We start from the raw sequence: 220,704 nt of genomic DNA on the forward strand, positions 1-220,704 counted from the left end.
GCTTGGCCGAGCGAAAGTATGCGAGGTTCTTGTGGTCGGTGTACACGGTGAACGGCTCTCTAGTCCCTTCGAGCCAGTGTCTCCATTCCTGTAAGGCTAGCACGACGGCCAACAATTCTCGGTTTCCCACATCATAGTGGGCTTCAGCAGGACTGAGACGACGTGAAAAGAAGGCGCAAGGGTGGATCTTCTGGTCGACTGGTGAACGCTGAGATAGCACTGCCCCCACTCCTGAATCCGAAGCGTCCACCTCTACTACAAACGGAATATCAGGGTTAGGGTGTTGCAACACGGGCGGCTTAGTGAACGACTTCTTTAATTCGGCAAACGCCCTGTCGGCCTCTGAATCCCACCGAAACGGGACTTTGACGGACGTCAGCCGGGTCAACGGAAATGCTCTCTGGCTGTAATTACGAATAAAGCGACGGTAGAAATTAGCGAACCCCAAGAAACATTGTAACTGCTTCCTCGTAGTGGGTGTCGGCCATTCCACCACTGCCTTAATCTTGGCAGGATCGGCTCTCAGCTGGCCCTTCTCCACGATGAACCCAAGGAATGAAATAGACTCAACGTGAAACTCACATTTCTCTGCTTTTACAAAAAGACGATTTTCCATTAGACGTTGCAAAATCAGCCTGACGTGGTGTTGATGTTCCTTGATGGTCTTTGAAAATATCAATATGTCATCTAAGTAAACAAAAACAAAACACGTTCAAAAAATCTCTCAACACGTCGTTGATTAAACTTTGAAACACGGCAGGAGCGTTAGTTAACCCAAAAGGCATGACCAAATATTCAAAATGGCCCAATGGTGTCTTGAAAGCAGTCTTCCATTCGTCCCCCTCCCTAATGCGGACCAAATGGTAAGCACTGCGTAGATCTAGTTTTGAGAAAACGGTTGCTGATTGGAGGGGGGCAAATGCAGAATCCAATAGTGGAAGAGGATATTTGTTTTTTATGGTGATCTCATTTAGTCCCCGATAGTCTACACATGGTCGTAACGACTTGTCCTTCTTTTCACTAAAGAAGAACCCGACCCCCAATGGGGACTTAGATGGCCTAATGAGGCCAGCCGAGAGTGAACTATCAATGTATTCCCTTAAAGTCTATTGTTCTGGCTGTGAAACCTGGTAAAGTCGAGAACTCGGTAGAGGGACGTTAGACAGTAAGTCGATAGCACAGTCGTAAGGTCTGTGTGGAGGTAATGATTGAGCACGATCCTTACTAAACACTTGGCGTAAATCATGATAGATGCTTGGGACGTTGTCCAAGCAAATGGTTTTGGGCGGGTCGGTGCGAGGTAGCCCTCTACCCCCCGCTGCCGACCGCAGACAATGCGCGTAACAGAATGGGCTCCAATTCTCAATTGCGGTGCGATCCCACGCAATGACAGGATTATGGGTCTTTAGCCAGGGTAACCCAAGGATAACAGGTACCGACCGAGATTGCATAAGATAAAATCGCCTCTGTTCAACGTGATTACCAGAGACCTTTAACATTAAGGGGCAGTAGACAAGCGGGTTGGGGTCATCGAGTGGTCGTCAACTCGATGTCCTTGTTGACCGCCGTAGGCCTGGTCACGAATCCGTCGTCGTCCTACCTCCGGCCCCACACGTCCTCCGCCCAGCTGCATAGGCTCTCCCTCAGCGGCGACGATCCTGGCACCGGGGTGCTGCTCTGGTCCAGACGGCCGCCAGGATTCGCGGTAGTCCGGCCGATCGCTCGTACGTCGGGGCTGGACGCTGGCATTTCCCCGTTTGTCCCTACGTTCCTGCTCGCGCTCCCGCAGGCGGTTGTCCATAACAAGGGCCAGTTTAATGAGTTCTTCCAAATTGGTGCTGTCATCGCGGGTTGCCAGTGCGTCCTTTAATGATACATTTAACCCGCGGCGAAACAAGCCACACAGGGCGCGGTCCCCGTAACCACTACGGGCGGCCAGAATACGAAAAGAAATAGAGTATTCGGCCACCGATTGCTTTCCTTGCCGATAATCTAGTAAACGACCTTCGGCCTCTCTTCCCATCACTGGATGGTGGAAGACGCGCCGAAATTCTGCCACAAAATCAGGGAAGGAAGACCGAAGGCCGGGTTTAGCATTGCTCACTTCCAAAGCCCATGACGCCGCCTGACCAGTCAACAGACTCATTATGAATGCCACCTTAGTTTTATCCTTGGCATAGCTGTATGGTTGTTGGTCGAACACCAACGAGCATTGGTGAAGAAATTGTTCACCGAGCCCAAGTTCACCACCATAACGTGGTGGGTGTGGGATATCGGGTTCCCGCTCCACCGGTGAACCCAAAATTTCAAGTCGATGGGCCAGCAGGGAGACTGTGCCCCGGAGTTCCGCGAGCGCTTGTTCCTGCTGACCCACCAGTTGTCCTTGGCTGGTCAAGGCGGTCATAATCTTGTTGAGGTCTGCGGGATCCATGTTGGCTGGAGTATTCTGTCACGTTGTGCACGAAGCGATAGGATAATTGCTTCGCGCACAACAAAAAAAATAAGGAAGTGGATCCCCGAAATGCAGACACCAAACAAGGTCTCCGTAGCAAAAGGGTTTACTATACAAAAATTCGACAAAGTAGTAACATAAAGTGCTGGTCAAAACAAGGACCTGAGGGCACAAAAACGAATAACAAAAAGCGCTTGCACAAAAGGCAAGGGAGGAAAATAAGGATCGCGAAGACAAACAAAAACAATGTATCCAAAATACACGCAAGAGAAAGCCAGTTCACAAAATAAAATCCAATACTTACAAAACCATTGATACCGAGAGCGAAACACGACGAGATCTATAGCAATAGCAGTCAATGAGCAAAGAAGTAGCAAGGCATAATACAATACTCCAGCGATATGTGCATGTCAGAGGGCTCCTTAAATACAGACTGAGACTAATCATAGATTGGCAGCAGGTGTGCACCAAAAGTCCGCTGATGCCACCTGCTGGCCAGACTGACACAGAACCGTGACAGATTTAGTAACTGGAACAGAAAAGATTTAAAGTGCATCTGAAATTCAAAAATAACATTAAATCCTTAATTTAACAATAAATATTTTTTGACTGACCATGTCAAACCATATGATACCATCCATCCATCATCTACTGCTTATCCAGGGCCGGGTCGCGGGGGCAACAACTTTAGCAGGGAAGCCCAGACTTCCCTCTCCCTAGCTACTTCTTCCAGCTCTCCCCGGGGGATCCCGAGTCGTTCCCAGGCAAGCTGGGTGACATAGTCTCTCCAGCGTGTCCTGGGTCTTCCTCGGGGTCTCCTCCCGGTGGGGCATGACCGGAACACCTCACCGGGGAGGCGCTCAGGAGGCATCCGAATCAGATGCCCAAGCCACCTCATCTGGCTCCTCTCGATGTGGAGGAGAAGCGGCTCGACTCTGAGCCCCTCCCGGATGACTGAGCTTCTCACCTTATCTCTAAGCGAGAGCCCGGACACCCTGCGGAGAAAACTCATTTCAGCCGCTTGTATTCGTTCTTTCGGTCACGACCCATAGCTCGTGACCATAGGTGAGGTTTGGGACGTAGATCGACCGGTAAATTGAGAGCTTTGCCCTTTGGCTCAGCTCCTTCTTCACCACGACAGACCGGTACAACGTCCTCATCACAGCAGACGCTGCACCGATCCGCCTGTCGATCTCCCGCTCCCTCCTACCCCCACTTGTGAACAAGACCCCAAGATACTTGAACTCCTCCACTTGGGATAAGATCTCCTCCCCGACCCGGAGGGGGCACTCCACCCTTTTCCGACTGAGGACCATGGTTTCAGATTTGGAGGTGCTGATTTTCATCCCAACCGCTTCACACTCGGCTGCGAAACGCTCCAGTGAGAGTTGGAGAGCCCCGTTTGAAGGAGCCAACAGCACCACATCATCTGCAAAAAGCAGGGATGCAATACTGAGGCCCCCAAAACGGACCCCCTCAACGCTTCGGCTGCGCCTAGAAATTCTGTCCATAAAGGTTATGAACAGAATCGGCGACAAAGGGCAGCCTTGGCGGAGTCCTACCCCCACTGGAAACGATTCCGACTTACTGCCGGCAATGCGAACCAAACTCTGACATCGGTGGTATAGTGACCGAACAGCCCGTAACAGGGGGTTCGGTACCCCATACCCACGAAGCACCCCCCACAGAACTCCCCGAGGGACACGGTCAAACGCCTTCTCCAAGTCCACAAAACACATGTAGACTGGTTGGGCGAATTCCCACATACCCTCAAGGACCCTGCTAAGGGTGTAGAGCTGGTCCACTGTTCCACGGCCGGGACGAAAACCACACTGCCCCTCCTCAATCTGAGGCTCGACTTCCTGACGGACCCTCCTCTCCAGCACCCCCTGAATAGACCTTACGTTACGTTACGTTATACGTTTGGGTCTGCCAGGATGGACATCTTCCCCCACCATCGGAGCCTACTCACCACGAGGTGGTGATCAGTTGACAGCTCCGCCCCTCTCTTCACCCGAGTGTCCAGAACATGCGGCCGCAAATCCGATGATACAACTACAAAGTCGATCATCGAACTGCGGCCTAGGATGTCCTGGTGCCAAGTGCACATATGGACACCCTTATGTTTGAACAAGGTGTTCGTTATGGACAATCCGTGACGAGCACAGAAGTCCAATAACAAAACACCACTTGGGTTCTGATCGGGGGGCCGTTTCTCCCAATCACGCCCCTCCAGGTATCACTGTCATTGCCCACGTGAGCATTGAAGTCCCCCAGCAGAACAAGGGAGTCCCCAGCAGGAGTACTCTCCAGCACACCCTCCAAGAACTCCAAAAAGGGTGGGTATGCTGAGCTGCTGTTTGGTGCATATGCACAAACAACAGTCAGGACCCGTCCACCCACCCGAAGGCGGAGGGAGGCAACCCTCTCGTCTACCGGTGTGAACCCCAATGTACAGGCACTGAGCCGGGGGGCAATGAGTATGCCCACACCTGCTCTGCGCCTCTCACCGTGAGCAACTCCAGAGTGGAAGAGAGTCCAACCCCTCTCGAGAGAACTGGTACCAGAACCCAGGCTGTGTGTGGAGGCAAGTCCGACTATATCCAATCGGAAATTCTCTGCCTCACACACCAGCTCGGGCTCCTTCCCTGCCAGAGAGGTGACATTCCATGTCCCAAGAGCTAGCTTCTGCAGCCGAGGATCGGACCGCCAGGGTCCCCGCCTTTGGCTACCGCCCAGCTCACATTGCACCCGACCCCTTTGGCCCCTCTCATGGGTGGTGAGCCCATGGGAAGGGGGACCCACGTTGCCTCTTCTATATGATACTGAAAAATAAAATTACATAAAATCACTAACTAAGAATACATATTATAAATATTGTTGCGACTTTGCGGTTTTGGAGCGACTCCGCGCGATTGAAAATACCACGTAGACGTTGGAATCCACGCTGCGAAAGAATTTTCGGATCTGAATGATTGGCCCCAGTGAGGAGATACAGACCAAGGACTCAAGGCTGTCTGGAATTGTTGGCGGCCGCCTCTCCAACAAAAACAACACTATCTGGCCTTTCCCCTGGATGGAAATACACATGGAGTCTAGGGCCCCCAACACCACCCGGGACTGTCTCTTTGATGAGCAGACCTCGACGAAGCAGCTATGACCTGTACACGCATACACATACACGACTGGACAAGCACACGCGCATACACATCCTTGTTATCACCGTCTTCATCGCTCCGATTCTTTTTCCCCCGTGACGTGGTTCGACCTGCGGAGCGCACGTGGGAATCCGTGCAGCTGGTCAGGCGGCCGCGTCGCGGTCAGCACACATTCGGCACGTTTTTGCTGAAAAAAACTCAAGCAGCTTATCAGCGTAATTGGGGTGTAATATCTCGAAGTGACACCTTAATTTATTATTTATTTTTTTATTTATTATTATTATTATTTATTTGGCTTCATGCTGTCCGCTACCAACATTTTTAGACAAAGTAAGCACATCGATCTTCCCTCGTCTGCCCTCGCGGGCACATTGAGGCCAAATTCTACACACGCCTCGTCATATTTCCTCCCTGACAATGCTCCCTGCGCAAACTCTGCCAATGAGAGCGCTACTGCCTCCGAACATAGTGGAGGGGCAACTGCACGTTATTTTAGGACAGTAAAAACATTAAAAAGCATGTTCCCCGTGGTCAAACGCGCCCTACTTGACGGAGCCTCGCGCCCCCGCAGGGGGGCGAGCCCCACTATTTGAGAAACACTGATTTAAGGGCATTCATTGGTAACTGAGGAGCAACAATTTCAGAAAACTACAATTCGATAGTTAAGGTTTCAAAGTAGGGTTTAAATTAACGTTAAAGTTTCACAGTAGGGTTTTAAATCCGGTCTGAGGATTTCAAAATAGGATTTCAAATTAGGTTTCCTTTTCAAAGTAGGCTTTCAATCTAGATTTAGGTTTTCAAAGTTGGATTTTATACCGACGTTAGGGTTTCAAGTGTAGGGTTTCAAAGTAGGGTTTAAAGTGTTTTTTTGTGTTTGTGGAATGTGCCTGCGGCAGCAGTCCCTCCGATGTTGTGGAAATCTACAGATTGTCGTGACAGTTTATTTTTTATTATTTTCAAAGGAACGCAAGGTACTCTTGTTTATAATGTTCTGGTATTTGCCACAGTTTACGCCCAGACATTCACACGCCGGCATTTTCATTTCAATCGGCCTCAATCTTCTCCCTGTTCTTGTTTTCCTTCTTCCTTTCCTTCTCATCCTTGTCATTCTTTCTTTCTTTTCCTCCTCTTTCTCATCACTGCTCTATGCATTGTTCGCCATTTAATCTCGTCAACATTTTGGACATGCCACTGTTCATTTTACCAACTATGGTTATAAACAATACCAAACTGTCACCTTATCGCTGCACTGAAACACTGTAATGAGATCTAATTTAAGATTCGTGTGTATGTGGGAGCAGTCGGGGGGGGTGGGGGGGGGCATTTCTGACTGAAGAATACGATATAAGGGAGCGCTTGTTGCCAACCAGCCTGAAATCTCACATGTGCTCGCCGCTTGTGGAGAGATTAAATATGTAGCACATGTCTTTAATCTAGAAGGATACCTTTTATTTAGCCTCTGGCAGTCTCACATCCAAGTTTCGCATTCAAAAAAGGAAAAAAAAACATTCAAGTCTAAAATCTATTATTTATATTTTGAAACATCTTGCATGGGCGTGAATCATTTTAATTGGTCATTTTCTTACCATGATACCACAACATTTTTGCTGACGGTTGTAATGCCGTCACAATCTAAGATCATACAGTAAATGCATTGTGAATTCTTTGAACATTCGCAGACAATTTCAAAACGATCACACGCTACATAAAATCCCTCCCATCCAGCTAGACAAATGGCCAACGTGAGTGTTGTTGGCCACGATAAGCGGCACGCGTTAAATTGATGGGCTCGTGTTCCATCTCGAAAGGGAAGAGTGCGGTCATGAGTGAAAGAGCAGATATTACACATGGCTTCGTTTGTACGGATTTTATTGTTGGGTAAAATGACAAGCATTATTTTTATTTTGAGATATATATCCATATAAATATAACAATCGGCAATCGCACCAAGGGACACACACTCACATACACAAACATGACTACCGTGAACGTGAAAAGTGGCGACGGCAACGCGCTCAGTGGAGGACCATCACTTGTTATTTTTGATTTGTACAGTCGTCACCGACTGAATCAGCCGCTCGGGACGTAAGCAAAGAACAATACGGCAGAAAAAGTCAGAGTGAGGCGTGACAACGATGAGACAGGAAAGACAGATTTCATATCATTATATACACGTCCAAAGTCCCATTGTGAATTTTTCAAATGCAGTTGTCATTGGCATTGTTAATGCATAGAAAGTGTCCATTGTCATCGTCTTGCACACAGTGTATCAGAAGAAGCCACTCTATCTCACTCTAATCGCTAATCTCACTCGGGTGTATCCTAGTCTAGTCTAATTTCCCTCCTTTTGGTTTGGTCCAAGATTTTAATCTTTCATACAGACAGGTGCTCTACCGACTTATCCTCAAGGAACAATCTTTGAAGTAATTGATTGTTTATTTATTTTGCCCTTTCTTAACGCATCATGGTCGAGTTTTGATTTTACTGATTTGGGCAGGAACCAAAAAATGAAATAAAAAATGCAATCAAAGTTGACCAAATCCTGTTTAGTATTCTGCATTGAAGGTTTGTGGGCACTGGACAGTCACGAATCTCTCGGTGAACGAAGAGGGGTGGGGAAAAAAAATGACAATGATAATTTTCCTTGAAGGCACGGGAGAGAAGTTCGGGGTGTATTACGAGAAATGGTCCGCATCTCTTCACTAAATAACGCTGGTCAACGGCAAATTTTAATCAGAGATTTATGAGTGCTATATGTGCCTCTCAACATATTTTTAATGCTGATTTAAAAAAAGGTATTTACTTTTTTTTCCCCCAGCACACAGTTTTTTGAGATATTTTCCTTGATTTTTAAAATTTGACCAATAAAAGCTTGCGCAAAACAGATTTTACCATGCATGATGATTAGCAATTAAATATTCCACATGTTGCTGAACCTAACCCATCCAAATATTATCCTTTAATTCATAACTAAATTGTACGACAAATATTACTTCACTACATATTTCATTATCATCATCTTTTTATTATGATGAAAAATTGATGTGCTGGAGAAAAAACAAAAAAAATCATCCATGAAGGAAAAATAAATTGTCAAAACTTGTTGACCAGTGAATATATTTTTGGGACTCCAATTACTTTTGGATTTCTCGTGAGGTGGAGCTCAGCATGGTCAATTAGCATTTTCAAATATGTTACTCTCCCACAAAATTCAGTGCAGCAGTACCGGAACTGGACTAAGACTCCCCGACCCACGCCAGCACATTGCCTTGGACCACGTCGGTGATCTCGCAGTTGAGCTTGTTGAGCCGGCCGTCCAGGATGAACAGGGACTCCCGGGAAGGGGTCATGAGGTACTGGCCAAAGGTGCCGCCGCCCACCACTGCCCGGTTACTGGCGCTCCACAGCCATTCGTACGGCTTGATGGCCTCTTTCAAGCTCTTGATCATCTTCACCTTGCCGCTGTGCAGCTCCACGAACAGCACGTCGGTCTGGCGCCCGGAGCTTCCGAACACGTTATACTGGTGGGCCTCAGTGAAGGAGCGCTGGAAGGCCAGGTCGGAGATGTGCAGGTTGGTGTGGATGTCAAAGGGCTCCCCGATCTGGCCTCGCTCCGAGATAGTCTGGATGCGCATGAGGCCGTCGCCGTCGTCCACGGTCACGAGGTAGCGGCCGTCCGGGGACACGTGGGGCGTTCCGGTGACATCGCGGTTCTGGCCCACCACGCCGTCCGTCACGCTGTCTACCATGACCTGCGGCTGCGTGGCGCCTGTGGAATCTGGGCGGCAATTGACAAAGTAGTAGCCGCCCAAGTGGGTGTAAGCCGCCGACTTGGGGATGCAGTTCACGTCTCGCAGGCTGATGTTCTTCACATAGGCCATCGTCTCCAAGTCGATCTTGTGCAGGACAGCCTCATTTCGGTGAAAGATGAGGCCAAATCTGTTGACAGTTTCATCAGAGACAACACAAAAGATTGAATCAATTGCTAATCGTGACTATTTTCTTCTCCAACCAAGAATCTATGATGGCTGGACCAGTCGCCGCTTTGTTTCAGACTGAAAAGTCAGCAACTGTTTGGATGGACCGCAACCGTATTTTGTACATATAGAAAATGACAAAACAACTACACGCTTGGGTCACTTACTGGACCATACACACACCTTTTTCATTGTCTTCTTCCCACTGTGTCAAGGGTCCGCTAAAGATGATCCAAGATGACGCTTGACTGACAAAGGTGGACTAGACCTTGGATTGGTCGCTTGTAAATCACAGGATTGATTTAGCCCAAGTGGCATGTCCCACACTGGATTTGTTCCAAGTTGACGCCAGCATGGATGTTTTTTTCATTTCATGTCATTTCATATTTATTTGAATAGGGACAGATCCTACAGCTGAGGAACACATCTGTCATGTCCAGCTTCACAGCATTTATAATAGGCATGGGCCAATATTACATTCTGATAACCGTGAGCAAAAATATCGCAGTACCATGGTATTGAAATAACAGCTCTTAAAATGTCCTTTTTAAAAATTTATATATTTTTAAAATATTTGGGTGACTAAAAACGGCATCGTTTTCCCATTTTAGACAAGCGTTTATTTTTCACCGAAATATGTAATATAAAGAAATATATACCACGTCATCATCGTGTACATTCTTCTTAGTAAGTTACAGTGTCCCGTCACTGGTGAGCTCTCTTCAGAACAGACTTGGGGACTACTCCTGGTGTTCTTGGAGCTAACTACAGCAGTACCGCTGGCACCATTTTACTTTCTTTAGTTTGACGAGAATGCACATAAATCAACAGTCGCAGTGTCTCTTTTGTCTCGCTCCGTCCCTCGTAGCCTGCGCGCAACTAGTCACCCCTCCCCTGTCTGCTCGCAGAGAAAGATTAAAAATAAATAAATAAATAAAAGCAACTGGCCCCAATTAACTTCAGAGAGGGAGCTAATTCGCTAATCTCTGCAAGCAGCCAATCATATTGTGTCCTGCTCAGAAGTCCCCTCAGCTCATTACCGGTGACAGACAGTAGTTGCTGTTTTTGAAACCTTGACTTTTTGAAACCACGGTAAACCGTCAAACCTTTAATTCAGTCATGCCTAATTTGTAGCTAATGCTAATTTTCGATGCACGTCCCCAGAAGCGTTTTTAGACAAACACACAAAAAAGAAAGATTTAAAACAGTTAACTTTGAAGTATACATTTTTTAAATTAAAGGACACATGCACCGGCAATGTTATGCAACATCTAATTATTCTGCACACATATTTGTGATGCCTCCAGGCTTCATTGTAATTACCTGGGGTAACCAACATCAACATTCAGTAGCAGCCCGAATACAGAAATGTAAAATCCAATCCAAGGGAGGTTGAAGTAGAAGTGATATTGCATCTTTTTATATTTACATTTATTCATTTAATACAGTCAAGTGCTAAGGAATATTAGTTATTGTCCCCGCAATGCGACACTGCTGTATATGCTTATTTGGGTATTTGGACACGGTCCACAAAATGTCTTGCGTTAGTAAGCAGTTCTGAACAGGGTTGCATTTTTAATTCTGTTCGTCCAAACGATGGACACTGTCCCCCTCGCCCCCCCCAAAAAAACACTGCGTCCGATCATCTGTTCTTTAAAGTTTTAAAATATTCCACAGGCAAAATTGCAAAACTGGCTTCGTCAAGATTTTCACAAATTTGTCTCAAAGTCGATCACAGACTGACTGAGCAAGAGTCTACTTCCTGTATTTGTTGCCTGTCAATCTCTTTGATGCTAAAGGCGAACTTCGTAGCCAGTCTGACACAGGATGGGCTTTGAGTGCTTGGTGGACAACACGAAAGATTGTTTGCATCATCCTTTCCAGGGCTGACATTAGGCAAAAGGTGGACTACACCACTGTTTATTCTCCAGTCAATAACGGGGCCGAATTTGATGAACGGCAACAGCGCTGCCCAGGTGCGGTCTTGGAGATTTGCTATCAAGTCTCTTTTAGATGTCTCCCTCCAACATAAATGATTCAAATGATCGGCTCATCAACATGATTTCAGAAGCCTGAGAAGGATCCTCATCAATTGAGGAGGGAGACATAATTGAGATTATCATGGATGTGACCATCAATAATCACCCTAATTCAGGTGTCCACGTTGTATGTATTGAAGAGTATACAGAAAGCATGAATTCAATCCATCTTTTTAGTTAGTTTGGTTCATGTAAACTCTTCAACTGGATTATCTTAAAAAGTCTTCAGATACCTTAATGACATTCTTTTCGCATTTGTCTTTCTCGAAGCAAGAACCCAATTAATTGTGAATATCAAATATATGGCTGGCAAAAAGATGACAAAACTCAGCACGTTTTGATCTCCTGTCCATCCGTTGGAAGGCTCAAAAGTCTCGAGACTTTGAGGATTAGGATAATTTTCTGGATGCCATTCAAGTCACTGAATAACACTAAGAAAAAATGGTATGCCTTGACTTTGGAGAAAAATCCATTGACAGTTTTTTTTTTTAATGGTTCAATGTCTATGGTGGCCCTGATGCAATCGTCATTGCCCCAAAAACCTTCCAAAACAAAGAATCTGCTCAGATGGTGGGATAAGGTATACAACCTTCTGACACAAACCGACTGATGAAGGCTGACGGGCGTAGCAATTTCGACGTCGTTTGTCATCTTTGTATACCGTTTGAACATTGGGAAGCTGGCGGGGCACACACGGAGGGCGTATCATCACGGTCTGCGTCAACGCAATCACCGATCCACAGATTGCGTTGTCCGCCAGCAGCCACAAATCTTTATTTGGAAATGTTGCAGATGGATGAGGGACAGATTTATTGGAAACAATCTTTGACATACGCCGAACGCTGGTGAAATTCATTCATGTTGGGATTTGTCGTCTTGGGTCTTCAGTAAAAATAAATACAAGTGAACTCAAGCCGGCAAAACGAGTGGAGGCCAGATGCTGATGTGGGAAAGATGGACTCGTGTTTTCTGAATTTGGTAATGTGACCGGCGCAGCCCGGTGGTCGGGTGGTTAGCGCGTCGACCTCACGGGGCAAAAATGCAGGGTTCGATTCCGGCTCCGGCCTCGTTGTGTGGAGTTTGCATGTCCTCCCTTTGCCCGTTCTCCGGGCACTCCCGGTTTCCTCCCACATTCCAAAAACATGCATGGCAGGCTGATGGAACACTCCAAATTGTCCCTTGGTGTGTGAGTGTGGATGATTGTTTGTCTGTGTGTGCCCTGCGATTGGCTAGTACCTGGTTCTGGGTTTCCCCCGCCTACTGCCCAAAGACGGTGGGATAGGCTCCAGCACACCCCGTGACCCTTGTGAGGATAAGGTAGATCGGAAAATGGATGAATGGATGGTAATGTGACCTTCGCAAGTTGAGTCCTCAGGTGCTGCGATGCCATTTTCAGTCAATAGCCAGTGGCAGTACAAGGCAAAATGGGAGCCTTCTGAGATGCATAAAAACAGGTGGATTTTTCAGCTCAATTCATATTCCACAAATGCAAGACTAACTCTCCAAATCCACAAGAGATAAATAAATAAATAACTAAATAAGTAAATAACTAAATTATTCACTCAGTCATTCATTCATTTTCCGGACCGCTTGATCCTCACTAGGGTCGCGGGGGGCGCTGGAGCCCATCCCAGCTGTCTTCGGGCAGGCGGGGGGACACCCTGAATTGGTTGCCTGCCAATCACAGGGCACACAGAGACGAACAACCATCCATGCTCACACATGACTGCTGTAAATGTAGGCAGCGTGTGCGTGGGAGTGTGTGCGTGGAAGTGTGTGTGTGTGTGTGTGTGTGTGTGTGTGTGTGTGTGTGTGTGTGTGTGTGTGTGTGTGTGTGTGTGTGTGTGTGCATAGGAGAGATGAAGAGATGGAGAAATGTCACTCTGTAGCAACAAAACTATTTTTTTTACATATTTCTACAAATTACACATTGTGCATCCAGCAGCCCAAGAGCCCCTCCCGTCTGTTGTGTTGGTGTAAGGGTGAATGCAAGTATCCTTCACACTGCAACAATAAAATATTCCATATTTGCAATATTTCCATATTTTGAGCATTTAGTGGTTGTGAATCCAGAAGTGGTGGGGATCATTTGGGCTGGCAGCCAAAAACATGCACATCACAGCAACTTCTGGACATATGAACACTGCTGCATAGCAGGACTCTGACCAGCCAGCTGACTTCCTGCACCTTCTCAGATCCGACGAGGTGCCAGACCACAAAGAAAATAACGGGTCGGCTTGCGCCAAGTCAAGCGCCGTGAAAGTTGAACGTGGTGTGAAACAAGGAAATTGTTTTGTTTTATACCACACATAATATCACATACAAAAACCTTGTTTGTGCGTATGTGTGTGTGTGTGTGTGAGTGTAATTTGTAGGGTGGAAGACACACACACTCGCACACGTGCACACTTGCACGCACTCACACGCTCAACTCACCAATTCACTGACTCCGGTATCTAGTTCAGTTCAATAGTTGGTTATTTTGTGTTGGTGTGGTGTTTGGTGTTGTATCAAGAGTTAAAAACAATCGTAATGTTTTTCTTTTTTGCAGAGGGAGGGACATTTTGTGTTTTCACTATTCGTGTCAGGGCTTGGTACGATTTCAAAACATATGCACACAGCACTGAAAATAGGGCCAAGTTTAAATAAGCCTGTCTGTACTCTCCACGCCGGATGCCTGGCAACGTAATTACACCGCCTACCTGCTCTTGGCTTGACAGGCAGGCTGGTAAAAGCAAGCCAGTTCCAAAAGACAGCAAACAAACACCTCAGCATTCGGGCCGAGTGACAGGCCAAAATTTGCGTGGATGATGTGTATTCATGCACCTTACGCTATCCACGATTAGGTTGGTAGAGGGGATGAAAAAGTCGTCCGTCCTGTCGAAGCGTCCACCCACCGGCTGCGTGTGGACCGTGTGATGAGATACCCTCACGCTCGCCTCACCGATCACCTGGAGGGATATTTGACAGGGTTGATGTTAAAGAGTAGGTACGTCAATCAAGGGGGTCATTTTTAATGTTTTATTTAGAGATGTCAAATGATCGCGTTAATTGTGATTACTTAATTATGGTCATGTTTAGAGCGTTATGTTTTTTAGTCGTGTTAATCTAAATTTTAATCTCTGCCTTTATTGTTTCTGTAGATGGGTTGCCTTTTTCTAATATCCTTTCTTATGTGTTGGCTTCCTGTGTTTGAGTTGTTGAGGGTGGGGAAACAACTGTCAGTCACAGCGTGAAGCGGACATTGACGTTTAACCCTTTTATGCTCCTTGTAACCTGATAACATGATAAACTGTCCACTGTCGTAACCGCTGTCCCTGAAAGGGTCAAAGAGAAGGTGCCATTTGGACCAAACACCACCACCACTGTATTTCTACTAAATCGAATGTCATCTTCATGGAATAAGAAAACTCAACTTGTGCTTTTATTTTGAAAGTGAGGACATTTCAAAATGAATCCAAACTTCCGAATCACACATCATAAACATCTACATCTTAATCAACTCAATGCCTATGTTTTGAGACTAATGTTATTTAGTGATTCTCACCAATGGGAACAACGCTGAAAAACGTCAAAGGTAACATTGAAACTGGAGATTTTCCTTTCCCTTACCTGCAGGGTCGGAAAGCTCTTCTGCCTGTCCCCCCAGCTGAGGATCCACACCTGGTCACGAGACTTGTCATAATGTAGCTTGACGGGATATGGATCAGTGCTGACCGTCTGCGACACAAGCGCGCGCGCGCGCACACACACACACACACACACACACACACAACGATATTGGCATTTCTGCAATCGCAACAGACGGTGTGTTGTCGTCCTCCTGACAAGCAGTTCCTATCCCACTGAGGAAGAACTCAGTCTTTTGATTCTGTCTTAAGCGCCCAAAAACGTCATTAACATTTGCATTTATAGATAATGAATCCCCACCTATTTGTGTATTTTTTTTTCCTATGCAACCTATCCGCAGGTCTTTGTTGAAAGTATCACTTATTTTCGACTCTCTGAGGATTTAATTAGTTTTTTTTGGGGGGGGGTGGGGGGGATTTCTGTGAAACCTGAGATGCCACATTATGGTGCCAAAGAGAAGTGATACAGTGCATCTTGACCATTCTAAGATCTCAATATATTGGGGAGGAGCTAAATTTAGCCTGGATTGTTGCAGAAATAAAAATAAAACAGCATTGTACACCTTTCAGTGGCAAAGACCTCAGAGACATGTGACCCATATTGTTTTTTGTCCCCCAATCGCTGTGTATGTGTCTTTTGTCTTTTTCTTTATTTGGTTGCGTGTCGGCTCATGTGGCGTGGAAAATGCGTTCTTGACTGTGATTGGCTGTTGCCGACGAGGGATTGACTTGACCCCCGTCGGTCAGCCTGAAATGATGACGGAAACAGTGGACGGAACTACTGTCAGTCTGAGTGACTTCCCACCTCTGGTCTAAATGATTTAACATTCATTGATTCCCATCCGTGGTACTATTACATTGTTGATGTCATTGCTTTAGTACAAAAAGTAACGGGAGTTAAAAAAAGAAAAAAGCTTGTGAAGGCAGTGGGAGGTTCAGGTGTTTTAATGAACAGCTGCTAATATAACGTAGTGGAGCTCAACCTCCAGGAGGCCAGAATAAATGAGCTGCTGACAGCTCAGCCTGCTTAGTGGCAGCTTCTCGGCTCTTTTCCCCCCGTGAGGCCGGTGAGGCATAAACAGCCATCTGCAAGGGGATGCGAGACAAACCCAGGAAAGCCACTGACATACTTAACTGCACTCACAGCCACTTAGTTTAAAACACCAAGACTTTTGGATGTTGCTACTTTGAGTGGCAGCCACACAAAATAGAACAATTTCTCCCAGGGAAGCAAATAGACCTTTTCAAAACAAGCGTGATGGCACCATGTACTGTATAACCGAGATGAGTTGTAACGAAGAAAACAAAATGATGCAATTCATCTTTCAATGCTCGCTGAACCTCCTCCCCCCCACCCCCCACCCCAGGAGGACATGTTTCACATCAAAAGAGGAACTGTGATCTCAAGTATCTGTGTTGCTGCCATCACATCAAAGCTCAGATCGAACACAATAGAGGGTAGTAGTGGTGGTCTGGTCTCACCTCACCACTCCCAACCTTTTCCAGCCACACCAGGTCAGATGACATGTCAATTTCTTTGTTTCCGGGATTTTCACGGAGGCGTAACTGCCCGCAACTCATTATAATATTGTGTCTATATATTCTCATGACTATTTTTCCTTTGCTTCCTGACGAAATCTGAAACTCTCAGGAGCTCGAATTGATTCATATTGTGTCGTGATAAACTGCAGAAAAGAAGATGTGGTGTTGGGTCTTTCTTCCACCTAGTAGAGAAATAAAAGGTCCAAGGAGGGCCAAAGGAAATGGACAAATCCCCTCCTCAACAGTCTTCATCTATAATCCATCCATTATCTGAACCGCTTATCTCGATTTTGAAGTATAAAACTGTAATACTGTCAAACCTCGGTTTTCGAACGTCTCTATTCTCGACCAAATCGGTTTTCGACCCAAAGTTTTTTATGCTTCGGATGACGATCGAATTTCAGTTCTCGAACAAACTGAGCGCACTTGAATGCGTCACTTGACTCCTCTCGCCTTCCTTACAGGGGGAAGTGAGGCTTCCTCGTTTAGCGTTCCATTGTGCACAGACGTGTTCAATAAAGATTTTTTTTTTTAAAGAGTGTGGTTTCGGTTTTCGAACAGCTTTCTGGAACAGATTGTGGTCGAAAACTGAGGTATGACTATAAAAAAAACCCCAAAAACAACAACAACAACAACAAAAAAAATAACCCCAAAAATTTTTTGGGGGTTATTACCATTTTAAACAGCTACTTAAAAAAAGTCAAACCAAAGTGGTGAAAATTCAAATGAATAAAAAGAAAGCATCTTTTCTTCATCTATTGTGTATAAAAAAAGGTGAATTTGTTCTTGAAAAGAATGACATTTGAATGAATGACATGACAAACTAATTGCATTGTCAATGAATAAATAGTATGAACAAATTTAAATAAATCAATAAATAAAATGTTTTAAAATAACACAATTTAAAAATATGAAATATTTAGAATGGAAAATAATTGTATTCCACTTCATATCATGCAGAATGGAATGTTGTCACCTTGAACAGAAAAATAAATATTTATAAATAAATAAATAGATGAATAGCAAAATAATAGTTAAAACTGTAACATTGACATGTACCAGTGTGCATACTGTAAGACTGGAGTTAGTATTACAGCCAATGGCCTCCATAAGTGAATGCATTCTGTGCGCTATTCATCATTTTCCCCAAACCGCTTTAGTATGCATTTTTGCTAAATGATGCATTGGTTGATCGAGTTTGACTGCAGACCAACTGTGTCGTTTAGTGAAATGGATTCATGTTAATTGAGTGTTAATGTGTAAATTGAGTTACCTGGACAACTTTTTGCGATTGGACATCCACGATGAGCAAGCGATCCAACGTGGGCTGCGCAGCATAAATAAATTTGTCCTTGACGTTGACCGCCGCCGACCATACACACTTGTGCGCCTCGTCCTCTTCTGAGGCGGGACACACTTGCTCCTAGACACACACACACACACACACACACAAACACACAGCTTGCAGTTATCTTATCAACAGTGTTGCCGTTCCTTTCCTGCCTCCTGACAAATTATTTTTTTTCTTTCTACATAATCCACACAACAAAGCCTGCACGTTCCCATGGATGTTCAGCTTCCAGTCCCTGGCAGCTTTTTGCCTAGCTGGCCGACGTCACTATCCTCTGCCCAGCCGTCTGTTCCCGACTCTGCGGTGCAATATAGAGCGGCTGCTGGCCAGGACGGATGAAATAAAAAGGCTCCGGGATGTTGGAATTTATGCCTCTTGTGTGTATTTATAACTACAGAGGCAGTGTGGTGACAGGTGCCTTCCCGCTGGCTAACTTGTCTCGGTTAAGAAGGGGCATATACCACTCTTGTCCTCTGTAGCAGAGCAATAAATCTACAATGGTATTAATGTTGCCACCAAAGGTCTCAAATGTATGTCCTATAAAGTCAAAAGCCTGCCACAGTTTGGTTTTCGCCACAGGTGTTTCTATTTAGCCGGCAGGTTAAGGTGCTCCTGGAGAGCTCCTTTCTGGTCATGACAAAGAACCTATCGGAGTCGCAGCTCCGCACGGCGCCGGCCACAGAGCTAAGGCAAACTTCATGGTTCACAAAAACCTGTTCAATACAGACAGACGGCAGCTTATGCGAGTTGTTGGGTTGGTTACTAGTCTACATTTCGCCTCAGTGCATTAAATGTATGACATCAGTCACTTGTGAGACATATGGTAGCTCACGAGGGAAGCTAATGTCACCATCTATATTGTCACTCAGTGCTCCGAGTTAAATATTACAAATGGATTCAGATGCACGGCAAGAGTCGGAGAAGATCCAAATTAGTGAATTGTTTCCATCGTCACTCAGTGCGCGTCGCTTCTTGTCACACGTCGCAAATAGGTGGGCTGAAATGGATGAAAGAAGTCACAGAAGATCCACATTTTTCATTTGATCTAAAAAAGATGGATGTTCTTCCTTTTATGTAATAAAAAATCTTCATTTTTGTTGGTGCAGCTGAAGGGAATGAGCAGGGGCGACTGCTGCGCCTCGGCACGTCACATACCTTATGTGGGTTTATGCCCGGGCGAGTTATGTTTGTTTTTGTTCCGTATGGAATTCCTGGAGAGCCAGCGGTATAATTTTCTTGTGAATTTGTTCAAATAGTTGTTCAAATGTAGTATTAGTGGTTTCATTTCCTCGTGTTTATTGTTAGACTGAATCTAATTTCTTGGTAAGGCAAAAATGGAAAGAATTGCTGCTACACCAATGTACTGCAGCCTATGATCGGTTGCTACAGTAACGCCGCCAAAAAAAAATAAATAAAATAAATCCAATTATTCTCACAAGTGGCTCACCGGGGGAGGGAAAACTTTAAAACAGTCTCTACAACATGGAGACTTCCTGGAGGAATACAAACATACCGTGTATATATTTATTTCTACATATAAGATTAACTTGCAGTTGAAATTAAACTTGAATCTGCCCAAAAATGGGCAGATTGTGACAAAGTTTTCTTATCTTATCTTGTTAGGACAAAATGCTCACCAAATTTGTGTAGACTCCTAGAACTGGTGCGCCTCCTTTGTTTTCAGTTTGTTTGTTTTTTTGCAACCATCCAGGGGACACTTCTGAATGTGTTTTGGGGTATTTCTCACCTTAAGAGCCAACAGCTTCTCGCTGGGCTTGATGTGCCTCTGTATCTCGCAAGCCACCGGCTGGATGACTTTAATGCCGTCCCGGTAGAAGACGTAGAACATGTTTCCGATACCAAGACCTGTCACAACAAAGAATATGCAACCGAAGGTAAAGAAGGCAGCGTGCAATCATTTAATCCTTCTTGTCACACTTGACTAACGCTATTACAGGAATTCAATTAAGCCACTTTAATGAATGCAGCCATGGAGCCTACCTTCATCCCGCCACAGAATGTTGGCCACTGCCAGGGAGAAAAAGAGAACGAAAACATTGAACATTAAACGCCACAATCAATAACATCACATTTGTGAGACTTTTAGCGGAATGGTTGGCCGCCGCTATCCAATGCACCAGATAATTGAGTCCTCTGCTCGGAAATCAGGACCGTTTTTTGGTGTTTGTTTTTTAGACACCGCCAACCGCGTTTACGCTTTTGCAAATCGGCTTAAATCAACAGTATAATTTAGCATGAGCCTGAAATGGTCTCAAAGCAGCAGACAAGCCAGGACGCCTTGCTTATTGTTGTTTGAACACCAATGTTTACTTGAAAATCTTGTGACAACATACTTTGTAGACACACATTGAAGCTAGCACATACTGAATAGTACTGTACATTCGTACGTACCAAAGTACCCACTTCATGTACAGTATACTCCTCCTACGGGGAGTAGAAAGAATGGATTAATCAATTGTATATTTGCGATCAATTGACTGTGATTACAATTGTGGGTTTGTGACCACAAGTGCCATTACAACTGTACATTTGGGATCAGGATCACAATTGGATGTTTTGGATCAATAGGCGGCTCATTGTTAAGAAATAATCCAAACAGACTCTAACTTGTTCCCTTCTTACTTATGCGACCTGATATGGGTTACCTCAGACGCCCCCGTGACCAAATCATCTTTCAGCCTAAGGTAATTTTAATGCTTCATGAACATGGATTAATGGTCCATCTTTCTGTTCTGAGAGGCAGCAGACCTTGTTTTTTTTTCCATCAAAGTCATTTCGAGGTGGCTAATGACACTCACGATGCCACACCAGAGCTTGAGGGCTTCGGATAGGTGGATGCTTTGAGAACCCCTACCTCTATCGTTAGCGTGTCCGTTAGACTCCTTCAAAGTTTATTAGTTGATTGATTATACACAGGTAAACTTGTCCTTTATTCGTAACCGCAATACCTGTAAATTGACTGTTTCTCTGCAAACATATTTCCTTTCCCACTCCATTAAGTGTTTGTCAGGCATTTTTTTTCAAAGGGTGAATAATTTGACTGTATTTTAGTTTCATTGTATTTACATTTCTTTGGTGGTTGAATTCAAAATGTGAAATCCGTTTATTTAGTCCCAACATAGTGTCATTTTACTGGCCATATCAGGGGTGTCAAACATACGGCCCGCGGGGCGGAACCGGCCCCCAAGGAGGTTCGATCAGGCCCGCGGGATAATTTAAAAGTGAAAAAATGGATACAAGACACGGAATGAATACTTTAAATTAGATGCATTTCATGGATTATCCGCTCGGGGCAACACTGTTTTGATCAGAGGAGAAGACATTGTTTTGATCAGAGAAGAAGACAACAGCAATCTTGGTCTGTCACTGAGACACCCCAAATATAGCAGTAAAAGCCAGCTACCTAATTGCTAGCCAAATAGCAGTAGCATCAAAGCTGTATTCCGACCGTGACTTCGTTTAACAGATGCATGATAACAGCGGCTCAACTTGTGTTTCCCGAGAAGCGACAAGCTTTTGCCAAGATTAGCCTGATGAGGAATACTATACTAGAGAGGATTTCAGACCTATCAGCAGATTTAGACAGCCAATTGAAACAGAGAGTTAAGTCATTTTGTCAAATATTTGGTAAAAGATACAGTATGTTCATTAAATTTCAACATTTTCCTAATATTCTTATGCTTCTATATACCAAAACAAAGGAAAGACGTGATATTTTGGTTATTTATAGCAGAGTATGGTCTAATTTTAATGGTCCGGCCCACTTGACATCTGTGTGGCCCACAATGTGAAATGAGTTTGACACCCTTGGTCCATACTGTGTAGTATTTGTATGTCCTTTAGGGGCATGGCCTACTGAGTGACATGGGGAGCTCGAATCGGTTTGTCTGAGCACTTCCAGTAGCTCCTTGTGGGTGTTCTCATTTTGTATTTGTGTGTTTGACTTGTTGCTTCGTTCAATGAACGGCTGAAAGTGCATCGGTGACTGTGGCACTCCTGGCCCACATTCCAGGCTTTGCAAATCCTCAACTCATTCACTGCCATTGATAAGTAAAGCTAATGATTTTCAATTGGTATTTGTGGAAGAGAGTCTGATGCTGCTTCATTGTAAATTTTAAGTTGTGACACAACTCTACGAACACACAACCACCAGTAAATGGCAGTGATGCACCATTTTAGGTCTGAGGGAAAAAAATGCAGGTGAGGACTTCTGTATTCTATTGCCGCACCATTTGCGTTCAAATAGCCATCGTTTAATGTTGCGACACAGAAACACCAATGCAATGCTAACATTTATAATGTTTTGCTTTGCTTGTTAGAATTAAGCTAAGTGGAGCTTTGTGGTAGCTTGAAAAACTCACGGTGTAATTCCTTTTTTTTATTTTTTATTTTTTTTAGTTTGATGATGGTTTTACGGTTGGAAGACTTGTGTGCAAATGTGTTTTGGAATAGAGCAACTGTGACAGCGTTGCTCTTGCGAGGAAGAGATGCAGGGGTGTGCCGAACTTGCTTTCCATGCAAATTCAACACTGCGTCCTTAATGTCGACCTTCTCTGCCGATTGTCTGCCCATTCCTCCGTCAACCCACTCCCATCTTCCATTTTCCGACGTGCCGTCCAATTTGCGGGCCAATTGGCACTGATGCTAATCTATCCTGCTGCACTCATTCTCGCACAGAACAGTGCTGAGAAAGAGACAAAGCAGCGGGGTCAGACGTAATCTTTGCAAGAACCCCCCCTTCCCCCCAAAAAGCTTTTGTCGAGTGTTTCCCCTCCTGTGCACTCTTGCGTATCTTTTTCTGCTCATTAAAATGTGTCACAAAAGGAGCCCTGTGTCGTCGGCAAAACGAACGGCAGTTGGAAAACGGGTAGAACAATGGCGTTTATGTTAGAGGTTGCCAGGGATAGAAACATAATAGAAAAAGAGCAGAGTCATATGAGCACCATATTGATGCGATTCATCACTCGGGGTCAGAAAGAATGCGGCTGCTGTGCACGTGCGAGAGGCCCATATATCAACCTCAGCGTCCCTATAGCTGAAACAAGCCGGCCGACAGCGGTGGGCGATCGCTTTGCTTCTAGCCCCTTGTGATAACTGTTTGCACTGGATGCCAAAGCTCGGGGATGCTTGAGAGGCCCAGCGGCAAGGTTACGCTGTGAATGGCTCACAGCAACCCGGGACGGACCATCCATACAATCCTGGGAATAATTGGCTCAATGAGAGTGTACAGAATGTGAACGGGGGCAGGTCATTCATTTATGAGGTTGAAAAAAATGCTTCATTGGCTTCATGGAGTCAATGAAACAGTAAAGAAATTATTCAATTGAATAAAACTCATCATTGATTTTGTTTTTGTTCAGCATAATTGACATATTTAAAGAATGATTTCATACAATGAAAATGCATACCGGTACATTATTTGCTTCCTTTTATAAATTTGCTGCTGCAAATTGGGAATTTCTCCATTGTGGGACGAATAAAGGCGTTCTTATTCTTATTCTTAAAAACTAGAAAATGAGTTCTCAGTTATGATTACACCGAACTGGTATTCGCTGCAAGGCTCCATCCCCTGTGAATAGTGAACAAGTGCAAGCAACTGATGCCCCTCTAAAAATGCCTATATTAAAAAAAGGCCTATATTCATAGTTTGTGTAGGTGTACCACAAACTATGATCCCGAAATATATAATCACTACCCTCTAAATCAGGGGTGTCAAACTCATTTTTTGTCACGGGCCACTTTGGAGTTATGTCTTCCCCTGGAGGGCCATTACGACAGTGAAACCGAGTAAATGTTTCATCATGACATCATATTATTACTTGTACACGACAAATCAAATTGATGGATGACTAGTTTTGAAATCAGTCGACACCGAAACATCAAGTTGTCATATGTAATAAATAACGTTGAGATTTTGCAATAATTTTGGGGGGGACGATAGTTGAACAAACAACAACTGTTTCAATTTCAATTGTTTCAATTTCTTGAAAATTATTGCAAAATCTCAACGTTATTTATTACATATGACAACTTGATGTTTCGGTCTGGATTTGAGCAAGGATCATGGAAGTTGACACACGTAATTTGTTTTCGAGGGCCACATAAAATGACGTGGCGGGCCGGAACTGGCCCCCGGGCCTTGTGTTTGACACGTCGCTCTATGTAAATAAAGATTTTTAAAAATGCCCTGAAATTACACCAACTTGTGACATCCTACAACAGGGGTGCCTATTACGTCGATCGCGATCGACCGGTAGATCGCGGACTGGTCCCAAGTTGATCGCGAGGAGTGACGAGGAGGAAAAAAAACTTTTTTGTGTCTTGGTGCATGTCGGTAATATATTTTTTGTGTTAATGTACACTACACCCAAACCATCCTATCAGTCTCATTTTCACAAAAAGTATTAAAAAAAATAAATTCAAATTAAATAAACAGCTAAATCTTTAGCCTACGGTAGCGCGTGACCTGAGTCACCGGAAGTTGTTAGCGCTCAGCAGCTGCAATTGCAGCTTGGGATCAGAGCTCTATATCATTTATCGATATCATTATTCTCATTCAGATTTTCTTTCGTGTATAATTCACCGAGGGAACGGGCAAAGAATAGGAATCGAGAGGGCCAAGGGAAGCATTTCTGTGATGCGTAGATCGCGAGAGGTTGGTTGATTGAAAAGTGGATCTTTGATCAAAAAAGTTTGGGCACCCCTTTGACCTACAACATTATACAAAGAGCACACTCATAGATTCCACAGAAAATGTTACTGGCCAACTTGCCTGTGATTTGAAGGTTTTGTTACATCTTCCAAAAATATTATATGGCTGAGAGCCGTCATGTCCTGTTGACTTATGGCAGCACCCTATATTGTATTCTGAGAGCTACACTCACAACATTCTGCTGTTTTGGTGACTATGAGACGTAAAAATAAATGAGCAAGTTCAACAGCATTCTCTATTCAGGCTTGAGTGATCTGGAATGCCCTACTCATAGAAATTAAAGCAGCTACCTCCGTAGAAATGTTTATATTCTCCACTTAAGACTTATTTTTACACTCTGGCATTTGGTAAAACCAAACCAGGTAATTCATCTCTTCCCCTGCCTCAACCTTTGATATCTGGATTTTAGCCTGTTTTACTATACCGATAGCCAACTACAGCCATAACCGCCCAACCACCTACCTGCCCACTCCGTGCTTTTGATTAAGGGATATCTTCAGTGTATGGAAATTTAACTTGACTCATAGCACTCAATTTTAGGAGTTTGCATGGCTAAATTAATGCAATTAATATTCCAGGACTCTTGAAAATGTAAATGGATGGCGGGCTGGGAACAAAAAAAAGGAAAGCACATAATTTTTTCTGTGGAGATAATAAATTTGAAATTCTACATTACTTATTACTTACTAAAAGTCCCTTCGCACGTTTATTATCTACCGCCATGACCAAATCTCACGTTCACGTCTTCAGCAGCTGTAATAAGCACTGTTTGCGCTGCACAAATCGTGGGTAACACACAATGTCGCCCTGTGGAGCCGCCAAGGTCTGTCACACCAGGCAAGGGGGTGCTCTTCAATGAAAGAAAAATTGTTCATGACTGACTTACTTTTAAGTAAGAATTGAAAAACAACTGAGCGGTAATCTTCATTATCAGGTAAACAAAAGCTACATAGTAAGAAAGAGAAATGTATTGACTGCATAATTGCCTCAAGTTATTTCACAGTATTGTTTTTTTTTTACATTGCCTTCCTGCCTGCTCTGCGCAATCCCAGTACAAACAGCGCATATCTTCCGTCTTAAACAGTTTAGCACCGAGCCAATAGAGCACGGGTCCCCAAACTGTTTCCTGTGAGGGCCACATAACTTTTCCCTTCTCTGATGGGGTGTCAGTTTGTAACATCAACGATCATAGGGGAGCTTAAAAAATGTATTGTTTCCCAGAAAGCCACACATAACCAAATAACCCCGGTTCTTTACAGAAAAAAAGTCAGGAAACAAATAATAACAGTATTAATGAAATAAATAATAACTAAATAACCCTCTCTGAGGTCTTCACAGAAAAAAACAGGAAATAAATAATAACTAAACAACTCTCTCTCTTTATAGCCCCTTGAAATCCACAAAAAAAGAGTTCTGCCATCTACGAGAATGCCACCTATCTTGTCTTGTTTATGTCTGCTACCGTCTTGTTCACGTGTTCTACTAATTGATCTGAGACACAACTAAAACACTGAAACATTCTATGGTGTGTAAATACCTTTGTGACTTTGATTTCAACCCTATTTGCGTCATGGGTCATTTTGCCCCGAAAACCACCTTTGTACTTTTTTTGTACAGCTTCCATGGAAATGTGAATAAAAAGTCATGAAATTTCAAGTTAAAAAATGATCATTTATGGGGGGGGGGGGGGCGTTTTTAACACAGTGACGGGTCATTTTGACCCGAGGACAACATGAGGGTTAGAGGGCCGGGTCAAATGTGCCCACGGGCCGTAGTTTGTGGACCTCTGCAATAGAGCCCATTGTTGTCTTTGTCTATGATCTGTCAGCGATAAGAGAGGCTGCCAAGTTGAATAAAAGCATCAAATCTATTTCAATATTTTCTTTCGGAGGTATCTTGAATCAAATCAAGGTTGATTAATGACCATGAAAAGAAGAGCTAAGAAGCTCTTGGCACATCTTCGGGTTGCAAACAATACAATGTAACAAAGGCTCGTGATTTTTGTTTTTTATTATGAAAAACAGTTTTTTTGGGGGGCCGTACAAATCTCGACTTTTCAGCCCACTAGCTTTTCAAGACGGCGTGTTCTCTTCCCGCTGAGGTCATTTCTTATCTAACAGACCTTCACCGTGAGTCATAAAATTTGATGGGGAGGATTTAGCGCAGTCGTGAGACCAGACGGTGATCCACAAGCACCGATGGTGTTGACGTTTTGACGAGAAGGAATTTGCTATGGCCCGATGATGGCCTTAAAGTCAGCTTGTGATGTCCGGTTATGAAATGATGTTTTTAAGAGGACCGTAAACACACCAAAAGTTGCACAGGTAAAAACTAGACTGTTAAAGCCACCAAAAGTTGCCAAGGTACAAATAAGGTTAAAATAAGTTTAAAGCCACTTTAAAGCCAGTAAAAGTTGGGCAGGTGTAAATAAGACTATCGTAAATCGACCAAAAGTTAAGACGACTGTAAATTCCCCCAAATGCGGTGTAGTCTGGCTTCCGCCCGAAGTCAGCTGGGATTGGCGCCAGCAATTTTACGCGACCCTGTTCAGGATAAACGGTGTTGAAAATGAATGCATGGATGAATAAGAATAAGACAGCCCTAAACTCTCTAAAAGTTGCATATGTTGAAACATTCATTCATCTTCCGTACCGCTTGATCCTCACTAGGGTCGCGGGGGGTGCTGGAGCCCATCCCAGCCGTCTCCGGGCAGTAGGCGGGGGACACCCTGAATCGGTTGCCAGCCAATCGCAGGGCACACATAGACGAACAACCATCCACACTCACACTCACACCTCGGGACAATTTAGAGCGTCCAATCAGCCTGCCACGCATGTTTTTGGAATGTGGAAGGAAACCGGAGCACCCGGAGAAAACCCACGCAGGCCCGGGGAGAACATGCAAACTCCACACAGGGAGGCCGGAGCTGGAATCGAACCCGGTACCTCTGCACTGTGAAGCCGACGTGCTAACCACTGGACTACCGGGCCGCCCTATGTTGAAACAAGACTGCGTTAAAAGCTCGCAAAAGTAAACAAAACCGCCATAAATCCCATTAAAAGTTGGCCAAGTTAAAAAATAAGACAACTGTAAATACAGTAATCCCTCGCTATTTCGCGGTTTGTTTATCGCGGCTTCAGTGCATCGCTGATTTTTTCTAACATATTCATAATTTTTATTATTTTTATACTTTAAAAAAATATATATACATGGTGTACAGTACTGTACATGTTGCTCTATGTGACTCGCTGTTGTTTTGCAGTTTCTCGCGGACCGTTTGCGGACTTAATTTTTTTTTTTTACCTGAATATGTTTGCTGGTCGTTATTTCGCGGATTTTCGTTTTTCGCGGGTGGTTTTGGTCCCCATTAACTGCGGTAAACGAGGGATTACTGTACCTCCAAATTTGCACAGGTAAAACAGGTAAGACTACCTGAAATCCCCTCAAAGTTACAGAGGTTTCAGTAAAACTACTGTAAATCTGCTAAAAGTTGCACAGGCAACCAAAAGTGGTCAAAATAAGACTGCCTGCCGTCAATCCCCTCAACAAGTGAACCTCCCAAAGGTGTGCGGATTCAAATGAGATGACTATAAATTTCTCAAATGTTTCACATTTAAAATAAGGGTAAAATGCTGCGTGAGGCATCAATTTGACAACTTCTCTGTATGAAAGGGGTCTTTTGTGTCGAATTAACAAAGCCGAAAATGCCAGCAGTAATTTGAATAATCAGTCCGGTCAATATGTCAACAAATAACATTATTCCAAGACTACTTCATTGAAATCTGGATATATTTTTGTAAGTAATAAGGCGGGCACACTAATTAACTGTGACCTTTCATCAAATGTCACACGTTTGGGGTGCTGTTGTCAGCATGCTGCTGAGCTCCTCAGGGTAATTAAGCTCCCCCCCCCCACACACACACACCTAAACGCACACACATACACACACGGACGCACACTCGCGCACACGCAAGCAGGCACGGACAACATTCGCAAACAAAGTGCACCCACAGTGCTGTCGCTTGCTTTATGTCTTCAAAAACATGTGGGAAGACAAATTGAGTTATTTTTGTAAAAACAAAGCGTTTTGTTCTGTTCTGCTTTTTACATTTCTTTGCAAATTTGGATGATAGTGCACAATAGGTTTTACGACTCTTTTAGCGTCTGAGAGTCTGCAGTAAGTTGTTAGCAAACTCTGCAACAAACTGTGAAACAAATAAAAAACAAAAAAAAATGTAAGAGATCAGTCATGTGTTCTGGGGCGACATAATTTTTTTTGTGACTACTTTCTTTATTAGTCAGGGCCTAGGAACCATCTTATGACATTTCATAAAGTACACTGAAATGTTAGTCTTCCTGCAATCAGATGACGACAAGTTCCATGCAAAAAAAAAAAGTCTTCTAAAACCAGGGCTAAAGTGAGGTCATCTTATTTTGGGTTCTTTAAGAGTGCCGTGGTGAATGGGTGAATTTGTTTCAAGATGATTTGTGTGATCATTTTTATCACAACAATTGTTCATACCGTTTTATTTGTAACTTTGGATGTTGCCACAATTGAGCCGTTTCCTGCGAGTTTTGAGCACAGTGCACAATCGAAGGTTATCTGACTGCACCGCGAACATAACAAGTAGACCTCCAAAAGGAAAAATCACTAGAGGCATTTTTGCCACGACAGTTTAAATCACTACCATTTTTCAGTTCATGATTATTGTCACTGCGCTCTAGCCACACTTTGTTCGGGTTTGAGGTCTGCGAAAACGAGATCAAGTGGTTAGCGGACTGCGCAACAAACATAAGTAGCACGGTGGAACTCAATAAGGCGAAACAATCGAGGTCTCTTGACAGTTTAATTCTCGAGCTTTTCCATTTCATTATTAGTTTCAATGTCAGCACCTTGTAGCCCCGTTAAGTTGATGGTATTTAACATCCGAGAATCCACGGTAGAAAATTGTTAGCCAAATGCAAACCAAACATAAGCAGAAGACGTGAGTCCTATAAAGAAATCGGAGCAGCGCTCATTAACAACTTTGGAATAATACTGTAAACTGTGATCGCTTCGGTCACGATACATGAGGTTCTCAGAATACAACGGGACAACGTTTTTTTTAGCGTATGAACGGCGCATTAATTGGTGGTCAAGGTGCACAAGAAGCCACGGCGTACTTCTTCTTTTTGTTTTATTGGTTTTTATTCCTGGGTTGGGGTGTCTTTGTATAAATATTAACTGTAGTTATGACTTTGCTACTATGTTAGCATAGGCCAGTCATGGACTAGCGCACAAATTAGGGTTACAATGTTGCTATAAACCGAAGACCCCTTGTCAAAAGATACGCAGTGGCTGACTTGGCAGAATTTATTACATTTCATTTTGGAGGGTTTAATGCCTGGAGGACAGGAATTTAATTCCCGGTCCAGACAATCCGACACCTCATTGTACCTGTCGCCGTAAGTGCTTTGGGTTTAACAATGGACTGTGAGCCGTGCCATTTCATTTTGACTCATGATTCTTTTTTTTCCCCCTACCCTGAGGGAAACTAAATTGGAAGCGGTCGTGATGTTTTCATCCTGTAATATTGCTCATTTGAATGTAACTGTGCTCCATCCTGTTCTCAACATCTGACACCGTCTTTCGCCCACAAGCGAAATGTCGGCTTTCCTCACAAAACAGCTCGTTGAACCTACTTTTAACAAGCTCAGTAACCCACCTAGCACGTAGCAATGGTCTGAACAGGCTGGACAACACTATAATATGGCCGCCCCTCAACCCCAAAACATTTTTTTACAAGAACCACAGTTTACTGTTAATAAAGTTCTCTCTTAGGCCTGTTAAACAGTCTATTCGTGGCTCGGACGGCCGACAGTCTGCTGCTAACTGGCAGAAGAGAGAGATGCCCTTCACAGTGTGCCAATTGTTTCTGCTTTGTCAGGCTTTCTCGACGTGTGCTGCCGCCATTTGTTAGTTTCCTCACTGGGGCTCTGTCACTGCTGCGCCGGAACTCAAGGGCGGACATCTTGGACGCCATGATGCCGACTTACAGGTTTTGCGCGCTGAGTCCTCCACAAAGAGAGAGGAGATGTCCTCATCCACTCCTGCCTGGTTTCTGGCGATGCAGGTGTAAGCGCCTGTGTCCTCAAAGCGCACGTTGCTGATGTGCACCTCGCTGCCGTTAGCTGGGATGAGCAAATGCACAAAAAAAAATAAAGATTGCATCCACAAGTATTTTCTAAACAGCTGCTCAGATTAAAGGAAGACTTCAAATGCCCCCCCCCTCCTGAAATTGTGCAGATTGAAAACAAAACAGCCTCTAATAAGGCTTCCACGAAGTAGTTCAGCAAGACTACCTCAATTTCATCTAAAATCGTACCATTTGAAGAAGAAAAAAAGGCAGATATAAATAAGAAATAAACCCTTCTTAAATTGCATATGTCAAAATAACCCTGTAGTAGCTAATGTGCTGGGCTAAAACAAAACGACCTTACAAGAAGGTGCTACCTTGCAGGGTGAGTTGCTTGGATAGCTTTGGTGTGATGTCCATGCCGTTCTTGAGCCAGGTCAGTTGCGGGCGGGGGATGCCCTCAGCGTGGCATCGGAGGCTGGCGGTGACGCCCGGCTCTCTGGCTTGGCTCTCCGGGTACACCCGGATGACAGGCGGAACTGTGGGGGTGCAGACGGCATCAAATTGAAAACGCCATCAATCTTGTCATACACACACACACACATGACTGACCTTAGTCTCAAGGGACTGCTCAAAGTTAAATTAAATTCGTAACAAGGTCAAAAGTCAAATTGTGACAAAACCTCCTCAAGTCATATTTCAAATGAAGTCTTGATGAGGGCTTCGTTCATCCGTCGGAGCATATTTTGTGGAACATATCTGTCTGCCGCAGAAATCCACGCTATGCAAAAATCTGACTTTCTGCAGGTTTTTATAGATTTTTACAGTACACTTTTGTATTGCCCTGACGTGTGGACGAGTAGAGCCACAGTCACGCCTCGACACATTAAAAGACCATGAACAAAGGTAGCAAATCTTGTATTCTTGTTAGGGTTCGTTCAAGGTCGCAAATGTTTACTAAAGATTTTCCAGACGTTCGCCTGTAAAATGTTTTTGCCACAAGAAAAAAAAACACTCAAAGTTGTTGACGAACAATCGAGGGAATGACTGAGAAACATTTGGTGAACGTTTGCGACCGCCAACGAGCCCTGACAAGAATGCAACGTTTGCTACCTTTGCACACGTTCGCCCCCTCAGCGGCAAACGTGCATAAGGCAGTTGCTGTAAGCCATACCTTAAGCCTTTCACATGCAGACTCGCTGATGTCATTCGCCACCACATCAGGCTTCAATGTACATAAAATACAAACAAAACAATTTGTACCTATTTTTCTGTTCATTTTATGCTTGCAAATTTAAGGGGTCTTCATTTACATTGGTTGTGAGGAGTATGTTTTAATTACATTAAATCTTTTTCAAGCATTTGCGGGGAGGTTGGGGGGGGCATAAAACAAAGTGTTTTTAATATGGTGTCTACACTATATGGTGGATTTTTAAACTAAGAACTGAGCCAAGTCCTGTCATCTTGAAATTTACAGTATAATTGAATAAACTATTAGTATTCCATGAGTATCACCTCTTGGGTAAGCTTTCGTGGCGTATTTAGAGCACGATCAATGCTTTCGTTTGTTTTGCCGCAGCCTTTGGTCCTGTACGTTTGAGTGTACACAAATCACGCATATAAATGAGCGAGGCAAGCATTAGGGGGTCATTGACTTTTTTTTTCTTGCTTCTTATCGATTTTGAGCAACCTTTTGTCAGTAAGCAGACAAAGCCTAGCGCCTCACTTGAAACTTAACACAAAAAAAAATCTTTACCCCGTGGTGTTGGCAAATCACCAAATCACACAAAGCGCATTTCCAAGTGGAGCATTGATACGAATCAAATGCATTTATGCAAGGCGGGGATTAATTTTCGTTAATCCAGCAGCACAATAATGTTTCATATCAAAGGAATTGAATGGAGCACACAGTGCAAAATACATACAAAAGGCATCCAAAGGTGTCAACAAAAAAGTTTTTAGGCAGCCAGGTGGTGCGTGTTTGTTATGATTTTGTTTAGATTACATTTGGTTTTGTTGCGTCAGGTGCCCTATTTTGTCTCCACCTGTTCTCGTCATCCTTGTCCCTTGAGTTGAACCAATCAGCTCTCTCAACCCTTTGTGTCTTGTCCAGGTTCGTTCGTTACTTTGGTTTCTTGTGTTTCCAGGGCTTTTCTGGTGTTTTATGATTTAGTTTTTTGTTCAGCCCATCCTACTCCTCCTGCCTCTCTGCTTTTTGGGGTCCTGTGACTCCTACGCCTAAACCATGACAACTTTCTCCAGGAATGGCTGCCATGGCCATCTGGACCTTCATGTACTGGCAGGCTTGGGAATGTGGCAGTCACACAAATGGGCTGCTGTGAAGAATCGCAAACGCTAGGTCATGTTGAAGTTGCAATCAGTTCCGGGTGTACTCCACCTACTGCCCGAAGACCATCGGGATAGGTTCCAGCACACCCATCACATTTGTGAGGATCAGCAGCTCAGATAACGGATGGATGGATTTATTAGGGGATTCTTAAAAAAAAACAATGAAAAGTACATGTTTGATTTTGAATTAAATACAAAAAACAAGTTTGGAGTTTCAGAAGAAGAAATTAAAAAAATGTTTGGATTTTGGTAGGTAGAAATAATGTGTTTTCCTGTGGTGTGAAAAAATAATTACTCCTCATGGGAAATAATTTGACTGCTCCAGGATCAAACTGTTTGCATCATAAAACCTACTAAATTTAATGACGTGAAAAAAAGACTTTAATATGGATTATCTAGCGACCGGTGCACTCGAGTCCATCCATTCTGATGTGAGCAGGGTGAAGAAAAGCCTTTTCGAGCTCGCCTCATCCACTCGAGCTTCGAGCTCCATACGGATAGAATGCAGACAACGTGCACTGCAGGCACACTGCGACATAACGCTACTGACAGGCCCTTCATGCAGCTCGCCGGCCGCTCGTCAATCATCCAGCAAGGCCACTGTCTGCGCAAACACACACACACAGACACACACAAACACACACGAGCGTGCGTAGTGTACATGTACGCCCACACTCCTACCCATGCAGCAGGCTGTTTTGCTCTCAAACTGTGAAATTCTAAGCAGACACTTCAATCACACCGCGGCGCTGGAGGCGTCATCCAAAAAGCATGTCGTGAACCAGGTAGGTCTGAGATAGGCACCCCACTCACAAGCATGCCAACATACTGAGACTAAAGTATGGATGCAAAAGGATGGAGGGAGGGGGGGACGAGCATGCTTTACAACAATTTCCCCACCGTAGAAATAATGTAAAGCAGGGATGGGCAACTGTGACGATATTCAACCACACCTCCCGGCCCCCAATAATCTTAGAATTCTGAGTGAGTTTATTTTCTTTACAGAAAAAAAGTCAGGAAACAAATAATAACAGTATTAATGAAATAAATAATAACTAAATAACCCTCTCTGAGTTCTTCACAGAAAAAAAACAGGAAATAAAGAATAACTAAACAACTCTCTCTCTTTATAGCCCCTTGAAATCCACAAAAAAAGAGTTCTGCCATCTACGAGAACGCCACCTATCTTATCTTGCCCCCCCCCCCCGCCCCTGCCCCGCTAGAAGCACTGATGAAAAATTGTGACCCTCTCCAGCATTCAAGTTGCTATAAAGGTAATTGAAAACAATTAACCACCGAGGCATCATTTTAAGTAACATTTTGACCTTAACATACACAGAAGTGTAAAAATATTAGCAATGCATTGAAAGAAATTTAGATTTGAGTCATCACCGATACCAAATACAAACACTTGATAATTATATTACATCTTGCAATTGTGATGGAAATATGATCAGAATCAATGAATACAACATTTTAGTAAACATGGCATACGTTTCACTCAAACGTAACCATTTTTCGAGTAAAAACATTTCATGAATAACACTTTAACAGCCCACTGCAAAACACTGCATGTTTTTCCAAACATTACACATTTTAATTTAGAAGAGTTCACTGTATTAACTATAATTGCCAAGCAACGGCGCAGCAATCAAAAGAACCATTACATTAATCAGTTACTGCTGTTTCACTAAACAGTTGTTTTTACAGTACACATGCATGGCTTAGTATTTGTGATTATATATTGGAGATATGCCAGTTGCAGGAATAATCATTTGGCTTCCAGGGGGAAGGTTGGTGGCTGGTGAATTAGGTATCAATCTAATAGTATCTGGGCCTTTTTTTTTTCAAATATGAGTTTAGATTTGGACATCCTCAAAAATACATGAGCCGCTGTGTACTAAAACTACAATAAAACTTCAAAACTGTAGTTTTCCCCAGCCATTAAGAAGGATCCCAAATATGTTTACAATTTCTTTGGAAAGTGTGCGTGAATAGATTGACCGTAATTTCCGGACAATAGAGCACAGCTGATTATAAGCCGCACCCACTACATTTTGTACACACACAAGCCGCACCTATCTATAAGCCGCAGGTGCCCATATTGTAACATGAGATATTTGCAAAGAAAAACGGTACACAGAAAGAAGTTTCAATGTTTAATCACTTAATCTTAACTTTTCTTTGCCTGTTACAGCATGATGGCACTAAAACAGCACTCACACGGATGGTTTAAAAGAAAAGGGCACCGTTCCCTGCCATAAACACTCGGTCAACCATTCCTTCATTATGCTTTTTACCATCCACGCTTTCGTGTCAACTTTCAAGACAATATCTTTCGGGAGGTTTCTTTTGGCATTCGTAACCTGGTCAACAAATACTATGACTGTTGTAGTTAATGCTGCCTCGTTAAATAAATGGAACAGTGTCATTTTAAAAGGAGCGTTGGATAATCTCATGGGAAATCTTGTGAAACTTGGACCACGAAGTGAAGGGAGACGGACGCTGAGCTGAGCTTATTCAGACCTGATGGATCTGCTCTCGGCATTGTAACCAGACCGATATTAAGAGTAAAATATCGTCGTTTGGGAGTTTGAACGGTTTCACACAGTGGGCCGTGTGAACAGCCCTGAAGCAAGGCAGATTACCGTAGTTGTTTTTCACGTGTTTTGGGCACATACAAGTGCTCACAAGCCACTGCTGTTGTCTATTTTTGTATACTTTTCTATTTGTTGGTCCCATTTGACAGACCTCAGTCTTTTATTAATGCTGTACATTTTCAGTGGGGAAATAGAGCCTTCATGAAAATTATTTTGTGTTCGGTCAAGTCTGTCATCGACTCAGCCATAAAGCTTTCGGATTGCAGTTCAGCTCTAAACACAGATGAAGTGGGCCCTCTTGTTATTTTCACTGTGACGAATGTTAGCATCTCACTGTTATCTTTTCTGATCGAGCGCTTCCTGGCGGCCGTTGGAAAAATCTTTAAACAGGCCGCTTCATTCAATAAACCGCAGGGTTGAAAGCATGTGACAAATGTAGCGGCTTATGGTCCGGAAATTACGGTAGTCTTTGCAAAAAGTTAAAATCATATGGTCTTTCTTTCACATGCGGATCTGGAACACAGACCCCGCAATCAACGGGGTTCACTGGACCAAATTTCTTCTAATACGGATACAACAAGCCTTCTCTGTTGGTGGGCGACCATTTGAGAGAAAATGGTTTCTGAGGGTGCCGTGCCACGGATAAAGGTTTTGGTAGAGATGGATGGCGGCAGCCCGTCTGGTGTATGAAATTAACTGGCAATATTAACATGACGTCAAATAAATGAATAGGCCTATGTGCGAAGATTGAAGATCCAGGTTCTGAAAGAAATTGGCTGCAGCAGCAGGAGGAACAGAGATTCATTGAGCGTTAAGAATTTGGTTGCTTGTGTGGAACTGAATGATGAACTCTGGAGGAAGGAAATGAGCCAAATAATCCAAATTAACAAACTTTTTTTCTCCACTTTTTAAAACAATGGTTTTCCAAAGAAAATACTTTTTAAAATTAAACGAATTAAAAGTAAATTAGATTTTAGATTGAGTTAAACATTTTCCAATTTTTTTTATTCCTTTTTTTTCAGATGGACAAATAATGATGCTTGTCAAAAGTAATGTATTTGGTGTTCAACTTTTTTTCAAAATAAATATAGATTTTTTAAAATTTATTTTGAAGTCATAAATTCATTTGAAGTAGCTGTCAAACTTTACAAGTTAGTTAAAATGCATTATTTCACAAGATTATATATATAAAAGAACAACATTTTCGGAAACAGGCCACTTTTAGTTAGGGCTACTAAAGCAGCCTCCTCTTGAATACAAAGCAGCAGAAAGTCACGCTGCTGATTTATACAAGCCATCAAGTCTTCCCCCAACTTAAGAGGGAGGCTGCCATGTGAAACCCAAACGATTCTCCATCACGCCTCCACTTCCACTTCAAACTCAATAGTGTCCGTCACATGCGTCGGCGGAGATGAACAGCGTTACAAATCCACTTACACAACGCGGTCTCTTGCCTAATTGAGTTTTAGAAAACGTCAAGTGGCTTCGTCGAGGGGCGAAAGAAAATCTCCTTGGGGACCCCACAATGTGAAATCCATAGCGGTGACGCTGAAAAGCTCAAGTCAGGAATCAATTATGACTGGGAGTCGTCGCTCTCTCCGGGGCGTCATATACAGAACAATTGGTCATCTCCATGTAGCGTTTCAATTAACCTCGCAGGGATCATCTTTTGAATGAATGCTAATGAAGCAGCTGTCTGTCAAATGCAGAAGGACGTTTTCTCCACTCAATGCCAGCTCATTAGGACAGATAGCAGTTACTCCACAGCGCATTCATGACCTTTACCTTCTCCATAAAGAACTGATTTAACTCCCAAAGTTAGGCCAATTAGCAAAGGAGCAAAACTCATCGCCTCATGTTGAACGAAGACCAAGTGGGATGTTTCGCGACCACTGAAAGCTCCAAAATGGAACATCCCAAAATCCCAGTAAGAAATGATTGGAAGTGAATAAGCTGTCGCCAATCGGCTCAATCAGGGGCGGAGCTATGCAGTGGTCAAGGCCATTTGTGCCATTTGATCATTCTGACTGGAAAAGCAAAGTAACAACAAAGACAATGACATTATTGAAATTGTTTTGACAAATTGAAACTGTAACATTTATTTTGTGAATGCAAACACTCTGTTTTTCTTCTTTCTTCTTTCTTCTTTCTTCTTTCTACCCACAATCTTGCTGCTGTGGACTGTAAATTTCCCCAGTGTGGGACAAATAAAGGATATCTTAGCTTATTATCTAGTAAATTAAGCTAAGCAAAATGTTGATTTTTACTTAGACTCGCATTTGCTTGATTATAAGTGGATATAAGTTTGATGCAGCCCTACTATTCTAAACACATTTTGATTCATATTGCGATTGTGGAGTATGAGTTAGGCAGTCAAATTCACCTGTTTTTGTCCATCTCAGGGGGTGGCCATTTTGCTACTTGCCATTGATTTTAAATGACATCACAATTGCTCAGGGCTCAGGTAACAACCAATCATGGCTCAGATGCAGAAAACAGGTGAGGCCAAGAAGCATTGTTGAAGAGATGTAGGAGTTTCATTTATTTGGCCCATATCCTTGTCGTCAAATGTAATTTGCCATCGTCTTGTGGCATGTCTCAGCAATGACTTTTAGTGTCTTAGTTAACACTGTGTTAAAACAAACAAACAAACAAAAAGGTCGACTACTTGTGGGTTTTATAATGTAGGTACTTTATCAGTTTTCACGTATCCTGTCACCGGCCATGTTCAGAGACTCGCTTTTAATCAAAAGAACATCCTGGGAGAAGCTACATCAGTAAAGCATTGATTATTTAATTTTGTTGTGACAGAACGAGAGGGCGGAATTTACAACGGCAGCAGATGTTTGTGATTCCCATCGGAAAGCTTTCTCTTTGTGTAAATACCTTGTAGATTCCCACCATAAATGTCGCGAGACTTCCAGCATATCCTTGCCAAAGCGCTCAGTCGGAGCTCAAAATCTGTCTTTGAGTTGGCCAGAATGATAAATAGGCCATCTGCTACACGTGACGCCTAATTGATTCAAAAGCCCAAGAACAAAAAGTCAACTTGACGCAAGAGGGCTTCTTACCATCCACGTAGAGAGCATGCGTCTGGAAGAGTTTCTCGTAGCCGTCGGCGTGGCATGTGTAATTGCCCATATGGGTGGGGCTAATCTTGGTGAAGTACAAGGAGCCGTCATCGCCAAAGTCCTGTTTGAAGACAAAGGCAGCCAGTTGAATCCTACAAAAGTCAGGGACGGGTGATGTAAAGGTGACTTTTTAAATGGCCAGTATACAAATAGTTTCGCCTCGGGAGTGGCTGACACCCAACAAGTGTGAAAATGAACAACCAAGTTGATATTTTTTTCACTGTCTGAGAAATGAGACAAGACTAAAAAGATTGTTTTTTCGGCTCAAGAATATGCAGCATGAAATCGTCAGGGTTTTTTTTTAATCAGAAATTGCAGTTATTCATTAAATAGACATCTTTTTACCCCAAAAAAACTGTACAATTAATTTCAGTCAAGGGGACGGGGTGAGCAGTGCTTCATTTGCATGAGAAAAGATTTTAAAAATATTTTCCCCACTCAATATGACTTCGGTCTTGAAATAGTATTTTTTTCAATGAAATATAATTTGTACTTCCCAAATATGCATCTTTCTTTTCTCTCTCAACAACTCCACAATTATATTTTAACATACAATGTTTTTTCTTATTTTTTTTTTTTTTTATTGTTTTCAGTCGAGGGGTTAGATTGAGCAGAATCAAAATCTCAAACAGTTCCACGTGAACATTCAACTATCATTCTCAAAAATGTTTGGCTTCTTACCCCCAATTTTTTTCTCCAAAATATACAATGAATCCACACCGATTGGCAGGTCACTGAATTCTCCATTTCGCTTTTTCTCCCCTCAACTATTTACGAAAAATTCCTGTGATACTCCAAGATGTCATGTGATGGAGCACTAAATGGGAAACTGGTGCCAAGGAAGTACTGTATGTTGAAGTAAGATTGAATACATCTCTTTGAAACCAGGATCTTTGCATTAAGGGAGGAGGTAAGTTTAACCTGGGTTGTTGGCAAAAGTTAAATAGTCTTCAACTCATCGACAAGTGTATACACACACACACACACACACACACACACACACAAACTTATGATAAATTCGAATATATTGAGGTTGAATATGTGTGCTCAAGTGTTAAAAACGTGTTCTTAAGGATTAAATACAAATGTGCTGCATGTAAAAGTTAAACACAACTGAATTGCACTGAAAGAAATGTACTTGAAATGTTAAAAAAAACATTACACATGCTGTATGCCTGACCACAAGCTTCGTTCTGTTTTATTGTGTTTTGAAGGTTAATTTCAGTTGTTTAACTCAGTGATTCTTTTGCATACCACAAGAGAGAATCTGCAAACCACACTTAGAGAATCACTGTTTCACAGCCAAGCATCATAAATGCGGAATAGGTGTCTCAAACAAAATTATTTATTTCCACCTACAATATTTGCTATTGTCATTAAAAATGTAATTCCCAATTGCTGCAGCTTGGCCACATTGTTATGCGCTTACACCGACATAAATGTGCAATGAGGCTTTCATCAGCAACACAACAAGCAGAAAATACCCGTAATGCATCTGAGGTGATTACTTCAAGCATGCCGCCAAGCAAAACAAGAGAATTCATATTGGAAACAATCAATGCTTGCTTTTGTCAAAAAGCTAAGCATTCCTCGGTAGCTCTATGAATAATTCAAACTGCTCTAAACATCAGGCAGATGAAGTTCCTTGTCTTTTTTTTTTTTTCAAGGCGACCTCAACACGTCGTTAACAAGCTCATTAGCTTGTGGGGCCTCTTGTCAGTGTGAGCAAATGTTTGTTGTTCTTTTACCACTGTTGTTATTGTTTATTTCTGAAGCAAAGGAAAACACGGCACATTAATTAATTATGTTCACATTGTCATCCTTGGACTGCCGAAAAGGCCACATGGTGGCTAGCTTTTGTCTATTAGTATATTTTCAATAACGTTTGCTTGTCCTCAATCCTCCGATTGGCCAGTGAGCTACAGCCCACTTGACTTTGCTTCAAAGATGGGGTACACCCCGGAGTGGTTGCCAGCCAATCACAGGGATTAGCCTTTGGGTGCATGTCAACGAGGGCCCGACCAGTATGGATTTTTTTAGGCTGTACTATATATATACAGCTATATATATATTTATATATACTATATTTATATTACTATATATATATTTATATATATATATATATTTTGAGCATGACGTCTCTGATCCATTGGTTAAAGGAAACTTTGATTCTCTCCTCTTTCATCTCAAACTGCTTCAAACAACAAAGCGTGTGATGGAAAAGTGGTTATGCCTGCATGACTGTCTGTGTTTTATGTTATGTGTTGTGTTTATTGTTTTACTTGATGTTAACTGTTTTGTTAAGCGCTTTGTTACAGCTGCTATATAAATCAGCATGTATTGTATTGTATTGTGTATAGATATATATATATATATATATATATATATATATATATATATATATATATATATATGAGTTGAGGATTTATATATATCCTCAATATATATATATATATATATATATATATATATATATATATATATATATATATATATATATATATATATATATATATATATATATATATATATATATATATATATATATATATATATATATAAATCCTCATCTCACCCCTCGGGTGGTGTCCGTCCCTCATTCAGCTCGGGTCCTCTACCAGAGGCCAGGAAGCTTGAGGGTTCTGCGCAGTATCCTTGCTGTTCCCAGCACTGCACATTTCTGAACTGAAATGTCCGATGTTGTTCCCGGGATCTCTTGCAACCACTCATCTAATTTGGGGGTCACTGCCCCGAGTGCTCCGACCACCACAGGCACGACTGTCACCTTTACCTTCCAGGCTCTCTCCAGCTCCTCTCTGAGCCCTTGGTATTTCTCGAGTTTCTCATGTTCCTTCTTCCTGATGTTTCCATCACTTGGGACCGCTACATCCACTACAACGGCTTTCCTCTGCCCTTTATCTATGATCACGATATCTGGTTGGTTCGCCATTACCATCTTGTCAGTCTGGATCTGGAAGTCCCACAGGATCTTCGCTCTGTCATTCTCCACCACCTTCGGAGGTGTTTCCCATTTTGACCTTGGGGTTTCCAGTCCATACTCCGCACAGATGTTTCGGTAGACTATGCCAGCCACCTGGTTATGGCGTTCCGTGTAGGCTTTCCCTGCCAGCATCTTACACCCTGCAGTTATGTGTTGGATCGTCTCAGATGCCTCTTTGCACAACCTACACCTTAGGTCTTGTCTGGTGTGGTATATCTGGGCCTCGATGGCTCTGGTGCTCAAGGCCTGTTCCTGAGCAGCCAGAATGAGTGGCTCTGTGCTGTCCTTCAGGCCAGCCCTCTCTAGCCACTGATAGGACTACTTGAGATCAGCCACTTCAGCCACTATATATATATATATATATATATATATATTAGAGCAGTCAAAGTGTCAAAGGACCCGAGCTGAATGAGGGACGGACACCACCCGAGGGGTGAGATGAGGATTTTTATATATATATATATATATATATATATATATATATATATATATATATATATATATATATATATATATATATATATATATATATATATATATATATATATATATATATAAATAATGAAATCGGTCCCTGAAGGCTTATAACAATAAATCTTAAAGCAATCAGAACCACACACAGCCTGGGTTCTGGTACCAGTTCTCTCGGGAGGGGTTGGACTCTCTTCCACTCTGGAGTTGCTCACGGTGAGAGGCGCAGGGCAGGTGTGAGCATACTCATTGCCCGAGTGGACCATGTTCCGTGCCTCTATTGTTGAGGCGGCCAATCTGAGTTGTGGCCGTAAGGTGGTTGGTGCCTGTCGTGGCGGCAACCCCCGTACTCGCTGGTGGACACCAGCAGTAAGGGATGCCGTCAAGCTGAAGAAGGAGTCCTATCGAGCCTTTATGGCCTGTCGGACCCCAGAGGCAGCTGACGGGTATCGACTGGCCAAGCGGACCGTGGCTTCGGTGGTCGCCGAGGCAAAAACCCGAGTGTGGGAAGAGTTCGGTGAGGCCATGGAAGCCGACTTCCGGACGGCTTCGAGGAAATTCTGGTCCACCATCCGACGTCTCAGGAGGGGGAAGCAGTGCACCACTAACACTGTGTACAGTGGGGATGGGGCGCTGCTGACTTCGACTCGGGACGTGAACCGGTGGGCAGAGTACTTCGAAGACCTCCTCAACTCCACCAACACGCCTTCCTTGGAGGAAGCAGAGCCTGGGGACTCCGAGGTGGGCTCTCCTATCTCTGTGGTTGAAGTCACCGATGTGGTTAAAAAGCTCCTCGGTGTAAGGCCCCAGGGGTGGATGAGATCCGCCCGGAGTTCCTCAAGGCTCTGGATGTTGTGGGGCTGTCCTGTTTGACACGCCTCTGCAACATCGCGTGGTCAACAGGGAGAATGCCTCTGGATTGGCAGACCGGGGTGGTAGTCCGTCTTTTTAAAAAGGGGGACCGGAGGGTGTGTTCCAACTACAGAGGGATCACACTCCTCAGCCTCCCTGGTAAGGTCTATTCAGGAGTGCTGGAGAGGAGGGTCCGTCAGGAAGTCCAGCCTCAGATTGAGGAGGAGCAGTGTGGTTCTCGTCCCGGCCGTGGAACAGTGGACCAGCTCTACACCCTTAGCAGGGTCTTTGAGGGTATGTGGGAATTCGCCCAACTAGTCTACATGTGTTTTGCGGACTTGGAGAAGGCGTTTGACCGTGTCCCTCGGGGAGTTCTGTGGGGGGTGCTTCGTGGGTATGGGGTACCGAACCCCCTGATACGGGCTGTTCGGTCACTATACCACCGATGTCAGAGTTTGGTTCGCATTGCCGGCAGTAAGTCGGAATCGTTTCCAGTGGGGGTAGGACTCCGCCAAGGCTGCCCTTTGTCGCCGATTCTGTTCATAACTTTTATGGACAGAATTTCTAGGCGCAGCCGAAGCGTTGAGGGGGTCCGTTTTGGGGGCCTCAGTATTGCATCCCTGCTTTTTGCAGATGATGTGGTGCTGTTGGCTCCTTCAAACGGGGCTCTCCAACTCTCACTGGAACGTTTCGCAGCCGAGTGTGAAGCGGGTGGGATGAAAATCAGCACCTCCAAATCTGAAACCATGGTCCTCAGTCGGAAAAGGGTGGAGTGCCCCCTCCAGATCGGGGAGGAGATCTTGCCCCAAGTGGAGGAGTTCAAGTATCTTGGGGTCTTGAATTGGGCTGAATTGGTTGAACATAGATGAACAACCATTCACTTTCACATTCACACCGAGGGACAATTTAGCATGTTCCATTAAAACTGCCATGCATGTTTTTGGAATGTTGGAAGAAACCGGAGTACCCGGAGAAAACCCACTCAGGCACGGGGAGAACATCCTAATTCCATTCCTGCACCTCTGCACTGTAAGGCCGACGTGCTGGCCAGTCAACCAACGTGCCGACTGATGGAACATTTTTTTGACAAAATACAAATTATTTGATGTAAAAAGAAACATATTGAGTGTAAATTGATGACAAAATATAATCTATTCGGTAAAAACTAATACAGGGGTACCCCACCCCTTACAAATGCCTCTTCATACGAAATTGTCAAGTTACAAAAGGCCTCAACAGAAGAAATTTCAAGATACGAAAGGTAAATATACAGTGTGGGCTGCTAGTCGCAGCTCCGAGTTTCCTGAACGCAACATAATTATAGCTGCGGCGCCATTGGCTATTATTGAGCATCATCCTGGAATCCCATTGTTCTAAGAGGGACCTCTACTGTATGTTTCAATCTGTATGTGTTCTCATCATTCGCCCCTCGGGCCATGAGGTGTTCCGAGAGTTTTATGTAAATGTTAATCACCCAGAAAAAGTGTTCACCAGTCAGGTGATCGCTCACTATGCTGATGTTTGCCTTGGAAATTTTCGAAGGACTGTTAAAAGCCGACAAAATCAAATGTCTTTGGATTAGTTCTTTACCAAACGCCAGGCAAAACCCACTTCTGAGAGAGAACATGAACTAAAGAGAGCAAATAATGATGGGGATGCAGTTAAAAGTTAAATGACCATAATTTTTATTCTTTATTCTTCGTTTTTCTTACATTTTGCACAACTCTCATTTATTCTGCTATAATCTAATTGCAACACGTATTTTTTCTATATTTTGTTGCATTTTTATGCTTTAGAACAGCGGTCCCCAAACTTTTTTGCCCCACGGACCGGTTTCATGTTAGACAATATTTTCAGGGACCGACATTTAAAGTGTGGTGGATAAATACCACAAAATAATATAATATGACCTGCATGGTACTGTGGTATTTGCGAAACATAATAATAAACATGAATCTTGACACGAGGAACGTCCTATTTGGCCGACGAACTGTGGTCGCTATGGTAACGTTAAAACGTGCCTTCAAAATCAAACACACAGCAAATGCAAAGTGCATGAAAAATGTGATTCACCATTGCGCATATTCCGTAGCGAGGGCTTGGTGTGTGGGAATCTCTTGTTGAGATAAATCCGTATTTTAAGTTGGACTCCTGATATTGTCTATTAAATTTAGCCTTCTCTTTCTTTAAAGTCGTAGGCTCATCTTCTGTTTCCTGGCTGGGCTTTTTCCCCTTCCCAAAGACATTAGTTTTTTTTTTTTTACCAATTTTGCGAGCTCCCGGGCTTCATTTTAGCGGTAACCCATCACGTGAGCGAGAAGCGCGCCTTGACCTACGTCAAGAGGGACATAGTGTAGGCGGATGTAACAGTGAGAATCTGGTAACCTTTCAAAACAAAACATCTTTCAGATCGTGAAATAAATACAATGGAAGTAATGTCAGTTATTTATTCTTTCTGTGCGGTCCGGTACCAAATGACCCACGGACCGATATCGGTCCGTGGCCCGGAGGTTGGGGGCCACTGCTTTAGAAAACATTGATGTTTTTTTGGGGGGTGGATGGGGCATTTACGGATGGGGGTGGAACGTATAAGGGCATTTACATGCCAAAATATGATCAATACTATATCTGACAATCATAGAAAATAATAGGAACCCCCAAAAATGTCAAGAAATGGAATTGTTTACAGTAAACAAAGAAAAACAATCTCAACCGATGAACCACATCCTGCTTGATCAGTCACGTAGCAGCCTGCTCTTGTAAATTTGCCATGATGCCTATGACTGACATGTGATCACTCCACAATGTTTCCTTGTTGATTTTTGTCATGTAATTTATTTTAAAGCAAATATGTATTTTTTTTACTACTACTCTCATCCGCAACCCTTTTTCAATCCAACCAGTCTAGTCGCACAAATGTGGTTGAGTTGCAATCAATCAACGTGGGTCATCCAGGCTGACGGCTTTGAGTGATGATGCAACAGCCAGCAACGTTGGATGGAATTATGCCATAAGCCGATTTTTCTCATCGACGAGAGGCTCCGGTCAATCTCCCGGCACTGGTGCACGCACTGGGATTAGCGCAGATGCCACGAAACGTTGACGAAGACTGCTAAAGATAGCCCGGGGAGACATGCAGATGTGACTGATTTTAAAATTGTATAATAAAATTTAAAAATTACAAATGTTCACTAGGATAGCCAACAGTTTATTGCTCCCTCTCATTATGTGTTATTTTGAGTCAAGTCCGATTTTTGGTGATGACTCATGCAATTGACGTTTTCAGACGAAAAGGTCGGAAAAGGTCAAAAATTGTGAACCCTGTTTATACTGTGGCTCATGCCACTTTATACTGGGTTCTCGTCACCTTTAGAATAGATTTTAGCACTTCAGCTACTTGTCGATAAATCACTGAATGGTTTGGGTCCTGAAAACATGAACCAAGTGTTAATTGAATATAAACCCAGTTAGTCTTTGTGGTCTGCGCAGTTGGGTCAATTAGTGGAGCCTGGGTTTCAAAGCAAATATGGGGAAGCGGCATTAGCTTTTATGCTGCACAGAAGTGGAATAAGCTGCCATAAAGAAGTGAAGTCAGCCCCAATTATAAATGCTTTTCAATAAAGGTGAATAACTATGGGTTTTTTTCTTCCATATCTTTGATGAAGATCTTTTCAGCAGTAAAATCAATTTCATTCTAATTTTGTAAAGCAACTTCGTATTTCTTTACTTTGATTTTAAATGTCTTTAAATCTTTTGTTTGTGTAGGCATTTCATTGTCAATGTACAATCTTTTAATAATACTCAAGCTATTTTTTATCTCTTTTTTGATCGGAGAATATAAGTTCTTATAGCTGTTGTTCTTGTAAATTACTAAAGTCAGTGTGGGGGCGCTACTATATCAATTTTGATGTCACAATTGAGTGAAATATATACATGTTTTCCAATAACAGGCAGAAAAGTATTACTTGGTTGGCTCCAAGCACTCAACTATTTGTATTTGTATGCAAGACACTAAAAATTCAATTTTCATTAATAAGTTCACTTTAAATCTAATTTGGACGCATTAGCTAGCACTTCCAATACAATTTAGTGGCACAAAACTTTTCATTTAGCTGCAGCGACTCAGACACAAACCATTTATTTTAGGAGTTTGGCAACCTCACAAAACCCCTCGCACCTCTTTACTTTCTCCACTCACGTAAATCCTTCAGAGCTGCATGAAGAAATAATCTATCTTGACGTCTCAGTTTTTTGTTACATCGAGAGAGTTCTCATTTTTTTTCTTTCCAGACACTTCTCAAAGCAAAGTGTGAAAATTGAGCGTTTAAATGCGTCACGCTGCTTCCCAGGGTGTCGGAGGATGACCGCGGACAGCTGGGCAACTCATTTGAAGGGTCATTAAGATTTAATGTTTTACATCAGTGGCTTCACTGGAGATCCCTTTATCGACTGCGGCACTGTTGACTTTATTACGTATCACACAGACACATGCACACAATGGAAATTAAATATATATATATATATATATATATACTGTATATATATCCAGTATATATTTTAAAAGTAAGGTCATCTTATCTGGTATCTCCTCCTCAGTGAACTCAGCGAAGTGTATACGCATGCACACACACACACACACACTCACACACACACATACACACACTTGCAAAAACTGTGCGCCAACGGCGATTACTCTGAGACTGCAACTGAAGCTGAGCTTCCTCTAAAAATTCCACCCCTGGAATGAAAAAAAAAAGTGGTGAAATATGTACTGCTGTGTGTACATTTCATTGACTAGATATTTGCTGGAATAGCTTCATCTTTTGTTCAGAATCAACTACTTATCAAAGGTAACTGACACGGCTGCCTTTTCATTCATGCCCACGGCGCCACGGCGCTTTTACACAGTTGGAAATTGAGCATCCATTGCTTTGTAGAGTGTGTTGTTCCACTGCGCAAAAGTGGGCGATCATTGGATAAATGCTGGGTTTTATCCGGCCCATTGGATGCTCAGCGTCACTGGGGCTCTATGGGGCCCGGACGCTCAGCTTGTGCGTGATGATTGGATGGTCTTAGGCGGAGCTGATCTTCCCCTCAAATGAATGACCAACAGCCGCCACTGCTGTCGCAAGGGTGGAGTTTCTTTCCTTTTGGTATTTTGCGTGACATTGCACAGGTGGGATTGGGCGTAACGTTGCATTTACGCCTCATAATCCTCGCGGCATATTTGCATCAAAATCGGGGTGTAGTATGCCTGAGTACGACGTACTTAACACTGCAGAAACAGAACTAGACTCGCTGAGGTCTGTGCATGGCATTTTAGCTGTTAAACTGCGAGATCTCCCATTGCAAATGTGCATGTGACACGGGCGATTGGAGATGAACTTGCAACCCCGATGGTGCGTCTGTGTGTGACATCCACCACCGACCAAACACACCAAAATCGCATCGTACCACCCGTGCTTTAAGTTACACCTGCTTTTCCAGATTTTAAAATATAGTCTACTTTTTGAGACCAAATTTGCAGATGTGCTGCGAGGTTGCCGCAGGAATGGAGGGAAGCATAGTGTGTCTATCAAATTCACAAAGACACTGAACTGGACCATTGCCGCTGCACAAAAATGACAATGTGCTCATTTTTACACCGAGCACAGACAACTTTCTGTTACCAAACTCGAAGATGAGTCCGGGCTGAGGAAACTGCGTGAGCCAGAATGCCCAGAGAGAGGCGACACGGCTTCAACCACGCTAGACCAGACTAGCGCTGGCACGAAAATGAAGTTACGCTCGTTTTTATGCCAAGTGCATGGGTACCAGGGAAATATTATCAGGTTCAAATCAGACTCTGAAACAATAAATTTAAGAAATTAGTTTCAAATCTCCAAACAAGAATAAAATCATAGTTGTGTTGATTTTGAGGAAAGAAGTATAGTTAGGTGAAATATTTTCCCGCAACATCCATTTTTAGATCTGCTTTATCCATGCAAGAGTGCTGGAGCCTCTCCCAGCTGTCTTCGGGCAGTTGGTGGGCGACACCCTGAACTGGTTGCCAGTCAATTGCAGGGCAATCGTGAATAATAAAGAAAAAGTATATATTTTAACTTCAAAAGTCAAATTTTGAAAACGGAATTTTGAAAGCTCAAACAAGACTAAAATCATCATTATGTAAAAATAGTATTTTTTTAATGAGAACAAAAAAGGCTTTTTTTTTCTCTTTTCATGGAAAAGAAAAAAAAGGCAAAAACTGCTTTGAAGAACCTCGGTACTCACCTTCATTATCTTTGCGCAACCCCCCATGCCTCCGAGCGCCCACTCCCCATCTCTCGCGGTCATCAAAAAAGCACCACGAGATAGCAGACATACTGAATTATTGTCAAAGTCTCAAAAACAAAGTACCAAAAGTCACACACGCAAACTGCATACAAAACAATCCGAAAACAAAGGGCGGAGGGGAAAAGCTGAGTTTTATGAGATTAAAGTTGAAATTGAACATGACATAATGTCGTATCCGGACAATTAAAAAAAAATCCAAAACAAAAATTAAATCATGACAGAAAAAGTCAATTCTCTAGAAAATGTATTTTAAAATGTAAAAAGGTATTCCAGAATTGTGTGGAGGTTAGAACATAGGAAAAATAAAAACAATTTTCTGATAATGATTGCTTTTCGTAGAAAACAACAAAGAATGCCATATTTTTGGAAGAATCATTAGAAGAATAATATTGGGATGATTTTTAAAATGGGCACATTATAATTTGTTTTAATAAAAAATAGTAAAAAAGAAACTCAACTTTTCATGATGTTTCAATATATTTTGGCAAGAGAATTTCTCCAAACAGAACTAAACAAACCTGTAAAAAAAATTGAGAAGAAAAAGCAGTATTTTTTTTCCCAAGAAAAGAAAATGTGAATATTCCAAGATAAGTTGAAATTCAACAAGTTGTATTCTCTTGTGGTATTTTCAAAACTCCAAACCTGAATAAAATAGTAATTGTGCAGGAAGTGTTGGGGAAAATGCATTTTGAGAAGGAAAAACTGAATTATTATCAAGGGGAAAAAAAGTTATTTTTCCAAAAGTACTCTTGCAAGAAAAATGGGAATTTTAAAAGAATAATTGAAATTCAATGAAAAAACATTTCACATACGCAAATAAAAAAAGTGAATTTCATCTCCAAATAACAAAAAACATTATCATCATTAATTTAATGTATTTATTTTCAAAAAATAACATATATATATATATTTTAAAAACAATGTAAAAAATGATGTCATAATTCAACGACAACCCTGCTTTAATTTTGTTAGAAAACCCGAACCTTTGCCTTCCCTGTATTAAATATAAAAACCATTTGGCTGTGTTTTTGATGTCAGACTTACGTTAATGTCATTCAGGTTCAAGGCGTTAAGATACTGATTGTTCCTTTTCCACAGGATGGGCGGGCGACGCTCCCCCGTGATGGCGCAGGTCAGCACTGCGCTTTGGCCCACCGTCACGGTCTTCACCATCACCCTCTGGTGGTCCGGGAGATCCAGCAGGTACACATCTATTGACCACAGGACGATACAGAGTCACGGAGACCATCTTGTATTTTGCGGGTTTCATGGGTTTGAATACAAAGGCAAAATAGATTGTGAACTGGCACTAAATCAGAATAAGGACCGACAGTGTAAATCCATCCTGAGAGACCAAAATGTGATCATTAATGAACACAAGGTTATTTGCTGGTGTGCAACAGAGGCTGAATTAAAATAACAATCTTGGTATTGCAATTTAATGAGAGAGAGGAGTTCAATAATTTACCAATCCCTGAACAACTGAAGAAGGGAATCGTCAGCAAAACTATACTTGAAGGCTAACCTTGGCTTCAATAATTTTTTGTTGCGATTATTGTTCATGCTGCGACACAGGACAATTATCTCTCAACAATTAAAGAACATCAACCACTTGCAAACGGGCACACATTCAAAAATCTGTTTTTTGGGGCTATGAATTGGACTTAAATTTAGTAAAGGTTTAGTAATTTAGTAAATAAAGGTTTTCTTATCTTACAAATGTTTTCTTGAAGGTACCTGTTTTGAGCAATAACCCTAATCACCCTGAAGAAAGTAAACCCTAACGTCTGAGCAGGCAGCCGTCGGCAAGTGCTCTTCAACAGCCTTGTGTTTTTTGTTGTTTTTGTGTTTGTTTTGTCACTTTGTGTTTGTTGTTACGTCGTGTGTACCTGATGTGGACTGTTTTCAACATTTTTGCCCACGACATTCGTCAAAAAAGAAGAATCTGTGCTTGGTGGTTGCGCCTTCTCGGCGGTACGCGTATACCAGCAATGATTTTGATTGGGAGGAATGTCGGCGCCATTTGACTGTCGTTGCTGGACAGCTCCGGGGTGCTTGTGTCTTGTGCCTGAAATAGGCAGCACTTTCACATGCCACAGCCCCACTTTGTTCAGCGAAAAGGTCGGTGCTGATGGACAGTCTGCGGCTGGATGGATGCATGGCTTGAGGAGAAGAAAGGAGCATCAGCGCAGAGCGGCAATGCGTATGTGGAACTCGGAGTCGCGGCTTGGAATTGGAAGCGGATTTACATGGGACAGGAGAAGAGAGCCAATCTCTCTTTTTCGTAAATGGATGCTACAGCTTTTTGCTGCTTTCAAGCTTAGCTTGTCGCCGACGTGTGCCCATTTCAGCATGACGTCTTTGATCCACTGGTGAAAAGGACTATCATCTATTACTGCTTCAAACAGCAAAGTGACAACAGTAAAGATTAAACATGGCACGACTGTCTGTTTTATGTGTTGTGTTGTATTATTTTGTCATTTTATGATAATTGTTCTTTTTATGGCGGCGCGGGCACCTGCAGCGACTCCTCTTGTTGTCTGTTGTTTGTTTAAGAGGGAGGAAATTTCATGTGTGCTGTATGTTACAGTATATGTTACATACAGTACAGCACAGTTGTACAGTACAGCACAGTTGACAATAAAGTTGTACTTGATACTGGATAAATTTGACAAATTCATCGTTTTCCCAAAGTGAAATCTTGGTGAGCAACAAACCCAAAAGTGTGACATCAATTCAAGAACAACATTGGCGCAGCTCAATAGGGAAAGTGTCCAAGGCTAGTCTGAAATTGATTTCAGACTGGCTGAAATCAATTTCAGCTTCAACCAGTCTGCAGTCATTTTATACAGTCACCATTGAGAGCATCCTGTCCAGCTGCATCACTGTCTGGTATGGTGCTTGCACTGTGTCCTGCCAAAAGACTTTGCTGCGCGCCGTGAGAGCAGCTGAGAAGATCATTGGTGTCTCTCTCCCCCCACTCGTGGACATCTACTACTCCCATATGACCCTCCAAGCCATCTGGATCGCAGGTGACCCCACCCACCCATCCCACAGCCTCTTCTGCCTGCTGCCGTCGGGAAGGAGATTGCGAATTCTCCGTGCCAGAACCAGCAGGCTCAAAAACAGTTTCTTCCACCAGGCGGTCAGGAGACTCAACTCCCTCCCTGCTCTGCCCGCACTCCTCGCCCTCTGCCTGTCCCCGGCACCCCTGCCTCCTGTCACAGACTATGACCCTCCCCTCATCTTCCGACATCTGTGTATTGCACAATTGCACAATGCACGACCTCACTTTACCCACAATAGCCACAAGTGCCATTGTTTATGCTGTTTCCATTGTTTATAGTGTCTATACTGTTTATAATGTTCAGATTACATCTCATGTCTTTTATACAGTGTAGCCGCTATCTTATCTTATCTGTGTGTGTTTAATGCAGAGCATGTTTGTATGCATGTTTGCACTGAGGATGGAAAGGAAGAAATTTAATCTATGCTGCATGTCATACATAAAGCATATTTGACAATAAAGATGACCCTGACATTGACGTTGAAAGCGATTTTTCGAATTTGTCTGAGGGGGTCCAGGTGTTTGAAGAGTTGGAGGAGAGGTTGTTGGCAAGATGTATATTGGATCATACTAGTACGAGCCAGATACTCAGGATTTGCTGTATCCGAAATACTGGCCGTGGAGTGGAGACACGACCTATTGTGAATGGAAGAATGGTAAGCTGTATAGGCTGTGGTGATTAGCCTCGTGTTATCTTTTGCAATTCATTGTGGGTTGGTGTCCGACATTGGCGACATTGGCATTGCTAAGGTACCGGTAATTGTGTTGCATTTTTGCCCGGTCACTCCATGCACTGTACAAAGCCAGCCAGAAATCGATTCAGAAGGATGATGTTGTAAACTAATCTGAGGGGATACAGGAGGAGGTTGCTGGCAAGGTGTGTATTGTACCATACATGTATGAGCCAGGTGCTCACGATGCGGAAAATGTTGTGCCCGAACGGCTGGACGTGGCATAGAGATGAGACGTATCGGGATTTGAAAATGGTAATCTATTTCTGCAGCAGTTATTAGCCTTGCGTTATTGTTTGCAATTCATTACGGTGCTGTGCTGTAAACTGCGCATGATGGGATTACCTACTTGGTCCATCCATTTCTGCTAGTACTGAGAGCACAAGTCATAGTGGGTCGGTGCCTTACATTGTCATTGCTAAGGTAGTTCTGCTGCGTTGTCCTCCACTCCGCACGTTACATTGGCAACATTTTTAGTTGCAAACCATTAAAGATGATTCAATCTTCTTAGTTAGAAATATTTTATTTACATGCAGAATTTTTTTCGTGTGGCCAATCAAACAATTGTTTGCCTGGATGTGAACGGTGCGTTGTCACACAGTGCCGAGCTATTTCGCGCTACGTTTTTTAGTATGGTCCGCCGTGTGGTTGTGAAACTACTCGCCAGTCAACCAAGTGTGTCAGAGGAGAGAAATAATAACAATAAGAATAATGAGTCTGACTCATTTTGTTCAGAAATGTCCATGGCAAAGTCAGGAAATTCTGATTTGGGGATGGTTATCTGTCTGGCTGAGGCATTTCAGGGAAATGACAAATTCGGTTGTTGAGGGAACACCAAATTTGCTGACAGTACTGGCACTGCCGGCCAAAACATGAACATGCCATTTTTAGTATTTCAGCTGTATAACTTGTTGATTAAGTTTCAAAACGTGCACATTAAATGAGAATTAAAGACATCATTCTTGCATTTATTGCCAAAGCATTTATGAGTGGTAAAGTGAAAATAAAAATAAATCTGATTTACAGTATGTGCACCTCCATTTTCTGCTTGTGCACCGTAGAATCTGAAGTTAGCTGCTCGTAAAACAAGTTGGTCTGGAGCTCTTCCTGATAGATACAAGAATGTACAGTTCCCAACGGTGGATGGAGTGCGACATGCATGGTGTCCAGGAATTGCATGAAGCACTGAGTGAATTCACTGAGTTGTGTTCCAGAACCCCTTAGAGAGAGCCTACTTTAAGCTTTCTCTTCAAAACAGACTCCATTAGTTGTACTCCTGAAGGTGTAAAATCCAAACCTAAAGACCCCTGCGCATTTCCGTCTTAACCTTCCCTGTCTTGGCGACCTCGGCCAAACTTCGAGAGCCCAACTGGCCAATAGGAGCAGAGTGCTCGGGAGAATGGTGAGGCTCACAGCTAAGACTGGTAATCTCTCTCTTGGCCGACTAAATCGCTGCCCGGATCACAGCGAAATAAGAGGATTAATAACGCCCAGTGGTCCAAACCTCCACCACCTCTCCATAAACTATCATTGTTGTGTTTCATGTGTGTCTGTAATGAATCAAAGAAGAATATTTCCATGAGCCAGTAGCAGCGATGAATACTCAGCAAGTTTTCCCCTCGATATTATATACTGTATTTATAATAACAATTTGGTGACAAAAAGGGTGACAAAAATGGTATAAATATGCCTGGACATATATATTAGAAATACAAAGAAATACTTTGTATCAAAGTAATATAACAGAATTAGGTTAATTTTGATGCTCATTCTAATTGCCAAATCCCACAAAAGATAGACGTAATCATCAGTGAAAACAAACCGTCATTATTTGAGCAAAAGAGGCATGAAAAAGTCAGAATATTCTTAGAATGATGAGGCAATACTGAAAAAAGTCAGAATACAGTGAAACTCCTCTACAATGAAATCATGTTTGCAGCAAGACATTTTTCACAACAGGGGTTTTTTAACTGTAGCAAATTTTATCTCAGATGTAAACACACACACACACACACACACACACAAACGTACAGCATATGTGCACTTTTTATTTTCATTCCAATACTGTAGGTAGTGCATAAATATGACCATACACTTATTTGACATTGTTTAACATTAACATACAATTGTTTTATAGTAATCACTCCACTTTGTCTGTTGTTTTACAAGTCATTTCTACTATTATATAAAAAAGTCAATATCTATAATTTGTTTTCAAACTTTACTTATATAAAATGCACCTGAAGCATAACAGTACTGTAATGAATAATATCTCTACGGTATACAGTACTGTAACACCTTATGAATATGTAATTAATAAATTTAATGATACAAAACTAAGAAAAAAAAACCCACCCGAAAAACGTTACATTTTTTGGGTTATGTTGTGAAGCAACATTAGAATTTTCTATCCATTCGTGAAAAAATAATTGATAGAAAATAAAAGTATTGATTTGTTAATTTTTAGCTGATTTAAATTCCAATTTAAATCCCAGCTCTTTGGGAAGTAGGCAGGGGACACCCTGAACCGGTTGCCAGCCAATCGCAGGGCGCACAAGCATTTGCGCTCACATAACTGTGACGGGCAGGGGCTCACTTAATCAGATCACATGCAAGCCAATTCTCTTCGAGTCTAATGTAAGATGAATTTTAATAACACTAAAGTGTTTTGAGATTTTCATTTGTGGTATACTGAAACTATTTAAACGATAAATTGTAAATATGTGGGTGGAGTGACAATTTCAGGCAGCTTTTTTGCTCTCCCTGTGGGGGTTGGTATGATAACTATAATTTTGTTAATATATCACACAATTGAATTGGTTAGGGATCATTTGGGCTCTACATATTCCACCATTTTCCGAAGTGGAACAGGTGGTACAAACTCGCCACTGTAAACTGAGCCTTGAATTAGAAACTATTTTTGAAACCATTTTTTCCCACCCTGCATGATTTCCTGTGCAAGTAAAACACATCCGGGATTCTCCAGATTTAGAAGGTACTGTAAAGAGGCAAGGAAATTGCGTCTGTCGTCCTATGAACTCAGGCTAAGTCTATTCTCCGCCTCTTCTCCTCTCTGCACCAAATCCCGGCAAAGACAGACTTGTTCGGCTCCTGCCGAGTGGTGATTCAAAATCCCATTCCCATAATGTCGTCCTCTAACTGTTCAATCTTGTCAGCTAACGCCGCCAGGATGCGCTACAAGCTACAAACTCCATTTGCTGTTGATCCCCAGAGGGAGGGCGCAAGGTAAACTACTCAGAAAGGATTATTTTTCGGGGCAGGTTTCCCCTATTGGACATATGAGTTCGGCGACAGGAAGTGTTAGTGTCTCATGCTCTTGTTGCATGTCTACTCCGTAAACAAACACAGTGTAACTCTGCCTCTACTTATGTCACAAGCATGTGTAGGAATAGAGATGCATTTTTTTTCAATGTACTTGTAAAAATATGATGTTCTTCCCTGAATAAATTTTGACTTCAACTTTATCTTGGGAAAGTACAATTTTAGTCTTGTAAAATTGCCTATTTATCACAATGTCATTTTCTATTCCCCATAGCATAATTCTGGGAGGGTGGCCCGGTGGGCCAGTGGTTAGTGCATCGACCTCATGCAGAGGTCATGAGTTCGATCCTGGGGTTTGCATGATGTGGGTTTTCTCCGGGAAGTCCGATTTCCTTCCATATTCCAAAAACATGCATGGTAGGCTGATTGAACACTCGAAATTGTCCCTAGGTGTAAGTGTGAGTGCGGATGGTTGTTTGTCTCTGTGTGCCCTGTGATAAGGGTGTTCCCTGCCTACGGCCCCAAGATGGCTGGGAAAGGCTCCATCATCCCCCCCCCCCCCCCCCCCCCGCAACCCTTGTGAGGAAAAAGCTGTCATGTTCCGTATTTGACAGCAGGGGCTGCCCCCTGCTGTCAAATACGCGTTCTTGCTTGCCGCCTGCACACCTGCCACCCATTTGTCGGTGATTGCACCAGCTATATCTAGGCGCTCCGGCAGTCGACTCACTGCCGGAGTATTCCACGCCGTGCCATTGCTGTTGCCTATTCCTTCTCGGTTAAACGCTGCTTTAAAGACTATTGACAATTGTTACGTTCCTTGATATTCTCTCGTGTGTTATTATAATATTTTGCATAATCTTTCTCCTTGCCGTTTTTTTGCAAGCGTTTTCTGTTGTCTCCTTATAATTATTTCCTGGTTCTCTTTTTAACCAGCGTTTTCTGTTGTCCGTTTAGACGGGTTTTTTTTTGTTGTTGTAATAAATATTATTTTCGTGACAAAGTTCCTTTCTGTGTCTGCTATTTCGGTGATCCACTTATTTCCAGTTTGTTGCGCACAAAGCGATTACTCTGTCGCTTCGAGCGCAACGAGACAGAATACTCCGGCCACCATGGATCCCGCAGACATAGAAAGGATTTTGTCCGCTCTGTCCTGTTAAGTGCAACAGATGAGTCAGCAGGGCCAAGGCATTACGGAACTCTGCGGCGCGATTTCCATCCTTGCTCATAGGTTCGATGATTTCGAACCCTGTATTGTACGGTTGTAAGAACGGAGAACACCTCCCCCGGTGTGTCACCATACCACCACGAGGCACCCGTCTCTTCCCCTACAATTAGTAGGGAACCGTTGCTTCCACACCCCCCCACATTACGGGGGTGAGCACGGTCAGTCTGGGCACTTTCTCCATCAGTGCTCGCTCGTCTTCGACCAGCACCCATCCGTCTATGCTAATGATAACGCGAAGGTTGCAATGAGCCTATTGACAGGTCAGGCGGCATCATGGGCAATGGCGATGAGTGAAGCAAAACCGAGCCTCCGGTCTTCTTTCCCAGGCTTCGTGGCTGCGTTTCGCCGGGTGTTCCACCATCCCGTGCAGGGCAGAGAGGCTGAGGGCCGGGTACTTGAACTCCACCAGAGGAGGCAATCTGTAGCGGACTATTCGATCGAGTTTCGGATTTTGGTCGTCCAGAGTGGCTACGACGACCAGGCACTGCGTGGATTGTTTCGTCGCAGATTGAACACCCAGCTCAAGGATGAACTGCCGACCCGCGACAACAGTTCCGATCTAAAGGAGTTAATAGATCTCTCCTTGCTGTTGGACAACCGCCTGAGAGAGAGAAGTGTGGAGGTGGTTGGTTCCCGTTCCGGCATGCTACGTACCGTGGGGCATCCCGCGAGACGCCTCGGGCAGCTTGGTCCGGAGACCACCCCCGAGCCCGGAATGCTGTCACCGGGGAGGAGCCGATGCAGCTGGGTGGCGAAAGTTCCAGACCGGAGGAGAGACGTGCCGGTTCAACGATCGGGCCTGGTCAAACAGTGGCCTACAAGGACATCGGGCCGCTCCCTGTCCCTGACCTCAAACACCTACACCCACCGAGTACTGTGAGTCACGACCCCGCGCAGAACCTCCCGAGCCTCGGCGAGTCGACCCTCGGCCGTGGCACCCTAAGAGACTGGAACTCGAAGGAGAGATCTATGGGGCGTCCCGGCGCGGCGGATCAGGGCCCTAATAGACTCAGGGGCAGATGATTGTTTTATCGATACCGACCTTGCCTCAGAGTTAGGCTGTTCTATCGAGGAGTTGGGCGAAAAGAAGCGTGTTCATGATCTCGATGGGCGCCTTCTGGCGGTTGAGACACATAGAACAGAACCACTAAAGCTCAAAGTATCCGGGAATCACGTCGAACGCAGACAGTTTTATTTAATGCGGGCCTGAGCCGTTCCGGTTATTCTCGGCTCGCCCTGGATCAAGACTCACAACCCCGTTATTTCCTGGGAGCGCCCAGCAATAGACATTTGGAGCCCGTACTGTTTTGAGCAGTGTTTACGATCAGCCGTAGGGGGACGCGAACGTGCCGGTGACGACTCCCCTGAAGTCATCTGCCTTGACGGAGTGCCAAATTGCTTGCTTATTCCAGTCCTTCGTAGCCGAAGACGACGTTGCGCTCCCCCATCCTTCGATCCCCGCGCTGTTGACGCCGCTGATGCGCACGTTGGTGCGCCCTCAGACCCGCCAGAGTAGCGCAGCCGCGCCCGCGAAGGTCGCAGCGATAGTGGCCGTCCATAACCGGTCCGGCATGTCGCTTCTCCCTGCGCTGCAGAGCCGCCAGGTTGTATGAGGCGTCGTGATGCGCTGCGCCCTCCAGGGTGCGTCGTCGCCACTCCACCCGATCCGATGCCACTTCCTCCATGTTGGTCGGATCGATGGCGAACTTCTTTGAGAGTGACCTTTATGCTGTCTTTAAAACGCTTCAGCTGCCCGCCGCTGCTCCTCTCCCCCGTACTTAATTCACCGTACAGCACCTTCTTTGGCAGTCTGTCCGGTGGCATGCGAACCATGTGGCCGAGCCATCTCAATTGACGCTGGAGGAGGAGAGTCGTTAGCGGTGGGACTTGCAGTCTGCTTCTGACGTCCGTGTGCGGAATTCTGTCCCACCAGTGAATGCCCAGGATTTTCATTAGGCAGTTCATGTAGAAGCGCTCCAGTTGCTTAAGATGTTTAGCATAGGGCACCCATGCTTCTGAACCATAGAGTAGGATAGACACACACACAGCGTTAAAGATCTTAGTTTTTGTGGTAAGAGTTAAGTTCTCTTAAAAACATCGCTTAGACAGCCGTCCAAATGCTGCAGCTGATGACCCGATCCGCCTTTGGATCTCGGGTGTGAGATCGAGCTTCATGTTGACAGATGAGCCAAGGTAGACGAAGTCGCCAGTGTTCTTCAGAGCATTTTCCCCGGAGTGGAAGATAAAGGGGTCAGCATCGGTGGTCTGCTGCCAAATCTCTGTCTTTGTTGCATTTAGGACGAGGCCAGCGCGGGTATACGTGTCCGTGAGGACGTCAAGGGACAGCTGCAGTCCTGGTGGCGTGTGACTCAGCATTGCAGCGTCATCGGCATACTGCAAGTCCAGCACAGACGTGTTACTGATCTTCGTTCTGGCTTTCAATCTTCTTAGGTTAAAAAGGCTGCCATCGAGACGGTAATTGATCGAGATACCGTCTCGTATTGGGTCGGTATTGTTGTAAACATGTTTCATCATGACAGCAAGGTAGATGTTGAACAGGATGGGTGCAAGGACACATCCCTGTTTGACCCCCACAGCCACTGGGAGAGGGCCGGACTTTTCACTTCCACACACCACCCGGCCTTGCATACCATGGTGAAGGGCCTTTAACACCGCAACAAATTTTGGCAACCAATGCGTCCCAGCGCACCCCATAGGAGCTCCCTGCAGATTGTATCGAAAGCCTTAGCTAGATCTATGAAGGCGATGTAGAGGTTCCGATGTTGTTCTCTACATTTTTGTTGTAGCTGGCGCAAGACGAAGATCATGTCTGCAGTGCAGCGGTCTCTGCGAAAGCCGCACTGTGATTCGGGGAGCACGTCATCGACTATGGTGGAAAGAAGTCTGATGAGCATAATGCGGGCAAGGACTTTCCCTGCCGTTGCCAGTAGAGAGATGCCCCTGCTATTTCCGCATGCTGCTTTGTCGCCTTTCCGCTTGCATATATAGATGATGTTAGAATCTTTCCAAGCTTGTGGCACGTCTTCCCCCTCGTGTCCAGAGTGTGGAAGCGGTTCTGCCGGTCCCTGGGGGCCATGGCAATTTTGACATCGGGATATCATCCACAATCCAATGGGCAGGCGGAGCGCGCCAACCAGAATCTGGGGGCAGCCCTACGCTGTGTGTTTCTCCACCATCCCTCCACCTGGGTTGACCACTTACCTTGGGTGGAATATGTCTCTTCAGCCACTGGGAGGTCCCCCTTCATGACGGCCTACGGGTGTCAACCGCCGCTGGTCCCATCCCAGGAGGGACAAGTAGAGGTTCCTTCCGTGCAGTGCCACCTCAAGCGGGCCCATTGCGTGTGGAGGGAGGCAAGGTCCGCGTTGTCCCGCACGGCGACCCAAAACCGGCAGATTGCGGACCGTCATCGGCGCCCTGCACCAACCTATGAGGTGGGGCAGGAGGTGTGGCTAACGACAAGGGACCTGTGCCTGGCCTGCACGTCTGCAAAATTGGGGCCCCGATTCACTGGGCCGTTCGTGGTGGAGTCCGTCATCAGCCCCGTCGCGGTCAAGCTCCGGCTGCCGGCCGCTATGAAGGTTCACCCCGTGTTCCACATCTCTCTGCTCAAACCGGTGGCGACCAGTCCCTTGGCTCCTTCTCCCACTCCGCCCCCTCCTCGATGGTGACCCGGTGTACACGGTACGGGCCATCCTGGACTCTCGGCGCAGGGGAAAAGGGATTATCGGTTTGTGTGTGTAGTAAACATAGGCTGCAGCTGAAATTTAATAGAAATGCACACACCCCTGAAAGAGTTTATTAGTTACCTCAAGATGCCCCAAAATGGGTTCAAAACAGAACATTTGTCTCAATGAAGCGCCTCAACTCGCTTCAACATAGTTCCTTGACACCAAGATGCCACAAGGTATTGCCAAAGCACAACTTTTTTCTGAATGAAGATTCTCAACTCTCTCCAACATACAGTAGTTCCTTAGCAGAAAGATGCCGTAGGATGAGGCCAAAGTATAACCTTTATTGCTTGGGCCTGAGAAATAAAACCACAAGCAGATGAGTTAGTAGCAAAGCATATGGATTCCAAAAAGAGAAAATCTGTGAACATTTGAAACCCCAACTAATTGTGAGGCTTTTAAGTGTGAATCACACAAGTCCAGCACTTTTCACTCTTGATATTTATCAGAAGAGTAATTGGTCTTTCTGTAAGACTCCGAGTCAGGAGTGACTTGCCCTCCCCGTGGAAGGATCAACCTCAGACAACTAACCTGTAACAAGTAATTAAGGAGCAGGACTGAGGGAATACGGCAGCGCGACCACATTTAAAATTACCACGAGGGTCATCGCATGAAGATAAATTACAGGCCGGTCGCTTAACGCAACTCTTTCTCGCAGCCTGTCGCTCTCCTTCAACCGGTCGCCTGGTGGCTTAAACAGGCAGCTTTATCATCAACAACCAAAGCTACCCGCCAAGACTCAAAGTTGGATGCCTCGGAGTGCAGATAAAAGCGTTTTTCCACATGTCGGCGTACAGACAGGGAATGAAAATAAAAAAGACGGCGAGAACACAAAAGAAAAGGTTTCTGTGATCTTGGATGGCTCAGATCATTCGCGAGAGCTTCTCAGTTCCCAGAAGAAGAAGGAGGACAGGTTTCTGTTTGTGATGCCACAATCTATAACAAAGACAGAAAGTCGTTTGAAAAACAAGTGCTCTTTTTTGTCTTCCTTTCTTGCATTTGGGATTTTGATGTGGAGTGCCGCAACCAAAGACAGCAACACTTGCTCACATGTTGACGCCGTCTCACTTCCACTTTTTATCTTTTATAGTGAAGGATCATGTTTAAGAGTTCACTGTTCATAGCTTCTTTTATAGACAAAAGGACACCTGAAGCGAAAGCAGACCTTCACCTGCTACAAAAGTCTGCCTTTGATCCTCTTCCGTTGCTAGTTGCCTCTATAAAGATGGTGACGAAATGACAGGTGACAAGGAGATTGATGGAAATTTGCCTGAAAGTCATTCTTGAACTCAGGCATCATATCGACTCATGTTAACATCAACGTGATATCTTCAGTCCAAAGCAAGCGAGCATTAAACTGCATAGGGACACTGACTGAATAATTTCTCTCTTCCTCCCGCAAAGTAATGTCCACTTGAAACAAAAAATAGAAAAACAGTTTCGCTAAATGGAAAGCAGCTGGATGGCGCCGCTCTGATTTGTTTCATCCCAAGGACGAGTCTTAAGAAGAATTCCAATTGGAATCTGTTTTGCAGCGCAACCTCAGCCACTACGTTTAAATGAATGGCATCATGGAAGGAAGCGATAATGTACCGGTAATGTGTTTGAAGGCTTTTTGATGGATTTTTTTTTATTTGAGACAGAACTGATTCCATATCAGTTACTGACGCTTGGAAAAACTCAACCCTGCATTAAAATCCTAATTTGAAATATTAAACCCAATTGGTGTCTTATGTTGTGGAGGGGAGTCCATTTCCTTCTTTTATTTCTCTATATGTTGGGAGAAAGACCCAACACCACGTCGTCTTTTCTGCAGTTTATCACAAAAACAATACGAATCGAGTCGGCCTCCTGAGAGTTTCAGATTTTGTTCAGGAAGCAAAAGAAAAATACAGTCTCACGTTTATATAGGGATATGTTAATGAGAGGCAGGCAGTTCTGCAACCTTATGTAAAAATCAGAAACAAAGGAAAGTTGATGCAATTCAATCTCAGCATGATGGGAAAGTCCAGACCTCTCCTGCTGTGCATAAATCTTGATTTAAGTGTTCCTCCTCAGGGAAACTTGACGGCCTTCAGGGAGTCTCCCGAGATTGGGGACGCAAAATAAGACACTTGCGAGCTGTTAATCACTCAAGGGAGAAGAAGATACAAACTTTAAACTACATCCTTTGTTTTAAGACTTTAAACAGATGTTCAGGTGAGAGACTGGTACCAATAGTACTCATAGTAAGGCTAAATTCCTCCAGATTGTAACTGGCATACTATTTTGAAACCCATACTTTGACACTCAAACCCTAATTTCATTCCTCTGTTTTGAAACCCTACTTTGTAACTGTAACACAGACTTTCACCCCTAATTTGAAACCCAAACTCTGTATTAAACTCTCACCTGCACTTAAACAGCCCAATTTGTCTGTGAACCTCTAATACCTATTTAAAAACTTGCTTTTAAACCATAACTCAGGCTTGGAGCCTTAATTTGAAACCCAAATCCTGCTTTGAAACTCTAAACTTGATTTATAACCCTGATAGAAAATCTCAACCGTAGTTTGACACCATAACCCTTGGTTTCTGGCGCATTTCAGTTGAAATGTGGATGGGATCTCATAGCTTACCCACTATTCATTGGGCCCTGATGCAGTATATTATTCAAGCATCAACGTTGATGTCATTTATGAAAAGACATGACTGCGTGTCTGGTGGCTTTCTCCATGCATGTTGATTCTGGCGTGAATAATGCATAGGTCTCTCCAAAAGGTGGGCTGAAGCGCTCTTGTTCAGGGAGCACTTGCACCAGGTGCTGTTATCATGTAAAAATGTTGAAATTAACTCTCCTGACCAAAGCTAAACTTTCACACAGGCGCTGCCCCACTTCTCTTACGGCTCTCATACAACACCCTGAGGTGGGAAATTGCTGGATCGCCTGTGTGCCCTCCATCCTGTGTCACTGTTGCGTGGTCTCTTTTTTGAAAAAGGTCGCTGTTCTGCCTCTCTTACATCTCTGACATTCATCCATCCAGGCATCCATTTTCTGATCCGCTTATCCTCACTAGGCTTGTGGGGCGCACTGCAGCCTATCCCAGCCATCTTTGAGCAGTGGGTGGGCGACACTCCGAACCGGTTGCCAGCCAATCGCAGGGCACGCAGAGACGAACAACCCTCCGCGCTCACGCTCACAATGAGGGACAATTTGGAGTGTTCAATCAGCCTGCCGGGCATGTTTTTGGAATGGGGAAGGAAACCAGAGTACCAGAGAAAACCCAGGCGGGCACGGAGAGAACATGCATATTCCACACTGGAAGGCCGAAGCTGGAATCGAACCCTGCACCGTGAGGCCCACATGCTAACCAGTCGACCACTGGGCTGCCTCATCTCTCACAAAATATTAAATTTCCAGGCAGCATAAAAGGGACTTTTGGTTTGACTGGTTGTAAGAACATGCATAATGGAGGGATCGCATATCAGAGTTGACTGGAACACTCACCCACTAAAGATGTCATCCCCACATAACACGTAATCATTAATTCTGCATTGAGAACTCTTTGCAACATGCAGAAAGACTCCACTCTGTGCTGCTACTTGAGTTAAGGATCAAACTTCAAATGGCTTTGGAAGGTAACTGTCATGTTCAGTTTGTAGTTATATTTGGGGGGACTTTAATTTTGGCAGAACAAACCGGAAGTACCTTGTCAAGTTGCGTATTTGGTTAGATTCTACGGCACTTTAATTTTGGTAACACACACCGGAAGTACCTAGTCCAGTGAAGACTTCATGGTTTCGCGCAAGCTGTTGTCATCGTTTCTCGTTTTCTTCTTGAGTATATGCCTTGGCTGATTTACCACTCCAAATTGTCCCTAGGTGTGAGTGTGAGTGCGAATGGTTGTTCGTTTCTGTGTGCCCTGCGATTGGCTGGCAACCGATTCAGGGTGTCCCCCGCCTACTGCCTGAAGACAGCTGGGATAGGCTCCAGCACCCCCCGGGACCCTAGTGAGGATCAAGCGGCTCGGAAGATGAATGAATGAATATATGCCTTGGAAAGCATCGTCTGTAAGTTGAACCCTGTTTAGACTGCACTTTCATGATATCTACCAAACCGTTACTTCAGTTTCAGCATTGGAAATGTGCAATATTAAGAACGATTTTCCGTCCGTTTTTGCTATGCTACATTAGCGCTTGGCCATCCATCTTAGCATATGGTCTACTGCACGCTAGTTGCGGCTATTTTCAATGTTAACCGTGCATATTTTGGTTATTTCTGTTCCAAGCTTATATTGCGTTTTGAAAAGTTAACATAACAATGTACAGTGATGACACAGAGACATTTAATTTGAACGGTGTTTCTTTTTGTGTTTCTATTTCTCTGTACAGTTTTACAAAAATCTAAGAAAAAAGAAACTAAAGCTCCATCTCAACATTGTGGATCCTTGGTCTTTTTTCGTTGTTCGCTATCTGTCTATCTGTTCACGTCTCGGACACGGACAAGTAGGACAGAATAGTAACTTTGATGTAAGTGTATCTTTCTGTCTCTCTCTCTCTCTGTATATATACAGTAAAAAAAAAAATCCTCATCTCACCCCTCGGGGTGGTGTCCGTCCCTCATTCAGCTCGGGTCCTCTACCAGAAGCCAGGAAGCTTGAGGGTTCTGCGCAGTATCCTTGCTGTTCCCAGCACTGCACATTTCTGGACTGAGATGTCCGATGTTGTTCCCGGGATCTGTTGCAAGTTAGTTTGGGGGTCACTGCCCCGAGTGCTCCGACCACCACAGGCACGACTGTCACCTTTACCTTCCAGGCTCTCGCCAGCTCCTCTCTGATCCCTTGGTATTTCTCGAGTTTCTCATGTTCCTTCTTCCTGATGTTTCCATCACTTGGGACCGCTACATCCACTACAACGGCTTTCCTCTGCCCTTTATCTATGATCACAATATCTGGTTGGTTCGCCATTACCATCTTGTCAGTCTGGATCTGGAAATCCCACAGGATCTTCGCTCTGTCATTCTCCACCACCTTCGGAGGTGTTTCCCATTTTGACCTTGGGGTTTCCAGTCCATACTCCGCACAGATGTTTCGGTAGACTATGCCAGCCACCTGGTTATGGCGTTCCATGTAGGCTTTCCCTGCCAGCATCTTATACCCTGCAGTTATGTGTTGGATCGTCTCAGGTGCCTCTTTGCACAACCTACACCTTGGGTCTTGTCTGGTGTGGTATATCTGGGCCTCGATGGCTCTGGTGCTCAAGGCCTGCTCCTGAGCAGCCAGGATGAGTGCCTCTGTGCTGTCCTTCAGGCCAGCCCTCTCTAGCCACTGATAGGACTTCTTGAGATCAGCCACTTCAGTTATGGTCCGGTGGTACATCCCGTGTAGGGCCTTGTCCTCCCATGATGGTCCCTCTTCCAGCGCCTCATCTTCTGTTCCCCATTGTCTGAGACATTCTCTGAGTACGTCATCCGTTGGAGCCTTCTCCTTGATGTATTCATGGAGCTTGGATGTTTCATCCTGGACAGTGGCTCTCACACTCACTAGTCCCCGGCCTCCTTCCTTTCGGCTTGCGTACAGTCTCAGGGTGCTGGATTTGGGATGGAACCCTCCATGCATGGTTAGGAGCTTTCGGGTCTTAACGTCCGTGGTCTGAATCTCTTCCTTTGGCCACCTTATTATTCCTGCAGGGTATCTGATCACTGGCAGGGCATAGCTGTTTATTGCCCGGGTCTTATTCTTGCCATTGAGCTGGCTTCTTAGGACTTGCCTCACTCGCTGGAGGTATTTGGGCGTAGCCGCTTTCCTTGTTGCCAGTTCGAGGTTGCCATTGGCTTGTGGTATACCAAGGTACTTGTAGCTGTCCTCAATGTCTGCTATTGTTCCTTCAGGGAGTGAGACCCCTTCAGTGCGGACTACCTTTCCTCTCTTAGTCACCATCCGACTACATTTCTCAAGCCCGAATGACATCCCGATGTCGCTGCTGTAGATCCTGGTTGTGTGGATCAGTGAATCTATGTCCCTTTCGCTCTTAGCATACAGCTTTATGTCATCCATGTAGAGGAGGTGACTGATTGTAGCTCCATTTCTGAGGCGGTATCCATACCCTGTCTTGGTGATTACTTGGCTTAGGGGGTTCAGTCCTATGCACAACAGCAGTGGGGAGAGTGCATCACCTTGGTATATGCCGCATTTGATGGACACTTGGGTAAGTGGCTTGCCATTGGCTTCAAGTGTGGTTTTCCACATTCTCATCGAGTTCGCAACAAAGGCTCTTAGGGTCCTGTTCACCTTATACAACTCCAAGCATTCAGTGATCCATGTATGTGGCATGGAGTCATAGGCTTTCTTGTAATCAATCCAGGCTGTGCACAGGTTGGTACGTCGGGACCTGCAGTCTTGTGCGACTGTTCTGTCAACCAGGAGCTGATGTTTGGCTCCTCTGGTATCTCTACCAATGCCCTTCTGTGCTTCGCTCATGTATTGATCCATGTGTCCACTTATCTTAGCCGCAATGATGCCTGACATGAGCTTCCATGTTGTGGAGAGACAGGTTATTGGCCGGTAGTTGGATGGGGCTGCACCCTTCGAGGGATCCTTCATGATCAGGATCGTTCGCCCTTCGGTTAGCCATTCTGGGTGAGTCCCATCCCTCAGCAGCTGGTTCATTTGTACTGCTAGGCGCTCATGGAGTGCTGTGAGTTTCTTTAGCCAGTAGGTGTGGACCATTTTCCGGGCCTGGTGCTGTCCAGTTCTTCATATCTGAGACTCTTTCCTGTAGGTCTGCCACTGTTATGGTAACTGGGTTCTGTTCAGGGAGGTTGCTGTGCTCCTCTCTCAGGGTCACCAGCCATTGTGCACTGCTGTTATGTGCAACCTCCTTCTCCCATATGCCTTTCCAGTAGCTTTCAGTTTCCAGTCTTGGTGGGTCAGCTCTGTTGTTAGGACCCTGCCACTGAGCATACACTTTCGCAGGTTGTGTTGCGAACAGCCTGTTTATTCGTCTGGCCTCATTCTCTTTCGTGTACCGCTTTAGGCGACTGGACAAGGCTTGGAGCCTTTGTTTGGCAGTTTCGAGTGCTTCAGGTATGGTCATCTGGATGTACTTCTCTGATATCGGCCTTTTCATCACACCTCTCTGGGCCTCCGTCAATTGACTCACATCTTTCCGGGCCGCCTTGATCTTAGCCTCCAACCGTCTTTTCCATGGTGGGTAACGTATCTCATGGCTTCCATGGTTGCTCTTATAGCCCAGAGTCTCCAGGATCACTGATGCTGAAGCGTATATCAGCTCATTGGTTTCTGTGATCGTTACGGTAGGGATCGCCCTCAGTGCTGCATTCACACTTTCCATAAGACTTTCAGATGGTACTTCACATAGCCGTTGTAATCGGTTTCTAGGTTGCCCAGCTTTCATTCTCGCCATGATCTTAGCTTTCAGGTCAGTTGCTGCCTCGCTCAGCATTTCATTCATTGGGGCTGGCCACCCAATCTCATCATCTGCATTCATTGGGGCTTGCCTCCCAATCTCTTGTATGACCTCCTCCTCTGATCTGGCAGCCTGGGGCCCTTCACCATGGAACCTGCGTTGTACCTCATCAATCTCAAGTTGTGACAGCAGTTGCCGTTTGTGGATGTTGGAACACTGAGTTACTAGTTGTTTCGTGGTCAACCGTGACTGTGGGTTTCGAAGTAACCGCTTAGCCCACATTCTCTGCATGTAACCCCTCTGACTAGGGTTGCTTGAGTAGTAGCATTCCAACAGAGCCATGTTATCGCATCTCACCCATCTCCGCTTTGTTCCAGTAGCCCATTTTTCATCAAGGTGCTCTGGTTCCCCAGCACCTGACGGAGACCTTGTTTGGCCGGGCGACGTCTGAGCCGGCATGTCATTCGTTTTATTGTCTCTCATCATTGTATGAGGTAGGCATTAGCGTGAAGGATCTTGCCCAAGGACCCACACTGGATGGTGTTATGTGTATATTTAAAAAAATATGTGTATATATATATATATACACACACACACACACACACACACACATGTTGATTGAGGAGGCAAGTGCCTATAGAAAGGTTTTCACATACACACACACACACACACACACCTACACACACACACGCGCACACTGGCTGACAACTTTGTGTTGCCTGATAAGATGAAGGCGACAGCAGCGTATTCTGCCAGCCCCCCCCCCCCCCAACCCGCCACTAAATGTGTCACGCCAGCCAAATGTCAGAGGAGATCCTGTCAGAAGATATCGAGGCAGGCCACAAAACGTCAGATGGGAAAAGGAGTCATGAAAGCGATGACGATAGCAAAGAGGTGGAGGAGGAACAAAGAGAATGGAAAAAGTGGTGCACATGTATTTGCCTTTGCTGAGCACCTGTGTCACCCTTAATGACTTGTTGTGTGACCTGCTTTCTTTTTGGCAAATACTAAGCGCTCAAACTTCTGCCTATCCCCACTGGACTAACTCAATATGCTTTGATGTAATGATGTGATGAACTAACAAACATTGAAGCTAACCCAAGGTGCAACAAAGGCGCTTTACACACATAAAGACAATGGGGCTGTTTTTGTCCCAGTTTTTGCCCCTTCCCAACCAAGGATGTGAAGTCTGATACTGAACACTGAATAGTTTAGGTCCTGAATATACTAAAGAATATAAACCCATTAGGGTTCTGAGGTCACCAGACGTGGGTCAATTAGTGAAATCCGGAGTTCAAACCAAACATGGTGAATCAGCATTTAGCTGTTATGCACGCAAAGGGATTAAGCTGCCAACAGAACAAAAGTCAGCCTCAACTGAAAATGTTTCTAAATCCAAGTTAAGAATTTGCTATCATATCATCCTTCTGTCTGAAGTGTGTTCAGCATAGATTTTCCCCGATAATGCAGTTCGAAACAGGTCGGGGCCGACAAGCTTAACTATTTAATGTGTTCAACATATCTAGCCAAAAATGTTCACATAAATGCCCCAGATTTCCGAGTCATGACTTTAAATTGTGGCGTGAATGTTGCCAATCAAGATATGCAGGAAACAAGGAAACAAGTCAAGTCAAGTCAACAGTATTTATAGAGCACTTTCAACAGCAGTAAATAAAACAATATGTCCGACACAATGTCATTTCTTTGCATAAAAGTGGGTTCTCCAGGTGTCAAGTCGTTTCTAGATGACAATGTAATTTTTCAGTTCTCCTGTGTCCGCTCCTCATCAGAAACGTGTCCACATTAGTGGCAGAAGAGAATCTGGCAGAAGAGTGTGGTGCTGTGTGTTTGGAGTGCCCTATGAACATTATGATCAAAACTCTTAAATGCTTGATGTGGTGTCCTTTTATGAAACCGATGGTTATGGTATACTCTGGATGGTTATTTCAAATAGGGGTGTGTGTGTGTGTGTGCGTGTGTGTGTGTGTGTGTGTGTGCGTGCGTGTGCGTGTGTGTGTGCGTGTGTGGTGGGGGCAGGGGCGGGTAAATCAGTGTTATGTGTCTGACTCTCTATCAGTTATGGAAGTTGTACTTTTGCTACAAATACTGATCATACAACCGCATTTAGATAATGATGCTATGTACACATTCAGGTCTTATTCCCAGTGTTAATGATTGTCATGGTACTCTAAAAACATGGTCAGCCTACCGAAGGCAGTGTACAATTCCTCCCTGGTCAGGAGCTGGTCATCATCGACATCGTTGTACTTGAGCAGATCCAACAATGTACACTCGCCAACGTCCTTGGGCAGACCCTGGTGCTTGATCACCTTGAGAGAGATAGGACGATGATCCATTATTTGTACTATTATGATATTATTATTATTATTCTTATAGTCTTATGAATAACTTCCTGCGGAAGGCTGGTAAGGTGGGCCTTCGGCCCACAAAAGTGTTGTTGCTTGTTTCAACTTTTTGTTCATCTTCATTGCTAATCGCGAAAATAAAGAGATGTTTAGCTCTACTAAATAACTAACAATTTTATTGCAATGCTTGTGGGTAGACAACATTTTTTCGCTAAGATGCCCGCGCGATCGTAGTGAGCCACTGCCTGAGCGGCGCGCAGCGGCGCGGTGAAGTAGGTACATTTTGAAAAGGGACTGACGGAAGGACAGACCGCGTGCGGGACGACGCCCAATATATATATAGATGTAAGTAACCAACATAGCAAACCGACATCCTTACGAATTGACATTGTACCTGCCTAACATCGTCTCAAGCCAAACACTGTCACTAACAAAGCTTGTAAGAGATGATGTTGCTAGCTGACACCACATTAAACTGACATTGTAGCTAAAATGCGATATCACAAACCAATGATATAAGAAATTACATTCTAACTCACTGACAGGTAACCAATATCACAACTACTTTAGGAGTAATTGTGAATAACTGCCATTGCAAGTGACCGACATCCAACCAACATTATACCTAAGTGACAACGCTACTCGACAACATAATTAACAAGCTAATTTCAGGACATACAGATTGTAAATAACGAAACATTTGAACTGACTGACAACGTATCTAACCAAGATCACACCTAAGCAAATCCACAACTGAGATTTAAAATGTACGGCATTGAAACTCAACAAGATTGGAGCTAACGAATGTCGTGGTAGGCCAACACCATGACCAACAAACCTCGTACTTAACCAACCTAGTAGTTGACCAATATTGAATTTGATGACCAACATCGTAGCTCATCAACATTGTAACAATGTACCTAAAAGACATCATACCTAACCGACGTCATATCTAACCTAATTACAGTAACTATAATAATAATAATAATTTCCCTGACACTTAACAACTGGTCCTTGCTGTTAACATGTCATGTCTATGAACACTGTTGAAGCACATAATCTCATTTTCAAGGCTAAATGAAATTGAAAAGATGCATCAGGCAGGCTGGTGAAGGGCCTCTTCAAAGTCACGTTGGAAAATTAAACCCGGCACTGTCACATCATCTTTTGACGTTAGGTTTGCCTTAACAAGTGTTTACTCCTTGCATGCTGTCATGAGGCACAGTCTGTGGATGTAAAAAACATCTAAAAAGATGTATTAAAGTGAGATGTCAAAGCTGGCAGACAGCTAATAACAACACTCTGAACTTCAGATGGAATACATGAAAGGGAATCTGAAGAGACATTCTGATGTATATAACAAAGCTAATCAAAGTAACCCCGCTCTTAATCTGATAAAAGGCATTTATTCACTGAATCTATTACGATTCTCATTTAAAAAAATAAAACAATAATAAAAAAATCTTAATCTTCTCATAATATTGATGTTTTTCCATGAAAAATTGAAACAACATTTTCTTAGACACATCTTTATTGTCAGAAGATTATGGCTTTTATTGCTTAGAAATTCGGACTATGCAAAAAAAAAAATATTCTCATACTACAGTATTCCGCCCTTTTTTTCAAGCTACACTTTTTCCCTTTTAAATACAACATTAACCTCATTAAATTACTGCTAGTTCTTTTTTTTAAAGAAATACTAACAATACATGGACAACGTTTTGTTATGACAAAAAATTCCGACTGATGAAAAGTTGCAACTTTCATAGTTTCATCCATCTGTTTAGTATATTGTTCAGCTGTCACAATATTAACAAAGGTTTATGTTTTTTCTTCATCTCTGTGTACATCAGGGGTCTCTACATCCGGTCCTCAGAAGCATCCACCCAGCATTTTTTAATAGGTTTCCTTGCTCTAACACACCTGATTCAAATGAGTGATTGAAGAGGCGTGTGCAAAACTTGTTGATGCGCTGATCAATAATGTCAGCAATGGGCAATCTAATGTCATTCAAATTTGGTGGTCAGTGGCTAAATTCCTGATGAAGAGTACAAAATGAATCATTTAAACTCTAAATGGTTGATTTGCTTTCCATTTACCTGTGAAAGTTCGCCTGTTGAGATTTGCCCATTGTTGTCTGCATCGAAACCTTGAAACATAGCGTCGACCAGCTGCCTCCTGGCGGCCATATTGTCCTCGTGGGCTTCACGTGTCACCTTTGTCACCATGTACCTTTCTTCATACATGTCCAAGACCTTGGCCTTGAGGCGCCGGTAGTCGCTCAGTCTGCAGCTGTCACCTGAAAGGAGCAAAAAAGCTGACATTAAACACAATGACTCAAAGGTAAAGTAGTCCATTTACCACTTTCACAGTGGAATATGCATACTGTATGTTAAGAACGATGAAATACTCTGTAGATATTCAAGAGCGTGTCACAAATCAAATTGAATAATGTTAATCACTAATGTCGTTGAAAACTCCACTGCTAACTAGCGTGAGAAGCTAATTTAGCCAGATACAGTTTCACTTTTAGTCATGCTAAACTAAACACTTACCAGCTAGTGCAAGGTGCTAACAAAAAGGTTGACATCACTTAAAAATGGCCAATTTCCACTTTGGGTCCTTGATGAGTTCATGATTTACAAATTGGATGACATTTTGTGACGATTGTTAGTGTCGGTGAAATTGATGCAGGTGACAACACATTTATAGCGAGATGAGGGAGAGGTGGCTTAGTCGACGAGCGACAGGATCACAAATTAGGTGTTGCCTTTACCAGCCACCTTCTCAGGCTCTCACACCATTGATGTGAGGAGGCCACGACGAGGTCACGAGTCAAACACGGAGCAGTCACTGTCAGATCGTCTCCGACATCTGCCGCTGTTACCACCACCATACATCACTGAGGCAATGACTGAGATTTCATTGGAGATCCAGCAGCAGTGGTGGCAAGTAACCAAACACAAATACTTCACAACTACTCCGAAAAAAGTTTCATTCTCAGTAAATAGCAATAAAATTAGTTCAAAACACGTTTCGCGCAAAAAATGAAAACATTGATTCTGAACTAACAATGGATGTGACAAGACCCCCTCAGCTACTCATAAGATGATTTTTGATTGCTGATTCAACCCAGTGTGTGTTCAGCTAACCAGTTTCATGTGTAATGTTTCAAGTCAAACAGTATGCTCATGTTTCTTTTGTGTGATGTTCTCTTGTAATGAGCAGTTTAGATATGTAGTATGGAATGCTGTCACGTTGTGTTTCTGAGTGGACACAAAGCTTTGGGCTGTGAACGGAGTTAAAAGTGTGTGGTGATGGCTCGCCCATGAAGGGACGACTGTTGTGACTCTCTTGACAAGAGGCAGCGCCAGACAAGCCGCCCGCTTCGCAAATGGCACAATGAATAAAAGATAAATGGCTGTCGGCGGACCCTCTGGGACGTGAAGGTCACGGCCGTCACGGTACGGCGCACACACGCTCTGAGGTACAGTAACCACCGCAAGCCTTTCTCTCTCCGATTGTGAATGGAGAAATAGAGGTAATGTGAGATGTTGATGTGTTTGTTTGCATGCTAATAGTATTTCGCAAAGTCTTCAGCAGAAACTCATTTGACGGACGAACACATTGACAAGCAATTCCAATTACAAATGAGCATCCCACAAAGCAACGCGAAAGCCACATCGCATTGTGGAATGTGGTGGCAATTTTGATTAAAATAAACAGTACCGTATGCAAAAAAGGCTGTCAAGGGGGGTGGGGGGGTGTTCTTCATGTGCTTTTTTCTTTCTTGTTTTGGTTTTGTTTCCACCTGTTCGTGTCAACCAATCAGCTCCCCTCAACCCTTTTGTGTCTTGTCCAGGTGTTCCTTGTTTTCTTGTCAGTATGCTTGTATTTAATTCCTGGGTTTTGTCAAAAGTTTTTTTAATACTTTGACAACTTTTTGTTGAAAAAAAAACAACAAATTTTACAAACTACAAAATGCCACAGGATACAGCATATTTTTCTTTTTCTTTTTGTTGGTGTGGCAGATGGGTTCACATTTGCCACACCAACAAGGCTTGGAGTGGAATCATCTCAACATGATTTTCAAGTCATTGGAGCTGTATGGTTTTATTCAATTAAATTTGAATCTGTGAATTATTCAGCAAAGAGCAAATAAAGGGAACAACAAAAACATTTAAATCATTCTTTTTTAAGCCGGTTTATGTGTCCCTGAAATGGGACAGAGCGAGAAATCTTATGCTTTGTCAAAAAACAACATTCCCGGAAAGATGGATGAATTGCTGGAAATGGCTAATGTGCTAAGGTTCTGAAGACGCAACCGCTCTACAACTCTCCGCAGAGCTCTCTGGTGTAATAGCACATTTATTCACGCATGAAACCTTATTTATATCGATCGCGCCCTTTAATTTGAAATACAGTGACAAAACCCCTTGTTTCTTCTTTTTAATGTTTCTTCTTAATGGATTTTATTCTGCAAATGTGTTGTAATTTTTTTTCCCTGAATGACGATGGACCAATATATCTCCATCCATCCATCCATCTGTCAATTATGTGAGCCGCTCACCCTCACGAGGGTCACAGCCGTGCTGGAGCCCATTCCCAGCTGTCTTCGAGCAGTGTAAGAGTACACGCTGAACTGCTTGCTAGACAATCGCAGAGCACACATACAGAAGACAAACAATCTTTCACGCTCACAATCACACTTCCGGACAATTTTGAAGTATTCCATCAACTGACCATGCATATTTTCATCCGCACTCACACTCACACTGAGGGACAATTTGGAGTGTTCAATCTGTCTCCCATGCATGTTTTTGGAATGTGGGAGGAAACCGGAGGACCCGGAGAACACCCACGCAGGCCTGGGGAGAAAATGCAAACTCCACACAGGGAGACCAGAGCCAGAATCGAACCTGGTTCCTCTGCACTGTGAAGTCGACGTGCTAACCACCCGCAGTGCAGAGGTATCGGGTTCAATTCCAGCTCCAGCCTCCCTGTGTGGAGTTTGCATGTTCTCCCCGGGCCTGCTTGGGTTTTCTCCGGATACTCCGGTTTCCTCCCAAGTTCCAAAAACATGCGTGGCAGGCTGATTGAACTCTCTGAAATTGTCCCCAGGTGTGATTGTGAGTGTGGATGGTTGTTTGTCTCTGTGTGCCCTGCGATTGTCTGGCAACCGATTCAGGGTGTCCCCCGCCTACTGCCCGAAGACGGCTGGGATAGGCTCCAGCACCCCCCGCGACCCTAGTGAGGATCAAGCGGTTCGGAAAATGGATGGATATATATGTATATATATATGTATGTGTGTATATATATATATATATATATATATATCCTGGCAGGTACTATTAATATCCAACCTTACTCTTTTATGTCTCACACAAAAAAGCTGCGACTCAGCAGCTGAGAGTGAACACTGAGTTGAGAGGGACGAATTGCCAGTGGCCTAGGCCGCCGCCACTCCCGCCATCCATCAGCATGGTGACAAGCCCCAAGTGCAGGTCACTGATGGCAATCTTGAAGGGCAAGTGTAGGCCGTGACAACTGAACTAGGCAGTAAACCAATGCGTTATGCCGCACATTTACAGTTCATCTCAAAAGCGCCAGTGTCTTATCTCTTGAAGACTGGGGTCCGATTTTTAAGGCTGATTCCGATGTTTGGCAGAAGAAAATTCCAAGACCTGATTAATCGTCCGACATAAATATAGAGGCTAAAAAAAACTAAATGAATGCATAGGAGTGGCCAAGTCAAAGTCTGGATTTGAATCCAACTGAGATGCTGTGTCGTGACCTTACACGGGCAGCTCATGCAAGAAAACCCTTCAATATGGCGGGGTTGAAGCAATTCTGAGAAGAAGAGTGGGCCAAAATTCCTCTGGAGCGATGTGAAAGACTCATCAACAATTATCGCAAATGCTTGATTTCAATAATTGCTGCCAAGGTTGGCACAACCATTAGTACGTTCAGGGTGCAAGTGCTATTCCACAGAGGGTCAGAAAGATTGGGGGTGGCGGGGGTGTGCCTTAATAAATGGAAATTTGAAATCTGCATTTTGTATTTCCTTGAGTTGTGATATTAAAATTGTTTTGAAGAACTGAAATACTTGTGTGATAAATATGCAAAGAACACAGGAAGGGGGCAAATATTGTTTCACGGAACAATGTGTTTTTGTGTGCGTGTGTGTGTTGGGTGTGTTTGTGTATATATATGCGCTTCAAGTTTTGCAAATAAAAATGTTTAAAAAATGTAAAAATACAGCCATATCGGCAGCCACATTCTGGAAAAATGCATTGTTTCATGTGCGAAAGAGGTTTCCCTGCATGCAGAACAAAGAGCTGACGTGACTCAGAGGCTTTGTGAATGCCTATTCTGTACTGTACATGCCCACTCAAACAAGACGCGTGATTGGTTCCCGGAGCGAGATCGATCAATGAGAGCCCAAGTGGATTTATCCAGTGAGCTGATTAGTTAGGCATACGGCAGCCTCGCACAGCAGTTTCCTTCGTCATTCTTCTCATTAAGGCCACTCCTATTCTGTCTGGAAGAAATCAAAACCTGGATGGCACAAAATTTCTTGAAATTCAACGAAAAGAAGACAGAGGTGATATTGTTTGGTCCCAGTGGCCCTTGTACATTCCATCCTGTAGACTTGGGCCCCCTGTCTCCTTATTTGAAATCAACGGTCTCAAACTTGGGCCTTAAACTGGACAGTGATTTCAAACTCGATCGGCAAATTGGTGCAGTTGTTAAATCCAGCTTTTTTCACCTTAGACAGCTGGCCAAAATAAAACCTCTCCTCTCACATGAACACTTTGAGACAGTAATTCATACCTGTGTCACATCCCGGCTCGATTACTGCAATGCCCTTTACTTTGGAGTCAGCCAGTTCTCCATTAAGCGCCTTCAGCTGGTCCAGAATGCCGCTGCTCGCCTCTGACTGGTACTCGTAAGAGGGAGCAGATAACTCCTAGTCTGGCATCCCTTCACTGGCTCCCCATTCATTTTAGAGTTATTTTCAAGATCCTCCTCTTTGTTTTCAAATCTCTGAATAATCTCGCTCCACCTTACCTCTCTGAGCTCATCCGCCCCTACACACATGCTCGGCGCCTCAGGTCTGTGGACCAGTCTTTGTTAGAAGTACCAAGAACTAAACTGAGGCTCAGAGGGGATCGAGCCTTTTCTGTTGCTGGTCCCTCTCTCTGGAATGACCTCCCACTGAACATTCGGCAAGCCTCCTCACTGACCATCTTTAAAGCCCTCCTCAAAACCCACTTGTATTCATTGGCGTTTGACTTAGCATGATTTTACTGCTTGGTGCTTTCTACCGCCTTTATTACCATTTCGTCTTACTGACTAACATACTTTATTGTGTATGTTAAATCGCTCCATGTACAGCACTTTGTATGCAGCGATGGCTGTTTTAAGTGACTTGACTTGACTTGTCCCACATACTGTATCTTATTGTTGTGTTTGCGATAACCTTGTTGGATTAGTTAAACTAAGCTCCAACTCCTTGCCGCACCCGAAACAATGCGTTGCGGCTGTGTGGGAGTGTCTAAACCTGCTTGTCTGAGATGGTTTCCCAACCCGGTCAGCTATTTTTTTTGCCACATCACAGGGAAGCAGTGACAGCTCAGACGAAAAACTACAGCTACAATATCAGCACCTCCAGCAGAAGAGTCTCAGAGTGAACCAATTGTAATTTAATTATGTGTGCTGTCGTCATCTTTGTCTCAAATAGGATAAATATAGTATAAATAAAGGATAAATAACGTTTACGGATATATCACATACCAAAAAAATCCTGTTTATAAATAAATATTATTATATATATTTAACCCAACAGTTTCTAAATATTAATTCATTTAATGCCCGTTAGTTTCTCAAATCGGGAGAACCGATGCCAGGCATTTTTTCACTCAACAAGAACAAGAACAATTTGACCTTGGTTCCTTCGAGATGACTTACCCGGTACCTTGTCATTCGCTTTTGTACAATAAACTTCTATTTTCAATTTTACATCAGCCCATTTAGGAAGCCAGGCATGAAGTGATTGCATCCTCTGCTGACTTCATCTTCAAAATGATTTCTTTTTCTTAAAAGAATATAGCATTGTAAATGTCGTGTGCTCCTCTGTCAGTAGCAGTAGTCGTGATCAACAATGTGTCAAGATGACTCGTTGACGACTGCACTTCATCTTGCGTTGACTTGCACAAACACCCGAGCAACATCTTTCACTACGGCATTGACTGCGACGCCTCGTAAAGCAGATCAGACGCCATCAAAGTGGCCTGTGTTGATTACTATAAGTAACTTTTATTGGCACTTGAAGGGACTGAAACATAAACAGTGGCGTAGCGCACAGGTTCGTGTTTCCTGCACCATAATTTAACAACACGCTAGCTTCTCAGTGGGAGATAGAATCATTCCTGGGATGAAGTGTCACATGGTCGGAACTTGATTTAAAGACTTAATTAAGGTTCACCCCTGTGCAGGACAAGTGAGGGATTTCTATGAATGCCATGCAATTCAGAGGCAACTTTATACAGCGCAACCCAGAACTCGGCTGCACGGAAAGTTTCACAAAATCACAGAATTGGCTTGACTGACCTCATGAGGAGTATTTGATAGAATACCGCTTTAAAATGTAACATCCCGGGTAATTGAATCGTATTACAACGCTTGAAATTAATCATCTTTTTTTATTCCAGTTTCCTGTTCAGAGCTAATCGAGTAATTTTCCAAAGATTTTCTTGAAGACAACCAAAACAAGTTCAGAAGTTCTTATGTAAAGTGCTCAGACACGGAACACACTGCGTTTGTCTGCGATATGTTCATGTAATTTGATGTTGGCATAGTATTCATCAGTAGAATCGCACTTACTCAAGCATTTATGATATTTTTGGTAACCAATTGAATTCACACAGTGAAAACACCACTGCTGACTTTTTGCTCGCGCACACACGCGCGCGCACACACACACAAAGTAGATAACTGTAACAGGCGAAGTGGCAAACACTGATTATCACAATGTCTCTTGTGGTTTACTGGTAATCCTCTCTGAGGTCAGCAGCAGGTGAATACACACACGCGTGTGCACGTACACACACACACACACACAGACACACAAACATACACGTTCACACCCTCTCAAGGCATCATCATGACCATCCACTCAAGTGTAAAGTGATATAATCGCATAGATCTACTGCGCTGCGTGTGGCATCCTCCTCAGCCTTCATCGATCGGCTCCTAAAGCTGTCGATTTGACACAAAGGTGAAGCGTCACCATCTCGGCAGCCATGGCTTTTATATTCTGTCACCTCTGCCAAAGTTGTTTTGTGAGTGGGGTTACCATGCTTCCTAAAATAAAGTGAAAACTAGTCGCTCCTTAATACGGAAGAGGATTAGGGCCAATGAAGAAAGAAAAACTAAGGTTGGCAAGATTCTCACTTTAATCTCAGAATTCTGACTTTAAAGTGAGAATTCTGACTTTAATCTCAGAATTAATCTCAGAATTCTGACTTCAAAGTGAGAATTCTGACTTCAAAGTGAGAATTCTGTCTTTAAGGTCAGAATTCTGACTTTAAAGTGAGAATTCCTACTTTAATTCTGAGAATTCTGAGATTAAAGTCAGAATTCTGACTTTGTGACGTTCGTAGAGCTATGAATTGTGGGGGGGACCGTCAGCGTGTGGCGTGACTTGAAAGAAAGGACATCATGTCGTCACCCAGCGACTTTTTGCGTGGCCGAGGAGTGTCGGAGGACATCCTTTCACTTTTGGAGGAGCAGAGGGTGAGTAAACAGTGCGTCGTGTTTGTTTCATTTGGAGTTAACGTGCTCCATGAAGCTTGTAGCTCCGTTGCTAGTCCGAATGTCACGAATGGATGCACCCAGTTTACATTCGTGAATAAGTAGAACGTAACCAATTTAAATGGGTACGTTCCTGTGACGCCACACAACGTTGTTAAAAACAACACCACTCTCGACATCGAACCTCTTTGTGTGGATGACAGTGGCCGTCTGGAGCATTGTTGCAGCCTAATTGCCGTGAACTGAACACACCTGTGGTCGTGTCGTAGCAAGTACTGTAGTGACGTGCCGCAATTCAAGGCTACATCATTTGAAGTATGTGCACACGCACGCATAAATGAAGTCAACAGTTGATGAATTGCTGTCTGAATAGGGACTTTATTATCATAGTTGCATATTCTAATACAAATAGGTTATAGAGTAATTTTCAAGCATAAATGTATCTTTGTACATTCTTAACGGTTTTCAACATTGAAGAGTTCCAACATGTTTGCCTGTGTATTTGGTTTACAATTGTAGAGATTAGTATTACATTTGTGCTTCATACTTTAAAATTAAGCGATTATGTGTTACGGTGATCGAGTGTATATTTTTTCTATTTGTCTTGTTGAGCAGATTGACAGTGATGTCGTAGCACTGATTGACGATGCCACCCTTGCCAATTATGTCCCATGGTATGGAGACCGTATAGCACTCTTCAATTTTTGCAAGACTCAACAGCTCCCATCCAAAAGAAAAAATTGACTTGGAAAAATTACGTGAAAAAATGAAAATCGGGAAAGAAGACACTTCCTCAAAGACACAACAAGCAAGACAGACGAAGAGGCAGAAAACAACGAGAAATGTTGCAATTGGATGGATACACAATGATGGAAAAATAACCAAACAGGTGAGGGAGAAGCAGGGAGGGGGTACCAGAAAATTTCAAATGTCCACAGAAGCTGGGTTGAAAGAAATTCTCAAGGAAGAACTATTTTTCCCCGATGGAATTTCTCCTAAAGGATCTGAATTGGACTTTCAGTTTGAGGTGTGGGATTTCAAACAAAACCTCCTAACTGATGAAACCTGCCAATCCATCGGCAATATGTATGAGGCTGCAAAGCTCACGTTGTTGCGCTTTTACATTGCAACAAGGCCAAAGGACGACCACCATGATGGCAGCACAGCGTCCAAAGAAGTATTGGTTGTGTCACACGCTGCCAGTGACTACAACTCTGAAATTGAAGAGGTCTCTGTCGATTCAAATGAAATCTACACGGCATTCGACGTTTCTGTTGATTCAGAAATTACTTTTGGCCCCACATGCAACACGGTGGGAGATGCATACATCACACTTATCTACCAGATCCACAAGATTTGATGACAATAACTGTCCACTACACTGACACATTGAATGATATGATCATAGCATTCTCTGAAATGCAATCTTAAACAAATCACTCAATGTGAAACGCATACTCCCAGATAATACAGAAGAAGCAGGTGTTGGATCTGGAGAACTGAGGGATGTTCTCAGCTGCTTCTGGCAGGAATTCTATGACCGATGCACCCTTGGTACATCAATTAAAGTACCATTCATTCGCCATGATTTTCCTGCAGAAAAGTGGAAAGCAGTTGGGAGAATTCTTTTAAAGGGATACCAAGATTGTTGCTACTTCCCAAACAAACTTGCATTTCCTTTCCTCGAGCAGGTGCTTTTCAACTGTGTCTATAGTGATCTAAAACCCCATTTTCTGCAGTTTGTGAGCAGCCAAGAACGTGAAGTTTTGATGGAAGCAATGAAGGACTTTTCAGAAGTGGACCTAGATGATCTTGTGGAAGTTCTTGACAGCTACGGGTGTAGAAAAAGAATCTCTGCTGAAACCTTTCCCACAATACTGCAGGAAATAGCACACAAAGAGCTTATCCAAAAGCCCATGTTTGTGATTGACTGCTGGAGGGAGGTTACTCTTCACCGTGTTTCCATCAGTCTTGAAGCACTGAACAAGTTGTGCTCGGACTTGCAACCTACCTCAAAAAAAGTCTGCCAACTGCTGAAATTTGCAACTGATTTAACCCCAAAGCAGAAGGAAGTGATAAACCATCTGAAAAGGTTCATCAGAGAGTTGGATACAATACAATACATGCTGATTTATATAGCGCTTTCACAACAGCGGCAGCTGTAACAAAGCGCTTTACAAAACAGTTAACATAAAGTAAAATAATAAACACAACACATAACATAAAACACGGACAGTCATGCAGTTCTAACCACTTTTCCATCACACGCTTTGTTGTTTGAAGCAGTTTGAGATGAAAGAGGAGAGAATCAAAGTGTCCTTTTACCAGTGGATCAGAGACGTCATGCTCAAAATGTGCACACGTCGGCTACAAGCTAAGTTTCAAAGTCAACGAGAAGCTGTAGCATCCATTGACGAAAAAAGAGATTGGTTCACTTCTCCTGTCCCATGGAAATCCATTTCAATTCCAAGCGGCGACTCACGGTTCCAAATACGCATCGGCGCTCTTCGCCAACGCTCCTCTCTCCTCATCCTCAACTTCAGCGGCCATCCATCCAGCCGCACCAACGGCAACTGTCCAACAGCGCTGACATAGCCACTGAACAAATCGGGGTTGTGAAAAATGCTGCCCATTACTGGCGCAAAAAACACAAGCGCCCCAGGTCTGTCCAGCACCGACAGTCAATGGCGCCTACATTCCTCCCAATCAAAATTTGTGCTGGTACAGGCGTGCTGCCGAGAAGGCGCAACCACCAAGCACAGATACTGCTCCTTTGACGAATGTCGTGGCCAAAAAGCGCCGAAAACAATCCATATCAGGTCCACACAATGAAACAACAAACAACATGTGACAAAACAAAAGACAAAAACAGCACAAAAGAACAAAAAAGCAAGGCTCTTGAAGAGCACTTGCCGAAGGCTGCCTACTCAGGCGCCATCTTGGGGAAAAAAAAAATTGGATGAATTCAAGCTTCAGAAGTTTCTCCGGTTTTGCACTGGATCTGATCTTGTTGTAACCAACGCCATTCTTGTGGAGTTCCAGGAAATGACTGAGTTTAGTAGAAGGCCGGTGGGTCACACATGTGGAAAGGTTCTGCATATTGCTGACAGCTATGAAAATTTTCCAGATTTCCGATCGGAATTCAATGCTGTTCTTGAAAGTAATGTCTGGGCGATAGACATTGTTTAGCTTTTTCTTACGCGTAACTATGTTAATAAGCCATTGTAGGTTGCATCAGCACTACATGGCTTGGGTACATTATTGTGTTCACTGTTTACAATAAGTTTGTAGAAACAAATGTTGCATTGTTTGCCGTTTTTATAGTTACTGTATATAGAAATAACTTGCATTTGGTGTTATATTACAGTAATATACAGTTCTGGGGTTTTATATACAAAAAGGCCAAAGAAGTTATACATAACCATTGGATGGTTGTTTCAACAGCTATACTGTATTATTTAGGTCCATGTTTCTATCATTAAAAGTAAGAATTTTTTGTGTTCAATAAACTTATTCTTCATTCACTCTGTTTTCTGTCTACACATGAATGTTGACGGTTAATATACTTGTGTGCAACGGTGAATGGTTTAATAACATTTTACAGATATTTCCTAATGGCTGTGAGGCACGTCGGCCTCACAGTGCAGAGGTGCAGGATTCGAATCCGGTTCCGGCCTTCCTGTGTGGAGTCTCCGGCTTCTCCGCATCCTCCCACATTCCAAAAACATGCGGGGCAGGTTAATGGAACACTCCAAATAATTGTCCGTGATAGTGAGGGCAGATGGTTGTTCGTCTGTGTGCACTGCGATTTGCTGGCAAACGGTTCAGGGTGTCCCCCCCCTACTGCCCAACAACTGCTGGGACAGGCTGCGCAGCATATCTCGTGACCCTTGTGAGGATGAAGCGGATCAGAAAAAGTGTGGCGATGTTTTCTATCAATATTAACAATAAGACATCCATCCACTTTTGACCCACATATCCTCCAGGGTCACGGGACATGCTGGAGCCATGGCACTGTTGTTTAATATAAAGGTTTCAGAAAGGGCAAGTCCGTGTACTTCCAGCCTACTACTGAAAAGAGTGCAATCTAGAGAAGTCAAAAAACAACAACTGGTTTATGGAGCAAATTTGAAGCTTCATTTTCCCAAAATTGCATCAGTATATACTGTATGTCTAATAGACTTCAGTAATTCCTCTCTCAACTTAACATACAAGTCACTTGCATCCAATGGATCTGATGGCGCGTGCCATTTATTTTCCTCCATAAGCAAACAACACAGTTCAAATACAGTTTCATCACAAGGAAAATTGCTTTTTGTAGTGCACTCTTCCATACATGCAATGACCTCTTCCGTTCCAACAGGTTTTAATTGATCCTCGGCACTGTGCATCGCAGGGAATGAATACATGACGACTGGTCGACCTGAAGCTGTATCATGGTATAATCTTCGTCTTATTTTGTGTGCGTTCCGCGTGTTCACAATTTCATCCAGCTCATCCTGAACACAGAGCAGCATAGTTAAGTCTTATATTTTCATTCGTCCAAAAACAATTTGTCCAGAAAAATTATTCTACCTGCACAAGATTAAGAAAGCAGAACCGGATAAGACTTTTATCCAGAAAATCTCCTGAAAAGTGGCCATCATCTTGAAGAGTTTGAAATAAATTAATCCAAAACTGTGCACTCTGTTTGCGAAGGGTGGACCACCACCCTTCAATACGCTGATTGGCTGTACTTCTTCCGTAATGGAAACTTTTCTCCGCAGCAAAATTGTCTGAGTGGTTTCTATGCAAAAACATCTGCATCTGTTCGACACAAACATATTCTGTGCCCCTGTCTGCACGGATCCTCTCTGGACACCCACCAATGCGTGAAACTGTTTTTATAAAATAACTTGCAACCACCTTAGGGTCACTGTTTGTGGTATAGGCTTCCGCCCATAACACATACCGGCTAAAGCCATCAATACAGCCATTGATGCCAATCCCGTAGGGCTTTAATTTGTCATAGCCATCCTGGTGCCAAAGAGCATTTGGCCCCCGTCAGTTGTATTGGCGCCTTCTTTGGCGCCGTGCTCTTCTTATTCCCACACCTACAGGGTCAACAAATTGTATAATTTGACTTATTGTATCTTGTGACACAACACATCCTTTTTGAATGGCACGCAGATGAAGCCAGCGATAACCTTGCATCTGTCCACTAGTCATGATCTCGTGCTGGACAAAAGCCAACACGTCTCCCAGGTCTGACTGGTTCTTTCTTCGAAAAAGACCAAGTCTTTTGCATATCCTTTTCAGAGTCAGAATACTTAAAATAGTTTGAGCATTATGTGCTAAAATTGCAAGTATTTCCTTATTGCTGAATCCAAGTCTAAAGCATAGCTTGATCAAGTCATCCAAATCTGGATTTCCAGCCACTGTTTGAGTTGCACCCTCCATCAGTCACTTTAGCTGCACAAGAAAAGAGACAACAATTACAATCTGACAAAAAAACAACGGTGGACATTTTGAAAACATGACTGCATGACCGTATGCTTGTTAAAGTTTTTTAATAATGTCCTCGCTCATGGTACTGTGTTAGTTCAAACTCAAGTATACTCATATTCAGTAAATAGTCTAAAAGTAAATAGAGGTGGGTGTGCACATACTTCCTACGACACGACCGCATGATCAGTGTGTTCAGTTCACGGCAATTAGGCTGCAACGATGCTCCAGACGGCTACTGTCATCCACACAAAGGGGTTCGATGTCGAGAGTGGTGTTGTTTTTAACAACGTTGTGTGGCGTCACAGGAACGTACCCATTTAAATTGGTTACGTTCTACTTATTCGCGAATGTAAACTGGGTGCATCCATTCATGACATTCGGACTAGCAACGGAGATACAAGCTTCATGGAGCACGTTAACTCCAAATGAAACAAACACGACGCACTGTTTAGTCACCCTCTGTTCCTCCAAAAGTGAAAGGATGTCCTCCGACACTCCTCGGCCACGCAAAAAGTCGCTGGGTGACGACATGATGTCCTTTCTTTCAAATCACGCCACACGTTGACGGCCCCCCCACAATTCATAGCTTCACGAACGTCACAAAGTCAGAATTCTGACTTTAAAGTCAGAATTCTCACTTTAAAGTCAGAATTCTGAGATTAAAGTGAGAATCTTGCCAACCTTATTTTTTCTTTCTTCATTGGCCCTAATCCTCTTCCGTACCTTAAAAATGATTTTGGTGGCATTAGAGACTCTGAAATGTCCTCCCATGTGCAGCCAGAGCTGGAGGTGTTCACCCCCACACCCCGGTAAACAATGTTCCAAAATAACACCCACTCTCATGTACCACCTTTGGGTGAATAAAAACAGAGATGTCATGTAAATCACGCAGTCAGAGGAGCGTGCAGCTCCTTCTCATAGCTCCTCTCGCTAGCAAAATGAACTTCATGTGGAATTCGGTCAACTGCATGGCCGCCCAGCTATCTGGCATCTGCTTACCGCTCTCCCTCATTACGCTTGCGGCTGACCCAGCTCTTGTTGGGCGAGAGGAGTAGGCTGCATCCTGGACCGGTCCCCAGCACATTCGACGCAAACAACCATGTACCATTAGGGAAATTTATCGAGTTGTCAACTGAAGCTTGCGTGCAAATTTCTGAAATGCAGAAGAACGCCAGAGCAAAATCCAGATTATTCAAGTCAACTCAGCTTCATTTAAAGAGCACTTTCAAAACATCCATAGCGGCAAGTGCTGTAGAGAGTAACAATCTGACAAATAAAAAAAAAAAGACAGTTCAACATCATAATAATAAATAAACACAAACTCCACACAGCAAGGCCGTAGGCAAGATTTAAATTGAACCATAATAGTGTCAAGGCAGACACGCTCGCTACTCCTGCCCACGACCACATCGTGTGACGCGAAACCAAAAGCAGCTAAACCAGAACATGCATGACACAATGTCATGCCACATACATTAAATTAGACAGCCAGAGTTGTGTGCAGCTCCTTTTACTCACACAATGAATACATCATAAACCGTTTTAAGTTTTGAGCTCACAAAAAAAAAAAAAAATCTTCTGAAAGAAAAACACCTATCAGGTGATAATGAATTAATGTATGACTCTTTTGGCAACAGTGTGTTTTTTGGGAAAACATGAGATTCTCCAGTGCACAGATTTTAAACGGTAGAATTAATGTATGATACCAATGTCATACAAGTCATGACAAAACATCAATAGAAGACCCCAATATGCATGCCTCCACCCACACTCGGTTCCAGCTGTTATATTCACATCTTCGTTGCCATATCCGCACTACTTTTGGTCAATTTTTACTTTCTGCTCCAACTGACCAGAAAACTCTCAGCAAATAATAAAACAAATAAAAATGACAAATGACAAAATATGCTATTTATCTGGAGTGTGATGTGGCTGAAACTGAGCCAAATATTCACCACAACTGTCACGTTGCGCGGTGGTGGTGGACCCCAAAAAGCAGGCAGGAGAGAGGAGCAGGGTGTATTTGAAGAAGTGTATTGATAAAACACAGAAAACTAAATCCTGAACAAACAAAGTAGCAAACAAAAACCATGACTAAAGCTCAAAACTATCAATAACAGAAACATGACCAGAAACATGACAAACAAACAAACAAACATGACAGCAGCAAAAAGCAACAATGAGTGGTCAGACTGGGAGTCCTTTTAAAGCACTAATTACCTAATGACCAACAGGTGTGCAGCTGCAGGGGGAGCCCTCCAGTGCCACCTGTTGGTCCCAAACCGAAACATGACAACAACAAGTTTAATTATGAGCACCGTTGAGCTGTTTTTACCACTCTTTTCAGTATCCAGTATTGAAACATCCATCCATCCATTTCCGATCCGCTTATCCTAACAAGGGCTGCAGGGGGTGCTGGAGCCTATCCCAGCCGTCTTCAGGTAGTAGGCGGGGGACACCCGGAACAAGTTGCCAGCCAATCGCAGGGCACACAGAAACAAACAACCATTCGTGCTCACTCTCACACCTAGGGAAAATTTGGAGTGGTCAGTCAGCCTGCCATGCATATTTTTGGAATGTGGGCAGAGTACCCGAATAAAACCCACACACGCATGGGGAGAACATGCAAACTCCACACAGGGAGGCCGGAGCCAGAATGAAACCCGGTGCCGCAGCTGGAATTTAACCTCTGCACTGCGAGGTCGACGCGCTGGCCACCCAGTCTGGAAACATCCTCTGTTCAGATGTGTACTGTATATTTCTTCCATTTTGTTTCAATATAACAGAATATAATGGAAGAAACTGTATCTGTAATGTGTATTTTCATCAGGGAAATATGGGTTATTGCATTCATTTCATGGGTGTTTGTTCCAAGGCCATGTCCTGAGGGACTCGACATCCTGCCTTCCCGGGGTGCTGCTCGTAGATAAATTACTTTGTCGTCCTGCCGCTGCCAAGTGGGAGGGCGACGTAGCCGAGATGGCTGCCAATACGGCAGATGACTCCATACATCAGGAAACATTTCGATTTCCGACCATTCATCCGGCAAGACCAATGAATGTTCCTTCTGGAGGCCAATATTTTACCGTCCTGGTGACCTGGATACAGCCTCGACCCAGCAGTCAAGCTATCCATCGATCCATCCATCTTTGTGTTAGATTAGCCCTCCTTTCCACACATAATTAGACAAGTGACTTGAGCTAGGCCGTGGTATCGCTGCGACATTTTCTCTTGCTATGGCCTTTCCTTTCTATGGCACTCTTGGGCACACCGTGTAGATGGATCCAATTAAGATTGCGGAGTCATACATTTTTACATGGGCGAGGCAAAGTTGGCCCCCTGTGTGGGAAGAAGTCATTATCGTTAATGAAAAGGAATTAAATAAAAATGAAAATGCTTTTTTTTTATGGAAAAATAACAGAAACTACATGTTAAGTAACGAAACATAGCTACAATTAGAGTGAAAATGTTCTTTGGTTTTGTCCCTACCTTAAAAACATATCTCAGCTACCTGGGTTTATTTAAAATGTATTATCTTTATTTACTCGTACTTATTTTAATCAGTACAGAAGAAGGAATGTCAAACCGTTTTTTGAGATGTGTAGTTTATTTAAATTTTCTATCTCGCACTTTAACACATATTCCATCCATTAAAAATGCTAAAACTAATAACAAAGCCAGTAAAAAACTAAACATTTACAAAAACAAAAACGAATTAACACTAATAGACTTGCTCTAAAAAGTAAATAAAACTAACTCCATTGAATAAAAAATGTCAAAACGGAACGATAAATAGTATATATACTATAGTAGTATAAGAGATAGTATAAGAAGAGGACTCAGGTTGGAGAGGGTAGACCGTCTTTGGCATCTGTCAGAAAAGGCTCCACGGTCTTGTATTTGATCTTATTGGCACCCATTAAATAGCTCACCTTCTGCTCCCCTTTCAGCATTGTTATCAGTGCAATCGATGCCGTTGCAGATGCCTTGCAAGAGTGAAAACACGGACATCATAGGTTGTGCTGCATCTTTTCTGAGCGCAATAGTAGACATTTCACACCAAAAGATGACAGATTAATGCAGTTTCTTTTTTTCTTTTGCTGTTTCTTAACGCAGGTCACAGTATTTGATCAATACTGCTGACCCCCCGAACTGGTTGCCAGCCAATCACAAGGCACACACAGACGAACAAACATCCGCACCCACACTCACACCGAGGGACAATTTGGAGTGTTCCATTAACCTGGCATAAATGTTTCGGGAATGTGGGATGAAACCGGAGTACCCAGAGAAAAGGCAAGGCCGGACCCATAATCAAACCGTGCACCTCTGCACTGTGAGGCCAACTTGTCGACTACCGTGCCCACCCATTAATTAAATCGTCAATTAATTTAGTATGTTGCAAAATCATTTAATAATTTTATTTGTCATGGTTTTGTCTTGTTTATGTTTCAGTTCCAGGTAGAGTGGAGGGTGTTCCCTCCAGCGGCGTACCTGTCACGCATTGTATTCATCCGACTACTTAAGGACTGCCAAACCGACAACCTGACAACGGATTATTCAGACTTCCTTGTATATTCTAGATGGCCCAGGACCTCATATTCTCTCTTCAGGTTTTTACCTTTTTCTAGTGTAAGTAGTAGACTATTTTGGATTCAAGTGATATTCTCGGTTTCTATTTTGGATTTGTTGTCCTTTTGCAAGCGTTTTTGGTTTGTCTTGTTCTGTCCTGGTATATTGTGACTCGCGGCATTCGGTGTACTTTGTCAATCTTGTGAGTTTTTGTGTAAATAAACATTTTTGTGAATTCTCATCTGAGTCTATGGTTATAGAATCCGATTCTGTCCAGCCTTCATGACAATATTGAAGCAATTTAATAATCATTTTCGCCGACAGATACAGAATAGTCATTGCATGCAGTTTATTCTCATCATTAAAGGTGCCCCGGTGGTCCAGTGAATAGCGCGTCAACCTCACAGTGCAGAGGTACCGGGTTCAATTCCAGCTGCGGCCTCCCTGTGTGGAGTTTGCATGTTCTCCCCAGGCCTCCGTGGGTTTTCTCCGGGTACTCCGGTTTCCTCCCACATTCCAATAACATGCATGCCAGGCTGATTGAACACTCCAAATTGTTACTAGGTGTGAGTGGGAGCGCGGGTGGTTGTTCGTTTCTGTGTGCCTTGCGATTCGCTGGCAACCAGTTCAGGGTGTTCCCTGCCTACTGCCCGAAGACAGCTGGGATAGGCTCCAGCACCCCCCACGACCTTTGTGAGGATAAGCGGATCGGAAAATGAGTGAATAAATCCTTAAAAATGGCAGTAAATAATTACAAATCTTATTCAGTGATTACATGTGAACAATGCAAGACAATGCTAATAACAACAAATAAAAGGGAATTTAAATACATATTGACATTTAAAAATGAAAATTATGTTAAAAAAGCAAGTAAATACATGTCATTAAATAAATATGAATGTCTATGTAAATAAAATCTGTCTGAAGTAAATATAACTGCTACTTTATTTTAAAAATGCTTTTAATTGATCAATGAAACAATTACAAAGGCAATAACATCCATCAAAATGCACTTAAATGAATAACAAATCAATTACATGAATAAAAATGGCAATTAAAGTGTTTGAATGAAAGAGAATGAAAGAGTCAAATAAAGTTCATTCGACAAATAAAACTGCCATTGAATAATTACAAATGTACTGAATCATATATATTGGTTGAAAAATGCTCATTAAATTAAATAAGTAAACATTATCTTTCACAATGTAATCTTTGATGACAATTTGATGCATTTCACATTTTAATTTAATTAACGACGATTTAAATGCTCAACCTTCCACAAAGCTCAGCCTATTGTGTTGTTATCAATGTTATTAGACCTGTCCTGAAAGCATGCTCAGTGACTTGGACTTTAGACGTGGTCTCTATGGCGATTTGCACTCACACTGTGATAAGTGGGGAACTTTTAATACAGTCTAATTATAATTTCATGAAAGGTATAAGAAAGGTCACACTGAGTCCCCGATTATAGTTTAATCACGGGAAGAAAGTCCTACAGGGAAGGTTGTGATGGGGACGGTGTGGAGTGGACTATTCATAGCTTTGATATGAGAAGAGGCCCACGCTACGGTGACCCAGGCGAAGCTCTCTTTCTTCCCTCCTCCTCAAGTGTGCGGTAGCAAAGAGACGAGCAGCGGCACACTAAAGCCTTTTAAAAATGGTAAACGTCAAAACAAACACCTACAAGCTGCTCACATAACATAAAAGAAAAAACAAACTGACAAACGAACAGCAGCACGTCGCAGTCCTTTCATGCAAATTGCACAGCCAGAGGTTAGCTTAGCTCCTCACCATAGCACCTCCCGCTAGCACAATGAATACATAATACAAATATGAAACCACCAGCTGTGTCATGTGAAGCAAAACTCAAAGCATCAAAATTAGAGAACGGGACATTTATCATTCGGTGTGGCAGTCATAGCTATTATTCAATAAATAACGTAATGCTTATGAAAAAACATGCAGGTAGCTCCTCCTTTGAGCTCCTCTCACAAGCACAATGAATAGAGTACATACAGTAAGTATATGTCATGTTTCGTTTTGTGACCAACAGGTGGCACTGTGGGGCTTTTCCCTGCAGCTGCACACCTGTTGGTCTTTAGATAATTAGAGGCTAGAAAAAGACTCCCTGCCGACGGGTCATTGTTTGTGGCTGTTTGTATGCTACTGTCATGTTTTTGTTCCTGTGAGCTTTTTGCCAAAGCCATGGTTTTGGTTTGTTCCTTTGGAATGTTTTAGTTTTTATGACTTTGTTTGTTCTGGATTTATTTCCTGTGTTTTATCAATACACTTCTTGCAAGTACACTCGGCTCCTCCCTCCCGCCTGCTTTTTGGGGTCCACCACCACCACGCAAACATGACAGTATATACATAAACAGCAACACATTTCAGAGAAAACAAAGCCACTTCAAAAGTTAACAAACCTTTGAACTGACTTTTTCTTCTTTTTTTTTTTTTGTGATGCCTCTAAAGTAGCACAAAACATTTTCATTTGAATAGGTCGTATACTGTTCAAATAGAAGTTCAGAGTTGGGCTGACATTTTCGATGGGAAATACACCTCCAAGATCGCTCCTAAGTTGCTAAGCAAGCATGCATTGCTTTTTCTTATTTTCATTTTTATTTTGGTGACATCAAAAGAGGTTCCGTCAAGAGCGACAAGAGTTTGGTGAACACCAAAGGAGTCACTGTTCTGCTGCCTCTTGTGGTTTTCAAGAGGTTCGATCAACGAAACAAATACAATTGCAATTCACACACCATCAAGCAACAACAATATTTAACATTCAGTGTCATTCCAAATTAATCATGCTACCAACGTAGCAGCCATGGTTAACATTGACGTGTTGACATTGCTAATGCACGCTCAGCTTTGCTAGGGCTGCTATTCTGTTGAAGATAGATATCTGCTGTGTTTGACTATTTATCATGACTATGCACTTTCAAAATGGCATGCTATTATGCATGGCCATGGTTGTCAATCACACTCGCGCATGTTAGTGGGGGGCGTGGCTTTAGTCAGATTCAAGCGAGGGAGGGAGGGATGAATGACGTGAAGCGACATTCGAATCATGCTTGAAATTTCAGCAATGCAGACTCCCTGAAGACACTTGAACCTCCTTTGAAACTTTCATGATAGTTAATATAGTACTGTCAAAAATGTCTCAAAACATTGCCTGCAGAGTCAATAAAATCTTACGTCCTTGTGAATGATCCACAGAGCTTCCCTGTAATGAATGTCGATGAATCGTGTGCCTCGACGTCATGAGCGTCTCATACAGTGCTTCGGGGAGGGAACAAACATCGAAGATACTTAATCGGCCAATTTGTCATATGATTGTTTGGTCTCGGCGCGAGGAATAATGGGCCCATTCCTCAGCCTGTAATGAACATGCAAATCGATACTGCGAGGTCTCAAGCCCGGCGTACTATAAATAAGCATATTGATGACGAGGGCAAACGCACAAACCCGTTGTCCGACCTGCATCAGCCTGCAAGCAAATAAGATTACATGCTTGTCAAACTGAGATGTAAAGTGTAAATGATGTAGAATGCTACACGTGTTTTCTTTTGCCAGCAAGTGCACATCAAAGGTGTGTCAAATTAATGCATGATATATTCATTCAAGCAAAAAGAAGAGGAAAGTCTGACCGGCTGACAACAATGTCAAGTCAAGTCAAGTCAAGTCAAGTCAACAGTATTTATATAGCACTTTCAAACAGCCATCGCTGCATACAAAGTGCTGTACATGGAGCGATTTAACATATACAATAAACAGTAAGACGAATCAGTAATAAGTAATAAGTAATAAGTAAAATCAAGAGCAAATCTAAGTCATGCTGAGTCAAACGCCAAAGAATACAAGTGAGTTTTGAGGAGGGCTTTAAAGATGGGCAGCGAGGAGGCTTGCCGAATGTTCAGTGGGAGGTCATTCCAGAGAGATGGACCAGCAACAGAAAAGGCTCGATCCCCTCTGAGCCTCAGTTTAGTTCTTGGTACGTCTAGCAAAGACTGGTCCACAGACCTGAGGCGCCGGGCAGGGGTGTAGGGGCGTATGAGCTCAGAGAGGTAAGGTGGCGCGAGATTATTCAGAGATTTGAAAACAAAGAGGAGGATCTTAAAAATAATTCTAAAATGAATGGGGAGCCAGTGAAGGGATGCCAAAGTAGGAGTTATATGCTCCCTCTTACGAGTACCAGTCAAGAGGCGAGCAGCGGCATTCTGTACCAGCTGAAGGCGCTTGATGGAGGACTGGCTGACTCCAAAGTACAGGGCGTTGCAGTAATCGAGCCGGGATGTGACAAAGGCATGAATTACTGTCTCAAAGTGTTCATGTGAGAGGAAAGGTTTTATTTTGGCCAGCTGTCTAAGGTGAAAGAAGCTGGATTTAACAACGGCACCAATTTGCCGATGTGAACATCCATATGCCATCCCTAAATGCACAGTGAGTGAGGAATGAGTGCACGGTTCAATTCCAGCTCTTGCCTTCCTGTGTGGAGTTTGCATGTTCTCCCCATGCCTGCGTGGGTTTTCTCCATGTACTCTGGTTTATTTCCACCTTCCAAAATGTGAGGATAAAGCGGATCCGAAAATGGATGGATGTTAATTAAATAGTAATGGAATTGGTTACTTGACAATAAATGATTAAAAAATAATATCATTGGAAGATACAATTACATTTGATAATAGTGTAATAGTCGTAAAATAGCTTAATTTAAAAAAAAAAAGGAAAGTATGTAACTGAAAAATTCATCATTACCGGTACACTTTTTACAATATATTAATGATAAACAAATCAATGAAATTATGGAGAGTACAATGTTAATTAATAATATTTGAAAAATAATGAGGTGGCCCAGTGATCCAGTGGTTAGCGCGTTGACCTCACAGTGCAGAGGTACCGGGTTCAATTCCAGCTCCGGCCTCCCTGTGTGAAGTTTGCATGTTCTCCCTGCATGGGTTTTCTCCAGGTACTCCGGTTTCCTCTCACATTCCAAATGGAACACTCCAAATTGTCCCTAGGTGTGAGTGTGAGCGAGGATGGCTGTTTGTCTCTGTGTGCCCGGCGATTGGCTGGCAACCGGTTCAGGGTGTCCCCCGCCTACTGCCCGAAGATGGCTGGGATAGGCTCCAGCGCCCCCTGTGACACTTGTGAGGATAAAGTGGATCAGAAAATGCACGAATGGATGAAAAATAACGTAATAAAAAATCATGAAACAATATGCATCTCTCTCTCTCTCTCTCTCTTTTTTCTCTCTCTCTTCTGGTCATTCTGCCCATTTTAAAAGTCCAGAGCAACACGAATAAAGGATAAAGTACATAAAAGCACAAGCTCCTCAAGCCACCTGTGAAATCGCCTACAGGATGACCTCATAATTAACTATCAAATGCAAACAAGTCATTAAAAGAGAGCAAGCATCCTCCCCCTTTACCCCCCCCCCCCCCTCCCCCCACTCCAGCTCCATCGGGACAGACAGACAGACGCCTTGTTATGGCGGAGGCTCTCCAGAGGCCTCTGCTTCTTGTTGTTGATGTTCTTGTTGGTGCTGCCAGGGGAGTTTGAAGCAGCATGTTTATGGGAAAATCCTAATTACTGTTCTTCATCAATGTTGTTTTGGATGTATTGCATGTGCACCATTTGATGCAGTCATGTAGCATTCAGCCATGTCCGTGTTGTATACACACACACACACACACACACACACACACACGCACTTCAAATAAATGAACTTTACCTCTCCTCCCCCCGCCCCAAGAAAAAAATTCATGGTGATCGAACAATGGAACAAATTCTTATCTCACCTCAGATCAATTGTTTTGCCATCCATCATCTACAACTAATTTGACCAAAACTCATTGCAATGACATTGCATGACAACTAGGTGTATAAATAATATCTCCCCTCAAATAGCCCTATTTACCTCTCCAAACTAAAATAAATAAATAAATGCATTCAAAAGACAAAGCACATCAATCGACCAACTGAACAAATATTCGCCTCAACTAAAATCACCTGTTTTGCCCTTCCTCTCCCCTTTTCCAGCTGCATAAAATAAAATAGACCTCATATTATACTGTCAGAGCACAGAGTGGTCAAGAGTGGCATGAGCACGTCACATCCTCCACCTCGACTAACAGAACAGAAAAATTCTAGTGTGGCTTTGCTGCTTCAAAACCAATAGTAGCAGCACCTCTCGGATGCTAAATGCCTCCATTCTTTCAACATAATATTCCATCTGGGATTCCACTCTCATGTAGTATGTTAATAGCTCGCCTTATATATTTATGCATGTCTTTTAGATTGCAGGCTATGTAAAGTACCAGAGGGGGACTGAGAATATGGAAAGCCCATAGAAACGCCGCAGTCCAAATGTCTTGCTCTACGCATAATGTGTTGTTTTGGGCATTCTATCTTTGCGAATACACACGGCTGTGAGGTATCTATTCCAGAGGCAAAGCACATCTGCATCATTGCGAATTAAAACATGATGATTTATTCATCTGGTCACTATCATTTAGATGTATACATATTTTGAATGGATTCAGTTTGAGGCATTGGGAGGACCAGCACGTACTGATATCAAAACGGTGTTTGCTGCAAGTTGCTTGTGGACAATTTGGCTTGGGGAAAAAAAATTGCGCTGCAGGGGTTCAAAACCTTTACTGAAAGCTGTACAGTCAAACACAATTTGGCAACATGAGATTTGGTGTACTCTCTAGCATGACTAAAGCCTCAAGAAACCAAGACGAAAAAGAAACAGGAAGTCTGATATTTTGGTTCAAATATCAATTTTCTCATAATATTGACCTGTTTCGAAAGCTCCTTGAAAGATAAAGTTGCTCTCGATATATTTGTTTGATCGCTAATTAATTTGAACCACGTATAGGGGACCAATGGTTCTCAAAGTGTGCCATGAGTTGGCACCGGCTCCCAGTACAGTCCAGTTGCATTTACCTTTGAAGTAAAATACTGTACAATTGCGTTTTCATCTTGAAGAGCTGTTGGTTTTTGAGGTGACATTTTTACATACCTTTTTCGTGGCGTACATCCTCAGTTATTGTTTAAGGATATAATTGTTTTGTAAATTCAAGCCAGGTGGTCATATCAATTTAACTGTCTATGATGTTACAGTCACTTACATATAAACTTTGTCTTGGTTTTGATAAAGAGAAAGATAAGATAAGATAAGATAAGATAGCCTTTATTTGTCCTACATTGGGGAAATTTGCAGTCTACAGCAGCAAAGTTGGGGGGTGGGGTAGAGATGAAAATAAATAAATACATAAATAAATAAAACAAGCATCATAGATAAACACTCAGGAGATTTCAGGTGGTACTTGATGTAAAGAGTTTGAGAAGCACTGTAAGAGAAAGATAGATTACATGAAAGGAAGTCTTCTTCAACTTAGCATGAGCTCCAAAAATCGACCTCAAAATTGATATATTTCAATTTTATGGCATTATTTTCAATACACCATTTCATCCATGATGGGTCCAATAGGACATAGGGTGTGTAATTTACTGGTGGAAAATAAACATATATTGTACAAAGACGGGGACGCAAAGAAAAACAATGCCAGACTGTAGAGCAAGAAAAAAAAACATGCCACAAAAAATTGTGGCATGTTATTCCACAATTCTTACAAAAAGTGAACTGAGTTTAGTAGAGCATCCATGTGCACATAAGAACAAGCAGGCACACGCTTGAACATTTCTGAGACAAAGAATGATTTACAATTGGGCGGGAGACATGCCACGCAGGTGACATTAAAAAGAAATGCCATGCCAAGTATTGTTAATTAGCAAGAAGTGGGAGCTCTAATTGCCATCACAACCCTTATGCCATTTGCGGCGGCGGCATTGTGGGCGTTATGTCCACCAATGGGAGCCCAAGTACGCGCTCCTAAGTTAAGCCTCTGAGACAAAGGACTAAAGCAGCACTCTCATCTTCATGGAGCCAAGGTAGGACTGTAGGGATGTGTATCGAGTATTAATCTAGCCCCGGGGATGACTTTTTAAAATCTGCAGTGTCGATAAGCTCCACCCTCCACAATTGGAGTCAAGCAATCTCGCGCCACTGCTTTGCCATGCGCCAGGCACCTGTGAATCCTTCCTTTGCCAATGAAGTGCTGTGTGATCACATTACAAAATGATACGTAGTATTATTTAAAAACGTCCATCGTGCCATATAATTATCGTTGACGGTGAATCTGACATCCCAGCCCGACCTACTTTAGCTTTGAAATTTGGGAGCCCAGGCCACAACGTCAGCGGCTTTCAAGGCTCCGAGGAGTGAGGTTTTAATAACGTATACTCACACAGAGCTGGCTGGCGTCCTTTACATTGGGATAGCTCTGTTGCTAAGAACGTAGAAGCAGAGCATTTCACTCTAGGCACGACTAACCAATTTACAATGAATGCAAACGTTTCACAAAAAAATGTTTGCTTGATCTTGATTTGAGTAGTTATGCCCAGAGACGAGAGGGACGGAGGAATGACGTTGCAACGTTGCTGCTCACTGCACGTTGCCACAAGGGCAATCGATCATTAAAATGTCATGGGGGAGGGAACACAAGCAGTCTCAACAAACACATAGAAAACATGCATTTCACACAAGTGCTTTTTTCCAGCCCAACTGCATGTTCCAACCTTGCTCCTCTACAAAAGTTTCCTTTTACACAAAGGAATTGTTTATGAAACGTTCAAATTTACTTTTACTTATTTTACATTGATGTCGTTGTCGTACATTGACAAAAAAATCAGTGTTAAGCCATCCATTTTCTGATCCACTTTATCCTCACAAGGGTCGTGGGGCGTGCTGGAGCAGATCCCCGGCTGTCTTCGGGCAATAGGCGGGGGATACCCTGAACCAGGTGTCCAGCCAATCGCAGGGCACACAGAGACAAGCAACCATCCGCGCTCACACTCACATCAAGGGACAATTTGGAGTGTTCAATCAGCCTGCCATTCATGTTTTTGGAATGTGGGAGGAAACCGGAGTACCCGGAAAAAACCCACGCAGGCATGGGGAGAACATGCAAACTCCACACAGGAAGCCCAGCGCCGGGATCAAACCCACAACCTCTGCACTGTGAGGTCAATGTACTCACCACTGGACCCCCGGGCTGCCCAAGCAGTGTTTAGTTCTCATAATTTCGTTGTTAGTGTTTTTTAAACACAAACAAAAAAGTACTGATAAGAATACCATTATGAAACCAGATAGATAAGCAGTGTTGTTACAAGTATTGGTATCGATAAAATCGATAACCCATCCTAGGCAGGGGACAAATTAATTGCAGCGTGTGTGGCTTGCAAAAGAGCAGTGTGTCTGCTGCACTTTCTGATTCACTTGTTCTCTAAGGTGTATTTTGTGTCATCAAAAGGCAATTCGGCTCTACATCTTTCACATCAAAACAACAATCTCACTCGATAGATTTATTTCATAGTCTTGGCTCAAAACAACATGGATTAATTCTTACTTCTAACAATCTTACTTTTAACATTGTTTTTAAATTAATTAAATGTACATGAGGACACCCTGATTAGGAAAGGACAGAGCCGACTCTTCCTACTCAGGAAACTGAGGTCTTTTGGGGTTCAGGGGTCACTCCTTAAGACGTTCTATAACTCGGTGGTGGCCTCGGCCATCCATTATGGCATTGTCTGCTGGTCAGGCAGCATCTCGGCCCGGGACAGAAAGAGACTGGAGCGGTCAGGAAGGCCAGTTCTGTCCTGGGTTGCTCCCTTGACGCTCTGGAGGAGGTGGGCAACAGAAGGATGCTAACTAAGCTAAAAGCTATGATGGCCAGTCCCTCCCACCCCCTCCAGCCCGCCCTGACAGCACTTGGTAGCTCCTTCAGCCAGAGACTGTTACACCCGCGCTGCAAGAAGGAGAGATACCGACGCTCGTTCCTACCGACTGCTGTCAGGCTGATGAATAAAAAATAACAATCATAATAATAATGATAATTAAATGATGTGAAGGAAAATTGTAAATAGTACTGCGATTTATCCATTTTGTGTTCATATTGCATTTAATTGAAAGATGTTTGTTGTTTTTTTCTCTTTCTTCTTTCTTCTTTCTACATAAATTCTTGCTGCTGGAGGCTGTAAATTTCCCCAGTGTGGGACGAATAAAGGATATCTTATCTTATCTTATGAGTTGTTATATTGCATTATTAAATGACTTCTAGACATATGCGTACATACAGTATGTAAGGTAAATTGTGATAACTTCTCCTCATTGCATGTGAAAAGAGTATGGCGGTGAAGTTTGATGACTTGCCATAATGCACAAACCTTTTACAAGTCCACAAGGTCAAAGTCAGTTTGACTCAGCAACACTAAATTTGGTAGACATGCCTATCATGAGGAGATTTACAGCAAAGTCTCAAAACCCATCCCTGAAAAGACAGAGAAAGTCTGACATTTTGTGTTGAAGCGGGCATGTTATTATTTTCAGCATTTTGGCTTGAATTGGAGATTCTAGACTAATTTCTCACATTTTTAGACTCAGTTGCTACAACATTTGAATGACATTTTCGAGACAGAGGGATGTCACGGCATGGTGACAATTCATTTAGTTTGTATGACCATTCGCATGTACAAGCGTCACGGTGAAGTTGAACGATTTGACATCAAACATAAAAACCTAACATTAACCCTAGCATTAAAAGTCATTGCACAAAATGAAAATGTCTTCCATTACCCTCTTAAGTGAGCCAGGTGCTGTTTCCGCTGCTCAGATATGGAAACATTAGCCATTAGAAGGTTTTCATAACTGTGATCATCACCTCACTTTTGGATTGATTGACAGCCGCTTTGTTCCATTAATGGCGGCTCATATCGAGAGACTTACTGTTATGCTAATCTAACATTACAAGTGCAACGTTTCGTCTTTTCCTACTTTAACTGCAGTTAGACATCATCCTGTAATGTGTTGTTTCAGCAAGCCCCATAAAAATGCCTTTGACCGGTGTGTGAAATCACACCATCAACTTTACTGGAGCGTTGCCGTTTTATTCAGTCCATAAGTCAGAGAGGCCCACAGTCTGCACTTTTCTCTATCTGCATGCTGGAATTGGAACCGACTTCCGACAGTACCAAAGATTAGAGGGGGAGCCAGTAATGATGACTGGGAGGCTGCCAAACAGACGGGCGGAGCAACTGACATTTGGCTGCTGATCAGTTGTTGCTTCAAAGCCTGTCGCTCTTTGAGTGCAACGTTTCTGTTTTACATTGAAAAGTCAACTTCTCGTCAAGTTCCGAGGTCAAACCGAACCCTTTTAGCTGTGCAACTTTAAAGTATTACCTTAGCACAATAGACATTAAAACTCAGCAAAACAACTGAGACAAGCATATGGTGATGACCTTTGAGGCAACCCCACACCCCCCACCCGATTTTATTTTTGCATGGTATGTTGGTTGAAACATACGATCTCACTTGTATGAATTCTGGTGCACTCGTGGTTGAAACACTGACACTTGCATTTAATTTTGCATATTTCACCTCAAAATGGAGCCAAATTTTGAATTGCATGACCTCAGCTGTGATAAAATGGTTTCAGTTTTCCTTTCTCAAAATTTGGGTCAAATTCCAAACAACTCCTGAGGTGTTCAACTAGTTAATAGCTGCAGTTTCAACGTCATTGGTTGTTGAGCTCAGCAAGGACATTTCGGCATGGAACTGTCTGGACAATTCTGAAGCACCTCATGTTGGTATATTGTCGGCATTAGTGAAAATCTCTCTATAATCCAGAAAGGCAACGGGACATTGGATCCTCATCAGCCTCTGTAAAGGTTACTATTCATTGCATACAGTATCCACAAAATCCCAGCATACTTCACTAAAGGTCACATGAGCTCCTACCTTTGTAGAGACACTCTTCGCCGTGAACGATGGTAATCCTGCGATGTTCCGAGCAGGAAGTACGGTGCAGCTCGCAGTGGTTGGGGTAAAGTTTCCCATCGGACCCGCACACGGGCTTGTAGTGAGGTTTGCAGTGATTCAAACAGTTACATTCCCCTTGGCCCGTCTGCGGGTTGATGGTACAGCGACGGCCCAGACCACAGTACTTGTGCTCGCATGGATGCGGGTCGCCATGTTGGGCCATTAATCCTGGAAATGCAAAGGGAAGAAACAGTTAAACGTGTACTTCTGCGATTTCAGCAAGAATTGTACAGTTGCAAATATGAAGAAACAATCGTACAGGGCGAATGTACCTAATATACACACGATAGACTTTGAGGGGTCAAGACTGAGTCACAACCAAGACTTTGAGGGATAGCTCAAAATCAGGCTACATTTGTGTGGTCTGACATCGGCATAAGTCAAGATCAAAACTTGAAGGACCAGAGACCAAGTTCAAGATTTTGGGGTGGTGAGGCCTAGTCAAAGCCAGGGCTTGGCGGGGTTTAAACTGAGTCAAATTTGGGACTTGGAGGGGTTATGTCAAGTCAACACAAAACCAAGTTAAACTTAAGATTTCTAGGAGCCGAGAACAAGTCAAGAACAAGAGAGTGAGTGTTTGACATCATGTAATTAGCTCCATGAAAGTCAAAATCTTACAGTTAATAGGGGAAGCACTGTTATCCCTGCAGATTTGGTCTTGACTCGACTTGAGGCCTTTGGATCAAACCTACTTTGAGGCAAAGGCTTTGAGGGGTTCAAAGTGAGTCAAGACAAAGACTTTCGGGAGTCTCAATCAAGTCAAAATGAAAACTTTGATTTAGTTGAGCAAGAAAACAACAAGAATTTAAGCAGCCAAGCCCAAGTCAAGCGCACGAATTTGAGGAGCTGGGAACAAGTCAAGATCGACATTTCAAGAAGTCAAGACCAAGTAAGAACTTTGAGGGATTGACACAGAGTGAAGGTCGAGCCTTTGAGGAGCAGAGACATTCTTTTTCATTTGTAACTTTGTTAAATAAACTTTATTTAATATTTTCTTCAGCGCACAGAATCTGCTTTGGAGTCTGACGAGTCATAAATTGTCCAAGACAGGGCAACATGAATTGACAGGCCTTAGGGTGATCTGATGTAAAGATCTGTCAAAATATGTTTATCACAGAGCCATAAACATATGAAAGGCTAAAACTGCTGCTTTTGACCTGGACCTATGCTGTTCTCTTAAGGAACTCTCCCCACCCCTCATCAATATGATACGTTAGTTTGTGTCTTTCATGTCTGCCATTAAATATCACGATGACTACTCCTCAGTTTGAGGGACTCAAATTCGACAAAACTCACACCGATTTGTTCATTTTATGATAACAGATAAGACAAGACACGTTATTTGCTTTAACGCAATCCGAATTTTGTTTTGGTGGCAAAACATGACACGCTACACAAATAGACATACCCCACATAGAAGTTCATGAATTATTTAATGTTCTCTGATTACTATTTTGGAAAGTAAAAGCCTTCTCTTTCAAAGAGGTATAAGTTTTCAGTGAAAGCGCACAAATTTTATTCCATAAACTAGAAAATGGTCACCAAAATGATACCAGAGAGTAAACTTGGATATGAAATAAATTGGGTTCTTGCTTGGATTGTTGACACATATTGAAACTGTCAATATCCGCATTTTTAACCATTGACATGAGCAAATGCTTTGGCTGGAAGTTGTTCATAATCAATAGTGTTCTCGCACAGTTACAAAACTATTTACCAAAGGTTTGAAGAGGGGTCTGCAGAATTTCCCTGAGGTGTTCAGATCAACTCAAGACCTAGTCTGTGGCAAGCGAGAATAAGTCAAGACCAAGACTTTGAGTGACTCAGACCGAGACATTGAGTGCCTTGGACCAAGTCAAGATTTTGAGGGATTGAGATCAGGGCTCAAGATCAAGTGAAGACCAGGACGTGAAGGAACCGGGAAAACATCAAGAACTTAGTGGTTTCAGTCCAAATTCTGACCAAACCTTGAAGACCAATACTTTAAGGGAGAAAATAATAATACCGGTAATCATAATAATAATGATAATACATTTAGGCGAATTAGTAGTCCAGTGGTTAGCACGTCGACTTCACATTGCAGAGGTTCAATTCCAGCTCCGGTCTCCTTGTGTGGAGTTTGCATGTTCTCCCCGGGCCTGCGTGGGCTTTCTCCATGTACTTCAGTTTCCTCCCATGTCCCAAAAACATGCATGGCAGGCTGATTGAACACACTAATTTGGTGTGTGAGTGTGAGTGCGCATGGTTGTTCATCTCTGTGTGCCCTGCGATTGGCTGGCAACCGGTTCAGGGTTCCCCCCGCCTACTGCCCGAAGACAGTTGGGATAGGCTCCAGCACCCCCGCGACCCTAATGAGGATTAATCGGTTCGGAAAATGGATGGATGTAAAATACATTTAATTTTGAAAGCGCTTTTCATTGTACTCAAAGACACTTTACAAGAGTTTAAAACATGGGATCAGATGTGCACTTTTAAGCCAGGCACACATGATTTAAAACAAACACATTAAGAAGAAAAACAACGCAGAAATGCGTAAAAGAGATTAAAAGGTAAGAAATGATCAAGAAATTTAGGGCTTTAGACCAGACAAGACTGAGGGGTTTGGGAATTTGGCAGACTGTGTTGTGCCTGGCTGGGTATTCCGACAGACCGAGGGCATTTTTACGACACTCCCCCTGCGCGGGGCGATATTTTGGTGGACGGGTGCACATGCAGTCGGTGTAAAAACAAGAGCATTTTCATTTTCTTGCCGGTGCAAGGCTTGCTCACCACGTTTGTGAATTTGGTCTGGAGTCAGCTGTGTTCCATCCCACTATGGTGCATGACACCCACTTCTATCTGTGCAAGTCTCAGAAAGAAAACCTCTCCCATGCGCACAGTAAGACTGCACTTTGCACTAGACTTGCGCTGGGCAAGAAATGTTGTCCCTAAGACTTAAAGCAATAGAGACCAAGTCATGACCAAGAACTTGAGGGGCCGAGGCCACGTCATGATCATGATTGAGGGGTTGAGACCAAGTCAAGATGAAGACTTAGGGGAGCCAAGATCAAGTCCAAATCAAGACTAAGCAAGTGACTCTGAATAATGACTGGACTGGTTGTCCTGGTGTAGTGGTGTATTTTGTTTTGTCGCTCGGCATTTATTGATTTATCTATTTTTGAATGATGATAGGTATGCAGCAGGTCAGACTGACCCATGAGCATGTTCGGTGTACCAAAGAAACAAACACATGAAAAGAGTTATAAAAGGTTTCGATGATGGCAACACAAAACATATTGGAATGACTTTACATTATTTTAGATGGGGAGGAGGAAAGAGTTAATATGGTAGGCCTCAATTCCGGGAGAAAGCATCTTGGCGTAAACAAACTGATTTAGAACCTCTGTCGTCTTCCCGCCACACACACATCCACAGTGACACAGGCAAGCGTGCTGTGACCTCAATGGAGACAGTCAATTTGCAACTTTATTAATTCCCGGCGGCTCTCCGGCGTAATGATTATTCCGTGAATTTGCACGACGCGGCAGGGGCAAGCTTCACATGCCACCGGCAGGGTCGTTGAAGGGCGCCCTCATTTGTCACCGGGACGCTTTGTACGACCGTCTGCTTGTCAAACGACATGAGGGAGAAGATGTTTGTTTCCCCACGACACGCTATGTTCTTTAGTGTGCTCCGAGATTATCTAATGAGATCCAATACAAGAGGGCGACTGTATTTGTTTAAAACTGTAATGTCTCAGTTCGGATAGATAGTCACTACCACCATAGTGTTTTCTTGGTGTTTTTTTTTTTTTTTTTTTTTTATGGTACTAGTGTTTGAAAGATAAGACAAGAAAACTTATTTTGGCCCAATTCAGGATTTAACATGTCCTTGGCTGACAATTGAAGTGAGCAGATGCCAATTTGGAAGCGCACAATAAGATCTGAAGCTGACAGTACATGTTTCAGTAGTTTTTCTTTTTAAGGAATGCACATGATGGTTCTGTTCTTTCTAAGTCTTTTTTGCTGTTGCGACACACACGGGAAATGAGAAAATGGAAAAACTATAACTTTCAGAGATACTAAATGGTGGAAACAGTAGTTGTGACTTGAAACAGTACGGTATTAGTAAACTGTATCAGTTTCAAAAGTCTGAAACTTATCGTCTGATGTCTTCTCCTTCGACAATTTCGATCGTTCCAAACAACAATGACTCCTCGGAGATATAAAAATATAACATCCATGGTTAAAAAATAAAATGTAAAAATGTGTTTATTGTATTGTAGAAACACTTGTATCGGTAAACCATACCCGGGAGAAGAGTTTGACATCAGATTTGGATGTTATAAACCCCGCTTTGATTGGTTCTTCACCGAAATGCCTTTACGAGGACATGCAGGAGTTAGTTAGTTACTTAGTTCGTTAGTTAGTTCCACCCGTTCCTATTTGGAACATTGGGCGACGAGTCTCCTCCATTTGTTCCGGTCACTGGCGACCCTTCTTGCTCCATGCGACCTGACACCCATCTCACTGAGGTCTTCTTTGGCAGTCTGTCTCCACGTCTTCTTTGGCCTACCACTCTTCCTCTTTCCACGTTCTGGCATCCAGTCCATGGCCACACTTGCCGGGCTCTCTCTTGGCAGTCGGAGTACGTGGCCAATCATTTTCCTTCTCCTTTCAGAGACAATGTCTGACAGTTCAGCTTCTCCTGCCCTCCTCATCACCTCCTCGTTGGTGATGTGGTCTCTCCATGAGATCCTCAGGATGGATCTCAGGCAACGCCGATGGCAGACATCTAACTTGTTGGTAATATTGGCTGTCTTCATCTAAGTCTCACAGCGTAAATCGCTGTTGGAATGACCATTGACATATAGAGGTGTAGCTTGGTGGTCGTAGTGATGGTTTTCGATGACCAGATGTTGCGGAGGCGTTGGAACACTCCCGCAGCTTTACCAAGTCTACTGTTGACGTCTTTCTCCACACCACCTGTATTTGAGATGTTACTCCTAAGATATGTGTTGGTGTAGAGCGAGTGGTTGAAGGTGTTGGTGCTGTCCGATGGCCAAGGCCATGGTCTTTTCCTGGCTTATTCGGAAACCGACCTTAACTCCGTGCTCATGCAGATTGTTGGTCAACTCCTGGAGTGCGGACTGGGTGTGACTTAACAGAGCCAAATCATCCGCAAATTCCAGGTCAGCTAGTCTGCTCCCTCTCCACTTGATACCATCTTTTGCCCCTGTGATGGACTTCCTCATCACAAAGTCAATTATGATGATGAAGAGTAGGGGTGACAGAATGCAACCCTGTCTTACACCAGTGACAATGTCAAAATCATCAGTTGTGCCACTGTTGATTTTGATATGACAAGTCGAGTTGTGGTACAATGACCTGAAGATGTTGATCAGAATCAGAATCATCTTTATTGGCCAAGTATGTAGAACACACAAGGAATTTGTCTCCGGTATAACACGCTGCATTAGTATCATCGAATAGAACAAAATCATTGAACCATTTTAGAGTAACCAGTAGTTTTGTAGTACAAGAAGAGTGACTACGTCAGTGACTGTTTAAGGAGTTAATGGCTAGAGTGAAGAAGCTGTTTAAGTGTCTACTGGATTTGGTGCGCATGGATCTGTAGCGTCTGCCTGAGGGGAGTAGCTGGAAAAGGTGGTGGGCAGGGTGTGGGGGATCCAGGAGGATTTTCCGTGCCCTTGTCTTGATTCTTGCAGTGTGGAAGTCCTCAAGAGTGGGTAGGGCGGTGCCAACGATTTTTTCCACCGTCCTAACTGCCCGTTGAAGTCGGATTTTGTCCTTTTTTTTATGTTCTTGAGGGATACACCATACAGCTGAAAATCTGCCACAGTGATTCCCGGTGGATGCTGTCAAAGGCTTTCTTGAAATCGATATAGTTGATCATGAGTGGTATGTGAAGTTCTTGGCACTGCTCTATGATGTTTCGAAGAGTAAAGATCTGTTCGGTGCAAGACATTCGCTTCCTGAAGCAGGCTTGCTCTTCCCTCAAGATGTTATCCACTTTGTATTTAAGGTGATGGAGCAGAACACTGCAAAATACCTTGCTGGGGATTGACAGCAGTGTAATGCAATTTTTCCCTTCTTAGGCAGCGTGACAATGACTCCACGTCTCCAGTCGGCAGGAACCTCTTCAGCATGCCAAACAGGTTGAACAGGTAGGTAAGGCTCTCCACAACAGCGTCTTGGCCATGTATCAACAGCACGGCAGCTAACTCATCGAGTCCCGGTGCCTGGTTGTTCTTAAGGCCCTTGATTGCTCTGGCAACCTCAGTCTCGGATATCTCTTCCGATGTAATGTTTAGAGGTGGAGCTGGTGTCTCTTGATCGAAATTGAAGAGCACGGGAGGCATTGGTTGGTTGAGAACCTCCCTGAAGTGTTCCAGCCATCTTGCTTCTTGCTCCTCGTCGCTTAGGAGTGTCCTGCATTCCTTGCTCCTGATTGGCACGCTAGAGCTGCTCCTGGAGTTGGTTAGCTCCCGCACGATATATATGTATAGGGTCATTGTGTTGTTGTTCTCTGCTGCTTCCTGTGCCTCTCTTGCGTTCTCTTCTAGCCACTGTGTTTTGTCCTTCCTGCAACTGTTCTTCACTGCCTTATCCAAGCGCCTGTACTCCTCGTCTTCCATCCTCCAGCTCCGGAGCCTCCTCTTTTGTTCTCTTTTTATCTTGGCCACTTTCCTTTCATCAATCAACTTCCAGGTGTTGTCTGTTATCCATCTCTCTTTGTTGGTACCCCTCTTTCTGCCTACAACTGCTTCTGCAGTTTCAGCAATGGCCCAAGAGAACATACTCCACTGCTACTCAATGTTTTCAAGGTGTTGTGGTACCTTGAGCTTCCGAGTCAACTCCTCACAGAAGCTTTCTGGGATGTTGTTTTTCTTTCGCTTGTGCACTGCGTAAGGTCTCTTGGGCTGCACCTTTTTCACCTTCTTCAGCTTCAGATCGATTTTACTCACCACAAGGAAGTGGTCTGAACCCACATCTGCATCTCTGTGGGAGTGAACGTCGAGCAATGATGAGCGCCACCTTGTGTTGATGCAGATGTAGTCCAGTTTGTTCCAGGTCCCGCCACCAGGTGAAACCCAGGTAATTTTGTGGATCCGCTTGTGCTCAAAAAAGGTGTTGCCAATACTGAGGCCATTGGCACTGGTTAGCATCAACAAACAGTCTCTCCCCGTTGTCGGTCGTGGAGCTCGCAGACCCATGTGGTCCAACTGTGGCATTGAGGCCCCTTCTGTCATTATCCGGTTTTGCGTTTAAGTCTCCAATCAGCATCTTGACGTCATGACTGGGGATCTCCTCAAGCACGGTCTGGAGCTGGTTGTAGAAAGTGTCTTTATCGTCCTCTGAGGCAGGTTCGGTTGGGGCATAGACTTGTATGATGGTTACTTTGGCATATCTGGTGTAGAGCCTTGCTGTAATAATTCGTTCATTCAATGGCTTCCATCCAATCAATGCTTTTGCTGCACTGCTGGAGAGGATGATGCCGACTCCATGGGAATGGTCCCGCCCTCTGCTAATCGCTGCGCCAGTGACAGCACTTGAGCTCCTGCTGGCATAAACAAGTTGTGAACATTTTATGAGAAGCTATTTGAGGCCCAAAAGTTTTCTCCATCCCTTCGGAGAAATGCCTCTAACACGCTCGGCTTTGAAACATTGATGACTTCCACCTCACTGAACCAGGGGTTTATTTATTTATTTGTTTATTTTTACCCGGTGGGCTATATCGACTCACCAGAGTTCAGTGCGAGGAAGTTTTCTTTTATCCGGAGTCAGTCAGTTGTTGGATTTGCAAATGATTTGGTTAATTTTAACACTCGAAAGACCCAAAGTGTTTTCAACAGACTTTTTGTTATGTTTGTGTGTGTGTGTGTGTGTGTGTGTGTGTGTGTGTGTGTGTGCGCACATATATAAATATCGTATTTTCACGACTATAAGGCGCCATTAAAAGTCTTAAATTTTCTCCAAAAATGGACAGGACGCCTTATGATGCGGAGCGTCTTGTGTATGCGCTGAGTTCCGAAACCTGACTGACAGCCGACACGCTGTTTATATAGAGAAAAGGCAGAAGTGACTGTGGACAGGCATGCAGCAAAGAAGTCGGCCAATCAGTGAAGGGTGGGCGTGTATATGTACATATATGGAGAGAGAGAGAGAGTGAGAGAGAGAGAGAGAGAGAGAGAGAGAGAGAGAGAGAGAGAGAGAGAGAGAGAGAGAAGGCAGACGTGAGAGAGGACAGGCATGCGGGGGAGAAGTCCGCTAATAAGTGAAGGGTGGGCGTGTAAGTGGACGCCCCAAGCAGGTACCAACACCTGTATAGAGTGTGGCTATGTTCATTGTTGCAAAACAACTTCGGTTTTGGTTTCTACGTACCCCCGAAAATAAATTCTACAAAGAGACACGCCTACGAAGCTCAGTTCAAACTTCAAGCCATCGGTTATGCTTTTGGCATGCGTGCCCATCTCACAGCAGCGGTGAAAAACCAAGTCAAGCAAATGAACTCTGAGCTTGCCGTTATACCCGGAGGCTTGACTAAAGAACTCCAACCGCTGGACATTGGCATCAACCGGGCGTTCAAAGTAAAGTTGCGAACGGCATGGGAACAATGGATGATCGATGGCAAACACAACTTTACAAAGAGTGAGAGGCAGCGGCGGGCGAGTTACGCCACAATTTGCGAATGGATTGTGGCTGCTTGGACGAACGTGTCTGCTGGCACCGTTGTTTGAGTGTTTGGCAAAGCCGGCATCATTTCTGTGGAGCCACATGGCAATGAGAGTGACTCTGACAACGAGAGGCAACACGGCGGTTTTGATGGATTACCGGTACTTGTACAATTGTTCAATTCTGATACAGAGGATGAGGATTTTGATGGGTTTCTGGGTGATGATTGATCGAAAAATGTGAGTACATTGTATGATGGCTAAATAAAATACAACGGAACTCCGTTTTGCTTCCGTTGCCTTTTTAAAAACGTGTTTTTAGCTTGTATCTGTATGTCTTGGCATGCTACCGTATGCTTCAAGCTAACGTGTTTTTAGCGTGCGCGCACGCATGCCGTATGTTTAAGTTGGCGTATGTTTTACCACTTTAAAACTGCGGCCAATAATACAGTGTGTTTTGTCTATGTGTAAAATACAGAAATAGCACCCATTAATGAGACTGCGCCCAACCATACGGTGCACCGAATGGTCGTGAAAATACGTTTTATATATATATACACAGTGTATATATACATACTGTTTGACGTCTGATTTATATGGTTCCTCGTAGGAGGTTTTCCACTCATAGCAAAAAATAATATTCATTATTTATGTATGCTGGAGGCCATGAATAAGCTGCATTGAACTATTTATTGTTCTAATTAGACTAATTGGTTTCGAGCTTCAATTTTTTTTTTTGAGATTATACAAATTATACAATTACAGTGCACTCCGCTTAATAGAACACCATTGGGCCGAAGCGCTTCTGTTCTACTAAGCGGGGTTTCTATTAACCGGAGACACTTTATTAGGTACACCTTCAGACACGTCGACGACCAAGTTATGCACGCAGAAAACCCCCTGCTGACGAGTTAGAAGAGATATTTCGACTGTGGACGTCCATATCTTTAATCAAACAACAACTTTAATCAACTTCAGTCAAACATCTCAAATCACGAGAAAAATTTCGTTACTTTTGTCTGGAAACAGGAGTCCGTAATTTTGCGGTTGACTTCCCTCTCAATGCGCTGGATAAGAGGGAAGTCCTGGAAACCGCGGGCGTACCTTCTGAGAATCCGGCAATGCATCGTATCGTCTGAGTATGTCCTTCTTATCCGCAGGTGATAGCCCTCGTCTCTTGAATGAAGTTGAAGCCATTGTGACGTGCGTGTGTCTATGTGTGGAGTGGCGCGTGCTACCTGTTACTGTATACGGCTAGAACTACCGCGTTTTCTCGCGATAGTGGTACAGTATCGCGATAGCTACACTTCGAAAACCACTAGTTTACAATGTTCATTGCTTACGGCCTGTTCTATTAAGCGGAGATCTGTTCTACTAAGCGGAGTATCTTTATAGGAAATTGCATTAGGGAAATCTGTTCCAGAGCCTTTTGCTCTATTAAGCGGATTACTCTATTAACCGGTGTTCTATTAAGCGGAGTGCACTGTATGTGTTTTTGCATAGAAGCACTCACAAATAATGAAACCTATTGAAGGTTGGGCAAACACGAGAGCAAAACACACTGGTGCAACAATATTTCTTGTGTGATGAACAGGGGAATGGCATTCGTATAAACAGTAGCAGTCATCTTTTCAGAAATCTCGACTTAAAATAAACACTTTCAGATCTTTTTGTTTTACGAACAAGTTAGACTTTTTTGTTCAAATTATATATGCCGAAATATATAACTACCGGTATACATATCTCTATATTTGTATAGAGCAGGGGTTGGGAACCTATGGCTCGTGAGCCAGGTGTGGCTCTTTTGATGATTGCATTTGGCTCGCAAATAAAACAAAATATTCTCTTGTTTAATCCATTCGATTTTTCACTGCTCATGTCCTGTTCAGGGATGCAGCTGGCGGCAGCAGCAATTTTAATTGGATGATACTGGCCTACGTTGGCCATTGCCGGGGAAACAGGTAAACGCCCCCTTTTGAATCATCCCACTATGTCATTAGCTCAAAGCTAATCCTTTGACAAATAAAATGGTGAAAAGAAAAAAAGATGACGAGCATGGTACACTTCAGGGCGAATGGACCGAAGGATTAGCCTTTGTGGAAGGAACAGGTTCTGCGGTGTGTCTAATTTACAATAACAAAATACCATCGATGAAACATCAAATGTAAAGCGACACTTTGATACATGCCATACAAGTTCACATCAAAATACCCTGCGGGAGAAAGCAGAAAGTCAGCGTGCAAGCTACTGAGCAGGGTGCAAGCCAGCCAGCAGCAAATCCGCGTATGGATCCGGCAAGCTGACTATTTATATTAAACAAGATCATTTAAAAAAACTACACAATCCATGCATAATTACTGTAGAAAAAGGTTGAAAAAAATCAAATATTTTTTTATGAACAATTAAAAAAAGATGAAATATAGACAAACATTTGAAAAAAAACAACATTCAACATAAAAATCCAGATTAGAAAAAAAGTATAAAATTATAAGATGAAAATTACACAAAATTACAAAAATATTTGACAAAAACATAATACCGCTCCAGAGTCTATCGCGGGCAACAAAGGCTGTCGCCGTGGCTCTGAATGTACTGTTTGAAAATGGAGAAGTGGTGGTGATGGAATGAACAACAGGGAGTCGCACAGATGGCCGCATTTATTTAAAGGTACGACGCAAGAGGGGGCCAGTCCAAGCGGGGGCCGCCACATTTCCAGTTAAATCATTCAACCTCCGCTTCGTGTATATGCACATCTGCAGGCATACAATTAGGAGAAAATACAACACCTAAAATACAAACTGGAAAAATCGACTTTAATGTGCTGCATGAAATGATTCAATGTCTGATTACTGAGACTCTGCTAGCATACAAATGAAACAATTACGACGGGGACAGAAGCTGACGGTTGAGAAGCGCCCGAACGAGTCGACGAGGCGAGTAAACAAGATCTCATCGGAGGATGTGTCCTCCGAGGCTGCGTTCAGACCCTATTAGGAGGCGTCTTTCAACATATTAGTCACATTGATTGTCTCCTGCAAGTCCATCACGGCGGCAAACATTTCCCGATTCACTCAGCACAATCTCCAATTACGCCACTGTGGCTTGGTCACGCGTAATTGCACTTCTTTTTCATTTCAAATTGCTACTAAAGATCAACGGCAGCATGCAGCTCAGAAGTTATTGATTACATTTTTCCAAAACACAAAAAGTGCACTTTGCCGGATGGATGTTGTCACATTAAACGAGAGGTATGATGTCATTTTTTTTAGGGCTGAGCGGTTCAAATTGTGATTCCCCCCAAACCCCTTCAAGATTGCAATTGTGATTTGTTATGTCATATTTTTTTCTCAAGTTCCTCTTTACATTTTTTTAACAAACTGTCATGTTCCGTGTGTAGCCGGCAGAAGAGAATGCGTGCCACCTGCTGCTTATTTCCCACTGATTACACTTGCTATATCTAGGCGCTCCGGCGTTTGACCCATTGCCGGAGTATTTACATGCCGTGCCACTGCTGTTGCCCATAACACTAAAATCATTGTTCGATACCATTCGCGTTAGTTACATTTTCATCGTCCCAAGGGGATCTTTATATATTCGTGCGTGAACTAGCATTTGTATTAACATACGTTCCTTGCCGTTTTTTGCAAGCGTTTTCTGTTGTCGCGTTCTTTATTTCCTGGTGCTCGTTTTGCCCAGCGTTTTCTGTTATTTATTAGGCGGGATTTTTGTTTATAATAAATACTATTGTTTTGACAGAGTCCTTGTCGGTGCCTGCTATTTTCGGGGATCCGCTCACTTTCACTTTCTCTGTTACGTACGAAGCCGTTCCTTTTCCCTGCTTCTTGCGTAACTGACAGAATACTCCGGCTACCACGGATCCCGCGGACATCGATAAGATCTTGTCGGCTTTGTCCCGCCAAGAGCAACGTAGGAGTCAGCAGAGCCAAACGATATCCGAGCTCCGCGGCGTGGTCTCCATGTTGGCTCACAGACTCGAGGAGTACGAACCTCGCGTAAGTCTTTTAGAAGGGCAGAGAGCACCGACCCCGGAGGTTCCCGCCCCGTCTCCTATTTTTTTTAGGGAACCGAGGCTTCCACATCCTCCACGCTATGGAGGCGAGTATGGTCAGTGCGGGTACTTCCTCCACCAGTGCTCGCTCGTTTTTGACCAGCAGCCGTCCGTTTACGTCAGTGATGACGCGAAGGTCGCCTACGTCATGAGCTTATTGACTGGTCGGGCGGCGTCATGGGCAATGGCAGTGCGCGAAGCAAAACCTAAGCTTCGATCTTCCCGACCAGAGGAGAGACGGTACCGAATCGAGGACCAGGCTGATTGCAACAGTGACCAACCGAGACTTCGGGCCGCTCCCTGCCCATCGGGACCTCAACCACCTGCGACCGTCGAGTACTGTGAGTCACGACCTCGCGCTGAATCACGAGAGCCTCGTAGAGTCGACTCTCGACCGGGACGCACCAGGAGACTTGAACTCGAGGGTGAGATCTACGGGGCGTCCCGTACGCGTCAGATCTGGGCCCTGATAGACTCCGGTGCCGATGACTGTTTCCTGGACACCGACATTGCCTCAGAGATAGTCTGTTCGAGCGAGGAACTAGCCGAAAAGAGACGTGTTCACGATCTCGACGGACGCCTTCTAGCGGTGGTAACACGGATCACAGAACCGCTTAAGCTCAGGTTGTCGGGGAATCACGTAGAGTACAGACGGTTCTATTTAATGCATTCCCGAGCCGCTCAGGTTATTCTCGGTTTACCCTGGCTCAAAACTCACAACCCAATCATATCATGGAACCGCCCGGCCATAGAACTATGGAGTCCATTCTGTCATGAGCATTGTTTGCGGTCTGCTGTAGGGGAACACACGCGTGTCGGTAACGATGCCCCTGAAGATATCTGCCTTGACGGGGTGCCTAGTTACAATCATGACTTAAAACAGGTTTTTAGTAAGGATCGCGCCCGATCTCTGCCTCCGCACCGTCCGTACGACTGCACCATAGACCTTCAGGTGGGCGCCCCGCTGCCGAGCTCTCGATTATATCGCGTGTCTGAACCTGAACGAGAGGCATTGAGGGATTACATCAATAGCTCGCTCGCTGCAGGTCTCATCAGACCATCACGATCACCGTTAGGTGCCGGATTATTCTTCGTAGAGAAGAAGGACAAGTCGTTACGGCCGTGCGTGGATTATCGGGGGCTAAATGACATTACGATAAAGAATAAATACCCCCTGCCGTTGTTAGATTCCGCTTTCGCTCCACTACAATCGGCCACAATTTTTTCAAAATTAGACTTGCGTAGCGCGTACCATCTGGTTCGCGTTCGAGAAGGGGATGAGTGGAAGAGGGCTTTTAAAACCCCCTTAGGCCATTTCGAATACTTGTTCATGCCTTTCGGTTTGACTAACGCCCCCGCTGTGTTCCAGAGTCTGGTGAACGACGTCTTGAGGGACATGCTGAACGTTTTTTGTTTCGTTTATCTCGATTATATTTTGATCTTCTCCCAGTCAGTACAGGAGCACAAACAGCACGTCAGACTCGTTTTACAACGGTTATAAGAAAACAGGCTCTTCGTCAAGGCAGAGAAGTGTGAGTTCCATGTACAAACCATCTCGTTCCTGGGATTTATCATTGAGCAGGGTAAACTGAGAGCCGACCCCGTTAAGACCAAGGCGGTGGTGGAGTGGCCTACACCCACCAACCGTAAGGAGCTGCAACGCTTCTTGGGGTTTGCCAACTTCTACAGACGTTTTATTCGTAATTATAGCCAACAGGCTCTACCGTTAACCCGGCTGACTTCCGTTAAGCTCCCGTTTACATGGGACTCGGTCACGGACACAGCATTCACGAACTTGAAAAGAGCCTTCACTAACCCACCGGTACTGCAGCATCCTGATCCAGACCAACCTTTTATAGTAGAGGTGGACGCCTCGGATTCAGGAGTGGGGGCAGTTTTGTCTCAACGTTCTCCGGTTGACCAGAAGCTGCACCCCTGCGCCTTTTTCTCTCGTCGTCTCAGTGCCGCCGAGGCGAATTACGACGTGGGAAATCGTGAACTGCTAGCTGTGGTGGCGGCACTACAGGAGTAGAGACACTGGCTCGAGGGGAATAAAGAGCCCTTCACTGTTTTCACGGATCACAAGAACTTGGAATACATTCGGTCCGCGAAAAGACTGAATTCGCGACAGGCCCGGTGGGCGCTTCTGCTGACGCGATTCAATTTCACCCTCACCTATTGTCCAAGAACACAAAGCCTGACGCCCTCTTCCGCCTCCACGATCCGGCAGAAAGGGATCCCACACCTGGTACCATCCTTCCAGATCATCGCATCCTGGGGGCACTGAGGTGGGAGATCGAGCGGAGGGTTTGGGAGGTCCAAGATGGGGTCCATATCCCGGCCGCTTGTCCCGCAGGGAAACTGTTTGTACCTCCCCCACTACGCTCGGAGGTGTTGCAGTGGGGGCACGCGTCTAAAGTGGCCTGCCGGGGTGAACCGGACTGTGCACCTCATCTCCCAGCGGTTCTGGTGGCCGGAGCTACGGAAGGATGTCATGGAGTACATCAACGCCTGCTCCACCTGCGCCTGCGGCAAGACCTCGCGTCGGCCTCCGGCTGGATTGCTCCAACCGTTACCCATTCCTCCTCGTCCTTGGTCCCACATCTCCCTGGACTTTGTCACGGGACTTTCCCCATCCCGTGGGCGGTCCGTCATTCTCACCATTGTGGACCGTTTCTCCAAATCGGCCCACTTCATCCCTCTGTCCAAATTGCCGTCGGCGTTGGAGACCGCCGACCTCCTCGTCAGGCATGTCTTCCGCCTCCATGGCATCCCTCAGGACATTGTATCTGACCGGCGGCCCCAGTTCGTGTCCAAAGTGTGGAAACGGTTCTGCCGGTCACTGGGGGCCACGGCGAGTTTGACATCGGGATACCACCCGCAGTCCAATGGGCAGGCGGAGCGCGCTAACCAGGATCTGGGTGCGGCCCTCCGTTGCGTGTGTCTCCACCGTCCCTCGTCCTGGGCTGACCATTTACCTTGGGTGGAGTACGCTCACAACACCGTCTCTTCAGCTACGGGGCGGTCCCCTTTCATGACGGCCTACGGGTACCAACCACCACTGTTCCCGTCCCAGGAGGGTCAGGTGGAGGTTCCGTCGGTGCAGTTCCACCTCAAACGGGCTCATCGCGTATGGAAGGAGGCCCGGGCTGCACTATCCCGCACGGCGACCCGGAACCAGCAGATCGCGGATCGTCGTCGGCGCCCGGCACCTACCTACGTGGTGGGACAGGAGGTGTGGCTGGCGACGAGGGACCTTCGCCTGGCCGGCACGTCTGCGAAATTGGGGCCCCGATTCGCCGGACCATTCAAGGTCGAGTCCATCGTCAGCCCCGTCGCGGTCAAGCTCCGGCTGCCAGCCACCATGAAGATTCACCCCGTGTTCCACATCTCGCTGATCAAGCCGGTGGCGACCAGTCCCTTGGCTCCGTCTCCCACCCCGCCTCCTCCTCCGCGGGTCGTCGACGGGGACCCTGTGTACACCGTGCGGGCCATCCTGGACTCTCGGCGCAGGGGTAAGGGGTTCCAGTATCTGGTCGACTGGGAGGGCTATGGACCAGAGGATCGACAATGGGTCCCCCGCTCCTGGATCTTAGACCCGTCCCTGATTCGGGACTTCCACGCTTCTCACCCGTCCAAACCGGGTGGGCCGCCGGGAGGCGTCCGTTGAGGGGGGGGTACTGTCATGTTCCGTATTCGGCAGCAGGTGGCACGCATTCTCTTCTGCCGGCTACACACCTGCTGCTTATTTCCCACTGATTACACCTGCTATATCTAGGCGCTCCGGCGTTTGACCCATTGCCGGAGTATTTACATGCCGTGCCACTGCTGTTGCCCATACCACTAAAATCATTGTTCGATACCATTCGCGTTAGTTACATTTTCATCGTCCCAAGGGGATCTTTATATATTCGTGCGTGAACTAGCATTTGTATTAACATACGTTCCTTGCCATGTTTTGCAAGCGTTTTCTGTTGTCGCGTTCTTTATTTCCCGGTGCTCGTTTTGCCCAGCGTTTTCTGTTATTTTTTAGGCGGGATTTTTGTTTATAATAAATACTATTGTTTTGACAGAGTCCTTGTCGGTGCCTGCTATTTTCGGGGATCCGCTCATTTTCACTTTCTCCGTTACATACGAAGCCGTTCCTTTTCCCTGCTTCGTGCGTAACGTGACACAAACAAAAGCAAAAAATATATATGTATTAGAATGAGCAGTATCAGATGATAAATGCTTTCACCTTACTGTGTGTATATATATATATATATATATATATATATATATATATATATATATATATATATATATATATATATATATATATATATATACACTGTCCATGTATATAACAAAATAAAGCCTATACCAACTGATCAAAAATGAAGCATTTTTCTTTTTATAAATTGCTGCCTTTGCGATTTGATAATTGTATGTGATGTCGGTTTGAATTCAATTAATTCTTCAGCTCAAACATTTTTTTAACATAAATTATATGCTTCCATCATACCATGCCAGGGATTCAGCTCAGACATTTTTGGAGGGGCCTGTATCATTCCATGCTACGCTTGTCCCGTCACTTTTTTTCAGGTTTTTGAGATGGTTTCATTTTTTGTTTTTATGTTTGACCTATAAAAACTTGCACAAAACAGAATTTACCAAGCATTGTACTTTATAGCTATGACATTTTAGAAAAACAATCCCACCTGTTGCTGAGCATAACCCTATTCTTAAATATTACTAATTACATTACATATGATGTTGTTGTAGCCCGATGGACAACTGGACAGCATGTCCGCCTCACAGTGCAGAGGTGCAGGGTTAGATTCTCTGGGTACTACAGTTTCCTTCCATATTCCAAAAATGTGGATGACAGGCTGATTGAACATTGGAAATTGTCCCAAGGCGTGAGTGTGAGCATGAATGGTTGTTCGTCTATATGTACCCTCCGCGTGGCTGGCAGCCAGTTCAGGGTGTACCCTGCCTCCTGCCCGATGACGGGTGGAATAGGCTCCCACACTTCCTTGTGAGGATAAACCGGTTCGGAAAATGAATGAACGAATGAATTAGATCATTTATATTATATCAAAACACGATTTTCATATAAAAAAAAAACAAGGGCAAATTCGGAATCAGCGCAAAAAAAATGTTGATCTAAAATAACTTAACCGCATCTATGATTCCAAAAAGGTGTGAAAAAAATTAATTAAAGAAGCTCAAGTACGATGTGCCGACTGCAAAGTGCAACTGGTTTAAGTTACACAACTGCACATCAATGGGAAAGTAAACATCTTTAGCTAATTAAATGTAGCCTACTTTTGCTAGTCACAACAAATCTTAATCAATAACAGCAGGTGAGGAGGCTCTTTCAACCGTTTTATTGAACAAATGATAAGAATATACAGTGTGAACACAAGCACACTCACAGCTGACCCGCTGAGAGCCTCAGTTGATGCCGTCACGCTCCACACAGTGGCTAATGCTGTAGCCAGTTAACAACTGGAGAACTGTACATCCTCATTTGTTCAATTCCACATCACTCACCAGAGCAGGTCCACCGTTTAAAAATTGTAAATAAGAAAGAAAGAAATGAATCCTGCAGGAGCAGGATTATTTAAACCAGACAGACTATGACATCACAGCAGGCCGGGTTTGTTGGTGGTTGGTGGACAGATGGCTGGATGAATGGCTGGACAACGAGCCAGCTTTTGGGTGGTCTGCCAAGCTAAATATTGCCTTGAAACCGATGAGTCAGGCTTTCGTGACGAGTTCTCGGCGCGGGTACTCCCAAATAGCGAGCACGCTGGCAAGCGCCTGTCATTTTATCTACGTTGCTCTTTTGTGTGGCAACAAAGGCTTTTTCGTCCTGGTGCACGACAAAAAAGATGCATCTCATTGGTCTCACTTCATTTTGCTCACACACTCACTGTACAACAGAAAACCCCCAAGAGGTGAGTGTAATTCAACTGTATTAGCTCCTCCAATTAGGTTATGCTTATGTCAATGCAACCTTTTGGTTAGTGTGTTGGATGTGTCCATCTTCACCCGATGACATCTGAGTAGAATGTTTTTTTTTTTTTAATAATTAATGATACACCGTATATTACAATACAAAGTAATATTATCAATATAATATGTAATGTAATATGACCAATGTAAAATATGCAACAATGAAACCACAGTATTTGCAAGACCAACAAAATCCCCCCAAAATAAGTTTATAATTGTCTAAGGATCCCAAAGATGGCGACAAAGCAATAATGTCAAAATGAAATGACTCAAATCAACTTAGTTCTGATAGTATAGTATAGATAGATAGTAAAGTTTCAGCAAATAACAAAGAATACCGGTAGTCGTTCCACCTCCCCACCCCCCAAATAAATAAATAAATAATACAACTACAATCAAGCGAAAGCTGAACTGTATCTATGGATATAGTTATTTGTATGTAAATGTGACAAAACACCCTTTTTTTTGTCAGCTTCACAGATATCACATCTTCTGTATTGCTGTCTCATATCTCTTTATTTTCTTTATCGTTTTACAATTGGCCTCAAACGTCCTTTTCTTCCTCTATGCCACTACATCAGATCCTCGAAATGTTTACCATTTTATAGGTGCCAACTCTGCTATATTGGGTCACTCCAAGGTTAGATGTTCAGTGGCACATTGTTCAGTTTTACAGGTGCCAGCTATGCTGCAATTTGACTTACAGAAGGAGAGACCGTAGGGCTGTGCATCTTCAATAAACACACACGATTCGATGCGTACAGTATCTTCACACACACACACACACACACACACACACACACACACACGTTTGCAACTCTCCAATAAAAGAGGATTTGTAGTGTATCTCAATCTATACATGAGGTGTGTTACGATTCAAGGATGGTCCAATTAAAAGTGAAACGATCCAGTTTAATTTGAATCAATGTACTGTACGTCCATCTTGTAAATCAATCAATTCATACAAATCCATCCACACGGAGGCTAAGATCTTTGCTCTTTGTTTAGATCTTTTGGTTGTTGTCAGCGTGAACTCGATCGACTCATTTTGCTGTGAAATCCCAGTTGAGAGAGGGGATGCAGTTCATAAAAGAGAGGCATTAAGGCTCAATTGACCTCTCTTGTGTAATCATCAGAAGGCGGCGCGAGTGTGTGAGGTGAACCCTGAATTATTTATGACTTCTCGTCCTCGCCAACGTTGTGGCGGAAAACGAGATGTCGAAAACAGGTCGGAGTAAGACCTTCCCTCTGGGCGTGTTATGCTAATGCAGACCTCGCAATTACTGCCCAGACCTTGTCGACATCCGGTCTGGAAGGAGATTTTTACTCTTACTTGGACACATATTGACACTTTTCATGACTTTTTATGCAGCCCGCTGAGGAAAGCCTGGTAATTATTGATCAGTTAGTAATCAGCTAATCGATCTTAATGACCTGTCACTCCTGTACAACAAAAAGCAGGAATATATCCCACGCTACATCAACGAGGTGCTCTTAAGCGGCCAAGCCACCGTGAGGCTCCCGTGCACATACTGGTTGTCACGACATTCTTTTATTTTTACCCGTCTGCACTCCAAAACGGCCACGTTAAGGTCTAAAATAATAATTAATTATTAAAAAAAATAATAATAATGTCACCATTGTTGATATTTATGTCAACACACTAACACTCATAATTTTGAATGTAAAAAAAAAATGAGGAAACAAAACAACTGATCTCAAGCATACAAGAAAGTAAATCAATGGTTAATTACTGAATACTTGCCTGCACAGTTAGTAAAGGTTTGATGAGCTCTGGATGAATGAATTTACATGATTTCCTATGAGAGGCTCCGTCGGCTAATTAAGGAGCAACATACATCCTCTACATGTGCTTATATCATTTTTTATTAATTAAAAAGCGCTTTCGCATGGAGACGTGTCTACTAAATGGGATTCTTTAATTGGCTGCTCAGTACGCTAACGTCAAGGCTCAAGTGCATCCAAGCTTTTGAGTGGCTCACTAAACTGTCCATCCATCCATCCATCCATCCATCCATCCATCCATCCATCCATCATCTACCGCTTATCCGGGGCCGGGTCGCGGGGGCAACAGCTTTAGAAGGGAAGCCCAGACTTCCCTCTCCCGAGCTACTTCTTCCAGCTCTCCCCGGGGGATCCCGAGTCGTTCCCAGGCAAGCTGGGTGACATAGTCTCTCCAGCGTGTCCTGGGTCTTCCTCGGGGTCTCCTCCCGGTGGGACATGACCGGAACACCTCACCAGGGAGGCGCTCAGGAGGCATCCGAATCAGATGCCCAAGCCACCTCATCTGGCTCCTCTCGATGTGGAGGAGAAGCGGCTCGACTCTGAGCCCCTCCCGGATGACTGAGCTTCTCACCTTATCTCTAAGGGAGAGCCCGGACACCCTGCGGAGAAAACTCATTTCAGCCGCTTGTATCCGGGATCTCGTTCTTTCGGTCACGACCCATAGCTCGTGACCATAGGTGAGGGTTGGGACGTAGATCGACCGGTAAATTGAGAGCTTCGCCCTTTGGCTCAGCTCCTTCTTCACCACGACAGACCGATACAACGTCCGCATCACAGCAGACGCTGCACCGATCCGCCTGTCGATCTCCCGCTCCCTCCGACCCCCACTCGTGAACAAGACCCCAAGATGCTTGAACTCCTCCACTTGGGGCAAGATCTCCTCCCCGACCCGGAGGGGGCACTCCACCCTTTTCCGACTGAGGACCATGGTTTCAGATTTGGAGGTGCTGATTTTCATCCCAACCGCTTCACACTCGGCTGTGAAACGCTCCAGTGAGAGTTGGAGAGCCCCGCTTGAAGGAGCCAACAACACCACATCATCTGCAAAAAGCAGGGATGCAATACTGCGGCCCCCAAAACGGACCCCATCAACGCTTCGGCTGCGCCTAGAAATTCTGTCCATAAAGGTTATGAACAGAATCGGCGACAAAGGGCAGCCTTGGCGGAGTCCCACCCCCACTGGAAACGATTCCGACTTACTGCCGGCAATGCGAACCAAACTCTGACATCGGTGGTATAGTGACCGAACAGCCCGTATCAGGGGGTTCGGTACCCCATACCCACGAAGCACCCCCCACAGAACTCCCCGAGGGACACGGTCAAACGCCTTCTCCAAGTCCACAAAACACATGTAGACTGGTTGGGCGAATTCCCACATACCCTCAAGGACCCTGCTAAGGGTGCAGAGCTGGTCCACTGTTCCACGGCCGGGACGAAAACCACACTGCTCCTCCTCAATCTGAGGCTCGACTTCCCGACGGACCCTCCTCTCCAGCACCCCTGAATAGACCTTACCAGGGAGGCTGAGGAGTGTGATCCCTCTGTAGTTGGAACACACCCTCCGGTCCCCCTTTTTAAAAAGAGGGACTACCACCCCGGTCTGCCAATCCAGAGGCACTCTCCCTGTTGACCACGCGATGTTGCAGAGGCGTGTCAACCAGGACAGCCCCACAACATCCAGAGCCTTGAGGAACTCCGGGCGGATCTCATCCACCCCTGCGGCCTTGCCACCGAGGAGCTTTTTAACCACATCGGTGACTTCAACCACAGAGATAGGAGAGCCCACCTCAGAGTCCCCAGGCTCTGCTTCCTCCAAGGAAGGCGTGTTGTTGGAGTTGAGGAGGTCTTCGAAGTACTCTGCCCACCGGTTCACAACGTCCCGAGTCGAAGTCAGCAGCGCCCCATCCCCACTGTACTCAGTGTTAGTGGTGCACTGCATCCCCCTCCTGAGACGTCGGATGGTGGACCAGAATTTCCTCGAAGCGGTCCGGAAGTCGGCTTCCATGGCCTCACCGAACTCTTCCCACGCTCGGGTTTTTGCCTCGGTGACCACCGAAGCCGCGGTTCGTTTGGCCAGTCGATACCCGTCAGCTGCCTCTGGGGTCCCACAGGCCATAAAGGCTCGATAGGACTCCTTCTTCAGCTTGACGGCATCCCTTACTGCTGGTGTCCACCAGCGAGTACGAGGGTTGCCGCCACGACAGGCACCAACCACCTTACGGCCACAACTCAGATTGGCCGCCTCAACAATAGAGGCACGGAACATGGTCCACTCGGGCTCAATGTCCCCCGCCTCCCCCGGAACATGGGAAAAGGTCTGTCGGAGGTGGGAGTTGACACTCCTTCTGACAGGGGATTCCGCCAGACGCTCCCAACAAACCCTCACTATACGTTTAGGTCTGCCAGGGCGGACCGGCATCTTCCCCCACCATCGGAGCCTACTCACCACCAGGTGGTGATCAGTTGACAGCTCCGCCCCTCTCTTCACCCGAGTGTCCAGAACATGCGGCCGCAAATCCGATGATACAACAACAAAGTCGATCATCGAACTGCGGCCTAGGGTGTCCTGGTGCCAAGTGCACCTATGGGCACCCTTATGTTTGAACAAGGTGTTCGTTATGGACAATCCGTGACGAGCACAGAAGTCCAATAACAAAACACCACTCGGGTTCAGATCGGGGGGGCCGTTCCTCCCAATCACGCCCCTCCAGGTCTCACTGTCATTGCCCACGTGAGCATTGAAGTCCCCCAGCAGAACAAGGGAGTCCCCAGCAGGGGTACTCTCCAGCACACCCTCCAAGGACTCCAAAAAGGGTGGGTATGCTGAGCTGCTGTTTGGTGCATATGCACAAACAACAGTCAGGACCCGTCCACCCACCCGAAGGAGGAGGGAGGCAACCCTCTCGTCTACCGGTGTGAACCCCAATGTACAGGCACTGAGCCGGGGGGCAATGAGTATGCCCACACCTGCTCTGCGCCTCTCACTGTGAGCAACTCCAGAGTGGAAGAGAGTCCAACCCCTCTCGAGAGAACTGGTACCAGAACCCAGGCTGTGTGTGGAGGCAAGTCCGACTATATCCAGTCGGAAATTCTCTGCCTCACACACCAGCTCGGGCTCCTTCCCTGCCAGAGAGGTGACATTCCATGTCCCAAGAGCTAGCTTCTGCAGCCGAGGATCGGACCGCCAGGGTCCCCGCCTTTGGCTGCCGCCCAGCTCACATAGCCCCCGACCCCTTTGGCCCCTCTCATGGGTGGTGAGCCCATGGGAAGGGGGACCCACGTTGCCTCTTTGGGCTGTGCCCGACCGGGCCCCATGGGTGTAGGCCCGGCCACCAGGCGCTTGCCAACGAGCCCCACCTCCAGGCCTGGCTCCAGAGTGGGGCCCCGGTGACCCGCGTCCGGGCAAGGGAAACCTAGATCCATTTATTTCATTCATCATAGGGGTCTTTGAGCCGTGCTTTGTCTGGCCCCTCACCTAGAACCTGTTTGCCATGGGTGACCCTGCCAGGGGCATAAAGCCCCAGACAACTTAGCTTCTAGGATCATTGGGACACACAAACCCCTCCACCACGGTAAGGTGATGACTCTCGGAGGGGGATTCCAAGGCAACACAGAGAACAGTAATGGTGGTGAGTAATGAAGTGCAAATACTGAATGTTACTTTAGTCGCTTTTTCAGAAAGCTGTACTTTACTGGAGGATGTATTTTTCTGATTCATTTCAATTCATTTTAACCAGAGATATTCGTACTTTCTACTTCTTACAACTATCATTCCTCAACATATCGTTGTTACATTTGACTACTTTTTGTACTCTACCCATATGTGGCTAATTTAGCATGTTTTTTGGTCCGGTGGTTAGCGCGTCAACCTCACAGTGCAGAGGGTTGAATTCCAGCTCTGGCCTCCCTGTGTGGAGTTTGCATGTTCTCCCTGCATGGGTTTTCTCCGGGTACTCCGGTTTCCTCCCACATTCCCAAAAAATGCATGGCAGGCTGATTGAACAATCTAAATAGTCTCGAGGTGTGAGTGTGAGCGCAGATGGTTGTTCGGCTCTGTGTGCCCTGTCATTGGCTGGCAACCGGTTCAGGGTGTCCCCAGCCTACTGCCTGAAGACGGCTGGGATAGGCTCCAGCACCCCCTGTGACCCTTGTGAGGATAAAGTGGATCGGAAAATGGATGGATGGATGTTTGCCTATTCACGTTAGCATACAAACACAATGTTTTGATGGCATAAAAGTTGAGCTAACACTAACTAGCACTTCAACATCTTATATATATATTGCGCGTCGTCCCGCACGCAGTCTGTCCTTCCGTCTCTCCCTTTTCAAAACGTACCTACTTCACCGCGCCGCCACTGCGCCGCTCAGGCAGTGGCTCACTACGATCGTGCGGGCATCTTAGCGAAAAAATTACCCACAAGCATTGCAATGAAATTGTTAGTTATTTAGTAGAGCTAAACATCTCTTTATTTTCGCGACAAGCAATGAAGATGAACAAAAAGTTGAACCAAGCAACAACACTTTTGTGGGCCGAAGGCCCACCTTACCAGCCTTCCGCAGGAACTAGCCGATGAGCCGCCCGGAGGGCGGCGAACCATCACCTTACCAGCCTTCCGCAGGAACTAGCTGATGAGCCGCCCGGAGGGCGGCGCACCAGCTAGTGCTCTATATGATGAAATGTGTTTTCTTCCGTTCAATTGAACACTGTAAGTTAATTAAAGACAGAAACCATTTTGTGAACCGAGTTTTTTGTTGTCAAAATGGGTTTGTATTTTATCAACTGGAGTTACGTCGTGGATGACGTCATCAGGCGCCGACAGGTATGGCAGCCTCGGTCACACGCTCCCTGGTATTATCCCTGTTTTTGTCATTTTCGTTTGTTTTTGGCGACCCTGAGCGGCTTACTTACACGAGGGAAAAGTTGCTGCATATTGGGGAGTCTACGCTCGGTCTTTTTTCACCAGCACACGAAAATCCACAAGGTTTTTCGGAGCTAATCGCGAGCGGAGCGGCTGCGCTGTACGGAGCATGGAAACGCCGCCGGAAGAGGGGGAAGCGTGCCGGCGTGCTCGTCAAGCTCCGGCAGCGCGGATTTCGAACCCCGCTCCCATCGATCCATTTTGCTAATCTACGATCTCTGCCACACAAGATCGATGAACTTCTTCTCCTCACAAAGACCAACAAAACCTTTGCACGTTCTGCTGCGCTCTGCTTCACTGAAACCTGGCTCAGTGACCGCCACCCAGATTCCGCGCTACATCTACCCGGCTTCCGCCTTCTCCGAGCCGACCGCGACACGGAGCTATCAGGGAAATCGAAAAGTGGTGGGATTTGCTTCTATATCAACGAAGAATGGTGCACTGATGTCACAAAGCTCGACTCACACTGCAGCCCGGACCTGGAGTCGCTGTCTTTAAACTGCAAGCCATTCTACTCGCCACGTGAGTTCACCTCCTTTTTACTAGTCGGTGTTTACATTGCGCCACAAGCTAACGCTAACACGGTGATACAAACGCTAGCCGAACAAGTAAACAAACTCGAACTAAAATACCCAGAGTCACCCCTGATCATTTGGGGCGATTTTAATAGAGCACATCTTAACCGTGAACTTCCCAGATATAAGCAGCACATCGACTGTTTCACCAGAGAAGGCAACATTCTAGACCACTGCTATACAACAATCAAAAATGCATACCGATCGGTCGCCCGTGCAGCATTGGGTCGTTCTGACCACAATTTAATCCACTTAATACCTACATACAGACAGAAACTCAAATGTGTTAAACCGGTTGTTAAGACTGTGAAAAAATGGACAGATAAAGCAAAGCTAGCTCTACAAGAATGCTTAGACTGCACTGATTGGGGCGTCTTTGAAACTTCAACGGGCACACTGGATGAATACACAGACACTGTAACATCATACATCAGTTTCTGGGAGGACGTGTGTACCAACGAAGTCCTTCCGCTCCTTCAACAATAACGAGCCATGGTTTACTCCCAAATTCAGGCAACTCAGGAAAGAGAAAGAGGCCGCATTTAGAAGTGGCGATCGGGCACTGTACAAACATGCCCGAAACCAATTGACAAAGGAAATTAACATCGCTAAGAGAAGCTATGCAGAGAGGCTGAAAAACCAGTTCTCTGCTAACGACTCTGCATCTGTATGGAATGGCCTGAAAGCAATCACTAACTATAGAATGCCATCCCCCCAAACAGTGAACAATAAGCGTCTTGCTAATGAACTAAACATGTTTTTCTGCCGATTTGAAAAGGACACCCCCATTTCCCACACACACCCACCTCTACCAGAAACCACTCTACCTACCCCCCACCCTCTTTTTCTCCACTACAGATCCACGAACAGGACGTGAGACGGCTCTTCAAGCAGCAAAAGATCAAGAAAGCTCCGGGGCCCGACAAAGTGTCCCCCTCCTGCCTGAAAGTCTGCGCTGACCAGCTGGCTCCGGTCTTCACACAAATCTTCAACAGATCCCTGGAGCTGTGTGAGGTCCCATCCTGCTTCAAACAGTCTACCATCATCCCAGTTCCCAAGAAATCGGCAACAGCGGAACTGAACGACTATAGGCCTGTCGCCCTGACGTCTGTGGTCATGAAGTCCTTTGAACGCCTTGTGCTGAACCACCTAAAGAACGTCACTGGACCCCTGCTGGACCCTCTCCAGTTTGCCTACTGGGCAAACAGGTCTGTGGAAGACGCAGTCAACATAGGTCTGCACTACATCCTCAAGCACCTCGACAGCACAGGGACCTACGCAAGGATTCTGTTTGTGGATTTCAGCTCTGCGTTCAACACCATCATCCCGGAACTCCTCACCCCCAAACTACTCCACCTCGGTGTGTCCCCTACAATCTGCCAGTGGATCCTCAGCTTCCTGACGGGACGGACACAACAGGTGAGACTGGGAGCAACAACATCATCAATACGCACCACCAGCACTGGAGCCCCACAGGGATGTGTCCTCTCGCCACTGCTCTTCTCTCTCTACACAAATGATTGCACCTCAACAGATCCAGCTGTCAAACTCATAAAGTTCGCAGACGACACCACGGTAATCGGTCTCATCAAAGACGGCGAGGAGTCTGCGTACCGCCAACAAGTGGAGCAGCTGGAGCTCTGGTGCAGCCGACAGAACCTCGGGCTGAACACACTCAAGACTGTAGAGATGATCGTGGACTTCAGGAAACATTCTTCTCCACAGTTGCCCCTCACACTATCCAACTGCCCTGTGTCAACCGTCGAGACCTTCAAGTTCCTGGGAATCACAGTCTCCCAGGACATGAAGTGGGAAGTCAACACCATCTCCATCCTGAAAAGGGCCCGGCAGCGGATGTACTTACTGAGGCTGCTGAGGAAGCATGGCCTGCCACAGGAGGTGCTACGACAGTTCTACACGGCAGTCATCGAATCAATCCTGTGTTCTTCCATCACGGTTTGGTTTGGGGCCACCACAAAAAAGGACAAAATCCGACTTCAACGGACAGTTAGAACGGCAGAAAAAAATCGTTGGCACCGCCCTACCCACTCTTGAGGACTTGCACACTGCAAGAATCAAGACAAGGGCACGGAAAATCCTCCTGGATCCCCCGCACCCTGCCCACCACTTTTTTCAGCCACTCCCCTCAGGCAGACGCTACAGATCCATGCGCACCAAATCCAGTAGACACTTAAACAGCTTCTTCCTTCTAGCCATTAACTCCTTAAACAGTCACTGACGTAGTCACTCTTCTTGCACCACAAAATGGTACTACAAAACTACTGGTTACTCTAAAATGGTTGAATGATTTTGTTGTTTACGATGATACTAGTGCAGCGTGTTATACCGGAGACAAATTCCTTGTGTGTTGTACATACTTGGCCAAAACAGATGATTCTGATTAAGATAAGATATCGTTTATTTGTCCCACACTGGGGAAATTTACAGCCTCCAGCAGTAAGAATGTAGGTAGAAAGAAGAAAAAATTAAAAAACAACCACCGTTCAATTAAGTGCAATATAAACACAAAATGCATAAATTACAGTGCTATTTACAATTGTCTTTCACATCATTTAATTATTATTATTATTATTATTATTGTTATTTTTATTCAGCAGCCTGACAGCAGTCGGTAGGAACGAGCGTCGGTATCTCTCCTTCTTGCAGCGCGGATGTAACAGTCTCTTGCTGAATGAGCTACCAAGTGCTGTCAGGGCGGGCTGGAGGGGGTGGGAGGGACTGGCCATCATAGCTTTTAGCTTAGTTAGCATCCTTCTGTTGCCCACCTCCTCCAGAGTGTCAAGGGAACAACCCAGGACAGAACTGGCCTTCCTGACCAGTCGCTCCAGTCTCTTTCTGTCTTTTAACGTGACTTTTATATGCTTTGTACATTCAAAGAGTCTATACTTTTTTTTAAACTGTTATTTAAGTACAGCCAGTGAATCACTGCCTGGGGAATGAAGAAGTCCACTGCAAAAGAAGTCCACATTTAGCAAAACTGACAGCAGGAGAGATGAGGTTGGGTAATGAGGTTGAGTTTGTTCCAAGACCCCACTGATCCACGGCCCACACTCTGCCCCAGAAGAAATGTATTTATTTATACATATTTTAATATCCTGTACATATGTCTTTTATGCATTACATACACTCATCTCCACGGATGCACAACACAATCATCATATTTTCCCCTACAGGTGTCATTCATTGATAGGGAGGGAAAAGGCATGAGGCAATCATAAATTGAAAACTTACCCTTCATCTTTAAGCTCTCGGGGATTCCATCCTGCGGAATAAATACAAATCTAAGTTAAAATAAACCATGCAAGGAGACAGGCAGCATCCCCCTACCCCCATTTAATACAATAAACAGCTACAAACACTACATGGGGAGTTGAAAACTTTTCTTAAAATGAGAATAATGGTGGTCTGCACATTTGCAAATTTGCACTTGTGAACTGTATTTCCCCCCCTCCCTCAAAGAATACATTTGTAGGTGGTACTTGGTGTTGAGAACCAATAGTAAGCATTTAAGCCAAGAAAGAATAAAATTATAAGTATAGAAAAGGTAAAGTGAATACATATGTAAAAAGTAAGAAATCCGATCAAAATAATCAGAATAATGTTACATGAATAAGTTCAGTATTATACATATTAATAAGTCAAAACAATAATGTATAATTGTGTATGTATAAAACTAAATGTATAATCTATATATATATTGCGCGTCGTCCCACACGCGGTCTGTCCTTCCGTCTGTCCCTTTTCAAAACGTACCTACCTCACCGCGCCGCTGCGCGCCGCCACTGCGCCGCTCAGGCAGTGGCTCACTATGATCGCGCGGGCATCTTAGTGAAAAAATGTTGTCTACCCACAAGCATTGCAATGAAATTGTTAGTTATTTAGTAGAGCTAAACATCTCTTTATTTTCGCGATAAGCAATGAAGATGAACAAAAAGTTGAACCAAGCAACAACACTTTTGTGGGCCGAAGGCCCACCTTGCCAGCCTTCCGCAGGAACTAGCTGATGAGCCGCCCGGAGGGTGACGAACCACCACCTTACCAGCCTTCCGCAGGAACTAGCTGATGACCCACCCGGAGGGCGGCGAACCAGCTAGTTTAGTTATAATCGTGAATAACTAAAATTGTGAATACATGTGTTGAAATTGATAAATAAACGGAGAGGCTCAACCAAACAACTCAGCTGGAAGCCATTTTGGTTACTGTGCACCTTATTATTCCCCACAAAGGGATAAAAAGTCTAGTGACAAGTCGGTCGAAAGTGACTCACAAAAAGAGGGAGTGGTGCTTTTTTACTCCTGCTGGAAAAGTCAGTTTGCAACATCTCCACCTGCATGATGTGTGAATGTGGAAGAAGCGGCCATAAATATTTGATTTCTGCAATATTTGTTCCTGTGCAGACAATTCCAGGCTGGCTGGTTGGCTGGGGAGGTGTTATGAAGAACAAAATGTATTATGCAACAGGTCAATAATCAACAGCCACAGCCGAATGCCAGTTGAAAATAGCCCTAGAAAAGACAAACGCTCATGCTCGAACAAAACGATTCACAACAACTGATGATTCACTCTGATCAAATGATATTTAAGTCATTCTACTTTAAGGTCAATGGTGGAGGACCATTTTGAAAAATATTTTCAAGTGTTTTTGGATCATTTGTGGTATATTTATGGTTTAACTAGCCAATTCTAAACAGATTTTAGGGGGTACGACATTTTAAAAGAGGATAAAGAATATAGTCGCTGTCTCAGAAGTTGATTTCATGTAAAAATTCTTGTATAAGTAAATTAAAGAGAAAAAAATCCAGGTTTTTGATTTTTAGACAATTTCTTGTCAGCGGAGAGTGAAATGCATCTCTTTCCATTTTCATTTTATAGGGCTACACCAGCTGGGTATTGCGGTGACCACCTGTGGCTTTGTGCTATTCCTGCCTCCTCGCTCGTGGTGTCGAGCGGCTGACATTTAGCAAAACTCGACAGGTAGCAGCGATATTCGCCTGAATCTTATTTGCATATGACACACGCATGTATAGACACCCACAAAATTCACACTCCATTTGTTTGAACAGTGATTTCCCCCTAGGCCTTCTGGGGGCAGTGAAGCATCTCGCCTCCCACCTGTAGAGGGCGCTGTTTAGTCAAACCCCTGAGTGACCGCCCACGTCCTCTCATGTTCTCTCTTTGGCTGTATCTCTTTGTAAAACCCACTCGCTCCACCAACACATCCTCCGCAGAAGTCCAAGAGTCCTCTGAGTTCATGTGAAGAGAATGCTTTGTCGGTTCCACTACATTTCGAAAAATAAATGTTTGGGGGAAAAAAAATCAGCAGTAGTGACGAAAATAAGCATTAATACTGTTTGTCAAGCAATCAAGCTGATCGGTTCACAACAATGACCACTCATAGGAGGACAGGGCTCACTCTTTTTCTTTTTTTTTGTCATTAAATTCTTCTTACTGGGATTCAATGAAATACATATAGATCGAAAACTGTTCAAAAACATTATAAACATACAACCATTAAGACTGAGAACTAATGTATGTAGGACTGTACTGAATTCTAGTGCTAGAGCATAAAATTGATTTTCACCATTTCAGTTGACCTGGTTTTTGGGGTATGGGTAAAACGATGACCAGTGACACACTTGGTGATCCGTCATGAGTCGTCCCTCACCCAATAATATAAAAACTTCAGCGGTTTCATTTGCATTATCCTGCACAACTTGTTCGGTTATTGGGCCAATTTCTACCACTATAGCATGCAGTTTTGCTAGCAATGCCGACATCACGGAAATGCATATTTTCTGGTTATCGTACTTTACAGAAAAGCTCATGTTGCTATATAAATTCCCGAGCAAGGTGGTGATGCCTCAGATGAGCCAGGTGCCTGATTGCCGGCTGAGAAGATCCCTGGAAGCCAGTTAGCTCGCAAGCTAGATGATGCCTGGCGTCTCTTGTTTATGACATGAAAGCCCCACGAAGGCAAGGTGTGATTATATTTAGCATACAGGTATATATCAACCAAAAGTTATCAGCAGATATCTTTTGTATCTCAAATATGTAGGGATGTGAGCAGATATCAACGTTACAAAACATGGTTTAACACATTATGCGGGTCCGCCCAGAGCATTTGAAAGTGGAGACAATGGCTCCACTTTTTACGATTTAGAAGTCTAATTTTAAGTTTTTGAGATTTTTTTCATCAATCAATATATATATATATATATACACATATAGTGATCCCTCGCTCTAATGCGGTTCACTTTCCGCGACTTTGCTGTTTCACTGATTTTTTTAGTGCAGTTTTTAAAAATGCTTTTAAACAGTGAATTACATTCTGCATCCTAATCGGCTAAGGCACTGACCGACATAAACAGTCTACGCACCTCGTCTCTGTCCAGCTTGCCAAATTTGCCTTTGGAAATTTTTGGTCTTTGGTTTCATTTTATCAGTGGCGGATGCTGGTCTGTCAAGGAGGGGAAGCTCAATTTCGGCCTTCATCATAAAATGTGTCAGTTTATTTGTATGTTGCATTCACCATAAAATCGGTGATTGGCTCATTTCGCTGTCAATCAAAAAGACATTCAGCCTCAGAGAGATCATCCACTCATCATGCAGAAAACGGAGCTTCTTGGCCAGCCTATAAACGGCCACTGTCCATAGACTCCCAGAGACGCTGAGCGCCCAATGGGCCGGACAAAACCAGCATTTATCCAATGATTCGTCTCGTTTCAATGCATTGGGACAACCGACGACGGAACTCTCTCGTCACCCAGCGTCCGCGCTGTAGACGCTCAGGGTCCACATAGTTTAAAGCACAGTGAAGCTGTGGGAATGAATGAAGGAGAAGAAGCAGATTTTGAACAAAAATTGAGCACGTTGCAGCACATATTTAGTCAATGACATGTACATACAATTGTACTGTATGTACACACATATATTTGATCACTTACTTTTTGACATTTTAGGGGCGGCTGAGCTTCCCTTGCAGTCTTAGAGCAATCGCCTCTGCATTGTATACATACTTCAGTATTGTATAATAACTGTAAACAAATAAAGCTGACTATCAAGTACCAAGTACAATACAATACAATACAATACAATACATGCTGATTTATATAGCGCTTTCACAACAGCGGCAGCTGTAACAAAGCGCTTTACAAAACAGTTAACATAAAGTAAAATAATAAACACAACACATAACATAAAACACGGACAGTCGTGCAGTCCTAACCACTTTTCCGTCACACGCTTTGTTGTTTGAAGCGGTTTGAGATGAAAGAGGAGAGAATCAGTGTCCTTTAACCAGTGGATCAGAGACGTCATGCTCAAAATGTGCACACGTCGGCTACAAGCTAAGTTTCAAAGTCAACAAGAAGCTGTAGCATCCATTGACGAAAAAAGAGATTGGTTCACTTCTCCTGTCCCATGGAAATCCATTTCAATTCCAAGCGGCAACTCACGGTTCCAAATACGCATCGGCGCTCTTCGCCAACGCTCCTCTCTCCTCATCCTCAACTTCAGCGGCCATCCATCCAGCCGCACCAACGCCAACTGTCCAACAGCGCTGACATAGCCACTGAACAAATCGGGGTTGTGAAAAATGCTGCCCATTACTGGCGCAAAAAACACAAGCGCCCCAGGTCTATCCAGCACCGACAGTCAATGGCGCCGACATTCCTCCCAATCAAAATCTGTGCTGGTACAGGCGTGCTGCCGAGAAGGCGCAACCACCAAGCACAGATACTGCTCCTTTGACGAATGTCGTGGCCAAAAAGCGCTGAAAACAGTCCATATCAGGTCCACACAATGAAACAACAAACAACATGTGACAAAACAAAAGACAAAAACAGCAAAAAAGAACAAAAAAGCAAGGCTCTTGAAGAGCACTTGCCGAAGGCTGCCTACTCGGGCGCCATCTTGGAAAAAAAAAAAAAAAAAAAACTTTTAAAAAAAGTACAACTTTATTGTCAAATGTGCTGTTTGTGAAACAGACAGCACATTTGAAATTTCGTCCCTCTCACATATTTTGCTTTTTTATAATAAATCCTACTTCACGGATTTCACTTTATCACTGGTTCTTTTTGGAACGTAACCCCCGCGATAAACAATGGATTACTATTTCTCTATTTTTTTTCTTCAAGAATCGAGATGTGACAAGCACTCGATGCCTATTTTTACATTTTGCCCAAGGTACTCTGTCCATCTTTGGTCACATACCATTTGAAACCAGTAGGATTATTGCTAGGACTAATGGAAAGATGAATAAATAAGTCAAAAACATGAACATTAAAAAAAAAGAAAAAAGAAAGATTGGCAGAGGCATGACACAAAGCACATACAGATTTTACATTTACCTCTTGACTAATTGAGATTTTTGAGAGAATTTTGTTGCATACCTTTTGAAACTAATTGAGTTCTTGTTAGAATTTCATTAATGCATACTGTATGCCTGTACAACTGATAATGTTTTTAAATGCCATTTAATTTGAACATTTATGAAAAAACAACTTGCTGAAAACATGAGAGGGACCACATAGAAATGTCTACTTTTCGGCCAATTTGGCACATTTTGTCTATAAAACTAACACATTCAATCAAAACTGAGGATTTGTTTTGCTGTAAAAAGACAACGTAATATTTATTACCCAGCATCTTTTATCATATGGCATTGTCTGCTGGTCAGGCAGCATCTCGGCCTGGGACACAAAGAGACTGGAGCGACTGGTCAGGAAGGCCAGTTTTGTCCTGGGATGCTCCCTGGACACTCTAGAGGAGGTGGGCAACAGGAGGATGCTAGGCCGAGGGATGTGTCACGAGCATCGTCGTTTACAGGCGCTCTCAGAAAGAAGATCATTACAGTTTCTTGGAATTTTTTTTTTAAATCTAGGTTAGCAACAAACGATTAAAACAGAAATGGAATATAAAAGAGGGTTCTTTGAGGCTGCATATGGACAACTGCATATGGACGACTGAATATGACTGCAAGCGGCATGATGATCAGGTCATCACTGAAGATGATCACCTGTCATCTTTTTAATGATTGCTCATTTTAAAAAAAAAACATCGTACTGGCAACATTTTTGGCGATACTTTACCATGGTTAAGTCACATTACCGAGGCGTTGCACACTATTGCATTAGTGAGCTATGGTGTTTCTTTTAGCAGCCAAACGGGGTGGGGGCAGTTGTGGGATGACAAATCTTGTTGGCAGGTTCAAGTCTATGTACTCCAGTACTCATGTTCTTCTCATACATGCTCTAGTTTTTACAGTACAGTCATGCCTGAGTTACGCATTTGTTCCTTTGATTAGTTTTAGATCCACTAACCGATGGCATTAAAAACTGAAGATTTTTTATTCATTCATTTTATTCATCTTCCGAGCCGCTTGATCCTCACTAGGGTCGCGGGGGGTGCTGGAGCCTATCTCAGCTGTCTTCGGGCAGTAGGCGGGGGACACCCTGAATCGGTTGCCAGCCAATCGCAGGGCACACAGAGACGAACAACCAACCACGCTCACACTCACACCCAGGGACAATTCAGAGTGTTCAATCAGCCTGCCACGCATGTTTTTGGAATGTGGGAGGAAACCGGAGCACCCGGAGAAAACCCACGCAGGCCCGGGGGGAACATGCAAACTCCACACAGGGAGGCCGGAGCTGGAATCGAACCCGAAAAAAAAGACCAATCAGATTGCAGCTCACATAGTTTGGACGGGCTTAGACTGCGCCCTGGTGGCCAAGATGTGCATGCCAGAAGGAGTCGCAATGTTTCGCAATTTTTTATTACCTCTGCTATGTGAAGCCGACGTACTAACCACCGGACTACCGGGCCGCCCTGAAGATTTTTTGTTGTTGCCAATTGCTCTCACCACAAAATAGAGAGTGATAACTCATGGCTGGTGAGTCAGGTTAACCACATAATGCAATACAATACCTTATGTCGGAATCTCAAGACTGGCTGATAATGCTGTGACCAGTATCCCTCGTCATCGTTGGGCCTCCCCTCTGCGTAGAAAGCTGCTAACGCTGCCAGCAAAATGGCCACTGACCACCATCTGGCCATCGCCATTGGTCTTCTCCTGTCAGAAAACACAAAACATAATTAGCAACATCACCAATTTAAAGCAAGGCTATCAATACAGTCCTGGAGATTACATCTGCATTTAAATCAATTACAAGGAAATAGACACGTCACCAGATGATGAAGATTGGGGGAAGACGATGCATTAAGACAATTTTAGCAAGGACTTTACCACTTAATGAGACCTAGATTCCACAGCCGAAAGCAAACATATTTATTCATACGAGTATTCAAAAAAATTCATTTTCAACTTGTCCACGGCTCTATGAATTACCGCGCCACGGCAAAATAAAAGTATGTTCATGGTGGGAAACAAACGTCATGTCTCATTGAATGTCAATCAGACACATTGGTGGCGAGGGATGATATTTTCTCACACTCGCGTTTTTTCATGAGAAAAATCGAGTAGCCTGCTACCCCAAAAAGGCACAAAAAGTACATACCGTGGTGGCCCGAATATAAGACAGCCCTGATTATAAGACAAGCCCCTCTTTTACAAGACATAAGTTTGAAAAAAGACTTTTTGAACACCAAATTAATTTTCAAACAGAAAATAATTGCAGTACTTCTGAAACAAATGATTATAACAATATATTTGAGAGAAACAGCATGTTATTTTGCCTCATTCAAATCTAAAGTGCAATCACATTCATAAATGAATGGCTTCTGGTTTTTGAAATGTAAATTACATCATAACTTCTCCTCCGCTGCCGGTTAACCTGGCCGATCTTTGACCCAGTTTTTTCCAGATTATCGTGAAGTTTCCCCATGTTCTATTATCTATTCTATTATTTGCTTCTCCCTTCTTTCTTACCACTATTCTTATTTTTATTCATCATGGTAGGGATTCACTTTGGCCTGGTGAGTCAAGTTCAGAATTCACTTCAATGATATCTGTCGCCATCTAGTGTCATGAATGGGTATAATGTCTAGACCCGAATATAAGACGACCCAAATTTTTAAAGTCTTATTTCAATGCAATAAAAACACCGTTTTATATTCGGGCCAATACGGTATATTATATATATATATATATATATATATATATATATATATATATATATATATATATATATATATATATATATATATATATATATCATCTCATCTCATCTTCCTCACCGCTTGATCCTCACTAGGGTCGCGGGGGTTGCTGGAGCCTATCCCAGCCGTCTCCGGGCAGTAGGCGGGGGACACCCTGAATCGGTTGCCAGCCAATCGCAGGGCACACAGAAACGAACAACCATTCGCACTCGCACTCACACCTAGGGACAATTTAGAGTGTTCAATCAGCCTATATATATATATATATATATATATATATATATATATATATAGATAGATATATATATATATATAGATATATATATTATACATATACATATACATGTACATATATATATATATATATATTATACAATGTGAACTCTGGGTTTGTTTAGTAGAATTGAATTCAGGGGGAAACAAAAATCTAGTTTTAGGCTCACATGACATGTTGTATCACAATACAGTGATTGCGCAATCATCAATTTATTGGAAGAAAACCACGTGTACTTCTGGGGACATAAAATCTAAATTATGTAATAACGGAGCATACTGATGTTTTAACATAAATGAAACGTTAAGGAATTATGAACATTGGCAAATATTGATAGTTCTAATAAGTATTAAGCTGATAAAGGTGATTTTTTAAAATTGCAAACAGATTTTATTCATCTCCATCATCAATACAATATAGATATTTGACACGTTATACTGATGTCAACACGGAAAAAAAACGTGTCCTTGGAAATCGGGATATGATATCGATATCTTGCACTCTGTACTAGTGATTTATTGTAAATGATCACGATACAGAAATAATGGTGTTGGTGCTAAAATATTGCGAGTTATAGACTAATAAATGTCACGCCGACAAGTCAAGCACACGTTATTTTCACGACTTTTGCCAACTTTCTTGATGTCCCTCGCCAAAATTAGTACCATTCCAATCTTCCATACGACATTTGAAGGTCTCATTTCGCGTTTACAGATAAAAACGACATACGCAGCCAACACACACGCTTTCATTGGAGATCAGCAATTACTTTTTCCATCTAGTGCTTGAAAAACAAGCTAAATCATGCGTCTCCAAAACAAGCCATTTCGCATCTCCTCCCCTTGCCGGTTCCGAGATGCCCGCCGACTGGGAAGTGGCGTCCTTGCCATTTGGGCGGTAATTAGCACAGAATTAAGGAAAAGGGCGAGCTTCAAAAAAGGCAATTAAGCAAGAACAGCAACAGCAAAAAGGTAATAAATGATGACAGCTAACTTGCTGCTTTTGGAGTCTTAAAACCTTCACAGCACTAGTCATTAAATTGCATGTCTGGAGGAGGGGCATTCAAGGTGTTGCGATAATCCGCAGCGAACTGGGTATTAACATTTGAAGACCGACGACGGCAATTCAGAAATGTTTTATTTTAGAAAAGAACAAGAACTATGTTTTGCCTCCAAATGCTTTAAGAGCCCATCTGTGCTTGAGCGGCAACCAGCTGGAATGGAGGCTCCGGTCGACCTGGGACCCTGAACTCAAAAAGCGGTGAAAGAATATGGATGAATAATAATTGTTAGAATTTAAAAAAAAAAAAGAAGATGATCAAATGAAGCATGAATAAATAAAAGTGCTGTATGTTACTATACTGCTATTTTTTTAATTAAGGGAAACAAATTAACAAAATATACTAATTACGGTAATAACAATTACTCAAAATGTTGCAATGTTGTTTGTTTTATGTATTTTTATAAATTCCAAGTAATATATTTTATCACACAATAGTAAATATGAAAAAAATGAAAAGTAGGCGAAATTGTACACAAAACAATTAAAATGATAAAAACTATGATATAAAATGATATTAAATGATTCTTTTGTATGTCAAATAAAAATAGATATTTTGTGATACTACAACAAAGTCAGTTAAAATACCATCTTTATTGTATTATATAAATGTATAAAGTATAGATGTTTTATTTATATTATATACTGTATGCAATTTTAAGCATAAAATATTCACTGTTATATATTATCATTATTATGTAATGTTTTTAATAGTGTAATATTTAGAATATTTTTTATGTACTTTTGCAATGATAAAAAAGAATCTAGTGATAATTTTATCTGCTCAAAGGTTCACATTTTTTAATTACTTATTTGCAAAATCAACAGAACAACACGATAAAGTTTTCTGTGGATTGTTTACGGGAAAATTTTGTGAAAGTTCATCATTCTCGTCTGACCGACTTGCACCTTTATCAACCACCGGTCACGTTCCATTTCCCGGCGTTGAGGTGAATCCCTCTCCGTCGGGATCGGGGCATGCAGCTGCTTCTTCTCCGCCTCGCTGGAGTCGCAGTAGCGGAGATAAAAGCGAGCCGGATTAAATTTTCCCTTCCATATCGTCTCCTGGCAAGCGCCCAATCAATCTCTTTGTGTTAAATGACTTATTAATGAAGCCGCTCTTGGGCTAATATACACACAAACACACAAATAATTTATTAAAGTAGAACCTTTAAAGTTGACCCAGGAGGAAATGCAATTTGGAATTCCAAATTTTGTAGAAATATGCTTTTTCTTTGTCTTTTTTTTGTAACATGTAATATGTAGGAACAGTTTAAACAAGGCCTGCCTCATTATCAGCCCTGTGTATTGACAGGGACCCCATTTAGGTTGAAATCTCATCCGAACCCACAAGTGAAACCGGACGAATAAAGGATATCTTATCTTATCTTATTAGCCTCAGGTCAGTGTTTCCGTGGGGACATTGACCCTAAAGATGCATGAACTGTGGGGGCCCCCTGGTCTCCTCAAAAGAAAGCTGTGGATTGAATGTCATCCAGCATCTGATTCTCATCATCCCTCTTAATCTGTAACCTCTTTTGAGACTCATCTACTCACTGCTTTTTCATCATTTTGGTATAATGCTTGTACATATTCACTGTCATCTAATGTAAGGAAAACTCAAAGGATTTACACCTCAATGTCAACTGTCTGCCGCTGTTGTGAAAGCGCTATATAAATCAGCATGTATTGTATTGTATTGTCTGTGTAGTATATGTGATAACTAAATATTCAAAGTTTATCGTTGATGGACTCTTGGGAATGGGCTAAATTGACAAAATTAGACTTGCCTGCTTCAACCCAAAATTGACTTTTTTTGTGGGTCTAGTCGTGAAAGACATGCCTACCAAATATCATGTTGCTTTATGAAACTGGCTTCAGGGGTCTGAATCTTGGAAGAATTCCAGGATGTGTTTACCTAAGGTTTTGAACTTGACCGCCATCCGTGGCCCATACGCAGTGACAAAAATTCAAATTCTTAGCAACTTTGGATTTTCCACCTGTACAGTATGAGTGGTTCAAATTATATTATATTATATTATATTATATTATATTATATTATATTATATTATATTATATTATATTATATTATATTATATTATATTATATTATATTATATTATATCCCGCGACCCTAGTGAGGATCAAGCGGTACGGAAGATTAATGAATATATTATATTACTAATAACCACACAAAATGTAATGAACAAGGTATTCTTTGGAAATGGGAAAAGTGAGACGAAGGCGGCCATTTCAAAACACTCTCTATTTGTTTCTTTGGTATTGATATTTTTGGTGAGTTTACTCATGATAGACATGTCTACCTAGTTTTGTGATACAAACTGCAACTGGCTGAATTTTAAGAGACCTCAATAATGCCCTATAAGTTATCAACTTGGTTGCCACGCTCTGCATGCATTCACAAAACTTAAATGTTTCACAATCCAGCTGTCTAGTATATGTCGTTAAAAAATTTGGTAGCAATTGGGAAAAAAATATCTTGGACAAGGTTGTCTTTGAAGGACTACTGGAAATGGCAAAAAACAACCCTTAAATATGTCTACTTTGACACAAAATGGAAGACTTTCTGTGGCTTTTCAGGCATGGCCTATTGAGGCATTTTAAGGTTTTACTCATTGCAGACCTACCAAATTTCATGTTCACACAAGAGAACAAAAACTTGAATCCTCAGGATTGGCTGTCAAGTTAGTAGCAATGTTCAAATTTGGTAGGAAAAGGGCAAATTTTGTCACGGTGGGTTTCTTTGAACGGCCGGTGGAAATGGCTAAAATGACCCTCCAATTTTAAAGCAGAATGGCGTCTCTGCTTCTTGTCATGATCACCACACTTATTAAATGTTACGTTCAGTGAAACTGGCTACAAGGGCTGAATTTTCAAAAACTTTTGAGTCCTGCTACCGAGCCAATTTTTCTTCACACAAAAGCATGCTCAGGCTCAAATGAATCTTGTTCAAATTTGAATGGATTATCTCATAATGTCAGCACAAGATTAATTAGCAATAATATCCGATCCAACATGCTACAGTCCTTTTTTGTTCAGTGCAACCTATTTTCCTCCGTTCTCCACAGAGTACACTCAGCTCTCTGCCAATCCTCCCCAATTAGAACCCATGAAATGTTTCCTCATTTTATTCAAATTGCTCTCCAATGTTTGTTTTGGCTCGTGGCCAGATGATACTCAAAGTGAGGTGCTACCTCTTGTGGTAGGTGAAATGATCACTCAATGAAATGTTCATATAATGTAACAAAGGTTTTTTTTGTTTTTTTTTTTTATTAAACCAGTACAGTGCATTTCTCAAGTTCAGTTTGGTTCAACTTAAGTGCAATGTATTGGGATTTAATATTTGAGAAATTCATTTAGGTCAATTTTATTCAACTATTATTTGTAATTATGAAACATTTAAGTGCAATGGTGAAACTTGAAGAGTGAAGTATTTTTAGGTAATACTCAGTGTAAACAGTTTGAGAACAACTGGTCTAGAGTGGTCAAGGTTGGTCCTGGCCATGTGCTGCATCTTTTTGGCAAAGTTGGAGCTCCTCGGTGCAAACACCATGATGGAAGGCACAGGGCTGGCTGAATCTTTGTGTCAATTGACTTACTACAGCGGACAGAATACAAATCATACATACATTAAATCAGGCGTGCTCAAACTCATTCCAGCGGAGGACCAATTTCTAATCCTAGCGCCAATTAAACATGACTACCCGTACGTACCCCTCAAATTTAGGGGTGTCCTCAGGGGCAGCTGTGCTGCCTGTTTTGCTTCTCTCCTGGCTACAACACACCTGATTCAAATGATCAGCATCGTTCTCATGCTGCTTCAGTCCTCATGCTGTCTGATAATCTGATCATCTGTATCAGGTAGGTTGCAGCAGGGAGAGAAGGAAAACAGGCACACAGTGGCCATCCAGGACCGGAGTTGGACATGCGTGTCATAAATCAATTGGAATTAAAAGATTGCCTGTTTTCTCTGACAAGGTCATAAAGGCTTTTTTTGTTTGTATTTTGTTTTTTACAAAAAAAGTTAAAATCTTATGAGAGCAAAGTAGTATTTGATTATAAAACAGCTTTGTAGAAATGAAACTAAAACCAGAGAAAATGTCATAACTTTGCATCACAGAAATAAATCCAAAATACGAGAATGTTGTAAATGTCAATAATCAAAGAAATACAACAAGATAAATACAAAGCTATTCATCATGTCCACTCTCACTGTAATGAAATAGAAGAACAAGAAATGTAGTGCCCTTGAGAGGGTAGGTCTTATTTAGCTGACAGAACCGTTGTGTTAGACTTGGTTGCTCTGAGTCACTAACTACCCCACTGTTGTTTGGTATTCCACAGAGCTCAATTCTGGGGCCTCTGCTTTTCTCACTGTATCTGCTCCCATTGGGTTCCACCTTAAGCAAAAATTGTGTTTCTTTCCACTGCTATGTGGATGACTGTCAGATCTATGTCCCGCTGAGCAAAAAAGATACTTTCTCACCGAGGCCACTTTTAGCCTGTCTGGAGGAAATCAAGACCTGGATGGCACTACATTTCTTGATTTTCAATGAAAAGAAGACAGAAGTGATGGTGTTCGGTCCCAGTGGCCCTTGTACATCCCATCCTGCGGACTTGGGCCTCCTGGTTCCTTATCTTAAGCTAGTGGTTCTCAATTATTTTCTGTCATATCATGTCTGTCAAGGAAGTGGAAAACATCTCGTGCCCCCCCCCCCCCGCACGACCATAAACAGTATAATTTGTCTATTAAATTGTTATAAGTAAGCATTTGCATAACACCACATCCTTATTAACGTATAAGAGAATAAAAAAGAAAGAAATATGGACCAAGTTTATAGACCAACTTACAACAAAGAATAGCTTTAGTAACTGGAACAGAAAATATTTAAAGTGCATCTGAAATTAAAAAATAAATTAAATCCTTAATTTAACAACTATTTTTTGACTGACCATGTCAAACCATACGAGATTGAAAAATAAAATTACGTAAAATCAATAACTAATAATTCATTCAAACTAATCACCATATTTAAAAAAACAAAAATATATAAAATAATTTGTGCTATTTTTATTAAATCAAATATGATGTCTGGATTAACGGCTACAATGAGCAATGAGTCATGGTTGGGAAGGGCTGCTGATTCCCTGATGCGCAAAAGCACAGCATGGTTCGGCCCACGATTTTCCACAGTTCCTAGTGCGTAACCTCCCAGGCTCGTTGCCTTCCGAAGGAGTCTTCTCATGTTTGTTAAGTTCTGTCAAGGTTTTCTGTGGATTAAACGTGGATTCTGAACAGCTTTGGAGCGAGTTTGTGGTCTGGAAAAATTGAAAGAAGCTCCCCTGCCCGGTCTGTCATCAAGCAGTGGAGGTGTGAATACACCGTTAATCACTCACAAACAAACACACACACACACACACATACACACACACACGCGCGTGCGTATTTAACATTCAGCTTTACAGGTACACAGGTATTAGAATCATTAACGGTGGCAACTGGCAGGTGTGAAGTTTCCTACATACAGGAGTGCTTCTTGTTGCACTATGGACCACCTTCAAGTTTTGTTCTACTGTATTTCACACTGTCACGTTGAATTGCGGAGTGTACGTCAGCTTGTAAAGTATGAAAAATGTCAATATGTATGAATGGATGGATGGGCCGATCGGCGGACAGATGGATAGACAGATAGAAAGATAGATCCAGTAGATAGATAGTTGAAGATCATGCAAGCTTTTGTACATGTAAAAAAAAAACAACAAAAGGCAACTCTCACCTTTTCCCTGAAGTAATTGAGCAAAGGTATAAAATGAGACAACTGAGACGCAGGAGAAAGTGGGGAAAAAAGGAGCTTGAGGCCCAGGGCAGCAGGGGGTCTCGCTCATCAAACCCATACATGCATGCATGAACGCATACCTCTCCTGTGACTCCCCCGCCAGGTAGCTCAAAGCTATTATACACGGGGTGATGATTCAAGGCGTTTTCTCTATCTGCAGCGTGTTAGAACAGCAACGTTCTATGTGTGTTCTGGCCAAACATGGCGCACACACAAGGCGGTTGTAACACCTCAACAAAGTCAGGCACGCTCACAACAAACGAGGGTCAGTGATTCCTCGGGGGAATCAAAGATGGTGCGCTACTTAGAAAGTTGTGGAAAGGTTGAAGAAATCACAAGTGAGTTGTCAGATATTTGCACCCCTATTTGGTATGGAACACGGAGCTCTTCAACTGGTATTGATCTTTTTTTTAGCCCTCAGCGGCCATCATACTTTTAGCCTTGCAAAAGTAGGCTTGTGCAAGGTCAGACTTTTTTTTCTGTAAATTTCAGACTCCCTAAAACTTTGATTGCAACTAACTGGTCAATGTTTCTTTAACCTTAAACCAGCATTTTTTTGTACCTTGTAATATGGAGTCACTTTTTGTTTTCTTCTTTTGAAAAATTCACACCACCTAAATTTTTGCACACAACTAGACTGCATATTTTGTAATCTGAAAATAGTCCATTCAATTAGATCCTATTAAATCAGTATTTTTTTGGGGGGGGGTGGATCTCTGAGAACGAACGATGGGGAGTTGCTCCGTGATCGCACTTTGAGTCCCTTGTCCTCCTGTCTGACATTTGCATACCACACCCCTAGTCCGGTCCCTCGGTCATGATCTGATTACCGGTACCTTGGTTTAAGCTTTGAACCACGGGCACGTTGACGCCTTTCTGTCTGGTCTACAACGAATCAACAAGTTGTAGACTTTGCAGATGACAAATGTCCGCCTGGGCGCGACACCCATTCCCAAACCGTCTTTTGATGTTCTACAACACTTTGTTGCCAAATTCTTTATTCCCACTTTGTGACCGAGTCTAGCCTTCTTCCATCTGTTTGCCCCCTTGCTTTGACGTGATAACTGTGCACTTCAAAAGCCTTCCGCCCAGACGGCCGACACCGTTGCGCACAGGCATTTGGGGGCGCACTGAATACGCATCCAAATGTCTAGACATGCCCAAATTAAATGAAACTTTAAACATGACACAATTTTGCTCGTAGATTTCTCTATCACTGTGCCTCGTTAGTTTGAAGGATTTTTATTCTAGTATTTTCCTTGTTATGTATTTTTGGGTCTTGTTCGTCGTGTATTGGATTTTCATGTCCTTTAAATTGACAAGCAATATTTGTCTATATCGTTCCTTGCCTTTTCCAAGCCTGTTTTGTTTGTTCTTGCCCTTTTCTGGTTCTTCATAACGACCAGCGTCCTTTGTTGTGCATTGTCGATCTTGCGTTTTTGTTTATAAATATTTTTGTGACCGAAAATTGATATCAGTGTTCACGTTTTTTCCAATCTTCATTCTGTCCAGAGTGCGTCCGGAAAATCAATTTCTACTTCAGTTTCAATTTTTTTTTTCTTTAGAAATTTCACACCCCTTAAAGTTTTGCCACTGAGGTGTTATGTGCCTCAATAAAACCAAATGTTTAAAATGCTGTGATGTTAATTTTACAAGGAGATCCCAATTTAATTGGCTTGTGCTTCTCCATGTGTGTGTGTGTGTGTGTGTGTGTGTGTGTGTGTGTGTGTGTGTGTGTGTGTGTGTGTGTGTGTGTGTGTGTGTGTGTGTGTGTGTGTGTGTGTGTGTGTGTGTGCGTGTGTAGCTTTCCCTAAAATATTGCATGCTTAACATAACTCAGATGAAAAATCCCTAAAGTCATCTCAAATCTCACACTGCGGTCAAAATTTAACCTAGATGAGATCCATGAAGTCAAAGTCAGTGAATCACAGTATAGCAATACATTTTTGATACAGCTGCTGTATTGGATCTCAGTGTGTAGAGGTTCTGAATGTTCAGGTGGCGTTCATTTGTGGACAATCGACTAACGTGTGGGTCCGTTCCAAATCTCAGCCGGCGCTCATGAGTCAATTTTCTGTAGTTATTACCAAAAACAAAACATGTTGTTTCCCGGCACTTCGCCGTTTCAAGCTGTTCAAGTGCTTGGTAAAAGATTTATTGGTCATGAGCGGAAATATGGTCCAACAGCAACATTCACAAGCAGCATTTTCTGCTTACTCTACCATGAAATGAAAATCTTATGGTTGTGCCATAAAAAAAACAACAAGGAGACAACAGGAATGTTGAATTGATAAAGCTTTTACAATGACAATTGGATTCTGGTCCCAGTGACATAAAGATGCATAAAAGCATAATGTGCTCGTGTCGTGAAAATGTCAATGTTTAAAATATGCAAGATGACCATATGGTGAAATTGCTTTATTTCTTTGTCATTATCATAAATCAACTCTGCGAGAGCATTACCGTCAGCAAAAACTCAGATAGGAATTTTGGAATGTTTTGAAAATTCTGCTCCAGAAGTCAGATTCACTTCCCAACATACAAAGTAGAACTTGGTAGGCAATGGCCATATTTGTAAACCCACAAAAATGTCTCAAGAAGCCATGCTCAATAGGACACAGGAAGGTCACCATGTTGGTTCATAGCAACAAAATTGGGGTGGTTTAGGTCAATTCCATGGGTCCTTCAATAAAAAATAAAAAATTGCCCTGCATATTTTGCTCAGTTTCTTCCAAATTGAAACCGCACACAGGCACACTCACAGACAGTTAGTTTTGGTCATTCCGAGTGGGTGGAGCATGGTGGAACAATTTCACATATAGCCATGTCACACAAAACTCAAATAAATTCCACAGTGACATGTCACAAAAAAAATTAGCAAAATGGAATTTAATAGGTGAGCCAATCATGAGCGGAAACCCAAAAAGTCTGAACAAACCATACACCAAAAGACACAGGAAGTCTGCCATTTTGGTTTGAAGCCGCCACAATGGGCGAATTGTTCCTGTTTTTAGGGGTCCTTAAAGCTGAATTTATCTGAAAGATTGTGTTCAATTGCATCCCATTTTGAACCGTGCATACGTGACAGATGGGTGAGGCAAAATTGCAATGATTCAGACCATGCAGAGCATGGCGGCATAGTTAGATGACTTGCTATCAAACATGAAACTCTAATAACTCAACTCTGCAAGCTCCAAAGCCAGACTAAACCGGCTTGCCAAAGGATTCATAGTCATAGAAAGAAATGTAAAAGTATCACTGCAGGCAGCTTGAATTACAATTCCTCCACTTTTGGATTGCCTGAATCCACACGTTGGCCCGCGTTTCCAGCCTTAGCACACATGTCGATAAGGGGGGACCTCCGCACTCATTACAGCTCAAATGACTCCAGTGGTGCAACTTTGTGCACTTTTTAACAGGCCCGCCGAGCTGTGTTTACACACTATTTGCTGGAAAATCGTCCCTCCAGACCTTTTACCTGGACACTGTGCTCACCAGCAGAGCATCAAACATCTTTAATTGGATGATTAGCATGTAATATTGTCTAAATAGGACAGGATCGCTCAAAATCGGAGTCCACTGTCTCCCAGTTTTTTGTCGCTTTTATATTCTTGTCATATTTTTGGGTTGTTGTTATACGGAGAGAAAAGCTTTTTAGCTCGGAGGAACTAAATTTTGCCAGGATTGTTATGGAGATTGTTACGGTCAGATGCATATTCGCATGTACTTAAGATGCTTTTTTTTCTGAATCAAATTAAATCAAAGTCTGTAAGGCGTGATTTTTGTAAGAGTAATGATGTAAGATAAGTTTGGATTGATACTGAATTGTTATAACATAGTGTGTCATATCTCTTGAAATGTAATTTAAGTCTCATACATTTGCTTCTGTGGGCAAACGCTCTGAGCAAGCATCCGTCTTGCGCCGTTATGGATTAGGCCGTATTTTTCTCCTCACTCGTTTCAAGGATCAATCCTAGTCTGAGGCTTTTTGTCTTCAAACGAATTTCTGCAGCGTGACCTTGCTCACTCCACGCCGAGAGGGAACTCTGAATGGACTGGCGGATTGTTATTGCCAACAACTTGTTTAATAGAGACGGCCGAACAGGGCGGGTTTTCCAAGTCAAGGATGGGTAAACTCCTGCTCCATTACTAGGCTCGTTTTCATATGTTTTTCGGCAGACGGAAGAGGGCTTAAAAGATGTGGTTGGGGTGTCATTAATTGCTACTCACTGCTGCTCAAACGTGCACCATCAAATGCCAGATGTTTGTGGAAATGAAACAAGGGGCATGATTTACTAAAGTGTCAAAGGGCAGGTACTCAATGAGTGTTCTTGCGAACAGCATTTCTCAAAGTTCTGTGGTCATGCCACGAGTGATACTCCGGTTCACTCTTGAGGTGCTTGAAAGAATCACCGCCCAAGTACAGTGTTATAGTTAGTTTTTGACAGTGCGGTTTTCCTGGATATATGGTCCTGGTGTTAATGGTCAAACTCTGCACAATGTTACAATGATTTGCAATCGTATTATTTTATGAACACCGATGTATGGTGTTGTATTTGAGAACCACTGTGTTGCACATGGTTTTAGTGAATATAAAAAACATATGTCAGTTTTTTTATACATATATATATACATATATACATATACATATACATATATATATATATATATACATATACATATATATATATATATATATATATATATACATATATATATATATATATATATATATATATATTCATTCATTCAACAAGGTGGGGGTGTATATATATATATACACCCCCACCTTGTTGAAGGTCCCAATTCCATCTGAAAAATAACAACCAAACAAAATCTTCACAAAAAAGGCTACAACCACTTTAACTCATTCACTACCAAAGACGTTTTTAAACGTCTTTTCAGACTTGGTCCAGAATTGGCTGGTATTGAATGAGTTAATGTCAGCCCCAGTTGAAGTTTACTGTCAAAATAAAACTAAACCAAGCAGAATTAAACATTGTGAGTTTTTAACCAATTGCATTGCATTTCGTTAAAACAGTCTGTTTTGCTGAATGCTAACAAACAATGCATAACCGATATTTTAAAATAATCGGTGTGGCAACACATGTAGGATCGCTGTATAGTATTCACAGGCATATTTTTTGCCGTATGCAAAAATGAATTATCTGATGCAGATTACATATTCACTTCGAGTAGTTGAATGAAACATTTTTTGTTTGCCTGCTTGACTTATTACATTGCCATCTGGTGGCTAAAACATGTACACCAGCAGGAACCACAATGATTTAATCATTATGCATAGATTCACCTTAAATTATTTTAAGTTTTCACTGATGTTATTACTATATGTTTTTCTGTGGAATACAATACCATAGAGTGCTACAAAAATTACAAAATGTTTGTTGTCTTAATGATGAGACTGGAACGAATTAATGGTACTTTCATTCATTTCAATGGAGAAAAATGATTTGAATACCTGAATGTGCATGACAAATTAAGCTCATATCTCAAGGCACCACGGTATTATCATTCATTCCAACCCTGATACAACTCCTCTAGGGTATACTGTTACTGCCCATGAGAAGTAAATCTGCTTTAAACTACACACAGGCGCGCGCGCACACACACACCCACACACACACACGCGCACACACACACACGCACACTTCAACTACCATCTGCTACAAAGATTAAAACAGTCTCGGAACGTTGTCATAAAGACAATGAAGTGAGCCTCTGACACACGTACATGCATTTACACGCGCGCGCACACACACACCTAACACACACACACAACACACACACACCGACTCGGCAGACGTATCTCCCAGCAAAACAGGAGGACAACAAAAGTCTTAATTCCTGTGCGGCAAAACGGTGTCACTCAAGGATTACAGCCCCCACCCATCCCACCCTCTCACACACAGACACGCACAAAGTATTTGGCTGCTAAATGAAGGAAGAGGTTCCACATATATCATCCGATTATTTGGATTAAAAAAAACACAAATAAAACTCACTTCTAAAACTCTAAAACAAGTAAAAGCAACAACAATAATACGAAGAAAAGAAGAATGGGGAAACAGTATGTATTTACCTATGTGTGTCCACGCGTGGAGAATCCAGAAAAAGAAATAATCCACCCACGTCAAAAATAAATAAAAAGAAGTGCAAGTGAGCGCTTCCAGCAATCCAAACGTGAACTCCCAGTAACAGTGCGCGGTAACGCGGGTCCGTGCAGCGTGGTAGTGAATGGACAGCTCCCAGCGAGAAGCAGCACGGTTCGACGATCTCGACTCGGTCGCGCGCCGCTCGCGTATGAGCCAGTGAACTGGGAGACGCCGATCTCACCTCCACTCGCGTGCACACCCCCACCGGCGTGATTTGCGCCGAGTCACGCGGGAAGGATGAGGGGAACAAGCCAATCAGAAGTGGGCGGATCAGGCCAACTGCCCTTGAGCAGGAATGCTGCGAGAGAGGAATGAAGCAGTTGGATTATTCTCTGAAAATCACAGAGCCCCAGACATGACCTGAAATACATTAAATTGCAGCCACAAAAATGGATGTGAACTCCACACAAAATATTAAATTGTGGCCACGAAAAGAGCCACTGTGAACAACAGTAGACGCACACTCCAAAAAAAAATGCTCTTTCTCCCAATGTGGGTCATTTTTCCACCCAATGTAATCTGAAGCAAGAACCATGTCTTAAAACTATCCATCCATCCATTTTCCGAACCGCTTGATCCTCACCAGGGTCGCGGGGGGTGCTGGAGCCTATCCCAGCCGTCTTCGGGCAGTAGGTGGGGGACACCCTGAATCAGTTGCCAGCCAATCGCTGGGCACACAGAGACGAACAACCATCCACGCCCACACTCACACAGAGGGACAATTTAGAGCACCCAATCAGCCTGCCATGCATGTTTTTGGAATGTGGGAGGAAACCGGAGCACCCGGAGAAAACCCACACAGGCCCAGGGAGAACATGCAAACTCCACACAGGGAGGACGGAGCTGGAATCGAATCCGGTACCTCTGCACTGTGAAGCCGACGTGCTAACCACTGGACTGCCGGGCCGCCCACCGTCTTAAAACTAGTAAAAATAAATAAATAAATACATAGAAACAACCAATCCATCTTATCTACAATCTATCTTAGATAAATCAAATGCTGGGTTCATTATTTTGACCCAGCAGATTTGGTCAAAGTTTAAATTCAAGGGCGTTGAAGAGCTGAAGCTAGTCGCCCTGTTGAAATTTAACATAACGTTTTTGGAAAACGTTGGTGGTGGCTGGATGGCTGAAGAGGTATATTTTGGACACTGGGATGGTGGGTCAAATCCTGGTCATGGTGGATTTCCCATGTGGCCGGAAGAGCATCGGGTGTAAAAATTGTTCTGAACATGTCATGCAAATAATTGCTGTGGTGAGTTCTGACAGGGCAAAGTTGTCGCCTTTTTTGACCCAGCATTGGGTTGGCCATATTTCACCCTATTTGGGTAACTTCTGGCCCAACAGTTTTCATGGCATTTACTTATTTCTTGTTCTTTTTAAGTTAAACCCAGCGATGAATAAAGGAAAGGCACATCTTTCAGATGACTACTGATAGAAATCAAGGTTATGTTCTGATTTTGACATCTAGGTCGGGCAATCCATTATTTTCCATTATTTTTCTTGATCCATCAGTTCAACTCCGGGCCAGCATCCCAAACAGTGAGGTCCAGAGACTGATGGCAGACTCAGAAAGTAAGCAGTGCTTTGGCTTGGGTGATGCATCTGCATGCTACTATTGTATAATTTAATTCAACATCTTTCATGACATCTTGCTAGATTCGACAGATGTTTGGTCTTGGCCCACTATTCCACAAAACGTGTATTTTCTTTGAAGACAATCTTGATCAGTGGTCCCCGTCCACCGGTCCGTGGACCGGACCATTTGGTACCGGGCCGCAGAGAGAGAGCTAAACATACATTTGATTTTTTTTAGTACGTCAGCCCCGCCACAATACCACCTCCCTGTTTCCCTTCCAAAAGGCAGTATACATCGCGTTAGGTGATAGATTATGTCACATTTTATCATTATTCTTTTTGTATATTTTGGATAAAAAGAAGTCCATTTTCCAGAAACAAATTGCAACATTATGATGATAAAGTCCCCCCCAAAAATTGCTTGCCTTCGGACTTTACTTATGTTAAAAACAAGGGATTGATTGTTTTTCTCTTCCCGTTTGAACAGACGGGCTATTGTTGTATGGGCTTCCTTACATATTCAAATGCAAATTAATGCAACTGATGTTGGACAAACATGCAGGAGGAGAAAAAGGAGGTGAAGGAGCTGCTTTAGCAGTCCGTGCACGCTTGTAGAAGATGACGCGGTGGCATCTGGGCTTATAAACCAGCGGCAAGTACATGTCGCACGGCACTAATACATCAAGTGAAGAATTAATGTGGCGAATGCTAATTGAAGGAAATGTTATGCAAAGTTGACACTGACATTATGTGTGCGCGTGTAGATGAGTGTAATGAGAAGTGAAGATTGCTCGGTGAGCAGCCTTACATGTCCCCTTTTATTAAGGTTTTAATCCACAGTCGTGTTTCAAAGAGGGAGTTTCAAGGCAGGGTTTTGGTTTTAGATTAGACTCTTAAAATTGCTGGGTCAAAAGTAACCCAAATTGGGTGCAATGGGTAACCTATTGTCCAAAAGGGACAATGCCAATGCTGGCATAATACTGTACCCTGATTGGACCCAGCATGCCCAAATCCAATCTTCAATCCAATCTGCTGTGTCAAAGTAATTAACCCAACCTTGAGTAAAAGTAACAGCTACCCAGTGAGTGGGTTAGGAAAAACAACCAAGCATTATTTTGTGTGTAGTGATTCAAAACAGAGTTATTATATCAAGGCTGGGTTAAGCTTTCAAAGAGGGGTTAGGTCTAGGGCAGGGGTGTCCAAACTTTTTGCCAAGGGGGCCAGATTTTATGTGGTAAAATGTCGGGGGGCCGACCTTGGCTGACATTCTTTACATTGAACAACAATATTGTTCAACAAATTTTAGTAAGCCAGTCTGTTTGACATTTACATTTTTATTTTAATTTCAACAATCTTAAGAATTTCTTTTGGTTCATTTGAAACAGGAATTTGAAATATGACATATCAGTCAATATAAACACGGAGTGATGTCTTGTTAACTCGTGAGTGATGCCCTCTAGTGTCTAAATGCTATTACTCATTTAGTGAATGCTATTACTCATTTAGCCACTAGAGGGAAGCAGTACTCTATGAAACATCACTCGCCAGTCTATGAGACCTCAGTCAATGCAACACGAGTTTCATTGCGCCCAACCTGCGGGCCAGACGGCACTGATTTTATGACGGGGGCCGAGGGCCGGATGAAATTCGACCGCGGGCCGGATTTGGCCCGCGGGCCGGACTTTGGACACGCCTGGTCTAGGGTTTCAAAGGATGTTTTAAGATTAAGATATCCCGATATCACACGTGTAAATTAGCTCCGGCGTAGCCCCGGAAAAGAGCTTATACCGGACCAAATTTGACCCACCTCAGGGAGGTGGGTCAAATATTTGCTCCGGACCAAATGCTTGTTTGCGAAGCAGCACCGGTGTAAATTTGCACGTGTGAACGCAACTGGGTTAAATTTGCTCCAGAGCAAATGCTTGTGAAGAGTACGTATTGTAAGGAGCGACGGCCCGGCGAAGTGAAGTGAAGTACTCGAAGAGTGGTGGTACACTGTTTTTATTCAGAACACGTACGATCATTTATATACCAGCAAAGCGGACGTTAGTGTAATCAAACGTCCAGCCCACCCGGGGGCTGTGATTGGTTGGTAGCGAGCGGCAGCGGGGGCCGCCGATTGGCTGATCAGTCTTGCGGCGCGAAATTCAAATGTCAGAGTTCTCAGAGGGTATTTGTGGTTGCTACAGTATGGCGAGAATGCGTTGCTTTCGTGCTCTGTCGGACTTCCGTAATGTGTTTGTTTCATAACGACACAAGACTTGGCTGGAAACATCTTTCCTTTTGTAGGAGACTGGACTGTCTCGGAGTTGTTTGTTCCTGTGTTGTTTGTTCACAACTCCCCGCCCCCCATAGAATTTATTTTGTGATTTCCTCTCTTGATTTTCTGTTTGGTGCATTAGTGTTTGCTTTTCTGAGTGTCATTGAAGTCATCGTTCATTTACGTTTTCTTGGGCGGTCACTCTCGAGCAGAAGGCACGGAGACCGAGAAGGAGAAGGACGTGCCTATCCAGTAGTCGCTTGAGTTGTGTATATACATTCATTCATTCATCTTCCTAACCGCTTGATCCTCACTAGGGTCGCGGGGGGGGGGGGGGGGGGTGCTGGAGCCTATCCCAGCCGTCTTCGGGCAGTAGGCGGGGCACACCCTGAATCGGTTGCCAGCCAATCGGAGGGCACACAGAGACGAACAACCATTCGCACTCACACTCACACCTAGGGACAATTTAGAGTGTTCAATCAGCCTGCCATGCATATTTTTGGAATGTGGGAGGAAACCGGAGCACCCGGAGAAAACCCACGCAGGCCCGGAGAGAACATGCAAACTCCACACAGGGAGGCCGGAGCTGGAATCGAACCCGGTACCTCTGCACTGTGAAGCCCACGTACTAACCACTAGACTGACTACCGGGCCGCCCTGTGTATATACAGTACGTTTTAAAAAGAACCAACACGACAGCTCGTTTGTTTTCTGTCGTTTTGCTCCGCTGCAGAAACTGCCGTGTGAACGCAAGTGGGGCAGCCCCGAGACTGTACCGGGGCTGCCCCGCTCAGCGGCTTTGTACGTGTGAACGCTCCACACAATTTGCTGCGGTGCAAAATATATCGCAACAAAATATATCGGTGCAGCGCCGGAGCAAATGTGTGCCGTGTGAACGGCCCTTCTGGCTCAGTGGCGGTTCTGGATCAATTTCACTGAGGGGGCCGGACTGGGGCCAGGGGTTTTGATGGGGGCGGGGGGCACATTCAACTCAGGGCTAAAAACACAGATTCAAAATCTTATTTGACTTTATATTTGTTCAGACTTTGAAATTGTAGTCATAACATTACAGTGATGATAAAAAAAAACAGTATTAGGAGGGCTAAAATGTCTGCAAGCGTAACAATACGGCGTGTCCATCTGTTGAGAATATTCAAGCCAGTGGATGACCTGTACACGCATACACATACACCACTGGACAAGCACGCGCGCATACACATCCTTGTTATCACCGTCTTCATCGCTCCGATCCTTTTCCCCCGTGACGTGGTTCGATAAGGCGGAGCGCAACGGTGACCGTGCAGCTGGTCATTTTCGGCCGCGTCGCAGAACTGGCCCAGGCCGAAATGCTGCCTGACCAGCAGACAATGTTATAATGGGTGGCTGAGGCCACCATGAGTTATAGAAAGTCTTAAGGAGTGACCCCTGAACCCCAAAAGACCTCAGTTTCCTGAGTAGGAAGAATCGGCTCTGTCCTTTCCTAATCAGGGTGTCCGTGTTTGTAGACCAGTCCAGTTTGTTGTTTAGAAGAAGACATAGGTACTTGTAGGAGGTCACCCTCTCTATGTCAATACCCTGGATGTTCATCGGTGATGGTGAGGACTGTTTCTTGCAGAAATCGACAACCAAGTCCTTAGTTTTCCTAGGGTTGATCTGGAGGTGATTCTGCTGGCACCAGTCCACAAAGTCCTTCGTCATTCCCTTGCACTCACAATCGTCCCCCTCTGTAATGAGGCCAACAAAAGCAGAGTCATCACAGAACTTCTGAAGGTGGCAGTTTGGAGTGGCGTGTCTGAAGTCCGAGGTGTAGAGGATGAACAGGAATGGAGCCAGAACAGTCCCCTGCGGCGCTCCAGTGCTGCAGAGAAGCCTGTCCGACTCACAGCTCTGCACCCTCACGTACTGCGGCCGGTTTGTGAGGTAGTCTATGATCCATGCTGTGAGATGGTGGTCCACTCCGGCATTGTACAGTGTGTCTCCCAGTACGTTGGGCTGGAAGGTGTTGATGGCACTGGAGAAATCAAAGAACATGATTCTCACAGTGCTCCCAGCCTTCTCCAGGTATGACAGCACTGAGTGGAGGAGGTAGATGATGGCGTCTTCCACGGCGATGCTAGGCTGATAGGCAAACTGCAGCGAGTCCAGTGCCAAGCTCACCAGCGGTCGAAGGTGGGCGAGGACGAGTCTCTCCAGCGTCTTCATCAGGTGAGACGTCAGCGCCACTGGTCTGCAGCTCTTCAGCTCCTTAGGGTGGGAGTTATTGGGCACTGGGACCAGACACGAAGTTTTCCACAGCTGTGGAGCTCTGCTCAGCTTCAGGCTCAGGTTGAACATGTGCTGGAGAATGTCACGCAGCTGGTCAGAGCAGGTCCTGAGGAGCCGGGAATTGATCTTGTCTGGACCTGCTGCCTTCCTCTCATTCATCTTCCTCGGTTGGTTCCTCACCTGCTCTGTTGTGATGGACAATTAACTTAAGGTTATGGTTTGAAGTAAAGTTCACAGTTTCAAATTTGGGTTTCAAGACAGATTTAGGGGTTCAAGCCAGTCGGGAATTTAACATAGGGTTACAAACCTGGATTAGGGTTTCAAAATTGCGTTTCAATAAAGAGTTTAGGTTTTTAGGCATAGTTAATATTGAAGATTTTAGTTTCGTTTTTTTTTTTTGGGTTGTCACTTAGGGTTACAAGTCAGGGTCAAGGGTGGCCCGGTGTCCAGTGGTTAGCGCGTTGCCCTCACAGTTAGAAGCGCCGGGTTCCATTCTTCCCTGTGTGGAGTTTGCATATTCTCCCCGGGCCTGCGTGGGTTTTCTCCGGGTACTCCAGTTTCCTCCCACATTCCAAAAACATGTGTGGCAGGCTGATTGAACACTCTAAATTGTCCCTAGGTCTGAGTGTGAGTTCGGATGGTTGTTCGTCACTGTGTGCCCTGCGATTGGCTGGCAACCGGTTCAGGGTGCCCCCCATCTACTGCCCAAAGACAGCTGGGATAGGCTCCAGCGCCCCCCGCGCCCCTTGTGAGGATAAGCGCGCCGGAAAATGAATGAATGAATGAAAGTCAGGATCTAGACTTCAAGCCTGGGTTTGGGTCTCAGGTTCCAGTTTTCAAATGAAGGTATCAAGAAAGCATTCTGATTTCAAGCAAACATTGTGGTTTCAAGTTACAATTTCAAAGAAGGATTTAAAAAGAGGATTAGGATCTCGAGACAATGTAAGGGGGTTCAATGTATGCTTTAAAAATAGGGTTTCTATTTGGGTTTGAAGTTTTGGTTTTCAAGACTTGGTTGGAGTTTCAACGAAAGCTTAATGATTGACGACAGTTTGGGTTAATTCAATGTAGGGTTTTAAGAAAAGGGGTTCAAGGCAGAGTTATGGTTTCAGATTAGAGTCTCAAATCCCTGATGGTTTCAAACAAGTGCTAGGTTTTCAAATCAGAATTTCAAGTCAAGTAGGATTTGATGGCAGGTTTAGGGTTTCAACTCACACTATAGGTTTTAATGTACATTTTAAAGTTAGGGTTTCAAAACAGGATTCGGCGTTGCAAGGCATGGGAAAGGTTTTAAGAGTAGAATGTCATGCCAGATTAGGGGAAAGGGGTTCAAAAAGAGTTCGGGTTTCAGGTTGTGCTTTCAAAGTGAGGTGTCAAGACAGGATTAGAATTTCAAACCAGAGTAAGCGGTTTGATGTAAAATTTCAAGATAAACATTATTTGGGTTTAAGATTAAGGTTTCAAGACAAAGTTAGGGTTTGGAGTTCTGGTTTCAAAGTATACAGATTTGAGGTTCGTCCCAGGATTAGTGTTTCAAACTAGGGTTCGAATACAGGATGAGGGTTTTAAGATATGAATTCAAAGTATTGGTTCGAGTGAAGGTTGGGGTTTCAACTGCTATCATGCAAGGCTTTATCTTATTTGGTGTGCTTCTATATATACTTAGTACATTTGGTTTTCTCCACTGAAATGTTCCATTAGGGCTGAGTGTTTTGGGCTTTTCCTTCTTTCGTGGACCAGCAGAAAGCCGGCACTAATGGAATAACTCAACAAGGCATCCATAATGCAGCAGCCATTTAACTGAAAGCCTTCGTCTATTCCCTTGTATCAAGCACCGCTACAATAATGCCAACAAGTACTAAAAACACAACATGGCTACAATGAAGCACAGTGCTTTTCACTTAACATGGGAGGCAACGTCGTAGCACAAAGTAGGGTGTCAAGCCTGGGGGAGCAAAGGGTTCGCGTTTTAAGCAGGGGCATCGGGTTACTTTCAAGACAAAAAAAGTTTGAGGTTTGATTAGGGTGTATTTCCAGAGGGAGGTTTTCAAGAAAGGATTACGCTTTGAAATTAAGTATTGAAGCCAATGTTCCATGTATATGGAATCAGATTTGTGCCAGAAAAAGAATCGAGGAAGTGCAAAAAATAAAATAAATACACTTTAAAAAAAAAGGAATCAGCAAAACCTTGTCAAGTACAAACAACAACAAAAATATCAAAAAAAAAAGTGCAAACAAAAGCTAAGACTTGAGAGAATTGATTAAAATGATTGTTCCATTTTACACCATCATATCTTGTTTACGTTCCCTAGTTTCTCACTTACACTATTTTGTTTCTCGTTTGTGCTCCCAGGCATTCCCCCTCGAATCCCGGTTTCTTGTTTGCACTCTCAAAGCCTTGATTTGTGTTGGTATTTAAAAAAAAAGAAAAAAAATCTCTGTTCTTTTTTTTGGGGGGGGTGAAAATCTGACTCTTTAGGTTAGGGGTTGCATCCATCCAGAATGAAGGTTTCAAAGTATGGTTTCAGGGCAGGGTCCATGTCTTAGGTTAGGTCTTGAAGCCTTAATTAAAGGTTTAAACATGAGTTTCAAGCATTAGTTGTGGTTTTAACAATGATTCGGGCAGTGGTTCTTAACCGTCTTATGACCCAACCAGTTAATATGTACATTCACCGAATCCTTCATTAGTGAAAAATAAATATATATATTATTTACAGATTCAAGATATTTAAAAAAAACACATTTATTAAAAACAGAAAAAAGTTAATACAATTTCAAGGGATAAGTACACTTTTTTTTTTAATTGAACAACTAGTATCAAGACAGTCACACGTTGACTACGAAGCAAACTAAATTTCCCACAGCACTGATTGGTCAAGCAATGTAATGTGATCATTTTCAGCCAGTGACGGCCAAGCGGATGTCTCATAACAAATTCACATGTTGAGTCGGGCGTGTCTTACCCTCCATGGCTCCGTCAACCCCTAAGACAGATTCACCGAAACCCAAGAGTTCAATCGAACCCAGGGTAGGAACCACTGGATTAGGGTTTCATATTAGGGTTTCAACCATCCGGGGCAGGAGTTTCAATTTTGGGCCTTACTGTAAATCCAGAGTTATAGTGGCAGGTTAGGATTTCAACTCAAAGTCATGGTGTCTAGAATAGGGCATGCAAACAGGGTTACGGTTTCAAAATGGGGTCTTAAAACAGGTTTTTAAATCAGGATTAGGGTTTCAATCATCAATAATTCAGGTTTCAAAAAAGAGTTTCAAGACAACGAGTTTTAAACAAAGGTGAGCGTTTCAAATTAAGGTTGTAAACCTGGGTTATGGTATCAGGTTAGGGTTATGATCCAGAAGTAGGGTTTCAAAGTAGAGCTTCGAAATAGGTTTATGGTTTCAAAGAAAGGTTAGGCCTTTAAATTGTGATTTCAAGTCAGAGTTAGGGTTTGAAAAAAAAAAAAAGACTTTCAAGGGTTTCAACCATTGAGGTTTGCGGTTTCAATTTCAAGTTTCTAATGAGGGCTTTAATGCCGATTTAATGCTCCAAATTTGGGTTTTAGTCTTCCAGAATTAGGGTACTAAGGCAAGATTTCGAGACGGGTGTATTTCTTTCCAATAAGGGTTTGAAGTTTGAATGAAAAGCTTCACAGATATAGCCCAGCACACACTAAAGAATAAAGCTGATTTTTTTTTATTAAACTTTGCTGTGTTTCAAAGTGAACATCTGATTTCCCCCTGACTGCGATCAAACAATTCTTCCAGAAGGACAAACTAGCAACACACATCAATGCTGATGTAATATGTTGGACAAACGAGCGCTGTAACCTTGTGAAGTGTGCTTAGTCATACAGTAGGGACTTTCCCAGAGGGAGTGTACTTGGAGTGGTCGCACCGGGTGGGAATCTTTGCTTTGACGTGAACAGGCATGGTATGCGTTATTAAAAAAGTCAGCAGGGGGTGAAAACTTAACGAGCTCAACTAAGAGTGTTGTTTTTAGTACTACATGATTATCAATCAAGGTGGTGTGGACATTAATATGAAATTCTGGTGGACGTTCGCGATGAATTTCTGATCGCAGTGTCGACATTAAGATGCATATTTCGGGTGTAGACATATGGTAGTTAAGTAGAGTCAAGTGAAATATGCTCTATATGTGTAACATACAGCACAGATGAAATTACTTTCCTCTCTCAACCAAAGTGCAAACATGTAGTGCATTGAACACACAGGTAAAATGTACCTAAAATTACATAAAGCATAAATATATAAATGTGTTAAAAATAAATAAAATAAATAAAACAAATCGCAACAACAGACAACCAAGGGCACTTGTGATTATTGCGAATAGTGACTTGTTTTAAGTGCAATAATCAGATGTCAGATCCTGGGGGAGGGACCCCGATTGTGGCAGGAGGCAGGGGTAGATGGGGGTGGAGGGGAGTGCGGGCAGAACATGGAGGGAGTTTAGTCTCCTGACCGCCTGGTGGAATAAACTGTTCATGAGCCTGGTGGTTTTTGCACATCCTCCCCGATGGTAGCAGGTCGAAGAGGCTATGAGACACCCGTCTCATAGCCTCTTCGTGAGGTCACCTGCGACCTGGGTGGCTTGGCGGGTCAGGCGAGAGTTGTAAATGTCCACGAGTGGAGGAAGAGAGACGCCAATGATCTTCTCAGATGCTCTCACAATGCGTTGCAGACTATTTTGTCAGGACACAGTGCAAGCGCACACGGCGATGCAGCTGGTCAAGATGCTCTTGATGGTGCCTCTATAGAATGTCTGCTGATGGCTTGAAGTTTGAACTGAGCGTCGTAGGCGTGTCTCTTTGTAGAATTTATTTTCGGTGGTTCTTAGAAACCAAAACCGAAGTTGTTTTGCAATAATGCACATAGCCACACTTTATACAGGTGTTGGTACCTGCTAGCGGCGTCCCTTTAGCTAGCATCCACTTACATGCCCTCCCTTCACTCATTGGCGGACTTCTTCGCCGCATGCCTGTCTTCACTCACGTCCGCCTTTCTTTCTCTCTCCACATATATATATATATATATATATATATATATATATATACACACACACACACACACACACACACACACACACACACACACACCCTTAACTGATTGGCCGACTTCTTTGCCGCATGCCTGTCCACACTCCTTTTCTTTATATAAACAGCGTGTCGGCTGTCAGTCAGGTTATGGAACTCAGCGCATACACAAGATGCTCTGCATTATAACGCGATTTTGGAGAAAATTTAAGACTTTTAATGGCGCCTTATAGTCGTGAAAATACGGTATACTTCATATACATGGAGTACAGGACTCTATATGTTGCTCGATATGACTCGCTGTTGTTTTGCAGCTTCTCGCCAACCGTTCACGGACTTTTTGCGGACTTACAAAAAAATATATTTTTTTTAATGTTTATTGGTCACTACTTCGCGGATTTTCGTTTATCGCGGGTGGTTTTGGTCCCCATTAACCACAATAAACGAGGGATTACTGTATCTATCTATCTATCTATACTGTATATATATCTATATCTATATATAGATATATATCTATATCTATATATATTTACATGTATATAGACGGTATATATACTGCGTATATATATGGCTCTCACTGAAATACATTTCCAAATATTTTGCTTTTTATGTCTCTCTTAGTCAAAAAGGTTCCCGACCCCTGGTCGCCAGGAGGAAGTGGGGTCTTCTGTGGTGGGGTGTTGTTGTTTACCTCAAAGTGGGTAAAGAATTCCTTCAGTTTGTTCAGCAGAGAGGAGCTGTCACAGGTCTGGGGAGAAGGCTTGTAGTCCGTGATGGTCTGGATCCCATGCCACAGGTTCCGGTCATCTTTGCTTTCACTGAATTCATCTGTGTTCCTCTTGGAGTATTGTCTCTTGGCCAATCTAATGCCTCATGACAGGTTGGCCCTGTTAGCTAGCTAAGTCAACACAACTTTATTTATAGAGCACTTTAAAAACAATCATCCCTGCATACAAAGTGATGTAAAAATGTAATATGCTGTGTAAGCTGATGTTATACAATTAATTATCATTTTATGTTTGAGCATCATATTGTTTCATGTTCAGATGACCTAAATTGCATTCTGTTGTTTAATAATTGCTTGGACATGTTTTATGTTGATAGATTCTGATTGGCTGTTGAAGTAAGGGAAAGCAGGAAGTGATTTTAGTTGCCGAGGAGTTTTTTCCATCGTGCTGCAGTGCAGACGTCCTTTCAATAAAGCTGTGTTCAAACGGAATCCATCTCTCCTTTTGCCGTTTGATATAGCAGAGCCATCCTTTAAAAACAATGAACCCCTAAATTTACATGCTATATGAAAACAAACAGAACTAAAACAATGAATTCATAACATAAAAATACTGAACACAATAAAACACGAAAACAATGTTGAGTCTCACGCTGAGTCAAAAGCCAAAGAATCAAAATTAGATGAGTTTTAAAGATGGACACAGAAGGGACTTGCTTAACGTTTAATGGGAGGTCATATTCCAAAGGGAGGGACAGGCAAAGGAAAAACCATCAACCTCTGAGTCTCCGCATAGTCCTTGGTACCTCCAGTAGCGTCTGGTCCGCTGACCTGAGGCACCGGGCAAGTACGTAGAGGTGGAGGAGCTCCTCCACCTCTACGTACTTGAGGTACTAATCTAAAGATTTAAAGAGAAATAAAATAATCTGAAAATGAACTCCACAAAGTACAGTCATCCAGTGAAGGGAGGCCAGAGCTGCGCTCCCTTCTCAGAGCTCCAGTTGAGAAGTGAGCAGCAGCACTTTGGACCAACTGGAGATTCTTGAGGGAGGATTGGCTGACTCCAATATAAAATGTAAGATGTAACAAAGGCATGGATTAATGTGTCTAAATACTGTTTCAAAATGAGAAGCTTTACTTTAGCTAACTGCCCTAAGATTAAAAAAAAGAAAAGATCAATTTAACAACAGCACCAATTTGGCAGTCCAATTTCAAGTCACTGTCCAATATAAACCCCATGTTTGAGACTGTTGGCTTTAGAAAAGATGTCAAGGGGTCCAATTTAAACCTCATGTTTGAGACTGTTGGCTTTAGAAAAGATGTCAAGGGGTCCAAGTGAACAAGGTGAGATGTGCAAGGGTCATTGAGACCAAATACCATAAGTTCTGTTTTATTTTTGTTGAAGGTCAAAAGGTTTCATGGCGTCTAGGTCACCAGACGGGACAAAAGTGGCCTTCAGGAGAAAACTGCATGATGTACTGGTAAAATGAGCCTAGTAATAATATCTAACTCATAACTCCGCCGACTGATGTGAACAAAGGCATTCAAGTTCTTTCTCCCCGATTCAGTACTCCATATTTCTGTCTGTTTTTATGACCTTACAACATGCAGAACATATTTAGAAAGGGAGATCTGAATTCCCTTAACATGTGTTTGGTGGTTTGGGTTTAGATAGGGCTATAGGGATTAGGGTAATTATTTTTGGGATTGTTAGGGTGCTTCAGATAATAGCTGAGTGTTTAGGGTTGTTCAAGGTTACAATTATCTTGAGGTAGTTAAGAGTTAGATTGGGTAGTACATATGATTTAGAGTTACATTGGAATTAGAGTTAGGCTTTTCAGGATTTGTATTTAGCCTATTATTGGAAGGTGTCTAATAAGGTTAGTATTTGGGTAATTCAGGTTGATGTTATGTTAAATTAGCATCCAGGGCTACAGTTATAATTGTACGGTCCATTCTAATTGTGTATTTTATTTCGATTTTCAAACTAATATTGTTCATTTTTGTAATTTTGAGAGCCGATGCTGATGTTGCTGGTCATATCGGGATCGTTGACACTGGAGAGCCGTCTCAGTGGACCTTGAGAACCAGCATTGATATGCATGTCTGCATTCTGTTCATATTGCCATCAGATCTCATTATGCAAAGCAAACGAACATGGCAGCTTCAGCACGGACTTTGCCTCAGTGGGGGGGCTGAGGCCGAGGGTTATCTTTCACAGCAAATGACTGTGTGATGACAAGCCTCATCCGCTTTGGATTAGCATCCTCGATGGGCTAGCGGAGGCTGCGCTAATGTTGTTTTCAGAGTGTTGTGTAAATATTGACATTCAGATATGCATGACAGAGAGGATATGTCTTGATGATGGAGGTAAGGATGAGACTTTGGATCGTCCAAACAATCAAACAAACCATTATAACCCTCAGAGTACTACGTTATCTTTGATACCACGATAAGTGCCAAAAGCTGTAAACTTATTGGGTTTTGGAGAAGACCGGAGTGATCATGATTAGGGGTTAGGGAGTTTGGGATCATGGGTAAGGGTCATTACGGCTCCTAAGGTTAGGGTAGTTAAGGAAATTAGGGTTTGGTGGTGATGGTAAGGGTTTAAGGCTGGTTAGGGTTAGAATGGTGAGGGTGAGTAGTTAAGAAGTTTGGGGTTAGGGTAGTTATCACGCGGTGGTGGGATCGCTAGGGTTAGGCTTGTTAGCGTGAGGTCGTTGAGTCGGGCTGTTACAGTGTATGTGGTCAGCGTAAGGGTGTTTGGGTCCGGGTTGGTGTTTGGATTTATTTATTAAAAACTCTGTAAAGTGAATTCAGAGATGAATTTATAAATATATCCGTCGCTGACAATGTACAAAGATTGGGAATTATTGATTTATTGAATTGCAAAGTGATGGTGATTAAACTGTTTTTCACCATTTCAGTTTTGGCAGATTTTTTTTTTCGGACTCTAAAACCACTCTGTGTGACTATATAACAATATGAGGCACACATTTTATGTGTATTAAGCTAGTGAGCTAAGTCTACTTCCCAAACATCCAACTTCCATTTGGATACTCTGCTGGCCTGGCCGCTTTAGAACGCCTTCTTGTTGGCTGTGAGTGTGTGCATATTAAGGTGAGAAAGGTGGAAAATCAAGAAAAGGTATTTCTTTCCCCAAAATATGACTTGACAAATAGCACATGTAAGAAAGACGCTCGACAAAGCAACATCCACTTTTCCAGCGTGTAGTACCGGTATTTAATTGACAGTTGACATTTTTCCTGATTTTGATATCCTATTTTGTATACTGTAGTTGTGGATGTTTTAATCATTCAAACTTTGTTTTGTTTCAGTTTGAGAAGATATTTACACTTATGCATGACAGGGACTTTCAAGGCAAGTTTAGGGGTTTACTTTTAAGCCCATACAGTATGTCACTGAGCGGTGAATGCTCCCGAGAGGTTGTGCATATACGTAGTAAAAGTACTTACGTTAGGAGGACAAAAATATATATATTTTGCAAAAGCTCGCAAGCCTTCGCTGCACAATGTAAGACCACCTTTAGGCTTCAGGTTAGTGGCAAGTTTTGTTTGGGTCAGGGTAGTTTGGGTATTTAGGGTTGGGGCATTCAGGATTGTTCGTGTGGTTTAAAACTGTCCCTGGGTTAGGTTTAGGTATTAGTTTATGTTGGGATTGTGTTGAGGATAAATATAACACAAGATTAGTGTTCAGAGTGATGCAGCTTCGAGTTATGATATTTGGTGAGGGTACAATGGTGGGACATTAGACTGTGCCGTTGGTGTTATTAGGCTACTGTATATGCAACACATATCTTACACAAATACCAAAACTCTGAAAACTGGATGTATACCGCATGTTCTATTCATACTTTGTTTATGAGTTTATTTCGCTCCGATATGTTGAGTAGCTGCAAGCACTACTCGCATTTCAACCCACAGGAGGAACATTTGACAACATAGCAGCCGCTCGCCTTTCCGCGTTTTACCTCATCCATCAGATCCCCAGCCCGTCACCTCACATTCTTTTCAACCACAGAAACAAGGAGTATCTGATTAAATGGGTAAAACACATAGAACGTACGATTATGTGAAAGACATAAAATGTCAGCCTTTTCTTTTTTTTGTGGGGGGAGGGTTAATTAAAGACATGCAGGACCTCTATTCTGTAATTAACTGCTACACGTGCCTATTGATGTGCGAAGTGAAAAATCAGACTCAGATTGAACAAAATCTTTTAGCATGGGCTGTTGATCTTAATTACAGTTTCAATTGTATAAAATATGTCCCCTCCCGACTGTCCGAAGACAGCTGGGATAGGCTCCAGCACCCCCCCCCCTCACACCCCCGCGACCCTTGTGAGGATAAAGCAGATCGGAAAACGGATGGATGGATGTTTACACTCACTTGAACAATTATTGAACAAATTATTATAGTTTACTGATTTAAAAACTAGTTGTGTACAAGTAATAATACGATGAGACGATTGAACATTTTTGTGGTTTCACTATCATAACGGCCCTCCGAGGAAAGACGTAACTTCAGAGTGGCCCGCGACAAAAATGAGGGTGACACCGCTGATCTATACAATCGTGTTGCAGGGTTTGAATTCCACTTCCGACAGCAATACTGGGGTGGGTTGTAGTCTAGTCGTAGTCTGACACCAATTTTGGGGTATCTTCTGCCACGGTCCGGGCCTATTCAAGGGCTGTCTCCAAATTCACAGGTTGCATCCTCTGAAGGCCGCATTTTCGTCCACACAAAATGGCTTGTTCAAAAGTTTTGAAAGGTGGCTCAGAAAAGTGTTTTTGAAACTGAATGGAGGGTACTTTTTTGTCTTCCAGAGTGTCTATTGGTTTAGTTTGACAGGTTGACTACGCAAAGCGAAAATCTTTCAGGCATTTGCCTCTGAGAAAAGCTTTGCAAGCCTTCCAAATGTTTAATTGAAATTCCCAGGTGTTTTGGGGCAGCAATATCTGTTTTTGTTTTTGTGAAAGAAATGGTACTTATTCACCAAATCTTTTTTCCACTTCACAGCCATAATCCAAAACTGTTTACATTTATGTTTCATCTCGATAAACATCCATCCATCCATTTTGAACACCGCTTATCCTGAAGAGGGTCGCAGTGAGTTGCTGCAGCCTATCCAAGCTGACTTTGAGTGGAAGGCGTACTCCATCCCGAACCGGTCACCAGTCAGTCGCGGGGCACAGATAGAGACAAACGACCATTCACACGAACATGCACACCGACACTGAATGGGGACCGACTCCACGCTGCCCACACACAAGTCCGGCGTATATACCACTACACCATCAACGACTCTCAAGACAAACACAATTCTAACATTTTGAAGACATTTTAAATATGTTCAAATTAAAAACAGAACTATTACATGCGCTTTATTATTCATCACTTCTACAGAATACTTTGTTGCAGCATCACTTTTTATTGTTAAAATAGAAGGAATGAGTTTTTAAAATGTACTTAACTTTAGAGACATGCCGGATTTTTAATTGTTGGTGGGATCTGGCTCAGAAATAGTGTTGTCATGTCTGATTAATGCAAGTGACTCAACGTTGAACATTCATATGAAATCTAGCAGCATCAATCTTAATGTTTTGAAGTGCTGCTCCTGCTGGCAAAGGGAGATGCTTGGACTTTTAGCAAAGATCCATGGGGACATCTAGTGTTGACTGAGGCAAAGACATTTTTAAAGCCGCAATGAGGAATTTGATTAAATTTTGATTAAATAGATGATTCATTACACTCCTATTAGGCATACCGTTTTATAGCATGCAACCCAATTTTAATTATTGTAAAAATAGCACAGCAACACTGAATGTCAGAGAACGGCGATCAACCATGACCAAAATGTATGTTAATATCCCCACTTATGCCCCACAAAAATGTAATGTTACAAGTTAGTAGACAATATTTTAAATGTAAAATAATACAAATACAAATATATCAGTGTACTTGATACTGACCACATCCAAATTGTATTAGATTGATACCAATTCTCATCATCACTGATATCAATAATGGACTTGCATTTACTGAGTATACCTTGCTCTTGCTGGATTGGTCATGTCATTTACGATCTATCATGATGGTCATATTTAATAAGTACGAGACCGATACATGATCTTGTTCTCACTGGTCTCAGCTCTGTATCGACTTATTATAGTCGACCTCACGGTGCAGGGGTGCATGGTTCGATTCCGCCCTCCTGTTTGGAGTTTGCATGTTTTTCCCGTGCCTGCGTGGGTTTTCTCCGGGTACCGGTATTCCGGTTCCCTCCCACGTTCCAAAAACATGCATGGCAGGTTAATGGAACGCTCGAAAGGTTCCCCCGGTGTGAGTGTGAGAGTCAATGTGGGCCCTGCGATTGGCTGGCAACCAGTTCAGGGTGTCCCCTGCCTACTGCCCAAAGACAGCTAGGAAGCTCCAGCATGCCTCTGGCTAAATTTCATCAGAGGAAAAACAGAGAAGACCTTTTTGTAAAAGCATGCATTTCAAACACAATTTAAAGTCTGGCATAACGTTTTTTTTTTTTGCTTTTGTGACATCTAAAACATAAATAAGACACCACAAAAGTACTTTTGATATTGAAGTGTGTATTCTGCCCATGTTTGAATATGCTGTACAACAGTGGCGGATGCTGGTCTGTCAAGGAGGGGAAGCTCAATTTCGGGCTGACGTCATAAAATGTGTCCGTTTATTTATCCGGGAATTCTACTCTCCATTCCTTTTCAAGAAAATGATCTGTCACCCTGTGGTGATATAAGTCAGTCTGCGAACACAAGCAACTACAATAAACCCCACCAGAAATAAAAGATTATTTTGTCGCTAGTCGTTTTCAACAAAGAGAGTGTAGCTCAGATGATTAGAAGTCTCCAGTTCAATTTAGAACAGAAAGAGAATTTAAAGATGCTCCCACGGAAGCCTACACCAAAAGATCGGTGATTGGCTCATTTCGCTGTCAATCAAAAAGAAGCTTCAGCCTCAGACAGATCATCCAATCATCATGAAGAAATGCTCAGTGTCCGGGTCAGCCCATAAACGCCTACTGTCCATAGACTCCAGAGACGCCGAGCATCCAATGGGCGGGACAAAAACAGCATTTATCCAATGACTCGTCTCGTTTCAATGCATTGGGACAACCGACACTGAACTCTCTGCGCTGCAGACGCTCAGTGTCCACACAGTTTAAAGCACAGTGAAGCTGCGGGAATGAATGAGAAGGGAGTCGCGTCGTAACCAGTAATAAGACGCTGATTCGGAAGAAAAGTTGAGCGTGTTGTAGCGCATATTAAGTCAATGACATGTACACACAATTGTATGTACACACATATATTTGATCACTTATTTTTTGACATTTTAGGGGAAGCTGAGCTTCCCTTGTAGTCTTAGGGCAATCAACAATTACATTACAATTATCCTATGTCAGCATAAGAACACACGCACCCTGCCGTCCCTCCTCATGCCTGCAAGTAGACCTTTGCACCCTTGAATCATCAATCACTTGATTGAATCAGCAATCACTTGATGGTATCAGTACTTCCTTAGTGGAGACACACAGACTTTCAGAAAGCACCGGTTGATACAAGCTCATTTGCTTAGGAGAAACAGAGTCTGATGCCACGCCGTAAGTTTCTGTACCGCCCCTGACGATATAAATGTGTTGTGAATCTCTTACACCTTCTAGTACCCAGAATATTCTGCAAATTAAACCTTTGAAGGTACTGTTCTTCGGCTCCAGACTGTATTTGGATAACCAACATCCTCCTGCTCCGAAATTAACGAACACGCGGAGGAAGAGTAAGGCCGACTCTCTCCCCCAAACAACATCAAAAATATTTATTTGCACTCTATTGAACTGATGACATGAACTATAAACAGAAGTGAAACAATGAGTAGTGTGAGTGTGTGCGTGTCTGTTTGAAGTTGCACGTGTCAGTGCACTGTACGTGCACGTGTGTCCCTCCAGTCTGAAGTTCCTGCGCCATGCGCGTGCCCCCTTCACCCTGCAATTTATGCTTTTGTGTGTGTGTGTGTGTGTGTGGTACAAAATGAAGCAATCGCCCTGATACAAGGACAGACAACCGATCTTACACCGCATTCTGGTTTCACTTCGCTTGTTTTTGCGAAAGCACTTTTGCTGCAGTGTGGTGTTTGCATGAAATAGACGATGTTCGCGCACATTAAGATATCCTTTATTTGTCCCGCAATGGGGAAATTACAATCAGAATTCAGAAAGGAAAAACGCTGGGTAGGGATGGGGGGAAAAAAAACCACGCTAGAACTATCCTCTTCCGAGGATAATTTAAGTCCAGGATAAAAAAAGACCGTAGCACATGAATAAGCATATGACAGTTACAACAAGTCACAAGACATAACATGTATAAGGTCAAGTCACGTCACGGGGGAAAAAGAACCGGAGCGATGAAGACGGTGATAACAAGGATGTGTATGCGCGTGTGCTTGTCCAGTCGTGTATGTGTATGCGTGTACAGGTCATAGCTGCTTCGTCGAGGTCTGCTCATCATGAAGACAGTCCCGGCTTATCAGTCCATGGCCGAGAAGGAGGTGGGTGGTGGTGGGGGCCCTCGACTCCATGCGTATTTCCATCCAGGGGAAAGGCCAGATAGCGTTGTTTGTTTTGGAGAGACGGCCGCCAACAATTCCAGACAGCCTTGAGTCTTTGGTCTGTATCTCTCACTGGCACCGATCATCCAAATCCGAAACTTCTTTCCGCAGCGCGGATCCCAACGTCTCCATGGTATTTTCAATCGCGCGGAGCCACTCCAGAACCATGCAGCCTCTTTTGGCTGGGTCTTATTTTTGCGCAGACGAATACCTCCTGCTGCTTTGAGAAACTCCTCCTCCTCGTCATGGTGGAAGATTTTCTTCCGCAAAAGCAACCCTCACACATCGTTTTTATTTTTCCACCGCAGCTGGTCGAATGCACTCTACAAACTACAACTCCATCCGAGCGTCCCCACCTTCACTTCGATTTATTCTGCAACGTGATCCCTCAATACACCCTCAATGACGTTCAAATCTGTAATGAGTAACGAGTTGTAGCAGGTTTTCCAGACATATTTATACATCATCTGGATTGAATGAGTCAATACCGATACTGGCTCAGTATTTACTTTGCATCCTCTTGAAACTAAATATTGCCATCGTTGAAAGTGGTTCTATAAATACTTAATATCAGATCAATATACTGACCTTGCATGTACCAAAATCCTACTATTGCTGATAATGGCCCTGGATTTATTTCGTATCAGACTGATAGCACATCTTGCTGCATCACATACCTCTAAAGCACAGAAGTCACAGGTAAGATCAGGCCCACCTCAGCATTTTATGTGGCACTCAATGTTTCAAGCTAAATGGATTTGTTATTTTACTTAGCCATAAAATGCCAACCAAAATTGCCATTTTCATCACCTTCATACAATTTTACAAGTATTTATTTATCATCACTAAATCATGTTTTAACATAAATTGGACAAATTGCTTGATAAAGTATTTACTTGCCAATACTTTCCATGACTTTTCATTTCAATTGAATTTGCTGTAAAGAAAATACAATCAAAAATTACACAACCCTTCGAGAGAAACCAAACAACCATGTGGCCTGGAATGAAAAAAAAATGACACCTAGTATTCTGAAGCCACAGTAACAAACAAAAGGCAGTTTTTTTTGTGACACCGGTCTTGCGATTGGATCATTAGATTGTATAAGTGTACCCAATATTGCGGCAGGTGTCACCACTTTGACGACAAGGAGCATAATAACCAGTCTGCTGCTGTCGCCTCCTCCAGGTGCAGCCAGTAGACAATAATGAATGTCTTGCCTCTGGATCGCTGCCTCCTACTTCCCCCTCATCTTCTCTGAAGGACAAAAACACCCCAACCTCAAAAGCGAACAGTTTTACCTTTCAATATAGAAGTCGTAAATGTTGGTTCATAGCTGCCAGCTTGCATTTGTTATGGACTCGGATAAACCGAGTTTGGGAGGGGGATCCAAAAAACGTAGACAGAAACAAGGTCTCCGATGTAAAGACAATTTAATGTCTTAATCGAACCGAAAATAAAGCGAGAACATAAAGCGCTGGTCCACAAAGAGGACCAGGAGATAAATCCAAACGAATAACAAAAGGTGCTTGCACAAAAGGGCAAGAAAGGAAAGTAAAGCCCGCAAACTATGAACGAAAAACAATGTAACACTTAGTACACGCACAAAAGCCAGATCATCAAAATAAAACAGTACTTACTAGTGATGGGTCCAGCGACACCGATGCATTGACACATGCGCCGGGCTCACAGAGCAAACCACGTGTCGATGCATGTGCTGCTTCATTACGTCACGTGCTTGACACGTGAACTGCATCGGCTGCGTTGACACAGTCCAGGCTTCTAATTGACACACCGGCTGCGTTGACACAGTCCAGGCTGCTAATTGACACGTGAACTGCACCGGTGCAGTTTAGACTGCATCGGCTGCTTGGCACAGTCCAGGCTGCGCCACTTAGTCCAGGGGGCGTTGACTCAGTGCAGAGGGCGTTGACGCAGCAAAAGCCCGCCACACAGTGTTTATAAGGAAGTGCGTTTGGCGACAAAATGCCACCTGCAGAAACAAGCCAGACCTCACTCACTCACGCTCGCTTGTCGAAGTTCGTGTCAGTGCAGACTTTGTGTTCGTGCCTTGCCTTCCTTGCCGATTATGGAGCAGAGACTCAAATCATCCGCCGTGTGGGACCATTTTGATGTCCTGGAGAATAAGGCATTATTTATTTATTTATTCAAATCGCCTTCTGTCGCCGAGAGCCTCTCGGCGAGAGGCACTCGCCGAGTGCCTCTCAGATTATTGACACCATTCTAATCCGAATACATTTCAAGGTAACTCTTAGTTACTTCTTATTCACATTTCATTACAGGTGAAATGTCGAATTTGCCAAGTCGAATTGTCATACACCAACAGAAGCACCTCCACCATGCTGAGGCATTATCGGGCCAAGCATGAGAATGAAGTTCGCGATACACCCAGTATTACGCCAGGTATACAAACGTTCACTCATCTTTTCACGGTTCCTATGTTGATGATTAATTGACAATCAGTAATTATTATTGGTTGACTCTCCACTCCATGTTTGACAATCAAGGTTCCAGGAAGCAGCTGTACTGGAAGGACCAACACACTTCTTTCCCAAACCTCTCCCACCTCGCAAAGGAGTTCCTTTGTACGCCAGCCTCATCCGTCCCTTGTGAGCGTGTGTTCTCCACAGCAGGAGAAATCGCTTGTAAAAGACGCAACAGGCTGAAGTTTAAAACATTGGAGCATCTTATTTTTCTCAATAAAAATTTGTGAAGTCAAAGCCCACAAGCATCCTCATTCAAATGATCTTCACATTATTTGAACACATTGAATGTTGCAAAATGAATGCATGGATATGAATGATATTGTATACACTTCATCATCAAATCGATGAATGACCTTATGAAAATGTCTTGGAACAGTTGTAGATGCAAAACCATGCTGGCAGCTACATAATAGATAATAAAAGAAAAATATCCCAAACCATAGGGATCCTCCCAAAAACTAAGGATGTGCTGAATAAGAGATCCTTGTACACATACTTTTATTACTTCCATATTTGACCTATTGTGTGGAAATATGGGGAAATGCCAGTAAAACGCACTCTGTTTTAAAACTACAATACCAAGCAATCAGAACAATCACTGGCTCCAAATAGACGGAACCCACAAATCCACTGTTTATCAAATTAAACAATGAAATCTCATGACCTGGTTGACTTCAATTAATGTACAAAGCACACAACAACCTCCTTTGCCAAAACATCCAGAAGCTTTTTAAAATTCGAGAAAGTTGTCATAATTTAAGGGGTACTAACCTACACAAAAAAATCCAAAACACGAACAAACATCACGCAAAGGAGTGTACCTGTAATAGGTGTAAATCTGTGGAATGATTCTGAAACGGACCAGTAAAATTAGTAACTCTCTTGCTGATATTAAAAATCAATTCGAGAGTAGTACAAGACAACTACACAAATCAGAATTAAGCTGATAAATTCGATACACTCATGAAATATAGCAATACATCAGAAATACATTGATGAGATTTAATATATTAATGAAATGTAGCATCCATTATGAATATGAGAAAATCGACATATACATGTGCTCCAATGAGTATGTACTGTATATACAAACCTAAAGTTGTAAAAATGTATAAGTACAGCATACATAAGGGTAAAAGCATTTGTTGATATGTAGACTTTCTTTCCTATTTTGAAGAATTATCAATTCATATATAAGAAGGGGTAGGACTCGGAGTAGGTTTTTTACTTCTTTCTACTCCTTTGAACACATATTTGTGATGATGACTATTTTCTTTTCCTTTTTTTATATATTACCTTCACTTTTTGCCAATTTCTTACCGAATTGTATGTTTATATGTTCAATATACAAATAAATGTATCAGTCAGTTCAGTCTGTTAAGTGGGTTGGCTGCAGGGATCTTGAAGTTCCAGCAGGTGGCAGTGGTCAGTGACACAGTATCAGCACAGTATCAACACAGTGTGTCAGTGTGTCGACACGCCTCATGAGGCCTCATGGACCCATCACTAGTACTTACTCAAAAACTTGGTACCGAGAACTATATACAAAATCACGACGAGATCAAAAGCCACTAAGTCAAGGAACAGTGAGGATAGCAATGCCAATAAACAATACTCCCACAACAGGTGTAGAACGTTGGAGTCCTTAAATAGTGTCTCTATTGATTAACGATTGCCAGCAGGTGTGCTAGGAAGACCGCTCATGCCACCTGCTGGCCAGACCGAAAAACCGAAACGTGACAGCATTTTAATAATGATTAGTATTGCATTAGCCTCTGACAAGTGGCCGCTCCACAATGTCATATGATTTCAAGAGGATCAGTCGTTCTGCAATGTTGTATGCTGAAATTTTCTTTTTTTAAATTTATTTTTATTTTTTTTAATGTTGAGCTCTACAATGATGACTGGACGCTCCACAGTGTTGTGTGTTAGAACACCACAACACTCCACAATGGTGTATGCTGGGCGAACAATTACAATATTTTCCACACCATGAGGCACCCCTAAAAGCATTCCATTTTCTCAAATACCGACAGTGCGCTTTTTAATCTGATGCACCTTAAATATGGATCAATATTCAGATTTATTGGACGTAGTACTTCAAATGTTCTGCAAAGCACTTTGTTACAGCTGCAGGGGTTGTAAAAGAGCTATATAAATAAAGCTGGTTTGTATTGTATTGTATTCCCTTTAACGTAGCTCCATCTAGTGGATGCATAATGCAACTTCAGGCACTATTGTAGCTTCTATTCTATGCGCCCTATAATGCGGTGCGCCCTATATATGAAAACATTTTTGCCACTATTGTAGCTTCTATTCTATGTGCCTTATAATGTGGTACACCTATATATGAAAAGAGTTTTACAATAGGCCATTCGTTGAAGGTGCGCCTTATACTCCGAAGCGCCTTATAGTGCGGAACATATGGTAGTTCCTTCCACCTTGCTATGGGCTTGAACAATTACTGGTCTCACCACAATACTGTGCACTTCAATGATGACTGGTTTGTTCCATAATATGTGCCTTAACTATGATTAATATTTTAGTACACTTACACAGACTTGCTCCACAATGTTGTGTTTGAATGACTGGTTGCCCCACAATATTTTGTGGTGTAACCATGTTAAGCATTCCAGGAGGTACTCATACATAGTCACTCTACAATGCCGTGGGCTTCAACCAAGGTTATTGTAGTCACTGAAAACTAATAATAATAACTAAAAGTGAAATTAAAAATGCATTTCATTCATGAAATGATTAATGAATGATTTCAAAAAACGAAAACTAACTAACCACATTTTATGTTTATAAAACTGACTTTATATTGAAAAGTGATTATAGTGAAAATGTATTTAGTTTATGTCTTTGTCCATTAATATCATGCATAAGCTTTCAGGGTGCATCTTAAATGTATTTATTTCAGTATTGTTTGAACATCTGTACAGAAGAAGAAAAGTTAAACAGTTTTTGGTAGTGATGGGACGAGCGACATTGGTGCGTCAGCACAGAGCCGAGACCTCAAGAGTTAAACCCGCATATGTGTGTGCATTGCTTTAAGAAAGAATCACCTGACTAATCCAGGAACTGAATCGTTTAAATGTGCTCCGCCAAAGTGTTTTTATAAGGACACAAACTGTATCAACATGTCGTGGGTTTGTTGACTGGAGTTTTGCGAAATTATAGATCGTTCTAAGAAGTTTTCACCAGTGTGGAATAATTTTGATCTTGGTCAATCTTTTTCTCCTTAGAGCATTGTAATACACAATGTTTTTATGGTGGCGCATTTCACCCACTTTATCAGTTTATTAAGTGATAAGTGTTATAAATATGAGTCAGTTAAAGAGCCTTACAGTTGCTTTATTCATTTTATCTTATAATTGCGTGATCCTCCATAATTGAAGTCCAACACTGCCTGTCAGAGGCAAACACACACAGAAACCAAGACCGTTTACAATATTGGAAATGGAACCATAAAACATATCCACATCTACATCAACTTTCATTTAAAGCTCTCTGCTCACTATCGTCATCTGAACCATGTGAAAGAGTATTTTCTGAGGCTGGGGAGCTGGTGTCTAAGAGGAGAAATCGCCTTGCAGCACTCCCAAAACTTTGGTTCCTCAATAAAAAATCATAAATTAATCACTTCTTTGGCGGCCCGGTAGTTCAGTGGTTAGCACGTCGGCTTCACAGTGCAGAGGTACTGGGTTTGATTCCAGCTCCGGCCTCCCTGTGTGGAGTTTGCATGTTCTCCCCGGGCCTGCGTGGGTTTGTAAATAAATAAATACCCTAATGATTAATTAAGATATCCTTTATTTGTCCCACACTGGGGACATTTACAGTCTACAGCAGCAAGATTGTGGGTAGCAATTCTTCTGTGATCACCCCTTGGTGATTATTCGTACTATAAAAGATACTTGTTAAAATTTTACACGGGGAACACACGACTTTCATTCCTGGGATTGCATAAAACAATTGAGAAGACAAGTTAGAATTAGGACTTCTCCATGAACGCATCATCAAATCCGATCAATTTGTTCAACGAGATACATGACTTGATGTCCGTTTCGCAACGCAGGGTACACCATAACTTACTCATAAATTATTATTTATCTTGCTGATTTGCTCCTTGGTAATCACTCAGGTAAACGATAACCATTTTTCTCTCGTCATCGTCTGCTTATTAACCTTGATTTTTTTAACTTTCAGTTTGGTGCAGTGCACTCCGCTTAATAGAACACCATTGGGCCGAAGTGCTTCTGTTCTACTAAGCGGGGTTTCTATTAACCGGAGACACTTTATTAGGTACACCTTCAGACACGTCGACGACCAAGTTATGCACGCAGAAAAACCCCTGCTGACGAGTTAGAAGAGATATTTCGACTGTGGACGTCCATATCTTTAATCAAACAACAAAACAACAACTTTAATCAACTTCAGTCAAACATCTCAAATCACGAGAAAAAAATCGTTACTTTTGTCTGGAAACAGGAGTCCGTAATTTTGTGGTTGACTTCCCTCTCAATGCGCTGGATAAGAGGGAAGTCCTGGAAACCGCGGGCGTACAATCCTTCTGAGAATCCGGCAATGCATTGTATCGTCTGAGTATGTCCTTCTTATCCGCAGGTGATAGCCCTCGTCTCTTGAATGAAGTTGAAGCCATTGTGACGTGCGTGTGTCTATGTGTGGAGTGAGCGTGCTACCTGTTACTGTATACGGCTAGAACTACCGCGTTTTCTCGCGATAGTGGTACAGTATCGCGATAGCTCCACTTCTCGCGATAGCTACACTTCGAAAACCACTAGTTTACAATGTTCATTGCTTACGGCCTGTTCTATTAAGCGGAGATCTGTTCTACTAAGCGGAGTATCTTTATAGGAAATTGCATTAGGCAAATCGGTTCCAGAGCCTTTTGCTCTATTAAGCGGATTACTCTATTAACCGGTGTTCTATTAAGCGGAGTGCACTGTATTTTTATCTTGGTCTCCCTTTATGGCTCAGCTTGATATAAAATAACTCTTATTTTAGTTTTTTGTGTGCATACACATTACACTGTAATCATACAGCGTACGATGACTACGAAAGCCGAAATAACAGTGTATCCTGAACGCATCCTCAACTCAGCTGCACCAACCTGTTGCTCGCCAAGGGAGCCGCCTCCTCTCCTCTTTCCGCTTTCCCGGTCGTTGGTCTTCCTCGGCATACTTGCTGGCTGCTCCACCCGGCGGACGCATGGCTGCTAACAAAGTGATCGTTTACGGCGGAAGAGGAGCCTTGGGCTCCAAATGTGTCCAGCATTTCAAATCCAAAGGATGGGTGAGTGGACGCGTGCTAGCCAAACAGGCTACTCCGGTAGCTAACTAGATTGCGATCTACTGTTTTGCAACATTTTTTTTATCTGAGTGGAGTTCAAATAAACCTGGATTAAAACGTTTTCACTCTTATGATCTATCAGTGGGTTGCCAATATCGACATGGCTGCTAACGAGGAAGCTAACGAAAACATCATTGTGAAGTTAACGGACTCATTCTGCGAGCAGGCTGGCCAGGTGAGTGATGACAGATAGCGAGGAGACAATTCATTCATATTCCACTAAACTTAATAAACCTGTATACAAATACAACGTGGTGCTTTTAAATTACCAATGTATGATAAAACACGGTTAGTTTGTTTTGGAGAGTTGCGTTACCGACAAGAGGCTTTGTCTGTTTCTGAGATGGTGTTGCGCTCACGTCACTTGCTGCAGCGTTTGTTTTAGCTGGCGTTGCGTTCAAGTTCCAGGGAGAGTGACCTTTGTTTATTTGTTTGCTGGTGTTGCGTTTAAATAGCGTTTTTCGTTTTTCTCTCTAGTGTGTGTGTGTGTGTGTGTGTGTGTGGCGGGGGGGGGGGGTGTCTTTGCCTAATCTGGCGGAGAAAATGTTTAAATGTAAAGTAGCGATTTAAAAAGAACATTGTCTTGTGCTTGTTCCTACTACTAACAAATAATAGCTGCTATATAAAATAAGATAAGATATATTTTATTTGTCAAGAATGTGGGTACTCAAACAGAGATATGCGCTGCTGGAGAGGCAAATGATATAAGTAATTATGTTTGGTCATTATTGCTAATATACTGTCTGGTTGTACATTTGAACAAGTAAAATATTGCTATATTTAAATTTTAAAAAGGCAGTTAATTCATTGGTTTGATTTATTTTGAAAGATCTTTTGTTGTTAAGTTGCCTTGTGACCACAGACATCTGATACAGATTACCCCCCCCCTCCCAAAAAAATTGCGAACAGGACCACCCCCCTGACCCACACAAGCCTCCGAGTGCATGATGTGTTTTTTTGTGACTATTATTTATCCATAGGTCACATCAGACGTGGCCCAACTGCTTGGGGAACAGAAGGTAGATGCAATTTTGTGCGTGGCCGGCGGATGGGCGGGAGGAAATTGCAGTTCTAAAGGTAAGAACTCAACGTGTATCTTTAATTAACCGAATGAAATCTGTTTATATAAATTTGGTGAGTTTTGGGGCACGTTAAAGCAGACTTATGACATTTTCCCTACAATTAAACATGGTTGCCAGGTGTATTAATAAAATATATCATACTTGATGGGTGATCAAGCACTAGGGTGAACCAGCTATTTGTATACAAAACTTTTAAAATGCCTTGATAACCCCAAAAAGGAGAGAACAGGAGTAGAATGACTGGCTACATATTTTTTCCATGGCAAATTATAGGACTTTGATGCAATTTTCTTGCCATATTACCCGTACCTTGCATTGGCCAAAAAAGCTTGAAGCCATCTGTCTCGGATTCTTCTCTCCATTTGGGACTAATTTGGACTAATTCTCTTGGAGGAGTTCGGCAAATTATGAGCCCACAGAATTCATGCCAAAAAGTCTACATAAAAACAAAATGACAAACTTCCTATTCAGTTTCGGACATGCGATCTGGAAACTTTTTCATGTGGGCTATTAAGTTCACCCAATTTTAATTAGTGAAACGGATGTGAATGGCTATTTTTCTTTTCCTGGTCTATACAAGGATACACCTTTGAGATTTCCAGTATCTAATCGATCATCGTAATTGTGTGTTTTTGCTCTTCAGACATGTACAAGAACACAGATCTAATGTGGAAACAAAGCGTGTGGACCTCCACCATCTCCAGCCACCTGGCGGCAGTGCACCTGAAGCAAGGAGGTCTGTTGACTTTAGCAGGGGCCAAAGCCGCTCTGTCAGGCACTGGAGGTGAGGTCTACTCTTGTGTGTTTGTGTGTGTTTACCATACTCATCCACGTGAGCTGATTGATCTGTGTGTGTTGTCCACCTTGTCAATAGAGATGATGGATGATAGAGAAGTCAATAGAAAACACCGTAGGGAATCGGCTCTGTTATCGGAAGATGTGCCGATAAAATGGATGTTAGCAAGAGGGGAAAAAAAGGACAGTTCTGTGCTTCGTAAACAGAAAGTCAATGCTCTGATGGTCTCGTTTGTCCATCATTCGGCATGCTGACCTGGCCACGAACCAATCGCCTCATTTCGATCACTGGCAAAGCGAGGCCGAGTCAATATTTAGAAAGTAACTGGCCGGAATTCATGTGCGGGAGACTGCTGCAAAATATTTTGCTGCACTGAAAGAAAAAAAATATATATGTATGTATGTATAATATTTATATACTGTATCAAGTGTTTAAAATGATCCATATTGACTGGCCTCGGTGGTGTTGTATAATTATTCAACCTGTACCGTCATCTGCAATAGAATAGATCAACTCTGCCACCCTCGATTAGATTTGCACTCTGTCTGAAAAGTAAATATGAACAGTATCTGTTTTGTTATTTTTATTGATGTTGCTAAGGCAACTGCTTTGAACCGTTATTTACACATTGGACACCATTAGATTAGTGGCCATTAATACACATTTTGATGTTTAAAAAAAACCCACACTCATTAGGTCATCGTCAATAATGCAAGGGGATCGAACCTGCAGTCTGTGTGACAGCAGAGGTCCGTGCCCCCAGGTTGACCTCAACTTAGCATCCATTCTAGCTTGGACTTTTAACTAATTTAAACATCACAAAAACACTTGAAGAACTCCCCTCACTCTGTTCTTCATTGGCGTGCCACCAGACTGCACCAGGCAGGAATTCTTGGGATTCCTTGGAAAGCCACTTTACATGGTCGGGTGGGGGTAGGGACTTGTTTAGTGCATCCAGATGTTAAAACTACAAAACATCTTTATCCAACTCCTCTTATATTTTCCCCCACCTATTTCCTTTGTTGACTCAAAGGCATGATGGGCTATGGGATGGCCAAGGCCGCTGTGCACCAGCTATGTCGGAGTCTGGCAAGCAAAAACAGCGGGATGCCTACTGGGGCTGCCGCGGTGGCCATCTTGCCGTAAGTCCTCAATTGCATTGTTTCCCAGGTACTAATGACAACTGTGTCATTGAATTATAATTGACTTACCAACAGTGGCCGTTGCGCTCATAGACGCCGGACCTCCATATAGTCAGCAGGTGTGTCGACCTCTGGAAATATCAAAGAGTTGACTGGAGAGCTCCCTTGAAATCTGTTGGCATGAAAACAGTCCCTTGGATGTATTAAGCATGAACCTTTGTAACATTTTGTTTTCAACTTACTCACAGTGAAATTTGTAATATACCGCTAACAATGTTCAGTGTTATTCCAAAAATGGTCTCAAATGAAAGCCTCCCTTTAATTAGATGTAGAAATAAACAAATACATTGAAACTGAACTAAAACAACTCAAAAGAAACCAAAAAACCCCCAGATGAAGTCATATTGATTTTTTAAAAAACAAGGTGATTATAGTTCTGTATTTAAAAAATAAAAAAATACATTTTGAAAAGTAAAAATGTATGAATTCAAAATAATTCAAATGCATTTTTGAGACATTAAATGAACAACCATTGTTTTAAATAATTTTTAAAAAATTGCTAAGAAGACACGGCTGCGCATTTATAAGCCATTTTTCACATGCGTCACAGACAGACAGATAAGCAAGCGAGGCAAAGATAAGCAGCAGACATCCAACATAAATTAGGATGTAAATGGCAGATCTCTGGTGGGTCTGTTTTCGCTGAATGGTGCCCTTCTGCTCAATCATCATGGCAATCTAGGATGTTCTTTCGCACACACGCACACAGACACACACACACACATACATATACAGTCATACCTCGGTTTTCGACCGTAATCTGTTCCAGAAGGCTGTTCGAAAAACGATTTGTTCGAAAACCAAAACCAGGCTCTTAAAAAAAAAGAAATCTGTATTGAACACATCTGCTCACAATGGCATCACTTCCTCGTGTAAGGAAGGTGAGAGGAGTGAAGTGGCGCATTCAAGTGCGTTTGGTATGGTCTTGCTCAAGAACTGATTTTGGGTCGTAATCCGAGGCATAAAAATCTCAATTTTTGGTCGAAAAACGATTTGGTCGACTACAGAGACGTTCGAAAACCGAGGTGTGTGTGTATATATATTATATACAGTATATATTTTTTTGGGGGTGGGGTACGAGGTATCGACATTGTGTCTTCCATTTTGTTGCACTTTCCACTAACTGCGGCAGCATGCTCAAGGTAAGCTATCATTTGTATATACATATATATTTGTTTTGCATTCGCCCAATGACTTGCATTTCTGCTGTATTTCACCCCCCACGCACCAACCTTCAGTCACATGACTGCCGCATGGCAAGCATGTGGTTCCTTTTGAGGGAGCTTTTTGTTTTCCCTCTCTGGCCACAACTACACAATGCAATGACATCCCAAATTCAGCCGTTAAAAAAAAAAGATACAAATGCCTCTGAGTGACTAAGCGGTAGGGCCGGATGCTTATGCACAAAATAATAATCGCCATTGTTTTGACCAACATTGAAATCGTAATTCATAAAAACAGTTATTATTTCAAAACATCGTATTTATTCAACTTCCAACCCTGAACTACTCAAAAGTACCATCATGGCCTTATGCCCATTCAGCCTTGCAACATTGAACACTTTATTCTTAAACAAGATTTATTTTTTCAAGTAAAAAAAAATGTGTTCATAAATGCAATTGAAGCCTGTTTAATTTTCATTCTGCAAAGACACCTTGGCCGCATTGCGTTTTCGCACACAATCAAACTACGAAGATGCATTTCTCTTATCTCTATCGATTTATTTTTTTGTTAATCTTATTTTGTTTTATTTTTACTTTCACAAGTCTTTGATCTGGACTAAGCTAAGATCTCGGGCATTGTATTTTGTGCCATAATTTGCGTAAATGTGTGTGTTGGTATGCTTGAATCCATGAAAAGTCCACTTTAAACAAAGGAACAACCAGAAAATAAATTGATAACGGAGTAAAGTAATACACTAAAATAATTGCAATAAAAAGAAAATGAAAATAAAATACCGGCTGTTACCGCTACGCAAATGTTGGCCTTTTAGGGGCAATGTGGTGTTGTGCATGCATGAAGCAAGCACTTCACCTCATGTTCCCCCGCCTACATTTTTATGCAAATTATGACGTTTCTTGTCTTTGAATCAAAGGCAAAGGCATTCGGAAAAACACGAGAGAGCTGAAACGTAAAGTGGTGTTCTAAAATGGCCGAAATGTCATGACGTCACCGGCTGATAATTCTCAGGCATTGCAGCAAAAAATCTAACGTTTTGATTTCGTAACTTCAACAATTTACATATTTTGCACCATAGAGACCCATTATAGTTCATATTTTTGAATGCATCGTAAACCTAATGTGTAAACATGCATTTCACGATATTTTTACGTCAATCGCTTTGTTTTCGCTTGGATAGACGTATGCATGCCACATTGTTGGGTTGAGGTCATTCAAATTTTGCAACTTTAGGTGGCGCCAGAGGATCGCAAATGAGTTTGCCTTTTTGCAGGAGGCTTCAAACCGATGCATTCTTACATGAACAATTCCGGTCGGGATTGTTAGTAGGGCTTGGTTGAGACCTCCAGACACAATTTTTTTTTCCTTTTGCAAAAAATAAAGTTATGTTGGGTACCTAACGGCTGGCTGCGCCGGCGCCGCCCCGACGGCCTCGCGGGGCATTATTACATGAACAATTCCGGTCGGGATTGTTTGTAGGGCTTGGTTGGGACCTCCAGACACAACTTAGTTTTTCTGTTGCAAAAAATAAAGTTATGGGCCAGGTGCACCGCCGCCGACGCCCTCGCGTGGTTCAGGCCGCGAGACTGGTGCTGTGGGTCGGCGAGGGGGAGTAGGAAACCGGCCAATGACCGGCGCCGTAGCCCGTTGTCACGCCACGCCCCACGCCTCTCCCACCATCCGCCATCGCGGAGTGGGCGCTGTGGGCCAGGGCGGAGGGGATAGGAAACCGCCCAATGACCGGCACCATACCCCACCCCCTACGCCTCTCATATACGCCTCTCAATATTCATAAATAACTTGGTTATCACACCTCGTAACATCTACTAGAAATTGTACATATTCATGAAAACGGCACTTCCACAAAATTCAGTCAGAATTTTTTTTTTGATAATTCTTTGACCTTATCAAGGCTCTACTTGTGTGATATGACATCTTCCAATTCAGATTTTATTTTTATAGATTTCTTTGAAGCGCAGTACTGCCTTTATTGTCCATAAAGGGCAAACAAATCCCAAAGAACTAATAAAAACTATATATGTATGGAAAGCACAGATGCCACTGAACATTTTGAGTGTTTGAAAAAATAATAATAATTTGTATATCTCAACATACATCATTTACAAAAATTGTAAAACGCGTAACTTCTTTTTTTTTTGGGGAGGGGATGACACAAGGGTCAAATGAGATCAGAAGAGTCGAGTTGCCTTCCAACTAACTCTCTTAATTAAATTTTTCTCAGATTGTGGAAAAATATATGTTTTTGAGCGTTGTTATATTCGCTGATGGTATGTGTTCCCACAGCGTCTGTGTGTGAATATTCATTATTTGACGCAATATCACCCCTGGATGTTGATGCACTTCCCTATAAGCATGTTTTTTGTTATGTTTTGTTTTTTAGATTGACTTCAACATAAATCTGCAATGTGTGCAATTATTTTTGTTGTGTGTTTAGTTTTACAGTAAACTCCAATTTGGGGTGCCAACAAACAGTTGAGATCACACGCAGGCAGGGCAGAATCACATCCATGGCACACCCTTGTGGTGCGAGTACCATGGTGCATTCAGGGTATTTTCTCAACATCCGGAACTTGCATACACACCGCTTGTAAAATATTTTGCTAGTTGTATAGAGAGAGATTTCGAATATTTCGATTGCCTCTCACTGCTCTTAGTTGACCTGAGTCAAACCTTCACAGAAAAATTAAAGCAAAAATATGTTTGTTTATAGTAGGTCTGCACAACCGTGTTAAAAAACAAACAAGACCAAGAGAAATAGTTTCAAACTTGTTCCATCATTCATTCCTATTGCTTTCTGTGTTTTTTTTTCTCTGCTTTTGCCATTGGGCAGGCTTTCAAGCATTCATATTCAACTCTGTATATTTGCTGACAATGATGATTGTTAGGAATCTGCTGAACGCTTCTGAACGCTTCTCTTGCTGCTTGCCTTGATTGTCATCTGCCTCCGTTTCACAACAGAGTTACCTTGGATACGCCAATGAACAGGAAGTTCATGCCCGACGCCGATTTCGGCACATGGACACCACTGGAATTTGTCGCAGAGTGAGTATCAGTTTATTACGTTACCACTCATTATAATTACGTAGAATCCATTAATTAGGGAACAGTCATAGTTCTATTACTTGTATGAGTGGTGAGGAATTTCAAATATAAGACACAGTGAATCATCAAGGTCAAGGTCATCTTTATTGTCAAATATGCTTTGTGTATGACATGCAGCATAGATGAAATTTCTTCCTCTCAATCCTCAGTGCAAACATGCTGTGCATTATACACACACAGCTAAGACAAGATAGCAACTACACAACACTGTATAAAAAGATAATATGTAATATGAACAGTATGAACCGTATAGACAATATAAACAACATAAACAATGACACTTGTGACTATTGTGGGTAAAGTGAGGTAGTGGTTTTATGTTGACCACAGTTGCGTTATTTTCCTTGGTTTTAGTTTCTTCTTGATAATGTCAACGGTCTATATTGAATCCTGGACGTCGGTTTTGAAACGAGAACAAATGCAGATGCCCTCAAACAGATGTGTGGGGAAAAAACCCACACCAGATTACCAGGGGGATTAGATTGAGATTAGATGAGGGTCCGAGGGACGCAAATAGATAAGAATCCACCCGACAGGGGAAATGAAAAGTGATGGCGATCGTTTCAATTATCGTCTTTTTTATTAGTGCCATGACCTTGCGCGTGATGAGCGTGCGTCATAATTACTGGCATTGTGCGTTTGTCAGCACTGAAAGGGTATGCATGAAACCTCCTAATCATGTTTATTTCTCAGGAAAAGCAATGATGTCAATGGGTCACTTTCACCAGGGGCTTGTTTAATCATCCAAAAGCATCCAAAACGAAAAGACATTCACATAAACGTTGGTGATATGTAATTATCCTTCATACACTATTGTAATGGAAGATGATTCTTGAATTTTTTTTAATGTTTTGGAATCATAGTATGTAGTATATTCATTCATTCATCTTCCGAACCGCTTGATCCTCACTAGGGTCGCGGGGTTTGCTGGAGCCGATCCCAGCTGTCTCCGGGCAGTAGGCGGGGGACACCCTGAATCGGTTGCCAGCCAATCGCAGGGCACACAGAGACGAACAACCATTCACGCTCACACTCACACCTAGGGACAATTTAGAGTGTTCAATCAGCCTGCCACGCATGTTTTTGGAATGTGGGAGGAAACCGGAGCACCCGGAGAAAACCCACGCAGACCCGGGGAGAACATGCAAACTCCACACAGGGAGGCCGGAGCTGGAATCGAACCCGGTACCTCTGCACTGTGAAGCCAACGTGCTAGCCACTGGACTACCGGGCCGCCAGTATGTAGTATATGTACATGATAAACAACATTGACAATTAAAAACTATTTTGGAGGGCTTCATCTGTTTTTTGCTATTTCCAGTGGTGTTAGCTGCTCAGTTTAAAAAAAAATCCCATACTGCTCATCTTCCTTTACGAACACAATTGGGAAAAAAAAGACTTCAATAGTATGATTCCTTGAATTTTCCGTTATTTTAATTGCTGTTAATTTTTGACTTGTATTTAATCATAAGAATGTTTAGAATGCTAGCTATTATACATTTTCATTATATCTGATGGGGAAAATTTGTTGCACGACTCCACCGGTGTCCGTAAATGTACTGTACATACCGGAAGTTCCACTGTGATACAGAATCTACATTTGAAGGTGTTGGCAGCCACATTTTAATCTCTCCTTCCTCCTCCACTTCCCCCCAATACAGAACGTTCTTCCACTGGGCCTTGGGCACCGACAGGCCGGTGTCAGGCAGCCTAATGCAGCTGCTCACCTCCGGCGGGAAAACTCAGGCCGTGGCGGCGCCGTAGAGGGCGGACAGACAGGCCACAGTGGCGGCATTGTCGTCGAGGGAGAATAGAAGATAAAGACGGGGAGGAGATAGAGAGGAGGATCAGGAGGTGATGGAGTTTGAAGGCAAGCTGGGTGAGAGAAAAGGAGAAGGGAAAGAGTTCAGTGTTACATGAAGGATAAGAGTGCCATCTAGCTGTGGGTGTCACTATTGCAAGCCATGGCTTTGTCAACAACACTATATATCATAATAAAAAGCAACAGTGTGATGTTCAGAAGTGTGTTTTATTGGCGTGAAAACAAGTAATGGGCCAAAATATAGGGGTGTGAACACCCATATTAGATTTACATGCTCAAATGAGAACCAATAATGAAAAGAATAATTCTCACCTAGGAGCACCATCAATTTATTTTACAGTCTTTATTATTATGGTTATAGTTTCGATGCAGGGCGGCCTGGTGGTCGACTGGTTAGCGCGTTGACCTCACAGTGCAGAGGTCATGGGTTAGATCCCGGCTTCGTCCTTCCAGTATGGAGTTTGCACGTTCTCCCCGTGCCTGTGTGGGTTTTCTCCTGGTTTCCTCCCACATTCCAAAAAACGTGCATAGTAGGCTGATTGAACACTCGAAATTGTCCCAAGGTGTGAGTATGACACAATTATCGTATTTTAAAAAAATAAATTACATTTCAAAAATATAGCCCAAAAAACGTTGTTGACAAATGACAATTCTTTCCCAAGGCAACAATTTACAGTTTAATATTTTTGGATGTATTTTTTTTATTCTGAGGCTTTCTTGACAAGAAAAAAAAAGCATGTTGCATGCGGTATGTTTCCCTCCACCAGATGGCAGTGTTTAACAAGAGTCACGCCTGCATGCACGGCATGCATCCGTGTTTGGGCATAAAAATAATTTACACACTTCTCTTAATACGCCCCCACCCCCCACCCGCCCCGCACCTCACCTTGGCGAATGCAAATGCACGCTTGCATCCATTCCATGACCAATAGATTATTTCAGCGGGTCTGTTTTCAGTTGTGTGCACAACAGCAGCTCGTATATTCCGCAGCAGTAGTGTGGAGGCGATGCTCATAAACAGGCGGAGTGTTAAACTACCGCTGTTTCTTGGATACTGTGTGCCGCCGTGGGAGTGCACGCGTGGCTGTTGACAAGCTCGCCGCGATAAATCACCGCCGCCGAGGATTAATAGGAAGAAGCAAAAGCGGGGCTCTGTACCCCGGAGGAGCCGATATGTATTTATTCGAGGTGGTGGGATCATTCACAGGCATGAGCGTCGCCTCCCATGATGCCTTGCTGCTGCGCTCAGTGCGCCCGTTCTTCTGTGTACGCCACTGACACGGAACCGTCGGGTGATGAAGTTGACCCTGGGATTTTATGTCTTAGTATCAGAGGCAGGACGACACCTTTGTGGAAGGAGATGTTATGCAGTCCTAAAACTGCGGTGTTAAAAAGAACCCAAATTGGATGAAATACTGGAACTCACCGTACACTATACTCGGAGCATTGGATTGATGATTTGACCCAGCACATTGGGCTAAGATTTTGACCTAACAAGGGGGAGAAAAACCACCCTTCCTGATGAGTTCAAGCTATCAAGAAATTGGTTACTGAGTTGTTATGGTTATAAAAATAATATAAAATACCAGTGTAATTATGAACATTTTTCTCCCTGTCACGGGTTGCCTCAGTAAGTCACTCGCTTGATATGTTTGGCACAGTCTCTACACAAGTTGCCCTTCCTGGTGCATTTGAGTGGGCAGTATGACCTCACTGGATTTGAACCTTGTATCCAAAGTCAGCAGTGTTACCCACTGAGCCATCCAACCGCCATTAACATTTTCTCAAAATGTTACATTAAATGTACTTCAACTTCAGCACACACATTTCAAACCGGCTTTAGCTTTTCAGCCCACCCAAATCCAATCTTCAACCCCATTTGTCGCGTCAGAATATTAAACCAAACCTTGGGTCAAAGTAACCTAAAACACTCAGAATTCACAGCTAGGGTTGTGAAACCAACTGAGCATTTTTAATTGTGTGTGAAAATCACGACAAAACATAAACCGTATTTGATATCTCTTGATGCTATCCCAGAATATAGAAAACTAGGCGAGGCCAAAGGTCACAAAGTTGAAAAAGGTTTTTAAGATTTGTATTGGTCTGATTTTTATAACTCACACTGGAGGTTAAAACTGGACAATATCGCCTTAAAATAACATGCCCTTTTTTTTTTTAAAAATCCACTTTTCAATTGCAATTGTTTTTTCCCCCTTTCAAGAAAGAGAAATGCCGATGAGAATAAGGAGAGAAAGTCACCCTTTTGTTTAGATAACACAATATTTTAATTGTTCAATATTCAGGTAAGTTTTAGTTTTATTTTTGTCCCAGTTAAATCATACACTAACCCCCCCCCCCCCCCCCCCCCAAAAAAAAATAGGAATGTGACCCGTTTTCATTCAGGTGCTGACATGAAAGCAGAGGAGGAGATTGCATTTCACACTTAGTATTATTAGCGGCGGGGGAGAGAAGGCGGGGCGGGGAGTCGAGGCTCTCAGATTCGGGCGGCCCGCTCGTGATTCATTGTGCACGTCAACCAGGAGAGTGCCCCCGGAACAAACCCCTCCCCACAAACAAATACTCCTGCCCTCCTACCCCCTCTCTTAAGGTGAATTTGTTGATTAAAATCTCACATGTGCATGTATTGCGGTAGGGGGCGGGTGGTGCATATCTGTGAATACACCTGGCACTGAGTGCACTGTTGTTCATATGTGTGCATTGCTTCCTTGTTATCAGCTCAGAGAATTACAATGCGACAACATCAAATAATATCAATATTATCATGATGCGATCAGCATACTGTTGCAAGAAAGTGTGAACCCTGTGAACTTACCTGAATTTCTGCATAAGTCACTCATAAAATATCATCTAATCTTCTCGAAGTCACAATAGACCAGTGTTTCTCAAATTGTGGGGCGCGCCCCCATGGGGGGGGGGGGGGGTGCGATGCTCCGTCAAGGGGGGCGCGTTTGACCTCAGGGAACATGCTTTTTTATTTTTTGACTGTCCTAAAATAACGTGCTGTTGCACCTCCACTACGTTAGGAGACAGTGTCGCTCTAATTGCCACAGATTACGCAGGGAGCATTCTCAGGGAGGAAATTTGACGAGGCGTATGTAGAGCTTGGCTTGAATGGCTTCAATGTGACTGCGGTGGCAGACGAGGAAAGATCAATGTGCTTACTCTGTCTAAAAATTTTGGTTGCGGACAGCATGAAGCCAAATAAATTAAGGTGTCACTTCAAGACATTACATTGAGTTTTTTTTCAGCGAAAACGTGCCGAATATTGCCAACAATCATGCCACTTTGTGACTGATACTTCAGTAAACTAAAATACAGGTCCCGGCTACACATTGAGCAGGAGCCGAGAGTTGCTGTGTCCTGCTTCAAACCTCGCTTCGAAAAGCTATGCATTGCAAAACGTGTGCTCATTGTAGCCATTAATCCAGACATCATCAAAAAGCACACACAAATTATTTAATATATTTTTGTTTTGCTGGTTAAAGTTTTTATATTGTGCTCCTGAGATCATGTTGGTGATTAGTTTGAATGCATTATTAGTTATTGAGTTTGTCATTTTATTTTTCAGTATCGTATGGTTTGACATGGTCAGTCAAAAAAAATATTGTTAAATTAAGGATTTAATGTTATTTTTGAATTTCAGATGCACTTTAAATCTTTTCTGTTCCAGTTACTAAAGCTATTCTTTGTTGTAAGTTGGTCCATAAAGTTTGTCCGTATTTCTTTCTTTATACGTTAATAAGGATACAGTGTTATGCAAAGGTGTACTTATAACAATTTTATAGACAAATGATACTGGGGGGGGGGGGGGGGGGGGGGATGCTTTCCTCTTCCTCCGGGGGGGGGGGGGCATGACAGAAAATAATTGAGAACCACTGCAATAGACAAACAGTCGGCTTAAACTAATACCACATATGCAATGTTTTTATTGGGCACAAAATATGCAGGGTAGGAAAAGTGTGTGGACCCCAAAGAGTGCTAATTGGAGACAGCCATCTTAGAGTGCAGTCAATGTGGCGAGACTGGATGTGATGGCTGAAGCAGCCCTGGAGTTTTTGTGTTTTCAAAAAGAGCTCTCAGAAAACCTACAATTAAGAATTGCTCACTTGAATGAAGCTATAAATGATTAAAAAAAAAAAGAAAAATAGTATCTCTCTAAGTGATGCTGAAACAGGCTAGTAATGGAGAAAAATGTGCACTTTTGTTCCACTCCCGAGGTGTGGTCACCCTGGAATGATGACTGCAAGAGTACTGCGAGTTATCCTCTATGCTGTGGAAAAAAGTCCAAGAATGTCAGCTAAATCTCTTGCACATGCTAACTTCTCTGTTGACAAATCTACAAGGAGAACTAAACAGAAATGGATGTCATCGGAGTACACCGTGGAGGAAGCTACAGCTCTCCAAACCAACATTGCTGCTGGTTTGAAGATTTCAAGAGCGCCAAGTCTCACAGCACGACGGGCAAAATATTTTGTTGACAGATGAAACCAAATTTGAGTTGTACGGAAGGAACATGTAAAGCTCAAACTGAAGTATAGTGGACGGGACGTGTGTTGGGATTGCTTTGCTTAATCATGACCTGGACACATTGCTGTCATTGATGTAAAAATGAAATGGACAAATTGCGTAAGGGTATTTGCAGGACTTCTTTAAGATAACCAGCACATTGGTAATTTGTGTTTTATTATGTGCGCCCATATCTGCAAAATGACTGCATGTTTTGTGTGTTTGAGTCTGTGTGTGTGTGTGACAAGGAGGTGCCGTGCATGTGGAAGCCATCGAGATGCATATGGAAGGTGAGGCCAGATGGTAGTGGTTATCCCTGGGCGGCGGCGGTTCACATGTAACCCGAGCTTGCAGGGGGAAGGACCTCTCCACCTCCCAAGGACCAGACGCCTGCACATGTGTTGCGTGAGAAGCGAAGCCCAGAAACCCCCACCCGCCGCTTGGCTTCCTGGCAGCCCTATAGTCTGCTTCTTCAATGTTGATTTTCTTTTTGGTGAACAAAAAATACAAGCGGATCAGAGGTGAGCCAGAGGTGCGCTTGTTGTGGTCAGGTCAGCATAGCTCAATCAAAAACGTTTCAAGCTTTTGTAATCGTATTCAGTGACAAACATGGAGTGGTACCCCACGATCGGTGTAGCCGCAGTTACCTTTGAAAAATGTCTTCGTTATTTTTCTAATTACTTGACAATGAAAGGGGGAAGTCTTTTTTTTTCATTATAATACATTGTATGCACCCGCAGTAGTCTAAACACGGTATTCTGATGAGTTGCTTAGTGTTCAGGTAACAACCAATCACAGCTCACCTGTTTTGTTCGTTTGGTCATGTGATGTTCGCAAGCTGAGCCGTGATGGGTGGTTACCTGTGCAACTGTGATGTCATTTTCAGTCAACAGCAAATGTCAGAATGACCGCCGCCTTAGATGTCCTTTGATGCTTAATTCATATTCAACAGATGGATTATTAATTGAATGCCATGTTTAGGCCAGTGGGGACCCAAAGAACATATTGGAATAAAAAATGTTGAGTTTACTCCCCGTTTAACACTCCCCATGTTATAGATCAAACCAGGAACTGAATCACCATATCAACCTGATATACTGTTCCGTTTTCATCATAAAGGGATGGAAATTTGGATTAATCGGTTATTAAAATAATAATTGGTGAGCATGTCTAAAATTGAAAAACGTGCACCCAAACCAGCTCTCACGGAACACTCGTGTCTCGGCACACTGGTTGGAAATCACTGGTCTAGTGGTTAGCATGTCTGCCTCCCGGTTCGAAGGTTCAGGGTTTGAATCCTATCAAAAATCCTGGGTCGACCAAACCTCCTGCCCAAAGTCTTGATGCCAAGTGCTAAACAAAATTGATATTATTTTACGGCACATGTGTCACACTCCAGGCACAGGGGCCATACTCAGCCGACCACGTCATTTTATGTGGCCCGTGAAAGCAACTCATCCATGGCAGCTTGTATGATCCTTGCTCAAATCTAGACCAAAGGGTCAAATTGTCTTGTGTAATAAACAATGTTGAGATTTTGCAAAAATGTTGCTACCCTGTTTCACTTCACTTGCACAATAGTTGAACAGGCTATTATACTTGACTGATTTTAATTCTAGTAATCCATCAATTTGTTGTGTACAAGAAATAAATAATGTGATGAGACAATTACCGGTACACATTTATTTGGTTTCACTCTCATAACGGGCCTCCAAGGGAGGAGGTCACTCCAAAGTGTCCTACAAAAAAGTTTAACACCCCTGCTCTCTGGGTAATATAATGTGATTATTTATGTATTATATTTTGCAAAATACCCCTCATAAATAAGGTGTATATATAGCAACAGTTCTTTGGAGAAGAGGGCAACATCAAATTGGACTTATTTTTTGGAAAGGATGAATTACTTTCACTTTCTTTTCTTGGATGGTGCAATATCCAGTTTTGGAAAGTACAACATCAATAGTCTGTTATTTATTTTGCAAAGTGCAAGATCAACAGCTTGTATTTATTTATTTTTTTTAGGAAAATGTGGTATAAATGGCGGCCCTGTGGGCCAGTGGTTAGCAATTCACCCTCACAGTGCAGAGGTACTGGGTTCAATTCGAGCTCCGGCCTTCCTGTGTGACTTTCGCATGTTCTCCCTGGGCCTGTGTGGATTTTCTCCGGGTACTCCGGTTTCCTCTCACATTCTAAAAACATGCATGGCAGGTGAATGGAACACACTAAATTGTCCCCAGTTGTGCGTGTGAGTGCGGATGGTTGTCCGTCTCTGTCTGCCCTGCGATTGTCTGGCAAGCAGTTCAGGGTTTGGCCTATTGCCTACTGACCCTACCCCCCACACCCTCCAACCCTTGTGAGGATAAAGCGAATCGGAAAATGAATGAATTAATATATGCAAGCTTGATCATTTGTTAAATAAGACTACTAATGAAAATAATCTTCATAATGTGCACTACACTCCTAATAGACCCCTGCTAAAATCTGCAGTTGAGTAAACAAGAGGCTCCTACATAAAGAAGTACATTTTACTCAAGCACAGTAAACTGGTACTGAGCGACGCCATTTGGACACACGAATTGGGACACGCCTTTTATTTAATTAATCAGGGTTCTTCATAGTTACTATAGGTACTATAGTTTGCCTTTTGGGAGTATGTATACCAACATTGACCTCTAGATGGCACAAAAATCCCAAGTCAAGTGTATTCGTGGCGTGGCAGCAGCATAATTAAAAATTCGAGTGATAAGTTCGTGATTTAATTAAATGGCCCTGGAGCCAGCGACTGGCAGCGCAAGGTCGGCGTGAATGCGGAATATATTGTGTTTTTTTCTCTCTCCACTCCCTTTCTCCAAGTAAGGCAACATCAGGTTGGGAGTCTCTCAAGTTCAAGGCAGGATGAGATGTGGAGTGCGAGAGAGGAAGAAAAATCCATGGGAATGAATAAATAATGTGCCGAAGAGGAGGAGCCGCTCCACATCGTCCTTCGGTGCACACTGTGCGTGTTCATGCATGCAACCAAAACTTTCACTCAACTAGGCAACTTTTTTTTTCGATACTTATTTGTGTCACTTGAAGCCGTGTACATTGGCACTGTTTCATACAAAGAATGGCAAAGGGGATTTTGGTTAGCCAACTGCAGATGCGGGAGGTCTTTATATGCATTTTTGAACAGTTGCGGATTGTGGATTTTTATTAAACCCATCTGCCATTATTTGTTTAAAAACTCACCTCATCGCTGTTGTGATGTTCTTGATGCCAAAGGTCTGCTGAAGTGAGTTGAAGAGATTCATTGAGACACAAGTCGTCGAATGTGGTGCTTTGAGAAACGAGTGACCCGATTTTAATACGATTACAAGCTGTCGCTCAGATTATTATTATATTTTTGTTTCTTTCTTTGCTTGCTTGGTCTGACTTGATTGCAAAAATCTGAGATATAAACACTGTGTAGCGGTAGTGACCTCAATTCAACTCACTTCACAACAAGTGGCCGCTGAGCATAGGGAAAAGTTGTATATTGAACTTTATTGTCTAACTCAGGGGTGTCCAAACTTTTTGCCAAGGGGGCCAGATTTTATGTGGTAAAATGTCGGGGGGCCGACCTTGGCTGACATTCTTTACATTGAACAACAATATTGTTCAACAAATTTTAGTAAGCCAGTCTGTTTCACATTTCCATTTTATTTTAATTTCAACAATCTTAAGAATTTCTTTTGGTTCATTTGAAACAGGTATATCACATGCAACTGCTTATTCACTTGACTTTTTCTTAAACAGAAGTCTCCTGAGTGCAAATTGATTGATTTGAAACAAAATGTATCACCATGACTTTTCAATAGTCACAAAACCTTTGACTCGAACAACAGGGAAATGAACAAGCAATACACATATCCACAACTGCAAGGATCATTTGAAATATGACATATCAGTCAATATAAACACGGAGTGATGTCTTGTTAACTCGTGAGTGATGCCCTCTAGTGTCTAAATGCTATTACTCATATAGTGAATGCTATTACTCATTTAGCCACTAGAGGGAAGCAGTACTCTATGAAACATCACTCCCCAGTCTACGAGACCTCAGTCAATGCAACACGTGTTCCATTGCGCCCAACCTGCGGGCCAGACGGCACTGATTTTATGACAGGGGCCGAGGGCCGGATGAAATTCGACCGCGGGCCGGATTTGGCCCGCGGGCCGGATTTTGGACATGACTGGTCTAACTGAATATAAAACAGAGAGAGATCTTACAATTCCAGAAGTGTTCGGAACAGAATCGGATCCCACAAATGCAGCATAAGCTCGTTAAGAAAAATATTTATTCAAGACAAAAACTCAAGACCGACAAAGTACAACTGGTGATGCCTGTGACCGAATCAGGACTAAACGAGACAAAACAAAAGTGCTTTCCAAAAGGTAAGAATAAAGACAAACATAAATCACCTGCCTTCCAGAGGACAAGAAAATCCAATACACGAAAATACAAACCGTGAAACATCAACAATAACTACTTACAAGAAAAAGCGTGGCGAGAAAACTACGAGACAAAACTTATGAACGACGTGCATTTGGAAGCGAGAGTCATGAGCAAGGCTGAATAATCCGACAGCCAGTGGATCATCTTTTAAAGGCAGCAGGATAACGATTATGATGACAGGTTCAGTTCTGATGGGAATGCCCTCCTATTCCATTGGAGACTGAAAAACAGAACAGGATCAGGACAAGAATTGCATGTGTATTTAAGGCAACCACATAAATTTGCCTTACTGGAATGTCCACGAGGTCATTGCTAACTCAAAACGGGGAAACGCTACAGATGGGCCAACAGACATAATGGGTTGTGCATTGTTATAATGCTTTAAGTGACAGATATTCAAACATAAACGATTGTAAGATAATATAACAATCCTCACAGCCGTTCTTTATCCTCTGTCAAGAACCATAGCTATAAATATGGCCTACTGAGCTCAGCTGTGTTGTGACATTTCCATACATTGTATATCCATGTCATTGTTATGCTGCACTCAGGTGATCAAGGCACACACACCAGGAGCAGCACAATATCCATTGAATTGATGCCAAAAAAGTCATTATTTTATATATTAATAGTATTACAATAATATAATGATCCACGTTTTAATCATTTGAAAATACATAAAGATTTTTTTGTTGTTGTATTGGAGAGGCTAGGACACATTACATTTTCTTTCTCTGCGTACATTTTCTTTCTCATCCGCCCCCTCATTACATCTCATGTCTTGTGACTTGTTGTAACTGTCATATGCTTATTTATGTGGTTGGGTCTTTTTTTTTATCCTGGACTTAAATTATCCTCAGAAGAGGATAGTTCGAGCCTGTTTTTTTTCCCCTCTCCCTACCCAGTGTTTTCCTTTCTGAACTCTGACTGTAAATTTCCCCATTGCGGGACAAATAAAGGATATCTTAATTGAAGACTCCCTTCAATGCTGCGATTCGATCGAAAACATTCGATGTGCCACTGCTTTGGTGAGCAACACAGTTCAATTAAGTACAGCAGTTAATTTGTTAATATTTGTGTGTAAACTTTGGTAATTACACTTACTACCCATTTATTTTCCTGTTGGGAGAAGGGAGGGAAGATTTAAGTGGGTGACTTGTTTGCTCCTGTTCCGCCTTTGACATGTGGTCACACCACAATGTTGTATGAGGCCATTTTTATGTTCAGGGGAGCTCTGTGGAGAAAATAAAGGCCTCCCTTCGAGTAGAAGCCTCCCATTTACAGTGGGTATAAAAAGTCTTCATACCCTTGTTCAAATGCAAGGATTTTGTCATATAAACAAATGAGACCAAGATAATGATTTCTACCATTTTACCACCAGGAATGTGGTCTCTACATTGAACAACTCAAATGCAGATCAATCAATCAATCAATCAATCAATCAATCAATCAATCAATCAATCAATCAATCAATCAATCAATCAATCAATCAATCAATCAATCAAATCTTTGGGATTGAATGACATTTTTGATTTTCAGTCCCGTAAACTACCTTGAGATGATTAGAAACAGGAATATGTTCTTTATAGGTCATAGAAGCATATTCTTGTTACCACGCCTCTTGACCTCTCTGCGTCAGCCAGGAGTTAGCCAGCTAACCCCCCCGCCCCCACCTCCACCAAGAACACCCCCCCACACCCCCACATCCCGGTGGGCCTCAGGCTATGGGCGCTACACATGACCTCCCTCCTCGGCCGCAAACCAGCTTCTCCTCACACTCACAGCGTTCTTGCACTTTCTTAGTGCAGGTCCAAGAGAAAGGCAGCCATAATTGATTCGTTATTTTGTGGTGATGGGCAGGAGAGAGGGGGGAGGTGGGGTACACGGCGGGTGTTTTCCGGGGTGGGCGACATCACATACACTCCACCTAATCACATCCGACCCGTGTGAGAAAAGCGAAAGAAATCTATCAGAATCTTATTCCTGCTTGTTAGGAGCGCTTCGCAAAGCATGCGGAGGATTTGTTGCTAACACACACCCACCTCGAACCAGAAGGTCAATTTAGTGGTTCATAAGATTTGTAAAATGTTGTCATTCGTGAGCTGAGGAAGTTTGTGGGATTTCCAACAAAAATGCATGCATTGATGAGAAAACAATCGCATTTTATCTAATGTTACAATTTTTACCCGAAAAACAATATGTAGTTATATAGGTTTTTTTGTTTTTTGAGGGCTTTTTTTTAAGTTGACAGCTTTTCTTTTTGGGGAAAAAATATTGTTTCTCTGGCAATTATACAACTTTTTTCACACAGTGTTACAACTTAACAATTGGAAGCTATTCAAATTTCTTTTTGAAAAAAATACTGCTTTATTGTAAAAGTTAAGAACTTCTTAACTGAAAAAGTGTGAATGATATGACTGAAAGATAAAATGGCAACATTCTCACGTAAAAACCTTGACTTTTTCATGGATATTACAAATACTCTATAACTCTTTTAAGAATTGCAACGACCAAAACTGTCACGTTACGCACGAAGCAGGGAAAGAGAACTGCTTCGCATGTAACAGAGAAAACGAAAGTAAGCGGATCCCCGAAAATAGCAGACACCGACAAGGACTCTGTCAAAACAATATTTATTATAAACAAAAATCCCGCCTAATAATTAACAGAAAACGCTGGTCAAAACGAGCATCAGGAAATAAGGAACGCGACAACAGAAAGCGCTGGTAAAAACGAGCACCAGGAAATAAGGAAATGCGACAACAGAAAACGCTTGCAAAAAACGGCAAGGAACGTATGTTGACACAAATACTAGTTCACGCACGATAATATAAAGATTCCCTTGGGACGACGAAAATGTAACTAACCGCGAATGGTATCGAACAATAATTTCTGTAATATGGGCAACAGCAGTGGCACGGCATGTAATACTCCGGCAATGGGTCAAACGCCGGAGCGCCTAGATATAGCAGGTGTAATCACTGGAAAATAGGCAGCAGGTGTGTAGCCGGCAGAAGTGAACGCGGGCCACCTGCTGCCGAATACTGAACATGACAAAAACTTCACTTCCAAAACGTTATTCTTGTAAAATTGCACCTTTTTTGAAGAAATAAATTCGATCTTAGTTCCTAGTCATGTTAAAAAAACGCCATCACATAACACTGAATCTTTTTAGTTCGTTCGCAAATTGCGTTTTTCACCATCTGTGATCAAAATAAAATTAAATAAAAATTGGGAGGTGAAATTGGAATATAATGATCTCAAAATTCTCATTTAAGATATATAACGGTAGCTTAATTTTTCATGAAAATGACTCGTATTGGAAATGTCTTTGTTATCTGAATTTTATGATTCCCCCCCCCTCAAATAAAATTACTAATTCTACTCAAAAAATATTTTCAATAGTTTTTGGGTCTGTGATTGGCTGGTAACCAGCTCAGGGTGTCCCCCACCTACTGCCCGCAGACAGCTGGGATAGGCTCCAGCCCTCTCGCGACCCTTGTGAAGCTGATTGGAAAATGGATGGATGGATAAATTTTGTGTGGGTTGTCATAATAAGAAAAAAAAACTTTTTTTTCCTCTGGAAATGTGTAAAGAAATTCATGTCAAATTCAAATTTCTGAATATTTTACACATTTATTCCTGTATGTTTTCTCAATTTCATTTTCACACTTGTACAAGGACAACCTCTAAGAACATTTTAATAGTTCAATTTTTCCATTCAACTTATTTGTCAAAGAAATATTTTTTTGTTGCGATATAGAGTATTATTCTTTTCACCTTTGTACTCATTTGCCAAATGTAAGAGCACTACAGTGACACCAGCTAAATCTGGTGGGGCACTTCTTTCTTTGCCCCGAATGCCAGGTCGCATTGTTTAGCTCTACGTAAAAATGCAGACAACTCACACTATACTCCAACTCCATAAATACCATAAAATATTGTACCCGCCACACTATTGCTGTACTGCAGTGCTGTTATAAAATGTTGTCTGGAATTTTGTTGGTATTTTTTTCCCTCCCCTGAGCCTCGGAGTCGGTGTGGGCGGAAACTGCGGCGGGCAGTAGCCAGTCGAATCCAGGTCAGTGCTGGGGGGTTGTATGTGTGTGTATTTGTGTGTGTGTGTTAGGGAGGAAGGGGGGGGGGGGGGGCAGGGGGCGGTGAGATGTAACAATAGGTGAGACCAACTATGGGACCAAATGTAGACTTTCCATACAGTCAACAGGATCTGACCGAGTTAATCCTCTTGAGAGTGGCGCAGTCGCCTTTTAGGACGGATTACGCACACGCACGCACACGAGCACATTTGTCCCCCTGTCTGTCTGTCTCCTGTCAATCAATCTGCCTGTGTGTCATAAAGCGCTAAAAAAAAAAAAAAAAACGCAGCCTCCAAACCAGAGTTCGCTTATTTAGACTTTGGTCGCTAAGGAAACCGTCTCCTAAAACATTACCCGCACCATACCCCCCCCCCCCCCCCTCCCACGACACCGCTCTCCATCCAGATACAGCGGCCGCCCACACGCACGTGTTCCCCGTTTAGATCCTGGTTCATTAATAGGTGTGCATATGTATTTTTTCAGTTGTTTTACACTAATAATACAATGTTTCAGGCCCTTTACAAATATGGCCGCCTACATGTGTTTTGGTATTTAAGTGGTGGATGTCTGTGTTAATATTGGGATGTTTAGACCAATGCAGTTCTTATTTTACTGAGGTTGGTTCAGATCAAGTCATTGTATTTTTTTAAATTAAAAAGATTCCTTTATCAATGTAAAAGTAGCAACTTCCGTCCATCCATCCATGTTCTAATACGCTTATCCACACAAGGATCGCGGGCGTGCCAGAGCCTATCGCAGTTCTACAGATATTAGGCCGGGGACACCCTGAACTGGTTGCTCGCCAATCACAGGTCACACATCGACAAACAAATATTGGCACTCACACTCACATCAAGGGACAATCTAGAGCGTTCCATTAACCTACTAGAAAACCCATGCAGACATAGGGAGAACATGCAAACTCCACGCAGGAAGCCCGACGCCCGAACCAGTCGACTACCGTGCTGCCTAAATTGCAACTTTTTTACTTAAAAATGATAAAAGATTTATTCTTATAAGATTGAGACTTTGAGAATGTTATGACTCCATACAGCCGGAAACATTTCACCTGTTTCCGATTCCAATGTAGAGTATAACCATAACAACTTGGTGGGCGGAGTTAGATGGTTGGGCTGATGCGAGTGGCTACCACTCACGGAAAGGGAAGCCGAAAGAAGACAAAGCAAGCTCCCATGAATACTGGAAACGCAACGGTGGTATTGTCACAACTTTTGTGACGATACTTTGAATTGGCTGTAAAATTGATCCTAATCTGTGTTCAAATCCGGCATACGTATGCTTCCCAATCACACGAGATGAGTCAAAGCTAGTTTCCCTCCTGCGTTCCTAATGAGAGAATATCTGGGAATCACTTTTGTCCTTGATTAGCCATGTTAATTTATGCAAGCCTCCACCCGAGTAATACAATTTCAGAATATATAAGTGTGCCTCGCGCTGCGGTAATGAGATATGCCAATAATAGTATGTAAATGTGCTGAATTATTGAATAGGCATGACTGAGGATTTTGTATTAGTTTGCATGTTTATCTGCTCTCCTCTTCCTCCGCCGCCCCCCAAAATGAAGAAGAAAAAAAAGACATCAATTTTTCAGTGCGTCTCAATCCAATAAATCAATCTAATCAAACAGAATCAATAATTCAGCTGTTGATGAGTTTACGCTGACTCGGCCTCTAAGAGGATTTTAGGGGACATGAAGGATTTGGGGGTACAAAATTTGGCAAGAGGTCATCCTTGGCCCGCTTTGGCTCGTTCATAAACTCATGACTGCTCTGAAATCAATACAGTTCAGCAGATGCTGACTGACAATTAGTGCTAAGTGCACATTTTAATGACTCAGCGTCCACTGGTGCAGGATTCTTTGAAAATACAGAATGTCAATTGTTTTTTAAATAGGTATAACCGCCCCCCCCCCAAACAAAAACTACAAATGTGATGTTGACGGATCTTTAAGTAGCACTTGAAGAGATACCTTACAGTAGAAAGTTTATAAGCGGATCCCGAGCTATTAAAAATGTGCATGCCGGGCTTCTGCCAGACTTATTGGTACAACCGTGCACCACACACTGTCGCATATTGGCCTTAAAGGCAGAAAATACGTGAAAACACTGAGAAGAATTACGTCTATTCAAGTTAGGCTTTAAGTGTGGCAATGCACGACGGCTTCACTTCTCGCTATGGCGAGTCAGTGACATCGTGAGTCCATCATATATTCCTTGTGCTTGCTAGGACTAAAAATGGGTGAATCTGGCTGCTTAATTAATATTCAAAAGACTCAATATTAATCAAGTGGTCGTGTTTAGACTCGCGAGGGTGTATAGAAAATATTATTGTAAAGAAAAATTTGAATTGACTTCCCCTTAAAAAAATTAATCACCGGCAGAGTAAATCTAATGAAAGGAAGATTACATATACATGGACATAATAATGAATATGAAATACCAAAAAAGAAGCGTGTGTACATGTCTCTTGACATACATACTGTACGTTTAAAATATTTTTTAAAACCCTCATCAAAATACCAATAAATTCAAATATAATACTTTTGATTAAAAAACAAATTATCAATAAACACATCATGAGTAAAACATCTTCCTCCATTCTAAATAAATGAACACATCATGTTATTGGAAGAAATATCATGCGGGAGAACATAAATGTGTTAAATATGAAGTCAATACAAGAAGTAAAATGTCCAGTCGCTAACAATGACATATAAATGAATAATTAAACTTTTAGTCGCAAAGGTTTTCTTCCTCTCCTTCTTTTCCGTCTCTCCCTTCTTGTCCTTCGTCTGTGCGCGCTCTTCATCGGCCGGTGCTTGCTTCATTTGCAATGATTATGTTATCAGAGCAGCCAGGCAAAAGGGTGGAGCAGCCATAATTTCCAGCGCGGGATTAGGCAGAAATAACGAGGTCACCAAGTTACAGTTGCCATGGTGACGACACATCCAAGAACACAGGATGCCGTTGTTAAAAAAAGAAACCAAAAATAGGAGAAACAAGGTGTGGGATTCTCTCTATTTTTAAAATATACTTTTTTGCTATTCTCTTACTCCATTTTGTGAGCACTTGACTTTTTGTTTCCACAGAATATTCACAATAACAGATTCAGGGATGGTTAATGTAAGCTTTTGTTAAATTGTTCATTATTATCATTTTATTTTTGAACATTACAGCATTGTCTATGATGTTAAAATGACCTAAATTAGGGTATTTGATAATTTCTTAAATATGTTGATGTTTGAAAGCGTCTGATTGGATGAAGGAAACAGGAAGTGTTTTTGTAGCGGAAGTAGAAGTTATGCTCTCGAACGTGCTGCGGTGCAGACGTCTTTTTTCCCCCCTTTTTAATAAAACTGCATTAAAAGGATTCCATCTCTCCTTTTGCCCATTCTTAAAGTAGAGCTATCCATTAAAAACAACGAACCCCTCAATTTACACGAATATGTCTTCTGTTCATATTTGGCTGTGGCTGCATCGCAATAATGCAGGTAGGCCAGGATGCAACGCAAGCTGAAGGACGTTCCAAAAGACAGCTAACATCTAGATGGTCTGGAAACACCCCTGGCGGTTCCATAGAGATCAACAACCCATGCGGCACACACTTTCACTAAATAAATAAATAACTAAAGAGAGGCAGAACCTGTTTGGCACATGTTCTATTTTACGCAAGAGCAAGAATTTGACATGATGTACTGGCCTGCCTGAAGCATTGATCGCTCATGTTTGCCAAGAGATCACCGGGCTCCCGTTCAAGCAGATCACCGGACCAATTCCCATGATGCACCTGCTTGCTGGGAAAAGGCGGAGCCGATAATCAGCTGGATGGCGCTCTATCGACCATCTTTGAGGTTTGGCAAATATGCTGAACAGTTATTATCGTTATTGTGCCTATTTGATAACATTTCCTATCTTGCAATGTGACTAAAAGGAACATAAAAGAACCAAGTTTGAAAGTGCCACGTCAAGCAGTGTTGTTAGCATGTTGAAAATAACCTCAAAAGATGATGAAATCTAGTGAAACGAACTTACATCTTAAGAAAGTTTGAAGTGATCCCCATCGGTGTTGATCTAGAGAAGAGCAGGGGGGTAGAGGGGGTGGAGGGTTCAGACCTAGACGATGTTCTCGGGTACCCGGCATTGAGGGGGCCCTCTGTGAAGCCACCTCTTCTTCTACAAAACCATTCCAAAAAATGTGGATCTGTAAAATATCAATAAGCACTCCTCCCCACGAGGGCTCTTCCTTCCACCTTGGTTGACAGCCTGTGGGGGTGGGGGCGGGGGACAGTGCTGACTGATTGAAAATGTAATGTTATTCATAACATTTTCATTTGAAAGAATATCCTCACCCCCCTGAAATAATGGCCTACGTCATTTTGTAATGATCATTTTACGATCATTTTGATTGTACTTTTTATTCATTTCATTTCAGGGGTAGAAATGAACAATTTGTTTAGCTAAGGACGCCGCCGACTATAGCAGAGGAGATGTTTAAAGCGAAAATTTGCGAACAGCACAGCTTTTGAGAGAAAAATGAGGAATGATAAAAATTCGGTGCCGAATTTTGACTTCTTTGCTTCGATTATGACAGAGAGAAATACCAACATGTTGGATGTCAGACAACACAGGCGTCAACGTCCGGTCCTCAACACACCTGATTCAAATGATCAGGATCATGATCAGGCTCCTATAGAGCTTGCTGACACTCGATGTCCATTCATATGGGGGAAGTAGTTGATGTGTCATGGTAGGTAGTAAAAAGTCAGTCATGCAGTAAATGAAGACCACCACGTAAAAAAAACATTGACATTCAACTCGAGTCATGCGGTGAGTCCGTTTTGCTCATGGCTCATTTTTTGAGCACGTAGCTGAATACATCAATTATTTTGCCTTCTTTTGAGGTGTCATGACAGTAAAAAATATGAGCATCAAAGTCACTGTTAGGCTTATTTTCACACTAAGCTTGTTTTCTCTGCTTTTTTGGGGTCAGAAACCGGTGTTTTTGGTGAAACCAACCTTTTTTTTCTCAAAATCTGATTGCCCTGAGGCTGGCTGGCAACAAGTTCAGGGTGTAGTCTGCCTCCCGCCCAAAGTTAGCCGGGACAATTACCTGCAACCTTCTTCAGGATAAGCGGTGGTGAAACGGAATGGATGGATGGATGATTACTTAAAGCAGGGGTGCCCAAACTTTTTCAAACAAAGAATCAACCAACCTCCTGCGATCGACCGTTACCGTATACGCGCGGATACACACGCACGCTCGCACGTCCACGTGCATGCCATGATGAGCAATAACCTCGCATGCCTCAGCTGCAAGGCACTTAGGCAGCCTGTTAACGATCGTAGCTCACGCGTATCGTTTTAAAATGCTTCTGTCGAGCCTCCAGATTCCCGTTCTTTGCCCATCCCCTCGGTGAATTGTACAAAACAAACTCTGAATGAGAATAATGATAAGGATAAAAGATGTAGCGCAACAACTCTGATCACAAGCTGCAACTGCAGACTGCTGAGCACTAACAACTTCCGCTGACGCAGTCCACGTCACCGCCGGTTAAAGATGACCTGCTTTCTTTTCTTTTCTTTTTTCAATACTTTTTTTGTGAAAGTGAGACTGATAGAATGATTAGGGTAGAGTGTGAGTTAACACCAAAAAATATTTTACTAACATGCAGTGAAACAAATGGTTTTTTTTTGTTTTTGTTTTCCAGTCCTTGATTGACTGATCGATCGCGATCGACATAATGGGCACCTTTGACTTAAAGGGACAATGTGTAACTATTGGTCTATTTTTCATGGTTCATTGTTCCAAAAAGCCACCACCAATTTCAATATTGTGCAAAAAAATATGTAGTTCAATCACATCAACTATTATTTTTTGGGGGGTATGTGATTGTAGGAAAAGTAACGAAGCCTTCCCTACAGGAAGTTGCCATGCTTCGCCGCCATCTTTCTGCTGCGGATACTCGAATGAGACAAACTTGGCTAACAGAGCTCCTCAACATAATGGCGACAGCATGTGGAATAACCATGTATCGTCAGTTGAATACAAGAAGTGCATTTGGTTTGACATTTTGCTTGCACCTCTGCAGAGGATATTTGTTGGTAGGCTTGCGTAATGTAATTCTCCGAGGCAACGTGGCGCGGGTGGGTTCAAAATGCATCCGCTTCGAGTTTAGGTCATTGTATCCTATTTGTTCACCACTAGATGGCACTAAATATTACACACTGTACTTTTCAGGTCGAAAAGATTTAGAAACTTTGTCATCTGGTATAAGAAAAGTGTCATGGATCTGTTTGTGACCAACAGGTGGCACTGTAGGGCTCCGCCTGCAGCTGCACACCTGTTGGTCATTGTGTCGTTAGTTGTCACTTTAAAAGACTTGATGCCCGACCACTCTGTGTCGGGTCATTGTTTCTGTTTGTCTCGATCATGGTTTCTGTTGCTGTTAGTTTGTTGCTTCAGCCATGGTTTTTGTTCGATACTTTGGACTCTTTTTGTGTTTTGGATTTAGTTTTCTCAGCGTTTTGCTAATTAAATACATTGTGGTCAATTCACCCTGCTTCTCCCTGCCTCCCTGCTTTTTGGGGTCCTCCAACGACACCACCATCAGGCAAACCATGACAAAAAGAGTTTGCCCTTTTTTTTGGGCGCTAATATTGTGATCAATCAAATTGCTCCTGAACCGCTGGAAATAACGGCACCGCTGCTTTGCAATCAGCTGCCACTCTTGCAATGTCAGTCAAAATGTTGAAAAAAAAATATGCAGAGACCTTTTTGAAAATATCCATCCATCCATCCATCCATCCATCATCTACCGCTTATCCGGGCCGGGTCGCGGGGGCAACAGCTTTAGCAGGGAAGCCCAGACTTCCCTCCCCCTAGCTACTTCTTCCAGCTCTCCCCGGGGGATCCCGAGACGTTCCCAGGCCTGCTGGGTGACATAGTCTCTCCAGCGTGTCCTGGGTCTTCCTCGGGGTCTCCTCCCGGTGGGACATGCCCGGAACACCTCACCAGGGAGGCGCTCAGGAGGCATCCGAATCAGATGCCCAAGCCACCTCATCTGACTCCTCTCGATGTGGAGAAGCTCGTGACCATAGATGAGGGTTGGGACGTAGATCGACCGGTAAATTGAGAGCTTCGCCCTTTGGCTCAGCTCCTTCTTCACCACGACAGACCGATACAACGTCCGCATCACAGCAGACGCTGCACCGATCCGTCTGTCGATCTCCCGCTCCCTCCTTCCCCCACTTGTGAACAAGACCCCAAGATACTTGAACTCCTCCACTTGGGGCAAGATCTCCTCCCCGACCCGGAGGCGGCACTCCCTCCTTTTCCGACTGAGGACCATGGTTTCAGATTTGGAGGTGCTGATTTTCATCCCAACCGCTTCACACTCGGCTGCGAAACGCTCCAGTGAGAGTTGGAGAGCCCCGTTTGAAGGAGCCAACAGCACCACATCATCTGCAAAAAGCAGGGATGCAATACTGAGGCCCCCAAAACGGACCCCCTCAACGCTTCGGCTGCGCCTAGAAATTCTGTCCATAAAAATTATGAACAGAATCGGCGACAAAGGGCAGCCTTGGCGGAGTCCTACCCCCACTGGAAACGATTCCGACTTACTGCTGGCAATGCGAACCAAACTCTGACATCGGTGGTATAGTGACCGAACAGCCCGTATCAGGGGGTTCGGTACCCCATACCCTCGAAGCACCCCCCACAGAACTCCCCGAGGGACACGGTCAAACGCCTTCTCCAAGTCCACAAAACACATGTAGACTGGTTGGGCGAATTCCCACATACCCTCAAGGACTCTGCTAAGGGTGTAGAGCTGGTCCACTGTTCCACGGCCGTGACGAAAACCACACTGCTCCTCCTCAATCTGAGGCTCGACTTCCCGACGGACCCTCCTCTCCAGCACCCCTGAATAGACCTCACCAGGGAGGCTGAGGAGTGTGATCCCTCTGTAGTTAGAATACACCCTCCGGTCCCCCTTTTTAAAAAGAGGGACTACCACCCCGGTCTGCCAATCCAGAGGCACTCTCCCTGTTGACCAGGACAGCCCCACAACATCCAGAGCCTTGAGGAACTCCAGGGGGATCTCATCCACCCCCGGGGCCTTGCCACCGAGGAGCTTGTTAACCACATCGGTGACTTCAACCACAGAGATAGGAGAGCCCACCTCAGAGTCCCCAGGCTCTGCTTCCTCTAAGGAAGGCGTGTTGGTGGAGTTGAGGAGGTCTTCGAAGTACTCTGCCCACTGGTTCACAACATCCCGAGTCGAAGTCAGCAGCGCCCCATCCCCACTGTACACAGTGTTAGTGGTGCACTGCTTCCCCCTCCTGAGACGTCGGATGGTGGACCAGAATTTCCTCGAAGCCGTCCGGAAGTCGGCTTCCATGGCCTCACCGAACTCTTCCCACGCTCGGGATTTTGCCTCGGCGACCACCGAAGCTGCGTTCCGCTTGGCCAGTCGATACCCGTCAGCTGCCTCTGGGGTCCCACAGGCCATAAAGGCTCGATAGGACTCCTTCTTCAGCTTGACGGCATCCCTTACTGCTGGTGTCCACCAGCGAGTACGGGGGTTGCCGCCACGACAGGCACCAACCACCTTACGGCCACAACTCAGATTGGCCGCCTCAACAATAGAGGCACGGAACATGGTCCACTCTGGCTCAATATCCCCCGCCTCCCCCGGAACATGGGAAAAGCTCTGTCGGAGGTGGGAGTTGAAACTCCTTCTGACAGGGAATTCCGCTAGACGCTCCCAACAAACCCTCACAATACGTTTGGGTCTGCCAGGACGGACCTTATATTTGAAAATATAAGTGACCAAATATTCTTGAAAATCGCAGGCCGTATATAGGACTTGTTTTGCTTTTTGCTGTCTAAATAAGCGCAACAGGAGGTCAACTAAGAAAATAGATTCCTCCACTTAGGTTCACCGGCTTTCAATACGATTGGTTAAATTAACATGATTTTTAATGGACTGTGTTTGTGTGTGTGTGCGCGCATGTGCAAGGGTGTCTGTCAATAGCGCGGGAACGTTCATTGTGTTCCTGGATTATTCTGGTTGCCTCACATCAGGTAGCTCAGAGAGATAGGCCGCGTGTGCGTGCATGTGTGTGTCTACGTACATGCGTTTACGTGTGTGTGTGTGCAAAGCTGCTGCCATGGATGGGGGATGGTAGTAGCGCAGCCATCTTTTTTTTCTTTCTTTCTCCTCCTGACCATCAAGTTTGGCGTCCATGTTTTACACCAAACATGACGTAGAACAATTACTGAGGAAACATTTTTGGGGAAAACTTTAAGAAATTACCCATTTGGCAATTCTAGCATATGTTATGTTTAAAAGATGCTCTATTTTCATATTTGTTAGCATGATTTTAAATGCCATATCTTGCAATGTTAGCATATTGAATTTGAAGACAAAAGAAACACGGAGCGCATTGAAAAATGCCGTCTTGCAATATCTGCATTTTAAAAGTGCCAAAACATGTCAGAAATATAGTACATGCTTTATCTTGCAGTATTAATGGGTTTTTAAAATGCCCTGTGTTGCATTGTTTGCAGCTTTGTTAAAAGTGACACCAAATATGAGAACAAAGTCGAAAGATGCCCGACCTTGCAATGTCAGCATAAGAAAAGTGGGAAAGATATGCTTGCACAAACTGGTCAGTTTGAGACCATATAAATGATGTTCGAGCTTCAAGGACATTGAACCAAGGCCAAGCTATCCTAATTTGGATCACCACCAAAATGTATACTGTACCACCTTTAATTCATTTGGTCACTGAAGAGTCACAACGAATGAACAGCATTGCTGAACATCTAATGTTAAAAATGATTATTGGCAACAATGTTAAAATATCTGTAATGAGCTGTGATGCGTGAATTGTGTGATGTTAGAATATGAAAAGCGACAAAAAATGAGCGCAGTCTGTATATGTAATGTATTTGTAATGTATGTAATGTAATATGTAATTCTTTTATAACATACATGAAACGGTCAAAAATTTATTACCGCGTCTCTTGGCTTCATTTCGTAGCGACGTGGCTGGACAGCTTCCAGTCGTTTGCGGTTTAATTTGTCCAATCAGATTTCATCTTCTGTGTTGTAAGTACAATCTGGCCAGGAGCTTCAAAATCCCAAATGCCGGCCTCACACACCCCATTGAAATGGTTGTCAGATTTTAGATTCACCGCTCGGTGCCTTGGACAAGGCTGAGAATGATGTCATCAATTGTCAGTCCTCTGATTGGTTCAGCCACGTTCACCCCGTTGGCTGAGTTTCCTGTGCGTACCAAAGATTGACTTCCAGGGCAGGGCCATGTTGGACATGATTCAAAAACAAATTTTGAAGGTGCACTTTTCAAGAAAATTGAACATTGTGTGGAGAGGACAAACAACAAGAGCATTTATGAGGACATTTTCAGAGCAACATGAATGAGTGCTGCAGCTCGCTTACACAGACAGACAAGTGTAGCGAAAGGAGGTCTGCCACGTTACGCATCAGCCTCTTTGGTGATGAAATGATGACAATGCTAGCATATTGAAAGCAACAAAACAATGTTGGAAAAAAATACTTTTAATTACTTTAAATACTTTTAGTATATTAGCATATTAAACGTGCCAAAAAACCCTGACATTTCAGAAATGTCTTATCCTAAAATATCTTTTCCTAAAATTTTGGCATATTAAAAGTAAAAACAAGTCTTGATATTGTTGAAAGTGCCCTATCTTGCAATGTTAGCATAATGAAGGTGTCAAAACCAATTAAGTAATATAATCTTGAAAAATTGTCACGTGCCGTATTTGACAGCAGGGGACAGGTGTTCTCGCTTGCCGCCTGCACACCTGCCACCCATTTATCGGTGATTGCACCTGCTATATTTAGGCGCTCCGGCAGTAGACTCACCGCCGGAGTATTCCACACCGTGCCATTACTGTTGCCTATTCCTTCTCGGTTAAACACTGCCTTAAAGACTATTGATAATTGTTGCGTTCCTAGACATCCTCTCATGTGTAATTATAGTATTTTACCTAGAATTTCTCCTTGCCGTTTTTTCGCAAGCGTTTTCTGTTGCCTCGTTATAATTATTTCCTAGCTCTCTTTTTGACCAGCGTTTTCTGTTATCCGTTTAGACGGGGTTTTTGTGTTGTAATAAATATAATTTTCGTGACAAAGTTACTTTCTGTGTCTGCTATTTCGGTGATCAACTTATCCCCAGTTTGTGGCGCACGAAGCGATTACTCTGTCGCTTCGAGCTCAACGTGACAAAAATGACCTCAAAAGTGCCATAAATTTGAGATAATGTTGAAAAGTGTGCTAATAATAGCATAGTAAAAGTGGCAACAACAACAACAACAAAACAAGAAAAATGCCGCGGCCTTCATTTTGTTTCTTTATTAACACTGTGTGGAGGAAAAAAAAAAAAACACATGATTACTCCCATGAAGGCGCTCTTGGCTGTCAATGACCTTTGTTTGACCTCTGTCCGTCTGCCAAAAGTTGTTGAGGCCGCTTGGCCAAGCGTCGTTGGCTTCTCTCTGCCGGGGAACACGTTTTTGCCCGAAACATCTGCAATGGAGTGAAGGAGAAGGAGGATGACAGGGGGAGCTGCTGGGGAAAGGAGAGAGGATGTGGGTGGGGTTGGGGGGGCAGGCAAGCAGGCAGCAGAATCTGATGAGGACTCTTCGAAAGGATAAATCCCAAATCCAAGTTTGGCTGAGCCTTGCCACGATGGGCCTTTTTTTTCCCCAAACACCACGGCAGACAATAAAGATGGATGCTTTTATGCTTTCATTAGGAAATTAGTAAAATGCAGTGGGGTTGTGCCTTGAGATAAAAGTGTCCCAACTTTTTTACTTTTTGCTTTGCTTTACGAGCAAAACTTCAGAAACGACCAGAGAGCTTTCTCATAGGTGCAAGACTAACAAACAAAGAAAAGTGCACATAAGAAAGTGATACTGTATATAGTAGAATGTTAGCACTCGAAAAGTGACAACAATTTTATTTTATTTTTTTTAATACCCTATATCAGGGGTGTCTGACTCATTTTTGCCGCAGGCCACATTTTAGTGACCGTTTCCCTTGCATGGCTGTTATGACTGTGAAAACATATAAAGAAGTCACGAATAATGGTTCATTGAACGATTGTTAAGTTAGTGTAATGATGGGTTTGGTAACAAGAAAATGCTTACAATATCTCACTTATTTATTCCATATGAGAAGTTGAAATCTTGGTACACATTTTAGCAATCATCATCAAAGTTGGCATGTTTGATTTGCTTTGGCGGGCCACATAAAATGATGTGGTGGCCCAGATCTGGGCACTGGGCCTTGCCTTTGACACCAATGCCCTATAGTGTAATGTCAGACTAGTACACAGATCGGCAACCCAAAATGTTGAAACAGCCATATAGGACAAACAAAAAAAAAAAAAAAAAAACGGAATGTCTGAAGCCGCAAAAAAATAAAAGCCTATAAAACTTACAATAAAGGAAACACATAATTTATGTATGTAGGAGACTGGACTGTCTCAGAATTGTTTATGTTATTCATTCCTTTGTTGTGTGTTCATAAACACCCCCATATATTCCTCGCTGGGCGGCCCGGTAGTCCAGCGGTTAGCACGTCGACTTCACAGTGCAGCTCCGGCCTCCCTGTGTGGAGCTTGCATGTTCTCCCGCGCCCGTGTGGGTTTTCTCCGGGTCCACCAGTTTCCTCCCACATTCGAAAAACATGCATGGCAGGCTGATTGAACATTCAAAATTGTCCCGAGGTGTGAGTGTGGGAGTGGATGGTTGTTTGTCTCTGTAAGCCCTGCGATTGGCTGGCAACAAGCTCAGGGTGTCCCCCGCCTACTGCCCGAAGACTGCTGGGATAGGCTCCAGTACCCCCCGCAACCCCAGTGAGGATGAAGCGGTTCGGAAGATGGATGGATGGATGGATTTTCTCGCTTGATTTTCTGTTTTGGTGCATTATTTTCGCTTTACTTAGTGTTGTTGAAGTGATCAGTAGTTTCCGCTTTTCGGAAGCTGTATTTGAATGCCTCTTGAGTCGAACGTGTGGAGAGAGGGCACGGAGTCGGAAGCAGGCTTGTCTGTGCTTGTCGAGACTGTTAGCATAAATAAAGTGTACGTTTCAAAAAACAAACACAACAGCTCTCCTTTTTTCAGAGCTGCAACAAGTATTTATGTGCTATATTAGCCTACTATCAAAATGACCATGTTTGCTACAATGACACGATGAGCCTTCATGATTAAATGTTTTTATTCTTCCATGCAGTGCATTCTGTAGAGCAGGGGTGCGCAAGCTTTTTTCACTGAAGATATACTTTTCGTTCAATCAACCTACCGCGATCGACGAGTTTCATACACAACACACTTACAGACGCATGCCTTCCTATTTCGTCGAGATCTGATGCGGAGACATGGGGCGCACCTTTGCAGCGTTTTTCACGATCGTTGCTCACATGTACCGTTTTAAAAATGCTTTTCACGGCCCTCTAGATTCTCTTTGCCAGTACCCTCGGTGAATTGTACATGAAATGCTGTTTATTTATTTATTTATATATTTTTTGCGACAGCCACCTGCCTTGCATCCCGTCCTGCTCATTGAAACGGGTGTCGCAGGCTATGACGCAAATCTTCGTTGAAACATTGAAATGTAAGATTTATTCTACTCATTTTTACAGCGTTGGGAAACGTAAAGAATAATTGTGTCATGTTTTTACTCCTACAGAAACCATATTGAAAACCAAAAAATACATTTCCCTGCCACATCTTTTTCCATTTTCAAACAATTTTTATACAGCTCCAGAGAGCCACTACATGGCGCTTAAGAGCCACATGCGGCTCTGGAGCTGCATGTTGCCGCCCCCCGGTCTAGTAAAAGTGGCCAACAATTACAGAACATGTTAAAAATGACTTAAAATGTAAACACTGGGCTGTCGAAATAAATGCCGGAAACTCCAGACAGTGCACGTTTTCCAGCAGCTACTGCTGTAACACATGGTGTACCGTTTCCAGTCGAGAAATCAGATTACAACTCTACTCTTCAAATATCATAATATATTACCTAAGACATTTAGAGTAATTTGCCTCTGTTTGCAGCAGAAATAATTGACAAGACCGAAAGAAACTGCACATACTTCTCAGCCACGGAGAGCTCTCACGCATGTGTTGCGCATACATCAAAACTAATAGTGAATGAATGATCAAATGCAGGAGGACGCTTGATTCCTAACACCATAGTACGCACTACAAGGCTAATATTTACAACTTGAAAAGTTGAGATTTGCATTTCCAAGCTCAAAACACAGTTGCTGTTTGAAAAACTAAAATATTATGTTTTGTTTAAAAACTTATGTCCAAAAAAAAAACATGGCTCACAACAAAGTTTGAAATCAAGCTTTGACAAACCACAGGACTTTCCTTCAACATATAACGTGCAAATAAAAATGTGTGATCCGCAATTAATTGTGAGTTAACTATGGAAATTGTGATTAAATGTGATTTATAATTGGGTTTCATTTGCCAGCTCTAGTTAGTCGTGATGCACCATGTTGGAAAAATATGCGACATGGATTTTAATGCAATGTGAGCTGGGCAGCAGCCAAAGGCGGGGACCCTGGCGGTCCGATCCTCGGCTGCAGAAGCTAGCTCTTGGGACATGGAATGTCACCTCTCTGGCAGGGAAGGAGCCCGAGCTGGTGTGTGAGGCAGAGAATTTCCGACTGGATATAGTCGGACTTGCCTCCACGCACAGCCTGGGTTCTGGTACCAGTTCTCTCGAGAGGGGTTGCTCACGGTGAGAGGCGCAGAGCAGGTGTGGGCATACTCATTGCCCCCCGGCTCAGTGCCTGTACATTGGGGTTCACACCGGTAGACGAGAGGGTTGCCTCCCTCCGCCTTCGGTTGGGTGGACGGGTCCTGACTGTTCTTTGTGCATATGCACCAAACAGCGGCTCAACATACCCACCCTTTTTGGAGTCCTTGGAGGGTGTGCTGGAGAGTACTCCTACTGGGGACTCCCTTGTTCTGCTGGGGGACTTCAATGCTCACGTGGGCAATGACAGTGAGACCTGGAGGGGCGTGATTGGGAGGAACGGCCCCCCCGATCTGAACCCGAGTGGTGTTTTGTTATTGGACTTCTGTGCTCGTCACGGCTTGTCCATAACGAACACCTTGTTCAAACATAAGGGTGTCCATATGTGCACTTGGCACCAGGACACCCTAGGCCGCAGTTCGATGATTGACTTTGTAGTTGCATCATCGGATTTGCGGCCGCATGTTCTGGACACTCGGGTGAAGAGAGGGGCGGAGCTTTCAACTGATCACCACCTGGTGGTGAGTAGGCTCCGATGGTGGGGGAAGATGCCGGTCCGTCCTGGCAGACCCAAACGTATCGTGAGGGTTTGTTGGGAGCGTCTGGCGGAATCCCCTGTCAGAAGGAGTTTCAACTCCCACCTCCGACAGAGCTTTTCCCATGTTCCGGTGGAGGCGGGGGACATTGAGCCCGAGTGGACCATGTTCCGTGCCTCTATTGTTGAGGCGGCTAATCTGAGTTGTGGCCGTAAGGTAGTTGGTGCCTGTCGTGGCGGCAACCCCCGTACTCGCTGGTGGACACCAGCAGTAAGGGATGCCGTCAAGCTGAAGAAGGAGTCCTATCGAGCCTTTATCGGGTATCGACTGGCCAAGCGGAACGCAGCTTCGGTGGTCGCCGAGGCAAAAACCAGAGCGTGGGAAGAGTTTGGTGAGGACATGGATGAGATCCGCCCGGAGTTCCTCAAGGCTCTGGATGTTGTGGGGCTGTCCTGGTTGACACGCCTCTACAACATCGCGTGGTCAACAGGGAGAGTGCCTCTGGATTGGCAGACCGGGGTGGTAGTCCCTCTTTTTAAAAAGGGGGACCGGAGGGTGTGTTCCAACTACAGAGGGATCACACTCCTCAGCCTCCCTGGTAAGGTCTATTCAGGGGTGATCATCCGGGAGGGGCTCAGAGTCGAGCCGCTTCTCCTCCACATCGAGA

General features: G+C 43.2%; 2 protein-coding genes and 3 long non-coding RNA genes across 5 annotated transcripts; 3 read left to right on the top strand and 2 right to left on the bottom strand.

The window, feature by feature from the left end:
- Nucleotides 1-7,462: 7,462 nt before the first annotated feature.
- Nucleotides 7,463-154,097, bottom strand: fstl5 (follistatin-like 5). Its single transcript, XM_052059325.1, has 16 exons — nt 153,861-154,097; nt 139,380-139,524; nt 132,684-132,714; nt 103,305-103,553; nt 73,663-73,862; nt 71,407-71,527; nt 50,779-50,945; nt 39,018-39,138; nt 31,375-31,536; nt 30,918-31,052; nt 20,150-20,176; nt 19,896-20,014; nt 18,071-18,220; nt 15,239-15,346; nt 14,453-14,577; nt 7,463-9,549 (listed from the first exon to the last, which is right to left on the bottom strand). The coding sequence occupies exons 2-16, from the start codon at nt 139,512-139,514 to the stop codon at nt 8,847-8,849; spliced, it is 2,553 nt and encodes an 850-aa protein (XP_051915285.1). The 5' UTR covers nt 139,515-139,524; nt 153,861-154,097; the 3' UTR covers nt 7,463-8,846.
- On the top strand, nt 20,183-29,251 carry LOC127597880 (uncharacterized). The gene is made up of 2 exons (XR_007961792.1): nt 20,183-26,009; nt 26,679-29,251. It is a non-coding gene; the product is annotated as an uncharacterized LOC127597880 (long non-coding RNA).
- LOC127597755 (uncharacterized) lies at nt 81,164-85,629 on the top strand. Its single transcript, XR_007961720.1, has 3 exons — nt 81,164-81,694; nt 81,995-82,268; nt 84,984-85,629. It is a non-coding gene; the product is annotated as an uncharacterized LOC127597755 (long non-coding RNA).
- LOC127597751 (uncharacterized) lies at nt 86,058-87,589 on the bottom strand. The gene is made up of 3 exons (XR_007961710.1): nt 87,548-87,589; nt 87,323-87,499; nt 86,058-86,830 (listed from the first exon to the last, which is right to left on the bottom strand). It is a non-coding gene; the product is annotated as an uncharacterized LOC127597751 (long non-coding RNA).
- Nucleotides 154,098-182,100: 28,003 nt separating the features above from the next.
- Nucleotides 182,101-191,565, top strand: qdpra (quinoid dihydropteridine reductase a). The gene is made up of 7 exons (XM_052060569.1): nt 182,101-182,291; nt 182,431-182,523; nt 183,329-183,425; nt 184,074-184,214; nt 185,260-185,368; nt 189,587-189,670; nt 191,392-191,565. The coding sequence occupies exons 1-7, from the start codon at nt 182,208-182,210 to the stop codon at nt 191,492-191,494; spliced, it is 711 nt and encodes a 236-aa protein (XP_051916529.1). The 5' UTR covers nt 182,101-182,207; the 3' UTR covers nt 191,495-191,565.
- The last annotated feature ends 29,139 nt before the right edge of the window (nt 191,566-220,704 follow it).

The sequence above is a fragment of the Hippocampus zosterae genome, chromosome 1, assembly GCF_025434085.1.
Source record: "Hippocampus zosterae strain Florida chromosome 1, ASM2543408v3, whole genome shotgun sequence".
NCBI lineage: Eukaryota > Metazoa > Chordata > Actinopteri > Syngnathiformes > Syngnathidae > Hippocampus > Hippocampus zosterae.

What these genes read in the sequence shown, in the direction of transcription:
- fstl5 (XM_052059325.1), bottom strand. Translation starts at nt 139,514, where the DNA reads ATGGCGATGGCCAGATGGTGGTCAGTGGCCATTTTGCTGGCAGCGTTA. An exon ending in CGAGAGCTTAAAGATGAAGG is followed by an intron (nt 103,554 to 132,683) that starts GTAAGTTTTCAA and finishes TTGCATTTCCAG; the next exon opens with GATTAATGGCCCAACATGGC. An exon ending in CAAGCAACTCACCCTGCAAG is followed by an intron (nt 31,053 to 31,374) that starts GTAGCACCTTCT and finishes TGCTCATCCCAG; the next exon opens with CTAACGGCAGCGAGGTGCAC.
- qdpra (XM_052060569.1), top strand. Translation starts at nt 182,208, where the DNA reads ATGGCTGCTAACAAAGTGATCGTTTACGGCGGAAGAGGAGCCTTGGGC. An exon ending in ATTTCAAATCCAAAGGATGG is followed by an intron (nt 182,292 to 182,430) that starts GTGAGTGGACGC and finishes ATGATCTATCAG; the next exon opens with TGGGTTGCCAATATCGACAT. An exon ending in AGGAAATTGCAGTTCTAAAG is followed by an intron (nt 183,426 to 184,073) that starts GTAAGAACTCAA and finishes TTTGCTCTTCAG; the next exon opens with ACATGTACAAGAACACAGAT.